The sequence below is a fragment of the Delphinapterus leucas genome, chromosome 3 (assembly GCF_059928025.1).
Source record: "Delphinapterus leucas isolate spDelLeu-1000000601 "Yukka" chromosome 3, BTC_Dleu_Yukka2, whole genome shotgun sequence".
In the NCBI taxonomy this organism is placed as follows: Eukaryota; Metazoa; Chordata; class Mammalia; order Artiodactyla; family Monodontidae; genus Delphinapterus; species Delphinapterus leucas.
Window position 1 is genome coordinate 15,617,120 of NC_143131.1, and position 247,411 is coordinate 15,864,530.

At 43.7% G+C, this 247,411-nt stretch overlaps 2 protein-coding genes across 3 annotated transcripts; both read right to left on the reverse strand.

Annotated features, from left to right (window-relative positions):
- Positions 1–96,255: 96,255 nt before the first annotated feature.
- On the reverse strand, positions 96,256–109,922 carry ZNF622 (zinc finger protein 622). The gene is made up of 6 exons (XM_022581418.3): positions 109,292–109,922; positions 108,368–108,616; positions 107,989–108,151; positions 105,079–105,191; positions 98,163–98,306; positions 96,256–96,532 (listed from the first exon to the last, which is right to left on the reverse strand). Exons 1-6 carry the CDS (start codon positions 109,890–109,892, stop codon positions 96,405–96,407), a joined length of 1,398 nt encoding a protein of 465 aa, XP_022437126.1. The 5' UTR covers positions 109,893–109,922; the 3' UTR covers positions 96,256–96,404.
- Positions 109,923–118,498: 8,576 nt separating this feature from the next.
- Positions 118,499–242,423, reverse strand: RETREG1 (reticulophagy regulator 1). Of its 2 annotated transcripts, XM_022581419.3 has the most exons (9): positions 241,932–242,423; positions 209,551–209,657; positions 203,784–203,814; positions 128,323–128,449; positions 126,140–126,224; positions 124,068–124,205; positions 123,227–123,291; positions 122,904–123,030; positions 118,499–120,742 (listed from the first exon to the last, which is right to left on the reverse strand). In XM_022581419.3, the coding sequence occupies exons 1-9, from the start codon at positions 242,288–242,290 to the stop codon at positions 120,249–120,251; spliced, it is 1,533 nt and encodes a 510-aa protein (XP_022437127.2). In that variant the 5' UTR covers positions 242,291–242,423; the 3' UTR covers positions 118,499–120,248. The 2 variants fall into 2 exon arrangements, with proteins under 2 accessions (XP_022437127.2, XP_022437129.1); XM_022581421.3 differs by lacking the exons at positions 203,784–203,814; positions 209,551–209,657; positions 241,932–242,423 and adding an exon at positions 156,418–161,539.
- Between the last annotated feature and the right edge of the window lie 4,988 nt (positions 242,424–247,411).

A 247,411-nucleotide genomic window follows, 5' to 3' on the forward strand; every position in this document is an offset into this window, starting at 1 on the left:
GCCAACCGTTTATCCCTGGAATCAGAATCTAGCCAAATGGAATATGGGGAAGAGGTTTCCAGTATACCTGCCTGTGCAGTACCCTCATTCAAATTCCCTTCAGCTCGCTAATTTATGGCACAACTCCATCCAACTCCAGAGCCAAAACACAATAATGCAGCTCATTAAGAGTCACCAGGGAGTATTCAGGAAACATGCAAAAGGAACAGTTCTTTTCTTTCCTCTCCCTAGAGTCTTATTTCCACTCAGATTTTCTCCAGTTCTTCTAGTTTGAACAACTAAAAATTGGCTTGAAAAATAACTTACCACTATAATTCATCTCTGAGCTAGTTTTTTCTAAACTTTTATGTTTCCTGAAGTGCATGTGATTCCGTTCCAATTCCAAATGAGCAAAATGAACTCATATTTTTCATCTCCAGTTACATAATTCATGTCTCTAATTCTAAAGCACCCAATTCAAATAATAAATAAACAGGAACTCTTCTGGCGCATTCATTAGAAATTCATCATTCTTTCTCCCTCTTCCCTTATGATGTCGACTTCACAATTTTGGTAGTTGTTTTAGAGCCTGTTGAGCAGCAAAATCAATACCTCATTAAGTCATTTCAAATCGGTGAACTACAGCTGTTTCAGCCCATGAGCATGAAATAAGGTTTCATCAATAGAATCCCAGGCTCTGCCTTCAAGAAGACAAAACAATTGGGTAATTTAGTCAATTCTGTTTAAAAAAAAAAAAAGTCAAATGTGCTGTTTGGTATTGGGTAGGCCAAACAATACCTTGCCTGTTATTTTTATCACATACACAGGCCACAGAACGGATAGAGATTGTCATGATTTTCCTTTCATTTCCTTGAGTTTCTGTAAGACTATAAGCAGAAGAATGCCTATTCTATCCTTCAGTGTTACCAAGAAAAATCCCCTGCCAATCGCCCATGAGCACTCTCCTTCCTTATCTGAAATGACCTAAGCATGAGAGTGACCAGCAATTATTCAATGAAAACTCAGCACTTACTATGAAGAAAGCCCAAGGTTAGAGAAATTTTTTAAAGATTATAAGACATGGATCCTACCTTCAAATGGCTTATGGTTGAGGTAGGGAGCCAAGACTAGCCTACATGGAAGAAAAGCCAAAACCTGCCAACAGTCTAAGGCAGAATATAACTCACTGGTCAACAGCAAGGACTAGAGGCTAAAGTTAGAGAAATTCCAAAGAGAAGCAAATAATCAGTCAAGGTCTTGCAACATAAAAAAAAAAAAATTGTTAGTTAATGAAGTCTTTACCTAAATTCCAAATTGATTATATACGCCATATCCAAAGCAGTATTCTATATTAGGTGAATATATTGACTTTGTTAGCAAATTATTCTATGTATCACAAATTAAACTTATGCATCTAAAAGCAGGTACTTAACCAAGAGATAGAAATGGACTCATAACCATGAAATCATCCAAGAACCAGAATAGCAAGATCTGACCACTTCTGGCAGATGAATAGCTCCAGACAGTGAATTCTAACTTTTTAGAAGAAATCGAAGACCCGGAAGCCTTTAATCTACAGAGCCCTCGCACAGCCTTGCTGGGGATTACAGGTGCCCTTGGCAAAGCACTGCCCTTCTGTACCGGTTTCTCTTTATACTCCTCACCTATTTTCCATTCCTTTTTCAATGGTAATATTTCTTCTTACCTTATTTTTCTTCCCTTTCAATTACCTTTAAATCTTTTTATTGACACAAACATACATCCAGAAAAGTATGCACATATTAACACATAACTCAATTTTCATATGTAAAGTCAACATAACATGGAATCGAAACCTATACGAAGAGACAGAGCATTGCCAGCAGCAGAAAAACCCTTTTGGTCCCCCTTCCAGTCACTGCTGTGACTTCTAACAACAGAGATTAGTTTTGCTGGGCTTTAAACTTTATATAAATGGAATCATATGACATGCCTTGGCTTCCTTTGTTCAAAATTGTGTTTATGAAATTTGCATCTATGTTGCTGTGTGTAACAGTAGTTTATATATTCACATTGTTCTTTAGTATCCTATTACATGAATATACCACAATTCATGTATCTGTTCTACTGCTAATGAGCGCTTAGGCTGTTTCCATTTTGGGGTTTTATTACAAAGAGTGCTGCTCTAAATAGTCTTGGTAAACACATTCCACATTTCTGTTGGGTGATACCCAGGAGTGGGACAGCTGGTTCAAGAGGTATGCATAAGTTCAGTTTTAGTAGATATTGTTAGAATTCTCCAGAATGGTTGTACCACTTTACCTTTCCAACGACAGTCTATGAGAATTCTAGTTTCTCCATATCTTTGGTTTGTGAGTCTTTTTCATGTATCCATTCTTGTGGTTAAACAGTGGCATCTTGCGTTTTAATTTGCATTTTTCTGAAGAACAATGATATTTCACCACTATTTCACATATTTATAGGCAATTTGTGTATGTTATTTGCAAAATGCCTATTCAAGCCTTCTACCTATTTTTCATCCTTTTTTTATTGATTTTAAAAAATTCTCTATATATTTTGTTGAAAACACCTTCTCCCATTATGTGGCCTGCCTTTCTACTTTCTTAATGGTAAGTAGTTCCAGAGCTGGTGAATTCAGTAGCTTACCAATATCAGCTTTTCTGTAGGTCTCTTGACTTTTCCTCCAGGGTTTCAAGACAGCTGCCACAGGGCCACATCCTCTCACAACAATATTTTTGCAAAAGTGAGAAGGAAGGAGGAAGAAGGTTTCTTCTTACATGTCTACTTCTTTTTATCTGGGAAGAAAACCCTTCCCAGAACCTCCTTCATTCCTTCAACAACAGACTTCTCAGGTTTCATAAGTCAGATCTGGGTCACAAGCCAACCCCTAAACTGACAGAGAGAAATGGGGTTGCTATGACTGGCTTAGAACAATCGTGATTCATCTCTAGAGGAAAGGGCCAATAAACCATCGCTGACAGTTTTCTGAACAAAATTGGTATTCTGTTAGCAAGGAAGAAGAAAGAAGGGAAATTGGCTAAGAAAGAGCCACATCTACCACACTCCCCAAGTGAACTTCAACTGAAGTTTGAGGAAAAAGCAAGATAAAAAAATAGCCATTTAAAACCGTAAATTAAGTTTAAATTTAATTTTAATTGGAAAACATAATAGGGTGTTCAAGGTATTTATTTATAGTTAAATAAGAATAACAAAGGTTTCAGCTAAGAAATAAATCTATATCCCTAGTTATACCTGACATGCAAAGAATGGATTTAAATTACCTTGGAAATGTTCGTATAAACAGGCAAATATAATCCCAAGATAGTGACAGGTCTTGGTATGATTTCATCATAGTAATGGAAATAACTACCCAATCAATTGTAAATTATTAGATTATAAATTATTTGGGAATAACAACTGTGTCTGTATTAACAACAACACTATACAATTATGGACAATTTGACATTAAATAGGTCAGATTATATTGTCTCACTTGAACCTCTTAACAATTCCATCATGTAAACAAAGCAAATGCTATTATCTCCATATTTATAGATGGTAAAATTAAGAAAGAGGTATTAGTAAGGAGAAATTAAGAAATTAATTAAAATTAATTAACAAATTAAGAGAATGTGTTCACTAAGAGCACAGAGCTGGTTCACACAGCTGACTAGAACTCAGGGCTCTTGCTTCCCAGACCATTTATCTCTCTACTGTATCCATCCATTTATCAATTCATCTACTGACTTATGTAATAACTAAAGCTCATTTATGATGAGCAAACTAATGACATGTACTTATGTTAATATTTCTAAGCTAAAGATTTTCATATTTAACTGATGGCTACTTTCTCTGGGGTAGGAAAGAGAGAGAGCATTTTTACCTATTCATTTACTTCATTGTTTACTTGGTCTAACATCCTAGAAAAGATATCATGAAGGTTAGTCCTCCAGTATACTCTGGCCCCAAGTGTGCCATGTAATTACCAGGACAAAGTAATAAACTTTTCTTTTTCAAAGTTCCCTGATGGTTATTGCTAAGGGCATCTTGCAATCATAGTAAGAACCACAAGGACTGGTCCAGCCACAACACTGGTTATCAATGGGCTGAAACCAGCACCCAACAAATGGGTTCGCCCGTGTTTATAGACTGAAGAAAAAAAAGGCAAAGGGAATAAGAAATTGAAAATCAAGGAAGAAGGGATGTGAGGAAATGAGGTCAAGTATCCAGGTGGTAAATAGCACCTTGTTAGGAGGAAGTATACCTCATCCTAGGACTGAATGACTAATGCAAGGATGGGCTGGAGAAAATAAAATTCATATATGGGCAAGAGACTGGGAAGATAGTACAGTATATGCCAATGATTTTTGGAGTGCATAATAACAATATGATAATAATAAAAGTGATAAAAGTGTTTGGTGTGCAAGACATTTTGTTAAGCATTTTACCTGAGTTATCTCATTTGATCCCTTTAGTAACCCTGTGAAGTAGATGCTATTATTATTATGTCTATCTTGCAGATGAGAAAACCGGGGTTGGGGCAAGATTAGCTTGCCCAAGATCACATGGCTGGTGCAGAGCTAGTAGCCTAACCATCAACACACCCTGAAGCTCTATGGCCATGAGAACCCTACTTTCACTGGTTCCATCTCTTAGTGTCAGAGAGAATGTGACTACCAGGGCTTGGAGACCCTCCTTATAGTATTGGGCAGAGATGTAAACCCTTACTTGGGCAAGGGATGCTAAACAACAAATAACTTAAGTATTTTCTTAATATATTCCACTTGCTAACAAGCACAGCATGAGATTTTCTTGGTTTACATAAGCCTTAAGTGGTATGTGATCTTAGTGTTCTATTGTCTAAGCTGATTATTCTTAAAATATTGTTATAGTTGAATTGGTATTTAAAAGGGCCAATTTTTACAATCTCTTTTGAAAATTAAAGTAGTTGTCTCACTGCCTCTTCAATAAGTGGTGCTGGGAAAACTGGACAGCTACATGTAAAAGAATGAAATTAGAACACTTCCTAACACCATACACAAAAATAAACTCAAAATGGATTAAAGACCTAAATGGAAGGCCAGACACTATAAAAAACTCTTAGAGGAAAACATAGGCAGAACCCTCTCTGACATAAATCACAGCAAGATCCTTTTTGACCCACCTCCTAGAGTAATGGAAATAAAAACAAAAATAAACAAATGAGACCTAATGAAACTTAAAAGCTTTTGCACAGCAAAGGAAACCATAAACAAGACAAAAAGACAACTCTCAGAATGGGAGAAAATATTTGCAAACAAAGCAAGTGACAGAGGATTAATCTCCAAAATATACAAGCAGCTCATGCAGCTCAATACCAAAAGAACAAACAATCCAATCCAATCCAAAAATGGGCAGAAGACCTAAATAGACATTTCTCCAAAGAAGACATACAGACTGCCAACAAACACATGAAAGAATGCTCAACATCATTAGTCATTAGAGAAATGCAAATCAAAACTACAGTGAGATATCACCTCACACCGGTCAGAATGGCCATTATCAAAAAATCTAGAAACAAATGCTGGAGAGGGTCTGGAGAAAAGGGAACCCTCCTGCACTATTGGGGGGAATGTAAACTGATACAGCCACTATGGAAAACAGTATGGAGGTTCCTTCAAAAACTAAAAACAGAACTACCATATGACCCAGCAATCCCACTACTGGGCATATACCCTGAGAAAACCATAATTCAAAAAGAGTCATGTACCACAATGTTCATTGCAGCTCTATTTACAATAGCCAGGACATGGAAGCAACCTAAGTGTCCATCAACAGATGAATGGATAAAGAAGATGTGGCACATATAAAGAATGGAATATTACTCAGCCATAAAAAGGAACGAAATTGAGTTATTTGTAGTGAGGTGGATGGACCTAGAGTCTGTCATACAGAGTAAAGTATTTCAGAAAGAGAAAAACAAATACTGGATGCTAACGCATATATATGGAATCTAAAAATATGCTACTGATGAACCTAGTGGCAGGGCAGGAATAAAGACGCAGATGTAGAGAACGGATTTGAGGACACAGAGAGGGGGAAGGGAAAGTTGGGATGAAGTGAGAGAGTGGCATGGACATATATACACTACCAAATGTAAAATAGATAGCTAGTGGGAAGCAGCCGCATAGCACAGGGAGATCAGCTTGTTGCTCTGTGACAACCTAGGGGGATGGGATAGGGAGGGTGGGAGGGAGATGCAAGAGGGAGGGGATATGGGGATATGTGTATACATAAAGCTGATTCACTTTGTTGTACAGCAGAAAGTAACACAACATTGTAAAGCAATTATACTCCAATAAAGACATTAAAAAAATAAAATAAAAAAAAGTAGCTGTCTCAGCAACAAATCAGGAGACTCAGCATTTCAACTGAAATGTCCAATATCTTCCCATTAATTATCTCTTCTTGAATAAGGAGCACAAATCAAATGAGTCGACTTTACCCAAACCTGATAAGGTCTTGATTATTCTAAAACAGTCTATGTTGAAGACACAGATGATACTTCTGGACCACCACTGCTGGGGAACAAGCTTTTATTTGTAGTCCAAAAGAATGAATATGTTACAAACTACTGCAGTCTTCTGTCCATAGGTTCAAGTGACCTGGAGAATCGGATGAGGAAGTTAAGGAGGTAGAAATACCTTACCTGGTTAGGGTTGCATGAGATCACCAGGAAGAGTATGTTAGTTTTTTGTGGGTGAGGGGTTTGGCTGTCTCCAGCTGCCTATTAAAACGCTAACCCCCCCATGCCTTGTACAAGGTGGATGCTCAAAAACTGGGTCCACAGAGGAATGGAAGAGGGCAAATGTGAATACTAGGAGGACCTAACCTCCCTGCCAATACATACAGAAGTAAGTTACTGAATCACTGCTTTTTATCTTTCAATTTTAAAAAATTATCACACCATTTTTTTATATCATAGTCATCATTACCTGCCAGACTCCTCCAAAATCCTGGAAGATTTTGCAACCATTGTAGCCCCCAGAACCTTGTATAAATCTGCTTTATAGTAGATACTCGAAAAGCAAATAGAATTAAATTGAAAATATCAGTTGTAGAGACTAAGATGAAAAATATTTAGGGTGTGGTGAGTAACATTATCAGTATCCTTATATCTGAACTATTTCTTACTAAATTTATATATATATATTCAACTAGTAAATATACATATATATAGTATATACATATAAATATATATACTACTTTAGTACACTGATATTTTGGTTCAAACATGAGAATTTCTTATTTTCTCATTATTAGTAAAGATACTACAAATCCAGAAGTTTTAATCTTTTTTTGTGCCACTCATCCCTTTGACAGTCTAATGAAATCTATATTCATAATTAAAGTAAAAGCTCAGTTTCAGTTAGAGAGTAGAAAAATCAGAAAGGTAATTTTTCCCTTTCATGTCTGCAGGCTCCCTGAATGCTGTGGCACGTGGACACCAGGTAAAAAAGTCCTGATGAAATCAATTTGAAATATGTGTTATTTCCACAGTGTAGGTAATACTCTCTCTTTATTCTGGCTCCATTTTTTAAAACAATCTGCCAGATTTATTGTATATATTCTATATCTTATATAATCCTCCTACTGTTCCAAACATTTTGAAAATAAATGTCCTCTCTGAACAACTAATTTTAAATGTCTTTTCCCTAAACTGATATCACTAGCTAGAATACCGCTGTGCAGGTGAGATGGAAGCAAAGCTAGTGACCTCTGAACTTCCCTGTCTTTCTCTTCATTGTCTCGTAATCAGACACGCTTTTTAAAAAACTTTATTTTATTGAAGTATAGTTGATTTACAATGTTGTGTTAACTTCTGCTGTACAGCATAGTGATTCAGTTTTACGTATATACACATTCTTTTTCATATTCTTTTCCATTACGGTTTATCACAGGATATTGAATGTAGGTCCCTGTGCTCTACAGTAGGACCCTGTTGTTTATCCATCCGATATATAATCATTCGCATCTGCTAATCCCAAACTCTCAGTCCATCCCTCCTCCCCTCCCCCTTGGCAACCACAAGGCTGTTCTCTACGTCTGTGAGTCTGTTTCGTAGATAAGTTCATTTGTGTCATATGTTAGATTCCACACATAAGTGATATCATATGGTGTTTGTCTTCCTCTTTCTGACTTACTTCACTTAAGATGATCATCTCTAGGTCCATCCATGTTGCTGCAAGTGGCCTTATTTCATTCTTTTTCATCAGCCACACTTTTTGACTTGGGACGGCGAGTGATGAACCAGTGTTACTCTGTGTTTATAGTAACTGCCTGGCCTTTCCCTCCTTAACACGGATGCTTAAGCCGCACACCTGAAATATGAACCTGAATCCCAAGCACAGTGTTTCAATCATGCACATATCCGTGCCTCAGGCTTCCTCTTCTCCCTCTTTAGCATATGCAGGTTTCTTTAGGGAACATTCTTTTCATCACAGAGTGAGAATTCACTAGAAGATCTGAGAACAAGTTGGAAATTTTTGACTTTGTTTGCCATGAACTCCTAAATGAGTAATTTCTCTTTGGTAAATGGGAAGGAAGTGCTGAAAGATCATTGAAGATTATTTACATTGTCCATTAAAAAACAAAACAAAAAAAACCCTCTCAAATTCTTCTGCCTCCAACTATTTTAATAAGCAAATAATTTGAATAAAGAAATCAATTCTTTACTGGCTTCTTTTTGGCAAAGGATACAAGCCTCACTGTTCTATAACTTAAGTAGTTGGAGGTGGGTAAACACTAAGCCATTTCCTTAGATTGTATTCTTGTATTAGTTTTTTCAGAAATACAAGAGCTGAAGCAAGACAGAAAACGAACTGTGCCTTTTTATCACTTTTTTCCCGTTTAAACTAAATCTTCTTCCAGTGATCCGTGTCTGTATCCTCCAAAAGTACAGCTTCAATTTTCACTTTGAAAAATGGGCTCAGGCCACATTCTTCTCTGCTGGACACTTAATTTGTTCTGGTCTTTCTGGAAAGCATCATCATCCTTGGGATCTGCCAGCAGCCTGCATGGAGTAATGCCCCTGTAGCATGCCACCAGGTTTGCCAAGAGGAGCAGGAGGCATTGTGGGAAACAGAGAGAATCCTTGGCTTTCAGAAGCTGAGCACACCTGTCTGGAGTTTTCCACCTCGTGCCTCTCGCCAGATCCTAGTCAACACTGAGATACTAATTTCTTCATTAAGCTGGGAACAGCTGTTGGGAAAGAAAGGCTGGCCAGAAACATAACCAAAAGCCTATCTGGCAATGAGTTTTTTTAAACTACTTGAAACCAACACAGTGGCTCTGAGACAACATCAAGTGAGCATCTGCATTATAATCACAGCGGCTTCTGCAGGAAGATCCAGTGTTCTGTTCTCTTCTCTATTCAGAAGCTACTGTTGAATGGTTTACAAACCAGGCCTTGAGAGCACATTATTTTCTTTACCAGATTTTATCGTATTTTGATTCATCCACTGATTTCCCTTCCCATTCTCACTAATGTTCCAATTATTATCCGAGAGGAGCCATGGCCAGGCTACAGCAGCTCCTAGCTGGACCCCAGCACAGGTGGAGCGTGAGTTCTATGCACAGAAGGACTTAGCAAGTGTCTGTTGCCACAGGATTAATTTATTTTGAGAAGCTGCTTTAAATCATTATCTCCCATTGCCCTAAAACTCAATAAAATCTCCAACAAACTTGAAGACCCCACTGCAGAGCAAAAAGGAATCAAACATAAATTTTTTATTTAGATTAGGGATTTGTAAACATTTTTGCCCTTTGGCATTTTCATGAAATTTATACACTCAGAGTAATAGTTATTTTTTTAATCATAAAATAAATAAAATTATAGAGGAAACCAGTAATATCGAAATATCATTATCAAATTTTCTAAATATAAATTTGGAGGACTTTGGGTTTCTGGTACAGCATGTAAGGAGCTTAGAAGTTGCCACTGTCTGTACTTTTAACAAGTAAAAAGTTGAACAACTGAAAAATCAACAACACTTCTTAGATCTGTCAGAGAAGTGAGGTCACAGGGCAAACTACTGCCCCCCAAGTTGGAGAGACAGACAGGCAGAAAGAGAGAATGGTAACTTACTGGAACAGAAACCCATGAGCAGAAACCACTTCTGGGACCTGTGCTGGGGTAGGAAAACCTGAACTGTAATTGATGAATTGCTGGAGGCTCAGTTTAGACAAGCCTCAGAGTTAAAAACTCCAGGCGGATACAGTCTGGCTGGCACACTTTTGTGAGTTTTACCTCCAGGAGATCTACCAGGTTCTCACCATGAATAGTGGAGAAAAATCCCCTTGTGCTTCTGGCAGGGGGAGGGGGAAAGTAACCAGTTTTAATTACTCCAGAGCATTCTGTTCTTCTTAACAAGACCTTCCCTCAGGAGAAACTAGTTAACCAGAACTGCCTGAGGGGATGGAAATTCCCAACTAGAACAGTTCTAGACATCCACATCGAGGAAGGGAAATACCCAACTCCAGCTACCTTTAGCCATCCTTTCCCACCTAATGGGGAGAAAAAACTAGAAGAACTTGTGAAATTCACAGTCCAGGGACACAGACTCACTAAAGGACTCAGACCTAATCATAGGACTACAGAACTACCTTACACCATGCAACTAAAGCATATTGACAAAACCCAATACCCATTCATGATTAAAAAAAAAAAAAAAACTCTCAGCAAACCAGGAATAGAAAGTAACTTTCTCAATTTGGTAAAGAGCATCTATAAAAACCTACAGTTAACCTCATTCTTAATGGTGAGAATGCAAAGCTTTCCTGCTAAGATTAGGAGTAAGACAAGGATGTCCTCTCTTACCACTGCTTTTCAACATCATACTGGAAGTACTAGCTATGCAATAAGAAAAGAAAAGGAAATAAAATGTATACAGAAGACTGGGAAGGAAGGAACAAAACTGTCTTTGCTTGCAAATGACATGATCATCTATGTAGAAAATCTGAAAGAATCGACTCAAAAAAGTGTCCTGGTACTAATAGGCAATTATAGCAAAGTTGCAAGATATACAAAAGTCAACTGCTTTCATATTTATCAGAAATGAACAAGTATTTGTTATAAAGCTGAAACTAACACACCATTGTAAAGCAATTATACTCCAATAAAGGCATTTAAAAAGAATGAACAAGTAGAGTTTGAAATTTTAAATTCCCATTTACATTAGCACTCCCCAACATGAAACACTTAGCTATAAATCTAACAAATATGTACAAGATCTATATGAGGAGAACTACAAATCTCTGATGAAAGATTTAAAAAAGCACTAAATAAATGGAGAAATATTCCATGTTCATGAATCAGAAGCCTCAATATTTTCAAGATACCAGTTCTTCCTAACTTGATCTATAGATTCATTGCAATTCCAGTCAATATCCTAGTAAGTTATTATGTAGATATTGAAAAATCAATTCTAAAACTTATATGAAGAGGGAAAAGACCCAGAATAGCCAGCTTAATATTGAAGAAGGAAGGTGGAAGACTGACACTACCTGACTTCAAGACATATTTATAAAGCTACAGTAGTCAAGAGAGTGTCTTATTTGTTAAAGAATAAACAAATAGATCAATGAAACAAAATAGAGAGTCCAGAAAATGACTCACATAAATATACTCACACAAATAAACCCAACAGATCTTAGACAAAGGAGCAAAGGCAGTACAGTGGAGCAAAGAAAATCTTTTCAACAAGTGGTGCTGGAACAACTAGACATTCACATGCAAAAAATGAATCTAGACGCAGACCTTACACTGTACTTCTTGGCTGGACAACAGGGCCTGGCTGATTTGACTGTTTGCAGCAGAGATAACAGCAGTACTCAAGTACCAGCCCTAACCAGGAGGAACCCAGGTACCAGCAGAAGCAGCACTACATCTCACTGACATCGGGATATGCTGTGGACTGAATTATGTCTTCCTTTAAATGTATATGTTGAAGTCTTACCCCCCAATGTGAATGTATCTGGAGATCCGGCCTTTGGAAGTTAATGGTTTAGGTGAGGTCATGAGGGTGGGGCTCTAACAATGACATTAGTGACATTTTAAGAAGAGGAGGAGAGAAATCATGCTCTCTTTCTGCCATGTGAGGCACAGTGAGAAGACAAATGTCTGCAAGTCAGAAAGAAGATCCTCACCAGGAACCAAATCAACTGGCACCTTGATCTTGGACTTCACAGCCTACAAAACTGTGAGAAATAAAGGTCTATTGTTTAAGCCACCTAGTCTGTGATATTTTGTTATAGTTGCCTGAGCTAAGATAAGGTACCTGTGTAGCAGAGAGAGGATCAGAGCAAAAGGAGAAGTACACCATAGATGATCAGATATTGACAAGACTTGCTTCTAGGTAACCTTAAGTATTTCTCAGAACACTAAGAAATACTTTGGGTCAGTTCTACAGGGAACTTGGGTACTCCATCATAACAAGAGGGTCAAGAGTCAGTCTAACGGAAGTTAATAACATCAAAAATAGGTAACACATATTTCTTGCTCCATGCCAGGCACTTGTCTAACAACTTTACATGTGCCAACACATTTAATCTTCTCAACGGCCCTTTGTGGAAGATATTATCATCATCCCCTTTTGATAGGTGAAGAATTCAAGGCACAAAAATGTTATGAAATTTCCCTGAGTGTATACCTCTCTAAGAAGCGGTACTGGGATTTGAATCTAGACTAATTCCAGAGTCCTCTTAATCTTGATGCTGAACTGTGTCTCTGGGCCACTAAAAATGGCACAGGTAATGAGTCTTAGTATCTGGGTGACACACACCTTTGTCTGCACCACAGGTTAACTCAAGTCACAATTCCCTGAAAACCCGTCTGCCTCTTCCCCTGAAGTATTCCAAAGAGGCGATTCTTATTTTTGTCACCAAGAGTCAAACTTTGACATTTAAATCATCTGAAACATCTCACTTTTCCTTACAATAGCTTCTAATATAATGAAGGTAAATAGCTCCATATGCTTGAACTATATCTAGGAAAATTGATATCCCACCTAATTTTCATGTGTTTATTCATTCATCCAACAAATATTATTGGGCACCTACTATATGTCAGGAACTGTTCGGGCACATGCATTATAAAAGCAATAACATAGAGGAGCAATAACATAGTGCCCTCATGGACTCACATTCTAGTTGAAGGGCATGAGAAAGATATACAGTAAAGAAATAAATATATAATATGTCAGGAGAAGATACGAAAAAATAAAGAAAAGAGTATTTACTATTAAGAGATAAAGGCAGGTGCAAGACAAGCTTGCATTGCTTGACATTTTCCAAAGTTACCTTAGAAAAGGTAAATAATAAAATCCCATAGTTATATAAGTAGCCTTAGCCATAACATTACATGGATTCAGATATTCCTCAGATCAAATTATGACCTCTACAAAAGCCTACATAGAAGAAAATTCTAGTAGACTATGCTACATCATAAGGAGATGTTATCCCCAAACAAAAGCAGTAAAAACATAGCATAAGCATAAGCATAGATTATTAAAATAATTACTGCATATATGCAAATTATTTCCAAGTTTTTATTACATACAAAATTTGTTATTCATTAAAAGCCTAGCCATTTTCCTGAGTTATGGTCATCTTCATATAAAAAAAATATATTGTTGGGCTTCCCTGGTGGCGCAGTGGTTGAGAGTCCGCCTGCCGATGCAGGGGACGCGGGTTCGTGCACCGGTCCGGGAAGATCCCACATGCCGCAGAGCGGTTGGGCCCGTGAGCCATGGCCGCTGAACCTGCGCGTCCGGAGCCTGTGCTCTGCAACGGGAGAGGCCACAACAGTGAGAGGCCCACATACCGCAAAAACAAAAACAAAAACAAACAAACAAACAAAAAAAATATATATATAGTTTTAAAAGTCCAGTGACTAATTACTCAGGGAGGGAAAATAAAACCTTAAAAATGCTAAAATAATGTAGAAGTTTGAACTGAAGCTATTTTATAATCAGAATGACCCTTCAAAATATCTCAACAACACATCTCCACAAATGTGTTTTTATAGTATTTTCTAATTTCTGTGTCCATAATGCTGGAGATTTCTGTGTGCTTTCAGCACCCCACTATAGTAGGTAGAATTTCTGGGAAGGGACCCCAAGATTCCATACCCTAATTCCCAGAACCAATGAATGTGATGAAGTACAACTACAGTGGTTGTGTGATGCTGTAAGGCACAATTAACCTTAAATAGGTAGATTATCTGGATTGTCCTAATCTAGTCACATTAGCCCTTAGAAGCAGAGAACTTTCTCCTGCTGGCTGGCATTAAAGGGAGGCAGGAGAAGAAGACAGAAGGAGAAGTCAGGGAGATTTGAAGCATAAGGACTCTACATGCCATTGCTGGCTGAAGATGGAGGAGGCCACATAAACGGGTTAGAAAGACAGCAAGGAAGTGGGGACCTCAGTCCTACACCTGTAAGGAACTTGATTCTGCCAACACCTGAATGAGCTTGGAAGTAGATTCTTCCCCCAGAGCCTACAGAGCCCCCGGAGTACTCTGAATTAACAAACTGTGAATTAACAAATGGGTGTTGTTTTAAAACGCTAAGTTTTCAGTAATTTGTTATGCCAACATAAAAAAACGAATACACCCACTTACCCTATGTCACAGCAAATGTCTCTAAGCAAAGTTTTAAGTTTCTGTTGTTAGGACTGTTTCAACTGGCTTCACCCAGCTGAACTGCCTGTCACCGTATTTAAAACACAGTGTTGTCTCTTCTAATTCCATTGAATAAGAAGAGACAGCAGTACTGTTTTGCTGTTGTTTGTCTCTCCTGCAGCAGTACTGGTTTTATCCTTGTACTGTTACAGCATCCATTCATTAACAACAGACATCTACTCGGAGTTACTTTATGCTCTGTAGCGTTTGGTGCATTGTTCCTTGCATTAGCTTGGGATGCTTGAAATGTTGTCAGCTTGGTTCTACCATTCTTTTGGCAATCGTTGCCTATATTTAGAGTTCTGCCATTTCAACAAAACTGTGATATATTGAATGAGACTGCCAGTGGAATTAGTTTTATCCTCCACATAACTTATTATTTTAATTGTAAAATTAGCTTTTGTTTCGACATTTGGCAGCTTCAGCAAGTTGAAGGAAAATGGTGGCCTCACACATCGTAATTGGATCCTGTAGTTGTTGCTACAACATAGCTTGCTTCTCGGTTATGGTAAAATATGAACGTCAGGGTATCTTACAAAACTTCACTCACGATTCATGACCTGGACTCAGTAAAAACTGACTCTCCTTTCCAAACAACCTCTGAAGGTTACATAGCTCCATTATGATTATTTTATTAAAGGATCTCCAGCTGCAAGGAAGAAGGTCACTGGGTGGGACCAGAATCAATTTTCTATCTAGTAGAGAAGGATGCCAGGAACTAGCAAATTAAAACCAGGAGGGATAAAAACAAAGATTTGCAAGTGAAAGGAAGCATTGAACAGAGTCCCACCTGCCCTAACAGTTTGAAGATAGTGAACGTAGCCTACAAGAAGCTGGACAGAAAGTCTGCAAGAAGTCAAATAAAGCACCAAACTGAGGAGTCTATGGTGTATCAGAAGGAAGTAAGAAGTAGTTTTAAAAGCAGAGCAGGCAAATATCTGCCTTCAAAGATGATTTTAAATAGCGCTTTCTAAAAGTGAGCAGTTAAAACAATGAGACACCACTACACACCTCTTAGAATGGCCAAAATCCAAAACACTAACAACACGAAATGTTGACGAGAATGTGGAGAAACAGAACTCTCATGCATTGCTGGTAAGAATACAAAATGGTACGGCCACTTTGGAAGACAGTTTAGAGATTTCTTGCAAAACTAAACATACCCTTACCACACGATCTAGCAATCATGCTCCTTTGTCCACACAAAAACCTGCTAACATGTTTATAGCAGCTTCGTTCATAATTGTCTAAACTTGGACGCAAGCAAAATGTCCTTCAGTAGGTGAATGGACAATTAAACCGCGGTACATCCAGACAACGGAATATTATTCATTGTTAAAAATAAATGAGCTATCGAGCCATGAAAACACATGGAAGAAACTTAAATGCATGTTACTAAGTGAAGAAGCCAGTCTGAAAAGGGAGGGAGGGAAGAATAGGTGGAGCATGGAGGAATTTTAGGGCAGTGAAACTACTCCGTATGATACTATAATGCACCATAATTATACAATGATAATATACGTGTAACACCATAATACTATAACATATTATAATGTATAATACATGTCATTATGTCTTTGTCCAAAGTCATAGAATGTACAACACCAAGAGCGAACCTTAACGTAAACTATGGATTCTAGGCGATTAGACGTGTCACTGTAGGCTCATCTGTTGTAACAAATGCACCACTCCGGTAAAGGATTGATAATGGGGGAGGCTCTGTGTGTTGGGGAGAGGCAGGAGAGGTATAGGAGATCTCTGTACCTTTCTCTCAGTTTTGCTGTGAACCTAAAACTGCTCTAAAGAAATGAAGTGTGTGTGTTTTTTTAAGTGAATAGCATTCTTCTAGAAATTTTTCCTAAGTAGCAATATGGCAAAATATGTGTATAAGGATTTCTGTTCTGGCTTTGATTATACATAGAAAATTGGAAACCATCTAATGTTGGACAAGAGGAACATCCTATCATCCTTCTCCGCTTATTAGGCAGCTCTCAAATATGAAAGTGTACTTCTGCATGTACGGTGTGGAAAGATGCTCGGGGCCCATTACCCAGTGAGAAATCAGAATCATGATGATTTTCTTAAATGTCATGAGTATCTACCATGCACTAGTTGATATGCTTATCTCATTTTAACCCCTCTAACCAGCCTCTGGGGTATACATGTTATTGTGATCTAGTTTCACATAAGGAAACTGAACCTAGAGTTGGGGGAGTACTCTGTGTGAGTACTTTATTACTTAGGTTAAGTTACTTGCTTAAGTTTAGTACTTAGGTCAAGTACTTACAGAGCCAGTAACTTGAAAGGCTATGGTTTGAACACAGGTTTGCCTGGCTCTAAAATTCATGCCCTAAACTACTGTATAGAAAAGCATGCAGAATATAATCTTATATTTAAGAAAAAAATTCATAAATATATAGTCAAAGTAAACTATTTCATCATGCATTCCATTATGCATTCTTTTTTCACAAACTGGTTGCATCTTAAAATTGATTGTGTCTTTACAGCTGCTGCCACTTTGGAGTAAAGAGGCTGATTTCTTTCAGAGAGTATTTGGAACTGCTTCTGCCAGTTTTTAAATTAAATTAAATTAAATTCTTTAGGAGTTTTGGACCACACAGGAGCTGTGAATTCAGACCACAAACCTGTGTAGAGGTAACAACTTGTGTTTCAAATTCTCAAGGGAGAATTTTTTTTCCTTCCTCCAGCACTAAGTTAAGAATAAAAGTTCCTTTCTGTTCCTTTCTGTATAGTGTATGTGTACATTTTGGGTCCCAGGTTTATTCAGGGGGTATCTATTATCTTATTAAAGTCCCCATCTTGGGTTTTTATCTTTCTTAGTGGTATATCTCATAATCAATGACTTTATAGTTATATAAAATATGGTACTCTCATCAAAATGTCCACGGTGATTATCTATTATGAGTAGTTTTGTTCTTTTAGCTTACTTTGTTTACAAAGTAGTCTGCAAAAAAACATGAATTGGTATTTTTTAAAAGTAATATGAAAAAATTGAATCAGTGGGCTTCCCTGGTGGCGCAGTGGTTGAGAGTCCGCCTGCCGATGCAGGGGATGTGGGTTTGTGCCCCGGTCCGGGAAGGTCCCACATGCCGCGGAGCGGCTGGGCCCGTGAGCCATGGCCGCTGAACCAGCGCGTCTGGACCCTGTGCTCCGCAACGGGAGAGGCCACAACAGTGAGAGGCTCGCGTACCGCAAAAAAAAAAAAAAAAAAAAAAAAAAAAACAATTGAATCAGCCAGTGTCTTGTAATTCTGAAACAACCAACTGATGTAGCTGGATCATAGACATACCAATACCTAGTCCGTCTGTCATATATGTGTATATATATAATGCATATATATATATACACAAACACACATAGGCATACATATGTATATATACTCATATATAAAAAGAAAGTATATATTATGTGCATAAAGTATTATACATCATGTAAATATGTTATATATTATAAATATATATTGTATATAATTATAATACAATAAATTATAAATCATATAAATATGTATGATAAATTAACTGTATATGTGATGCACGGTAGTACGTTTGTGTGTGTATATATGTATATATGTGTGTATATATATATATATATATATAATATAGACTGGCCTTTTTGCTACTTTGGGGGTGACATTACATTAGATAAAGGTAGTAGGTAGCTGTAAAAGTGAAGAGAAAGCCGCTGACTTGGAAACATGCTGGCATATTTGGGGAAGTAAGCAGAGAGCCCTGTCTGATCTCCTCAGTCTGCACGAACTCTTAAACAGGGCTGACTGACCGGAGACTCTCAACAACATTCCAAAATGGCAGAACTGCCTCAGTTCCAGAACCCTACCCAAACCCCAACCCCTTATCCATTAAGAACAAAACAACAGGTTTTTACTCATGCATTATTACTGTGAGGAATTCCTGATGTTCGGTGGAGGGTGAGCAGATGAACACCATCAATGACAAGGAGGTCGTCATCACAGCAGTTCTCGAGATGCACCTATACGGAAAACAGGAAGGCACAGATGACAGAGAAGTGTCCCAAGCTCATGTCTATGGGTTCAGATATGTAACATAACATCTAGATGGGGAAGCTGTCATACTCTCCTAGTCTTCCAGAGAATTTTTATGTGAAATTTCCTGGCTTTAAGATATTACCTCAATTTGTAAGAGGACAATGCCAGGGAGGGTGTGCTAAACACACCTGCCACCTAAATATAGCACACCATGGCCTCTGGATTAGCGCGTTTGAAAGAAGAGAAGACGCTGCCTTCAAGAAGCTGGACTCTGAAGATGGTGAAAACATAAATTTCGGAGTAGATGCAGTGGCAAAATTCTGTGGGAGCAAGCAGATGGATCATTTATTCCTGAGGGAATCAGGAAAATAATCATTGAGGTACCACTTGAACTGGGTCTTGGAAAATAAATAGGACTTTCTCATGTAGAGGGATGAGGAAAGGATACTACAGGTAAAGCTAAGGTAAGAGATATCTCAGGTAAAAAGACTATATTCGTTTGCTAGGGCTGCTGTAACAAAAGACCACAGACTTGGACTTCCCTGGTGGCTCAGTGGCTGAGAGTGTCCCTGCCGATGCAGGGGACACGGGTTCATGCCCCGGTCCGGGAAGATCCCACATGCTGCAGAGTGGCTGGTCCCATGAGCCATGGCCGCTGAGCCTGCACGTCCGGAGCTTGTGCTCCGCAACGGGAGAGGCCACAACAGTGAGAGGTCCGCGTACCGCAAAAAAAAAAAAAAAAAAAAAAAAAGACCACAGACTCAGTGGCTTAAACAACAGAAATGTATTGACTCATAGTTCTGGAGATTAGAAGCCCAAGGTCAAGGCGTCCACAGTGTTGGTTTCTCCTGAGGCCTCTCTCCTTGGCTTGTAGATGGCTGTCTTCTTCTGTGTCCTCACATGGGCCTTCCTCAGTGTGTGCATCCCTGGTGTCTCTTCCTCTTTTTATAAGGACATCAGTCCTACTGGATTAGAGCCAAACCCTAACCCGTCATGTTACTTCATTGCCTCTTTAAAGATTCTATCTACAAATACAAAGCTACTGAGGGTTAGGGATTCAACATATGACTTTTGAGGAGGCACAACTCAGCCCATAACAAAGGGCGTGAAGAGATAGAAGTTTATGTTCTAAGGAGTTACTAGATTCAGCGTGCCTGGAATCTATATACAAAAGGAAGAGGGTGCTGGGAGAAAGACTGAATATGAAGTTCTGACACCTGAGTATGAAGACAGCCGTGTCCTGCTGAGACGTTAGGGCTTGTCCTGTAAACAAGAATATAATGTGATGTGACTTGAGTTCTAGGAAGGCATCACAGGACATATATGCAATGGACCGGAATAGGGAGGCTGGGCCAAGCTGGAAGGCCGTCCAATGAGGCTGCTAAGAGATGAACTAAGGCAGCATGTGTATGGACAAGAGGGCAGAGGCAGAGACACATCTGAGGACAAATAGGCTTTGCTGAGTGGTTGGTGGTTGTATTTGGAAGATGGGAAGAGATAGAAGCCAAAGACGTCTCATAAATTCCTAGCCTGGGCTATACTATGTCCTGGAGAGATACACCAAGAGGAAAACGTCAGGAGGTAGATCTAGTGGTAAGTCTTTATTTTGTTCCGTTTATTTAATTTATTCTCTTGGTGGATTCAGGGCATAAGTTCGATTCTTATTGGTAGATATAAGATGCTTGAAGGGTATCCAGGGAGAAATGACAAATATCTCCAGTTGGAAATATAAGTGTAAGGTAGGAGTTAGGGTGGTAAATATAGATCTGGAATCAGGAGCATATGGGTAACAGCTGAAATGATGACAGAAAATAATATCACCTCATTGGTAGAACAGAACAAGAAAAGGAGTAGATGATGGTGGAACCCATCATCAGTTTAAGGAGCAGGAAAAGGAAAAGGAGTTGCTGAGAGGCTAAGAAGGATGATCAGAGAGAGATGTAAGACCTGGAGAGGAGTGTCCTGGATGATACGTAGGGGAGAGTTTTAGGGGTTGATCAGTAGGGTCTAATGACGTGTATCAATAGAATGAAGCCCAAAACAGACTATCGAATTGGAAAATGAGGTCAACTGCACCTGACACAGTCCATCCAGATTGCTATGACAAAATTACCATAGGCTGGATGGCTTAAACAACAAATATTTATTTCTCTTAGTTCTGGACTGAAAGCTGGAAGTTCAGGAGCAGGATTCATTCCAGTGCAGTCAGGTTCTTGGTGAACACCTTCTTCCTGGTTAACAGATGCTGTATCCTTATATGGTGGGCAGAGAGGGAGAAGGAGAGAGAGAATGAGAGACAGAGAGAAAGAGTTAGCTCTCTGGTCTCTTCTTGTAAGGGCACTAATCCCATCAGAGGGGCTCTATCCTCGTGACCTCATCTAAACCTACTTACCTCCCAAAGATCCCACTTCCTAATGTCATCCAATTGGCGGTTGGGACTTCAATATGTGAATTTGGGGATATGCAAATATTTAGTTTGTAGCAATGACCTTGGCAAAAACGGTTTTGGGAGGATGAGGTTAGCAGAGGCACTACAGCAAGCTGAGGAACTAATGGGGGTATAGAGAGTGTACTGGGAAGAGTGCTCTCGAGGCTGGTTTCAAAAGAAAGGAAAGAAGCAGTGTCTGGTGAGACTGTTTTTCAAGTAGCCATGCAGCCCCAGCGAGATAGGAAAGATGCAGCAATTCTTAACGCATGCAGTCCTTACAAGATGCCCTTCAAACAGACGTTACTGCCTACACTTTACAGGTGAGGAAGCTGAGACTCAGAAAGGTTAAGTCAATTCCTCCAGGCCACCCAGCTGGGTAAGTGAATGAAGCCGGGATTTTAACCCAAGTCTTTCTGCATCTGAAGAGTCCCCACATCCCATGTAAGAGGTGCGAAGGTTAAGTAATGAGTTATAAATGTGAGGGCTGCGGGAGACATACTGTTGGGCATAGATTACATCGATTCTGAATGCCACTTTCTGGACAGAGGGGAACCCTCTCCTGGATGGCGCTAAAAAGCATCAGCCACTTTAGCTGAAAGCTCTTAATAAATTCTGTTACTCAGGTGGCACCTGGCATAATGAGATAGCAGTCGGTACCTTAATAAAACTGAGTCTTACAAAAAGAATCATTGCATACCTGTGCAGCAATCCACAGCCTAGGAAAAACCAAGCAACTGCTTCTTTTTCTGGAAGATTCCTGCAAACTCCTCCTTGTCTAGCTCTAGTCCCCTGTTCACTGTTGGGTTGTATAGAAGCACCTCAAGGTTTGTCAGAATGTGGTACCATTCTTCAGACTATGGCATTTAACCAAAGGCTGAACTCGGAAAATTCAGTATCCAGTCCTCTACTCAATAAGATGAAGGGTAAATACACAGGCAACTGGCTGAGTATTTAAGTGCTTGGCTTTCGTATTTCTCCTTCATTCTACAGAACATTTTACTCTGCCCCTGCCCTCCATCTGTCTTTGTATTATTCTATCTACACAGGTGAAGCTCTCGAAATGGCTAAAGTGTATTTATGAGGCTCTAAATGGAAGGGTCCCATTTATAACTGGGGCAAAGCTGTGTGTCCTGCATCTAGGCTTAATAGCCAAGTCTCTTTCTCAAAGAAACTATCCAGAAAAACCAATTTTGTTGAAGTTGCTCTGCATTTGCAAGGCTGTTATGTAGACAGTTTACCTCTTGCTCCCGAAAGAGTTAACTATTCTCAGACCATTAGGTTGGAAGTGTGAATGGGTATATCATATAAAACACAAGAATGACCCAAAGTTTACAATAAATAAACAGTTTAATGTAGCCGTAATCACACATTTCACACTTGCTTGTCTGAGATTGGTGACAGGAAGAGTGACTACCTTTTCCAACTATGGCAGCAATTAAAGTACTCAATGATATAGGAAAGGTTTCATTTCTGAAATATACCTAAATCATAGATTTTTATATAACCACCAAGTTTATCCAAAGAATTAGAAGTGGAAAATGATTTTCAGACATATAGATTCTCCAGCCCCTCTACAAATACTCTGTGTGAGTGTGAACAATCTCCTTTGTTTCTCTGGTTCAGGGTCCCTCTGTCTGTCTTGATTCTGTGGCCCCCAGTAGGACTCCCCCTTCCCCTCCCCCTCCCCTTCCTCATCCCAGATCCGACCTGCAGTGCTGGGCTTTCTCACCCATAGAGGTTGATCAAGGAGAAAAATATGACCACAAGGTGGCAGTAGCACACACAAGCTTTATTTGGGTTCCCCTTTGACAAGTTTACTCCTGGGGCAGTCCCTCAGAGCATGAAACTATCCAGAGGCTTCAGCAGAGGGACCACCATCCAGAAGAGGAGGGCAAGGGAACTCCTGGGGTGTGTGTGGGGGGGGAATCAGAGAGGGGCCTTACACCTCTAACTGACATCACTCTGCAGCCCAACAGGGGATCTCTGGGTCAGGGAGCCTCCAAGGGCAGCAACACCAACTTGGGGTCCTTATAGGCCCAGTTCATCTTCCGTGTCTCTAGAAGACGTTGGGGAGTTTCACGGCGTATGCAAACAAGGCAGGCTCTAAAAGGCAAAACAAACAAACAAACAAACAAAAAACAGCTTATTTGGGCTGTATTTGAAACAATTGGATGTGTAAAAAACGGAGTTTGGCACAGACTTTTGAGTTGACAGGTTTTCACAGGAGTGAGGAAATGAACCATCTAGGGGTTAATATACAGAGGCCATCTTTGGCTCATCTATAAAGCACCACTTCTTGTTGCACATCCTTTATCTCTGCCTGAAGCTGCTATTCCTGCTTGGCCGCACCTCGTCTCAGCCTGCTCCCAGGCTCTAGCCATCTCCACGTGGCAGTCCCAGCATGCCCCACTCTAATCCTATCACTCCGTGGCTCTCCAGGGGCCTCCACACTGGAGTTGTTATGCTCAGACTTTTTTTTTTTTTTTTTTTTTTTTGCGGTACGCGGGCCTCTCACCGCTGCGGCCTCTCCCGTCGCGGAGCGCAGGCTCCGGACCCGCAGGTCCAGCGGCCACGGCTCACGGGCCCAGCCGCTCCGCGGCACGTGGGATCTTCCCAGACCGGGGCACGAACCCGTGTCCCCTGCATCGGCTGGCGGACTCTCAACCACTGCACCACCAGGGAAGCCCTAGGCTCATACTTTTACTTCATCTCTGATGGTATGTCCTGCCTGGGCTCTATCCCTGTCCTTGTGTTTTCTCTGGTACCTGGACAGATTTCTGACCCCTGGCTCTCTTCCCCTTCGTTTCTTTGTTGCTGCCTTAACAGCACTTATTTCAGACTGCAGTTAATTCACTTTTACATAATTTTTTATTCATGCTCCCCTTTCCTCCACTAGAGAACGCAGACCTCCCCGGCTTTGTTCACTCCTGGATTACCAATGCCTGGAATAGTGCCTGTTACAGAGCAGGTGCATATTTGCTGAATGAATGAATGATACGATACACCTCATGGCCATGTAATCTAAACCTTCTCTGAGGAATGAAGTACACAGTTTTCTCAAAGCCACTTAAAGTGATAATATTCATGCATAAGTTCCAGGAAGTTTGTTGTAAAATACAAATTGATTATTAAAGTCTCTTTTTTCCTGCCTTTAAATATTGTATCTTCCTGCAGTGATTACTTTATAGTGATTAGCTTAGGTTTGGCACCTAAGGAGCTGCTCATATCAGTGACTATCCAAGAGCAGTGATCATATCATGAATATTTGTGAATCATCTATTGCTTGACACATGGCTTCAAAGGCTAGAAAACACTGCTTACATTTCAGTCCTTTAACAAATATTTATTAAATACCTATTATGTGTCATTTATTAGGCTAAGCCCCAAAGATAAAATGGTAAAGCAAAACAGGTGGAATGACAAACATTGGTATTCTCTATGCCAGGATTTTTCCAAAACGTGTTCTGAGAAGCATAACACAAAGATACTTCTTTTTAAAAAGTTGAAGTCTTCCATAGTCAAATAGGTTTCAGAAGCCCTGTAGACGAGACCTCTTCATGAAGATTCATTTTCAGGTGAAAGTGGAAGAGGCTTTGAGAAGTTATGTCATTTAAAAGCAGTCTTGGACTTCCTGGGTGGCGCAGTGGTTAAGAATCCGCCTGCCAATGCAGGGGACATGGGTTCAAGCCCTGGTCTGGGAATATCCCACATGCCGCGGAGCAACTAAGCCTGTGAGCCACAACTACTGAGCCTGTGCTCTAAAGCCCGCGAGCCACAACTACTGAGCCCACGTGCCACAACTACCAAAGCCCGCACGCCTAGAGCCCGTGCTCCACAACAAGAGAAGCCACTGCAACAAAGAGTAGCCCCCGCTCACCGCAACTAGAGAAAGCCCGCGTGCAGTAATGAAGACCCAAACAGCCAAAAACTAAATTAATTAATTAAAAAAATAAAATAAAATAAAAGCAGTCTTAATCCAGAATTTTCTGTCACTACGGATGTCCTAGTAATATACCTCAGCACTACTATTTGGCAAAATATTCCTTGGAATACATTCTTCTAGCTAGCTCAGTCATAAACAAGTATACACCAGAGCCCAGAGGAACTGGTCATGAAAGAAACATTTGTTCCTCCACTTGCAATCCAGGGAACAGTGGTGAGAACTCAGGATCTTTCAGGTCAGTAGAAGAGTTTGTTGTAGCATTCATGTTTATCTACGCTTGCGCTTGGGCTTCTCCAAATAATTGGCAATTCATTTATAATATTTAATCACATCTACGTGCTTCTTACCAAAAACAGCACTCATCATTTTGTTAATTGCAACAAAAGATTTGTGTTGCAATTGTTTTATTATTGTAGCATACAAGTGTAGGCAAAGTATAGGATTTACTAGGTCTTATTGGACGCTCCAGTTTTAAGAGATTGAAAAACCACCATTTCGGCCATATCCATAATAGCTAATGTCTATTACCATGAGGGTTTTTTTAATGTGCTAAATTATTTCTTTTAATTTTAAAAACATCCTACAAAGTAGTTCCTCATATTACTTCCAATCGACTTAAACAAACAGCTATTAAGTATGTGTATGTACATGTGGGTGGATGGAGGTGATCTAAATCCAAATCCAGGCTATTTGAGACAAAGCCTACTTAATCGTGGCACTAATCATATAATGATTCCCTAGACTTGTTCTGTTCAATACAGTAGCCACGAAACCCATGTAGCAATGGAACACTTGTACACATTGTGATGTGCCTACAGGAACATCAGTATTTGAAGATGAGAGATGAAGAAAAACTGGAAAAGGAGCCTGAGAAGGAAAAAACCAGGGTGTCCTGGGGTGTCCAGGACTTCAAGTGAAGAGAGTGTTTCACGGGGAGAGAGAAGTCAACTCTGTGAAATGCCGAAGGTCAAGTTAGAAAACTACTGGAAAAGGACCACTGGACTGGGCAATGTTGGTGTCAGTGAGGACCTTGGTAGCAATAATTTTGGTGCCTTCAGAGAAATGAAAACATAGATGAAATTCATTCAATTGGAGAGGGAAAGTTGGAGATGGTGAGCATAGACAACACTTTTGAGAAGTTCTGTTGTAAAGGGCAGGAGAGAAATAGGACAATAGCTGGAAGGTGAAGTTGGTTCAAGGGAAGGATTTTTTTCCTAGGAAAGGAGAAATAGGAGCATGTCTGTATGCCGATGGTTGTGATCCTGTAGGTTGGGGAAATATGCTGATATATTAAAGAGGGTTTATAATTGCTGGAGCAATGTCCTCGAGTAGACATCAGTGGATGGGATATTCAAAAAGAGTTGGTTCATCCATAATGAGAGAGAGGAGTAAGATTACATGGGCACAGACACAAGTGGATGGGTAGGTGTAAGGGTGGGAGCTTACGGCAGTTCTCTTCTGATTATTTCTGTCTTTTCAGGAAAATAGGAAGAAGGTCATCAGCTGAGATTTAGAGGTCTGAGAAGAGGAGAAAGGATGAATTTGTCACCCAGAGAGCAGCTAGGTGGATGACCTGGGGAAACACCATGATTGCCAAGCAGCATACATCGCCCACTTGATGTTGGTAAATGTGAGTTTAGAGCGACCCTAATCCACATTGCTGTGTGTTTTGCTCCAGCGATGTACAAGGAGACCAAGAAATGCTGCTAATCAAGAGAGGGACATGGGAGTTGAAGAGATAGGCCAAGGAGTGATTTTAATGATGGAGGCTGGAAATTAAGGATCAAAGTTAGAACACGAGAGAAGTAAGGGACAGCGGCAACGTGGTAGGACCCTTGGGAGTAGCAGGGTTGCTGGAGAATCAGGGTACTTGATTCCCTGGGAGAGTTACAATGGTGGGATGTGGGAGAGATGCAGAGTTTGTAGTTATGGAATGACACAGAAGGAGTGAAAGGCTGAGATAGAGGAGGAAAATGACATCATCACACATGAAAGTTAAGGAACTGTAACAGGGGCTTTGAAATCCCCAAGAATTAAGACTGGAGTAGTAGAAGAGAAAGTGAGTCAGCAACTCAGATCTTTAAGGAGGAGGAAGGAGGAAGGGTTGTGATGGCAAAGAGGACATAGGTAACTGTCCCAGGAGGACTGTGGTCAGATTGGCCCACCTGCTTCATGTGTAACCGGACTTAGGGTGGATGGGATCTGACAAATCCAGCTGTTCAATTCAGCCTCACAGAGGCCAGCTCTCCCATCCTTAGGTACTTGGTCTCACGACAGAAACCATCTGAATCCATCAAACGTTTTTCCCTGTGGCGTATCTGCATAGAGAGAGGTCAAAAGCTTGTAAAATCCTGACTGCTAAAAGCAGGCTATGATATTGTATCAGTTTAGCTCACAAACACATACACAAATCCATGGGGTAAAATGAACATCTATCACATTTACTATTATTGGGTCGGGGGAAAGGACTGTCTTTCCCAAAACCCAGTAAAAACTTTCACAGCCAGACCTTTCAATGATTGACAATGACTGGAGGAAAGCTTTATTTTAATTATTTTCATATGAAACATTTTCAAAAACCTCTTCATGTTGTCACACAGGCTTTAATTACTTATCTCTTTGTTTCAGTCACCAGCTCTGCCAGGACAAGCCAGTGCCAACGTTCTCATCTATTGCTTTTCTCTCCAAATCTGGAATATCCGTTTCTCAGGTCCTAAAACGGCCATGTTTACCAAGATTAATGCTCAGTGGAACGGGCATTCACTTCAAAATCAGGAAGCAATTGAATTCCACATGGCCAATAATTCAGTCTTTTTTTTTTTTTTTTTTTTTTTTTTTGCCGTATGCGGGCCTCTCACTGCTGTGGCCTCTCCCGCTGCGGAGCACAGGCTCCGGACGTGCAGGCTCAGCGGCCATGGCTCAGCGGCCCAGGCACTCCGCGGCATGTGGGATCTTCCCGGACCGGGGCACGAACCCGTGTCCCCTGCATCTGCAGGCAGACTCTCAACCACTGAGCCACCAGGGAAGCCCTAATTCAGTCATTTTTAAAAGAAGACATTCTCAAGAGGTAAAGAGGAGACCAGGCACATTTGATATAGAAACACCCATCAGGTCTCTCTTCAAGGTCTTTGCACATTTTCTCTCTTCCCCAAGCCTTCTCTCCTCAGACAGCTGCTTTCTCACTTCTTACTTTTTTCTGGTCTCTGTTGAGGTGTTACGTCCCCGGTGAGGTCTGCCCTGACCACCCTATCTAAAACGACACTCTTACACGATGCCTCACTCACCAACTAAACTACTCTCTCTGATTTTTGTTTGTCTTTACCTGGGACCTTGTCTGGTTACCAGTAAACACCCAGCGCCTAGAACACTGGATCTGACACAAAGCAGCACTTAATAAATATTTATTGAATGATTGAACAGATGACCGTGAGAAAGGTCATCCCAGGGAGAGAAAAATTTTACAAATGTTTTAGGTTCATGATAAGAAAGCATAATTTAGAATATACCTTCTGCAAGTTTAAACTGTTAAAATATAGTCATGTCACAGGAGGCAATACAATGAAACTTTCTGCTGAAAAGAGAATTACACTTAGGTAAGAGAAAGCAAAAAAAAAAAATGTCAGTCTAGAATATATTTTACTTGAAAGGTAAGTGCTCAGAAACAGTGTCTTATAATGGAAGCATTTCTTCAAGTACATTGTGTGCTTGACAATACACTTTCACTAGTGTAATTTATGTCGTGGTTGCTTAAGCATGTCAAGATACACACATATTAAACATAAAAGCTACACAAAAATGTATACAGAACTCATTGTCTAGTTTTGAGAAAGAGGTAAGTCTTACTTCTGGTTGATAATCACATTGGTATTTATAGGAATTGCTGTGTTAAGTGTCATAAGGTCTTTCTTGCCAAAGGATCAATTTAATATTCTGCCCTAAGGAGCATCAATCATCTGAATAGTTTCCTCCTTATAGATTCAGGCAATATGAGACAGCATTTTCAGATATTCCTGGCTGAATTCCAACTCCATATTCACAAATTCATTGATTTGCGGGGAAATGAGTCAGGAGGATGGGGGTAGAGAGGGGGGATGGGCAGACACACAGACCAAAGCAAACTAGCTGAATTACTACTTTCATTTGTTGTGCAGACCTACCAATAAAACACAACCGTAGCTCAGTTTCAGAAATGGCACTACCACCCTGCTGCTTATTTTCCACTTGAAAGAAAGAAACTCTGCTAGCTTAGTGATATCATTATATATAGACATTTGTCTGTTCATTTCTAAATATATGTTATCTATAACTCACTCGGCCCCAAGATTTTGTTCCATTTTTTCCAGATCCTTGGGCATCTACTTAAGCAGAAATCTGCAAATGCTCTTCTGTAATTCTTCAGGGCAGCCTAAAAGGGAAGTTTCATAAAAGTCAGAAAGAAAAATTATTCACATCCATTTTAAACATTAAGCTCCCTCCAGCTACCGAAGTTAAATCATTTTTACTCTTTTACAAAAAAAAATTTTCTATTTTTTAAGACTTATAACTTACTTTCAAGATTTTAATCCACGTTCTTAACACATAGCCCCATGATAAACTCTTAAACTTACCCAAGTAGCAGGGGGGCTACAGACACACTTTTAACCTGATAGAACTTGAGGTTGACCTTTTTTAGTCTCAAATACAGTCCACAATCTTCCAAGATTAAGGGGCTTAGAGCAAAAAGAAGGTGAAATGTGTGTCTAGCATTTCAGATAATCTTGCATTCTATGCTGGGTGATTTATCTTCTGTACTCTGAAGGCAGTCACTAGCTTTCATTCATTAATTCACTCAGTCTTCACTCTTTGTTCAACAAACCTTTTGGAAACTCCTACTAATGATATGGAAGTATAGTAGGTGTTGGAAGAGTGCAGATCATCATTGGTCACCGTTTGCATTAATGTTCCTCTCGCCCTGAGAGGCACAGCCTCTTGCCCTTGTGATTTGCAGAAACCCAGTGTTCCACATTCACCTAGCTGACCTGTCAGAGAGGGGTCATCACCTAACTTCCAAAAACAGACATTTCTTCAGGCTTCTAATGCAAGTGGATTCATAAGAGTCCCTTGAGGGGATGCTGTCTTTATCATCTAGGGTGTTTCAGGATGTCTATGGAAGATGCTCACTAAATTTATTCAAAGACACTTGGTGGACTAATTTCATTACACTATACTGGACCCAGGAAATGGTGCTTCTCAAAAAGGTCATTGGGGGCTTCCCTGGTGGCGCAGTGGTTGGGAGTCCGCCTGCCAATGCAGGGGACACGGGTTCGTGCCCCGGTCCGGAAAGATCCCACATGCCGCGGAGCGGCTGGGCCCGTGAGCCATGGCCTCTGGGCCTGCGCGTCCGGAGCCTGTGCTCCGCAAGGGGAGAGGCCACAACGGTGAGAGGCCCGCGTACTGCAAAAAAAAAAAAAAAAAAAGTCATTGGATGTTTTCTGTACCTTCTTCCGCCATGAATAATTTATCAAAATGCATCCTCAAATTCTGAACAACACAAATACAGAATGAATTATTAACACAAGCTTCCCCAACCTAATCATCGTCTCTTTGACTTTATCCCCCTCGCTGCTCTTATCATGACTCAGTAGAAGAGTCTCTATTCTGGGCTCTTGCGTCAAAGAGCTGAGTACTCAAAGGGTTTATGTCTCATTTCTTTGTCTGTGAAGGGAAGTGTTGAATTAAATGATTTTACGGCCTGTCAGCTCTTGATAATTTGTCATTTTCACATCAAGATTTAGGAATAGGATTCTTTTTTTCCCCCCAAGTGCAATCCAGCTACTTATCTGAATGAGGGTTTGAGAAATCTCTACCCAGTGTTAGGTGAAAATCGATGCTTGGAATAAAAGGTAAGTTGCCACTGGTTTCTCGCATAATAATGTATCCAAGTCGTTGGTAGCGCTTGTTCAAAGCTGGAAGAAGATAAGGAGAAAATCAAGTGGAGTACGGAAATTATGGTTTGACAGCTCATCATTGAATTCTCTGGGAGAAGATACTTCCATTGCTCCCTTATTCTTTGATTGCATCTGGCAGACTTCGGGCCTTTCCCTTAACGCCAAAAATTTAACCTGGTGGATATGCTTTGCCTTTATTTCTTTCTTGCCACTTTCCATCTTCATCACTCCTCTCTCTACCCCACCCCACCCCTTCTCCTTGTTCTTTTGTGCTACCAACCAGTTGCTATTTTCCCAATCTGCAATGGAACTGAAAGACGGTGGAGAGAGAGGGAGAAAGGGAGAAATATGTGTGGGAATTGTCTGGTGGAAACAGAAATATAGTTAAGAGCAGGGAGTGATTGTCATATACTTACTTTCCCTGCTCCCCCTTGTTCCTGGTCCGAGAGTTTTTCGTTGAAACGATGTGCACTGTGGGTCTGATGGGCATAAAATAAGACTTGGGGGCTTCCCTGGTGGCGCAGTGGTTGAGAGTCCGCCTGCTGATGCAGGGGACGCGGGTTCGTGCCCCGGTCCGGGAGGATCCCACATGCTGCGGAGCGGCTGGGCCCGTGAGCCATGGCCGCTGAGCCTGCGCGTCCGGAGCCTGTGCTCCGCAACGGGAGAGGCCGCAACAGTGAGAGGCCCGCGTACCGCCAAAAAAAAAAAAAAGACTTGATGTTGATGGTGGATGTCTAGGCTTGGCACATCTTATAATGAGTATGCAGTCTAGCAGGATATGGGGGCCTTCAGGGAGCCAGAGTCTGGGACTCCACAGTGGATCCGTCAAAGCAAGTGGAGGAGGAGGGACAGGGAAAGGGAGAAGTGAGATGGAGAGAGCAAGACAGGAAGTAAAGGGGAAGAGAGAGAGGATGTACATTCAGTTCTGATAGTATTCATCTAACTCAGTGCATCTCACCCAGGAAGGGCGGCTTGGCCGCTGTTGGCTTGGCCTGGGAATAGATGACATCAAACTTCAAAGATCCTTTTCTTCAGTACCTTTAAAAAGGTAACTACATTCACAAAAATAATGCTGACAGCCTAATTAATTGATCCTGCATGACCGAATAGCATACCGTAAAATGGAAGACGTATTATGTATCATTGGAAAACACTACATCTGATATATATAAGTCCTCACAAATGGTTTCTTAGGGGTTATGAAGATAAGACTGAACTGTGTTCATCTGGTTTTCACATTTATTGTGAACATATCATATACAAGACCCTGGAGCAATAAACGATGAAGAAGACAGGGTCCATACTATTGAGAAGCTGATGGTTCTAGTGGGGTAGGATATTGGTCAGTCTTCTGGGTTGCCAGCAACAGAAACCACTCTGGCTATGTTCAACCACAACAACAACAAAGGTATTTTTAAAGAAGGTTGCTGGGTAGCTCAAAGAATCACCGGACTAGCTGGACATTTTCACTGGAACTAACAGAGGCCCACCACTGCCAGAGTCACGTTGAGAAGCAGTCAGGTTTGGCCACTAGTTGTGATGGTCATTGCCACTGCCAGCACCACTGAGTGAATTCTGAACTCTCACTATGACTTTTGTTAGTATTCCAATATTAGAAATCCCAAGTCCAACGTAGTGAATATCTGTCCCAGAGGCTTCATCAAATGTACACAGTGGAGGACTCTCCCTAAGTAGAAAGGGGAAATGGATGCTACCGGGCAAAGTATTTGTAAAGGATAAATATGCACTATATGGATATAGACACATATCTAGATCCATTCAATACAAAGTAGACAGTGCTATAATGGCAAAGGAGAGGCCCTTGCCAAGGGGATCAGGGAAGACTTCCTAGGGGAAGCTGAGTTGAAATGAACAGGTGTAAGTAACATAGGCAAAGATAGAAAGACATGGAAGGAGATGGTACACTTGGAATCTACAAGCATTCAACGTTGCTAGAGCAGAGGTTTTCAATTAGACACTGTTCGTGGACTATTGCTGGGGAGTTGCTCTGGAACCCCCAGACCAATTACACCAAAGTCCCGGGACAGGGCTCAGGCACTAAATGCTTCTGATGTAGCCACAGTTGAGATGCACAGAGATGAGACCAAAAGGGCTTTTTTCCTGCAATTAGGGAGGAACTTCCCTCACTTCTCACTTAAGTGTTCTTACTCATCACCACCACCATCCTGCTCTAGGACATATTTTTTCCTTGGATTTTTCCCCACAGGGAAAGTCAAGCCAGAGTATCCTGAAAGCATAACTCTAGAAGTGAGCAGAAAGAAGGGGAAAACAATTGATTTTATTTATTTATTTATTTTGCAGTACACGGGCCTCTCACTGTCGTGGCCTCTCCCGTTGCGGAGCACAGGCTCCGGATGCGCAGGCTCAGCGGCCATGGCTCACGGGCCCAGTCGCTCCGCGGCATGTGGGATCTTCCCGGACCGGGGCACGAACCCGTGTCCCCTGCATCAGCAGGCGGACTCTCAACCACTGCGCCACCAGGGAAGCCCCGAGTTTTACCAATCTTCTTAAAGAGTGTTTTATTAAATTTTGCATAGAAAGATAAATTACTTTCTTGTCATGGAGCTTTCTGAACCCAAGACTAAAAGGTCTAATTTCAAATTTTCTCCTAGAAAATCTGGATCTCCACGTCCTACTGCATTGTGAAAATATACTAAGAAAGAGCGTGGGTCTAGTCATACATCACCATAAAGCAAGCAAATCAGTGTTCCAATCCTTGGATATTTAAGAGAAATCAATGCACAGTCTTCCAGCTGACATCACACCTCCTGGGTGATTAGACAATCATTCTGGTTTCCCAGGGACTGAGGGGATTCCTGGGAAGCCAGACTTGCACTGCTAAAACCAAGAAAGTCCTGCACAAACCAGGATGAGTCAACCATCCATTTCATCAGCTTCTCCTGCCCTGCACTTGAAAAAGGAGAAAAAGAAAACTGGAGTCTCACTCACCCTTTATTCAGTGGCTTTATCCCTAGCCTGTGTTAGAGGCAGCTGAATTCTACAGCTTCTGACACAGGGCACTTCCCAGCACATTTGGGACGCTTGTGAGGGGGTAGCTGATGTCATGGTAACAAGAACATATGTTGGCGTAGGTGGTTCTTCAACACTAACTTCAAGACTTCAATAGAAAGTCTCCAAGGCATTGTTTCAAATGAGTTCTCTGTGGGCTGTTGTTTGAGTGCCACCCTCTCAAATCTCTGAAGACGAGGAAACTGAAGAGGGGATGGCTTTGATCACCCACTGGCTGGCACTAGGGCCGTGTGCAACCAGTCTCCCCGCACTGACTTCAGCATGACTGACGCATGTTCCCCAGGCTATTAAGAATGTGCATCCTCTGTCCATGTCCCTCTTCCTCTGACACTGTCTGTCCTGACCTTTCATTGTCTGTGTTGCCTGGAACTGGAGATGCTGAACAGGTACTTTCTGGAGTATGAAACAGACGTCTATGTCCAGACGTGTGGTCAGAACCTAAGCCTTTCTGGAAGGACCCCAAGAGTAAAGCATATTATATTCAGAGTCAGCATCCCCAAAACTTACGGGTTGGAGGTGTGCAAGCTGTCCCCTCCATCCTGCATGCAACAAAACACCACAAAGGGAAGAGGGTGCTTTGTCAGCTGACCCTGGAGCATTTCAGTGAGTTTTCACTTATTCCAGTGATGTGATCACTACACAAAAATGTTTAAGAATTAGACTTATGGTTTGGAGTAATTATTGATACGGATCTTTCAGGGGCCCCGTAGGAAAAAAAATGGCATACTCAAACTGGTGCAATAGAAGAGTTTAGCAAAAGGGTCTGTTTGCAAAGATGTAGGCAGAATTTATGGAAACCAGCGAGGGACAGTGTTATGTCATTCTAACCCCTAAATAAGCAAGTGGGGAAAGTAGTGACAAGATCCCTGAAAGGACGTGACAAAAGTCACCAGCTAGGTGTGGTGGCCTTCAGTACAGGGAAACAGCAACTCCATGGAGACTTGGCAGGGAGAGAACTGAAGGAAAAAATGCCTGAACCTCCCTCTCCCTCCACCCTCTGAACTTCTAGCAGCGCCCTCACCCCCTTTGGTGCAAGCCACCCAGAAGCCAGAGGACAAAAGACCCATGGATGCAGCCCACTCAGGTCACCTTCCGGGGCTCAGAGCAAGATGACGATATCTATAGAGTTGCTCTCATCCCTATTCTCCTTGTTGTCACTATTTTTGGGCATGCTGAAAATTTGCACTGCCCCATCCTTGACAGGCAAGAAGGAATCTGAGAGTTACTCTGGTCTAATCCCTTTAACTAAAATGTAAGGTCAGGGAGGGCAAGGATTTTTGTCTCGTTTTGTTCACTGCTATATCCCCACTCCCTGGGATAACGCCTGGCACATAACAGCTGCTCTGTAATTGTTTGTGAACGAATGGATGGTTAAGATAACACCACTGGTTAGTATCCACTGTGAGTAAAATCCAGATTTCCTAAATCTCAATCCTGCACTTCTTCCTTTATTCCTTTTGTGAACATAGCACAGGTTTTAAGCCATTTCCCCACAATTATATGTGCAAAATACTGTTTGCACCAATTTCCTTGGAGACAATGGCTGGCACCTCTTCTTTTTTTATTATTATTATTTTTTATTTTTTTTGTGGTACACGGGCCTCTCACTGTCGTGGCCTCTCCCGTTGCAGAGCACAGGCTCCGGACGCGCAGGCTCAGCGGCCATGGCTCACGGGCCCAGCCGCCCCGCGGCATGTGGGATCTTCCCGGACCGGGGCAGGAACCCGTGTCCCCTGCATCGGCAGGCAGACTGTCAACCACTGTGCCACCAGGGAAGCCCATCTCTTCTTTCTTCTTTACTCTCCCTTAATGTTCTTGTTCAGTCTCCTGACTTCAACTCTTACCTCTATGCAACCATCTCCCAGATATTTCTCTCTAGCTCTTAAATTTCTTGGGAGCATCAGTGCCTGAGTTTTCTCCCTACGTGGAGAGGGTTTCTTCTTCTTCTTCTTTTTTTAATATTTTGTTTATTTATGTATTTGGCTGTGCCGCGTCTTAGTTGCAGCACGCAGGATCTAATTCCCTGACCAGGGATCAAACCCAGGTCCCCTGCATTGGGAGCTCGGAGTCTCAACCGCTGGACCATCAGGGAAGTCTCGAGACGGTTTCTTCCGACTGCACATTGGAATCACCTGCAGCTTTTACAAACTACCAGTACCCTGGCTCCACCCCCAGAACTCCAATTTAGCCTGTCTGGGTGGGGTCCAGGAGTCTAAAATCTTTTAACAACTCAGTGGATTCCAGTGTGCTCCCAGAGTTAAGAATCCAGTCCCTTAAACTCTACATGTTCAGCATCTTCCCCTCCAATCAGTTTTTTCCTGACTTCTGTGTTTTTATTATTGAGTCAACTATTTCCCAGTTACCCATAACCAAAACCTTGGAGTTCTCTTGGACTTCTCCCATCCTCCTTTAGGCAACTGTTGGCCAAGTCATGAAGCTTTGACCTCACAAGATTCCTCCAATGCTTTCTCCACCTGCCGTCTCCACTGTTGCCCCTGAATTCCACCACCGTTTCTTCTACCAAGATCAGCACAGAGTGGATGTTCTCACAGCCTCTATAAAGGAGGCTGGCACCACCTGTGATCCCAGCAGTGCCCTTTGCCAGCTGTGTGGCCTCAAGTAACTTGCTTAATCTATCAACAAAGATAAAGTCACTCACTCCCCATAAAGGCACCTGGCATAGAATAGGTGCCCCACAAATGTTAATTAGCATCCCGTTCATAAGCAGCCTCTCAATAGCTTTTCCTGCCTTTCCTGCCTCCCTAGTCTATGCAAGACATCCACTTCTGCTTGATGTTTACTTTTTTCTGGAGTCGATCTGCATTTATCTAACTAACTGCCCCTTCTCAAAAAAATGTCATGGCTTAATTTCATGATTTAATTGAGTCACCACTCAAATAAGTTCAAACCCCTCCCTTCCTTCCAGTGGAACCTCCCAGGATTTCCTCCCCTTCATCTCACCCATGCTCCAGTTCCCCGGACCACTGCAGTCTCCAGAGTGGGTCTACACCTTCCATTGGGTCTATTGGTCCCTTCACCTGGAACGTGCTCCCTTCTTTTCCCATCCATCTAAATTTTACTCCCATCTTTAGAGTCATGACGTAAATGGCACCTCCTCCCTGAAGTCTATCCTGATCACGTGATCATATCGTCCTGTGGAGCTTACCTTTGTCATGTGATTCTATGAGCATGTGATCTCTTCCTCTTCATTCCTCTTCATTGGACCATAGCTCTCTGTGCGTAGCTCCCTTTTGTCACTTAGCCTAGCCTTTCATTATATTCACAAGGGGACACGTGCAATTGTCTCCCACAAATTGTATATCGATCTAATTAAATGTCTATCCCTGCCCCCTGGGGGAGCTCAGCTAGTGCTCAGTAAATACCTGTGGCTGTGACTTTCCTCTCATATCCAGTGAGTGTTTTGGCAATGGCACTGACTTTTGTTTAATTTAAAATAGAAGAAGCAGAACATGGAAAGAATGGCTTCAATTTTATTGAGCATCTTTTGTGTACCGGGCACATATTGTGTGGTTTATTTCTAATAATTGTTCAATCTGAATCCCCAAGTCTCAAGCAAACAAACCTCCTGGCTGGCACAGGCTTCCGGTGCCTTGCAGAGTTGACTCCCTGCACCTGAGGATTTCGGGGTCACCAGAGTGGGTGGACCAGTACAAGCGGGCCTTTCCCAGGTCTGCAGAGGTGGCTTCCAGGCGTCTGTGGGGATCAAAGCCACGTGGACACCACACCACATATGCCGCTTATACTTCCCAGGCCTCTGTCCTTCTGATTAGCTCCTGCTGGCACCCAGCAGCCCCTTTCTCTGTGACACGTGGGCAGAGGTGACCTCAACCAGGGTGTAAAGAGTAGGCTTTTGGGGGTCACACTCACAATCTCCCTTTGTCCCTTTGTAAAATGGGGATTCTTGATTGCCTTTTACCTTATGGTGACATTTTTCCCCTCAGGTGGCTTGTCCTCCCTCCTAGCAGCTGGGCTGCGGCTGGACCTTCCTCGCCTGTCAAACACACGCATCTCTTCCTGAATCCCAGCCGTGGACCTGATGTGTGCTCACCTTCCCACACGAGGCCCAGCCTCTGCAGGTGTGGATTCAGAGGGGGGGCTCGTTGCCAGCATCTACCCCCTTCATACTCAAACTGTATGTGTCCATCAGCAGCAGCCATGCTAGGGGATATTACGGCCCCACTTTGTTTAAAATCTCCTGGTGTGAAATGCGGTGAAAATCAAAGCAGTTATTTTGCTAAGCTGGCAGAATCATGGGTCTTTTTTTAAACTTTCATTTTTTTCCCCTTATTGATGTGAAATTACTGTTTGTTCATAGAAAAAGAGCAGACTAGATAGGAAACTCCAGGACTTATCCCATCCATCACAGACAAGGAGACAAAGTACAAAACGTACAGAGGACAAACGTTTAATTATGTCCCCAGGAATCTGAATATAAAAATTCACAGTTGTTACCAATAATTGCCTCCAGGCAGTCACTTTTGCCAAGAAAGCGATCACCCTATTGAGGTCAAGAGATCCTTCCAGATATTTACCTTTACAGTGACCTACTAGGCCCTGTGTGGTTCTCTCCACCACCCCCTGGTTTTCACCCTTTGCTCACTGCAGCCTCATTGGCCTCTTGTTGGGTTTTGATTTTCGTTTTGAATATGCCTGACTCCTTCTGAGCAAGGCCTTTCACCCTGCCAGCCTCTTCTACCTGCAAACTCTTCCCCAGGTGCCCTCATGCTTCCCCCACTCCCCTGCCCCTTCAGTTTCATTTTCTCTAGAAAATTTTCTCTGACACCATCTGGCACTGACACTGTAATAGCCCTTCTAAGGGCTTACATTATGCTGGGCCTGTTCTAAGAGCATTACACCTGCTGTGTCATTGAACCCTCAGAGCAGCAGTGCAGGGTGGGTCCCCTATCGACCCCATTTCACAGATGAGGAAACTGAGGCACAGAGAAATTAAGCAGCTTGTCCAACATCACACAGCACCTATGTGGTAGAGCCAGGATTTGGGCTCCATGCAGTCTGGCAGAGGGTCCACAGTTTTCCTACCATTACCTATTTTCATTACTTAACCTATTTATTTTGTTTATTTTGAGCTTCCCACTGTACTGTAAGCTCCATGAGAGCAAGAATTTGACTTTTTTGGGGGGGTGGGGTGGGGGGGAGCTTCTCCCTGCAGCATGCAGGATCTTAGTTCCCTGAACAGGGATTGAACCCGTACCCCTGCATTGGGAGTGCAGAGTCTTAACCACTGGACCTCCAGGGAAGTGTCTGACTTTTTTTTTTTTTTACTGCTGCATCCCCAGTGCTTGTTGCAGTGCCTGGTCCAGAGTAGGCGTCTAATAGATATTTGTCTAATTAATTAATTGTTGGTTAATTAATATCCATCTCTAATATTTATGTCAGCTGCTGGTATATTTCTGCATGTATGTGGTAAGTGCCTAGCAAATATTTTTTAACATGAACTAAAGCCTTAAAGCACATTTCCCTAACCGTATTCCCCCATTGCCCTGCTTGGGGAGGAAACATACAAGGAAATGTCAGAACAAAATGCTTTCTCTCTGACTTATGGCCAAAGCCCCCAAGGCCAAGAACACAACAACAAGTGCCTAAGGCACCCACATACCAACACAGTGGTGCAGGACAAGCGAAGAAGGTTTGAGATTCTTCTCCAAACCAGACCCTCAGGGGAAGGTCACAGAGAGACGCTGGGTTCTACTTTGAAGTCTGAGGCACCTGTTCTCAGCTCCAGAAACCAAACCTGACAGCAGCTGCCCATTCTAAAAGACACATGTCAGCTTTCATCTCTCTCTCTGTGAGCAGCCTCAAATACACACAAAGGCAGCCCTGAGCCTCACCGATATGCACCCACTCAGCCTAGCTCCCCAGGCCTCGCCCCCAGGGCAACACCTGACATAAAGTCATGTTCATCCTCCATCCTAGTTAATCCACTAGATCGTGCAGCCTGTTTGGAAATATGCTTCCGTTCACACGCACCCTATTCGTTCATGCCCGGCCCCCCAGGCTGGACACCCCACCCCTGATGAAGACAAGCATCGTAAGAACGATCAGACTCATTTTACTGCAATCACTGCCACCTCTTGGAATTAAGCAAGGTCAAAACACAGGGCCGGTTAGGGTAGGTTAGAGATATATTGGATGGCAAAAACAGAAACATTGTCTACTGGTGATGGGGATTATAATAATTGCAAATTTCTAAACTTTGCAAGAAGACAGCCATGTTTCAAACGTTACTCTTTGAGAGTGGAGATGTGCATATATGGATCTTTCTCCTAGATGTGGTAAATGCCCTTGCTAGGAGAATTTTTTTTTTTTTAGAAGATGTTGGGGGTAGGAGTTTATTTATTTATTTATTTATTTTTGCTGTGTTGAGTCTTCGTTTCTGTGCGAGGGCTTTCTCTAGTTGTGGCAAGCGGGGGCCACTCTTCATCGTGGTGCGCGGGCCTCTCACTATCGCGGCCTCTCTTGTTACAGAGCACAGGCTCCAGACGCACAGGCTCAGTAGTTGCTCAGTTGGCCCAGTTGCTCCGCGGCATGTGGGATCTTCCCAGACCAGGGCTCGAACCCGTGTCCCCTGCATTAGCAGGCAGATTCTCAACCACTGCGCCACCAGGGAAGCCCTAGGAGAATTTTTTCCCCATCAAGTTTAAGTTGAAAATTCATGGATTCCAGACAACTAGCATAATCTGGGGAAGAGAGAAGCTAGAGGATTTTCCTCAGCTACCTTCTCCCAGACTTGTCTGGTTCTCTGCTGTTTCCTGGGGCAAACTGCTTTCCTGGGTTCTAGAAATCTGGTTTTGGCAAGAAGAGCTGCCCTGGGAGTTAAGGATTAAGCTGCTTTTCTCAGTTTCGCGGGTGTGGGGTCAGGGCTGTGACACTTGTGCGTGTCCTATTAACTCTTTGAACGCTGTAAAAAGAAGAGCACTCCAGGGCTTTTCAATGAACGAATACCCCTTCTGAAACCTGCAAGCAATGATGCCCATTCCAGGTAGAAATAGCCCAGGCATCTCCCCATCCGCAGACCCCAAGGATGGCCCACAACCCCTTCCAGGGGTCTTCTTTCTTCTTAATAAGAGTAAGGTGGTGTTTGCTTTTTTCATTTGTTGACATGTGCACGGACGGTACAAAAGCAAGTGGGCATGAGCTGCTGACCCTCAGCCGGCGTGGTGTCCACCTGTGCTCACAGCCATTGAATTCTTCACCACCAGGTTTTAATCCACTTTCCTTTAAGAATATCCTTGACGAGACTGTAAAAATTACTAATTTTCTTAACTCTCATCCCTTGAGTACACATTCTTTTAATATCCTATGTGACAAAATGGAAAGGCCACCTAGAAGACTTTGGCTATGAGCCAAAGTTCAAAGGCTATCTTGAGAACAAACACTTGTACAATTGTTTGAATTCAGAGCTGAACTAGCCCTCTTTCTTTTTCTTTTCTTTCTTTTTTTTTTTTTTTTTTGCGGTACGCAGGCCTCTCACTGTTGTGGCCTCTCCCGTTGTGGAGCACAGGCTCCGGACGCGCAGGCTCATTGGCCATGGCTCACGGGCCCAGCCGCTCCGCGGCATGTGGGATCTTCCCGGACCGGGTCACGAACCCGTGTCCCCTGCATCGGCAGGTGGACTCTCAACCACTGCGCCACCAGGGAAGCCCTCTTTTTCTTTTTTAAAATCCCTCCCACCTTCAGAGCCCAGCTCACATATCACACTTCTCAGGAAGCCTCAGGCTGCTGCTCTCCCCACTGGACTAGAAGCTCCTTGGCAGGAGGGACTGTGGCTTTTTTTTTTTTAGTCACACCACACGGCTTGTGGGATCTCAGTGCCCCGACCAGGAATTGAACCTGGGCGACAGCTGTGAAAGCCCGGAGTCCTAACCACTGGACCACCAGGGTACTCCCTAGCCCTCCTTTTAAAATGGGCATCTTTTTTTACTTAAAGAAACTACTATAGTTATTCAAACTTAAGTGTCTGGCCACCATTTGCTCAAAATTGAACAAAGAGGCTGTCAGTTCAAGGAAAACAGCTGACATTCATTGTCACCAATAATAAAATTCAAGCTGTCATGTAAAAATTGGAATTTTAAAAAATGCATACCCACTGCCATGAGCCTGTTTCCTAGTGCTTAAAGACTTCTCTGATAAGATGGGGGTATATTAGCAAATGTGATTTTTTGATCTTGTATAGTAAAATATGTCAACATTCATAGATGAACCGGTGAGCTGGTTCAACTCAGTGAACCGGTATTTTCCAAATGACTGCAATACGATATTAACAAAATTATGCATGGGTAAACCATCCTTTCAAAATGGAAGATATTCCAATGGATTTTAATGTAGCAAAGTACGCAAAGTACACTGATAAGGTTTCAGGTTCCTCACTGGAGCTAACCTTTATGAAACTAGCTCTTGTCAAGCACAGTGTAATATCAAAGAAGAAAATCCACTATTATCTGAAACAGGTATGAGAATACACCTCCCTTTTCCAACTGCATAACACTGTGAGGCTGGAGTGTCTTCAGATTCTTTAACCAAAAGGAACATATTGCAACAGATTGAATGCAGAAGCGGGTATGCGAATCCAGATGTCATCTATTAAACCAAACAGGAAAAAGGATTTGTACACATGTTAAAAAAAAAAAAGTCACTCTTTTTCATTATATTTTTATTGGAAAATATTGTTATTAAATATGTTAAATTTTAATGGATTTATTTTGTTATGTTTAAATAAATTAATAAGTACTTTTAAATGTCTCCATTTTGATTTCTAATACAGTGAACTTTGATAAGCGCTTTGGTGTTTTCGACAATTGTTGAGAGGTTAAAGGTGAACTGAGACGAAAAGCTTGAAAACCAATGACCTAGACAATAAGAACTCTGGCTAAGACAGCCAGAATACGAAATGGAGGGATGGGGGAATTTAATATGTTTGAATTTTTAACTCAAACGGAAAACAGAATTTACTTTAAACATTAATTCTGGCGTATGTTTGAACTTTACTGCGAGGGGATTTAATAATTGGACTTTAATTTCCTGTTGGGAAATGTAGAAGATTTGGAGTCAAATTCAGAATATCTATGTTGCTGTCTATGTTATTGTCCTTTGTTACTAACGTCCTTTCGTTTCAACTCAGACTCTCTGTATTGGAGACACCAGAATAAGCCGAATTGGCTGATGATAATTTGGAATGCAAGTGGAAGAAGGATTACATTCTCAGGCTTGGGTGGAGTGGCCTTGGCTTTGATTTCATTAATGCCACTTTCTAACTCATTCCAGAGAGCTCTGGGAGCAAAATCTATACTGCCAGGGAGACCTCAGAGGGTACCCAAAATGTCGTGGTTGGTATTGGGAGCAGCATAAGGAGGCGGGAGTAGGTCTCTTCTGAGAGCCTGCTGATCACCTCCTGAATGGGGAATTGTTACTGAACCAAACTCGGGTCCTCTCACCTGCGCTCAGTAAAGCCAATCTACTGATATCGGGCTGTGGTGAAGGAAAGTGCAGTGTTTATTGCAGGCACCAAGCCAGGAGTCCAGGCAGCTAGTGCTAAAAAAAAAAACCAGAACTTCCTGAAGGGTTTCAGGAAGGCATTTTTAAAGGCCAGGTGAGGGAGGGGCATCCCAGGGTATGGGATCAACTCTTGCACAATTCTCTGATTGGCTGATGTTGAAGTAACAGGGCGGTGTCACAGGGGTTAACATTATCAATCCTTAGGTGCCAGTGGGTTTGGGGGCTATGCGCTCCTGGTCATCAAGTAGTTAATTTCTTCCTTTTGGTGGGGGTTTTAGCATTTGCAAAACAACTCAGGCCATGTGCATCAGATACTATTATCTAGGTACTTCAGAGAGAAGCTACAGCAGAGAATATGGGGGAGGGGTCTGTCCTGGGAAGGCCCCATAGGGTCCTGACATTACAGAAGGCCCACACATGGAATGGACTCCACAGCCAAATGGTCCTCCACCACTCTTGGAGTTTCCTTTCTCTCAGATGGAGAGTCCTTAGAATACACCCCACCTCTTACCCTGACACTCACTGTGCCTCAGGGAGGTTGTATGACTTATCTGTTGGTGATTTGGGAATAAAGAACTTTGCGGCCACCTCTTCTACTCCATCTCTCCTGGGAGTGCCCAGAGAGGATGAGTTCCAATCCATCCCAGGCTCCACTGAGTGATTATTGTAAAAGTCTGCCTAATTCTGAAGTTCTGAACTAGGAAGTTAACTTACTCACAGACAGAAGCCACATTCTCTAAAATCATCTCATCAGTTAAAGTGGTGACATACTGGTTCTATACGTCCTCTTACTTTGTCTTACCTCTTGAGTTATTCAAAAGGCAAGCAAGGAAACAGCCTTATTTATTAGGTCACCTCAAAAACCACAAGAGACTGAATTCAGGTCCACTTGATTCCAGAGGCCGTCCTCTTTCCACTTCATTACTCTGCTTCTGCTTTGTGTTTTCCCGTAGCACCAAGACCACCTCTCCACTAATAAGGACTTGTGGAGTGAATGCTGAATGCATGAGCAAATGAATGAATGAAACACTATCCCAGCATATTGTTTACCATCGTGTGAATTATTCTTCAAAATCAATCAGAATATTCTTTCTGATCTCAAGTGATGACTAGCTTATAAAGTAAATTCTGGAATTTGTTCAAACTCTGTGGCTTCCTTTACATTAAGAGCACATATAGGAGAGGTATGATAACATAATATGCTGAGACAAGGTAAGAGTAGCCATCAGAGCTACATCACCTCACCCCAAATTCATTAACTTCACTTAAATAAGAAATAACGTCCCTAGTGGAAAACTCACAGTTGTCCACAGGCTATCCTGTGTCATTGCTGATGGTGAGCAGCATCGTTTTCTTCTTTAGCCACAATTCAAGGAAAGTAAAGTTTTACCCCAGATACTTGATGGGCAATTGGCTCATTGTATGCATGTTTGTATAAAAAAAACTGTATTTGTGACCACTTCTTGTGCACAAAGGTATATCGAGAAGATATGTGGGAAAATTCAAAAAGCATAATGCATTGTTCCTGTATTAGTTATCTATTGTTGCATAACAGATTACCCCCAAACTTAGTGGCTTAAGACCATGATTGACATTTATTATCTCACACGGAGTCTGTGGGTAAGGCATGTGCAGCTTAACTTGGAATGGGTGGGGGGTGTCATAGTCCGCAATCTGTCTTGGGTGGCAGTCAGGAGGGCAGCTGGCGCTATACTCATCTGAAGGTTTGCCTCGGCTGGAGGACCAGCTTCCGAGATGGCGCACTCATCACACGGACCTCTCCATGTGGCTGTGTAAGTGTCCTCATGACATACCATTTGGCTTCCCTCAGAGTGAGCGATCCAAGAGCAGGAGGCTGCAAGCACAACGTCTTTTATGGCAGAGCCTCAGAACTCACACGCTGTCATTTTCACAATATCTTACTGGTTACACAGGTCATCCTATTTAATGTAGGAAGGGACTACATAAGGAATGAATAACAGGGGGATCCCCATCCCATCGTGGGAAGCCATTTGGATGCTGGCTACCACAGTTCTTATCACTTTCTCTAGTCTCATCAGGAAGAAAAACAAAGCTCATGAAAAGGGAATAAATCTAGGAGGCAGCGATCCACGATGTGTCACATGGCAGGGGCTGTCTTTTCTGAACTTCGCTGATGCATTACAGGCCATTCTGGGAATGTCCAGGGCTTGGAAATCAACTAGATCCTCAGGAAGCATTAATTCAAGAAGATCTCATTCTCCAGTAATAAAGGCTCAGAGGAAGGGTAATCGTTTATTCACTGAACAAAAGTCACTGAGTTCCTACTCATTGCTGGTTACCAGGCTAGTTCTCTAGACCCTTAGATAAATGTGGAGCTCACACTGCAATGAGGAAATCAAACATGTGAACACATCACTCCAGTGCAATATGGTGAGTGCACCAATGTTACGCCCTGAGGTACATCAGTGAGTTCACTGACGATATGGCGAGAACATGTGCTTCCTACACAAGACTGGAGCGAACTGCTAACCCAGTGGGGCCTGGGTAGGTGTCAGGAAAAATCTTTCTGGAAGAAGTGAACTAATCTCACCTTAACTGATAACTTAGAATTAAGCAGGGGTTCGGACCAGTTGAGACAGCCTGAGAAAAGTTGCAAAGATGAGAAATGGCATGGAGTATGTAAGGGAATGAAGTTCGCAGCATTGACAAATAAAGTGGGAATTTGTGGGATAAGGAAATGGAGAAGCAGGCAGGGCCACTCAGGGCCAGACCATGAAAGGCCACACTGGGGAGTTGGGTCTCTCAGACCATAGACAATGGGAATTCTTTGACTTTTACTGTCAAGAAGAGTGGTGTGCTTAGGTTCACATTTTAGATAGATCATCCGAGCAGTTTTCCATAGGAAGAATTTGAGCAAACAAGACTAGAGAGAGTTAGACTAATTAGAAAAACACTTGCTGAAGATACAAACGGGGCGATGAGGACAGTAGCAACAGGGGGAGAGATGAAAAGACATATTTGTCAATTAATAATGCATGCAGGGCTTCCCTGGTGGCGCAGTGGTTGAAAGTCCGCCTGCCGATGCAGGAGACGCGGGTTCGTGCCCCGGTCCGGGAGGATCCCACATGCCGCGGAGCGGCTGGGCCCGTGAGCCATGGCCGCTGAGCCTGCGCGTCTGGAGCCTGTGCTCCGCAACGGGAGAGGCCGCAGCGGTGAGAGGCCCGCGTACCGCCAAAAAAAAAAAAAAAAAATGCATGCAATTTTAGGGACAGCCAGCAAAAGACAATAGGCATATTTTCTGGTCATAAGGTAAAATATAGTAAGGTAATGTGGTAAAAGAAATCATTCTGGTGGCCTGTAAGGGCAAGACACAGGATCTTTCAGAGCTGGTCACCTCCATTACAAGATGCCTGGTTTGCTAACCTATGTACCTGGGTGGAAAGGGCTCAGGTGTGACTGGTTCTTTTCAGATCCACGTGGTAAATTTTGATCTCTTGTTTCTATTTATTTATTTATTTTTTTGGCTGAGTGGCTTGTGGGATCTTCCCTGACCAGGGATCAAACCCCTGCCCCCTGCAGTGGAAATGTGGAGTCTTAACCACTGAACTGCCCGGGAAGTCCATCAGTCCCTTGTCTCTTCATCATATTTTCTATACTTTCTTTTTTTTATATAAATTTATTCATTTATTTATTTAGTTTTGGCTATGTTGGGTCTTTGTTGCTGCTGTGGTGAGTGGGGGCTACTCTTCGTTACGGTGCACAGGCCTCTCATCGTGGTGGCTTCTCTTGTTGTGGAGCATGGGCCCTAGTTGTGCAGGCTCAGCAGTTGTGGCACGTGGACTCAGTAGTTGTGGCACACAGGCTTAGTTGCTCCACGGCATGTGGGATCTTCCCGGACCAGGGCTTGAACCCATGTCCCCTGCATTGGCAGGAGGATTCTTAATCACTGAAGGGAAGTCCCTATACTTTCTTTTTTTTTTTTTTTTTTTGCGATAGTGGCCTCTCCCATTGCGGAGCACAGGCTCCTGATGCGCAGGCTCAGCGGCCATGGCTCACGGGCCCAGTCGCTCCGCGGCATGTGGGATCTTCCCGGACCAGGGCACAAACCCGTGTCCCCTGCATCGGCAGGCGGACTCTCAACCACTGAGCCACCAGGGAAGCCCCCTATGCTTTCTTTTATTAAAATATATTAAATACACCCACTTCACATTATTCCTGGTCATTTTCACATCTACCCACTTTGCAAGTCTAATTCTGTGCTTTGTTTTTAGTGCTGACTTTTGTTTCTAAAGACTTGTTTTTGCTTATTTTTTTAAAATTATGAACTCGTGTTCTTGGAAGTTTAGCTATGGGAATTCTTTGAGTCCACTGTTTCAATTGTGTTTCTCTAAAGAGTATTTGCATTTGCCTCTGCCCGTCTCACAGGGGCACTACCAACCCAAGACTACTCGAAATTTTCTACAGCCAAACAGGCAGAGGGAATTTGGCCCCAAACCTTAGTGATAGCAGGCTTGTGGTTGGAAATTATAAGTGGAAATTTCCTCCAATTCACTGAAAGGCAAGCTTGAGACAGGATGTATCTCCAATATATGTCTCCAAGATTTTCATCAGCAGGGTAAGTTTCTTCTACTTGTCCACTTTAGGGGTGCTACATTTATGCAGGAACTCTGACTAGGCCCCTCTTTCCTGTTTGAGGCCCAGGCTCTGTCTCCTGTCCCTGTGCCTTTGTCCCATTAAAACCCAGGAAATAAGCACCAAGTTTTACCCCATACCTCCAGGGCAAACTCTGGCTCCAGCTCCACCTTGCTCTTTTGGATTTGAACTTTCATGAGGTTTCTGGAAAAATCCTGAAAAATTATTTTACTTTCTCTGAGCTTCACCATGCACTATAAAAGATGCTAGAGGTTGAGTTTTTTTGATTTTGGGGTTTTTTTGCGGTATGCGGGCCTCTCACTGTTGTGGCCTCTCCCATTGCGGAGCACAGGCTCCGGACGCGCAGGCTCAGCGGCCATGGCTCACGGGCCCAGCCGCTCCGCGGCATGTGGGATCTTCCCAGACCGGGGCACGAACCCTTGTTCCCTGCATCGGCAGGCGGACTCTCAACCACTGCGCCACCAGGGAAGCCCTAGAGGTTGAGTTTTTATACAGCATTTTTAGGTGTGCTGTACTGGGAGAGGTCCCTCTGAACATCTAAACTGCCACTTTGCAGAAATTGGAAGTGAGAGCTACAGTCTTATATCATCACAAGGAAGATCAATCATTTACTTATGCCTTATGTTTGAGATGATCAGTCAAGAAAGAAGACAGTTGCTAATCCGAAAAGATACATGCACCCCAGCGTTCACTGCAGCACTATTTACAATAGCCAAGACACAGAAGCAACCTAAATGCCTGTCGACAGATGAATGGATAAAGATGTGATACATATATACAGTGGGATATTACTCCACCATAAAAAGAATGAAATAATTCCATTTGCAGCGACACGGATGGACCTAGAAATTATCATAGTACGTGAAGTCAGACAGAGAAAGACAAATATCATATGATATCACTTATATGTGGAATCTAAAAAAATTATACAAATGGACTTATTTACAGAAGAGAAGCAGACTCACAGACATAGAAAACAAACTTATGGTTACCAAAGGGGAAAAGGGAGCAGGGGGAGAAGGGATAAATTAGGAGTTTAGGATTAACATATAAACATTACTATCTATAAAATGGATAAACAACAAGGACCTACTGTATGGAACAGGGAACTAAATTCAGTATATTATAATAACCTAAAATGGAAAAGAATCTGAAAAAGAATATATATAACTGAATCACTGCTGTACACCTGAAACTAACACAATATTGTAAATCAACTATACTTCAATAAAAAATTAATTAATTAATTAATTAAAAGAAGAAAGAAAGAAGACAGTTGGAATAAAAGAGTTAAGGAAGCCAAGTTGTCATTTGTTCCACATGGTCGACCACAAAGGGACATAAATGAGGTCCAGGGACAGTCCATAATTTTGTGTTATTAGGAAGCAATAAAGTGTCAAAGGATGAGACCATTGCTCAATGTCTTACACAAACAAAAAACAACAGACCAAAAAGCTGGATTTATTACTTCATTAAGTAAGGAGAGTTATGCTGGATGGGCATAGTCTCCCTGAGAAGAGCGGGTAAGTGTTCTGACATAGGCTAGTATCTGGGATGTGTGGACCTCAGGGGTCGGTGGGCTTTCAGAAGCAGGTGTGTGGATACCTCAGCTGGAGAAGCAGAGTTACTCAGGTGAGACTTGTCGATGGGTTCACTTTCAAAAGTCTGTTTATTGGAGCGCATCCAATAGTCCCTATTGGCTGATTTTCCAAAGCGAAAGGCTGGTGCTGACTAGTTGGCTTTCAGAAGCATGTGCACTGGGATGAGTCGCTGATTGATTAAATAGTTTTAAAACTAGTTCTGATGGCTCCATGGTATAAAATTCTATCTCTCTTTTTTTTTTAATAAGCTGTTTTAAAATCCATTTTGGTGGCTACTTATTACCATGACTACAGAATAATTAGTCCTTTCCTAGGCATACGAGAATTTTTCAGTTGACAAAAAAAAATGTCATCGACTAAAATATGCAATAATCTGTAGACCCAAATCTAAATTTGCAGATAAGACAAAAATCCTCAAATTAGGATTAACCTACCAACAGCCTCAATTAACCACATATGTGTACATATGGACACATTCATTATGTGTGAAAGACACAGTGACAAGAAAATGTGATGTCTTTGGGTTGATTCAGTCTTTCACATCTTCTGCAACAGCATCACGGTACAATTTTCACCTTGTTCACAAGTCGTAAAACAAAGCCCTCAATCACAAAGTAAGATTTTGGTCAATGTCACAAAATCTATACAGTAAAGAAAGGAGCCATGCAGCCTAGAAGATTTTAAAACAAGTATAAAGTCAAAAATAATTATGCTCAATACTTAATGAACTAGGAAAGAAAATTCAGACACCTAATTTCCTGATGATTTTAATTAATACCAATTACATAGAAATTAAAATATATTGAGATATCTCCAATTCAAGATCTAAGAGCACTTATCTTGGCATTACATTTCACTCAGCACATGACAGTATAGAGGTTCAGAGCACAGCCCCAGGTGCCTGACTGCCTAGACCACAGCTTGGCCCTGTAAGTGCCTCAGTTTCCCCATCTGCTGTTATGGGCTGAATTGCATCCCTCCAAAATTCAGATGTTGATGTCCTAACACCCAATACCTTAGCATGTGACTATATTTGGAGATAAGGTCTTTTCAAAAGTAGTTATGGTTACATGAAGTCATTAAGGTGGGCCCCAATCCAATATGACTTGTCCTTATAAGAAGAGGAGATTAAGACACAGGTATGCCCAGGGGGAAGACCATGTGAGGACACAGTGAGGAGGTGGCCATCTACAACCCAAGGAGAGAGACCTCAGGAGAAACCAACCCAGCTGACTCACTGATCTTAGACTGCCAGCCTCCAGAACTGTGAGGAAATAAATGTCCATTGTTTAAGCCATCCGGGCTGTAGTAGTTTGTTATGGCAGCCCTAGGGAGCTAATACATCTACTAAAGGGGATAGTACTGAATCCCCATCACAGGGTAGTTGTGAGGATAAAAGAAATTAACCATTTATTTTATTAATTATTAAAATAATAAATGTAAAGTAATAATAGTGACTATCATTTTCTGACCACTTACTATATGCTCTAGCACTAAGACCAAAGACTGGGGGGAACTTCCCTGGTGGTCAAGTGGTTAAGAGTCTGCGCTTCCACTGCAGGGGGCACGGGTTCCATCCCTGGTCAGGAACTAAGGGGCCACATGCTGCATGGCAGGGCCAAAAAAAAAAAGACCAAAGCTTGGGAATTGCTCAATGTACTAACTGTGTATTTTTGCTTTTTTAAAAAAAAAAATCAAGATTTCTTAGTGAGAACAGAATGTTATTCTTACAATAATTTTGGATTTGATTTTAAGTATTAAGTACAGGCGGCTCAACTTGCTTCCAAACTCAAAAAAGCTTCATCCTCTGAGTGGCAGCCAGGTGTAGTTTTTGAACAGCACGTGGATAAACTGTAGTTTGAGGAATGAAAATAATTCATTTAGCCTCATGCGGGGGAATCTATGCTATATGATGTGTCAGGCAATAATTCACTGACTTAAAGGAGATGATTGGTTTTGACCCACGCTTCCCCGCTTTAGATGCCCTAACCTCTTTACTTGGAGTGGTAGGGAATTGGCTATAAATTTTTAAGTGCTGTCAGAAGAGACTTACTATTTCAATGGGAGGAAGAGACAGCTGGAATAAAAGCATGGTTTAGGAAGAGGCAGAAAATATGCAGGAAGACCAACCGGTAAATTTGCACAGGGGAGGCAGGGAGTGAAGACAGGAAAATTGGATACCTTGAGGACGTGGCCGTGACTTGAGAAGTTTAATGAAGATTATGATGTGGTGATAAGTAAGCACATTTGGTAGAGGGATTTTAGCATCGAGACGTGGGAATAACTGAGAAACAAATAGTCTTTAAGATGTTCCTGGAAACCCTGGAAACTTCCTACAGTGATGTGAAGGGGTTATGTGGCAAAGTGGCCTCGGAAGGAAATTCCCTACAGCTCTCCCTCTGGTCCTGTAGGAGGACCTCGTGCAATGGAACCCAGAACTCCGTGGAAGTCGACCAAAAACAGATAGGCCGAGCTCTGCTCCACTCCAATCCTGGACCAGGGAAGAATTATTACGGTAAAATGTAATAATACACATGAGTCGGGGAGAAAGGCAAGTTTGGATTTCAGAAGACTTCAGAAGCCCAGATTCTGTGTTTCAGGGACATGCAGTCACTTGAAAGAGACCAACGCATATAGGCTAGTGGAAGTCCCAGTGACTTTGCTTTAATGACCAGTTAAGAATCACATATGATAAGGATAGGGCTTCCCTGGTGGCGCAGTGGTTGAGAGTCCGCCTGCCGATGCAAGGGATGCGGGTTCGTGCCCCGGTCTGGGAAGATCCCACATGCCGCAGAGCAGCTGGGCCCGTGAGTCATGGCCGCTGAGCCTGCGCGTCCGGAGCCTGTGCTCCGCAACGGGAAAGGCCACAACAGTGAGAGGCCCGCGTACCGCAAAAAAAAAAAAAAAGTGTCAGTTTCCAGAAGGGTGAGAGAGGCCTCCCTACTGTTTCGGCTCCATGATGGAAATTGTTATTACCCAGATGGATATTAAGGAACAGCAGGAAAGTAGACTGGCATCACTACAAATTAATGCACACAGCAATGGGGAGTGTTCATTTGTTACCAATGTAACTGCGCGAAAGTTACCAACATAATTTCCTCTGACCAGTGACTGATTCAAACAAACTAAGAAGCCTCTGTGGTTAGTTATCAGACATCTGCAACCTGTTTTTTCCTTCTTTCACCCAATCTGCAGGTATTGCAGGCTGGCTGGAATACCTTATGGTATGCAAAGGGAAACCTCTGATTTACTGAGTCATAGCCTCTTGTATAAACACAGCAAGGTTCATTAGCACTTACAGAAAGTGTCTCCAATGGGGTGACAACTCATGTTATAAATAGTGTTTTCTAAAGATCCAGAAACGAAATGAGCTGGTCTTGGCCTTTGGAAACACATTGCAGACAGACCTGGGAGAATTAGTATACGCCGCGGAATTATCTCAGCTTCCTAATGGTGCTAACATTTATTTTTACTTAGTCGCAGAGAATGACAACTGGGAGAGGAAGACGATAAGTATAAAAGAATGAAATTTGCCAGATAGAGAGAATTCTACATCCTGACCAATTTCAGGCTCCCTTGGGGGACCTTTATGTCAGCGCTTAGAGAGGAAAGGAGCGGGAGGCACCGTCTTCCTTTGGCTCTTTTGTTGATCCCTTTATTTGCTGTTTGGGCCCCAGACTAAGCCATGAGTCATTCCTGGTAGAGAAGGATGGGGGGAGGGGGGGAGCGGAAATGGAAGTAGTCGTCTCATCGATTTGCAAAAGGCTAAATATAATTGAAGCTAATATTACTAGCGTGCATCAGCTCTCGAATTTTTTTAAAGATCCATTTGTTTGATATGTACATTTTCATAAAAGCTTTTGCATGACTGTGATGCTTTTAACTTTCACTCTATTAACTGAAAGTGGTCAGGAAGAAAATGATCGTTCCTGAGCGCCAGTGGTTTCTTGTTTAAAAATCTCTACTGATCTCTGACATAAACCACCAGAGTCGTGTTATTTTTCAGGGTGATGCTCCAATTCCAACTGAACAGGACTGAACGCTTTATTCTTAGCATGATGCCCCTCCCTGAAATGCTTACATTCAGAAACACGGAGGAAAGGGTTTGACAATTTAAAAATTTTTTATTGCCGATCTACCAACAGTTACACGTTTGTCTTCACAATTGAGGAAACCTCTTATCTTTTTTTTCTTTTTTCTTTTTTCCCAGCCCTCCCGAATGTACACCACCCGGTTGTCATGATATATGGAACTGCATGGCACAGTGCCCAGTAAATATAGATGCTCAAATATTGCTAGCTGTTCTCCTTAAATGGTCAGAGCCTATGTCTCTCTAACTGGCTAAGTTGTATGACTGAGGACTGATTGGTTTTGAGATCAGACCAGAATTAGGCCAAGCGAATGAGCGAACAGTTGATTGGCTCCAGCATGGCAAAGAATGAACAGTCTATGGATTCAGACTGAACTTGAACACCAGATTGAGCACTGAACGTGACTTTGTTACTCCAGCTCTCTGAGTTTCTGTTCCATCTTCTGTAAAACATGATAAATAATATGTTACAGGATATTTTTGAGGATAAAAATTGAAATATACAAGTAAAATATTGAAATTAAAATATATAAAACCCCTAGTGCAGTATCTGGCACATAGCAAGTACTCAAAACTTTTTTAATTTAAGGAAACACGTACTTGGATAATAAAATCATTAAACAGAAAGAACAACAGTAATGTTTTCAGTGCACATATCATAGAAACTTCTCTTCTTGAAGGCAGCAGGTGGTATGTCCCTCCAGTAGAGCAACTGGATTTCATGCAGATGTGTTCTGCCAATTTCACTATTTGAAGACTAGAAAAGAGAGGAAAATGGCCATCCATTCAAGAAAGGGGGAAAGGAAAGGATTTTTAAGTGTCAAAATGCATTCTCAAATAAACCATGCGCTTAGAGCAGGTCAAGTGAATGTAGGCTATGTATTTACAAATGCCCCTGCCGAGGCCAGGTGTAGATCTCTAGGGATGAAATCATGCCCTCTAAATTTCTTGCTTAAGTCACTCTTAACTTGGCTACAGACACAAGTAAAAACAAGCTAATGAGAACTTGAAGTCCAAGAGCCTGCTGGATCAACATGTTTTCCAAACGGCTGGAAAATCCACGATAATTCTGTTAGCGAATGCAGGCTCGGCTGCTTGCCGCTCAATAGCCAATACATCAAATCGAAGGGCAAGCTTAGGTAGAGAAGGAAGGTACTTTATTCCGAAAAACCGGCAATCTGGGGAGATGGTGAATTTATATCCAGAGACCAACTCCAAAGATTCTGCTCAGCCATGACAATTTTTAAAGGGAAAAATGGGAAACAGTCTCAGTTAATCATTAAGGCAGGAGGTCAGATTCTTGGTCATCTTTGCATTGAGTTTAGACCTGCAGACTTCTCCCCATCTTCCTTGGGATGCTGTCTTGATCGCATGGTCCGCCTGCAGTTGGATGTTCTCTCACCTGCATGGTCCGCCTGCTCCCATGAGGTCCACCTGCAAATTTACTAAGGGGAAGCTAGGTGTAGAGGGTCAGTCAGTAATTAATTAAGTCATTAATTTAATTCTTCTTAGTTCTACTTCATTCTTCATTCTTACTTCTCCTAATCCAGGAAAGGAATCAGCAGGTTAGAAAAGGTGTTGTGTATATTTAGTAAAGCAGAAATCAAGAGCTAAGTTAAGTGTTACCTAATGATGTCATCTTTATGATTCAGATCTAAAGAAAACAGGGATGATTAAACAGAAAAGAGGCAAAGGAGCTGCTTACATAACCATGTTTTCACATCAGAATTACATCCCCTCCAGACTGATGATTCAAAAGGACATGTGACCTAATCTGTAATCTGATACCAATTTAGTCATGGGGTCACCTTGACTAATCCCCAAAGGTCACTATGTAAGGAGAAGACACTCCTTTCCTAATTCAGCCGCATAACCTCAAAAATGAATATTTGAATTAAAATGACTTCGAACATGAACCTGGAAGCTCAAGTTCACATTTGGGCTCAGGGAACTGTTCAAATGAAGACCATACCTGTTATGTGTCAAATGTTTGCACTCTCTGGCTGATTTCTAAATTCATTCATTGGCTACGAAACCCTAAGAAAGCAAAATTAAGTGAGCTGGAATATGGAGGGTAGCTGAGGATTTTGGAAAGAAAATATTGCCTGAGGATCGAGAGGAGAAGAGGAGAGTAAGACACGGTCTTCTTAATCTCTCAGGAGGCCACTGTCATGTCCTCAGCATGGTTGCCCCAGAGAGCAGTGAGGGAACAAAGAGCCTCTCATGACTTCAAGAGGGAGGAGAAACAAGGGAAAGAAAAGCACTCAAGGACAGAGGTAACCCGACTGCTACAGGGGACACCGGCCAACAGGGACGTCTTACTGTTGTCCAGGCACTTCTGTGATTTCCAGTGGGTGTGCCACACACCCACCGGCCTCTTTCCCTTCAACAAACATCGTTAAGCACATAGTGTGTGCCAGGGAGTGCTAGGCGCTATGGGTGATCACAGTGGATGAAGGAAAGGTCTGATCTGTGCCAAAGTTCAACTCCAGGAACTATACAACACTCACACACCTGGATGCCATCACATCCTAAAGAAATCCCATCTTACCGAGCAGAGTCCAGAATCCTAGTGGCAAAACTTCTGTTCCTTTGAGGATTTTGAGCTCCTCGAAGACAAGGACTATTTTCCATCCATTAAGCCCAGTGCCTCTCTCATGACGTGTATTCAGAGTATATTGGGAATAAATTAATTAATGTCTGAGTGGATATTTCAATGGACAATCTTAAAAATTTTATAATTACACAAAATACATCACATCGAGTGAACATATAAAAAATACTGTAGGGCTTCCTTGGTGGCACAGTGGTTGAGAGTCCACCTGCCGATGCAGGGGACACGGGTTCATGCCCCGGTCCGGGAAGATCCCACATGCCGCGGAGCGGCTGGACCCGTGAGCCGTGGCCAATGAGCCTGCGCGTCCGGAGCCTGTGCTCCACAACGGGAGTGACCACAACAGTGAGAGGCCCGAGTACAGCAAAAAAAATAATAATAATACTGTAATTTATATTTATTTATCACGTTTATTATTTTAAAAATTATACTATCATAAACAAGATTGGCTCAGCAAGTAGAATGTCTCTGAAGCCCTCTCTATGCATTTCCCGAATTGCCTTCCAATCCTCACTCCCACACTGTAATAACCAATATCATTGAGTAAAACCTTGGTGTCATTTAAGACCCCTACTTCTCTTTTATCCCCAAATTCTACTGGCTACCCTATCTAGTCTTTTTTTTTTTTTTTTTTTTTGCGGTACGCGGGCCTCTCACTGTTGTGGTCTCTCCCGTTGCGGAGCACGGGCTCCGGACGCGCAGGCTCAGCGGCCATGGCTCACGGGCCCAGCCGCTCCGCGGCATGTGGGATCTTCCCGGACCGGGGCACGAACCCGTGTCCCCTGCATTGGCAGGCGGACTCTGAACCACTGCGCCACCAGGGAAGCCCCCCTATCTAGTCTTGGTTTGGAAATATTCTCCTCCCTCCAAAGGACCTTCCATGGCTCTATTTCTCCTTCCCATTATCTCTTCTAGATTATTGTATTTGCTGTCTTCACCAGCTAAGTCTTTCCTATTCACATTTTGCTAATTAAATGAACTTTCACTATGGTTTTATTTTTGTAGAAGAACAGCCTGAGCAGTGAGATAACTGTGTCTGTTTCAATGCATTTCCAGGATGTTGAAATCATAGTAGCTTCTCTCTCTCGGTATATACAGCACACACAAAGGAACTGTGACAAGAGACCTCACATTTCTTTTCAGTAATTTGTACAAATGAAAGCAGCTGGCAGTACGTCAACCATTATTATTGATGATCTCCTTGTACAGGGCACTGGGCAAGGGGCTGAGGGGCATCTAAAGATGTGTAAACAAGAACCATCTAGTCTAGGGTTCACACAATGAATTCCTTTAGTTGCAGTGGTGACTAGTTGAAATCTCTGTTATGTTTATGGGGACTAACAGACAGAATTGTTAATCCTCTGTTGTCTCTCTAGACTTCAGCCCTTTAATTAACTGGACGCATTAATGTACTACACACACCCACTTTATAAATACACAAATATCACCATTTTTGAATCCTAGTTCAAAAGGTATTTTGTTTTATCCTAACGATCCTAACAAAAGGTATTTTGTTCTAGCCCATCCCTAACCCTGAGGATAACCGAACAGACTGCAAAGGCCACTGGCCTTGAGAATGACTCCAAATGCGTCCCCTGACCTCCTTAAGTCTATTACACATCTCCAGGGACACTGATATTACCAACTACTTAAGGGAAACCTTTGAAATGCTTGCCCTCAAAAATTCCAGCATAAATAGAGAATACCGTAGTCATTTTTCTTCTCTGAAAAAGAATTGAGGCCTATTTCCTCGACTGATGACCAATGAATCAGTTACCCTTCCCATCCACACATGACCTATCACAACTTAAATGAGTCAGGTTCTCCAGAGAAGCAAAACCAATAATATACGTACATAGAGAGAGAGACATTTATTTTAAAGGACTGGATTTCCTGAATGTAGAGACTGGCAGGTTCAAAGTCTGCAGGGTAGGCGGGCAGGCTGGAGACCCAGGGGAGAGTTGCAATTTGAGTCTAAAGGCAGTCTGCTGGCAGAATTCCCTCTTCCCCCAGGGAGAAGTCCTTCAACTGATTGGATGAGGCCCACCCACCCACATTATGGAGGGTAATTGGCTTTACTTAAAGTCTACTGACTTGAACATTAACCTCTTCTAAAAAAATAAATTCACAGAAGCATCTAAAATAATGTTTGGCAAAAATCTGGGTACCAGGGACTAGCCAAGTTTAACACAGAAAATTGATCACCACGTGACACAAGTGGCTTAACCTCTCAGGAAGAGACACTTACCCAGGGTTGCACAAACTATGGCTGAAAATGTGGCGTCATGTCCGTTGAAACTCAGGCTACTTTTCCAGAAATTATATTCAATTCAGTAAAAACCAAAGATGGGCAGGAAACTTCTGCTTTGTTTACCTTGTTTTATTTTATTATAACAGATACTTTATGGTTTACAATGTGAACTTGCACCCACTTTTTAAATGAGTCTCATAAAATAAGACTTCAAGGAAAAGTTTTCCTTTCCATAAACCCCTTTGGGCTACGTGCCCCAGCCTCTGCCAGAGACAATTCTGCTTAAACTTACTTTTCTTTGCTGTTAGATATATGTTTAAGAAGAATTGCTATGGAGCTTCACCCTGGTCATCTTAAACTCTTGGCCACCTTGAGTAGGTCTTTGTTTCTGCATGCGAGCTTTCTCTAGCTGCGGTGAGCGGGGGCTACTCTTCATTGTGGTGCGCGGGCTTCTCATTGTGGTGGCTTCTCTTGTTGTGGAGCACGGGCTCTAGGTGCTCGGGCTTCAGTAGTTGTGGCACGTGGGCTCAGTAGTTGTGGCGCACGGGCTTAGTTGCTCGCGGCATGTGGGATCTTCCCGGATCAGGGCTCGAACTCGTGTACCCTGCATCGGCAGGTGGATTCTTAACCACTGCGCCACCACGGAAGCCCAGGGCTCATTTATTCTTAACCCAAGTAGGCAAAGGAGTTAACCATGTCTGTGAGCACAGAGACCTGAGTCCACAGTTGGCTCTGCATCTGCCCCCTTCCTGACCTCTAGAGACAACACAGAGAGCAGGAAGCAGTGTGAATTGGACAGCAATCCATCACTGAGAAACAAGCTCAGGACCCATGTCTTCAGCAGAAGGAATCTATGAGTTAGTGTTTCCAATAAAAACAACAGCATACACATCGTTCATCCAACAAACGTTTATGGAGCACTTACTATACACTAGTAAAACTCTACTAGGTGCGTTGGTTAGTATATGGCTTGTATTTGGTTCTTGTTCTCAGGAGGTTTGTGGGGATTCAAGCCCACATAAAAGGATGAGGGCGAAGCATCAGCAGTGGGCTTCATCCTAAGTGTGTTTGTTACGTGATTGAATTGGATCATACATTGCAAGGCTTAGTGAAAGACCAATTGTATAAAGCCTTTAATTTAAAATGGAAAAACTCAATGATTTCCTCCTACTGGAAATTTAGAGGGGAGAAACCCCTATTATCTAATAAATTATCTGCGTTAAAATGCATTAGTCATCCATCTTCATACCATCTGCTGACAGCTACATTGCTTATTTAAAAACAGCACAGTACCCTTTGTCTGAGCAGGCCTTTTATGGTTCTCCTGGAAGAAACTCATTACACTCAGCCACAGAGGAAAGTAAACTGCATTACAATAAATTAGTATGTTATAAATAAAGGAATGCTTTGCATAATATTTTAATTACTATTTTAATTTAAGGCTTAATGCATTGCTGCCCAAAATGTCTATACAGAAACCTAAAGAACATAGACCTTATTGTTGATGGTAAACTCTAGAAAGAAGACCAGACACAGCATTTATTTTTCCTATGCTCTAACTGAATGACAGAGGATTCTAAGGTGCACTTGAACTATCCATAACGAATGGCATTTTCCTCCTTTCTTTGAAAGGCCACTGAGCCCAGTTGTCCTGGAGTCCTCATGGCTAGAAAGGCAGATGCTTCAAAAGGCACACTGGCTCTTGTAAGTATATATTGATATGCTGTATTTGACCCTTTTAGAGCCGTGTTTCCATGGTTCTTAGTACACTGTTTCAGGATATCCAAAAAGCATCATAAAAACTAATTTGTTTTGGATTTGTTTGTTTCAGACAAGTGGGTGATTTCTATATTTGGCTGCCGAAGAGGCATCATTTACAAACTAGAAGAAGCCAATACCCCACAAGTGACTCATAACTCCTTCTAGAAGGTGACAGTCCACTCTACTTTCTCTGTGCCCTGGGGGATCGGGAAGGAGAGAAGCTTCTGTAAAAAGAAAGCTGAAGAGCTGCTATATTACACGACATCCCGCCAAGTGACAAGAGGATGGTGGGAAAGGGAATGAGAAGAAGGAATCAGTCAGGTTTAGGGGAAGAAGGAGGGTTTCCCACAGTTGGGAAGTGAGGACTCAGAGGAATGTCATGAGTGAAGGAGGTGAGCTGTAATTGTGGAAATGGTGATGAAGAAATGACGAATCAACAAAGCCAACTTTAGAAAATGAGAGGTTTGTCTCTCATTTGGAATACCTTCCTCTCTTCCCCCTCCTGGCTCTCATTCTAATCAAGTCCACTGTTTTCCTCTTTCCTTTCTTCTCTCCTCTCCAGTTTCTGTTTCTTTTGTGTGCACGTGGCCAGGTCCCTCCCACAGACACTGCTTAAAGGAAAATCCTGGGTCCACTTCCCGTTTCCTCCATTTAATGGACTTGTGATGTTGGGCAAATCTATTATCCTCTCTGCACCTCAGTTTCATCTGATATACAATAGGGACACCAGTACAGAGCTCGTAAGGCAGGTACATGTAATGGTTTCCCCAGGATTGCGGATGTCCAGCCCAGGGTGGGTGATTCCGTAATTTCTTGGGAGGGGAGTTCATATCCTTGACCCCAATCCCCAAGGCCGACTGCCCGCTTCACCTCAGTATATCCCTCACCTGCTCCAAACCCTCGAGTCCACACTTTTACTGCGAATTCTTCAAGTTCCCAACCTGTCTGACCTTCAGAATCACCTGTAAATCTCCCTCAAAATAGAAATTCCAGGGACCAATTAAATTAGAATCTGTGAAACTACTGAATTGGAATCCCGGGGGCAGAAGGAGAGTGGTGTTGACCTGTGAGCTGATCCCCACGCTGAGGGCAAGGAGAGACAGAAAAAAGAAGCAGCCCATCCAGACTGGCAAGTGGCGAGTTTAATAAGAAATGGAACTCACATGCAAGGCTTGTCTTGGGCATCTGCAAGACCAGTAGATCTCCACACATTCTCACCAGAATGTAAACCTTTATACAGAGGCCTTAACTGGGTGCAGTCACGTGCACAGCCCAGATGGTCTCACCTGCACACTGCTCTCTCAAGGCTGTGTCCTTGAAGACAGCTCCCACTATGGGAACGGTGGACAGAACATACCTTCCAAGGACAGGGAAGGTGGTCAGGAGCCTCGGATGACCCAAGTCCAGCTCATGGGTCAACCAGTGGCCACGTCCTTTCAGCGACCTCCTCCAACAGATGGACTCAGAGGGTCTGCATGCATTTTTTACAGAAGCTTCTCCATCCAATAATTCTGATGTGTCATCAGGCTTGGGCTGCATTCAAGTTCTATTTCCCTGTGAGGAGCATTGGCCCAAATGCCTGCTTTCTGTGTGGCCATGCATTTTGGTGACCAGTAATGTTCTAGAAAACTCCATGGTGGTTTTCCTCCCCCTGGAATTGACTTGAGTCCATCTCTTCCCATTTCACCGCCTCACACCTGTGCCCAGCCCTGCCTTTCCCAGACTGTCCAGTCCTCTTCATCCAAGCCCAGCTTTTCCATAAGCCAAGACGACATTAGCCTCTTACGCATTCTTTCCCCTGGAACTTAGACATCTGATTTCCTAATGTCCAGGGTGCAAATCTGACTATGTTTAGTGATCCCATGCTTAGCTCTTACTCCAAGATCCCACGGCCACTTCCTCCCAAGGCTTCTGTCCTTGGCAGGGCATCAAGAATCCATCCAATTAGTCACGCAAACCCAGTTTCCCTTTCCTGATGCCATTAGAAATGCCTTCCATCCCTCATCAGGAGCCCCCTCTTCAGGCATCTTTAGCCCTTAAAAGCAAATCCAGCCTATCTTGGATTTTCCTGCTCGTGCCGGAACTACAAATGTTTCCTTGGCAAGAGCCTCAGGAAAGGCATGAACAATCCCTGAATAAAAAGGACACGCCGCCCACACAGCTATGAAGCATCTCACTCATTACCCAGACCCGCCTGACTCAGAGTCACTCATCGCAACTGTCACTTCATATCTGTGGATTCTGTGCTTTCATCAATATTCCCTGGGCACTTAAATACATCACACACACACACTGAAGTGAAAGGTAGTGAGTCAAGTCACCGTGTGTGTGTGTCTGTGTGTCTGTGTGTCTGTCTGTGCAGTCCTAAGCCTGGTGCCAAAAGGAATTTTCCTGGACTATGAACTATGTCTGTGTTTGTGACAAGGGAGCTGCCTTGGGCACAGCAGCAAGGAGCCTGAGTGTGCAGTGGAAGCTGGGGCAAAGAGTGTAGTACCAGGATGTCTTCAGATGCAGGCTCCTACCTATTCAACTGAAAGTAGCTTGAACAATAAGGACATCTATGTCATAAAACAAGAAGGCCAGAGGAAGGGTGATTCCCAGATTGGTGCAGGAGTTCAATGATAGCAATAAGGCTCTTTCCACCCTTTTACTCTGCACTTCACAGTGTTGGAATGTCCACCCGTGGGACTGCAAGAGCACTGCTGCAGAGCCAGGCATCACCTATCATCATGACCACATCCAGTGAAAAATATTCGTAGTTCCTCCTATGAGTCTCTTTTGATTAGGAAATCAACATTTCTTAAGATCCCTCACATATACATACCGCATCCTTTCCTCTTAGGTCCCTTTAGCCAGGACTAGTTTCAAGAGAATCATCAAGAGAATTTAGAAACGTATCTGGCATGTGTATATCATGGTGGAAAGATGGATCTGCCAGGAAATAAGAAGCCATGGGGCAGAGACAGGGATAGGATGGCTGTTGGGTAAAGAGCCCACACCGAATGTTCCAGGGCTCCAGGACTAGATGAGGAGAAGGATGGAAGAATTCTCCTGCCTGAATCTCGGATGGTCCCTCTTGGTACCACTTTGAAAATTACTGTCTCCACGTATCTAGGATTATTGTAAATTCCTCTTTGGATTGGTGTAAGAATGCAAGGAGTATTATGGACTAAATGTTTGTATCTCCCCTCCTCCCCATTCATATGTTGAAGCCCCAAGTCCCAGTGTGATGGTATTTAGAGGTGGGGTCTTTGAGAGGTGATTAGGTTGAGATGAGGTCGCGAGGTACCAATGATGGGATTAGTGTCCTTATAAGAAGAGGAAGAGAGACCAGAGTTCTCTCTGTCTCTCTCTCTCTGTCTCCCCCTCTCCCAGGTGAGGACATAGCCAGAAGGCAGCCATCTCCAAGCCAGGAAGAGAGTCCTCCCCAGAACCACTCTGGCACCTTGATCTTGGAACTTCTACTTCCAGAACTGTGAGAAATAAGTGTCTGTTGTTTAAGGTGCCTAGTCTATGGTGCTTTGTTATGGCAGCCTGAGCTGACAAAGACAATGAGTTAATGCACAGAAGTAGAACAGAATGAAAGGCGTTGAGGTATGGAGAGCACTCACAGGCATCAGTCAGATGCTAACGTTTTTCTGTCAATAACAGCAGGGATGGAGTTTGTTGAATTGATTTTTTAAATATCGCATCTAAATGTTATTTATCTTGATTACTGAATTTGTTGACGCTGCCTTAAATTTTGTGCCCAAGGTGAGTGCCTTATTCATCTCACCTAGTTCCAGCCCTGGTTACTATTCCCCAACAACTGGTAAACACTCAGTGATAGTTGTAATTCCTTAAGCTTAAAGGCAACAGCATGTTCATTAATGATATTTTTACAATAAATTTTGTTGAGGGTTATGTTCTAAGTGGTCTGGTGAGGAAATCCATTTACAAATCCCTAATCCTGGTGTTTCTGGGTCACTTACTTCACACCTGACCCAGAAAGACATATGACCTGAGGTAATGGAACCAGCCGAAATTCAGGTGGAAAACCTTTGGCCAGATCATCAATCTCCATCTGAATCCTCATCATACATACAGAGCAAAGTCATTATGGTCTTTTTTTTTTTCCTGAGTCCCATCCCCCTCATTAGGGCTGACCCTTGCCCTGTCTGAGCTGGGACCTACAGAAAAGATTCTCACTTCATGTTACATCCCAGCCACCCACAACAGACATCACTTCTGAACGTGATGGGCATTGCAACAAACATCGCCGAAGTTACTTCTCTGCATGATCCCCCTGGATGTCTGCACCCCTTTTCTTTCAGTGAGTTTAAATCACTTTCCAATACCCACCTATCTTTACAACATCCTCAAGCAGAGCACCAGCCAAGAAGAGACATTACTTTCTCTACAAGTGAGGACCCTGTGTAAAGGAAACTCACACTTCATCGACTCCATGCCTAATGAGGTGGTCCAAGCTATTCACTGAGGCCATGATTCTTGGTCTTCTGTTCACTAATGCCCCAAGCCCATCTTGCTTTCTTCACTGGTGCTCTTGCCTCAAGGATTCACGTATTTAGAGTTCAGGTAGATCTTTAGCAAAAAGGACCAAACACTTTTAACTGGGAATCCCATTCCCAATGGATAGAGCTCTTCCTAGGAAGTGTGCATCAAAGGGAATCTATATTATAATCATGGCACGACCATGATAATCATGGCGGTCATTGGTCAAGTAAGAAGGAAAGGGAAAGAGCAGAAGTATTGGACATTTGCTAGGGGCCTGAGTGCTGATGCAGTGGGAGTCTATGGGGAAAGAGTCAGACTGTGATGTCCACGTGAACAACACAGAACAGGTCACTAGCACAAGTGAGCCAGCACTGACCTCCCGTGAACAAAAAAGAACCATCATGGAATTCTGGCTCTGGCCTAGGAAATAGAATCTTGGTCAAAGATGTATCCTTATCCAGGAGTGTGACTTTCAGGAATGTACAATATTTGGGTCTTTGCTGCTAATTTATAATATGAGGGGTTTAGACTAGACAAGTCATTTTCTACCTGGGTCCGTCTGATACGTGGAGGTGCCTTAAGGTGTCTGTGGGGGGCACTCAAGCCAATGGGGCTCAGGAGCTGCCATGTTGAGGCGAAAGCATTCCCCTTTGATCTGTTTTACATGCTAGGACATCACCTAAGGCTGTCTCTGAATCAAGAGCTCTGTGGTTGATAATAAAACAAAGTAAAACAAAACAAAAACTAGTAGAGTGGATGTTCTCAGATCTTTCTTTCAATGTCATTTGTCAATGATTTAATAAAAGTTAGTGATATGTTTTACAAATGGACCCTCTGTCAATGCCCTCCGGCAAAGACCTCAGAAATAGCACCCTTGAAGAACTTGGGTTTATTATTCGTAGCAGGGAGGGAGGATGCTTGCCTGGAGGAACCACGGTGCACATCCGTAAGGAAGCAGTAGAAGGAAGCTATCCTAGACTTTGGGTTCTGCTTGGGTAATTATGAGAAGGGAGAGGTGGGTAAAGGGAGGGAAGAAAGTCCTAAGGAAACAGGGGTTTGGTCTGGACTGGGTGCTGTCAGAAAGTAGGAGCGTTCTATGGCTGGGTATATTCAAAGGCTTACTACAGGGAGGGCGGACTGGAGCAAGAATAAACTATAACTGGTAAAGAAGCAACACTCACTCATCTTAGCTGAGAGAGAGGAGGTGTGGTGTTTTCTGGGAGCACAGTGGCCTTCTGGTCTCACTTCATCTTGGTCTCAGAGTGACTCTGTCTGACATTGGCACGTCCAGTGTGAGATCCCAGTGTGAGATTGTTTACATGAGCAGAACAAAGGGTCTAGCTGTGAGCATCAGGCCAGCTCCCGCATGTCAGGGACTGCTTTTTATTTTCTTATCTCAATTCAAAGGTTTGTTTCAACTTTGAAAGAAATCCTTAAATCAGCACCTCCCCACTCAGAGCTCCTCAATACAATCAGGTGTTTCTGTGAATGAGCTGAATAAACATTCGTGTGAAAAATCCTACCTACAGTGTCCTTCCCACCTCCCTCTCCTTACCCACCCAGAGACACCCGAGTGATGCTACGATTTGTCTGCCTTGTGTTCACATCCCTGAGAAATCCTGGGAGACACCAAAGAAGAATAAACACAGGACAGAAGAGAAGGATGACATGAGATAAAGACATATGTAGGTTTTTTCATTAATGTGGCTCATTGCATCAAAAAGCCAGACAGAATGAATGCTGCCTGTTTTTCCATCAGGTGGTGACCGGCCAGTGGCTACAAGAGGATCAAGGTGAATTCCTCTGTAATGAAATAATTTGGAAGGTATGCGTGCCCCCTTAAAGGAAAATGGGGCTGAAATGAAGGTGGTCAATAGACACAATTATTTAGAGGTGAAAGGGAGAAGATGTAGAGATAAATGATATTTGAGCTGTTAGAATATATGTGGAAAAATTAGTGAATAAATCAGCTAAAACCACACTCACATACATACATGAACATACATGCTTTACTTGCTTTCTCTTTTTTTTTTTCAGTTATCTACAATTTCCTGGCAGGTATAGAGTTACTTAATAGACTAAATTATTAGTAGGAAAATGGCATTGGGAGCGCTCTAAGTTCCTGGTCTAGACTGTCCTCATTCTTGGTCAGTCCTGGCAGGACTGTGTTATATATCTTAAGATAAGAATGGCAATGGTTCAGAGGAAGGGACCCTGACCAAGGAATCAAAGATCCACGTTCCAGTCGTGTGATTTGGGCAGGGCACTTAGCCTCTGTGGGATTCTAGTTTCCTTTGTTATCTAATGGCAGACTTGGACAAAACTTTCTTTAAGTCCGTTCTAGCTGAAATGTGCAATGATTACGTGACCTACACCTTCTCTGCATCAGAAATGGGTACCTTCCTCTGCGGTGGGCTGACCCCTCAGGCACGAGATCTACAGTTTGGGCTCCAAAATAACTGTAGTGAGCACTTACTGTTTTCGGCCTTTTAGCATCTGTATTAGTCAGGGTTCTCCAGAGAAGCGGGACCAGTAGGACATATCGAGATGTGTATATTAGAGGAGATTTATTACAGGAATTGGCTAACATACTTACAGAAGTCGAGAAGTCCCACAGTCTGCCAGCTGCAACTGGAGAACAGGAAAGCTGGTGGAATAGTTCAGTCTGAGACTGGAGGCTGAGAACCAGAAGGCTGCATGTCCCAGCTCTAGAAAAGTGAGGAAATCCGTCTTCTGCTTTTTTGTTCTTTTCCAGCCCTTAGCGGATGGGATGATGCCCGCCCACACTGCTGAGGACAGATCTTCTTCACTCAGTCTACTGATTCAAAAGCTCATCTCTTCCAGAAACACCCTCGACAGACACACCCAGAAATAATGTTTGACCAGCTCTCTGGGCTTCCATCGGCCCAGTCTAGTTGACACATAACATTAACCATCAAAGCATCCATCACACCATGTTCAATAATCTGTATTTGAAAGCCCCGATTTTGTTTGAGGATTCACACACACACACACCTTTAGCAGTTCAGGTGGTTTGGATGAGTGCCCACTTCCCCTGCCAACCAATCAGAATAATTCCATCATTTTGGTCACCATGCTTGACTGGTCTGTACGAGTACCTAACTCAGGTTTGTTCAGTCAAAGTGAACCTTCCAACTTGAGAGGTGCGCTGGGAAGAAGATTCCACCTGGGAGGATAGGAGTCTGATCAAGTTTCTAGAGCTAATTACCAGCCTATAAGAGATCTGAGGCAGAAAAGAACAATATTAAGTTCTGTGGACTCTAGGGAAAAGGACCTAGTTTCTCCAACAAAAGAAAATAGAGCAGAGAGAGAGAGAAAGGAAGGGAGGGAAGGAGTAGACCGCTATAAAGAGATCTAAAAAACTTATTACCCAATCAGGTGTATGGAACTAACTTGGGTACTGATTCAAATATGTAAAACAATCAAGGAAATGTGAACTGACAGGATGTTTGACAATATTAAAAAATTATTGTTAAAAATTTTAGATGTGACAATGATAGTACAGGTTTTGTTTGTTTGTTTGTTTTTTGCTGTACGCGGGCCTCTCACTGCTGTGGGCTCTCCCATTGCGGAGCACAGGCTCTGAGCGCGCAGGCTCAGCGGCCATGGCTCACGGGCCCAGCCGCTCCGCGGCATGTGGGATCCTCCCGGACCGGGGCACAAACCCGCGTTCCCTGCATCGGCAGGCGGACTCTCAACCACTGCGCCACCAGGGAAGCCCAGTACAGGTATTTTTTAAGGAAATGTTTGTCCTTTAGAGATTCATACTGAAATATCTGCATATGAAATAACATCTGGGACTCGTTTCAAAATAACTTGGATGGGATGGGGAGGGGATAGATGAAACAAGATTTTCTGGGTGTGGATGACTGTTGAAGCTGGTGATGGGAAACCAGGATTCATTAACTCATTCTCCCTACTTTTAGATATACTTGAAAATTTGCATAAAATAATTTTTAAATAAAATCACATATGTGCTTTCTAAACACAAAAACTCCACTTTTGAGAAATGACACAAATTATAGACAAAGATGTTTCTTTTAAGATTATTTGTAATGGAAAAAACTAAATGTTGAACCACAGGCTAAGCAGATTATAGTAATTCCTTTCAATATAATGATATGCACCCTTCAGTTATGTCTAGGAATAGTTTTTAAAGACATGGGATATATTTATATAATATTAACTGAAATATATATCAAGACTATAATATTATCTCAAATAAGTGAAATGTATATCACATGAAAGATTGTATTTATTTCTAAAGGGGCTCATTACCATGATTTTTGTTGAGGGGCATACGACCTTGTTAAAAGGGCAGGTTCTAGAGGGAGTTGGAGCCTCAGCTCAGCCACATACTAGATGTGACCTTGAGCAAATCACTTTACCTCCATGTTCTAATCTCTTAAATGGGTATAATCCTGATACCTATCTCAGAGGTTGTAAGATTTAAGTACATTGATTTATTTAAAACACCCACAACAATGCTGCCACACAGTAATTGCTTTACAAATGTTGGCTGTTACTACCGTTCACAGTATAGTGCATATAATACATGCTGATACTGGTTGCCTGAAAATTGACGCTTTACATGGAACGTATTTCTAATTTTCCAAAGCACCGTTGCCATGTTATTCTATTTTATTCCTGTAACAGCACAGTGAGATAAGAAGAAGTCGAATAATAACTATTTTCAAAATGAAGACTAAAACTCAGTTGCAGAGAGTTTAAGGAACTTTCCTGAAGTGCCCCTGGTGATCTGCTAGAGGTCACAAATCATCTACCTTGGTCTCCTGGCTTCTGCTCTGCCAAAGACGCCTTTCTGCGAGCAATCAGGTCATCACGTGGCGGACTGCTAGCTGCTGTCCTTCAGGCCCAGACATTATTTTTAACCTCGCTGCTCTGGTAGATAATGGTTCCAAATTCCAGGGCTGGAGCAATAAGGCCTCCCCGCCAGGCTAAGTACTGGAGAGTCAGAGACCGTTTTGTGCGCCTGGAGCCTCCGATAACTGACAGCACTCTGCTGCTCCAGCTTGGGTTCATTTCTCTTGCCTGAACTGGCCCTGTCTGGGCACCTCCAGAAGGATGGTGTCCTCACAGCCCATCCAGATTGTGAGGGCCTTTATCTGCATCTCCTGATTGGCATTCTATTTGTATGCAATTAAGTCCCTGCCTTTGTTGCTTGTGGATAAATGACCACTGCAAATTGGAGCTCTTCTGGTGAAAGGACTGGAAGTGATCTTACAGAATAAGAAGTCAAATTTGTGTATTTTAAAGATGCGGAAACTCAGGCTCAGAGTGACCGAATGGAGCCCCCAGGGGCATGTTGCTAGTGCGAGCAGCCAGTCCAAATAGTGGGATCCCCATAGACCATATTTTTATCTCTACCCTAGAGCCTCAGCTGAGCTGGAAAAAACAATCACTGATTAATATCAGTCTACCAGTTACTGTGTGTGTGTGTGTGTGTGTGTGTGTGTGTGTGTGTGTGTGTGAAAGAGAGAGAGAGAGAGACAGAGAGAGAGAGGGGTAGAGAGTCGGGGGGGCGGGTACGGGTTAGGTGTGTTATCCCTAAATCATTGGTTTCCAAATTGTGGGACTCACCTCCTTAAAGCAGAGATTGTGCTTAGTTAACAGTAATTTTAGTCCTTCAATGAACTTCTATTTTTTTAAACAAAAGGTATTTTTATTTTTTAAATAAATATAGATGGTTAAATTATTGTCCAATTTTAATTGATAAACAATCTGATTCAACCACTACCTTTAAATTAGTTAAACAAGTAGGCCATTAGACAGAGGTGGCACCAATGCCATGGCAGCCTATGTAAGCAAACCATATTCTAAGCCTGAAAGTGCCTCAAGTTTCGAAATCAAAACCTAAAGACAACCAATCACAAACAGCCTTCTGGTTCTAAGCTACAGCCAACCAATAATTTTCTCACTTTGTTTACGCCTTTTCTGTATAATATCTCTCCCCAGCTCCTGTCAGTGGAGCATGCCTAACCACTTCCGGTTTGATGTTGCCTGATTCAAATAGGTGTTTGTTCAAATAAACTCTTAAAATTTGTCATGTGCCTTCGTTTATTTTTCGAACAACACTGAAAGTCCAAATACTATCAAACGATTGCCAGTAAATGTTTTAATGTAGAAAGAGAGGGAACCTCATAATAAAAAAGATTAAGTTTTCTTGCCATGTAAAGCAAACTGGGTGAACTGGGTGATGGGGTTGGAGGAACGCAAGGAAACTTTGGGAGATATTGGATATGACTATTGTCTCAATCGTGGTGATCTTTCGCAGATGTTCAAACTTATCAAATTGTCTACAGTAATTATGTGCGGTTCTTTGTTTATCAATTGTACCTCAATAAAACTATTTTTTAAAAGGATGGGGAAAAGCAATTATAAGTCAAAAGGAAAAGATGAAAGAGGGGTTAAAATAGTCATTTGAAGATGAAAAGAAAGGGAATAAGAATCGAGATTGCTTAATAAAAATGTAAATCATAACTGACATCCACACGTAGACAAAAAGTGGCAAATAACTCATGTTCACCATCCCCCAAAAGCCCAGCAGGGCTAGAAAATGTCTGGGGTCAAAATGCAGGAGCTCGGGTCCAGCCAGGAGCACAGACAGAACAAAACTTCCCCCAGTTCCCTCCTAACAGAGGGAAGTTCAGAAGGAGTTCCTGCCGCTGGAAGGGTAGTAACACCACTCAGCGCCCAGGAGAAACCCTTGCTATTGAGGGCTGTGTAGTTCTTCAGGAAGGGAACTACCTTTCGGAGGCACAGCTGATACATATTGGTTTGGCCTGACAGCGTCCAGCAGAAACTAAGGGGTGAGAATATTTGTAAATGCCCGTCTTTACCTTAAGTCATCCTGGTGATCATGGCAACACACTTAGGAGTGAAATTCAAATGTGACCCATGGGCTTTAAGTGGCAAGATGGGTGAGAAAGTCCCAAGGACTGTCAGAGTGTGTATGTGGGCCTACAGAGGATGCCCCAAATGATCCAATGTTGTTCACAGGGCCAGACTGGTTCACACAGGTAGGCTGCTATGCTGACGTACCTGGGAGCTTTTGAATTTCTTTTGTACCAGAACGAGGAGGGGAAAGTTGCTGGTGCAAAAGCAAGAGGTGAGGATGAGATGGGGACAACATGGCAGTGCCCTCCCACATCTGCCCACCCACCCAAGTCCAGCCTTCTTGGGGCTAGATTTGAGCCCCAAGAAGGAGGTCTTAGGTCAAAGCATGAGGTAGCTATGTTCAGGGACCGGGGGGCTCCTTACACAGAAAGCACCATTCCATTCACTTTACATACATAATGTCATTTAATTTTGACAGCAATCCCTGAGGTAGGTACAACTATTGTCCAGATTTTATAGATATGGAAACCGAGTCACAGAGAGGGTAAGCAGCTACCTCAAAGACACACAGTAAGACGTGCAGTCAAGATTCTAACACAGATGGTCAAACTCTTAACCACTGAGCCACACGGTCTCGGCTCCACAGGCAACGATGCTTTGGGGGCCCAGGTGACAGGAGACAACCTGCCCCCATCTTCCCAGGAACCCAGGGACATGAAGAAGAGCAGGATCTTGGAAAGGCCTTGGAGCAGGGACTGCAGTGGCCCCTTGATCAGGAGGGTGGAGCTGACAGGGTGAGCCAGAAGATGCTGCATACCTGGACACACCCGGACACGCCCAGGGTCCAGCAGGTCCTGGGTCTGCTCTGGAGACACCCTGTTGGAGCCAATGGGATTCAAGTTCCCATCTCTTGAAGGAAATGGTCATGAAGAGAAGAAAGAGAAACCCCGTAGCACTTCCTTTACCCTTCCTCCACCCCTAGACCTTATCCTGGCCTGTCCTTCCTGGGTTAAGGCGGTGTCCTCAGTGCCTCAAATTACTGGCACAACATGGAGGGACTTAGCTATTACCAGAAACCCAGCCAACTACAGCATCTCAGAAACATACTGAGGATATCCACCAACTTCACTGAGCCCCCATGACTTAGAAACGCCCTCTGGGCTCCCAAACTGGAGTAGGGAAGCTGGCATTTGGTGGGATGGGAGCTGTGAAACGTGAAATGGTAGGATGCATTTACTATTAAAAAGAAGCAGCAGCAGCCGGATCTCTATTGCTTCCTTGGAGCCCGGGTTTCCCGCCAAGTGTGTCGAATGTGCCTAATTGCAGCCACCAGCAGACCATGGGGTCCCTTGTGGCAGAGGGAGCTGGCAGGAGGCATCAGGGGAGAGCCAGCCCCACCCTCCCTGGGGACCCAGGTGACAGCGCCATCCAAATCTTGCTGCAATTAGGAGACACCAGCTCCCCCTCTGCAGGCTTCTTTGTGGCCACAAAGAAAACTAGCGCATTATTATTCTTCAGTCATCTTACAAGTTGCTGAGCCTTGAAAGCTCTAACAGAGGTGGCTGCCGGGTCAGTCCATGTTTAATTGCTTCACACATGGATCCCGTTTATGGGGCTTTTGCTCTGTATTTAATGCCACAGCTGGTGATGGATTTTCACTGTTTGAATGTGCTCCGGTCCTCTGCACACTGCTTTATAACTGATGGGGGAAGATGTCCTCTCTTCGGCAAATTGTATCTGGCCTTTCCAGCCCAGTGATAATTAACGTTTGTTCTCATCCAATGGGCAGATTCAAAGAAATACAGCTCTCATTAGCTCCCGCTCAATTAAGAAAAATTCTCCTCTGTCCCCATGACTCAAAAACTGCTATCAAGCTGGAGCTGCTTGAATTACACAGCTGGGAGGACCAGGAGGGCATCCTAGCCTCCTGTGGTGCTCCAGCCTCATTCCCATCAGCATCCAGACTCCTCCAGTCTCCTCCAGTGCCCCCCACCACGCCCATTCCACACCCACCTCCTAAGGAACCAGAAGGACAATAATAACTAGATAATAACTAATGTTTGTTGAGTGCTTACCATGTCCTAAACAATGCACATGGATCAGCTCATAAATGACACACATGAACCAGCTCTTAAAGGATGAATATGAATTCGCTCATAAATGATGCAGAGGAATTAGCTCATTTAGGGATGGTCACGTATCTATGATGCCAGGAACTCAAGAGTTGAACAAGAACTTTTTTTTTTTTTTAAGACTATATGTTTAGGGGCTTCTCTGGTGGCGCAGTGGTTAAGAATCCACCTGCTAATGCAAGGGACACAGGTTCGAGCCCTAGGCCGGGAAGATCCCACATGACGTGGAGCAACTAAACCTACACGCCACAACTACTGAGCCTGTGCTCTAGAGCCCGCGACCCACAGCTACTGAAGACCTTGGGCCACAGCTACTGAAGCCCGTGCAGCTGGAGCCCATGCTCCACAACAAGAGAAGCCGCCCCAATGAGAAACCCGTGCACCACAACAAAGAGTAGCCCCCACTCACCGCAGCTAGAGAAAGCATGTGCACAGCAACGAAGACCCAATGCAGCCATTAAATAAATAAATGAATAAATAAATAATTTTTTAAAGGCTATATGTTTATGTTCTTCCTTAAAGATTGTGTTTAATGGAGCTGGAGGAATCAGGCTCCCTGACTTCAGACTATACTACAAAGCTACAGTAATCAAGACAGTGTGGTACTGGCACAAAAACAGAAATATAGATCAGTGGAACAGGATAGAAAGCCCAGAAGTAAACCCACGCACATATGGTCACCTTATCTTTGATAAAGGAGGCAAGAATATACAGTGGAGAAAAGACATCCTCTTTAATAAGTGGTGCTGGGAAAACTGGACAGGTACATGTAAAAGAATGAAATTAGACACTCCCTAATACCATACACAAAAGTAAACTCAAAATGGATTAAAGACCTAAATGTAAGGCCAGACACTATCAAACTCTTAGAGGAAAACATAGGCAGAACACTCTAGGACATAAATCACAGCAAGATCCTTTTTGACCCACCTCCTAGAGAAGTGGAAATAAAAACAAAATTAAAAAAATGGGACCTAATGAAAGTTAAAAGCTTTGCACAGCAAAGGAAACCATAAACAAGACGAAAAGACAACCCTCAGAATGGGAGAAAATAGTTGCAAATGAAGCAACTGACAAACAATTAATCTCCAAAATTTACAAGCAACTCATGCAGCTCAATAACAAAAAAGTGAAAAACCCAATCCAAAAATGGGCAGAAGACCTAAACAGACATTTCTCTAAAGAAGATATACAGACAGCCAACAAACACATGAAAGAATGCTCAACATCACTAATCATTAGAGAAATGCAAATCAAAACTACAATGAGATATCATCTCACACCGGTCAGAATGGCCATCATCAAAAAATCTACAAACAGTAAATGCTGGAGAGGGTGTGGAGAAAAGGGAACCCTCTTGCACTGTTGGTGGGAATGTAAATTGATACAGCCACTATGGAAAACAGTATGGAGGTTCCTTCAAAAACTAAAAATAGAACTACCATACGACCCAGCAATCCCACTACTGGACATATACCCTGAGAAAACCATAATTCAAAAAGAGTCATGTACCACAATGTTCATTGCAGCTCTATTTACAATAGCCAGGTCATGGAAGCAACCTAAGTGTCCATCAACAGATGAATGGATAAAGAAGATGTGGCACATATATACAATGGAATATTACTCAGCCATAAAAAGGAACGAAATTGAGTTATTTGTAGCGAGGTGGATGGACCTAGAGTTGGTCATACAGAGTGAAGTAAGTCAGAAAGGGAAAAACAAATACCATATGCTAACACATATACATGGAATCTAAAAAACAAGCCAAAAAAATGGTCATGAAGAACCTAGGGGCAGGACAGGAATAAAGACGCAGTTGTAGAGAATGGACTTGAGGATATGGGGAGGCGGAAGGGTAAGCTGTGACAAAGCAAGAGAGTGGCATGGACATATATACACTACCAAATGTAAAATAGATAGCTAGTGGGAAGCAGCCGCATAGCACAGGGAGATCAGCTTGGTGCTTTGTGTCCACCTAGAGGTGTGGGATAGGTAGGGTGGGAGGGAGGGAGACGCAAGAGGGAAGAGATATGGGGATACATGTATATGTATCACTTTGTTATAAAGCAGAAACTAACACACCATTGTAAAGCAATTATACTCCAATAAAGATATTAAAATAAATTAATTAATTAAATTTTTTTAAAAAAAAGATTGTGTTTGAAATTAAAAAAATATTTACTTTCTCATAGAGAACTTACGGATCTCCTAACATATGTTGGTGGTCTCCAGTGTCAGAATAACTCCTTATAACATAATAATATACTTTCATTCTCTCTACAACTTGAGGTGATATAAACAAAGACTAAATACCCTTTAATGAATTTGATTTTAGTTTAAATAAGAAGGACTTCTTTCAATTATTCTTCTTTTCCCCATTTCTTTTCTTTTCTTTCTTTCACAATCCATGTATTTTTAAAATAATTTTTACTGGAGTATCGTTGCTTTACAGTGTTGTGTTAGTTTCCACTGTGCAGCAAAGTGAATCAGGTATATGTATACATATATCCACTCTTTTTAGATTTCCTTCCTACTTAGGTCACCACAGAGCATTGAGTAGAGTTCCCTATGTTATACAGTAGGTTCTCATTAGTTATCTATTTTATATATAGTAGTGTATATATGTCAGTCCCAATCTCCCTGCTCATTCCACCCCCCTACCAGCCTTGGTAACCGTAAGTCTAAGATTTGAACAAGAACTTGAATGAGTTCAACTTCTACTCCTGACACCTATGAGCTGAGTGGACACCAAGAGGAGACCTACATTTCTATAACTGATCAAAGCCAAACAGTCAACATGTGAAGCTCTGGTGTTGCTGTCTCCATGGGCCAATTCCCTTCACTTTGTTCCCTTTCCTCAGGCTACACCCAGGCAGCCGATTCCCAAATGCTGGTGAATGGACCAGGGGCAGGAGGAAAAAGGAGAGAATGGATAAGCCAAAATCCATCACCACCCTTGAAAATAATGCCTGTGATAGTATGTTTGTGCATCTGTAAGTTGGAGCTGAAAAGAACCAGTTGTAGGTGTGTGTTAACTGGCAGGGCCTCTCTGCAGGAAAATTTACTAATATTTCAGAATTTCAAATGCACGTACCCTTACACTTAGCAATTCTACTTCTAGGAATTTATCCTAAAGAATGGAGGGAGGGGGATGTACAAGCATATTTGTGGCCATATTGTCTGTACTAGCATGGGACTGGAAGCAATCTAGTTGAGGGACTGACTAAATAAATTATAGTATATTTATACAATGGAATTGTATATAGCTATAAAAAAATAAAGGCAGCTTTAAATTCAAGTGGAACAATCTCCAAGATATTTTGTTAACTAGGAAAAAAGCAAGATGTTATTGGCATATTGTTTTAAAATATCCATACTCATTTGCTCATAGGTGAATAGAATACCTCTATAAGGAAATCAACAATGGGTAATAGTTGCTGTGTCTGGGGAAGCTCCTAGGGTGGCTTGAGGTCAGGAGAGAGAGGGATGTTCATTTTCACTGTGTACCATTTTGCATCTTGAATTTGTGCCATAAGAGTGAGTAGGTGGGCCTCATTCAATCAGTTGAAGGCCTTAAGAGAAAAAGGTTGAGATTCCCCCTAAAAAGGAAGAGGGAGTTCTGCCTCAGGACTGCCTTCAGACTTGACTGAAGACTGCACCACCAACTCCCCCTGGGTCTCCAGCCCGCCATCCTGCCCTGAAGATGCCAGACTCAACGGCCTTCCACAGTCGCATGCACAAATTCCTTAAAATTTGAGAGGTGCGTGGGTTTTGTTTCCTTGGAGCACCCTGGGGTATTATCACACATCACAACACACATCACACCTGGTGTAGCCAATGCTAACCTCTTATTTCCAGGTGTGCGTATGTCCAGTCCAGCTCACTAGGCTGTAAGGTCTCTGTGAGCAGGCACTGTATCTCCATCATCAATGCATTTCTACCATTCAGTGGAGAACCTGCATCAGGAAACAAGGGCTCACTAAAGATGTGTTGTTGAAGGAAGCAACACTTTTCGTGACAACAGCCCGGATGCTAAATACTTGGGTTTGACTCCTTTACAGGTCAGCATCTAAATCAGCTCATTGATGAGGGGAACATAGAGGAAAAGAAAAGAAAAGAGAAAAAACAACCCTTCCCAGTTATTGCCAATTACCAGGACACTTCATTTTACATGTTTCTTCTTACATAGCCACCTAAAGACCTGCCCAAGGCAATTCACTGCTCAGAATCTATTGATCTGACCACGGTAGTCAAGTTTCCCTGATGTCAGACTTAGCCTACACGGATTCAAGATTAAAATCAAGAATTCTCTTTTCCTTTTTTTTTTGCGGTACGCGGGCTTCTCACTGTTGTGGCCTCTCCCGTTGCGGAGCACAGGCTCCGGACGCACAGGCTCAGCGGCCATGGCTCACGGGCCCAGCCGCTCCGCGGCATGTGGGATCTTCGTGGACCGGGGCACGAACCCACGTCCCCTGCAAAGGCAGGCGGACTCTCAACCACTGCGCCACCAAGGAAGCCCCAAGAATTCTCCTTTGAAATAAGATATATTTAAATAGAAAAAAATTATAAAGAAAAATGTTACCTAATATTATCATCCTCCCTTAAACCTCAGATCTGTAGAATTTCATCACCCATTTGAAAAGAAGAAATTATGACCCTTAACTACAAGAGCAAAATATCATTCCTGAAAAGCAGATTGAATCCTAGATTAGAAACCTCTGCAGATATCTTCCACACAAGTTTTTATCATTTGCCCTAGGTTTAAAGGATTACAGATGAATTCATCCTTGACAAGTCACTCTGAATCGATCTGAATCCTCAGACGAATAAAGAACCAGTTGGAAAAAAAAAAAAAAAAAGAACCAGTTGGTTTAGTTTTCTAATCAATAAGACCATTTTCAATATGCACCAACACTGACAATTCTGTCCCATAGGAAAACTGATTTATAAGCATATCAAATGGAGATTTTATTTTACTTCCTGTTTTTACTGCTCTGCCATCAGCTGTCAACCCAGAACCTACAAGCTGTCCCCTGGGAGCAAGCAGACAGAGATTATGAGGCCCTCAGAGGTCATCCTTGAAAGCAGGACACACTCAGCTTTGACCTGGTCTATTAAAATCAGTAGGACATGACATAGAGAAAGAAAGCAGATGGCAGAGTGTAGGTACATCAGTATTTTTCTTAATTATAGAATTTGCATTCAATTCTATTAATGGACGAGTGGGTTACATTGACCATGAGAGATACAAAAAGTGTATGCAACAAATCATATCCCATATGAATTTTCATCCACACTATAGGATTTATTGCATAGGCTTATTTTTCTTTTAACGAAGTTATCTTATTTCTTTCCATTCTAAGTTATGTGAAACAGTATAGTTCGAAGCATAAAGAAGAGAATACATGACCTGTAGTCCCACCATCAAAAGACACCACTACTGACATGTTAGCATATTTGATCACAATAGTTTCTCTATGTGTTTTTTATAAAATTGTGAATCCTGCTTTTTCCACTTAACACTATAATAAAAATAGTTCTGTATGTTATTATAAATTCCTCTTCCTTATAAGAGCTCTTATTATCCTCAAGTTGTGAGATAAAGCCTTTTCTAGGTCCCCAGAGCTAGTAAGGAATACAGCTTGGATTCTAACCCTGATCTACCCACTTCTGAAGCCACTTTCTACTATGTTAAACCACCTTAAAAACAGTTATTCTGGGCTTCCCTGGTGGCACAGTGCTTGAGAATCTGCCTGCCAATGCAGGGGACACGGGTTCGAGCCCTGGTCTGGGAAGATCCCACAGGCCGCGGAGCAACTAGGCCCGTGAGCCACAACTACTGAGCCTGCGCTCTAGAGCCTGTGCTCCGCAACAAGAGAGGCCACGATAGTGAGAGGCCCGCGCACCGCGATCAAGAGTGGCCCGCTAAGAAAAAAAAAGAATGTCATGAAGAACCTAGGGGTAAGACGAGAATAAAGACGCAGATCTACTAGAGAATGGACTTGAGGACATGGGGAGGGGGAAGGGTAAGCTGGAACAAAGTGAGAGAGCGGCATGGACATATATATACTACGAAAAGTAAAATAGATAGCTAGTGGGAAGTAGCTGCATAGCACAGGGAGATCAGCTCAGGGGTTTGTGACCACCTAGAGGGGTGGGATAGGGAGTATGGGAGGGAGGGAGACGCAAGAGGGAGGGGATATGGGGATAGGGGATATGTATAGCTGATTCACTTTGTTATAAAGCAGAAACTAACACATCATTGTAAAGCAATTATACTCCAATAAAGATGTTAATATATATATACAGATAAGCCAAACTAGTATCAAGAAATGCCTCTCCTCAAATAACTGGGTTGATAGACAGTTACCAGCTGGATGTCCTGTATTCTTGAAGTTCATTTTCAAACTCAGTTTTCATTCTATTTTAACCTCATATTATTCTTTCGAGTAAAATTTCAAGTAAAAGACAGGTTAACTTTGATGAGTAACATATTTCACTTCATCAGATGCATTACTCAAATAAATTTGAAGAATTTCTTGGCTATAAGATGGTTGAAACCTAATCTTCCTTTTTGTTTTATTTCACTATTGTAAAAGTAAAGACCTTACATTCTGAATCCTATAACAAAATGCTAAATTAAGTCAGAAATACACAATTCTTTTTTTATGATAGAAATAACATGGGTAAACTGTCTTCTATTTCTTCACTAATATTTATCAATGCAGATGTGATGGATGAAATTATATGATACAGATAAACACACATTGGGGGCTATCTTTGTTACTTTATTTCTGGTGTGTTTTACACAGCCAAAAATAAATACATATTTTTTTTAAAAAAAGCAGTTATTCCTTTTGACCCAGTAAATTACCTTTTGAGGATCTATATGGAATGTGAAATGTACAAGATGAGCCTGGGACGTCTTGAAATGCAGAAAAGCAAGAAACTATCAAAGACTAAATAGATCCTGTCAAAAGGAGGCCAACTTGTAAGAGATCCCATTAGCCAAAATAGCCCAGTATGACTATAAAAAGAATAATAATCACACTCAATTAAAATATTATATGTATAAAATTCATGAGTTCCTAAGGATACTTCTTTAACAACTTACTAGTTGCCATTGGATGTTATAAGGGCACTACCTCATTGCTCGGAAATTGATAAATACATGGAAAGAATAAAGAATTGGTCTGCCTTTCCTATACAAACTCTGTTCCAGGGAAGCCAAAAAATTGATGAGAATAAATTATTCCTTATAGAAGAATTATGGCTAACTAATGCAGAAGAATGGCAATAAGAGATTTGCATTTCAATCCTTAATGAAACTCTGGATCTAAGCAATGGTTGTCAGTGGATCTTAAAATTATAGGTGAAATGTTCTTAAGAAACTCGCAGGACATTCTGACATCCCCTGGATGGATTGGTGACGTTTCTGAAGCTGGGGCAACCAGGCTTCATAAGCTCTTGATATTATTCTACAGGAAGTACACAGCATAAGAAATATTATGACCTAAATGGGAAAAGAAATTGAAAAAGGATAGATACATGTATATGTATAACTGAATCACTATGCTGTACACCTGCAACTAACGCAACATTGTTAATCAAGTATACTCCAATGTAAAATAAAAATTAAAAAAGAATAAAATAGAGAAAAGTATTACTTTCTGAACTGATTCAAAATTCTGGCAAAGCACAATAAAAGATTTTATCTCCCCTCCAAAAAAAGAAAACTATTATGATCAAAAAAACATTTGAACTTTAATTAAATCATGTCTCAGGTCTCACTACCAGTTTACAGGAAATACAGAGAACAGAGGAACAAGTTAAAAACATCACAGAAATACAATCATACAATTCTAGAAATGGGCACAATTCTATAAAGGATGAATAATCTGATTTCTCCAACAAATTCAAAGACATGAGAGGGGAGGGGGGACCACGTAGACTAAAATAATTAAGAGATACACAACCATGCAGTTTATGAACGTTATTGATACTTATTATCTGAATAGACCAACTGTAAAATAAAAATTTGAGACAACTGGGGACATTTGAATACAGATTGGGTATTAGAATATTTAAGATATCGTTATTTGGGGGGTATAATAATATTCAGGTGGCTATATTTTTTTAGTCTTACTACTTAAATGCATATAAAATAGTTTATGAGGAAAATGATGCAATGTCTGGTATTTCTTCCAATATTCCAGGAAAAAAAGGGGGGGTGGAAACAGGCAGGAGGAGGTAGAGATGGGTAAATATACAAGATGTGCAAAATGTTGATAACTGCTGAAGCTGAGCAATGGGTACATGGGTGTTCATTATACTATTCTCTCTACCTTTGTGTATGTTTGGGAAATTCTCTAATACAAAAAAATTTAACACTAAAAAATGATGTTTAAGAGGACAGCAAAACATATAGAAATGAAATCCCATACATGCCAAGGTCTAGAAAGTCATGGAATAAATAATCTGAGGGAAAAAACTCTCATAAAAACCTGCTCCATGTACTGTATATTGATTTCTTATCTATATTTGAAATGGAATCACTGCAAATATTATCTGATTAGTTTTCAAATTGATAATTAAAAAAAAAAAGATCAATCACCTTCTATGTTCTTTTGGGCACTTAATGCTACCACCATTTCAACAGAAAGAGCATCAAAACAATCAAGTTGAGAAAGAAATTCAGTGAATTAAAAGATCTATGATATGCCGCGGAGCGGCTGGGCCCATGAGCCATGGCCGCTGAGCCTGCGCGTCCAGAGTCTGTGCTCCTCAATGGGAGAGGCCACAACAGTGAGAGGCCCGCGTACCTCAAAAAAAAAAGATCTATGATATGCTCAGTGAACATGTCTTTCTCTTTTCAAAGAAATAATTTGGAGATGGAAAGAGAAGATAAATTTGCAGATCAGTTGTCTGTGATCTTCTTTAAAGATGACTGGACTTTTTTCCCAAAATCTGATGCTGAAGGTTCCAAAGTGAAGCAAAATTAATTGTGAGTGGAGGAAGGAAAAGTACAATCATAACAGCCCTTCTCTTCCAGGGAGACAGTGAAGCAAGCTAATAGCATTCAGGGGTTAAAAATAATTCCATTCACCATCTGTCCACACATTCTATATAATGACAGATGGAGATCTAATTTTTTTTTTTGAAACTTACTACATTAAAAAATACTTCAGAAACATCTACCCAAACAGCGGATTAAAACTTGATTAAAAAATAAATAATTGAAGCACCAAAAGCTCATTGAAAGATGAGATGTTATGTGGAGATTGCCTTCCCATCGAAACAAAGCCCTCTGTGTTCAGCAAAACGTTTTCGGCTGAATGAAACTACTGAATATTTTAATTTTCAATTTGTAAGGGAAAATTATTTACTCTCACTCACAGGTCTGTTTTCACCCCAGAGTTTCAACAGCTGGGAAAATGCGTTTGTAAGATGCCTAAACCAGAGCCCAGTCTTGGGAACCAGCTTCAGAGATGGAAGGTCCCATGCAGGGGCTTTTGCGAGGAGGTGCTCTCAGATACCCGCCATGAGGGCTGAAGGAGACAGGATGGGGCACAGGGAGAAACTGAGCTGGGATGCAGTTGCAGAAGAAGCCTCAGCAAATACCACAGGGGCACAGGAAGTGGCCATGGCCCTTCATAGGCCCCAGTGGAGGCAAGGGTGCCAGGCCTTTGTATCCTCACAGAGGCCCGTCTCCGGATGTCACTGGAACTTGGCTGTAACCTTGAAAAAGGTAGCATCTTTTGGCCAAGGGCCATTCTTGAGTGGGACTCACTGGTGAGTGCCTTTGCAGAGATCAGAGCCAAGTCTTCTGACTGCTTGGGCAATGAATGCTTTCGTCCTGAAGGGGAGACCCCTAGATCCATTACAGTTCACCCCTCGAGCCCTCCAAATCCAGTTCCTTTGTAGAGTAATTTCGTCCCATCTGAGAATATCTCCATGTGATTCTGGATGATCTCTTTTTCTGGGGAAACTTAGAAGCGGAAGGTTATTGGGATGTATTACAGTAGCCCCTGCCGCTACAGCTGGTACCGCCATCTCCCTCTTCAACTCTCCTTTTTAGAGTCCCCACACCCTCAGACAGCACTACAGCTAGTCAGAGTGGCTTACCTGGTGGGGTGACCCAGATTCTCATCCCTGAGGGCTCTGAGCGCTAGGTCACCTGGAGGACATGTCTGTGGTGTTAAATGGCCAAATTCAACCCATAGCTATGGTACTTGCTCACTTACCTTCAAACTTTGGCGAGGGAGTACCAAGGAACAGCCTAGTACATCACTGTGTGTGGATGTGGCTATAACTAGGCAGCAGCCGTAGCTTAAAGTTTAATGGAATTCTTGCCATGTCCCTTGATGGAAGTATTCTCTCTCTGGAAACCAGGGCCCGAGAGACTAAATGTGCAGTGACAAGGAACACAAATTCCCCAATCAGGTCATTGAGAATAATGTTTAAGTGGGTCAGGCCTACTTCCAATCCTTGTTTTATGGACCAATCAATTCCACCTATTGGGAGCACAGCATTATATAACGGGCATTGATTTAATGCCAACCCATCCTCAAAGGGCATCATCTCCAGGCTGTCACCTTAGCTGTGTTTTCCAAAGTCTCTGTTAGGCAGGAGGCTTCTGGGTGGTGTGGTTTGGTGTAGGTAGGACCTGGTTGCTCTAAAATGGGATTCTTGGTCCAGGGTTACATTATGTACAATCCCATGCCAGTTTATCAAATAATCTATAAACTCATGGATGGCAGGGCTGACTGAATCTTTTAGGCAGGGAAGGCAAAGCAGTTTCTTGGAATATGTGTCAATTCTGGTCTAGATACTTCATTGCCACTTGCAGATTGAAAGGGATCCCATGCAATCAAGTTGCTAACAAGTAACTGGTTAGTCTCCTCAGGGGGGGATGCTGTATGGGGGCCTCAGTGTTGGATTCTGTGTTGGCAGTTTGGATATTTAGCAGTGGTAATAGATACACTAAGTCTGTTCTCAATTATCAAGATCCTGGTTTTAAATGGGGCAGAGTGTTGAATTCAATGGGGCATGATGGGACCACAACCCTTGCAGTGTTGGGTGGTTGAGGTGACAGATATTCCTGCCGTTTCCCCCGAATGTGATACTGTTTTTTATTTACTCTCTCAACTGTAGTGGGAAAGTCTCAGGGTCCTCCACGTGGCCTTCTGCACTACAATAGCTCACTCTACAAACAGAAGAAATAATGAAGAGATTCTGTCAACTACTAAGGACCTCCATTTACTGATACATTCAGAGACTGAACAAATGATCACCCCATGGATCCCTGGAGCAAAAGAACCCACTGTGAACAAGGCTGGGCCTGGATATCTTACTACCTACCCCTCATAAGACCCAAGGTTAGTAAAGAGCCATGATGAAACATAAAAATCTCTGAGTATCAATGGAGATTGTCTTGCCCAAGAGTCCCTGACATATCTGGGAAACCACTGCAGAGTTATCCAAGGAAATGGTCACAGACCTTTGGGTAAAGACCAGGGAAATTATTACCATAGGCACTTGCCTTGGTATAGCAGGATCCTTCCGGAAACCAACCTTTCCTTTAGGCAACATTTTAGGGGTTGAAGGACTGGCTCGGGTCTGGAAACTGGCTGTGACTTTTCAGTGGGGGGTTTGTTAGTTTTATCCTTGTTAGCTACCCCTCTACCTGCCCTTAACACCACCAGGCTCTACTGGTCATCTCCATGGCTCTCTGTGAGTGAGGGTCCCCTTGCCACTCTCATTATAATTGCATTCTCTTTCCTTCCAGTGTTTCAGTGCTGCCACTCGACCCCTATCCATCTGGGATCTTATCGTCCTCTTTGTTCTCAGGGATCCCAGTTCTACAGCAGCATATTCTATAGCATCAGCCCTGCCTGCAGAGGACAGTCTCGTTGAGATTCTCAGGGAAGAGGATGCCCCTCTCACCAGCTCATTCCTTACGGCTTTGGTAAATGGAGTGTCCTCTGGGTACCCTATGAAACACAGTGAACTGGTGGATTTTCCAGTCGTACAGAGTATATCCACCCTAGCGTGCCTGCTTCTTGGAGAATTTTGATCTCTTTCTCCAGTGTCTGCCAAGGCATTGCTCACATATCTCCTGCACTTAGCGTGGTCATTGTTTTCCTAAGCTTCCAAGAGCCAATCAAGAGAGTGTTAAACCCTGTATGTCAGGAGAGTTCTTTCATGTGGAGAAACTCTCCTTTATCCATCCTCCTTAATCCAGGCCCTTCAGAATTCAATCCCATAGGTACTCTTCCATTCCTGCTAGTATTTGTTGGCTAGGACCTTCTTCTTTAGTGTATTTTCTCTTTACTCCCTTATCAGGACCAGCACTTCTCCTGTTGGGTTTTATTATGACTTGACTCTAGTTCAGAGGTCAGCAAACTCTCCCTATAAAGAGCCAGTAAATAGTAATAAATGTTTTAGGCTCTGTTGCAACTAACTATTCAAGTCTCCCACTGCAGCATGAAAGCAGCCATAGACAATATGTAACTGAATGGGCATAGCTGTGTTTCAATAAAACTTTATGTCCAGAAAAGCAGACTACAGGCTGGACTTGACCCATAGGCTGTAGTTGCTGATCCACATTCTAGATAGTGCCCCTAACTCCATCCCTAGTGTCGAGGGATGGAGTTAGGGGCGGACCCTGAGTTGGGAGCATGTTGTCTTATGCTGCTGAAGAAGGGGGCAGCAATAGTTTTTCATAGGGAAGAGGAGGCCCAGAGGGTTCAAGGGCATTTGACGATTCGAGATATTTAATAGTGCATGGACACAGATGTCTGCAGCCCAAGTCTCAGCATCTCATTTACTCCCAGTTAGGGCCTTGACCTTGGCATAGCAGACTTGCTGGCGTTGAAAACGCAAACTTCTCTGGAGCTCTGCTGGCCTTCCAATTAAGTCCAAGGTTGAATTCTGGCATTTTTTTCTGCCTCTGGCTGCAAGAGGGGAGAGTCTCTTTATAAGCTTCCATAGCACTTTGGCTTTCACACTTCGACTTAGATTGGTGATTAATCACTCCAGCCTTTCACTGCCTTTCTCTAAGTCACTTTATAGCACTCAGCAACAACCATCCAATTCCACTGTCCCTACAATCACCACTTCCCTTGAATGTCTCAGATGCCCAGATCCTGCACCCATCTATGCATTCCCTCCCAGCTGTCTCGCCACTAACAATTGCAGGGCTACAGCGTGCTGGGGGCTAACAGTACTCCACCCACCCCCAGAGATGGTGCCCTCATTGACTGCAGCCAGCTGGTGACCCAGCACCAGATCCCATGTAAGAGCCTCCTTCCTTGGGCCTTTCCTGCCACCATTGCTTTTAGTTATTCTTTCCTGAAAACAAACTTTGAGATGGAGATTTACGTTCAGGGCTTTTTACTGGGGAGTGCTTTGGGGATCTATACCTATAAGCAAGTGAGAGAAAAAGGAATCCACATAGGGAGAAGTTGAACTATGATGCAGTTGCAATAAAGGCCTTAAGCAGTCCCATGGAAAGCTCTGGAGCTGGGAAAGCTGTCAGAGTTGTCCTGATCTAGGCAAGGGGACCAGCCACTGGATGCAGAGGGGGTGTGGCCTTGGGCAGGGCAGCTTCCTTCTGCTAAGGGCTGCTCTGGGAGAGGGGCTCATCAGCGAGGCATCAAAGGCCAGCTCTCCTGACATGTGGGTGAACGAGTGCCTCAGTCCTGGAGGGGTGATTCGGCAGCACACCACAGCATCCACTACAACACAGATTTGAGTGGTCGAGTTGGTGTATCCATGGTAACGAAATTAGATAGGCATCCATGAGCCCAGGTTTACTGTCACATCCTCGTTACCAGGGATCTTGGGAGAAGCCCTGGGTTCAGCTAAATGTTGTGATTGTAACTGTTGTTCCTAAAAGAACTCTAGATAATGAAGGCAATGAAGTTTCAGTGTTTTACTGTCCACAGAAACATTAAAATCCACTTTTGAAGGGTAACATAACAACAGGAAAGAAAGAAAGAGAGAGAGACAGAGAGAGAGAGAGAACGGAGGAAGAAGACAGCAAGGAAGGAAGGAGAGGCGGAAGGAAGGAAGGAAGGAAGGGAGGTTAAAGGAGAAAAATCAAGTCCTCCCAACTCACTGTAGCAGCCATATCTACTTAAATAAAAATCAGTAGTTTAAAAAGTTAGCCTTTTAACAAATACTTGCTGCCTTTTGACACGGCTGAGGAGGGGACATTTTAATACCACGATGCTGACAGTGGCAAACTCAAAGACATGCAATACACTTTCAAATGCATAGATGTATTTAAGTAAGAATCAATGGGACAGAGTGCTTACATTTTTGGCATGTACGATGTCCAAATAAATGAAATTTATTTCCCTCTAAACTCGGAATAATAATGTAGGTAGAGGCTTAAAAAATCATTTTAAATTATTTTCTCTTTGAAGCTGCAAATTATAAAATCCAACAGAAAGCAATGGTTAAGTGGTTTCTCAAGATCCCCAAGCTCTGTCATATATTTGTACAGTTTCAAATTCTGATGAATCCCTCAGACGTTTTCTTCCAAGTACCTGTAATCCTTTCATATTTTTCAACATTAATTCATAGCCAGAACTTTTATCTTCAAACAACTTCAGGGTCGATTTCTCCCTGAAATTCTGTAAATTAGAGATTATGAACCTGAAATAATCAGTTTGGGCTCTTGTTTACAGATGTTTTTAATGTGGCCTTGTGTGTAATTTCTATCTTTATGAGTGTAGTAGGTAAAGGGTTTTATCGGTATGTATAACAGATCATCTCACCTTATCTTTATTCTTCAGGAAATTGTGCTCCTGGCTAAGGTGGATTTTCAACAAATGAAATATAAACTTTTTCTGCATTCATTAAGTCATCTGTGACTGCCATTGGGTTCATTTTGAAACACACACATGGGCACACATACATACTTCACATGTCTAACTCCCTCACCCACCCAAATATAATAAACATTTAGCCTTTTAATTACAGGCAACAGGCATGGACAGAAAGTCAGAGGCCACTGCTGCAAACCTGGGATCCTGTAAATCTGGTTGAAAGGCAAAAAGTAGCAAATATCTTTCTGGATCCTGAGATGTCTGCTTCTTGGTCATGGAGTGGAGAGAATTGAATGATATTGCACCGGCATGATCCCTAGCTTGGTGCTGGCCCAGTAACATTCGGTAAAGCCCACAATCTGTCCAAAAATGCCCAGAGCTCTGAACACTGAATGATGTTTTGTAAATCATGTGGCATCAAAACCTGGCCTGAACAGACATGAGGCTACTTCTGGGCTTGGCGTGAGTGGAGTTGGTCCTCTCTAGAAATAGGAATGTGTGATCCTTCTCCTTCCTTTCCTCGCCATCACTGGCCAATCTGAAATAAAGGCTACCCTTTATAAAGGCATTCTCTGTGTGTCAGCACCTGTTCAGTACTTTGTCACCTAGCTTTTGGAATGGCTATAATGCCCCTGGAAGGGATACATGACCAGCCATGAGACACAGAGAAACAAGTAACTTAGTGAAAGTCAAGAAGCACCAGGTACAGAGCCTGGATGGCACCCCAGCCTCTGACCACACAGGTCCTACTCCTACTACACTCCAGGCCCGGGTTTACGTGAGGACACTACTTCTTAAGGAAAGACATCTCCCCTGTGCACCGAAAGGCAGGAAAGTGTAGGGAAGCGGTCCTCAAAATGTGATCCAGGGACCCCTGCCTGTCACCAAGAACTTTTCACGGGGGTTGCTATTTTCATAATAATATTAAGATGTTATTTTCCCTTTTCACTCTTGTTCTCCCATCAGGTTACAGGGAGTTTGCACCATCTACGTGATGTGTGTCGTACAGTAGACTGAGTGCAGTCGCAGAGAGGAAAATCCCATTGTCGTCTGTTCAAGCTGGATGTGAAAGACATTTGAAAAGGGGTAAAATAAATTCACTCTTAACATTGCAGTATCTGAAGGAATTATACTTATTTTCTTAAAAATGTATTAATGTTAATATGTGGTGATTTTAGTATTTTTAAAAGGATTCACATTTAAATTTTTTCAGTCTTAATTCTTAACACATTTTATATCAATAAAGACACCCAACAAACCCAAAAGCTCTTTAGAGTCCTCACTGCTTTGGTCGAGTGTAAAGGGGTGTCAGTGCCTCAGTCTCCCCACTTGGATAAATGGGGATATTACCTACCTTGCATAGCTGTTTTGAGAACACAATGGTCTAACACATCTAAAAGTGCACACAGCACTGTCTGGCACATAATGAGCTCTTCGTTTTAGCTTTTACTGTTATGAATTTTTACGTTATACATTTTTGTGTTTATATCATGAAAAGCTCCCCCATGCTTCAAGATGAATAAAAAGGAGACACTACCAAATTACCCAAATAGATTTCATTCATTGAATTAGCAATAGGAAGGACATCTTGGAAGGAGAGTTATGCTTCAAGCATAAATGTTATGAGAGTTTCTATTTACTGTCAATTTCATATTCCCATCGACCGGTACTAAGCATAATACAAATCTCTTCAGAAAAACTAAAATCCATCACTTTTATAGACAGAGTCTTATTTTCCACATTTGCAGTTGCTGGATTTAGAAAAAGGATGATCTTGGTCAGGACAACAAGTCTGAGACACATTACCCAAGGTGAAAATGGTATTTGCTGATGCAATACCAAATGTGGTCATTAATAATAGAATACCATGGAGTAACATAATAATGAATGCCTTGGATTTAGAGGTCTTATTCAATAGAATCAAAATTGTAGATTTCTTTAACAAATACAGATTTGATGTTTTAGTATAGTTAAACACTTTTAATATATTTGTAGGTCTATGCTAACTATAGGTGCATTCACTTCCTCCAAAGAAATGCATCACGTTTACTCAGAAAATAGTTTGTACTAAAAGGTTGTTTGAAGGAGTTGAAAAAAGTTTGACTTTCCTGAGTAGTATAGTGAGTATCAAGCCCAGCATGGAGACAATTGTTTTCCCTTGCTGTCAATTACTGACGTGTTCCACAGATGAGTCACATGACACCATCCCGTGCATCCAGGTTCTTGTATGTAACCCAGATGGGAGGGAAGAGGTGGGAGGTGGAAATTGATCTGGGTCAGTTCAATGTGTCACCAGAGTCTGAAATTCTATGACTCAAGCAGCACAGATGATAGCATAGTGATGTAGAGCAGCAAGACCCTGGCCAATTATGCCTGAGGTTCCTGAGCTGTACAGTGGGAATAATAATCATATCTACTCGATAAGGATGTTGTAAAGATTAAGTAACATAAGTAATGTATGTAAAGTCCTTGCCCTTGAAGTCATATTGACAGGAAAACTGCACCAAAAGTTGGCAAGTGGAAACCGAAATGCCAACTGTGCAAAACAGGTGATGGTATAATGGTAGAGTGTACTAGTCACCACTGCTTGTGTAAACCCAGTGGTGTACAATTGTTTTATCATGCTCACGGCCTCCGTGGGCCAGGGGTTTGGGGAAATCTCATTTGGGCGGTTTTTGGTTAGGGTCTGTCGCATGGCTGTGGTCAGATGTCAGTGGACGCTGCCGTCATCTGAAGATTCGACTGGGCTGGGCGTGCAAGATGGTGACCTCCGATGCTGGCAGTGGGTGTTGGCCACTGACTGGAACCTCAACTGGGACCGTCAACCAGAGCACCTACAGTGACCCTTCCCCATATCCTGGGCTTTTGTACAGCCTGACCTCCTTGAGGGAGTCAGACTTCTTACATGGTCAGGGGCCAAGGAAGCAAGATGGAGCTGAACTGCATTATGTGACTGTCTGTGGAATCCGCAGCGTCACTACTGCTGCATTTTATTGGTTATGAGCAAGTCAACTAAGGCCAGGCCAGCATCAAAGGAAGGGGAGATAGACCCTGCCTCCCCATGGGAACAGGGTCAAAGAATTAACAGCATGTTGCAAAGTTGCATACAAGGTTAATAACAAATATTCATTTTCAGTTTCTGACTGTCTCTGAAAGAATAAAAAAAGAGACATAGTGAACATACTGACCTGAGAAATTCCCATATGATCGTAAGGCACTTTTTTCCTAACTGTCCCCCAATCCTGTGTAAAGAGAAGGATCTAGCCCACCTCAGTTTGAGAACAAGACCAAGAGGAAAGCTATGAACCAGAAATTGACAATTGCATCTCAAACACCGTTGCATTACGACAGGTCACATTAGCATTACCCTGGGGTTTTACTCTATTAGATTATAAGCGAGGCTACTGTAGCAGAAACTCCACAACACAGTGGCTTCAGTTTATTTCACATAATAGCCCAACCAGCTTGGGTCAGCAGGGCAGCTCTACTCCATGATGCCATTTAGAGACCCTGGTTCCTTTCACCCAATCGCTCTGCTGTCCTCTGAGATGAGGGTGGCAACGTGGGTGAAAGTGGCAACACCTCATCTCCAGGTGGGCAGAGGAAAAAGAGGCAGAGTGTAAAAATGCTGCTTGTCTCCAAGTTGGAGATGATCTGTACTTAGATTGAATCCAACCTCTGCTCACATCCATTGGCCCTAATTTAGTCACATAACCACACCTTGCTACCAGGGAGGCTGGGAAATATAGTCTGGCCGGGAAGCTCTGTGCCCAGGAAGAAAGAACAGATCTACAGAACAGTCAGCCCCACAAACAATCAATAAATTATTATTCTAACACTGAAATGTTTGCAGCATTAACAAGCTAATCAAATCTTCCTAATCTCCATCAGTTTCAGCGGCATTAATAATTAATGTGCCAACTGCAAATGAGTCTAAATTAAATGACAGGTATTCTTCAATGCACTTATAAATTTCTCTAGGACTACAAGCGATTCCCTTGCAAAAATGCCCGCTTGCAGAGTTGGAAACACAGCAATTATCTGGTCTCCTACAGATGAATTATTGTGAATTCCAAATTAATCATGTCCAACGGAATCTTAACAGAGTTTTGAAAAATCTCAGACAGAGGAAAGCAACCTAAAATTAAGAACTCACAAATGATCAAAATTGGTTAAGGGCCAAATTCATTCACATTCTAGGCAAGAAAAGATATTTTATGTGGTAACATTTATGTTAACTATGTATGTATCATGTATGTAACATTAAAGGACATATTAAATTCCACGTGTTTCTCAATTTAGAACAAGGTTCTTTCACAGCCGCTGCAAATAGAAGGGACTTGAATAGATGTTTACAGCCCCACTGAGCGTGCTCCTTAGGATGAGACGCTGCTGAACATTCTGTATGAACATGCTGTGACGTTAAGAACGCTGGATCAGAAATCTCTGGCTTCTTTTTGTTGTCTCCCTACAAAGGTTACTGAACTTCCCTAAATCTATTTTCTCGTGTGTGAAATAGGAATGTTACCTACACTTCACAGTGGAGAAACAAAACATGGCACAATAAAGCACTTTGTACTCTGTAAAACACAATGCATAGTCCACAAAGCAGAAAGAATACATCGAGTCATCATCTAGTCTGCGGATGGGTAGTGCAACCAATCTGCAAAGCTCCCTGGGGCTTTGGTAAAATACACAGAGAGGGAACGAGATTATATTCTCTCGCTTTTGACCCCAGTCTTGATGTCTCAACCAAAGACAGATGAATCAACTTGCAAGGTCCATCCCATCCTCGGATTACTCCCAGGAGAAAAGAGTCCTTACAAGTCACTCAGCCAGCTACAGCAGCCAGTGCTAACTTGGCCCTAATTCAGAAACTTTAATAGGATTACTCTGGTATCTACTGTCAGTTTAGACACCTAACTATCTTACAGATAATAGGTGTTAGCAAGTATTGATAAGGATTAAACTAAAAATTCGGATTTAATAAAAATTTACTTTGGGGTTAATTTGGATAAATATTTAATTTTAAAAATGTGAATAGCAATTATACTCCAACAAAGATGTAAAATAAAAAAAAAATTTTTAATGTGAATAAATAATTGGAGAAAGAAAAAAGCACTATGTCACCAATATATTTTAAGTAGTGAAATTAAAAATGATCAAGTGTGAAGTTAAGGATGGGAGCTTCTCCTTAGGCTCTAAGCTGGTAGTTTGACAGGTTCTGCCTCTTCTCCAATGTGATGGGCATGACATCACGTCAAGAATATGCAGCCCTGAAAGGACCAACGTGGGGAGATCTGGTAGCAAATTGCTGTGTGGGAACGGGCCAGGAAGCCCCAGGAATCCCAACTACAGAAGTCAGAGAGTGGGGTGCAGTGCACCCAGAGGATGAAAAATAGACACACATCAAAGGAGAGAATGACAAGGAAATCCAGTATCAGACATTTCCCTACTTTCCTGAACCACAAAGAAGTCCACCCTGGCAAAACAAGCTCATTCCTCATGCTGTTTTGTTTCTTCAACTAGAGAAGTTGTTTAAATCTTTTTTCTTTGCCTTCTTTCCCAAGTAGAGCTTTACTCCAGAAAGGCAAATAAACTGAATTTTTAAAAGTTATGATGTGGATAGAGGTGACAGTGGATTGCTTCACAAACTTAACTCAGAACGAGTCTCTTGAAGACTGGAAGAAGTAGATAATACATGAATGGGATGGTTTCAGGTCAGCAAATACGCTGTCCTCATCGCCACTCACAGGTAAAAAGGCCTCAAGGGGCTTCCCGGGTGGCGCAGTGGTTGAGAGTCCGCCTGCCGATGCAGGGGACACGGGTTCGTGCCCCGGTCCGGGAAGATCCCACGTGCCGCGGAGCGGCTGGGCCCGTGAGCCATGGCCGCTGAGCCTGCGCGTCTGGAACCTGTGCTCTGCAATGGGAGAGGCCACAGCAGTGAGAAGCCCGTGTACCGCAACAACAACAACAACAACAAAAACGCCTCAAAATTAAAAGGGCACCAATATAAACGAGGCACTCAAACAGTGCGGTGCTGGTGTGGGACTTGGGGGTTAGAGAGGAGGAGGGGTCAGCTGCAGCGGGAGGGAAGTTCTGTGTGGAGAACACAGTATGGACACCTCCCAGCAGTCAGAAGATGAATTAGGCTTACCAAGTCGAGTGAAAAAATACTCAAAGAAAAACAAAACTGACAAGAAATATAGCACAATGTCCCGTACGTTCAGCTAAGTATAGATTAAAAACACACCCCATGCCAAGCACTGTATAGTTTTCTCAGGATATAGATTCAGAGAGGTCAAAGACAAGAAGGTGGGTACTTGTGTGACGAGAATGTTAGACAGGATGAAGGAGTAAAGTTAGACTAGGGAGCCCTCCACTTTTAGATAGTGAACCCGCGTACTAATGAAATATAATTCATTCCATTCTGCACCCAAAATTTAAGGAAAAAGATGTGTCTCCAGCTAGCGAGGGCTGCTGAGTGCATGGTAAGGGCAAACACGATCTCCAGGCATCCCTGAATCCACTCCTCAGAAAGACCACTGCGCTGTCCAGACATGCCCCTCCTCAGAGGGGCACCTGCCCCACCAGGGAGAACTTGAAGCACTTACTTTGTGCTGCGGACTGAGCGAGGGACGGCTCCGTTGCTGATTTAATTAACGGCACAACCTGTGAGGTAATAAACACCTCATTTTACAGATTTCAAAGACCAAGTCACTTTTCCAAAGTCAGAAAGGTAGCTCAATGGATCTGAACTTCATGTTTACTTTCATTTCCAATATATCATGGCCTTCCCCCTAAACCACTAAACGGAGCATCTCTGCAGAGACTGAATCCTGAGGTCGTTCTTGTTTCTCAAATGCAATTTACACATTTTACATTGATTTTCTTCCTACTCTAAAGGCGGCACTGGAAACTGAGTCTCAGGGTGAAGCACACTCGTTCTTTCTGGGATCACATTTAGAAATGAAGACCCTTGACAGCAAGCCACTGACATGCCCTTTTACTTTCCCTGGATTTAATGAAAGTGCCCAAACTGTCACCACCTTGGGAGCCATAACACATTCCAGGGAGGGACATTCAACTCTGCTCCTCCAGAAGCTTCAAAGCCCCCTTACAGAGGTCCCAACGCCATGATATGGTAAGGTGTTCTTCTGAAAATTAAACCAGGTTTGGAGCAGACAAGCCGCTCTTGAATTCCCCACATTATTCTGACAGCCCTAAATCAGTTTCAAGCCGAGACAACAAAGCAACTCTCAGAAGGGCAGGGCCTGCGTCCAGCTGACACAGCACTCACTTTGCAAAAACACGACATTTCAACCCTGTCCAAAAATTACACTGGAGAGCCAATACGATTCTGACTTTTATTATCAGGTCAAGACAGAGAAAGTACAGGAAGAAGTAGCAGCATAAGGGTCTGCTACCTGATCCCGCTTCCACGGGTCCCCAGGCAAGAAGGACGCTTGTGCAGAAGGATGATGACGCAATCCCTGGCCGACTCAGAACAGCACTTGGGGCCTGAAGTGCATCTGCTTGGTGGCGTTGTTCTTCATCCCCATCTTCAGCATCCATTTGGACTTCATCCTTTGGACATACTGCATGTCCCGCTGGCGCACGAGAGCTGCTCCTGGGGTTGGAAAGGGGATAAGAAATGAGGCAAAGGTCTGTGACCCGTGATCAGAGAAGACCCAACTTGGCAGAGAATCAAAGCTAGTTTCGGGTAAGTGGGTTCTTATATTTAAACAAGAGTTATTATCTGGGGTCTCTATCCAACGGGCCTTGCGCGGTTTATTGCATACCAGAACTTCTCTCTATATACATTTTTCTGGGATGAGCCTCTTTAGTTTTCATCATCTGAAAAGGTCTATAAGCCCAAAAGGTGAAGCCCCATTGACCAAAAGGGACAGAGAAAGGCAGACTATAAACCAAGTCAGAGGGACTTCCCTGGTGGCGCAGTGGTTGGAAGTCTGCCTGCCGATGCAGGGGACACGGGTTCGTGCCCCGGTCCAGGAAGATCCCACATGCCGCGGAGCAGCTGGGCCCACGAGCCATGGCCTCTGAGCCTGCGTGTCCAGAGCCTGTGCTCCACAACGGGAGAGGCCACAACAGTGAGAGGCCCGCGTACCTCAAAAAAAAAAAAAATCCGCCTGCCAATACAGGGGACACAGGTTCGATCCCCGGTCCAGGAAGATCCCACATGCCGTGGAGCAACTGAGCCCGTGCACCACAACTACTGAGCCTGCACTCTAGAGCCTCCGCTCCACAACAAGAGAAGCCACCGCAATGAGAAGCCCACACACCACAAAGAAGAGTAGCCCCCGCTCGACGCAACTAGAGAAAGCCCACGCACAGCAACGAAGACCCAAAGCAGCCAAAAATTAATTAATTATAAAAAACCAACTCAGCTCACAGGGAGCCGTAGTGAAGGAACCTACGTGTATATAAACACAGAGCCATTTACAATGGATTCCAGTGCCAAAGCTTTCCAGGCCATCAGAAGGCAGCTCTCTCCCTTCTCTCTATACTGTTTGCAGTGGACTGACTTTCTCCTTGAAGATCCAAGCATAATGAGCTTCACTCAGCAGACACATCAGAATAGATTTAAATAATTTCACACTGATGATGTTTCAAAGCTTAACAATTTCAGTGGCTTGCTCTAGCTCTGAGTCTTACTAAGTTTTCTATGGAAAAATTACAAAAGGAAGAACCGACAGCTGGCCTTTATTATGTACATGTACTATGTCATACATGCATTATGACAGTCAACCTGCCCAACTCTACAAGTAGGTCCTATTAATATCATCTTCACTTTATAAGTGAGGAAACAGAGGTTTCGGTCAATTAAATTACTCATACTCATTGTATAAGAACCTACAAGTATATCAGGTAAGTCATGTTTGACTTCACAGCTCAAACTATCGCCACAAGGATATTTAATTCCTCTGTATGACCTCCAGGAGAATTTCAACCTTTGCTAATTGCTAAACAATTATTTTTGTAACTATACCTCCTGAAAAAGGTAATGGTCTATATGAGTTTTAAAATAGTTACTGTGCTAGGGAATACAAAGCTTTTAAGTCATGGAGCTTTGGGCTTATTGCCATAAATGTCTCAAGTGGTCACAGAAGCCCCCAGGGCCAAGAAGGTAAGTTTCCCCTAGAGAGGACCCACAAGGACAAAGAAAAAAACCAGTTCACCCGAGGCCCCTTGTGCGATGCAAGTTCCTGGGCCGGGCCTTGTGGTCCACGTGGACGTACCTGTGCTGCCAGCCCAGCCCAGGGCTCTGTACTGCTGGAGGACCCGGCCCACAGCCTTCTGATTCTTAGCAACTGCCACAGCTCTTGACAAGCCAAACCGCTGTTTGTAGTATCTCATCAAGGAGCGATGACCCACTCTGGCACCTGTTTTTCAAAAGAACAATATTGAAGCACTGAGTTGGACAGTTTTTCAAGGCAGAGCTATAAAAGTAAAGGCTTTCTGAATCAGAATTTTCACTTTTATCTAGCTGGAAAATGGATGTGCCAGAAGAAACAGTGCTTTAATCTGCTGAAGAAAGATGAAGCTGCATGTTAAACAATGAAAGAAGGAAAACCAAAGAGTAGAGACACTGAAAAACAGAGATAATGGCAAGTCACTGCCAGGTGAAAAATTCAGCATCTGTACTGACAATATGCTTCCCTAGAAATTCACATAGCTGCCCCCAACTAATACAGATAATAGGATCCGAGGAGGTAAGGAGCTTTAACTTTTTTTTTAATAGAAAAAAGATTAAGCACAGATAATGGCCCTGATGTTTAGGTCTACAAGCCACAGTCTGAGTCTAGAAGAGACACCAATCCACTTTTCCTTTGCTTAAATTCTCTATTGCAGTGGTTCTCAAACCGGCAATTTTATCCCCAGAGGACACGTGGCAATGACTGGAGACATTTTTGGCTGTCACAGCTAGAGGGAGGCTCCTGACATCTAGTGGGTGGAAGCCAGGGATGCGGCTAAACATTGTACAATGCACAGCACAGCCCCCAAAACAAAGAATTATCTGGCCCAAACGTCCACAGTGCTGAGGCTGAGAAACCCTGCCCTACTGCTTTCTAAACGACGGAAGTCGCCTGGTGAATCGTAGTTTTATTTTATTTTTTATTTTTATTTTTTTCCGTTATGTGGGCCTCTCACTGTTGTGGCCTCTCCTGTTGTGAAGCACAGGCTCCGGACGCGCAGGCTCAACGGCCAGGGCTCACGGGCCCAGCCGCTCCACGCCATGTGGGATCTTCCCGGACTGGGGCACGAATCCGTGTCCCCTGCATCGGCAGGCGGACTCTCAACCACTGCGCCACCAGGGAAGCCCGAACCGTAATTTTAAAAGATGACTAAGATGAATCCTCTCTCCAGGTTTTACTTACTGAGAAGGATCTGATACAACCATGTCAGTCAATCACGCTTTCAGAAATGAACGCTTTGGACTATCTGTTCTTTTATAGGACAAGTGTGCTGACCCCTGGATCTCAGCTTCACAGCAGGTGAAAGTGAAGGGGGATGGCTTCAGTGATGACACACTCCAGGCTCCATCAGAGCGCCCTGGCTCTTGAAAAGTTCTCCTGGGCCACCGGCATGAGATCACCTGAGAGCTTACTAAACCCAGGCTATACTTTCACAGGAATATTAACTAGAACATAAGCAATCAAATACATTCCCAGACAGACATCAACGCATAGAAGCTTAACAACAGCATACACACAAGGCACGGAACAGCTGTTTCCACTGAAAACGAATTAAGGAAATACAGCCAGGTAGAACCATGTGTACGGCTGCTATGGAAGCTTTACACTTATATATATAAAATCATTTCTTTCAGAATATTTTGTGCAGAAAGACCATGAACAGAATACTGTTAACTATTGTAGATGGCTATATTCGCTTTTAGGACCTTGATTTTTAACTTGCAAGAAAAAATTCTGTCAGGTTATTTCGTTTCAAGTCCCTATACCTGGCAAGCTACCTGGGAAACAGTTTGCTCTCTGCGCAGATATGGAAAAGTGGTTACTTCCAGTTGACTGCTTGGTGATCAGACGCAAGAGATGACAAAGAGAAACTTTCAATTCAGAGATGATGTGGCCTTTGGATACTAATATGGATGAAAAGATGCTTCCCAGGACCTGACTGTTCTGGCAGCAGAAGAGTTAACAAAGCTCCTAAACCACAAGAAATAAGTGAGATACAGCGGATGGAGAAGGACTCACTCTTAAATGGAGACTCTGGCAGGAAAGCCCAGCACTGCTGATTATGACTTTCTATTTATAATATAGGCAGGATGCTCTGTGTTTGCAATGATGATTTCCTCAAAATCATTAAATGATAATGCTGCTGGTCATTAGTACTTAATAAATCGATTTATTTACATTCGTAAGCAGCATTTAGAAATCCGTTATTATTGAAGGTTGGCTTCTAAAACATGCTTGAAAAAGTTTCATTAATCAATGCCAAGGTTTCCGACACCTGACAGGAGAACGCTAAACATTCGGTGTTTAAAGTTACTCCTGTCCTGTGGCAATGACAGTGAGAGCCTAACATTAAGCACCGAGTACGATGTGCTGAGGACAGCTCAACTGGAAGGCCCTTATCAAGGAAAATTCGTTATAGAACACGGCGTGCCTGTCCATAAATAACAGATGGGTAATGTCTGAGTTATGACGAAGCCACAACCTGTCCATCTATCTTTCTCCACAGTAAGAACTGCTTACAAGACTGTCACTCCTAACTTAAAACATGATACAAGTGAACTTCTTTACAAAACAGAAACAGACTCACGGACATAGAGAACAAACTTACGGTTCTCAAAGGGGAAAGGAAGGAGGTGGGGAAGGGAGAAATTAGGAGTTTGGGACTAGCACATACAAACTACTGTATATAAAATAGGTAAATAACAAGGCCCTACTGTATAGCACAGGGAACTATATTCAGTATACTGTAATAAACCATAATGGAAAAGAATACAAAAAAGAATATATATATATATATATATATATATATAAAAAACAGAATCACTTGCTGTACACCAGAAACTAACACAAAACTGTAAATCAACTGTACTTCAATTAAAAAAAAAGACTGAGGGCTTCCCTGGTGGCGCAGTGGTTAAGAATCCGCCTGCCAATGCAGGGGACACGGGTTCGAGCCGTGGTCAGGGAAGATCCCACGTGCCGCAGAGCAACTAAGTCTGTGCGCCACAACTACTGAGCCCACGTGCCACAACTACTGAAGCCCATGCACCTAGAGCCCATGCTCAACAAGAGAAGCCACCGCAGTGAGAAGCACGTGCACCGCAACGAAGAGTAGCCCCCGCTCGCCACAACTAGAGAAAGCCCATGCAGCAACAAAGACCCAGTGCAGCCAAAAAGAAAGAAATAAACAAACGAATAAATAAATGTATTTTAAAAATTTCCACTCCTACTTAACAAATAGCCTAACACTGGGTGACATTAGACAGTGAAAAAGAAAATCTCTCTAACTGTAAGTTTCCTAAGAAGATTGATCACGTGCCTTTCGTGGATCCAGCAACAGATTCATCTGGCTAGTCAGCAACTAACTGGATGTGTTTTCACACCAACTTGCTCCACAGGAACTGAAGAGCAAAGAGGGAGGAACTGAGCCAGACCACAGTCTTCAAAATAAATGCTCATAGCGCCCTCTACCGGCCACTCTATGCCACTGCCTCTGGGATCATCTACTTGACCTGAAGCAAGTAGATTTCAGGAATCACAACTCCCCGCTGCTTTCAAAACCAGTTTAAAGCAGACTCTGCTAAGTGTAGCTGATTAAGTACCACTAGGCTCTCCACATTAGAATCCTTCCCAAGTCAGCTTCATGCTAACATCCACGCTGACCCAGTCATATAACTGAGCATAATCAAGGAAGTTTCTGAACGGTAAGTTCGTTCAAAGACATGACCAGGTGACTGAATATACTGTTATAATATCACTACACACGTATACAGTGTTTATTCAGAGATTTCCTATTTTCTTGGTTCATTACAAAATCCCCAAGTCAGCACTGAGACACGGAGGTAAACCAATGGACACAAAACTGTCATGTCTCATTATAACCAAGACTGACTAGAGCATGACTGGTTTTTAAAATGAGATGGTAAAAGTGTATGTAACTGTATAGCTGGAGTAAATTTCCAAATATTGGGACCTTCTGATTCACTAAGAGTGCTATGTTCTGTTGCTATTTAAACAAATTCTATTATCAGGTCTCAGCCCCTGGTCATCTGTGAAGAAGACCCAGGAAGGCAGCGAATGCTGTACATTTAGATTTTTCCATTCTTGGCTCTTAATCTCGTCCAAGTCACAGATGCTTTTCAGAAACTACAGCCTTTCCCCAGAAAAAGTGCACTTACCCACACAGTCAAAAGAAATCTGTGCGGAGGAATTCCCTCACGGTCCAGTGGTTAGGACTCCGCGCTTTCACTGCCCAGGGTGCAGGTTCGATCCCTAGTCGGGGAACTAAGATCCCCCAAGCCACGCAGGGTGGCCAAAAAATAAGTTAATTAATTAAAAAACAAATGAAGAAATAAAAAAATTTAAAAATCCGTGTGGCCACACAGGTGACTTTATGATGTAACAGCGTTTCCCCAGGAAAATGCACACACTCAGAAAAAAGTGCACAGCTAGGGACGAAAGCTGAGATAAGGCAGCACCTGGCAGCTGGTCTGGCCTCTCCAGAGTCTAACAGTACAATATCGCCCAGTACTCCAAGACCAAGCCGCTTACTCACTACTTCCCAGTCTCCCTTAAGAGCTGCCCTGAGGTCATCATCCAGTACTTTAAAACAGCATCACTTGGTACGTGGACACGTAGCTGTGAGCAAGGAAATTCATGCTTAAAAAACCCAAGAGGGCTTCCCTGGTGGCGCAGTGGTTGAGAGTCCGCCTGCCGATGCAGGGGACACGGGTTTGTGCCCAGGTCCGGGAAGATCCCACGTGCCGCGGAGCGGCTGGGCCCGTGAGCCATGGCCGCTGAGCCTGCGCATCCGGAGCCTGTGCTCTGCAGCGGGAGAGGCCACAGCAGTGAGAGGCCCGCGTATGGCAAATAAATAAATAAAAGTCACCTCCAACCTGCCAGTCACTCAGTCAACAGACATTTACGCGGCTCTTGTGTGTCTGAGGCACTGTGCGGAGATGGAAGACGCCAGCTTTGTCCTCACAGAAACGGGGCAGAAGGCAAGCCAGCCCACAGGCACAGAGGAGCTAGAGCCACATCACGACAGCTGGGCAGGGGGCCCAACGTGAGCCCTGCAGGGCGAGGACGAGGAAGGGGGGACAGAGGCAGCGCCCAGGCAAAGGCCCAGGGGAGGGAGACTGCGTGCGGGCGGGAAAGGAAGAGCGCCAGACACCTGGGAGACAAAGTGACCCTGAAGGCAAGGGCTCCCCCTGGGAATTCCAGAGGGAAAAGAAAATAGACTGGTGGTCAAGTGGAAACCAGGCTGGAGACGGCCAGACAGGAAGCTTTCATGGTGACACAGATAAGGAGAAAAAAAAAGAAATAATATTCAAAAGCCATTTAGGAATTGCAATTAGTCACCATCTGGATGTGGGAGAGGAAGAGTGGATCCTGAGAAGACACCCAGGTTTGGCTTTGGCGAACCTGAGGAAACTCCATCGCTCTGGGCAAATGTGTTGTCTACATAGCTAAGGAGTCTTTAAGCTACAGACGTCTTAAGTCCAGATGAAAATTTCTCTACTTCTAAAATAGGATATGCTCACTGGTGAGCAGCGTTGCTGCAAAATGAAGCCCACGTTCCTAGTGATCCTACTACACGCCATGCGCCGCTGGCAGGGACCATTTCATTCACTTTCTCAAGGTCTACTGTGATCTCAGTCTCAGTTAAGGAAGGGGAAGCTAATGAAACTAGGGGCTAAATAAACAGTCTTAGAAAAGAAGCTATTAAGCTTATTTCTGACATTCTGCCTCAGTATTTCCACCACGGGAAGGCGGGACTCGGTCCTCTGTGATACATTTAGGCCTGTTTTGCTGCTGCGTATTGTGTAGGCCACAATATCCTGCTGCATTGCCGCTTCCCCCCACTGTAGAAGAATTATATCCTCAAGACAGGTTCTGCCGGCACTGTCCTTTCACTGTCATTGTCTAAAGCTGCCCTTAGCCTTAGAAGGTTATTACTCTGGGTTAAGCAGGGCTCTCTATACCTAAGCCGTGCTATTCCAGGTGGAGAGCAGCACCTCAGGGTGGCTTCTTCATGGCAGACGTCTCCATTGGCAATGTGGCTGTTCCTGCTCCCACCATCACTGCAAATCTCCCAGGCAGTGGAGACAAGTGGGGAAAGGGCTTCGCTGACGAGGTCCATGATCCTGGGTAAATTACTCAACCTGTCTAAGCTTCAGCTGGCTCATATGTCAAATAAGGATAACAGAATCTAACTCAAAGGCTTGATGTAAAGCTAAAATAATATATCTGCCTGAATGTGCTAACTGCTCAGTAAATACGAGGTATTATTAGGATCTTATTATCTTATCATCCCATTCCCTGTCCTTTTTAGACACGTCTTCTGTAGCTGCCCCCATTCCTATTAGCTAAGCATAACACTGTAAGCAATAATGCATACTTCTCATATTCATGGCTTTCCTTCTTCTATTCACATCTGGGACAAAATCCTGCCATTATGAATCCTGTTCCCCGAAGGAGAAGGCAGAATTCAAACTCCAAGCCTCCCCCTACACCCAGAATACGGACAGGAAACCTGGGTGCTGTCAATCAGGTCCACCCATGCCAAACTAACATATGCAAGTCTGAGCCACCATGGAAACAGGAATCAGTTCAAGGAATAAGAGCAAAGTCAAGTTTAACAAGAAAAACCTGGATGGGGCCAAAAAACCAGATAATAAACAGAATACAAAAGGTCTATGTATTGAAAAGAAAGGCAATGACTGATTAAAGCATTACGAATCACAACAAAAGTGAGGAAAACATTGATGCAATTTAAACAAAACAGCCAAGACAGAGCTACGGGGCAACCTTCAGAGTTCACCTCATCCAGGGGAACACAAACACACACTTGAAGCTGTAGGGTCTCTCCCCTTGGTGTGGAAGGGAAGTGATGGGAACATGCCGCTCCGATAATCTCAGCGGCATGCAGCTATGTATTCTGGACAACTGCACTTACCGGAAGGGAGAATCAGCTCCATGGTGTCGTCTTCATATTCCAAGGCCCTTTCTGAGGGCAAGTCCTCAGTCCCATCAGGATCCTCCCCTTCCTTGTGATCTGGGTAGCTACTCCTGGAACCATGGAATGTCATTAATACATAGACCAATACCTCAAATTTAACTAAAATACTGCAAACCTACTAGATAACTAAAGGGGTTAGGGGTGAGAGGTTAACAGTTGCAGCGACTACACTGAAAGCTTTTGGAGAGAAAACAATTTGTTAGCATTTTGTCTGTAGTAAAGTATGCAAATGGCCTATGAATTCAAAATGGATCCCAGACCTAAATGTAAAATACAAAACTATAAAAAATCCTACAGATAATATAGGAGAAAACCTAGATAACTTAGGGTTTGGTGATGACTTTTTAGGAACGACACAAAAGGCACAGTCCATGAAAGAAATAACTGATAAGCTAAACTTCATTAAAATTAAAAACTTCTGCTCTGTGAAAAACAATGTCGAGAGAATTAAAATACAAGACTCAGACTTGGAAAAAAGTATTTGCAGAAGACACATCTGATAAAGGACTGCTATCCAAATGCAAAAAGAACTCTTAAAACTCAGCAATAAACAATCTGATTAAAACATGGGCCAAAGGCCTTAACAGACTCCTCACTAAGAAGATACACACATGGCAAATAAGCATGCAAAAAAGATGCTCCACAACATATGTCATCAGAAAAATGCAAATTAAAACACAGAGATACCAGTATGCACCTATCAAAATGGTCAAAATCCAGAACAATGACAATATCAAATGCTGGTGAGGATCTGGGGCAACAGGAACTCTCATTAATTGCTAGTGGGAATGCAAGAGGGTACAGCCCCTTTGGAAGAGCTGGCGGTGTCTTGCAAAAATCAAACACACTCTTACCGTAAGACCCAGCAATCCTGCTGCTTGGTATTTACCCTAAGGAGTCAAAAACTTCTGTCCATACAAAAACCTGCACATGAATTCCAGAAGATTTATCCAAATTCTTAAAACTTGAAGAAACCAACATGTGCTTCAATAGGTGAATAGATAAATAAACTGTGGCACATCCATACAAGGGAGTATTTTTGGATTACACAAAAAAGAAATGAGTTAGCAGGCCATGAAAAGACATGCAGGAACCTTAAAAGCATATTACTAAGTGAAAGAAGCAGTCTGAAAAGGCTACATACTGTATGATTCTCATCATACAACATTCTGGAAAAGGCAAAAATATGGAGACATTAAATATCACTGTTTCCCAGGGGTCGGGTGGAGGAGAATGATGAACAGGCGGAACACAGAGGATCTGTAGGTCAGTGAAGCCACTCTGTATGATATTCTAATGGTGGATACATGTCATTGTATGCACATTTCTCCAAACTCATACAATGGACAATACCAAGAGTGAACTCTAAACTATGGACTTTGAGTGATAACTGATGGATCAACTTGGTTCATCAATTGTAACAAATGTACCACTGGGGGATGCTGATAATGAGGGAGGCTATGCACGTGTTGGGTAAGGAGTATATTTGAAATCTCTGTACCTTTTGCCCAGTTTTGCTGAGAATCTAAAATTTTTCTAAGAAAGAGTGAGCAAATAACCTATAACAGAATTCCTTCACCTCTGTATTTGTTTCTCTCCAGGAGGGCTGGCAAACAGAGGAAGAGGAGGAGACTGTACAGCTGGAGATGCAGCTCTCCTCAATTTAATCATTACAAAAACAAGTCCTAGAACAGTGCTGAACAACAGAAGTCTCTGATGATGCAAATTTTCAGTCTGTGTGTCCACTATGGTAGCTACTTTTAAAGCACATCTGTTTTTAAGCATAGGGCTTGAAATGTGGGGAGTGCAACTGAAGAACTGAATTAAAAAATTTTTACTTAATTAACCAAAAGAGCGACATGAGTACACCTAGGAATCAGCAAATTAGACACTGTAGTTCCAGAAGAATCCCTGTGCTTCTACCGCTGTTCATAAATACACATGGAAAATAACTGGAGAAATGTACACTAAGGCAGATAAGCCAATAGGAACAGACAAAAGACTAGATCAGATACTTCACAAGAGATATCCAAATGGCCAGTTGATATATAAAAAGGTTCTCAACTGCATCAGTCCTCATCAGGGAAATGCAAATTAAAACCACAATGGATACCCCTACAGAGCCACCAAAGTGGCTATAATGAAAAACTCTCTGTCAGGACAAGTAAGAAATGAGAAATCAGGAGGAAAATGCAAAAGGACAACTTAAAAGACCAGCACTTTTCTGAACACCTGTATCAGGTGGACTCTGCACACCTGGCACGGTCATTATACACACCTGCTTGCACAGCAACCTGTGCTAGGTCATAGGCACACTGACACTAAGAACCAGCTGTTCCAGAATTCCTAGCATGGATTCGTTGCATGATGTATGAAATAGTCGAGATTCTAGGTAAAGGTGGAATAATTTCACCAACAAGTGATTGGGATAGGCCTGGTGCAGCCACCAGCTCAAGTCCCTTAGGGGACAGCCTGTGATTCAAGGGCTCTCAGGGAAACCAAGATGTGAACCCTAACCTCCCTGCCTCTGTTCCTGAGGTAACTGGCAAAACTGAACTTCTGACCATGGAAACCACAACAAGCAAAAACAAGTTTTCAAACCACACAAACTGACAGTTTGGGCCTGAGATCTTCTCCGGGTCAGATATGTGTGTTTAACTCTGTGATACTCAGTTTCTCATCTACAGAATGAGAGGAAATAAGTACCTCCTAAAAAAGTGTGCTAAGAGGTATGAAGAATACGATACCGGACAGAGCCAGACACAGACAGTTATCAGGTAGGGGCACGTGCAAATCCAATGCAAATGTGATCAGCTGGCTTCGCTCGACATTACAAACCAGACTTACCTAAAATCATAGAAGTCTGCAAATTCCAAAAGAGCATCCCCATCTGTGAAGAGCTTGCAGTGACTCCTGTCATTCATGTGAGCCTGTACAGCTTCCGTGGAGTAGAAGGACTTCCCCCTCTCATTGCACCACAAGCAAATCTTCCCCACACCAACTTTCTCTCCTGGAAAAATAAGTTGAGAAAAAAATATGAAAGCAGCTTTTTGCAGCCAGATTAGGGCTCATTGTCGATGTCCACACTTCAAAAAACAGCCATCAAGTTGCTGATTTTCACAAAATCGGCCGGTCACTCAATCCAAGATTGAGGAGAAGCCCCAAATTAATGCCCCCCAATAATGTGGTATTTTGTCATTCAAAAGGAAAAAACGACTGAACTTACCCAAATATTTAATCAGTCCCTTAAGATCGGAAAGATACTCTACATCAGGAATAAAGAAGCTGTGCACTTTAGTCATATGAGCCACATTCTTCGTGAGGGAGCTTGAATGATGGGGACAAAACAAGCAGTCAGTTATGGGGATGGCACCACGCGGGGTGCTTCCTCCAGCCTCTTCCTCCGCTGCCTCCTCCTCCGGGGCTGCAGCATCCTCACATTCCAGTTCCTCATCAGAATCAATATCCTCCCAGTCTGCAAGCCAGAGATTTGAAAAACAAAGTTAGCTGAAGATCTCAAAGTCAGCCAATCATCCACCACACACCGGTCGGCATGGCTAAGGAATGCCTTCACCCTTCTTTTTCAGCGCACAGCAAACCCCTTGAAGGAAGCACGTGCTCCTTTCCTATGCATATATGAACACATGCAATCAGCATCAGGGGGATGAGGGAAAAATAGCTCATTAAGTCAAGAAGCCTAGATTGCTGGCTCCGGCCTCACACTGCAAGTTAGCTAGCCGATTCTGAGCACCTCAAACTCAGAGCAAAGCCATCATGACCAGAAACCCAATGGAATTAAACATTCTGCAGCACATGGTGTGAGGGTACTATGTTCTCCTTCTGCATATATTAACAATCTCCTCCTTCAACAGAGAATGTATCCTTTCATTCTACAAATATTTACTAAGTAACTATTCCCCCCACCCCCCGTTAAGGTTTCAGTCCCCGAATCGACAACAGTGAGCTAAACACACAAAATGCCCTGTGGGGGTGCTGGCCACACCAGCCACTTCAGAAACCAAGGAAACACCCTCACGCATCACTTTCACCTGAAAACGGACACCTCCCCCCTCCAACCTCAAAGATAAACTGGAAGCTTGAGGACCAGCCCCGTCCCCCGCCCCGCCCCGCCCCCCAGACAGGCCCCCACCATCTGCATCCAGGTCGTCCTCACTCTCCTCCTCCCCCTGCTGTTTGGCCAACTTCTTCGCCTGCTGTTCAAACCACTGCAGCCGGGGAGGCTTCTCGACCGGGTCTCGCTGCTGAGTCCCACGTCCTCCAGCGGCCACGGTCACTGGACTCCGGGACTCCGCCTCGGGCGCTGGGGCCGCCTTCTTGGGAGACGTGGACGGCTGGGCCTTGATGACCTGCTGGATGGCCGCGTTCACCGCATCCCTGTCCACGCCCAGCCCTTCCTCCAAGTTCTTTTCATTCAGGATCGCCACTTTCCGACTCACCGCCTCCTTCTCCAGCTCCACGTGCCGCCGGGACCTCAGATGGTTTTCGTAGGCCTTGAAGGAGGCAAACTTCTTACTGCAGACGGTGCAGTAGGTGGCCGCGCCCTTGCTCTCCGGCTCCGCCAGGGCCCGCTGCGCCCGCACCCGCTCCTGGAAGCCCTCGGCGCCGACCGGGGCCATGCCGGCCACTTTGCGCCTCAGGTTGTAGCGGTGCCAGTCCGTCTTGTAGTGGGCCCGCTGCGCCTCCGCGTCGTCCAACAGCGCCCGGCAGGTGTTGCAGGTGTAGGTCGCCATCGCCAGCCGGGAAATAAGAGGCCAACCAAGGCAGCAGTCTAGCGACCACTGAGCGCCCTGACCCCACCAGACACTCGGACCGTAAGCCTCAAGACCCACGAAGAGCCGGATTGCGAGCTGACTTCCGGACTGGATCGAATTATTTCCGGCCGGACAGGAAGTCCCGCCTCCCGACCTGTAGCCACGCCCCCGCCGCGGAGAGGCCAGAGGCCCCGGGAATGTGGGGGAAGCCCGGGAGGGATCCGGCCCCGCCCAGTCGGCCTGAGGTGGGTGTTGATTGGGTTGGCGTAAGGAGGGCTGTGAATGGATGGGCCTGAGGCAGGTGGTGATTGGATGAGCCTGAGACGAGTGGTGATTGGATGGGCCTGAGGTGATTGTTGTTTAGGTCTCCGCGAGGTGTGGGATCGGTGGATCCGCGTGAGCTGGGTTGACCAGAAGTAATAGGTGTTCATTGAGTCGACCGAGGTGGGTGTTGCCCTGAGTTGGGTGTGATCGACAGGCCTCGCCCCCGCAGGTTACTGTCCTTTTTGGCTGTGCTGTGAGGCGTGGTGCTGGGAAGGGGACCACCGCGCGGGACGGAGGACTGGGGAGCCGGGAGGACTGATGCGTGCGACCGCCCGACCGTCTGGATTCTCTGAGGTCCGCGCCCTGCACCCCTGCAGCCCGCGAGTGGTTGTCACGAAAGCCAGGGATGCTGGCCAGCCCGGGGGTCGGACCGGAGACTCGGGTCAGAGGCTGAGGGAACTCACAGGAAAACCGGAGACTCCCGGCTAGAACCTCGGCCTTACTGGGGCGGAAAGGGCTCAGGGGAAACTCCTGGATGGAGAGTTTGCACCTCGGAGCGCAGAGTCCAGCCCAGCCGCTGCCCAGTAGAAATAGAATCCCAGACAAGTAGGTCCTCTTAAATCTAATAGTAGCCGCATTCTCATTAAAGCCGAAAGAGAGAGGTAAGATGGCCATATTTTATTTAAGCCAGTATATCCAAAATATTATCATTTCAACATGTAATCAAGCCAGAAGATTTAGTGAGACATTTTACATTCATTTGTTGGTACTAAATCTTGGGATTCCAGTGCGCATTTTACAGTTAACAGCACACCTCAGTTCAGACGAGCCTCGTGTCCTGTACTTAGTTAACTATGTCATGTCATGCGTAGCAGCCCGTTTCTATAGGAAGCATGAATGTTAAAGGCGTAGGGAGTTCTTACACTCGTCTGCGCAGCCTAGCTGAACCAGTCCGTCCTTTTTCAGAATTGGACATTGCATGTTTAAAATCCAAGCGGCCCGTAGCACCAAAGAAGATATTGACGTTTTTTTAAAATGTAGGTTAAGTCGCATTGTTCTTCTTGCTGAAAACCTTCAGTGGCTTCCCCTGACTGGGAATAAAGTATAAACACATTCCTGCCCTGGTCTGAATGTTTGTGCCACCCCCCTCAAAAAGAAAAAAAAATTCATATATTGACAAACGAATTCCCAAAGTGATGGTATTAGGAGGTGGCACTTCTGAGAGGTGATTAGATTCTGAGCACATAGACCTCAGAGACCCAAAAAGGGATAGAATAAGAAGTCTGAGACTAGGAAGAGGCCCCTCACCGGACCATGCTGGCACCCTGATCTTGGACTTCCAGCTTCCAGAACTGTGAGAAAAAAAAATTGTTGTTTATAAGCCACCCAGTCTGTGATATTTTGTTATAGCAGCACAAACTGACCAAGAGGATTGCCCTTCTATTCTAGGAGGCCCTACCCCGCCTTCTGACCGCCTGTCACACCTCCTTCCCCACTCTGCTCACCCCACTTCAGTCACACTGACACTTGATGTTGCTCTAACAAGGCTAAGCAAACATCTTTCATCTCAGGTGCATACTAAATCTCAGAAATTCTTTACTGTTATGCTTGGATCGAGTATTGCTGTCTTGCTCCCTTACTTTGCAGGTTTCTGCCCAAATGCGTTTACAGGAGGGGCCTATCCACACCCTCTTTTCACAGTAGTGCCTACCCCCAACTCATCAGTCTTTCCTAAGCAGACCTTTCCTCGGTAGCGCTGTACTAGCCATCTAGTACTCCATATCACATTACCCCAACATTTAGCAGGAAAACAACAGACTTTGCTTCTTTCCATTTCTGTAAGTCGGAAATTTACGTGGCTCATGGACTCATGAAGTTGCAGGGGGACGGGGCTGATCATGTGATGGCAGCTGGAAGGTTTGACTCTGGCTGGAGGATCCCCTTGGAAGAGGCTCATTTACACACTGATAGCAAGAGCTTTGGGGTCCTCACTGAGTGGACCTCTACCTAGGGCTGCTTGAGTGTCCTCATAACATGGTTACTGGCTTCCCTCAAAAGTAAGCAAAGTAGAAGTCACAATATCTTTTAGGACCTAGCCTTGGAAGTCACACAGGGTCATTTCTACGATATGCTCTTACTTAGGAAAGTCAGCTCTGTTTAATGTGGGAGGGACTTTGTAAGGGCATGAATGGGGTGTCTTTGGGGACCATTTGGGAAATGGGCCACCACTAGCATTTGTTGTTTGTCCCTGATTTTCCAGGTTTAGCACTGAAAGTCTTGTATCCCAGGAAACCTCTCCATCATTTGCAAACCAGGATAGTCAGTCCCATTATAGGTTAGTCATCCACCTCCAGACTACAAGCTCCATGGGAACAGGGACTCCTTTCCTTGCTGTGTACCCCAAAGCTAGAACAGTGCTGGCACATAAATTGTTCAGTATTTGTTAAACAAACCTTTTGTAGTGCAAGTTAAGTCTGGTGCTGATTTCATTCTAGAAAACTTGATTTTTAGATTACAAAATCTTTTAAAATAGCTGAGTCCTCTGGACAGATATCCATCTTAAGAAATGTAATTTGTTCAACAGGGATAAGCAAAATAATGTATATTTTCAAGCTTCTCTAAAATTAAAGCAGAGAATGGTTATATTAAGTAAAGAACTTCTGTTTTCTCTTTCCAATTATCGTTCACATATGGTTCTTCAAGCATCTGTTCCTTCTTCAGGTCATTATTTCCTCCCTACCTCCTCCCATCCATTTCCATGACCCATTTCAGCATCTTTGAACTCTCCACGGGTTCTTTCCTTTTCCTCTTCAAAGGGACATTGTTTTCTCCACCTTGTTAAATTTCCCATGGGCTGCAATTCTACTGTAGTCTCCTTGGAGAGCCTTCTCTTTCCTCTTAGTCTACCATACAGCACATAGAGATAATCACACTAATTCCTCTCAGCCATGTTTCCTCTTGTGTCACTCCTTGTGTTCAAGAATGGTTACCTGTTGCCCATAGAAGAAGTTTAAATTCCTTTGCCTGGTTTTCAGTATCTCCTATCACCGCTCACCCATGCTCCCTATCTCCAGGAACATGGGTGTTTTTTTCAGACTACCAAGCAATTCTCCAACACCAGCTGGGTGTCCTCAAATTCAACTCAGTTCCGACACTTTCTACCTGGAGTTAAAGTCAGATCCCACAGGTTAAATGCTCAGTCCCACAAGACTGGCCCCATTTCAGAAGGCAATGCCAAGTCCAGGTTTTTACCTGTGCTTCTCACTGGCTATAAATCAGAGGTTTCCATGACCCCCTACTCGGGTTTGAGTAATTTACTAGAGCAGCTCACAGAAATCTGGAAACTCATTTACTTACTAGATTACCAGTTTATTACAAGGCTATTAAAAGATGTAAATGAACGGCCCAATGAACAGACACATAAGGTGAGGTCAGGAAGTTCCCAAACAAGAGATTCTCTCCCTCTGGAGTTTTGGTTGTGACACCCTCTCTGCTAGGCTACCTAAGGGCTTTGCAAAAGTCACCTCATCAACATAACAAAAGACACCTTTATGACTCTCATCACTTAAGACCTTCCAAGGGTTTTAGGAGCTCCATGCCCAGAATGGGACAAAGACCAAATATCTGTATTTTATTATAAATCACAATATCTCATATATAATATCCTACTGGTTCTAAATTAAAACATCTGTCTTCAAGGGGATTTTTTCTGCTTTGTTAAGGATGGTAACAAATACACAACTAATAGAATAAAGATGGGGTCAAGTAAGATGAAATACAAAGAAAGGGGCACTGGGTATTTAGAACAGAAAAATGGCATCAGCTAGGGAGATGAGAAAAGTTTTCATTAAGGAGTTGACAGTTCAGATGGGTGGGTCCTGAGAGAGAGGGGACAATAAGGACTTCATCTGCAAGTGGAAAACTGGGCCGGTGCACCTAGAAGAGAAAATAAGGGACATATTTAGGAAGACAACAAGTCTAGTTTTCTTGAGGCAAAAGATAGGGGAAAGAAGTCTAGGAAGTTTTAAGGTACCACTGGGTAAAGGGTTGAATTCTAGAGTTTGCTGTTCATTTTTCAGTTGGTGAACAGTAGGGACTCCAAGAGTGTTTCAGTTTTTATGGGCATGAGGAATAGAACTGGACCTCGAATAGATCCAGCAGCAGTATCTGTAATTGATTGGAGAAATACCAGAAAGGAGCAGGTCTATAGCCAGTAGGTCCTTGGTAAATGCAAGCCCTTTGGCCAAGAGACCTTTGAGTTAAATTTCTCCATGGCATATCTAGGGTTTTAAGTTAATGTGTCTAAACTCTGCTGATAATACTATCAAGAATTTTTATTACCAAATCAATCATTCTTCCAAAGAATTTAAACTGAGTCTGCCCATGAAAAAAGTTTAGCTTTGAAAATACTGGAAATTAGAATTCCTTCTGGATACTGTGACAGAGCTCTTAAAAACTAATTCACTTACCAAATTATTGAAGTTACTCTACACACTGTAAAAGTGACAGTACCCACGATGATGTTCTTTTTCAGCTTGGATGACACTGGGATGGTGATCTTTGATAATTACAAAATTTAAGACAGGGTCTTCCCTGGTGGCGCAGTGGTTGAGAGTCCGCCTGCCGATGCAGGGGACACGGGTTCATGCCCCGGTCCGGGAAGATCCCACATGCTGCGGAGCGGCTGGGCCCGTGAGCCATGGCCGCTGAGCCTGCACGTCGGGAGCCTGTGCTCCACAATGGAGAGGCCACAACAGTGAGAAGCCCCGTACCGCAAAAAAAAAAAAAAAATTTAAGACAAAAACTAAGGTCACCTTCAAGTCAGTTGATACTACTGTCCACATTCCTGTATTGCAGTGGCAACTTGATTTTTAAAGGGAAAAGTATGAAGGTGATTGGATTAGTTGAGGTTAACTTATAGGGGGTAATAAATATAGAATATAAAACATATATTTATTAAATTATAACTTCTATGACTTCTGTGTTCATAAAAATGTTAAGTAAAGCATTATGATTTTTAAAAAACAATTTAAAAACATTTTACTACCTCAGTTTTTGGATATCTAGATATGCAAAGTTTTCTTAAATTAACAAGGGATTGAAATGTATAGCAAAATCTGGTTATTGCAGCATTTAAAACAGTTTGGATCAGCTGATTTGTGGATTCTTTGAAAAAATTAATCTAAGTCAAATAAAATCAATTTTTAATATTTAGTGAAATTCTGTTAAACTATTACAAACATGATCATTCTTTATTTATTTATTTATTTATTTATTTTTGGCTGCATTGGGTCTCGTTGCTGCACGCGGGCTTTCTCTAGTTGTGGCGAGCAGGGGCTACTCTTCATTGCGGTGCGCGGGCTTCTCATTGCGGTGGCTTCTGTTGTGGAGCATGGGCTCTAGGCGCGTGGGCTTCAGTAGTTGTGGCTCTCGGGTTCTAGAGCGCAGGCTCAGTAGTTGTGGCTCACAGGCTTTGTTGCTCCGCGGCATATGGGATCTTCCTGGACCAGGGCTCGAACCCGTGTCCCCTGCATTGGCAGGTGGATTCTTAACCACTGCGCCACCAGGGAAGCCCATAAATATGATCGTTCTTAATGTATTTTTAAAAAATGAAAACTATTAGGTAGTGTGACATATTAGAAAGAGAATAGGCTTTGGGGTCAAACTGGCTTTTCCTCTTAGTAGTTGTGTGACTTCGGACAATTTATTTGACCCCATCCTTCTAAGAAAAGCTCTTAATACCACTTAATTGTAGTCATGAGGATTACACAGGACCCTAGCTGTAACTGAGTGTTTTCTACGTATTAGACCAAGGATTGGCAAACTTTTCCTATAAAAGGATAGTGAATATACTAGGCTTTGTAGGCCTATGGTGTCATCACGACTATTCAACTTTTCTGTTTTAGCATAAAAGGATGCATAGACAGTACATAAATGAGTGTGGCCCTCTTCTAATAAAACATTCTTTATGGGTGCTGAATTTTGAATTTCATGTATTTCTCATATGTCATAAAATAGTCTTCTGGGTTTTTTGGAACTATTTTAAAATATTTATATATATATTTTAAATTTATTTATTTTTGGCTGCATTGGGTCTTCGTTGCTACGAGCGGGCTTTCTCTAGTTGCAGCCAGAGGGGGCTACTCTTCGTTGCGGGGCACGGGCTTCTTACTGCAGCGACTTCTCTTGTTGTGGAGCATGTGCTCTAGGCGCACGGGCTTCAGTAGTTGTGGCATGTGGGCTGAGTTGCTCTGCAGCATGTGGGATCTTCCCAGACCAGGGCTCGAACCCATGTACCCTGCATTCGCAGGCAGATTCTTAACCACTGTGCCACCAGGGAAGTCCAGAAAAAGAAAATTATATTTTTAAATATTCCATAAAAACAGGGGAGAGGCCAGATTTGGCCCATGGGTGGTAGTTTGCCAACCCCAGTCTTAGACATTTAATCCTTATAACATACTATGAGGCAGGTGCTTTATCTTAATTTTATAGGTGAAGGAAACAAGTACAGGTGTTAGGTGACTTTCAGTCCCGCAGCCAGGATGTGTTAGAACCATTCACAATGACTAATGTAGAACCTTACACATGTTTCAGAGTCAAATGAAATAACAGACAATTTGGCAACACTGTCTATCCTCTTCTTCTACAGGATTTATTGGATTATAAGGCCAATATCATGCTAGGCCCATTAAAAGAACTTTAGAGTCTGTTTTGTAAGCAGGTTCTTGTTGATTGACTTTTCTTTAATGTTCAAAAAGATGGCTTAGCTGAAATAGGAAAAAGATCACTATCTTGGTTTTATACAGCTTTTTTCCCCCCGAAAATGCTCCAGACATTTTTCTTTTTTCATTCATTCTCAAAACATCCCTGTGTGAGAGGATAGGAATTAGCTTCCTAATTTTATGTTTGGGGAAACTGAGGTGGTGGTTTGAGATGCTATGCGACTTGACATTGTGTCTTAGGGTCATAATGTTAACATCAGAACCCAGACCTCATAATTCTGACATCCCATCCTACCTTAAATGCTTCAGTGGAAAAGGAGGAATAATATGCAAAAATATAGTTCAGAGACTGTGTCTTCATTGTGATACATGTGACCTGTGACACATGTAGTTTAGGAAGGGTAGTAGTTTAGGAAGGGTTTTCAAAATAATTTCTTATCTCATAACTAACATAGCCAGAGCAGTATAAGGAACTACATCAACCTAAGGTATAAACAGAAAAGGAAAACTTTTAAATCGCTTTTTTCTTAAATGTAGATTTGCTTCTGGCCTAAAATCAGTAGTATGCTGGCACTCGCCACTTTTAAAAAGGAATAAAGTCGCACTTATTTCAGATATAAGAGTGAGATGCCAAAATACGTTGAGGATGTTTGCCACTTGCCAAACCTCATAAAAGTTTCTTTTCCTGACATTCTACTAAATTGGGGAGGGAGCAGTTTTAAAAAATCACTTCTGAGGATTTTTAGGGTAGATAAAAAGTAAAGGTGTTCAGAATGAGAATATAAATATTGCTTTAAGCCTGGATTGACCTTCCAAAACAAGCATGAACTTCAGCCCTGCTTTATTGCTTCAGATCAAAATGCATGATCAGTGTATGCTTTTCCCACTGTATGGTTTTGCTCAGTATTTCCTACAGGAAGTGAACAAAACATCTTTCTACAGCTCCTCTACAATTAAGAAATATCCATGCTTCACATTTTAATGACTGCATAAATTCTCATGGTAAGGAATCTGTAGTTTCCCACTGTACTGAATCAATCACAGGGTTTATTGTTAGTACATCTTAAAGCCAGAAACAGGACTATATATAATGTTCCCCCCACCCTATCCCCCGCCAAACACACACACACACACACACACACACACACAGAAAACGAAACCCCTTGACATCCCTATGTTTGATAGTATTAAGAGTGCCATTATTACATTGTGTAAATTTATAGCCACATATATTCTGGAACAAATACTACTGAAGTGCATGTGTGGTTATAATCCTACTGCCCACAGAGAGCTGGTATGTCTCCACCATAGGGCTGTAACACATTTTTCTACCCTAACAACCTCCCCAAACCCCTTTTAACTTATAGTTTATAACATCTGATTCTGGCTTTACTGTTCATGCCATCAAATCGTGAGTTTATCTCCTTGTAAGCTTGTCCAGTGACTTGTAACACATTCTTTAATTACTTAAGTTATTTAACTTCTCGTTTTCCCCTCAATGAAGAAACTGAAAAGACCTTTAAACTTTGACTTCATGGCCAAGAATATTTTTTAAGTGAAGAAACATACACATAAAAAAAAATAAACCTGGTAACAAACTATTTTATAAATACGTGACTGTATTTTTCTTCATGTCCAGAAACTCTTACTGAAATAGAATTCAGGTATATTCCTTGCAAACCCACACAGTTCATACATCTAACACCAGTTTTTCATCTGTACCGAAACGGGCAAGATAATGAAGGCACAGGCTCAATTTGTATCAGTAAAGGACTCAAACACAGTCAAGAGGCACTAATGACACAGAAGCATCGTCAATCACGAAAAGCAAGTGTTCAGAGTCTGCAGTAACTTCTCTCCCTTTAATATTTGGCAAAATTCAGTCTAGATATTTTAATACCTCAGAAAGAAAAAATAAATAAGAGATGCTACATTAAAATGTCAGATGACCTATCATTACTCTTTAGACATATAAGGGAAGGGATAAAGTAAAGGGAGGGGACCACAGATTTCCTATATTCTTGGATTATCCTTCCTTTCTGGGGGGCTCAGATGTCTGTGTGCATCTGTCAGAATGCCAGCTGTACCTGAAGATTGAAGAGATGGTTGGTAGTTGCTGACATGGTCCCTCAACACTATTAAAAGTTTCTATATTAAAAGTTTCTATCACAAAAACAAAATTAGCTTGATTTCTTCTCTTTAGTCCTTTGTTAAACAGCTAAGTGAAATGTGGTTATTTAAAAGTGATCTAAAAAGTTTAAAATAAAGGAAAAATATATTCTAGCTTCCTAAGAAGAAACAGATTACAGATTTAGACTTGTATGGCAAATAAATACACTTGAAAACCAAGCAAGTTTCTCTCCTGTAGGAGAGTCAGACTACAAACAGTTCTCATTTCTCTAAGGCTGATGACCACATCGCTCATAGAACATACCAGCAACTAGTTTCACAATTTTAAGAGACTTTTTCCATAATATGAAAGATGAGGTTTAACCTAGTTCTGAGCAGGCAGAATAGATCTGTACTCACAACATCCCTATCACAAATATATGACAATTGAACAACAAAGCACAGCCCGATCGCTGCTTACATCGAAACCACCGTCTACATGATATCTAATTACTTGCTTTCGATGGGTTAATACCACCTGCTGCAAGACTAGAGCTGGCAGTCAATGGAGCACGCCATTTACAAGGAAGCCTAAAGTCTACAACTGCAAAAATAACATGGAAATGTACTAGCCCATCCAACGTAGTTAAATATATTTTCAAAATTGTTCCTAGGAAATGAATTTTAATAGTATCTTCCAAGTCTTTCAACCAAAGTGACCTTGATCATTTTTGTCTTTTTACATCAAAATCTATCAAAAAATTTTGACTGTTTCCAAGTATTAGGAACAGAGGGGCCAATATAGCATGTTTCACAATTAACTGTTAATATTTCAGCGAGTTACAGTAAACTGTTTTTGCATGCTTGAAAAAATAATTGTGAAGAAAAAATACGGAATACTAATGGGAGGACCTCAATAATTGGGTGTTTTCATTTTGCTTTAAAAACAACCTCTAATATTCAACTCTGACAATGCAGTAAATATATATACATATATATAAAGTTCATTTCCATGCGCATTACATAAAAATAACTATGAGAAATATCAATCTATCAGTGTCAGCTGATATATATCCAATTAACTCACTGCAGAAGGGAAAAAAAAAGGCCAAAAAAAATCTAAAGTAATCAGTAAAGCTCACAGTTTGAAAAGTTTTTTTTTTCCTTTTTTTTCTTTTTTTGCTTATTTGAATTTTTTTGGTAGTTTATCTGTGCTCTGTCGTACAAGCTGATTCCCAGACTAATGGCCTCCGAGTAGATTTGAAAGAAAGCCTGAAGACTTCTTATTTTGCGGTGCTTCTGCTTCCTGGTCTTGTGAAAGCCCCAATTCACTCTCAATTTGGTCGAGCTCTGACTGGTCCAGTAGTTCAAAATCATCCCCTTCCTCCATGTCTGTGTCCTCCCCTGGGCTGGGAGCAGCCTGAGACAGTGCTTGCTGCATGCCTGCTAACTGGTCTTTGACGGCGGCAGTCACCGCAGCGGTGATGACGTCCCCAGCCAGGTTGCTCATCAGGTGGAAGGTTTGGTCACCGCTCAGAGGAAGGGTGAGACCAGCCACTGACTGCCTCTCTGAGCTGGGTCTGGGACCACGGTCCAACTGCTCCTTTCTTCTCTTGAGCTCAGTGGGCAAGCCAAGGCTTAATTCATCTTCATCGTTCGTTCCTGTGCCATTTTCTAGAGATGGAAAATCTGAAAGGTCTCGAGAGAAAACTTCCTCACTAGGTCGGTCAAGATCTGTGAAATGTAGAACAGAAGTTCATGCTTAAGCACCATAATAAATTTTTTTTTATGATTCAACTTCTAAGTTATAAAGTAGTAATTGATAAACCTTTACTATCTCAGATATACAAAAAATAGAAAGTCAAAGGTTTATAAGACCCTGTAATAAACCATAATAAATTTGAAATCAGAGAATTGTCTAAAAGATCCCTGCTTTTAATTGGAATCCTCTGAATCACTCTGGCATTCATCTAGCCTCCCATCAGACCCCCCCAAGTCTGGGACACTCTCTCCACAAGTACACACAAACACTACATGTCCCCCGATGGCCTTAGCTTTCCTCTTAAACACAAAAAGTGTGTAATGACTTACTATTCAGCCTGTCTTAATGTCAGCTTGGGGCTCTGACTAGAGTTTAAACGTTCACCAAAATTTCATCCTGCTCCTGGGGAGGGGATTAGCTTAAGCCAATGTGGATATGTATAATCCAAAATAAAAAATATTTCAATTGGACGTTTTCATAGATTTGGGTCCAGCAGATGGTGACTATTATCCAGCCTTTGCATTTTCATTCATGGAGATCTGTTTGAGTATCTGTAACTGTGTTTGTTTAAAGCAATGAGTTAAAAAAAGCTGCTGTTCCTTCTATGCCATATTCAACCTAAGAGCTTATGGAAACATTTAGCTTTCCATGAATATAGCTGAAATTAACCATACCGTTTTAGCAAAATATAGGTCCTGAATATATACAGGAACGCTTTAAGATTTGGGACATTTGAAAGCAATGTCAGGTTAGTAGGCAGACAGTGATTTCATTGTTTTTCACTTTTCACAGAAAATCTTTCAGTAACTCTTTGGAATCTTCAAGTTAATTAATGAAAGTTTTCTACATGGGTTCGATTATTGTTGCTCCCTTTGTTGTGTAAATCTGAGATAGGATGCTTAAGAACAAAGGGTTTGTTTTACTGGTCTTGTAGGTATGTACAGCTTGTAGAGGCTTGAGAGGACTTCAGTGACCCTCTTGTTCTAATGCACTTTAAAGATGAGGAGATTAAGATCCACAGAAATCATGTCACCTGTTCAAGGTCATACAATAAAGTTAATGACAAAAGCAAGGCTACACTTGGGTCTCCCAATCTCCAAACCTGTATTTTTTCAACACTACACAGCCTTCTTCCTTCCTCTAGAAAAAGAAAGTGTGATCTTGCTTATAAAGACACATATAAAATAATTAATTCATAATCCTCCATTATAACCTGCTTATATTTTCAGTATATTGTTAAAATGACTTGAAATAATCCAATGAGACTAGCAAAAGTTATTGCACAAGACTTGTCTCAAATTTCATTTTAAATTGTACTTAACCTAATTATAAAAGATAAGAAAGCTTTTTTTTTTTTTTTTTTTAACTAACTTGGAAGAAAAACAAGTTAGTTAAAAAAAAAAAATAGTATATGAGAAACCCTGGAATCAGCTTTGGATTTGGGAAACTTGCCCCCCATGCTTCAGTCCCTCTTAATAAGGACTAGCCCTGGATATATGGGATTAGCTTCTCTCCTCCCCCGTCCCATTACTGCTATAAACAATGCCACCAGATATTCCAGAAGTTAAGTTTTTTCATTGTCAATTGTTTGTTTTCAAAATAAAGGCAGATTTGGACATTGATTAGCTTAGATGTTTTTCTCATACTCTTCAAAAAAATAGCTTTTGAGATATAATTCATATACTATAAAACTTACCCTTTTAAAGTATATGATTAAGTGTTTTTAATATATTCACAAAGCTGTTCAACATCACCACCATCTAATTCTAGAACATTCTCATCATCCCAAAAGAAACATATTAATTACCAGTCACCCACCATTCCCTCTTCCCCCAGCCGCTGGCAGCCGCTAACCTATTTTCCTTCTGCATGGATTTGCCTATTCTGGACATTTCATAGAAATGGAGTTACCCAAGGTGTGGACTTGTGTGTCTGGCTTCCCCCACTTTAGCATAATGTGTTTAAGGTTCATCCATGTTGTAGCAAACGTGAGTACTTCATTTTTATAGCCAAGTGAGATTCCATTGTGTAGATGTACCACACCTTGTTTATCCAGTCAGCAGTTGACAGATTAAATACCTTTGCACGCACTCATAATTATAAAAATCAGAGCATCTAGGAGTGTGAGCATACCGTCAGAAGTGTCCGTCTGTGGAGTGTATCCTTCTGAGAGGTTGAAGGTCCCATTGTCAGTCCAGGAGACCTCGGACACATCTGTGTCAGACACAGACAACTCTTTGGCGGCAACGGTCAGGCTAATCTGTGTTAATATAAATACCAGTGACACATTTCAAACTTCTGTGGGGAATCTTTTGAAACATTTTCCTTTCGATATTGTTCAGTCATCTTAGAGAAACAGGAGGAGTCTATTAAGAATATCATTCCAGTTTTGGTACATTTAGATAAATTTACAGTCAAACCACACAGGAACAAATTGAAAACTAAACAAAAAATACCTTAGGACAGAGAGCTGAAAAGTCTAATTCACTGTCATCTTTGTGACTTTTTTCCTTATCTGCTTCTGTTGGGAAAAAATTTGGAAGCTTTCAGTTTCCTGGCCAGCTTAGACAGCGTGTATTTTACCCATTAGATATCCTTATCCCACCTCCCTCATATTCTCCAACGCCTCCACGTAATTAAATGTTTGCACATAACAAGGTCCACGTATTTGCAACTGTTTGGTTTCCGAGGGAAATGGTCCATATCAGTGGTCCTCATAGTGTGGCCCCTGGACTTTTAGAAAGGCAAATCCCCAGGCCCTCCCCTAGACCAGCTGAATCAGAAACTCTGGGGTATGGGCCCCGCAATCTAAGCTTTAATAAGCTCTTCAGACAATTCCGATGCTCCCTGTAGTTTGAGAATCTGTAAGGTCACAAGCCAAGTTAAAAAGTGAAAAAGGAGCACATTAGTCTTCCCCCTATTTTCTTTTCCTTCCCGTTCTACTGGCCCCCTCTACTGGCTCCCACACACAGCCCTACCTGTGTCATTTGTTATTTGCAACCGTCCACTCCCAAAGAAAACGACTTAGAGAAAATAAATAGTAAGTAGCAAATACAGAAGTGTTGAAGCCTTTTCTCTCTCCCCTGACAATTTGGATTAAAAAGGCGATTTGTTGTATGTTTGAGAAAAGCATAAAAGCCTAAAATAGGAAAAAGCTATGTTACTTTGGGGGGATTTGCTTCTGTAATAATATGTGGTGAAAGGCTAAAACATCCTGAAATATATTAAAGGTGATTTCATAATAGCCAGCTGATGTCTCATCTCATGCGTGGAATCTAAAATTCAAACGTTACCTACCAGCTCTCTCACGTTTCTTCTGGTTAATATATTCTCTGATTCCAAAATCTAGTTTCAGCAGAAATGACTTGATTTTGTTGTATATTTTTTGTCCAATATCATTACACTTAAAAAATGGACACAGAAATGCACATAGTACTGCAAGATAAGGAGGAAGAGAGTTTAAGGAAAGTGACCTTACTTTCCAAAGGCTACATCTCAGCATGTCACAAAATTATTTCAGTTCCCTTACGGACAAATTGGGTTTTTTTTTTTCTTAAGGAAGCGCCTCTGTGAAATAAGTCCATAGTTTTTATTCTTCCCCCTGTAATGAAACCATTTTCTCCTATATACACACAACCCAACAGTCATGGTTTTCAAAGACTTGCAATTAGATAACTCCATCCCTTCAATCCTCTTACCCTCAAAATTTATACAAAGGTTACGTGCTTTCCCGACAACAGTCCTGGATTAAAATATCAACTCTATTTATAATTTGTTAAATGATCATTTCTCCATAGAAACGTTGTTAACTATCTGTTAGCCTCTCGTCAGTAATACTGGGATAATAACCTCATCTCCTGGGGTTGCTGGGAAGGATAAGTGAGATAACTACAGACCATCTGAATAATGCCTTGCCCGTATTAGACTCGCTTTCCCTGGTTCTCTTCTCCTTTCCCTCCTAAACAAGGCAGATCAAAGGGCTGATATTCCACAGGGGTTCTACTTGGGAGAATGGATGTGAGCTCTGACCATTGGCCCTTTGTGTGAGGCATTAGGAATACAAAAGGAAATGAAGATCAACGCAGGAAAGGCGTTGTATTCCCTACTGTTTATTTCTCTGCTGTTGTCAGGACACGTGCCCATTTACCTTTTAAATAGGAGTTGCAAACTCAAATATCTCTAGAAGACAAGGAGGTATCTGTAAATGTTAAAGGCTGGTGCGAGAAAACTAGGGAAATACGAGGGTTGGTTGGGTGGAGAGCGACTGCCCCATCTAAAGGTGGCAGGGCCAGATCTTTATATTTTTGAGGAGAAGCAGGAAATCGAAACTTTTTTTACAGCACTTTTGAGTTACAATTGACATACAATAAATTGCACATATTTTAAGTGTACAATTTGATGTTTTGACATATGCATACAACTAAGAAACTGTCATCATGATAAAGATAGTGACCATACCACCCCCAAAAGTTTCCTCATGTTTCTCTTAATCCCTCCCTCTGGTCTTTCTCTGCCCTACCCGCCTCATCCCCAGGCAACCATTTATGTGCTCTGTCACTAAAGATTAGTTTGAATTATATATAAATGGAATCAAACAGTATGTACTCTTTTTTTTACCTGGCTTCTCCCACCCAATCTAATTATTTTGAGATTTATCCAGACTGTTGCCTACATCACTTTTTTAGTGCTGAGTAGTAATCCATTGTATGGATGTACCACAGTTTGTTTACCCATCTATTTGTTGATGGACATATGAATTGTCTTCTGTTTTTGGCTAACACAAATAAAGCCACTATGAACATTTGTGGACAAGTCTTTGTATAGGTGTATGCTTTCACTTCTCTTGGGAAAACACCTAGCTGTGGAATGCCTCGGTCACATAGTAGCTTTTAAAAAACTACCAAACTGTTATCCAAAGTGGTTGTACCATTCTACCTACCCACCATATCCTGGCTAACACTTGATATAGTCAGTATTTTTAATGTCAGCCGTTTCGGTGGGGATATAATGGTGTCTCATTGTGGTTTTAATTATATTTTGAGCCGCAGATCATGCACAACGGCAAAAGTATTCATGTATTTGTGGGGGGTGGAGAGTAGAGCTTGTTTACAGCTTTACTGACATAATTTAAAATAAAATGAATCACTTATATATAATCTTGCATTTTGACAGCTATTCTTATAATTTTGAAATAGCAACATGTCTCTAGAAAAAGGAGAAACTTTGTACAGCAGGAAATTAAAGAATAATCAACTTGCTTTATAATCAAGAACACATCCCTCCTCTTCTAAACTGTGGAACGTCTTGTAGACCGTTAAATGATACCATATGGGTCACATCAATTAGACAAAATGTTCTACTATACTTACACAGTAGATAGCTCAGTATAACCCCAGGAATGTAACTTCCCAAGATCGTAAAAAAGGTGCATACACTGCAGACCAGGAGACAAAACTAAAAATAATAGAAGCAACATGTGACAGTCGTACATAACATCAAGATACTTTAGAGCACAGGATACACACAAAATTATTGATCTATATGCCGTCTATCATGTTATGGCAAATGTTTTTCAAACAGTGTTGTCTGCACTTAGATCTGACTAATGACTGCTGTGTTCAACCAGCCTTAGCCCACTTTAACATTAAGTGATAATCATTTGGAAGGTTCCAGAAGCTAACCTCTGGCACAGAGAACAACATCTCCTATTAATCATGCCTGCAGCTGTATTACCAGGTGCAAGAGACCTGAAGAATAGTATGTACCCAGAAACTTGTTTTACTCAGGGTCACTCGCTGAAAACAATGCAGCCCAGTAACGAAATCTGTAGGTTCAAACTGTTTCTGTAAATCCACAGAAATTCATAAACGCAGCAAAACATGTTATAGAAATGAGAGGTATTTACATAAATACAACAGTAATTTGCACAGCTGATAAGCAGCCGGGATAAATCGACTGGCCATTACTATCCTCCTTCCTAACCATATCTGTCCGGCAAATGAAACTAAATTCCACCAGTGAAATTTGATTATATTCTTTCTGTCAGTCGAAGCCAAAAGAATCTTGGTCGTTTTAAGTAAAACATCAAGACAGAAAAATTCTCCCATAAAGTCTTCACTTCTTTTTCACACTCTATTATTTAAAATAAACTATCTTACTTCTTTGCTTTACCTTTAAATTATGGTACTAAATTTCACTGATCAGCCAAGAAAATTCATTAAGGGAATTTCAAAAAGACACACACGGAAAGGATACAGAGCTCTGATCAATAACTGATTAAGAGAAACAGCAAGGGGGTCTAAAATTCAGATTAACTTTGATTTTTCATTCTTGGCACAGGGTTAGTAAATTCACTAGTCAAAAGGAAAACAAAATTAAGAGCTGTTTCTCAAACATCAGGGATCCTTGAAGAATATGGAATTCTAATAGCAAAATGGAAGAGGAAAGACCATAAAAGTTAAAAGAACAAATAAAAGCATTACTATATCCAGAATTCAGTTTCGCAAAGGGATTTCACATTATCCACTAAATTTGTAGCATCGTTATCTTAGGTTAATTGACTTAGGGTATATTAATGCAACCCAATGCAGAAGTTTAAGTTCAGAATCTTCTAAAAATGTGTTTAATCATCTCAGTAAAATAAGCATCAAAAACACAAGTCACCCCACCCCGCTACCATGTTGATATCTTTTCTAAAAATCACCTTAAGTGATTAAAATAACTTATCCATATACAATGTTGCAACTTCAGTATGCTCAAAATGTGTCCGAATATAGTTCTCTTACTCATTGAAGTTAGATTTCCTGTAACACGGTACAAAGAGAGGGGTTTTAAATGAAGACATTCCTAGGTTCTTCCTTCCAACTACAGGTGGACATTCGTTTCCATAGCACTGGAAGGGAAGCGGTCTATTGATGGTTCTGTAGCTCACCGGTGCTGTCAAGATACAGTGGAAGCTGCCTCTACACATAAAGACCCTATAGTGGGCATTTCTTGTAACCCCTTTCAAACCACTCAACTCTCTCCTCGTGGGTTTTCATCTTTGTTGGAAAAATACTCATTCCATTTATATAATCACTGTGGATGTTTCTGCCAAAGATTTTCTTTCTTAAGTAAAGCATTCAAGAATCTCCACTTTTTAGACTGAAAGTGAGACTCAGTTACCTCCAAAAACACCCTCAAAGGGCTATGTGTTCCTTTGACTTGAGAACCAGCCTAGATAATATAAACTGAAATTCTTAATAACACGTTTTTATCCTCGGTCTGGCTGAGAGGACAAATCATCATTCATTTTAGTTAATAAGCTACATAAATACGGATAAAATAGAAATCCAATCCAATTTCAAAATATAAGGTTAAGGATTTTCTAGTGCTAACAACACTAACATTTCTGAACCTTGCTAATATCAGTTTTTATGGCACGTGTTCGTAGTGTATTATATTCAGAATTGGAGAACCCTTACAGGCTGATAAAATAGGTTAATTCGTTTGTTTCCAAGTTTATTTCACATTTTAAAGCACACACATCATTCTCCTTTTCTGGAAAACTTGCCTTGCCAGGGCTCTGCTGTTTAAACAGAGACATTTCTTGAAGAAATATGCTGAAATTCACCCATGATTCTGCAAGACAGTGGCTGAGCCTGGGTCTTTCATCTGGTTTGGAATTGATAACTTCCCAGCTAAAGAGAGAAAAAGAAAACCAAAACTTTTAACTGAATTGTGGATGATTCACTCAACATTTATTGCTTTAGTAGACATTCATTGAGCACCTCCTAGTGGGCACACTCTCTGGAAGAGCCATGTGAATTCAGAGATGAACAAGCCAGACACCTGTCTAAGGAAGATCACAGGCCAAGGCAAGCAACGAGCTCCACGGTTATCTGGTCACAACGAAGGAAAAATATAGGGTGGAGGTTTTGGGTCATCTTCTCTGAAGATGTCACTTTTATGCTATGATCTGGATTTGCACTATTTACCATAAAGGCTTGGAAGGGCTCCAGACAGAACAATGTACAGCATATGCAAGAGGTCCTGTTGTGAGAAGGAGCTAAAGCACCATTGGTCCCAGTATGGCTGCAGTAGAGCGAACCAGAGAATAGCATTGCAGGGAGCTGGGATGGTAGGAAGAAACCTGATCATACAGGGCCTTGTGGGATTGTCAGAAATGTTTTAAACCTTAAAGGTAGTAAAGCCACAGTACCTTTAAAGAAACCTTGGCTTTAATCTTATCATTATCCTCGTCATCAACACGAACAAAGCATTTTCAGTCCACAGTTGATCCTTGTACAATGCTGCAGTTAATCCACCTATGTATAATTTATTGTTGGCCCTTCGTATCTGTGGTTCCTCTGCATCCACAAATTTAGCCAACGACAGACCCTGTTGCACCGTAGAATTTACTACTGAAAAACATCCACTCTAAGTGGACCCACGCAGTTCAAACCCAGGTTGTTCAAGGGTCGACTGTATACTCTGTTGGTCAACTCAGTAGAAAACTGTCAAACTCAACAGGATCTCACAATACCCCGTATTTGTCTAGAGTATCTTTTCCCGATCATCATCATAGAATGTGCTGGATGTGGTGTGTGTGCCAGGCACGTGCTGTGTGTGGGTCCCCGCCTTCCCACAGGAATGGTAGTGAGCTGAAAACTAGTAACAATCGCTGCAGGAAGAAGGCATGCAAATACTGGGCATTTCCTGAAGTTACAATGCCATCAAGTTCAAATCCCACTCCTGCAATCCTAACTCATCACATAAATATACCAGCTCAAACAAGCTCTATTAAGGGCACCCAAATTCATTTATTACACAGACAATTTTAAACAAATGTGTCTAGTAGAGGACACACTGTTAGTGAAGTGTCCTCTGAGCTATGACTGCAAGGGTGTCAGGGTGAGACTGATCTCTGGATTCAACTCCAGTAGCCCTGTGACAAATTAAAACTACTTTGGCCCTTAGATGCTCAACTACCCAGAAATTGTGTACATTGAGATTCTGTTCCTTTTTAATAAACTTTCAAATCAACATCAAGGAAATTGTAAATTAAATAATACATTTCCCTTTATAATATAAATTTTAAGTTATATTTAAACGAGTGCAATAGCATTAAAAAAGCAAAAAAAAGAAAAGTAGTTCTTGTCCTTCCTCTTCCTTCTATCAGCCTCAACCAATGTTCTGCCAGAGAGTCACTGAGCTGCCCGGTGTTCAGGCTGATGCTACTCCACGAGGTAGACATTTGCCAAATGATTTCCCAACTGTTGTAAGAAATGAACTTTTGGGGACGTTTGGCTATCAGTTTATGCCTTCATTAACTCTTCCCACACTCGAACCACTGAGCAAGCCTGTTTACATTGGTGACCAAATCTAGCACTATGCATATCCTACGAATGATTCCAGACCTATTAAAAGAAACACTAAGTTTTTATGTTACATATAGTGGCCACTATCTGTAACAAGATCTTGCCAGTATGTCAGCTTAATGGGAAAAGATTTTGTACAGGAGAGTAAAATCTGAAATTGAACTGTGGCTTTCTTTCTAGAGCAACATAGGCTTGTTACAAATTGGCAAGGGTAGGCTACTCCACTGCTCAGTGTATGACATAAATATAGATTTTAATTTCTGCTCTCTATGCATACTGAGTAGTATTTAAGGATTTGGTTAACCTGTCTGGCAAATATAATTCTAACAAAAATCAATGAAAAACTTATAATGGAACTGTTTATTATTATTTTAACAATTCCAATGGAATGGGTGAACATTTTGTATTTTGAAGCAAATTTAAAACATACTTCCATTAGGATAATGAACAAATAAAGTGAGTTGTGTTCAAAACTGAAAGATGGGCTTCCCTGGTGGCGCAGTGGTTAAGAATCCACCTGCCAATGCAGGGGACACAGGTTCGAGCCCTGGTCCAGGAAGATCCCACATGCGGCGGAGCAGCTAAGCCCACGCGCCACAACTACTGAGCCTGCGCTCTAGAGCCCGCGAGTCACAACTACTGAGCCCGCGTGCCACAACTACTGAAGCCCATGTGCCTAGACCCTGTGCTCTGCAACAAAAGAAGCCACCGCAATGAGAAGGCTGCGCACCGCAATGAAGAGTAGCCCCTGCTCGCCGCCAACTAGAGAAAGCCCGCGCGCAGCAACGAAGACCCAACGCAGCCAAAAATAAATAAATAAAACTAATAAAATTCCCTTAAAATAAAACAAAGAAAGATGGAGTGGATATGAAGGAACTCAAACTCCATGTTTATACCTGAACCTCAGGATCATAATATTGAGAAAAACATCACAGAGGTATATACACAGCGTGATTTCATTTATATAAAGCTCAAAATCACATTAAGCTAACAGATATTTAAGCAAGGAAATGATTTTTAAAAAAACCCAAGATTCAGGAGAGGGGATACCGAAGATGGGGGTGTGTAGGGAATGAGACTTGAGATGGCAAGTGGGAGCTTCTTGGGTATTTGTAATGTTCTATATCTTTTTTAGGTGCTGGGTACACAAGAATCGATGTATTTCTGTTCTTAAAGCTATACATGTACACACATATGGTCTTGATTTACAATTCCTGGATACTTAAATGTATAATCATTCTTTTTATTTAATGAGTAACATTGTTACACGAGTGTATCCCACTTCACATCCTATAGTCAAAATACAAGTGTTACCCCCTGTGACAGTACTTTGGGACAATAAATTCCATTGTTACTTATATTTATTTTTAACAAAATCGCCTTAGGGAGTTCCCTGGTGGTCTAGTGGTTAGGACTCAGCACTTTCACTGCCGTGGCCCAGGTTCAGTCCCTGGTTGGGGAACTGAAATCCCACAAGCCGTGTGGCATGGCCAAATTTTTTTAAAAATCGCCTTGAACAATTCTAATGATATCTGAATTACTGTTACCATCACAAACAGAAATGAGAAATGCATCGTGTAAGTCATGAAAATATTATCTAACCAAATGGGTTTTGGGAAGAGTAGTAAATGTCTGAGATAAAATAAATGTATAGATTGTCCTGAATAAAATTTAATGGAAATATGTATGATTTCAGAAGAAAATCTGAATTCAAGGGCAAAGAAGAGATGTCATTCTACATGTACACTCTAAATAAAACATGCACCTAGCCATCACTCTCTGGGAGTTTCATAATAGTTTTAAATTGTCCAGTGACTAATTCTGAGGACCAGTGGAACATACATTTCTAATGTCTTCCATTATATACAGTCTACCATTAATTTATGTCACCACAGTTCAGTTTAGGTAATACAGTTACATAATATATTTGAATAGTGCAGTTATATAATTTAGAATAAGATGGGCCAATTGATGTCAACTTTTCAAATTCCCTTCTTTTATAGACAAGGAAAGTGAAACCCACATTTTCTCAGCTAGTTCAGGGCAGAGCCTGACTGGGGGCTCCTGATTTCCAACACAGTTCTCTTCCCTTTAAAACATGTGCCCCCTGCAAGGGAAGAACAAATTCAATGACATCTCCTCACTCTTTTCTAGAGTCAGGAGGAATGAGGTGTGATTGACCAGGATCAACACGGCATCATTTAAGACCTACCCATTCCAGAAAAAAAGAGAACTTCCTGTGCAGAATCCAAATATTTATTGGAAAGTAAGATTCATACTTGATGGTTGGTCAACGATTAATACAAGTGACATCTGCACGTGTACACACACACACACACACACACACACAAACACACACACAGGCTCTGAGTTGCTCCATAATGAAACTCTAGGCTTTCCTAGAGAGCCCTGTCTAGAAAACACATAATCAGAGAAAGGATCTCCTGTGAATACTGGATGATGCTAGGGAAACAGATCTTTCACATGGTGTGTGGCTGTCTTCCCACCATCCTTGGCGCTGATCAACGTGCAACGAAAGGCCCAACAAACAGAAAAGGAGGGTGAAAAACAGTGTGAATCTTTACCAAGTCCTTCACCAATGAGTGTAAGTCTTCTGTGAGTGCAGCTCATTCAAGGGAGAAAACTAGCTACCAATGGCTTCAGCATGAATATTCCAGGGCTTAGTTTTTTTCTTCCATAGTTTCAGAGAGAACATGCATTTTCCAGGTTCAAAGGGAAGTAAGGTCCTTTTGTGGGTCTGTCTGTTCTTCTTTCTTTCCTTCCCTTCTCTCTACCCTTGCTTGCTTCCTTCCTTCCAGCTAGTTTTCCCTCCCCTTCCTACCTCCCTCCAGCCAGGAGATAAGGACCTCTTAAGAGTCCCTCCCTTGTGACCACCAGCTCCAACTTCCCAGACTCTCCGAGAATCCAGTTCACGTGGTTCCCAGTGAGAAGCCACACCTCCCAGCCTTCCCAAGGCCATGGCATCTTTCACAGGGGCTCTGCCCAAGGATCTGCAGCTTGTGCAGAGCTTGCCAGAAAAGCTACCCAACTGAGGCCCTGGCAGATTCCGTTTAGTTACATTCTCCTTAAGAGAAACTAGAGGGACAGATTTTTGACAAAAGACACTCTGCATGGTCAAGATAAGCAGCTGTTTACTGAAGAACCGATATGGTTCCACCAGTCCGAGAAGTTCTAAGGGAATAAGAATTAGGGAGATAGCCCCTCAGACAAGCAGCCCCGCTTTGGCAGAGAAGGGAGCTCTGCTTCTCAGCAGAATCCGAAGCCAACACCCCTTCTTTCTGCCTCCATAACCCTACTAGAATACAATTAGGCATAGACGTTAGATGTGGCCAAAGTAATCTCGTTAGGCAGTTCCCACGTGGGAAGTGTGTGTGAACCCCAGGGCACTGTTTCAATAGTAGCTGTCATGGCCTCACTCCAGAAACTCTGATGGAGCAGGCCTGGGGTGACCTCAGAAACCTGCCTTTTGAATTAGTGTCCCAGGTGATTCTGAGGCACGTGTTTCTTATCCTAAGAGTTACAATAAGAAATACCCAGTGAGAAAGTGTCAGGCCGCAGAGCAGGGAGGTGCCCCCCAGGTGGGTCCTGGCCACTACCTGAGTTGAGCATCAGAAGTGAGAGTCCAAAGAGGCTGGAGTTGGAGGGACAGAGTGTGGGGTGTAGAGCCTGCACAGAGAACACTGGCCACCTGCAGGGTCCCCTGGACCCTCCAGCTGAGGGCGCATGTGTGAGGCACAAGGCATGGGAAAGGACAAGAGGGAACAGAGTCCTGTGCTCACAGGGCTGGGAAGGATGCCTGGAAATCCTTCCCACCGACTAGACTGGAAAGCCTCAAAATTCACACGTCGGGTAGAGTACTCACAAGGGTCCTACCTCAGCAGCAGAGAATAATGAGCCCTAGGCTGAATGCTGCTGTGGTCCTAACACGTCTTAAAAGCAACGTCCAAAAGGATCCAACTGATTTCAAGTAATTTAACTGTGTGATTTAAGTAATTTAACGTAGGAATAAAAAGTGGTGAGTTTTGTTATGAACCAAATAACCCACATGGTCAAACAGATCTGAATGATTTTTTAAATTTTTCTTTCATACCTATCTTTTTTTTTTAGTTGAGTTTTCATTTATTTATAACATAGGAACTTACAAAAATGCAATTGTAAAAAGTATGTCATTTACAATGTCATCAAAAACACACCAAATTCCTAGGAATAAATGTTACTAAAGATGTATAAATCTCTACCCTAAAAACTACAAAACATTATTAAGAAAAACTAAAGAAGACCTTAGTAAATGGAAGAATATGTTCAAGGAGTAGACATATTGGCATATTGTAAATATACCAATTCTCCCCAATTTGACCTACAAATTCAAAATCTCATCAGAATTTACAATGCCAATTGGCTGCCTAATCCTAAAATTTAAATGGGAATTTAAAGTACCAAGAACAGCCAAGGAAATCTTGAAGAAGATAAACAAAGCTGCAGACATATGCTACCATATTTCAAGCCCTATTATAAACGCTATTGAATACACACCCCCACACACACACACGTATGAACACATAACTATAATTTTGTTTTTCTTTTATCTTTTGTGTATAGTTTTTAGTGTAGAGGGTTATGCATCCTTTAGGACATTTGCTCCTAGAAATCTGATGGGTTTTGATGCTATCATGAATGATGTACTCTTTTAATATATGCATAGTGATTTCCTTGCACAGTATTTATGCAAGAAAATAGCAAACTAATCGTGATAATAAATGATGACACTACAGTTCAGTGGGTAAAGAATTTTTTATTAACCGGTTTTCACCGAAGTATAGTTAATTTACAATGTTGTGTTAGTTTCAGGTGTACAGCGAAGTACCTTTCTTTTACATGATTGTGTACCTTCTTTCTTTAAAAGTCTACTTAACAAAAAGTCTTTAAGTGTTATATTCAAAGACCAGTTAGCCTTTGCACAGTTTAAGGGCTCCATACATGAACCTTGAATGCACTTGGTTTTCAGGGTGCAGCACACAGTTCTCCCCGTTAGGGGGCTCTGTGAGACTAAGCAACGTGACACTCGGGTGCTCTTTAAAAATAGACGGTAATTCTGGAGGAGAGAACACGTGCCAGCAGCCTGCTACATCTCTTTCACCCCAAGTGTCTTTGAGCACAACCAAAAACTATGCTGAAATAAATGAATCCTGGCAGAGAACAGATAATGTGTCTCAGTGTCATTTCCCCTCCGCTCATTTCAATCACCATGCACTGAGTGCGGTTGTCTGTCTGTCACCAGTCCCGCCTCAGGGATTTCGCGATAACTAAGGCACAGCCTCTGCCCGTGAGCGACCCCAAAGTGATTTCTCCCTCGCTCGTGGTATATATGAAATTCACGTTTACAAAATGACATTTCATTGAATCTAGGGCTGTTGGGGGGGGGGAAACATTCAGCAACTAAGCTGGGGATTGGATATATGAGGAGAGCCTGTTGAATATAAGATACTCTCTTTTCATTATTGTACACTTTACAGGATAATAAATCTTTTTAGCTTATACTAGTCAACCTAAAAGTCAGAAGGTATTTTTATAACTGAAAGTAATTTTTCAAAGCAAAAAAAGGGATTTTTTAATATATCAAAGCTCAAATCCTTTCACATATTTCTTCAGCTTTAGATTTGCGGAGATGATTACCAACAAGAGACAGGAATCGTGGAGCAGATGGAGAGAGAAGGAGAGGAGTGTGAGGCGGAGGCAGAGGGCACAAACGAAGCCTGATGGTTGGGTCTGAGTTCCTGGGTTCTGCTGAGCCCAAAACAAATTCAAACATGGACGTCCTCTTTGTGGAGCCCATTCCCTTTTTCACCTTAAGCTGGTTTCAGTTTGGTTTCTGGCATTTGCAATACCAAATAAAGTGCTACAGGGCTTCCCTGGTGGCACAGTGGTTGAGAGTCCGCCTGCCGATGCAGAGGACACGGGCTCGTGCCCCGGTCCGGGAAGATCCCACATGCCGCGGAGCGGCTGGGCCCGTGAGCCATGGCCACTGAGCCTGCGCGTCTGGAGCCTGTGCTCCGCAACGGGAGAGGCCACAACAGTGAGAGGCCCGCGTACCGCAAAAAAAAAAAAAAAAAATTTTTACATTTTTCCGGGGAGGGGGTGGGCAATGCAGAACTGTAGAATATATTTTAAATTGTAAGGCAGAAACAACTATTAAAAAGAGTTATGGAATAAGATTCCACAGAGATCAGCACGACAATTTATTCACTTTTTTTTTTTAAGTCTTTAGTACCTGAATGGTTTCATCTGTTACTTTGTTCACTTTATTTTTTAATTTTTATTGAAGTATAGTTGATGTACAATATTATATGTTACAGGGGTACAATATAGTCCTTCCCAATTTTTAAAGGTTATACTCCATTTATAGTGCTTATAAAATATTGATTATAGTCCCCGTGTTGTACAGTATATCCTTGTAGCTTATGTTATACCTGACAGTTTGTGCCTCTTACTCCCCTCCCCCTATGTTGCCCCTCCCCCCCCCACTGGTAACCACTAGTTTGTTCTCTATATCTGTGAATCTGTTTCATTTTTGTCATATTCACTAGTTGATTGTATTACTTAGATTCCACATATGAGAACACAGAGTATTTTTCTTTCTCTGTCTGACTTATTTCACTTAGCATAATACCCTCCAAGTCCACCCATGTTGCTTCAAATGGCAAAACTGAATTCTCTTTTACAGGCTGAGCGGTATTCCACTGTGTGTGCCACATCTTCTTTATCTATTCATCTGCTGGTGGACACTTAGGTCGCTCCCATGTCTTGGCCATTGTAAATAATATGCCGCTGTGAGCACTGGGGTGCATGGATCTCTTAGAATTAGTGTTTTTTAGAAAAACAGTTCTATTTAGGTGATGGTTTTAGTAGAATGGGAGGATGCTAATAGAGTGAAAAATTCACACCAAGGCAGGTGATGAAAAATTCAAGCAATGGGGGTTCCAGGCAATGTGAGATAAGAATGCTGGCTAACACTCAGCAGGAGCCAGGCACCGTTCCATATGTTGTGAACTCACTGTCATATTCCACCCTTACAGTCAGCCTATGAGCGAGGTCCTATTATTTATTGTGTCCTACAGATGAGGGAATGGAGGCTCAGATACGTTAACTATGCTGCTGAGGCCACAGAGCAAATACACACAAAATAGGGCCTTCATAAAATGGAAACGAGAATGCTTATAGTTGGAGGTTGAGACACCGGAAGAACTCTCTGGAATGGAACTTGGCATCGTTTCAAAGATGAGTGGGGAAGAACACTAGAGCAGTAACGTGGACAGATTATGGACTCCCTGAATGCTGAGCTACAGAAATAGAGATATCGATACAGCATCTCGGTTCCCAGGTGAAGCCTGGAACCAAGGAGTTTAGATTCCTATTTTCTCTCTCCACTGCTTCAGCCCTTTCCAAGCCAGGACCCTCAAGTGATTCCATACCCTGTGCCAATGATACCCTTGATCTCTGGGCCCTCCCAGGCCGGCACTGTGTCACAAGCACTGTGTGCATCTCCTCCCTGAATCTCTCCTCCTGAGCCCTGCCCACCTCCACCAATACATCATTTTTTCTTTTCTTTTCTTTTTTTTTTTTTTTTTTTGCGGTACGCAGGCCTCTCACTGTTGTGGCCTCTCCCATCGCGGAGCACAGGCTCCGGACGCACAGGCTCAGCGGCCATGGCTCACGGGCCCAGCCGCTCCGCGGCATGTGGGATCGTCCCGGGTCGGGGCACGAACCCGTGTCCCCTGCATCGGCAGGCGGACTCTCAACCACTGCGCCACCAGGGAAGCCCCATCATTTTCTTTTGTAGCAATTTTTCAATTGTAGTTACTTTCCTTTGTAATGTTGACACCTCGTGAGACTTAAATGCCCTGAACGATTCACAGATACGGCTCTGTCTTCAGCAGCTGACAGAACTTGACTTCTACAAGGCACATAAAATATCGAATGAAGGAATGGATATAAACAATGAACAGATATCAAACAAAGAAAAACAAATCAAAAATAGTTTAGTGACTTCTATTGATTTTTTTAATGCATTTAGCCAAATGCTTCTATACATTACCTATCACAGTAATTAGTGTGTATTCCTTTATATGTGTAGGAATACATCACAGGCAAAAAGTCTAAAAAATTTGGAAACCAACTTTCACTTATATGGAATAGTTTTATTTTTTTTCCTTGGAAATGCAGAATTAAACCGCCTTCGAAATTAGGTAACCAGGAAATAGGGCTCATTTATATCAAATGTTTCCTGAGGTGGAAATTAGTATTTTGTGTGGAATTCCTTCTGGCAAAACTTGGGCCCTAACGCCTGACTTCTCCATGGAGATCCCTGGACCCAGCACCTTCTGTAGACATTACTCTCACATGGACCCACGAGCACCTGTGCGACCCGTGGAGACCGGACTGGGGCTTGTGAAGTTGGCCAGAATGTGAAGCCCCATGAATATCCATCCTTCTATCGGGATAGGGAAAATCAGTCCCTTGTTTGTTCCTGTTGGGTGACCTCAATCCACTGGAGAGTATTTTCAGCTATTGCTGTTTCCTCTCAAACACATGTGCACGTACATACACACACACACACACACACACACACACACACACACACACCCCTTTCTGGTCACTTTTTAGATTTTCCATATCCTTAAGAACTCATATGGCAATAACCATTTCCAAAGATGTTTAGAAGAACCGTCAAAGTACCTCCAGAGAAAATACATTATTTTACACTAATTTATTTTATTTTTAATCCATAGGAATTGGAAATTGAAGGCAAACCATATTTTACAGAAAGTTAACAATGTCAACAGCCCAAACTTTTGTAAAAGGGGATTTGCTATAACCTAAGCTGTCACCTAGCAACCGGGACAAACAATTGCTTCACCCATCTTACCTATAAATATGCTTTGGCCCGGGAGCCCTCACCGCCCTGTCATTCTCGGCTGGTGACTAACGGTCTCATGTTCTCTGCTGGTAGTGAATATCTGTTGATATTAACCCCTGCATAATTTTTCTTAGAAAGGTCAGTCAGTCTCCAGTTACAGATTTGAACATTTCTGAGTGCGGTGTGTTAGAACTGTTTTTAATCCTCTGGATCCATGTCGTGTTCCTCCGCGTGCAGGCGTGTTCGCGTGTGATTGTGTGTAGGCAGAGAAACGAAATAAAAACAGGGATCCTGTTTCCCTGCACAAACACTCACAGAATTAGAACCATGACAAAGCAAATAAGATATGTCAACTGGAGGATTAAATAAGCAAACACAAGATTAAGAAATTACAGAACACTCAATGTGAAATTGTCACTTTCTCAGACCAATTAACCACGTGGACAACTTCTCCCCCAGGAGGCGCCACCTGAGTGTTGGCTCTTCCTGCCCTGAGAAGCTGAGCCTCACCGCCCTCTGGGCAACTTGGTGTTTTATTTGGAGCTCTCTCGTTCTTTTTATATCAAGTCTCAAATGAACTAGAGATCAGTCACTTTGTGAAACTGCCCCTTTCTTCCTTCCACCTCAGTCTCTGCCCTGCCACTTCCCTGGGTGCAGAGATTATCAACTACCCAATCCACCAAGATCATCTGGAAGCCTGGCGCTCAGCTGCCCATCACGTTACTTCTCGTATGATTCTAGTTTCCATGAACAGATGCCAGTAGAAGTTATTTTCCAGCGTTTTCAATTTTGTTAACTTTTCAACAAGTAGACTTTCATAAACCCAGGGCATGAACAATTTAAATTCCATTACCAGCTCCGAACAAGCTCCTACTTGAGACCTGCAGGAGATTAAACACCCTTTCATTTGTGAACACAGAGATTTGCTTTAATCACTACCCCTGAGGGAAGAAAAGGTTTCTACTTTATCCCCGAAGGACAGATAATACCTGAGAACCAGGAAACACTCCCCAAGGAAAACAGAAATTGTTCTTGTAAGGCAAGTTTGCTAATTCAGATATAAGCCTTTCTTTTGCATTCTGTTTGGGATCCACAATTTCCAATGAAGTACCGTCCAGGATTTACTGCAGTTGGAATCAAAAGGAAATGTCCTCTCCCTGCCTTTTTTTCTCTTATTTTTTTTTTTTTTAACCTCTGGCCTAGTTACATGAAACCTAAGCTTCTGTGACAATACCAAAGAATGTATTGTTTATGGTGCAAAAATTTTTCATTAACAATATAGTTCCTCATTTTGTTTTTTGAGAGACCTTACCCGTCACACTGGGCTGGAACAGGTATACACAGCGCAAACAGACTGAACGATGATAAAGTTCCTCCAGAGGGCTTTTTAAATGAAGGCCTATTAAAATTAATTCTGTTGGGAGAATTTGTTGTCAGCCTTTGTGTTGAAGGCAGTACCTTGGAATATGGCAAACCTGGAGTCAGTGACTATCAGTCATTGAGATATTTATTCAAAATGCTACACTGTTAAATCATAGGCCACAGTCCCACCTTAGTCCTTTAAAGACTGCATCTCCCATTTACCTTCATTTAAAAGCCGGTGAATGATGTTGGTGACTCTTAAAGGAACATACCCTTACCAAGAGGATCACTGTTGTCAGTCATAGAAAACAATGAGAATCGCATTACGATGTCTTACTGCTTGCTAAATTGGCCGTAGGCCTCCCTCAAAAGCAGATTTTTAACAGTAAGCTATTGTATGGATATTGATTTTTTTTTTTTTTTTTTTTTTTTTGCGGTACGCGGGCCTCTCACTGTTGTGGCCTCTCCCGTTGCGGAGCACAGGCTCCAGACGCGCAGGCTCAGCAGCCATGGCTCACGGGCCCAGCCGCTCCGCGGCATGTGGGATCTTCCCGGACCGGGGCACGAACCTGTGTTCCCCGCATCGGCAGGCGGACTCTCAACCACTGCGCCACCAAGGAAGCCCTATTGCATGTTTTAATGGTAAATTATGTAATACTCAACAGCAGCATGGCGGGAAGGTGCGGATGTATTTGGGAGCGGGGAGGGCACGAACTAGAAAGGAGTATGTGCGGAGGCAAGGGAGAAGTGGATCTGGGCACAGGTTACCGAGGAGGCATCTCTTGCCCAGGGAGGGTGTGCAGTGGTTGACGCTACGGAGTGAGGACAAATTTCAAAAGAACGTATTTCTCCTAGTGATAGTTTCTTTAGGAAAACAAAATTCTAAAAAGTAATTAATAGAGCCTGTCTGCTTTAGAGAGTGGGCTTCTACGGGATTGCATTTCCCCCACGTTCTCATACACATAGAACAGCAATAAAAATCTGGCTGATAATTAACTAAAAAGGAGTTGGCTTCAGTGCATTTCTCACCACCTTGATAACCGTCATCGTGCATTTTATACCTGAAGACTGAAGGGGTTCCTGCAAACACTTACTTAAAGAGTTCCTCCGACATTTCACTTCCATTCACATTATAAATTCGCTCAGGAAAACTTTTTCTTAAAAATTTGTATTCCCTTGTGCTGTGAAGTTCAGTGAAAGTAAATGAGATTGGGATGATCTAGGCTGAACCTTATGCCAGTGAGAGAGGTGCCTGCCATCTCCCCCATCCTCCTTCATTTTTGCAGACACTCACACCTGCCCCCAGAGTCCAAGTTCCTGTCCGTGGTGTTCAGGAGAATCTAACGGCTGCCACACGTGCCTTCTGTATGTGTAAACTGCCAAGCCGGCGTATTGGAGATCACCTGCTTGCCCAGTCTTCTAGCCACTTCCAGGAAGCCGCCGACAACTGAATCAGATCTCCTAGGCAAGTGCCTGTGTGTTCACAACTCCTGCAGCTCTCTCCGGGGCACACGGTTACATCCATACCCCTTTCTCCTCTCCCTCTAGGTCACTGTCTACTGGATTGGCTAGTCGGTAAAATGTTAAATGCCTTCTTGTTTTTATACACATATAGAATGTATTATTATCCCATGTTCTGCTTGTACTCTATTGTAGCGATGCAAAATTTGCCACCCCAAGTTGTCTCTTTGGCATGCATATTATTTCGAGGTGAAAACAATCAAGGCCCAAAAAAACTCAGGAAGAAACTTTGACCTTCCCCCTAACTGCCTAAAATAATGTTATCAACAGATAGAGGGCTTGTTCCAAGAAGCAAGCTAGCAGCAGAGACATCTGCCAAGAATATGGGCTGAGTGTGGTGAGGGAAACTCAGCAGGACCTAGAGATCAGAGCCCACTCTGTGTCCCATTGTCTCTTCCTGGCCCAGCAAACCTTTACTTACCAAACATCTGCTTTCCTACCTCCATGTCAATTGCCTTCCTAGCCTTGGAAGTTCCAGACCACTACCCTCAACACCTCTTTTGTCTTCAGCTGAAGACGGTAGTTCAGGCGAGGGTTTTGGCCATTCTGGAAAGTCACTCAGTTCTCCTAGGTCTCTCCCATGTGTACAGGCTATTAAACTTTTGTTTTTCTCCTGTTAATCTGTCTCGTGCCAATTGAATTCTTACACCAGCCAGAAGAACCTAGAAGGGTAGGGGAAAATTTCTTCCTCCCCGACACGATAATCTACTAACATGAAACAGACTTGATAAGAGCCTATAGAGTAAGATGAAATAGCTCTTTGATCAACCTTAATCATTTATTTGGTTGGCCGAAAGTTCGTTCAGGTTTTTCCGCCAGATGGTATGGAAAAACCCGAACGAAACTTTGGGCCAAACCAATACTTTTCCCATGTGAGAACCATCTAGAACCACAAGGACAAAAGTACTGTGAAATGCCATTTAACTGGGCCTGGACCTTCCAAGGGTTGTCTCCGCCCAGTTAGGGAGATCAATTAAGTGGTGCTAAATATTTCATCCTGAGCTCCTTGTGAGTTCATCAGCCTAGGTGAGAGCCACAAAGGTAATGAGTCTTCAGGGAACTGACCACAGCCAAAAGGGAACCAATGGAGCCAGATGGTCAAAGAGAATCACCTATACTTAAACAACACAATGACTATTTTAAACAAACATTCACTGAAAGACAGAGAGAGATATCTTTTAATCATTGTCTTGAAAGATGTTCTAGGTTTAGAATTGTATTTTGATCAGAACTTAATTTATTATGTATATTCTTCTTGCTTTTTTTTTTCCCTAGCTCATGCTACCACAATGCATTTTCAAGAAATGGAAAAAATGGCTCACCAAAATGTTGGGTTCTAGAAAAGGTAATTGTTTTTAAAGACAGATATCTGCCTTTGTTTCTCTTACAAACAAAGCCCATACCTTCTAATCTATGTAATCTTTAACAAAACTATCCAGTGACAACATGACTTGAGTGATCCCTCTACATACCACAGCCACTAGACACCCCAGACGCTAAGAATATGATTAGGTTCACTTAAAAATTCAGTTCACTTTGATTATATAGTCCGAGAGGCCAGGAATGAACCAACTCTGTGAATTCTGTTCTGAATTGACTCTTTGGAATCATAAGAGGAAATGAAATTAATGTTCTTTAAACAAATTATGCTAAAGAATGCCACAGATCAGTGGCACGGCGACCACAGAAGTCCCTGGGAGGCTGTTCTGACTGGTCCACAGGAGGAATTCAGGTTTCTCAAGTCTATAAAATAAGGAGCTGGACCAGATCGGATATTAACTGTTTTTGGATAATGGCCCCCTTCAAAATACCTCGGGAATTCAGAGGGTCCATGGGCCCCGGGTTGACTGCTGCTGGATTCGATAATCAATGATGTCTTCTGCTCAAGGATTTTATAATCCACTCACGTTTACCTAAAAGGCTGAATTTAGGAAAACTAAATATGTCCTCTACTTTTATGAAATAAACATTTATCTTCTCCTATAAAGAACTGATTTAGAAATTGATATGAACTTGAGAGAGGAATACTTGAAGCTGGCAATATCCCTTAACACATCCCTGGTGGTACTGATGGGAAAGAGAATCTCAGCCAGCAGCTCTCAGTGACCCTTCAAGTACTGATGTCAAACTGTCAGATCTCAGGCCGAAAGAGGTTCCCAGCAAACAGACCTCCTAATAGGCTGAGAAGGCCCAGTCTGCTTCCATTTTCTGAGGCTGTGAGGGTATTAAAGATGTAAAATGTCAATATCTGTGGTCCTGTAATGGAGAAACTTAAAGCCCTATGAGGAATTTCATCTTTCCTTTACAATGGGTTGCTGATTTCCAGGCCCTGGGGACTGCAAGGCCAGGGCAGATGCCCAGCTGGCCTGCCTTCTGCAGGCTCAGTCAGTTGGATCCCTGAAATTCTGTGTTTGGTCAAAGCAGGGACCTGTGATTTCATTGGAAACAGTGGAGCAGGAGACCAGAGAGATGGAAGTCAGAAGCTAAAGGCAAATTTACCAGAAACAATGGGCACTCCTACCTGTCAAGGCCTAATTACCTGAGAGCCATTCAACTTCCTTTCTTAGATTTTCATCATGGGCTTTTTTTTTTTTTTTTTTTTTTTGCGGTACGCGGGCCTCTCACTGTTGCAGCCTCTCCCGTTGCGGAGCACAGGCTCCGGAGGCGCAGGCTCAGCGGCCGTGGCTCACGGGCCCAGCCGCTCTGCGGCATGTGGGATCCTCCCGGACCGGGGCACGAACCCGTGTCCCCTGCATCGGCAGGCGGACTCTCAACCACTGCGCCACCAGGGAAGCCCTCATCATGGGCTTTAAAAGAGCTATCACAGTCTATCTTCATCCGTTGCAAACAGTGGTCACTTTTAAGCTGCTTTTTCAGTATTAGATAACTTTCCTATTCCCTTATCTGGGCTGGTGTAGGTGATTAATTCTCAACCATATTAATGAGTAATTGGCATGAATACTCTTAGACTCAGGGTAGAACTTGAATGCTGACTGGAGACTAAGAAACCAAGCAGTACACCCTTGGGGCAGTCAACTCAATCCAATAAATATTAACTTACGAATACGTGCTGCGGGAGTTATAGAAGTTCCAGTTGAGTTAGGGCTTGCAACAAAGATCGGCGTTCTGGCATAAAACACATCCCCATGAATTACTCATGATGCCCTAGTTTCATTTATTTAAAGAGGAGCAAGAATTTAATGACGAATCAAACAACCCACATAAAGGATCATTCTCAATTTTTATGCCTATCCCCCACCTACCTTTTTAGCTGTTTGTCCACTTTTTTTCAAAAAGCATTATTTATCAGCAACTGGCCCTTACTGATTCTTTCTAATACATTCAACAGTTTTCTTAGGGATAAACAACTGTATGTATTCAGATCTAAGTTTGCCCGTTGTATCAAAGGTCTAAGTGATGGGTGTAAACCAGAGAGCACTTCATTTCTCCCTCATGGACAGCAGAACATAGTGGTCCAGGGCTAACACAGGATCTCTATAATGTTGAAGACCCAGGCTCTTTCCATCTTAATACTCCATATTCTCGAATCACACAGTCATCCCATGGACCACTGCAGCCAGCAGGGAGGGGAAAAAGGAAGCAGAGGGCACTCCCTCTCCCTTGAAGTCATGGCCTGCAAGTTGCATGCAAAGCTTTCACCCGCCTCCCACTGCCTGGAATGTAGTCACACGGCCATACCTGGCTGCAAGGGAACCTAGGAAATGTAATTCAATTGCTGGTGGCCATCAGGGGGCTGAAACTTGAGATTCTACTATCCAAGGAAAGGAAGTCGAGTATTTGGGAACAACCAGTAGACGCTCCCACAACAATACTCCTTTTGATCTCTTATTTCATCAGTTTACATAATTTATAATTAAAATTATGCAATTACAGTAGCAATGACAATGGGCCTTAAGAGATGTGAGAATGAACGCTCTGACTCAGTAAGCACACGACTCAAATGGTGGAAGCGGTTCTACACTAGAGTCGGGGAGGCAAATGTGTTCTCTAAAGGGCCGGAGGGCAAATATTTGGGGCTCTGCTGGCCACACAGTCCGTGTACGCAGCTCTGCCATTACGGCGTGAGGGCAGCCACAGACAACGTGCAAATGGAAGAGCATTCCAACAAAGTTTGATTTATAAAAACGGGCTGTGGGGTGGATTTGGCCTCTGGGCTGCACTGACCTGCTGGGTTCAGGGTGTCATGGGCTTCAGCCATATGGTTATACAGCGGTGACGGGGATCATTGATTATCCCAGCAAGCCAACCGGGAACCATCCCAAGAGCTTTTAGTCTAAGGACACCTTTCACTTACTGTGCATGTACCAAGGGCCAGGAACTACATTCGGAGCTTTATAATCCTCTCAACAACCGGACAAGGTGGGTAAAATGCTCCCGTTTTCAGATGAGAAAGCAGACACGACCAAGAAAACCCACATTTGAACCCAGGTCTTTCCAGCTCCAACCCACCAGCCTCCCAAGCCTGTGGTTAGAAAAACAGTCCTTTTGCCAATGACACATGAAACATAAGCACACAATTTCCTGTCACATTGCTGGTGAAGCTGTTGTATGCCAGATTTGACTTGTCAAGTATTAGAATGAGAAAGGTTTCCTCTGATCTTAAAACAGTCCTTGCCCTAAAAGTTTACCCAGGTTTTAGCAAAAGGCATCTAACTTTCAGATTTGTCCTGGGTAGAGTTGCTAAGGTCTCAAACTTCAGAACATTGGTATCTAATAGAGGGGGAAAAGTCAAGGTGCCATCAAAGTCACTGAAAACTTTTAGGGTCTTTCAAAGTTTATCTAAATAAACAAAGATTATACCCCACCCCTTCCACCTCCCACCCCAACTTCTTACCCTAGTGCAGTGGGCTTCACCCACGTAAGCACTCCACCTCCCCAGGTATGGCAGACTATCACACTCTTTCCAGAACCCTCCTGACGAGGCCTCACAACCCTTTGAGAGCTCCAGGCACCATTTCCAGTTTACAGAAGTTGGCAAGAAAGAAAGAAGTCATCTGCCATCAAACCTTCAACACTTATGGAACAAACTGTCTCCCATTTTCCCCTCTGCTGTGCCCCAAAAAGGGATTATCAATTACTTCCTTTATTGTCGCTGCCAACATTTCTCGTATCTTAGTTTACTGAGCAAATGTCTTCTTGTTTCAGCAAGCATGTCGATTAATTCTAGGCTTATAATCTATTGATGTGTATATTCCCTTTATTACGAAATCTACATCTCGAAGTCTTCCTTCATACAAACAAATACGCTTCTAAAAGGAAGTTTTTCAAGTATTACAAAATGGGGAAATTATGACTATTTAGAATTCACGCTCAGTTTAATTACTTTGGGAGGAAGGTTATCCACCACTCACGTTACAAGCTACTCCAGAAACACTGAGTTAATTTCTTAGAGAAGGGAGCCACGTTTAAACATACGTATGACCCATAATTAGTGAGCCCTGCATAGAATACTCTCAGTAGTAGCCACTAGTAATTTCCAAAAATATAGAAACACATTTGTAATCCCCTCATCTTGTCTGAAGATGACGTTTATAGGTATAATTTCTATAGGCATAATGTGAACATGCTCCACCGATAGATGCGCTTGTTTTCTTTTCAAAAATAAAACACTTGCTTAGGGTTCAACTAAAACCCCACCAGGAGATGTCACTGCCTGCGTCACAGGTAATACTGGTGCACAGCCGCTCCTTCTGTTTACAGCTAGCAAAGAGGCTGCATCACGCTGGTACTTACTATGTGACACCTCTTAAGCACTACCACACGTGGGTGTCTGCCCAGCTCTGGAGGACCAGTCTCCACCCTGGAAACAGAGCAACCCGTCATAAATCACAGTTATGGGGGAGAGGAGGCATCTGGGGGTCCGACCTCTCCCTCACCTCTTTCCATATCAGGCACTCACAACTGCGCCCCCCTCCAAGAGGAAGACTCTGCCGTCCGACGATCCCTCCCCAGATGCTGCTGAAGTCACAGAGCAACACCTTTAATAGCCCTCGGTGGCATTGTCCCAGTGGGTGACAATCACGCCCAGGGCAGGCTGATCCTGCAAAATTGAGGCTGTTGGCGGGGTGGCGGGGGGGCAGTGTGTTCTGGCCTGGAAGGCTCACGGGAGTCTCCTCCCAAGGGTAACACATCTGTCCTCTTGAGCACTGAGCTTGTGTGTGTCTCCCAGGAACAGCCAGGACACTCTCTACCCCACTGTTTCCCAATGTCTGCATCAGGACACTTTGTGACCTAGAGGTATTGCCATGTGTTGCTACATGCAGGTTTATCCCCTCGCCTTTGCCGATTCGGGATCCAGAGGTGGCGGGTATCACGGGTAAGAAAGCAGTTCCTGGTGTGAAGGCACCAGGGGAAAGATATAAGAGAGAGAACGGATGCAGGAGAGGATGAGAGAGAAATCAGAAAAAACTCAGGTAGAAACGTCCTGCCTGATCATCTCACTCGCAAAACACTGCATGAGATGAGGTTACTCTGGCCAAAAAGCCAGAAGCCAGGACTCCCCCAGGAGGTCGTGTCTATCTTCCTATCCAGAGTTCACTGGCGGTTTCACAAGAATGGCTGAAGAAACATAAACAGAGTTTCAACTCACTTCTGCCTGAAGGTCTTTCCTCTGACTTTGGGCTGGTTCTTATTATACATTCTTACTAAGCTGCCACGTGGCCAACCAGCCCCAGAAACCAACTGAAATCCCTTGACTTTAGCTGAAAGAGAAGTGTGATGACTGAAGACAATTTCTGATTTTCAAAGCAACCTTTCTTTAAACACTGCAAGCTGATGTCCCATTTTCTCAAACACAAAATGGAGGCGTTGAATTTCTTTCACCTTAACTCCAACCTATAACTGACCTTCTCTAGAATCGAATCGCTTTTTGTTCCCTTGTCTTAAGTTTAAAACTAGGTGAGTGGGACACTTCATTTTCTGTTTCTTCATACAGATGTATATACTGGATTTGCCTGCGGCTGAGGCTACTCTCTTGGTAATCACTTTATCTCACTCTGGTGCAGAAAGGGTTTGAGGTCGCTTATAAAAGTACACAGATAACAGGGATAAAATAAACACCTCAGCGAGCAGAGCCTATTAGTCCACAGGATGTATTTGTACAAAATGGTGCACCTTGTCCAGGAGGTGCAGCCCCTCACGAGGGCACAGGGCTTGGGGGTAGAGCCTGGGATGGACGTCAATCCCCCACTGGCTCTCTCAGCTGGATGCCTTGTACACGTCCCCTGCCACCACGGGGGTGGTGGCCCTACAAAGGAACGAGGCTAAAAGGCCTGATGGGAGAGAAAATAGGAAAGCCCAGGGGAAGAAGGGCATACAGAAGTGTATCCAGAGGGTCCCATATACTATCTAGAAGGGAGCTGTAATTTTACCTCCAAATGGCTAAATCAGAGATAGAAATACGATCATTTAGAAGATTCACGGCGCCCACACGATTAAAACAAACCAATTAGACAAGAGACAACATGTGCTGTGAACTCCCTCCTGTGGGTACTCGGCTCACTGTTGGATGCATTGGGCAGACATCCTTGTTCCCCAGAGAAAGGGTAAATACTTTGACTCAACACACGTCACTGGCATGACACCCATGCTCACTTGGGTTAAATCAATTACAGGAAGGATCAAAACAATGTGAACCAAACACACACCCCTTGTGGCCCTATCCAAACAGACCATCTAGACCAAACCAACCAGGAATGCACCAACTCTGTACACACCCGTGGTCGAGCCCACCATCTAGAGAGTGGATGGCCTGCACATACTGAATATCCTCCGTATTATCATATATTCTGTGCTGCTTAAGGAAGTGTATAACTTATGTAAGTATTATTATTAACTATTTTTTGAGGACTTACTATGAGCCATTCACTAAGCTAAATATTTAATGTGGAAATACCATATTTAATCTATAGGACAAACCTAAAAAGGAAGTATTATTATCCCCATTTTATTGATAACAAAATGAAATTCAGAGAGGCCACCCAGCTAGTCAATGGTGAGGTTGGGATTTGCAGCCAGGATTGGAAACAGCTTTGCATCATTCCACAGACCATGTCTGCAGTCACGCTACAGGATAGTTAAAATAGTTAGGTGTTTATGCCTAAACACGTGAGCTTCAACTAACTAGGAAGTTATTCTATATAAATAAGTATGTTCATCAAGACCCCTGGAGCATTCCTCTGTTAGGAAGAGATGTCACTGGTCTGCAAGTTTTTTAAAAAACAGGAGAAGGAGCCAGATGGTAAGTTTTACCATCAATATCCTTCCAAACGATGTGATAAAATTTTATAAAAACAAATAGTAAACATTTTTTTCTCTCTCTAGTAGTTTCATTTGTTTATTTATTTTCTCAATTAATTTATTTTTGTCTGCATTGGGTCTTCGCTGCTGCGTGCGGGCTTCTCATTGCGGTGGCTTCTCTTGTTGCGGAGTACGGGCTCTAGGTGCGTGGGCTTCAGTAGTTGTGGCTCGCGGGCTCTAGAACGCAGGCTCAGTAGTTGTGGCACACGGGCTTAGTTGCTCTGCGTCATGTGGGATCTACCCGGACCAGGGCTCGGACCTGTGTCCCCTGCATTGGCAGGTGGTTTCTCAACCACTCGACCACCAGGGAAGCCCCCCTCTCTAGTAGTTTTAAAATAAAGCCCCAAAATTCATTGACGTTCTTCAGGAAAAAAGGGGTTCATGTCTTCTCCCCTCAAATCTGTATTCTTTCTCTGCTTGAGCAACAGGACACAGCAGAAATGATGCTTGGCCAGTTTCTGGACCCAGGCCTTAGGAAACTACCAGCTCATACTTCATACCCTTTGAGGCAATGATTCCCCTAATGAGAAAAATTAAAGTGGCAAAACTACCTGGAATCATAGAGTAATAGTAATATAGGTGGAAAAATCCAAAGGATAGCATATTTTGTAGGCATTAAAAATGCTCCCCGGGGGACTTCCCTGGCGGTCCAGTGGTTAGGGCGCCATGCTTCCAATGCAGGGGGCGCAAGTTTGATCCCTGGTTGGGAAACTAAGATCCCACATGCCACAGGGCGTGGTCAGAATAAAATAAAACAAAAAAATAAAATAAAATAAAAAAGTAAAGTAAAATAAAATAAAACAAACTAAACTAAAATAAAAATGCTCCCCAAATGTTTAATGCCACTGGGAAATGCTTATGAGAAGAAAAAGCAGCATACAAAATTGTATGTATCATATATAATTATTGTAACATTGCCAAGAAAATTTGTCCAAAGAAGTACTAGAAGACAAGACATAATAATCCTTTCTTTAGGGTAGTAAGATTACAATTGATCCTGTCTTCTTCTTTTTTTCTTTCCTTGAATTTTATTTTATTTATTTTGATCCTTTCTTCTTTATATTCATTTTTCTCTACACTATTTTTGTTTCCCCCAATGGACAGTCGTAACACCTTTTAGTGGGAAAACACCATTGTGTATGAGATTTGACCCTCAGGTAAGCAAGCCTGTGCCCTCACATACCTTCTGTGGGACTCAGGTTTCCATAATGAGGAGACACCAAGTGGATCCAGACATGGATTTGCCCACGAAGAGACCAAAGGCTGGGAGTAGGGCAGGCTGCATGAGTGGGCTGTCCCTCTGTCAGGGACAGCTTCTCTTGGCAGCCCTGGGACAGACCTCTCCGTGGCCCACCACACAGCAGCTGTAGCCCTCCTTTGGCTTTGGAAAGCAAAGACACCTTCCTCACATTTTAGGGATGGCAAAGAATTAGTCACCCTGTGTTGATAAAATAGAAATGAGCTTTAACAGGGCTTGATTACCAGAAGTTTGCTGGGGAGCCACAAGGGTTTGGAAAGCACGTTGCTTGTTAACTGGTGATTAAGATATCTCACACTAAACACACTCTCTTGCAACAAGGATAGACTGTGTTATTCTCCATGCTCTTAATCAATTTCAAATATTAGCCCACCTGGATCAAAGTAGGATTTCAAAAGTGGTAAACATTGTCTATGCCTGAGACAGATTTTTCCATGACCGTATTAGAGGGTGGTAGAAAAAGAAATCATTCATTCCTTCGACAAACCTTTCCCGAATGTCTAGTATGCCTTAGGGATACATAAATGAAGAAGCTGGAGCACACTTAGAATTAAACACAAACTCTTGCACCAGTCCACGTCACTTGGGTTCTGGGGCTGACCCCTGTGGGTTTGCAAGAACCAGTTTTTCCCATATCTTCTGAACCCGGCTTTCACTGACCTCATGTGAGTGGCCTGAAATTGACCACAGTGATGTATTTACACCACAGAAATCAACGAATGCCAAAGAGCAGAGAGCTGGTTGCTAGACATTTACCAACACACCACTGCCTGCAAGGCCCAATGAGAGGTCCCCATACACCTCCCCCACTCACCTCCAGCCAGCCTCTCCCGTCTCCTTGTGTGCTGACCACACTGGCCTTTCTGGGTGTCGAGCCCACCTCCTGCATCGCCACCGTATAACGATACACGTGTCTGTCTGCACAGGCTTACTTATTCACTTCGCCTCTCTGTGCCTATTTCAAAACCAACGGCAGCGTAAGGACTCTGCAGGCCTATGAAAGCTGAAATACGCTTGTTTGTGGGAACCCATCATCTCGACCGAGCGTCCCGACACACAAAGCTTGAGCTGGGGCGTGCTGGTCAGACTTCTTTGTGAGGCTTTTCTTAGCCTCACTCTATATATGAAAGAAATAGTATTATCAAAGCATAGGCTTCACCCACAAGGTGAAATTAAGCCTATAATCAGGCCAACCTGAATCATTAAAACATCTGGATTAAAGAATATATTTAAATCAATTTCTTTTAAACCTTCCAAGACTATAATTCAGTGCGATTGCTAATGCCATTTCCAAATACTACAGAGGCCACTGTGTTGTTTTCTTTTAAATTTTAATGGAAATACATTTTTTTTTAATTAATTTATTTTTGCCTGCGTTGGGTCCTCGTTGCTGCGCGCGGGCCTTCTTTTTAGTTGCGGTGAGCGGGGGCTACTCTTCATCGCCGTGTGCGGGCCTCTTATTGCGGTGGCCTCTCTCGTCTTGGAGCACCAGCTCTAGGTGCGCAGGCTCTAGAGTGCAGGCTCAGTAGTTGTGGCGCACGGGCCTAGCTGCTCTGCAGCATGTGGGATCTTCCTGAACCAGGGCTCGAACCCGTGTCCCCTGCACTGGCAGGCGGATTCCCAACCATGGCTACTGTGCTTTTAAAGAGCTTTGGTTTTCTTAAATACAATAGCCCTTCGTATATCCAGAGCCCAGATATAGGGCAACCTCTCCACTCCAGGGCAGGGCAGAGCAGCCCAGACTGCTGTTACAGAGTTAGTTTTAGAGGCTCAGTGACCTTTTTCAAACTTTTGTATCTTTACTATGTTATATGAGACGTCAAATAACAAGCTTCAGAGAGCCCTGCATTAGCAGCCAACATTTTGCTTCTTAAATGCTAAAACTGCACACTGTCCTTGGGTAATAGTCTCCTAAGTCCAGGTGGCCTGGGGTCCACCCGCTTCAAGGCAGCTGGACTAGACGATGTTTCACCTGTCCCCACCCCCCGCCACCGCAAATCGGGCTACTGAAGACATCCCAGGGCCCACCTGCTGCATCCAAGGTGGGGTCGAAAATGAGGTGGGAGGCGGGATGAGAAACCAAGGGAGCCAGGCCCCTGGCCAGGGGATGATTCTCCTCGTATTTCTTGATCCTGCCTGCCTCCCCGGTCGCGCCCCCTACTTTCTTCCTTCTTCTTTGGCACCCGATGCTTCCTGCTTGGCTTTCTGCCCTCCTTTCCCGGCGTCAGAACAGCATTCTCTCACACCCTCTGCCTCACCTCCTGACCATGACACTGGCGCGGAGTCTTTGGAGGTTCTTACCAAGAGCGTTTATTACTGGCAACAAGATAAACAGCAAGAAGGAGGGTCTCTCCTCTGCCTCCCCCAGCCCCCCAGGCAGCTGTCTTCTCGTTCGTCCACTTGGTGAATATGAAACGGTGCGTCGGGGCCACTGGACCACAGCACACGAAGCAGCCAGCCCGTGAGGTGCCCTAAGCACGCACCCGGATACCCTAACGAAGGCTCCCGTCATTTGCTTTCCACTGATTAATTTCAGATTTCGCTCACTGCCCGTTACAGAGCAATTTGATTCAGCAAATTCCAAAATGGGACTAAAGTAATAGCAGGAAGAAGCCTGAATGTGGCACTCACCCAGAACCGGCTGCAATCAAGCTTGAAAAACACGTTTGGCCAGCAGATTCGAGACTTATAATAATAGTTATTTCTCTTTTAGATGTGGCACCAAAGGACGTGTCCAATGGCACGTAATCTCAGATTTAGCAAGAGTAAAATTCCCTCTCAAATGTAATATTTTACTTTTAGCCTGGCTCTAAATGTTCCCCCCATCTGGGGTGCCCTTTCTAACTTTCTGCACAGATACGGAAACAAACAAACGTATGCAGCAAAGTATACTCCATAGAAAACTACCAGCTGTTGAGAGCTGGGAGTTATCAGAACAAAAAAGGGGAGGCAGGGGTAGTCTACTTCAAAGGAGTGAGAGGGCGTTTCCCACTTTCAGCAAGTTATTAGTCTTTGGTAATAATAATTATTATTAGATATGTGTATAGTGTGTGTGTGTGTGTGTGTGTGTGCGCGCGTGTGTGCGTGTGTGTGTGTATTTACTTATTTATTTATTTGTTCTCCTTCTTGTCTGTTTATCTTGTAACGGGTAAAACATTCTTAGAAAAAAAACTTTTGTTTGTTTAGTTTACATCATAAACTACTTGTTCAAAATATTTATAATTATCCACAATTAATTATGATTTAATTTAATTGTGGGAATGTTCCATTTCATTGAGGCAACCCTTATTACACGTCTGCCAAGTCTCTCCCTTCAGTCTCTAAAATGATCAGGCCCCCTAGATACTTACTTCAGGTGTTAAAATGGTTTATAAATACTTTCCATTCACAAGTATTTATAAAAGTGCCTATTCTGTGCAAAATTCTACGCAGCGAGTTGGCGGGAATGCCATGATGGAAAGTGAAAAAGAGAAAGTCCTGCTTTCAGAAATGTTCAAATGTCATGAGGGGGATACATACAATACTGGTAGGTCACCCATCATCTCAAACCAAGACTGACATCTAAAATTCTCTGAAAGTGTTTTCTCAACTATTTAATTAGTCCATGTCCTAAATCTAGGCACTTGTGTAAATGTCATCTTCAAGCACTTGATTTAATGTCTCATTTTATATAGAAAGTTCTTTCATTATTCAATTAAATGTGAACTTAACGTCCCCTTTGATGGATGGGGAAGGAATCTAGAAGAAAATGAAAACTAGAAAACTAAAGAGAAAAGTAGCTTTTAAGGACATGATTACAACTGATTATAGGCAACACACACACACACACACACACACACACACACACACACACACCATACAACCATGGCTGAAAAGGAATGCTTATACAAGGACAAAAAATATTGTGGTATTCCTGTTCCTAGAGAGTTACCAGTTTCCACTTTCTTTGACAATAAAATTGGCAATAACCTCTTGTCCTTTTTTTTCTCTCCCGTTGCTGAGCACAGGCTCCGGACACGCAGGCTCAGCGGCCATGGCTCACGGGCCCAGCCGCTGCGCGGCACGTGGGATCCTCCCGGACCAGGGAAGGAACCCGCGCCCCCTGCATCGGCAGGCGGACTCTCAACCACTGCGCCACCAGGGGATCCCCCTCCTTGTCCTTTTTTTAAACAACCTTCTTTCTACATCTTCATATCTGAATTTCAATGGCCCTAATTAGAATTCCAATGACACCGATTTATATAAATTCTGTTAACACAGCAATGGGGCTAGAAATGGAAACTTCCAATATGGACACAAGTTGTGCTCATATTAATAGAAATAAGTTCCTGCTTCCTTTCCCATCTCTATCCCCCTTTCTTAGAGCCAGATCTTAATAAAACATAAATACAGTTAATGTACTGCATATGGGGGCCCAATGATCACATTTTCAAAGATAAGATCTATGGTTAAAAAAAAGTACTGTAATACCAAAATGGGTATATGGGTCTAATTATTAACCTTTAGAAATGTTCAAGTCTTTAAAATGCAAGCAAATTACAAAATGTTTACTAGCTTAGATTTCTAACAACCACCATCTGAAGTTAAAAATCAAACATCAAAAAACTCAAGTAGACTTTACGGGGTGTAGGAAGAAACACTTTTTGATAATTTCGGGCCGCCACTTCCTCACTCAAGAAAAACACTTATTGGCATATGTTTCTACGGGTATATTCAGTTAATTTTATGTCTCTCTCTTCACGCTAAAGAAAATTCTATTTCCTGGAATTAAGGGACTGCACTCCTTTTTAAATTTTAATTTCAACTACCTTTTAAATTAGTCACAGTAGTTTTTAGAAAGATAACCAGCAAATGAAATAGACTCAAGAAAAAGTAAATGTGGATCATAATTACCTTTTGCCTGATCCAAAGTCCTCCCCTTCAGGCATTTCTGCCCTTTGAAAATAATAACAAAGTGGAGAAGGCTGCAGCACTTTTGTGCTACGATAGTTTCTTCTCCACGCTAACAATGACTACCAGGCGGGGAAAACCCCAGTAGTCCAAGTTCTTTTCTTTTTGGAGTAAAGCACTCCTCCCCTACTCAGAAAGTAGGTGTTTACAAACTTCCGAAGCCCCGGCCTGCCTTGAATGAGGCTAGGAGCCGGGTTATTATGACTGTCCCCTGCTAAAAATAAATAGGTCACCTCTTACTCCCAGGGCCGTGACAGACAGCTGGGAGCAAGCACTTCCCAGCTGCCCAGCTTGTTCGCTCCAGTCCTGTGAGGAGGTGTCACCACCCAGCTATTAACCTTTACCAGGATGACCTCACCTAAGCCAGCCTACCCTTTCTATTTCCTGCTTTCTCCTGGCATGACAAGGCACCCCCAAAGGGCGGCGAGCTTGAAACTTCAGCCTGGGCTATCAGGTCTCCAACTCACAGGAGGGGCTGGAGGGTGGAGAGCAAAGTGGGCAGGACCGCGAGAGCTGAGAGGTTTGTTTGTTCTGGAAATGCTTAGCCACTCAGCAAAAAGATCCCTTACTCACACAAAAAGGGGGAAAATGCCAACAAACAATTGTGTTAGAAAATCTTCCTTTGGGGCATCTAGATGTCTCCACTCTGAAGTGAGCATACAGATATGAGTCCATGTGTTCCTCTGGGCGACACGGTTTCTTCCGAGGGACTTCCTCTGTCATCAGTGACCAGCCTGACATTGGAATGTGGCCGAGCTGTGGGCCTCAGATGTTCTGATAGCTTGGCCCATCATTACGAATGAGTCATCAATCACCAGGTACCCTCATTCCCTGCAACTTCTAATAGCAAGACGAAAATCGCTTCACTTCTTGCTTTCAAAAAAGCTGGACGAAACATTACTGAGATCCCTTTAGGAATATAAACTGAAAACTTTGCAGAAAAACTTGAAATCTTTTTTTTTTTTTCCTGATTGGGAAAGTCAAGTAAGGCTGTAAGCAAGACCTAATTATTAAGAAACAATATACTTTTCTTAGATACATGCACCCCAATGTTCATTGCAGTACTATTTACAATAGCCAGGACATGGAAGCAACTTAAATGTCCATCAACAGATGAATGGATAAAGAAGATGTGGTACATATATACAATGGAATATTACTCAGCCATAAAAAAAGAACAAAATAATGCCATCTGCAGCGACTTGGATGGACCTAGAGATTGTCATACTGAGTGAAGTACGTCAGACAGAGAAAGACAAACGTCATACGATATTGCTTATATGTGGAATCTTAAAAAATGGTACAAATGAACTTATTTACAAAATAGAAATAGAGTCACAGATGTAGAAAACAAACTTATGGTTACCAAAGGGGAAAGGAGGGGGGGGAGGAGGGATAAATTGGGAGATTGGGACTGACATATACACACTACTATATATAAAATAGATAACTAATAAGAACCTACTGTATAGCACAGGGAACTCAACTGAATACTCTGTAAAGACCTATATGGGAAAAGAATCTAAAAAAGAGTGGATAGATGTATATGTATAACTGATTCACTTTGCCGTACACCTGAAACTAACAGAACATTCCAAATCAACTATACTCCAATAAAAATTAAAAATAAAATAAAAAATAAAAACATTAAAAAAAGAAATGACACTTTTTTTTAAACATCTTTATTGGAGTATAATTGCTTTACAATGGTGTGTTAGTTTCTGCATTATAACAAAGTGAATCACCTATACATATACATATATCCCCTTATATCCTCCCTCTTGCGTCTCCCTCCCATTCCACCCCCCTAGGTGGTCACAAAGCACCCAGCTGATCTCCCTGTGCTATGCGGCTGCTTCCCACTAGATATCGATTTTACATTTGGTAGTGTATATATGTCCATGCCACTCTCTCACTTTGTCCCAGCTTACCCTTCCACTTTTCTTTTTAAAATGTGTGTTCCATTGTCACAAGATTAGTAATAGCTAATCCTAGCAATGTCTCTATATTCAATATATACCTTACATTTATATGTGTTAAAGTGATTTCTGGAGTATTAAAAAATTGAAGAGTCTAAACAAATATTATCTTTCTCTGAGGCACTGTTGTTAGCTATTTTGTAGCACATGCCTGTCGCAATTCGCGACAATTCTTTAATATTCCACACAAGAGCTAAAGTTCTAGACTTCAAAGTCTAAGAGTAAGTTGCTGCAGATACGCAAACACGTAACTCAAATACTGTTGACCCTGAAAGAAAACAGTCATAAGCAGAGTTCTGAAGATCAGGGTGTGCCCGAGCCTCTCAGGATTGGAGCAATGTGCTGTCTTGTTAGAAATTCCAGGCCTAATGGAGTGAAAAGTTGAGACGCTGAAAATATTATCCATGAGAATATTTTACCACCTCTATTTCACTTGACCAACAACAATGCTAATTCTATGATCTAATTCTCAGTTCTAACAATCCTATCCCACTAATTTTACCTTTTTTGTTCTTTCAAGCTTCTCTTATACTACTTCTTGAATACCTGAGTACCGCTGTTGCTGACTACAGACCAGACTACTGTATCCCTGAAACCTGCCTCTCAATTTTAAAGGACAACTAACTGATCGGTGTGAGAGATGAATTACCCATCACTACCATAAAATATTTCCTTTAAAAATACTTCCTTTAGGGCTTCCCTGGTGGCGCAGTGGTTGAGAGTCCGCCTGCCGATGCAGGGAACGCGGGTTCGCGCCCCGGTCCGGGATGATCCCACATGCCGCGGAGCGGCTGGGCCCGTGAGCCATGGCCGCTGAGCCTGCGCGTCTGGAGCCTGTGCTCCGCAATGGGAGAGGCCACAACAGTGAGAGGCCCGCGTACCGCAAAAAAAAAAAAAAAACTTCCTTTAAGCACGTCTTCATGCATTTTAAAATTACTTGCTCCAACCATAAATTCCCCTTTAGACATGTTTGTGTTAACTTCTGAAATTCCCAAGGACAAGGAGGGAAAACAGGATGGCACAGATCACAAAAGCCAGGTGTTGGACACAGTGGGTGGCTTCCTCGCTCCAGTGACACCTTCGGTCCGGCGGGGGGGTTTAGGGTGCCAAGGGTTCCCTCATCATCCCTGGCCGGAAACCCACTGGGCATCCCAAATTTAAGGACTCACGGAATACAGCCATGGGAAAGACCCTGAGGGCCACGAAAGCCATCCAAGATTTTCAGACGCTGAAACGGGGGCCCAGCAAAGTTAGGTGCCCTGCTGGGGACAGAGCCAGGAACAGCCTCCACTGCAGGAGCGGAGGGCTCTTTTCATCCCTCCAGCCGAACCGAGAGCAGAACCCACTCGTTCTGGCAAAAGTGCATACATACGGCCAGACACGTACGCGGTTTACGTTCTCTTTCGAACTTTGTATGCTCTTTCGAACTTTGTATGCATTTAATTTTAGTAGCATACTTTAAGTGATCATTTCTATTTTCTCCTGCAGTTTTAATCAGTGTTATGGCCTAAGAAGATAACTGCCATTTCAAAGCTAAATGTCCACTTCTCTTAATGCCCTTTTTTCTCTTCACACAATCATCGGCCTAAGAGTTTTGTTTTTATCCATCTCTCCTACACAGCGTTGACTGAGGCTCTGCAACTTTCAGAGACAAGACGAGGGACCCTCCCTCTATTGCAGGTTACAGGGCAATATTAGCATGAATGGCTAAGAAATGGATGGGGTTCGTTGGTGGAGAGAAAATTATTAAGAGGGGTAGGTTAACTCCTTGACCTAACAGAATTCTTGCTGAAGTTAGGCCGGGGTGATCAGCTGTTACCTAGGGGATGGTGAGACATGAGGGATTTGGTTAGATATTAAGGGTGATCAAGTATCAAGGGCGGAGGATTCTCGATAAACTGACTTGACAAATTTCTTGCTAAAACTGGGTTCCTGAGGACATACCCAAGGGCAGGGCCTAGGTGGAAATGAGCTCTCAGAGGAGCCTGACTAGTTTGGTCAAAGAGAGAGTCTTTGTCACCTCCTAAGAACAAGGCACATTTTAATTTTTTTTAAACTCGCACTCAGTGTTACAAACTGTGTGGCCCCTTCAGAGGGGCACTGTCCGGTATGGTAGCCCCCAGCAGCACCTGGTTACTGAGCACTTAAAATGTGGCTAGTTGGGAATTTTAGGATGGAATAGGAAAAAAGACTGTGAAATATCTCATTACCAATTTTTATATTGATAACATGTTGAAATAATAACATTTGGGATACATTGGTTAAATAAAATGTATTATTAAAATTAATTTCACTTCTCTCTGTTTACTTTTTCTAAACATGGCTGCTAGAAATATACAATTATATATGTAGCCTGCATTCTGTTTCCACTGGCCTGTAAAACTCTAGAGCTTCAATTTTCTACTTTTCTGCCGAAACTGGCCTAAGTTTGACATAAAACAGAAGTTCCTTTGAGAGCTCACTGGCTAACACAATCTTACCAATTGTTTCGAACACATTTCCAGAATCACTTTTAGTCAGAAGGGAAAGGGGTACAAATTACAGAAGGCAATTAACAGGACAGTTAATGGATACCGAGAAGAGTCCATTGAGTATCTTCTCCCTCCATATCTTGGCCTCCGCTTTTCTCCATCCAAAACCCTCTCCCACCCTTGCTTCCCTTTGGCCTCCGAAGACAAGAGCCCATAAGTAATTTCTTCAAGGCCAGGCTGCATCCCAAGTTCTTGATTCCCTTCCCTCCTCTCATCTCTGGTTTAAACCACCAGGTATCCCAGCCTGTTCTTGCCAGTTCCTGACCTCCCAAATTCTACCTTTTCCCTCAGCCCACAAACATATGCAGGCCTTTTCCAGAAACTCCACCACTGACCATACATGTTCTTCTAGTCCCAAACCTCTGTCTGGCCTTTACAGCCCAAGGTCCTAACCAGGGGTCTATGTTCAACTCACTCCTCACCAATTACAGCCTACCTTCTGCCCCTACCATGGCCCTGACAATGCTCTTCAAATGTAGCTGATGTTTACTTTCCATCCAATCTGCCCTGACCTCGTGGGGCCCTACGTGGCTGCCCGCTTCCCTTTATCTTGACACTGTCTCCACCCTGGGCTCCAAGACTCCTCCACTTTCTGTGCCCAGCCCCACTCCTCTCAACTGTCCTTCTTGGTCTATCTAAGTGTCTCTCTTCAGTCTTAACTGACTCTTCAGTCTTAAGCGTTTGTGATCTCTAGGGCCGGCCTTCCCAAACCTGAAACAACACAGAGTAGCGGGTCCCAACCTCAGCCACTCTCTACTTCCACTGGTCTGGGATGGGTCATGAACTTGCTTCCAATATGCTGCTCGTGGGCCGGTGTGGGGGGGGGGCACCACTCTTTGAGAGCACAGTCCTGGCGTTCCAACATTGACCACCTTCCTTTTCATGCTATACAATCTCTCTAGGAAATCTCTCTATTCCCAGAATTTTAACTCTAACCTCCACGCCCAAATCTGTATTGCTAGTCACACACTCTCCAGAATTCCAAACCTATACAGACAATGCCCGACTTACAACTTTTCCACATTATGATGGTGTGAAAGTGATACACATTCAGTAGAAACCGCCCTTGGGATTTTGAATTTTGATCTTTTCCTGGGCAAGATGCGGTGCGACACTCTCTCGTGATGCTGGCCAGTGGCAGCGAGCCTCAGCTCCTGGTCAGCCCTGTGATGACAAGGATCAATAATCCACACACTTACGACCACTCTGTACCCAGGCAGCCATTCTGTTCTTCACTTTCAGTACAGTGTTCAATACATTACATGAGATAGTCAACACTTTATTATAAAATAGGCTTCGTGTTAGATGATGCTGCCCACTTGTAGGCTCGCAGAAGTGTTCTGAGCATGTTTAAGGTGGGCTTGGCTAACCTGTGATGTTCAGTAGCGTAGGTGTATTAAATGCATTTTTGACTTAACGACATTTTCAACTTATATTCGGTTTATCGGGATGTAACCCCATTGTGAGTCGAGGCGGCTCTGTATTACTGTCACCCACTAGCTGTGGTGCACCAGAGCTGCCTCTGACTCGCTCATGAAAACTCTTACCACCTCTTTCCACTCCACGTTCAGTGCTGTGAAGGAGCTAGTCTGCAACCAGCCACAGCATGAAAATTGGCAAATGCTACAAGTCAGCTGCTATCCCGTACTCATCCCGAGCCAGCTGTTAAAAATGTACCCATACAACACTGAACACTAGACATCTTGACCTGTGTTAAATTAATTAAATAGGGAGGGCATTAGATGGAGGTGGTTCTAATTCCTTCGAAGCCAACATAAGCAAACCAAAACCTAAGCCTACAAATGCCTCAAGGTTCAGAAACCGAAACATAAGGACAACCAACCACAAGCATCCAACCAGGGTTTCCCAAATAAGGGCAACCGCTCGGGCTACAGCCAATCAGATGAGTTCCTTGCTTTGCTTCTGCATCTTCTCTATAAAAGTCTCATCCCGGACATCCCTGGTGGCACAGTGGTTAAGAATCCACCTGCCAATGCAGGGGACATGGGTTTGAGCCCCGGTCCGGGAAGATCCCACATGCCGCGGAGCAACTAAGCCCATGTGCCACAACTACTGAGTCTGTGCTCTAGAGCCCGCGAGCCACAACTACTGAGCCCACGTGCCACAACTACTGAAGCCCATGTGCCTAGAGCCCGTGCTCTGCAACAACAGAAGCCACCGCAATGAGAAGCCCGCCCACCGCAACGAAGAGTAGCCCCCGCTCGCCGCAACTAGAGAAAGCCCGGGCGCAGCAACGAAGACCCAATGCAGCCAAAAATAAATTTAAAAAAATAAATAAATAAAAAAGTCTCGTCCCCAGCTCCTGTCAATGGAGCATCCTGACCACTTCTGGTTGGTGCCACAAGATTCAAATTGATTTTTGCTCAAATAAACTCTTAAAACTTTTAATATGCCTCAGTTTCTCTTTTAATACCTGGAAGTCCCAAAAGCATCTCCAAAAACGAGCCCAAAGAGGATCCACCAACTCTCAGTAACCTGCTCTCCCTTATCCTTTCCTATTTCTTCTCTTCATTTTCTTTCTTTGGAAAAATAATTCTCCATATCATTCTCAATCCCATTTTTCTGAAGCATTTTCTTCAACGAATTCAGCAACATCTCAATGTATCTTCACTACTTGCTGACATGTCAGCTATGGGAACCCCTCCCTCCTTCCCACTAGGAGATACGCAGGGACCTTCTCTTCTTGTTCCTTATTGTTTCCCAGCAATACTACAAAGCATGGCAGAGCCAGCTCCTAGAACAGCACACACCATATTATTTTAGGGTGATACTAGTAGTCAATATTAGTTACATCAGTAAAGTGAAAAAAGGTTCCAAATGGCCAACTGAGGCAAAAATATGGGAATTATATTCGTTCTTCCCTCTCGCTCACCAGCCAGAGAAGATTCTCACCAAGTGCCTTCAACCCTAACACACTGAGCTGTACTTGTAACCACCCTTGAGACTGTGCCTTCTGTGATTACTGTCTTCAATCAGTCCAGCATCACCTGTTGCCTAGGCTAGGGGCCACCAAATACTTGTGATAAAGCACCCCTAGCAGGACACACTGTCCAAATACACTGTGCGTTTATACATTACATGCATATATATTTTCAATGTACAAATATGACCTGTAAATACTATATGTGCTTCATAAATCATATGCAAAATAAAAACATGTAGAGATAAAATAAGCATTCTTTGTAATTGCAAAAAAACCAAAACAATCCTTATCAACAAGGGATTAATTAAATTATGGTGCCATGAAATCCTATGCTAAAAAGGATGAGATTATTATGAAAATCTTTCCATAATATGGTCAACTTTAAAGAGAGACTAGAAAACAAAATGTATAATATCCCATTGATGTAAAAATATACATTCACATATTGATGAAAATACCTCAACAAAGATATGGATGAAGGAAGGGAAACCAGGAGGACAAGGGGGAGGGGGGAGGGGAGGGAGAGGAGAGAAAGGAAAAGTGTTCCAAAGGACCTACACTGAGGTATTGATTGTGGTTTTCTTTTCTGGCTTAAGAAAACAATGAATAGTTTCTATTTTATTATTTTTGCCTGTCCGTATTTTCAATTTTTCAGCAACAAATACAAATTGCTCTTTTGGTAAGCAAAGAAAATGTTCTTAAAATATGAAAAAGAAAAAAAGGTTACTTTTAAATGGAAGGGGAAAATTTTTTCTGTGTTTCCCTGTCACTAAAGGAAAAAAAAAATCTCTATTCTTTCATTTGGGTCTTCAGGATTTTTCCCTCAAACCAGACCAGGAAGAGTTCCTACCTTCAAGGATTTGACCACTCAGCAAAAAACGTGTTGGTTAAAAGGATGAGAGAAAGAAAACAGAAGCAAGCCCTCCCTCCACCCACTGACTCGAGAGGATAAGAATTCCCCTTCTCCACTTTCTTCATATCCCACCGAAGACTTCTGGTGTTGCCAATACAGAATTTGTTTCCCATGAAAATTCAGAGTATATACTATGCACTTTGCAGAAGTGGAATAAGGGTATAAATTCGTATCAAAGCCAGTGTATTTCTGGAGCAAAGTGGAAAAGGACATCTTTTTTTCCTTAGATTAAAAAGAAATAAAAGGTTCAAATGATTATATATGTAAATGATGTGAATGATGCCATTCAGTAGTGACGACGTGATGAATAATCATGACGTGCTACACTGAGAGAGATGGTCCCTCTCTCTTGCTTTCTGGTTGGTGGAATCATATTGAGACTTTTCCTAGATTGGTGGCTTTCCAAGCAATAAAAAACTTATTTTTCCTAAATGCTATGTTATGACAAACCTCAGTATATAAAAGACACAACAACCCAAAAGACTTATTCAGGTTTAAATGGGAGCAGGGCACTGAGAAGTGGCCTCAGTCCTGCACAAAGGCAGCCCTTGTATCGGATCCTTGGAAACCCAGAGTTGCACAAGTTACAGTTGGAAAACTGTGACCGGGATCATCTGGATGGCTAGGAAGAAAAAGTGGGAATTTTTTTTCTCAGTCTCTTCTCTAATAATTAGAACAGAAGCAACCCAGTTACTCTCTTTATCCTTTCATCTTTTTTAAGCTTAGAGTTATGAAGTGTTTTCCTCAAATTTCTTTTCATCCAAACATAGCTGGCACTCTACAACCAACACACAGAGCTTCTGAAGTCCCACACTCTAGCTTTCTGGCCAACCTTCTCCTTCCTTTTGCTGGAGGTACCACTGTAGACACCCGACTTCCCAGCCTGGGACAGTCCCCAGTTTCACCTCTTGTCCTGGTATAATTAATAACAGACCCCTTTCACCTCATCAGTATACCTGTTTAGGTCATCAATTGTAAGATAACCCAATACATTACCATGTTTTCCCCCCTATTTGTCAGAACTTCCATTTTGCTAATGTGTGCTAGATTGTTGTTTTGATTATCACATAATTTGTTATGGTCTCAGCAGGGACCCCCAACTGGAGCCAGATCTGTGCCATAGACCATTCAGTTTAGCCAGGGAGTGCCTCTCACACCCTTCCAGTCCGGTCCATGGTGTACCCATTGTCTGACCTGTCATCTTGGGTCGAACCGTGTCCCTTCCTAAAGTAGATATTGTTGGAGCGAAGCTGTCTGGAAAGTGTGGTTTGGACACTTGTGGGTGCAGGTGCCCCAAGGATGCTGAAGAAGCCAGCATCCAGGAGTGGAAAGATCAAAATATAGGACAAGAGTCAGCAAACATCCAAAGGGGAGGAGGAGGGAAAGGAGTGGAGAGAAACTGGGGGGCAGAGAGGCCGGCAGGGAGCACCATGAAAGACCCAACAGCCTCCAAGAGGTGGACCCTGTACCAGCTGCGTCTTCGTCATGCTGATCTCTGTGGCGTATATTTGATGTCCTAACATTTAAATAAAATATTTTTCTTTATTGAAGTCGAGCTGATTTACAATGTTGTGTTACTTTCAGGTGTACGGCAAAGTGATTCAGTTATACACATACATGACAAGAAGATTGAATACAGTTCCCTGTGCTATACAGTAGGTCCTTGTTTCGCAGTGGGAAGGGGCACAGGAGGAGCCTCGGGAAACCAGGAGAGGAAGAAGAGGCTGTCGGGCAACTGTTTAAGGAAGCGAGGAGTAAAGGGCTCCAGGAAACCCGCAGGTGCCGGGACCTCCTAAGTCACACCAGCGTGCATCACTGGCCTGGTTTGCGTGTGTGTGTCCTGTGTTTACCAAGACCCATTTCACTGCGCTGAACAGGGTCTCTACAAACTCTTGTCTGTGACCCCCTCTCTGAGGACCTGTTGGTCACCAGGGACTAGTTTCATTCCCACTTAGCTGCCTCATGCCTTCTCTCCTTAGAAAACTGCAGATGCGCTTCTGTATCAAGAGGGGTTCTTTCTCTCTTTCTCTCTTCTCCCTCCCATCCTTCCCAAACCCCTCCCCCCCCCCAAAAAAAAGGTCTACAAAACTGCAGGGGTAGAGAGGCTGGTAGAAATCAAATTCCCAATGGTGCCAAACGTCACTATTGGTTCAAGCTTCCCTCCACAGAATAATCCTGAAGAAGAAGAATCTTGTTTCTGAATAATCTTGCTTGCTTGGTTATTGAAAGCTCTCTTTTAAGGCTCTATGTGTACTTCAGGGGTGAAGGTCCTTGACAGAGAATCTTTGGTTCCAAGAAAGTCAGAACAAATAGCCACAGGAGAGAAAGACCTCTGGCAGGTCCCACTGCTCTCAGTGAGCAGAAAGAAATGGAACATTTCTAAGGCCACAATTCATAGAGACAGAGGTCTTTGTGTCCGGTAGAGACGGGAGTGGCTCCAACAAGAGTGGCACACAGCTCAAACCAAGCCTTATCTCTTGCACTTAAAATTACAGTGCAAAACAGAGGGCAACTGCAACTTATGTTTAAGGATTACACAATACTTTTGTTATCTGTTAATCTTCCTTATCAGGTGTTGCTTACGTCAGTATTAAAAAGTATTTTTCATTCCTTAAATAGCACCTGATAAAATGCTTCTTGGCTATACATTTACCCAGGATTTTGTGGAGAAGTCAAACTGAAATGGAGACTGTCCAGCTCCACAGCCTCGTAACAGTTAATCATTATTAGTTTTGAGGGTACCAGAAAGCCTCTTTCCAGTCCCATTTGGCTATGCATCGTCTGACACCCTTGTGGCCTTGGCTGGATGAGTTCTACCTGCTGACCCGGCCTTGGGTAGGGATGAGAGATCTCAGACACTGAAAGGGCCGCCCCCTCCCAGGCAACGGTGTTTCCAGAGCTTGCTAATATCCGACAGCCTCCAGGCATTTCTGAAAAGGAACCAGCCTCTTTAGAAGCATTTGCTACGGGAAAAGCTGGGCATCTGCTGGCCTGGATCGGTGGGAAAGAAGAAAGCCTTCACTTCAGAGACCTGTAACTGCTTCTTGCAGCCGGGCAGCTGCCTCCAGTGACGTGGTAGGCCAGCATCTCCATACCGCCTCGACCACTGTCTGACTGTCTGATAATAAACCCAGCCTCTCAGAAACATGGTGTGTCTCCTGCAGGCCACCTCAAGGTTCCAAATAAGATACGGGTAGCAATCTGAAGGTGACCATGAGTGAGTTCATTTCTAGCAGGCATGAGTAAAACCCTTTCAATGACTAGCAAAAAGCAATGAGCTTTCTCCAAAATTTACAAGCAGCTCATGCAGCTCAATAACAAAAAAACAAACAACCCAATCCAAAAATGGGCAGAAGACTTAAAGAGACGTTTCTCCAAAGAAGATATACAGATTGCCTACAAACACATGAAAGAATGCTCAACATCATTAATCATTAGAGAAATGCAAATCAAAACTGCAATGATATATCATCTCACACCAGTCAGAATGGCCATCATCAAAAAATCTAGCAACAATAAATGCTGGAGAGGGTGTGGAGAAAAGGGAAGCCTCTTGCACTGCTGGTGGGAATGTAAATTGATACAGCCACTATGGAGAACAGTATGGAGGTTCCTTAAAAAACTACAAATAGAACTACCATAGGACCCAGCAATCCCACTACTGGGCATATTCCCTGAGAAAACCAAAATTCAAAAAGAGTCATGTACCACAATGTTCACTGCAGCTCTATTTACAATAGCCAGGACATGGAAGCAACCTAAGTGTCCATCATCAGATGAATGGATAAAGAAGATGTGGCACATATGTACAATGGAATATTACTCAGCCATAAAAAGAAACGAAGTTGAGCTATCTGTAATGAGGTGGATGGACCTACAGTCTGTCATACAGAGTGAAGTAAGTCAGAAAGAGGAAGACAAATACCGTATGCTAACACATATATATATGGAATTTAAGATAAAAAAATGTCATGAAGAACCTAGGGGTAAGACAGGAATAAAGACACAGACCTACTAGAGAATGGACTTGAGGATATGGGGAGGGGGAAGGGTAAGCTGTGACAAAGTGAGAGAGTGGCATGGACATATATACACTACCATATGTAAAATAGATAGATAGTGGGAAGCAGCCGCATAGCACAGGGAGATCAGCTCGGTGCTTTGTGACCGCCTGGAGGGGTGGGATAAGGAGGGTGGGAGGGAGGGAGACGCAAGAGGGAGGGGATATGGGGACATATGTATATGTATAGCTGATTCACTTTGTTATAAAGCAGAAACTAACACACCATTGCAAAGCAATTATACTCCAATAAAGAATTTAAAAAAACAACAACAAACAGTGAAACAAATCTGAAATGTGACCCCTGAAGAGCCTTAGCCGAGAAACCGGGCACTGAGACGGGGTTAACCTGTGATCTCCTGCCTCCCCAATAACCCCTCAGGAGGGGCTTCCTCGGGCACCCAGCACCTCTCTCCTATAAGCTTAACAATCTTGTCTTCTCGTAATAACCTTTTTATTTGGCAGTGATTTGAGATTTACAGAAGAGTTGCAAAGACGGTACACAGAGCTCCTGTATACCCCTCACTTAGTTTCCCCCAGGGTTAACATCTTTCGTTACCATGGCACATCTGTCAAAACTAAAAGCCAACATTGGTAGATTACTATGAACTAAACTCCAGACTTTGTAGTTACTTTCACTAACGTCCTTTTTCTCTTCCAGGATCCCATCCGGGGCATCGTGGTGCTTTCAGTCGTGACACCTCCCTAGTCTCCGTGGTCTGTGAGAGTTGCTCCATCTCCCCTTGGTTTCCTACCTTGACAGTTTTGAGGCGTATTCTGTAGATATCAGGTATTTTATAGAATGCCCTCCGTTTGGATTTGATATTTTTCTCATGATTAGACTGAGGTTACAGGTTTGGGGGAAGACAACCATGGAGGAGAATGGCCCTTCTCATCACACCCAGGGTTCCCTGAGATCCACATGACTCCTTCCTGGTGATGGTCACTTGATGACTTGGATTCCTAGTGTTTGCCAGGTTTCTCCATGGCAAAGTTATTACTTTTCCCTTTCCATACTCTAGTCTTTGAAAGCAAATCTAAGTCCAACCCTCATTCTGGGCAAGGCGGAGGGCGGGGGGAAATGGTGGTGCCCAGGGACACAGGTCCACCTGCTGAATGCAGGGGTTGCAACTTATATTACTCAGAATTCTTCTGTCAGGAAGCCTTGTCTCTCCTCCTTCCCTCAGTGACTTATCTATTCAATCATTTACATCAATAAGGACTTCCGTGGACTTGTAAGGACTTAGGGTTTGGGTTATAATCCAGTGCTATATGATTGATTTTGTTGCACAGATTGTTCCAGCCACTAACTCTGCCCACCCTGCCCTCTTCCACGACCCCTCCTCCAGCCCCTTAAGACCCCTGGAGAGGCCACCTCTCTGCTGCACTTGGCTGGCTCCACTCCCCAGCCGACCTCGGGGTTAACCACAGTGTGCCCAGGCCCCAAGATTACCTCGCTTCCTTTCCACCTGGTGTCAGCACCTGCCACGGGGCGACACCAGGACTAACCTGGAAGTCAGAGGCGGGCTGATGTGGGAGCAAAGGCCTGTGCTCCACCCGCATGCATCCAGTTCCAGGGACACGGGAGAGACGGGGCGCTGCGCGTGCCCCGCCCCTTGGGGTGCCACAGGCCGTGAGCAGTGTCCAAGGAGGTGAGCCGTCTGCACACCAGGGTGTTCTTACAAAAGCATGACCACCTGCCATCTTTTTCCTTACTCTGATAAAATTTCCAGGTTTGAAACCAAGTTCCAATTTCCTTTCCATGTGTGCCATGCGTCCTGACGTTTCATGTTTCCTTCCTGTTCTGAGCACAGAGGAAGTGCACAGTTTAAAAATGGAAACGAGACTTGGCTACTTCACCTGCACCCACTTTTAGCATCAAACCATGGCAATGTCATACACACAGTTCATCATAAGTTTTCACGGTGGATTCACGCCGCCAGACGCCGCTTTCGGTCTGCTTATTTATAACCAATGGGAATTTTTATATCAAACTTGACTTTACATTTTTGAATTGAAATTATAAGCTGTACTGAAAACTGGAGTGGGCCGTGAAAGTTGAAAACCCCCCTCCCCCCGATCCAGCTTCTGTGCCCATCGTGAGCAGTAAAAATTAAAACACTGCCTCATTCCAAAGTCAGTGAAGAACAAGGGACGGGCTGTGTCGGGAGCTGTAACAGAGGCCAGGAAACAACACGTGTGTCCATACCAGCTGCAGACAGGTGTGCGGGAGGGGACACCATGCTTACACGTGTCTCCCAGAGTGAGCGGGTCCCCTTCTCTTCCCATCAAAGTGCCACTGCTTTCATGGAAGGGGGTCACAGTGAGCCTCCCCCACAACGAGAAACAGCTGTTCCCAGGGTCTTTCCAATGACATGGAATTACAAACTCTAAAGGCAAAACCGAGGCGCCTCTTGGGGGTGTCGCCCTGAGAAGCAGGCTTCATTGGATGCGTGTCCGCAGGCCCCCGAACGGGCAGGTTCTTTTAACACATACTTTGCTTCGTTTTGCTTGAAATTATCCCTCCAAAAGAGGATGTGGTCACATGTTTGTGATCTTACCAAATCTATCACAGACCAGGACTGTGCATTCAATTTAAAAATTCTGGATAGCAAAGTACTAGGAGAGGAAGAATGGCTGAAATGACATCACTCAGTGCTGGTTTGGGAAGCTTTCAGATGTCACAGAGTTTACCTGATAGGATGGGTAAAAAATAATAACAATACTAATTAAAGAGAAAGACATGTAGCACAGATTCCTTCATTACGTGCGGCTGTGGGCTAGGCTATTATAAAATAAGCTTTGCCCAAATTTCTTCCAGAAGTACGGTACTCATCGGTCGTGTGATAGAGATGGAGCCAGTGGTTTTCCAGAGGTGGAGGTGTAGATGGGGAATTGGGCGAAGGCGGTCAAAAGGTACAAACTCCTTTCGTTATAAAGATAAGTTAAGTCCTGGAGATGTAACGTACAGCGTGGTGACTACAGGTAATTATACTGTGTTGTATATTTGAAAGTTGCTAAGAAAGTAAATCTTAAAAATTCTCATCACAAGAAAACAAAACTGTAGCTGTACGGTAGTGGATGTTAACTATTATGGTGATCATTTTGCAATATGTACATGTATTGAATCGTTACCTTATGCACCTGAAACTTATACAAAGTTGTATGTCAGTTACGTCTCAATAAAACTGGGGGTAGGGGATAAAAATTGAGGGGAAAAAAGATTGACTGAAATAGCTGTTTACAGCTTGGATCAATTTCCAGTGACTTTACTATCTAAAGTCCTCTGTCACAACTTAGGAATGAAATAACTTGTTCTGGAAAATGTGTTAGGGTCAAAAAGTGGCCCTAACTTTAATAAAACTGACATGAAGGGAGAACAGGGAAAGCAGCATTTTAAAACTAATATGTGGGTTTCCCTGGTGGCGCAGTGGTTGAGAGTCCGCCTGCCGATGCAGGGGACACGGGTTTGTGCCCCGGTCCACATGCCGCGGAGCGGATGGGCCCGTGAGCCATGGCCGCTGAGCCTGAGCGCCCGGAGCCTGTGCTCCGCAACAGGAGAGGCCACAACAGTGAGAGGCCCGCGTACCGCAAAAAAAACAGAAACAAAAACAAAACTAATATGTTACGCAAATAAGTTGTGATTTTATATCTATCAACATAGTGCACTAACAGTGATTTTACAGTGGTTACAATTAGTACGAGAAGAAAATTGGACCCTCTATATTTACAGTCCCCACAGCCGATACATTCAAGGTGGGCGAAAGCTTTTCCTGGATCTTGGCAAGGGGAAGGAAGGCCCTCACCACACATTCAAGGTTCCCTTACATCGGGTATGAATTGTATTCTGAGTGAAAGGAGAAATCATCAAAATAGTTAGTCCTGGCTGCTCTGTAGAGACCAGCTCTTCGGGGCCAAGAGGAAAAGCATGGGGGTCAGTTAGGGGTTGAGATCTGGCCCAGGTCCAAGGGGATGATGACAGAGTGAGGGCTTGAGGGTCTAGGCCACATTCTGCAAATGGAGCTGAGCAGGTTGACTGATGAACTAACCGTGTGGAATAGGGACAAGGTGAAATCACACACGGCTTCGATCTGCTTACCTAAACACCACAGTCCTTAAAAGCAAATTTTTGAATAACAGCTAACAGCCTGGGATACCTGACATATTTAAACACGTTGGAGAACTTTTCTGCAAGATGGACCCACACTAAATATTTTCAAATTTGTGGGCCATATGGTCTCCATTACAGCTAATCAACTCCGCTGCTGTAGCTCAGACTATATGTAAAGGAATGAATGTGGGCCATGGGTGGCCACCCTCTGTATTTTATACACACACACACTCCACCAATTATAAAAGAACATGTGCTATTCGTAATTGATTAAAGAAAACCACGGGGAAGGGATTATGTACCCCAATATTTACAGCGATTCTATGGTTTTTATTTTCTTTTGTGTGTTTTAAGTATTTTCAAAAATTCCCCCACATATGTATTCCTGTCATAACCAGATAAAATCTACCCCCCAAAAGTGTGAAATTCTATCTTTAAAAATCTACAAAGAAAAACAAAGCCAGGTGTTTTGGTGTCCTGTCATTGATCATACTTTCAAATGGAGATTTTTTTTTTAATATGAAAAGACTTTGAAAACGGTCATCAGTAAATAAATTCTAAATCGGCAGTTGAAAAGAAAATAACCCATCATGCTTCCTAGAACTGGAGAGAGTCCACGTGAGGAATGGGGAAGGCTGTTTTTCGCTACACTGGCTGAGTCTCTGGAAAAGACTGCACCTCGAATTAGCAGCGTGACTGTCTGCAGTCCAGGTAAATACTGTGTTGCTACAACCGAAATCACCCCGCCACGTGGGTCGCCCCGTCATACAATTAGCCTCTCATCACATCCGAAATCATCCCGCCACGTGGGTCGCCCCGTCATGCAATTAGCCTCTCATCACATCCGAAATCATCCCGCCACGTGGGTCGCCCCGTCATGCAATTAGCCTCTCATCACATCAGGGGCGAATCAAAGCAGCAGCAACTGCTGTTAATGGGGCAACTGAACAAACCAGCAACACTCTCCTCCTGGGTCCACACCCGATTTGACGGTATCACCATCCCACCGAAGACACCAGAAGGGGTGTTTTGCCGCATTTTTCAATAGCAAGTGGAACCTGAGAGCACATGGAACATCTTAAGGACTTCCCAGCTGTCTCCGCTACTTGATTCTTTGCATGTCCTTCACTGCATCACCGTGCATCTCAGCCCACCAGCTGGGGAACTGGGTGGAGGGGGAAATTTCACCGTAAGTGTCCTGTGGTTCCTGGATATCGCCCTCAGGCTCTCCCATTCACCTTATCCGGCACATGGTCAGGTTCATTGTCTCCGATCACCCGATCCCGTCCTCCCCCCCCCCCCCCGCCCCAGAAGGTCTGCCCCCCTCCTCCTTCACCCCCTTCCCAGATGTTTATCCAGACAAACGTGTTGCAGCTCATCTCCATCCCCCGGTCCATTTCAGGAAACCCACCCTGGCCATCGTCCTCTCCTCTGTTGCCAAGTGTTATTTACTTCTCAGTGCGACTCTAAGTCCTTGCCTAAGCAGTAAACCGCCGAAGGGCCGTCTCTGGTGTCCTGGCCTCTCACTGTGCTGGGCACACTGCATGCTCCGAGGCGCAGTTCTGCCGAATGACCCCTGCAGACAGATGCTGTTCTACTACCCACCAGCTGGGTGAGCTCGGGCAAGTGACTTAACCTCTCTGTCTGTTTCCTCGTCTGTGAAATGGGGATAACAGCACTTCGTAACAGCTGCTGTGAAGACTTAAGGCACATGTAAATGTTGTAAGTGGATTAGATTAAGTATATAAGATTTGAGAATGAGAATGTCATCTTATGCAAAACACCGAGGACAGAGCAGGCATTTTGACTGTCTTACTTATGTGTTGGCTTAAAAAGAACACACGAGACAGAGATTCAGTCTCACGCTTTCCATGTTGCTCTCTCCAGTCACAGCTATCTTTCCTTTCTCTGATGTTCAGCAGAATATCAATGTAAGGAATGAATGAAACTATGTTTTTGATTTCCTGTTCTCTTTCACTTTTGATCCTTCATTACCACTGGCCAGTTCACCTCTTGATGAAAGATAATAATAACCGCACCAAGGATTGCTTACTCTGTACCAAGTGCTTTATGTTAATTATTTCATGTAATCCTTGAAACATCTTGGGGAAGGTGTTGTTCTAATCCCCTTTCACAGATGAAGAGACAGATTGAGAAGCAAAGCATCTTGCCCAAGGCCACTGACGAGACTTGGAAATGGCTGAGTCAGGGCTGTTTTTCTTCTGAGTCACCCATTGCTCATAGCACTGTTCTAGACTCATCACAGGTGCTTATTAATTACATAGTTTGGCTAAATGACTGATTCATTGAATAACTGTCTGTTGATGGCAATTGTAGGCCAGACTTGGGGAGGGCAAAGATTAGAGGTGTTTCCTCTGTTATCACCGAGTTTAAGTCTCGGTGACTTTGTCCGTGGGGAGCACAGACAAACCAAGGAGCAATTACAAAGCAACGTGATAGGCCCTGTTAGGACAGGGCAAATACAGAATGACACGGAGAGGCGCACTACGAGCACAGGAGACAGGCACGGGGTCTGTGGCGAGTAGAAAACGCTTCCCTGAGGTGACGTTTTAGTGATGCTGAAGGACGGGTTGTGGTTGAGATGGGGGATTCCAGGTGGAAACAAGACAACTCATTGCTCGGCTGGGGACCGAGAAGGGGGCGTGGCTAGAGAGGACTGCAGGGGGAACGAGGTCCCCCAAGCATTAAACAGGATTTCTTTCAACAAATTAGGCAGTGGACAGCCTGAATCGGGACTCTCCAAGAGCCCACGCAGCCAGCAAACTGATTAGAAAGGTTTGTACTCCTCCTCCAACTGCAAGGTTCCTTTACACCAGAGGAAGTGGCACCCTTAAGACAGCATCAGCGAACCATTGGCTCTTCCAGGGCTCTGCTGCCCTGTTAAAGTCCTTGACTGCTGGGATGAAGGGGATGGACCATGTCCTCCTTGGCCTTAGAAACCTTCCTTTAAAAACAGTCACAGGACGGCAGACACTGAGATCAAACGATGCGTCCTGATATCCAATGGAGACCCGGTGACACTGAGTAACAGTAGCTTGTCTGTCATTCGAGCCTGTGGGTATCAGGGTGGTGATGCAGTTTTCGGGGGCATCAGAGGTTTCATCTCAATTTACTCATCGGTGTTCAAAAAGTTTTTCTTTTTCATTTTTCTTTTCTTTTTGTTTCCTCACACTGGGTCTCCATGCAGACAACAAAGGGAAAGACTAAAGCAATTACCTAGATGCCATTTTTTAGCATTTTTACCAAGCGTGCCTGTATTACCTGCATATTTCTGAAGAAACTTCTATAAATTACCTGAACAAGAAGATAACAGCATGAATTCTTTGCCTGAAGTTATAAGGCAGAAAATTCTCCTTCAGAGGAAAGGTCCTGGCAGCCAAAAGGAATGACACATTTTCTCTACACCCACTAATTTACAATAATGAACATTTTATCAACAACAATGAAGAACCCAAGCATTAGAGTATGTTTCGAGTAGCTGAGACCCTGACTACGTATGAGAACTGTATTGTCCACACATACTCTACGACACGACGTATGAGGTCCCCACTGGTCTGAGGTCGTGTGAAGGACCGCTCCCCGAGGTCATCGTGCGTGGTGCAGAGTGCCCCACGCCTGCCCAGCCCCGCTGGAGAGCGCAGACGTACAGAGTGGATGGAGAGGAGAGACTGCCCTGCGGATTTCAGCCAACCTTATCAAGGCCAAGGCAATCATGTGATAATGTGTGAATGAATCAGAAGGGGTGGCCCGGGGATTTCTGCACTCCCAGCAACATTCACACTTCGTTTCCAGCCAGCTCTCATTTTCCTCTGCTGAGCGTTTACTAGCCGCCTTTCACATGACACTCAGAACCCCCATCTTACTAATTTGCTCAGGGTAGAAATCCCGTCAGAATTAGACTCTGTACCAGGAATTGCTGCATCGCTACAATATCCCTGCTAAACTCACGAAAAGGCAATGTCTTCTGCTACCACTTTTCTTCTGGAAATGATGGCCTCAGGTCACTCATTCCCTCGTCAAACATTTTTAGTGAGCACTTATTAAGTGCCAGGCACTGTGCTAGGCCCTGGGGTCACAGGGGCAGATCCAGGAGACGTGGTCTCTGTTTTACGGAGCTCCCAGGGTGGTACAGAAGCTGGATATGAAACAAGTGAAGACACAGACCAACATACAAAGGCCCATTTGGTTAAGAGCTAAGAGAAGCTGGGTTCTAATGAGGAAGGGTTTAAACCAGACCACCTATATTGCTTTTCCTCCGCCCCCCGCTACAAATGTGCACAAGTATGTTTTCAGTTGGCACCAGTCCTTAGGAGAGCTGAGTGCTCGCTTGATTTCAGCGGTGACAAGTGCAGGAAGCCCCTTCCACATGGTGGGAGCTGTAGGTTTGGGGTGCAGGCTGCATCAGGCTTGTCGAAGAGCTGTCTGCCATGTGTCAGTGCCTCATCTAAAATCGCACAGGAGCGCACGAAAGCTTTCTGAGTCCTTTTGTCTCATTTGCAGCCCACCTCCCGTGCCCACCCATTTCACGTCTCTTGCTCGACTGCACCAGCCAAATGCTGGGACTGATGACAATTTTCTGACGAGCTTTCACCAGCGAAGAAGCCTGCCTTGAAATCCATGAGCCCTCTTGTTCATTCCCAGGGAGAAGCTCTCACAAAATGCCCCGAAGCTGGACAATGTTGATAAAATCCAAACTCACTCCTTTATGCCTTCAAGCAACAAGAATCCGACTGCCCACAGTGGCAACGAGAGCGGCAAGGATTGTAAGTGAGTCAACATAAGAGGATCACCTCACAAAACATGAAAACGCCAACCTGGTCCACCCCTGGGGCCCAGACGTGCCAGCACTTCGACAGATTTTAACCCCCTCCCAAGGCGCCACCAAGACACACAGGTCTCCCGTTTCATGTCCTCAGCACTCTGACATTTAGCCTCTCATCCCAACTCGATAGGAAACACTCACGGCACAGATGTGTCAAAGCCGGCTGGATGGAAAACCACAGCTCGTCCAGGGGCTGGCTGCCAAAGTCCACAGACCAGTGTGCACTGCTGACGGTGCCAAAGCCAAAGCATGCCTGAGACCGTGCAGGTCTTGACAGATAAAAGCTAGCGTTGGAATGTTTTATCGCTGATGGGCTTCCACGTTCATCTCAGACTCCTGTCTTGGGGGAGCATTCTGGCAGACCAGAAGAATACTTTTCAAATACAGACTTGCTTGAGGGTTCCCCCAAGAAAAGCCCTCCGAGCGGGGAGAGCATATCCACGGGAAACAAGAAAGGGCTTCAGGCCACAAGAGTCCCAAGATGGCAAAAGATGCAACCTCAGCCAACTGTCCTTCCAGACGCTTACCTGCTCTTCCTCTGACGGGCCCCCCACCCTTCCCACTCTGCCTGTCTTGGCCCTTAGGACCAGCGCCGACACCCTCGAGGGGCCCGACCCCCTGCCCTGGTCAGCTGCACAGACCAGAGAACCGCTCTTGTTCCAGAGCCCTTGCAGAGGGGTCGGGCGCTTGGCAGCTTCCACGAGCTCTAATCCTCATCACGGCCCCTGAATTAAATAGCATTTCCCATGTTTCAAAAGTGAAGAAATGAGGGACTTCCCTGGCTGTCCAGTGGTTAAGACGCCACGCTTCCTTTGCAGGGGGCGCAGGTTCAAGGGTTCGATCCCTGGTCGGGGAAGTAAGATTCCGCGTGCCGCGGGGTGCGGCCAAAAATTTTAAAAATTTTTAAGAAGTGAAGAAATGAGGCTTTGAGGTTTTAGAACTTGCCCAGGGCCAGGTGCCTGCGAAGAGAGCTGGGCTGAGACCCCACGCAGTGGGCCTCGGAGCCCGCTCTGTAAATGCCTCTCCTGTTCTGCCTGGACGTCCGAGCCTCAGCCAGGCTGCCAGCTGCCAACATCTGCAGCGGCTAAACTGTGGGGCTTGGGGGTGGGTTTACGTGGTGTGTGGCTATGACCACAGATCAGACAAATGCTTTAGTTCTTCAAACGGAAAAGGCTGGCGTGAGGCATGGATATGGGTGGCCACGTGGTGACTTCACGTCCCAGGGCCCTTTATCCGCTAGCAGAGCGCAGTCCCCACCTGGGGCTGCAGGCAACAACTCAGCTGTTTCGGGAGCAAATCGTGAGCAGATCAAGCGCAGGAATTCTCGGCCCCCAAGTATATTCACAGGATACAGAGCAATTCAGCTCTCACGTCTATTCGAGCATCTTCGCAGGAAGGATTCGGATCAGCTCATTTTACTGACGTCTGCGGGGACAAACACGGAGTTCTAGCAGGGCCCAGATCAGAGCAAGACATCCAGAGCTGCAGCGCAGCCAGGGCCCCGGAGAGGATGCAGAAAGTTAACACCCACCCCGGCCATCCGTCACCACAGCAGGTGGCCCTGGCTCCAGGCTGAAGACCCAGCCGCCAACCTCAGGGGAAGGGGAAGAGACCACTTGGGACAAAAGGAGCCTGTGAGGTGACCGCTCTGCTCCCTTAGTGTGCCTCCTGGGCCCCCGGGGAGGCGTGTTCTGAGCAGGGAAGTGGCTTCAGATCGGGGGCTCCTCTACTCCACGCAGAAATGATCACAAGTAACAACAGCCGGGACAGCTCCAGTGAACCACGTGCACGCCGTTCTGTGTTCGATGCTGTACACACAGCTTCTCTGTCAAGCCTTTCCAGAGCTCTGGGAGGGGCTTCCATCACTATGCCCATTTTATTTGTCTTTATTTTTTTATTGAAGTATAGTTGCTTTACAACGTTACGTTAGTTTCTGCGGCTCAGTGAAAGGAATCAGCTATGTGTGTACCTATATCCTCCCCCTCTCGGACCTCCCTCCCTCCCCCCAGCCCACCCATCTAGGGCATCACAGGGCACCGAGCTGTTCCCACCAGCTGCCCGTTTTACACAGGGTAGTGAGGTGGAGAGAGGTCTGAACTCAAGTCTGTTGTAACCAGGGCCCTGCCCCTCGGCATAACCTCTGACCTCCCAGGACGCCCTGCACACTGCCCTCAAGGTTGCCCGCCCCGTCTTAGAACTGAAAAGGAATGAAAGCACTCTTCTTCAAAGGAAAACTGAGGATGGTTTGTAGGAATCAGTTACAGGCTCACTTTGTGTTCCAAAATTTTTCAGAGATGACTGAAATCATGTCTTCAGACATAAACTTCGAAATATCCCTCTAAGGAGCTCAAAAATCTGTTTTAGAGGCCACTTCCCTGGGCAAGGCGCCAGCACTTCACTTCCACATGGCTAGGGACCTCCATAAAGGGGACACCGAGGCAGGGGAGGCCCTGACTTCATGGTCTGTTAGGAGGAGCCTGGAGGAAATAAACAAGTTATTTTGTCCTGCACTCATGTGCTCTGTCCCAACACCAGCGGAGAGAGTCCTCAAAATTCAGTGCCTAATCAGGTAATGGGCCATAAAGCACAGCCCTGAATGTCGTCAGGGCCCAGGCATTTGCACCGGGAATCCAGAAATAAGCTGTCACCAAAAGGATGTGTGCCCGCTGGAAATAATTTCCAGAACATGTTTCGTAATCTAGAGCCGGGACTCAGCGAGCCAGACAGGAAAGGTCAAGACCAGCCCCTGGTCCTTCCCACCTGGCCTCATCTCCTGCCCGCAGGGGCCTCACAGCAACTGCCCCTGCTTGCTGCCTGTCCCTGAGCCCCCAGGTCCCTTCCCAACAACCACCAGCAGAGCCGACTGTCCTGGCACCGTGTCCTGCCACGTCACTCCACTATCACTGAAGGCAGATCGCACCGCTACCTCGACTGGCCTTAAACATGTTTTGAGTAACTGTCAAAATTTACTAAGTATTTTATTCACCATACATTTACATGTCAAGTAATTACCGGTACCAGATTCTCCGCATATCAAATATGCCTGAATTGAATGACATGTTTTAAAATAACTTTTCCAAGTAACATTTACTCAGAGTAGAGAATGTGAATGACACTTTTAAAAGAATTCTGCCTAAGGAAAGTGCACATTCAAATAATTTTTTTAACATAAAACTTGCGAGTATCTTCTTCATACTCTTGATTGCTTTTTGGTTAGGACAAAGGATGTGGCTACTGATAAGAATACAGACACTCAGTGAGTAGATTTATGAAAATCGGTTCTTGGGAACTCTTTTTGATTGGGATCTATCGGACCAAAGCGAACAACTTTCTCAATGCAAACTGGATCCCCCAACTAAAAATGACCAACACAATAAGTTTTAGTTCCCAGGACACTGGCCTCTATCCTACTGATACCTTTTAAGCGCTTGTAAATTTCTTAAGCACAAATCAATTACCTCATTCTGTTTGTTTATGAGCAGAGTTATTTGTGAAGTCAGTCAGGGATCAAACTTGAGAGGACAAAGTGTACCAGCCTAAGGAGGGGGGCAGTAGGACCTGATGAGGCTTGACGTGGGGACTCAGGATTAATGTATCTGTCACACAGAAGCCCCCATCTCTGCAGACACAGGCCAGGGCTAAAGAATGAGTTTGCTTCTACCGCAAATTCAGTTATTACCGAAAGGATCTTAAACACTGAGAATCTGAAACTCTTTGATTCTGATCCCTTTAGGAAATTCGCATACCTGTGAATGATTCATTTGGTCGCTGCAGGAAAATCAAATCTGGGAAAGATTTAGGCTGGCTAATGAATAACCTGGAACTAACTGATGATGATATAACAAGGGAAGGGAAGGAGAGCCATGGTGGGGGTCTGTGCCTGACAAGCACAGGTGCTGGGTACTCACATCCATCAGTTCACCCAGGCTCCAGGGAACCAGACAGAAACGACCTTTCTGAGCACAGAACTGGGGATGCAAAGTGATTGGGAAGACATTTTTCCTGGTTGGCTAATACGTCCAGTGTGTGTTTTGTGGGGAACACGAAGAAGAGCAGTTGTGTAACAGGGATGGTTTGGAACAACTAAAGGGGAAAAAAGCATCAATTCAGTCAAGTGACAAGTAAACAAGTACGTATTTACTATGTGGTATCACTGCACTTGAGAGATTCTAGGACGGACATCGCCTTTGTCCCTGCCCTGTCCCAGAGCTTACATGTTTGAAGAGACAAGGCTAATCACCACTCTCTTTCATATTTCCTTAGCTAAAACAAACTGCCTCAATTTCACACTTGACTTTGCCCTTAGGAACACAGATATAAAGGAAGAGTATCCAAGTTTCACAATAAAAACTAACGTACATGCCTATGGTTTCTTGTTTCAAGAACTGCCTGGGGAGGCAATGGTGTGATTATTTTATTAAAACACAATCAGGGGCTTCCCTGGCGGCACAGTGGTTGGGAATCCGCCTGCCAATGCAGGGGACACAGGTTCGAGCCCTGGTCCGGGAAGATCCCACATGCCGCGGAACAACTGGGCCCACGCGCCACAGCTACTGAGCCTGCGCTCTAGAGCCCGCGAGCCACAACTACTGAGCCTGCGCTCTAGAGCCCGCGAGCCACAACTATTGAAGCCCGCGTGCCTAGAGCCCGTGCTCCGCAACGAGAAGCCACCGCAATGAGAAGCCTGTGCACTGCAACAAAGAGTAGCCCCCTGCTCGCCGCAACTAGAGAGAGCCTGCGCAGAGCGACAAAAGACCCAACGCAGCCAAAATAAATAAATAAATAATAATTAAAAAAAAAACAAAACCACACACATCAGGGTGTGTGTGCAGGGGCCACTATATTCTAAAGCTGAGGGCTGAGAGCTGAGGGCAGAAAGGTATAGAGCTTTAAATCAACAACTTCATGGAGATATCATTTCAGAGAATAAGCTGCATGCGTTTAAAGCATACAACTGGGTGAGTTTTGATACATGATTATACCAGCGGAACCACCACCAGAAGCAAGATAGAGAACATTCCCAACGCCCACCTACAAAGCACCTACCCACCCTGCCCCAGGCAACCACTGCTCAGCTTTCTGTCACTACAGATTAGTAATGGTTCTAGGAAAACAGGAACTCCACCTGACTCCTGCCCCAAGGCTTTTTAGTTGGGGGTGGGGTGTTAAAGCACAAGTATATTTTATTTTGCTCAACTATATACAACAGTAGCAGGTGACAGGGCTTTAGAGAGACGGACGATAGGCCCAGGGAGGGGGAGGTGGTCTCAGAGTCAGTAGAACCTGTTGTCCTCCAAGCACCCAGCCCTCTTTGGTGGTTGTTTTTTTATCACATCTTTATTGGAGTATAAATGCTTTACAATGTTGTGTTAGTTTCTGCTGTATGACAAGGTGAATCAGCTATACATATACATATGTTCCCATATCTCTTCCCTCTTGCCTCTCCCTCCACCCTCCCTATCCCACTCCTCTAGGTGGTCACAAAGCACCGAGCTGATCTCCCTGTGCTATGCGGCTGCTTCCCACTAGCTATCTATTTTACATTTGGTAGTGTATATACGTCCATGCCACTCTCTCACTTCATCCCAGCTTCCCCTTCCCCCACTGTGTCCTCAAGTCCGTTCTCTACGTCTGAGTCTTTATTCCTGCCCTGCCCCTAGGTTCATCAGTACCGCTTTTTAAAATTCCATATACGTGCGTTAGCATACGGTATTTGATTTTCTGACTTACTTCACTCTGCATGACAGATTCTAGGTCCGTCTACCTCAATACAGAAAACTCAGTTTCATTCCTTTTTATGGCTGAGTAATATTCCATTGTATCTATGTGCCACATCTTCTTTATCCATTCATCTGTCGATGGACATTTAAGTTGCTTCCATGTCCTGGCTATTGTAAATAGAGCTGCAGTGAACACTGTGGTACATGACTCTTTTTGAATTATGGTTTTCTCAGGGTATATGCCCAGTAGTGGGATTGCTGGGTCGTATGGTAGTTCTATTTTTAGTTTTTTAAGGAACCTCCATACTGTTCTCCATAGTGGCTGTATCAATTTACATTCCCACCAACAGTGCAAGAGGGTTCCCTTTTCTCCACACCCTCTCCAGCATTTATTGTTTCCAGATTTTTTGATGATGGCCATTCCGACCGATGTGAGGTGACATCTCATTGTAGTTTTGATTTGCATTTCTCTAATGATTAGTGATGTTGAGCATCCTTTCATGTGTTTGTTGGCAATCTGTATGTCTTCTTTGGAGAAATGTCTATTTAGGTCTTCTGCCCATTTTTGGATTGGGTTGTTGTTTTTATGATATTGAGCTGCATGAGCTGCTTGTATATTTTGGAGATTAATCCTTTGTCAATTGCTTCGTTTGCAAATATTTTTACAACATGCAGATGGGAAGGCGGAAAGCCACGGCCCAGCGAACACAGCTCAGAATTCAGGTCTACCCTGTCTGTCTTTGCACTGTGCCTCCAGAAAGCAACTTTTTTTCTTTTTTAAATGTATAACACGTTATTCTCAAAAGTCAAAGGACCTCTTAATCATTTCGGCTAAAAGAAATACACGCCACACACCACATGTGAAGGGACATCTCAGCCACGTGGAAGGGTGTCGGAACTAGCCCTGGAATCATCCGGTAGAAAGTTTTAGAAAATTCCTGCTGGCGTCTAAACAGAACAGCTCCTACTTCTATCTGTGTTCTCACTCATGTATTGGTATCGATTGCTGTATCTGCGCTGTTTTCTTTTAAACAGCGTTATGGATGTGTACTTGACATATAATAAACTGTGCATATTTAAAGAGCACTATTTGAGGGGCTTCCCTGGCGGCACAGTGGTTAAGAGTCTACCTGCCGACGCAGGGGACACGGGTTCGAGCCCTGGTCCGGGGGGTATCCCACGTGCCGCGGAGCAGCTGGGCCGTGCGCCACAACTCCTGAGCCTGCCCTCTGGAGCCCGCGAGCCACTACTGCTGAGGCCTGCGCGCCTGGAGCCCGTGCTCCACGATGGGAGAGGCACCGCGGTGAAGGGCCCCTGCACCACAGTGAGGAGTGGTCCCTGCTCGCCACAACTGGAGGGGGCCCCCACGCAGCAACAAAGACCCAACGCAGCCAAAAATGAATAAATTAATTAATTAAAATAAATAAAGCACACGGCCCCACTTTGGCCTTTCAAAATTACTAATTAAAAAATAAAGAGCACTATTTGATAACGTGTGACACATGTACGTGCCTGTGAAACCATCACCAAAATCAGTATAAGGAACAATTCCATCGCCCTTCCCAAGTTTCCTGGTGCCCTTGTTACTCCCTCCCTCTCGCCCTTCCCTGTACCACCCACTCTGTTCCAAGGCGAGGACTGATCTGCTTTCTGTAACTACAGATTCGTTTGCATTTTTAAATTTTCTGCAAATGGAATCATACAGCACGTACTCTGTTTCGTCTGGCTTCTTTCATTCAGCATAATTATTTTGAGATTCGTCCATGTTGCTCCATTAATTCATTCCTTTTCATTGTAGAGCAGGGTTCATTGTACGGATACACACAATTTTCTCATCCATCACCTGTCAATGGACAGTTTGGGGCTACAACAAATACTGCTGTTGTGAACATTCGTGTCCAAGGCTTTGTGGGGACACGTTTCATTTTTCTTGGGTAAATACCTAGGAGTGGAATGGCTGAACCACATGGTAGGTGTATGTTTCTCTCTTTAAGAACTGCCCAGCTGTTTTAGCGAACAGTAGTATATAGTCTGACCCTCATTCAGACTTTATGAACGTGAGAACATGAGAACTGCAACTGCTCCACGTGCTCGCAAGACTGGGTATGTTCAGTCTTTTAAAATTTTGACCGTTCAGGGAATTCCCTGGGGGTCCAGTGGTTTGGACTCCAAGCTCTCACTGCCGACGGCCTGGGTTCAATCCCTGGTTGGGGAACTAAGATCTCACAATCTCACCAAAAATAAAGTAAAATACAATTTTGGCCATTCAGATAGGTGTGAGGGTATCTCACTGTGGTTTCATGAGAAGTTCTAGTGACTGGTGACAGTAAGCACCTTCTCCTGTGTTTATCGTTGTTGAAGAATCTGTTCAAATCATTTGAGCTTTTTTTCAGTGGGTTGTTTACTTATTAAGTTTTCATTCTTCATAGACTCTGGATACAAATATTTTGTCAGATATACGATTAACAGAACACTGTCGATCTGTGCCTCGATTTTTTCATTCCCTTAATAGTGCCAGTTAAAGAACAAAAGTTTTTTAATCTTGATGAAGTCCAATTTATCATTTTTCTCTTTTATGGATCACGTCTACAGTAATATATCCAAAAACTCCTTCCTTAACCCGGGGTTATGAAGACTTCCTATGTTTTCTTCTGGAAGTTTTATAGACTTAGGTTTATATTTAGGCCTATGTCTTAATGGCCTCTTAAAGTTAATTTCTGTGTGTGGTACAAGGTATGGATCAAAGTTTATGTTTTTGCCTACGGATAGTCAACTTTTCCAGCACTATTTGTTAAAAAGCCATCCTTTCTCCACTGAATTGCCTCTGAACCTTTGTTGAAAATGCGTTGTTACGTATGTGTGAGTCTATTTCTGGACTCTCTACTCTGCTTTGATTAGCACAGCTTTAAAATAAGCCTGTTCACTTTGTTTAGCCAGTAAGGAAACTGAGACCCAAGAGTTGGCCATATTTGCTTAAAGTGTCTTCTATTGGTGACACATTAACTCCTAAGATTTAATTCTTTTACATGTAAGGAGAAATTCTATGCCAAAAAAAATCAGTTGATATGAAAGAAATCAACATATTTTTACTACAATACAGTCTCATTTTTGTGATGAAAACAAGGCTTAAAACTATGGAAAATAAATTTTTAGCAAGAGCAAAGAAATAGATTTCAGTCACAAGAAGCATAACGCTCCAAACTTCAGAGACCCCTTCCCAGTCCACTGCCCGGTCAGGGCTCCTTTCCACCCAGCTCAGGCCCCCGCCATGGCATCTCTAACCCTTGCACACTGATGACACCAACGTTCTATTTGCTTCTTCACTGTTGGCATGTGATGAAAACATTTAAAATTCTTAACTCTACCCTTATTTGCCAATATACTGTTTAAGAAGCTACGTTCTGGAAGAGGAAATACAAGCAGTTTGGTAAGGGACGCAGTAGAACGTCGAGATAAACCCAGTGCTTTGGAGGGGAGGACGATGTGAGTGGAAATCTTCCCTCCACCACTGTGGTCAAGTTAGTTAACCAAGCTGTGGTGTCCTTGTCTCGGAGCTAATACTTCCTGCCTCGTGAATTGTCATGAAGGTGAACCAGGTAATGCTGAAAGCATTTAGCACAGCGCCTGGCAAATATAAGGCACTAATACATAAGAGTCCTCCACAGTTTACCATCATAATCATTGGGGCCTTCCCCTTCTTCCACTGCCCTGTGCTGTACTCCAAGCTTCCCACCAGCTCCCTCTGATTCCTGGGGCACCTTCTAGCTACTTCTGTTCTGGTCACTTTCCAACCTCTGGTTCCTTACATTTCTTGGTTTCAGCCTCCATGTGATACTGAGTCCAAATAAATAATCCCTCCTTCATGAACGCTGGATGAAGGGGTTTCTGTTTGTTGTTAGCACAGAAGCTTCCTTGGAAAGACAGGTAAATTAGCATCTCCAGGCTCATGGTTCTTGCTGTCCACCGCGCTGCTCTGGGTCATTTAGGGTCACTGTTACCCCGGGGGGGCCCGGGAGGAGTGCTGGGCCACAGGCACTGCTGCGTTATAACAAAATGCATCATACAGGCAGTGAGCTAAAAACCTTTATCCCTCAATGAGAGCATCTAAACAAGTCTGGTCTTCACAGGTCATAAAAGGCAAAGCTATGGGAGTCAAATGACTGAAATCCCAAGAGGAAAAAAAAAAAAAAACATTAAAAAATTTCCTTTGAGGGCTTCCCTGGTGGCGCAGTGGTTGGCAGTCCGCCTGCCGATGCAGGGGACACGGGTTCGTGCCCCGGTCCGGGAAGGTCCCACATGCTGCGGAGCGGCTGGGCCCGTGAGCCATGGCCGCTGAGCCTGCGCGTCCGGAGCCTGCGCTCCGCAGCGGGAGAGGCCACAACAGTGAGAGGCCCGCGTAGAGCAAAAAAAAAAAAAAAATTTCCTTTGATACCTCTGTTTTTCCACGGCAGAAATCTTGAAATTTCATATTCTTTTTTTTTTTTGTGGAAATTTCATATTCTTGATAAAGAAACATTCAACATTTGGAAAGATGCATTGGTAGAAGCAACATGTTACTTCAAAGATGCTTTTATAGTTTAAATGATATATAATTATAACAGGTGACTGGAAAACAGGAATAAAATAGGGTGCTGATTCAGTATACATAAAAATTAATACCATATTAATCAATGTGTACGAAATAAATTTGGCGGCCTTCTTCAAGTATCCCTCCCTTTCCTTTTTCTTACTTTGTCTTAAAATTACTGTTTCAGTGAGCAAAACAGAATCAATCTAAATATAACCACAGACTTCCTCCCCTCCAGGCACAACGTGCCAATGAAAACTTTTCCTGATGATGTAATACAGCCATTTTTTCATTCTGGTGCCACTGGCTTTCTCCCTTTACGTAGAGCAAACGGCAATAAGACTCTTTTTAGAATTATTTAAAAAGTGAACTGACACAGCTTCAACCGTGCCTGATAATGCACAACTCTCTCATTGTCTGTACCGGCTCTCTGATGTCTGAGAACTTTACCCCTTGTTCCAGCATCAAGGAAAATACAATAAAATCTTGACAGAATAGGAGGTTCTATGCCACACATCCAGCAGAATGCCTTATACACAGCAGGCATCTACTAAATGTTGGGAGAATGGAGCCTTGGATTCAAGCTCAAGACACCGACAGGGCAAGTGGCCCCAGGGTTTCAGCAGGAACTCAGAATAGCAGCCCTATGGAGACCTAGAGGGTGACCATGGACACTGTCACCTCCCCTTCTCCATTCACAACCCAGAAGATTGACATTTGTAGAGGGTTTCATCCTGTTACAAATACCACAAGGAGTTCAAGTGAAGAATTTCAGAGTCAGGCCCGAGATGAAAGAGATTGTATGGAGGGAAAGCATAGAGGGTTAATGACCTCCTCAACAAATAACAGGAAAACTGGGTTTCCTCAGAATAAAAGAACCATTTTCAATACATTCCACACTCACTTTCCACCATCCCCTCGCAGAGCCTGGCTCTCTATTAACTTTCTTTGAATAATAACCATGATTGTGTTACCAACAATGGGAACTTAATTTTTGATCCCAAAACAATAACTCTTGCTTCAGCAGCGTTAATTTTGGCTACAGAAATAGATGGATGATTTTGCCTAAGGATATCTCTGGTTCTTCCAAGTTCCCCTTTCAATGTGTACAATGAAACCCTTCCATAAAAATTAAAGGTATATAAAAAAAATAAATAAATAAAGGTATATAATACATTCAGGTCTGTTAACAGCAGGTTTTCCAAAGCCCTTTAGCTCTGACTATATGAATACATACAAATATGACATCATCATGTCAAGTTTTCCAACAATTTCATATCCTGAAATTATTACTGGTTAAAACTGTTCTAGTTTTCAAAGACAGAAGAATAAGAAGGTAGTAAGTAAATGCTGAAAAGTTTTCTCTAGGATTTTAGCTAGCTAAAATTGATTGATTAAATTACCAATCTCATATTCTAACCAGCAGGAGAAAATTCATTTATTGTAAGCCTTGTATTCTTCTTTCACTGTTGGAGGACTTTCCAACAGGACTTTGCAACAGAACAAGGAACAGAGACAAACTTATAAGTCGATCTCTAACTTTCTATGTGCCCTACACAAAGAGCATAAACAAATTCCTCAAACCAGGGTCACTTCTCCCCTTCTATTAGGGAAGCAGAAGTGGTCCAACTCAATCGCCTATGTATTCATGGAACACCTCCATTTGGGCAAGAGTGTGGAGAAGGGGCAGTCTTTCCTAGTCCAGTTTACTGAGGATTTAGGTTGGGACCATCCTGTTGTGACCCCAAGTCAATTTCAGATCCATTTCTCAATTTAAAAATACAAATTTCTTTTGCATTTAAAAATCCTCTCAATTACTGAGGTTTCACTACATATTCCAAGCATGGTGCAGCCATTAAAAGCCCTTTAAAGGAAGATGATTTCATTCCAACTTAGCCCCAGGGGAAAGAAAAAGTATTTAAAAGTGTGATTTATTCAAAATAGACATCCGTTTCTGACTTGGGGATGTTTATCTTGATAAGCTTTGGAGCTCAGTTAGTTTTCTTTCCAGAGCAGATGACTCCTGAGTCATGACTGAAAATATCACTCATTTTAATAAAGATAACAACTGACCCCTCCCCCCGAAAAAAACCCCCAAACACCAAGGAAAAGATATGTTAAAATGTGTTTTCAGTGGAAGTAAAAATCCTATTCAAAATCTAAAACTTACACTTTAGGAGAAATGAATACTGAAAGCACTTCCTGTGCTTTAAATGACGTTGGAGGGCTCTGAAAGTTGAGTTTAAAAATACTTTCTAAGAATACAAGCCAAATGACTGCAGGATTATAAATTCTCTCTCCCAGTTGTTCAGGTATTAAAAACAGGCACAAGCAAGAATAGCCTTCAAAAAAACTGAAACAGCACATGAGTAATGCAATCTACCCCGATAAGGATACGAAACAATGGCCTTTTTCCTCCTTTTACGATGTACCTCTAAATCATAAGGTACCCTCCCATTCCCCTCCTTCCTGTATGGTCCCTTCTCTTTCAAAAAAAAATTTAAAAGGACACATGACTAAAATGACAAGTGAAGGGCACATTCTTGGATTCCTCCTTCAGAAGCAGTGCTCTTGCTGCCGGAGGCACGGAGGCTGCCTAGAATCCAGCTTCCCCAGCAGGCATTCCAGCATTTGCTGAGTTATATTACACCATCTTCAATTCTCCAGAGGAAATTTATGGATGAAAAGCAAAGCGAATCACCTGCCCAGGTCCCCCTCTCCCCCGGACATCATCCTGCCCCCTAGTGACTCTCCCTGCAAGTTCTACCCAGCGACCGGGCAGCATGGACCAGAGCCGTCCCGCCCTGCCGTGTCCCCATCTTCTCCCACACAGTCACACCCTTCTATCCCGAAAACAAAACCACACAAGAGAAAACCAAGCTGTTCACTGTTCACAACAGCCAAAAAAGTGGAAACAATCTAAATGTCCGTCAAGTAAAATGCTGTGCGTCCAAATGACGGACTACTATTCAGCCACGAAAAGGAGTGAGGGACTGATACTTGCTACAACATGGATGAAACTTGAAGACATCATGCTACGTGAAAGAAGCCAGGAACGATAAGGCCGCGTACTGTATGATTCCATTTATAAGAAATATCCAGAATAGGGAAAGCCCCCAGAGACAGGAAGCAGACTAGTGGCTGCCAGGAGCTAGGGGGAGGGAAGCACGGGAAGTGATTATGGAGATTATAAGTATGGGGTTTCCTTTTGAGGGTGACGAAACTGTTCTAGAACTAGACAGTGGTGATGGCTGCATGACATTGCGAACGTACTAAATGTCACTCATGGTAAGTTTTACATGATGTATATTTTACCACAATAAAAAAGTGTAAACAACGACAACAAAAGACAAGCTGCTGCTTTTCCTGGCCACTGTTTAATCTCTCTGCGTTCATTCACCACGAATATTTTCTAATACATGGTTCACACGACCTACCTCCATTTTCTCAGCCCTCATCTCATCCTTAAGCCCCCGAATTCGTATTTTTACCCCCAAAGACCTCTTCTTCCTCTGCACATAAACAAAAGCATGGACAACTATTTACAAAGGTCTCTACAAATGTTTTAATACAATTTGCTCTTGGAAGCTGTTAATAGCCTCCTCCTTGAAATAATATTTGCCCCTGGCTTCCACGTACAGCGTCTTCACGACTCTTTTGGACCATCTTGACCTCGTGTTTCCTTTTCAAGCTGTCTAATGTGCCAGTGGGAACATTCCCCCAGGCCACCCTGGGCTCCCTGTCCTTTCCCGGTGCTTCGTCACCTCGCCTGGCATCACTGTAACCCTCGTTTCGGGACGCGGTCCTCCCACATGCTGGGGTCCGACTGCCTTTCCTCAGTGGGTGGAGATGTGAGTTGGTAAACCCACACTCGACATTTTCAAACCAAGCCGGTTCTTTCATATCATAAGGAACGCTATGGGAGTCTTCTATTGCTGCTACACGAATTATCAAATTAGTGGCTTAAAACCGCACAGATTTATCACTTTACGGTTCTGGTGATGAGAATCTAAAATGGGTCTGCCGGGCTGCATGCTTTCTAGAGGCTCTGGGGGAAGATCTGTTTCCTTGGCTTTTCCACCTTCTAGAGGCTGCCTGTCCCTGGCTCATGGCGCCACACTCCATCTTCAAAGCTATCAGCATCCTCTCTCCTCTCTGCCTGCCTGCCTGCCTCCCTCTCACAAAGACCCTTATAATTACACTGGCCCATCTGGATAATCCAGGATCAACTCTCATCGTAAAGATCCTCAACTTGGTCACATCTGCAAAGTTCCTTTTGCCATGTTAGGAATATAATCACAGGTGCTGGGCGTTTAGGAGGCAGACATCTTTAGGTGGGTGGTAGGGGGATTATTTGGTCTAGGACGTACTTTGGCAGCCCTTTCTTTCCTACACGTTTCTAACAAGCAGGGACCTTTGCCCTCAATATTTCACAGGTCAGTTGCTGGCCTGGGGTAAACAACTCACAAGAAGTTCTCTCTCCATGAAACCGCAAATTAAGCCATTTTCTGGGATTCTTGATTCAAGGATATTTAGAGCTCTGTGGGAGGGAAAAATCCATGGGGTTCCATTCATTTCCAAGAGAGGGAAAAGTACTAAGTCAGGGACTGGCAAGGGAGGGAGACTTTGGAGAGCACGTAATAAAGAACATTCAGAAGATTTCTTGAGACACTGGATAGAAATACGCAGTGAACAGGGTGATACACTCAAAATACTACTGAGTTCTTGGAGGCCTCGGACATCAGCCTGTTTCTAAACTGAGAAGCAGAGTCATCTGTCATTGTTTTGGGCCATTTGTACGTGAATTTCCTCCCCACCCAGTCTGTCTTATTCTCCTTTGATGCAGCCTATCACTACTCTTCATCCTTGTTCATTTTTTCACCCCGCCTACGTTAAAACGTGTGTCTAACCTGGCACAGACCTGTACAGATAGAGATGTAACCTTTGATTGGATCTTCTTATTGTAACTGAAGCGACACTGAAGTTTCTGTCCTGCTGAAATGTGCAAGTACTAAAATCACTGGTGCCACGCAGCTAGGCTTCAACAGCAGGCATGTTATCCTCAGCCTCTCCAACACGCTGATGGCCCAGCTCTCCCACACCCTCTAGTGGCGGCCAGCCCTAGAACACTGCCAAGCGTGCAAGGAAATCATTCCAGCTGTCAGAGCCCAGGTGTCGATGCAGTCTTTACACAGGCTTTCAAATATACAGTATTCTGGCTTAGAAAACCATTCACTTTATGGGTTAGGCATTTGCCTTTTCCCTTTTTGTGACTGTTGGTACTGTCATGCAGCAAACTCAGAAACTCACAGAAGCAGTGGACAGTCTGGTAAAAAATGTCCCTAAGTCCAATGCAAAGACAGCATATAAATCAGTTGTGGTATAGTCACATGATGGAATATTATACAGCAACAAAAAAGAAGGAACCGCAGCTATACACAGCAACGTGGATTTATCTTTCTGTAAAAGTTTAATGGTAAGATATTAGTTCCAGAAGACTACATAGATATGGAACCATTTTTAATAGACCTCAAAAGTGAAATTTTTATTTAGGAATACGTGTATATGTAATTTAAATATATATGTATACATACACATATTTATATACATACATACACAAATATTTATATACATACACATATATTTATATACATTTATATATATTATATACATATAAATACATATATTTATATGTGTATACAAACACACACACATATTTTTTTTAAAGCAAAGGAACAAAGAACACAAATATCAGGACCGTGCTTGCTTTTAGCCTGGGAAGGCAGCAGGAGGAGGTAAGGGAGATGCAGGACCATCAACCCTGTTTGGGAGAAAGTTCATGATTACCTGTTTTATTATAATGACTACAACTTCTGTGTATGTTACATATATTCTTCAATATATAAAATACGATCATTAGAAGATAATTCAGGAACACGTGTAGGTAGGTAGGTTGGATAGACTGACAGCTGACCGATGGACAACTGATAGACAAGACTGGCTGGCTGACCTACAGAACCCTGGGGTGGGGTGTTCAGAAGAGAACACACTGTCATCCCAGGTTCATTCTTGTTTGAATTGCCCAAAGACTATAGTTTGGAGTATAAGCATAGAGACATAAATCTCACTCTGGAGGATACAAAGAGTTTCCAAATTTTACTTAGATAAGCTTTCTGGGGGTGTCTAAATCATGAGGATATGCACGCAGGCCCTTCACCTGTACCTGTCACTGAGCTTCAGAAAGGAAGGGTTTAAGAACTTTTATCCCACCCCTCGAACACCACCTAACCTTGGAAATTCATCATCTTAATGTATTACTCAATAATACATTAGTCCTTTTTCTTTGCCCCAGTCCTATGAAGCTCAGTATCAAGTGACACTTGGGCTGGTCAGGGCCCCCTTGTAATGCCTCTGACGCATTCCTGAGGCTCCCGCCCCTCCTCTGAGCCCCGCTGCTTCTCTGCACTTCGACCCTGACCTGTTTCCAAGGCCTGGGCCGTGCCATCTGCGTAACCAGAGCCCCATTTCCGGTCAGCAGCTCAGGAGCCGGAGCCCTTACGTGAACTGAATACCTGAAGCGGTGTGTCGTCTCCCACGTCCAAAGTCACAGGCCTCACCCTGACTGGTGGGATGCTCTCTCCTTTCACTGAGTATCTTTCGTCTCTCTTCATGTTAAAGGCTATGTATATTCATTATAGAAGTAAAATGTATTAATAAAGATAAACAAAATCAAGAAAACAAAAACCACCTGTCTTCCCTTCGCAAGAGGTACCAGACATGTTCAACACATAACTGTAAGGTACTGTGCATTATACCTCCCTGCAATGCTTTAAATCTACAATTTTTTTTACAAATGATACATTTTCATATCTCATTTTCATACTTTCACAATACGATCTTAATTAGCTACATAATATTCCATTTATTCTAGTTACTACAGTTGCATTAAAAAAAAACTTACTAGTATAAAACAAAAGTCACTGTGCCCCAGGGCCTTTGCACTTGCTGTTCCCTCTGACTAGAAACTCTTCAACCAGACATGATTCACAACTTCACCTCCTTCAAGTCTTAGCTCAAAACTCTTCTTTAGTGAGGGCTTTCCTGAGCACTTTAATACAACCTGACCCTCACCTCCCACCCTCACACTCCCTGATCCCCTCTCCTGCTTCAGTTTCCCTTAAACATCGTTCACCATCTAACATTATATATTGTAGTAACTTATTTTCTGGCTCACTCACTAGAATGTGACCTCCAGGAGGACAGAGCTGTTGCTTTTTGTTTAATTCTACTAATGCCTAGAAGTACTGGCCATAAAGGCACGCAATAAATATTTCTTGAAACGATGAATGAACAAAATCAGATATAATTTTACAAAAAGACTGGAAAAAATAAAATCGAAAGTGAGTTTAATTTCTGGGTGATGGGTTTAAGGTTTGAGTGTTCTTTTTTATAATAAGTTCTCTATATTTTCAGTTTTCTAAATTAGCATGTATTACTTTTAAAATCAAGAAAAAAGTTATGTTTTAAATGCTATTAGGCAAATATGACTATAAATATTGTTTAGGAACAATAGAGAGAGAGAGAGACAAAGAGAAAGAGAAAGAGACAGAAAGACAGACGGACAGAGGACAAAAAGTTTCAAATACCTGTGAAGTCTTAATTTATGTTCAAATAATCACAGCATAGGCCAGGGAAAGTTAAGAGAAATACTAACTACTAACCATTCTTCCTTCTTGGTAACTTAAGTTTATTGAAGCAAGAATGCTACTAGGTAACAATTAGTCTAGTTTAATTACTTGATATATTTATAAGTGAACTACATTCTCAAATCCTTAATAATGCAGGATCCAGTACCTAATCAAAACTAATAAGCAAGGAGCCTAAGAGAATCTGAAAACACAGATTAAAATGATCAAAGCTGGAATTTTTCTTTCTTATGAAGTGGCTGTAGACAGCCATGGTGAAGCCATAGAAAACAGTGATGTACACACATTTTTAATTAAGCAAAGATGAAATAGAGCTAAAATAATGGGGGGGAAAAGCTGACTGAACTCGTTATTGAATCAGATTATGGAATTACATTAACTTTAAGAAATGTCCCAAATTATCAAAACCGAAAATTATAAACTATAATAAAATATAATATTGAGTTCATTTTACTTAGGAGCCCTGAGTATTAAGTCAGGGGCTGCTGCTCCCAGACTCACTGAGAGCCTGACTCTGGTTTCCTGCCCGCGTTTTGACTTGATAAATCTGCCTGAATATAAGGAGAACACGTTACTCATGAAATGAATGTACAGCCAGGAACAGGTCTAACAATCTGTCTCCCTTGTCAATGAAGCCAGTGGGCTATGAAATGTACTTCCTGTTTCATTTTCTTTCTTTATTTTCTTGAGGTATAGTCGATGTACAATATTATATAAGTTACGGGTGTACAACATAGTGATTCACAGTGTTTTAAAGTTATACTCCACTTATAGTTATTAGAAAATAGTGGCTATATTCCCTGCGTTGTACAATATATCCTCGTAGCTTATTTATTTTATACACAATAATTTGTACTTCCTGTTTCATTTTATTTTTAACGCCTAAGAAATAGATCAGTTGCTGTTGTGAAGATGCCCGACGGTTTCAGGGAGGGCTTTTAGCTTGAGGGGCTCCTGAGAGGAAAAAACAGCCCTTAAAGTTCTAGCATGAGGCATTTTTAGGAAGTCAACACTTTTTATGTAGAGACCCCACTGATGGTGAAGAGATAAGAAGCAGAATTGTCCCCTTCGGCCTCAAACAGCTTTCGAAAGGGCTTGTAGTCCTTTGTTCCGCACTTGTCTTCAACTGGTCTGATTGTCAAAGTACAACTTTTAAAAATGAACACAACAGATTGGAATCTGGGTGAAGAATTCTAAGCCACATCGCAGCCGTGCTGCCTAAGAGCTCACCATCTCTCAGTTGCTGAATGGGTCCGTTCTTTCCGGAGAGAGAGGAAAAAAGGGCTTCAACTCTCCATTGTGCGATATATGACTACAGAATTGTGCTCAATTATTATTTTTGAAAAAAGGAATAAAAGGCCTGTTCGGATTTTTATGTTGGCAGGGTAGAGACTTTCAAAGTGGTGCTTTGCCCCCAGGCTGGCCCAGGCATCTCCAGCCAAAGACTCCCCAAGCCCAGACATGCTTGTGTTAAAATCCAGCATCTTCTGAATTTAAGTGAATTTTTTTTTCCGAGGAAAAGAATTTTTCATTTAATCCAATCAAATGTATCCTTCATAGCCAGACTTTCTTTTAAAACTCACGGAGATGTGGCTCCCTAATCGCAGTTCTGGCTGAAGTTAAAAAATAAAGCTTCCAAATGGTATGCCTCCTTAGAAAGGTTCCAAAATACAAGTTACAAGGTGACTTCAGACACTTTTGAAAAGACTAAAACTGTAAAATCTAGTAGTTTCGATGCGTGAGTCAGATTTACTGCTGTGCCTAATAGCAAAGAAAGAAAGAAAACTTTTTAAGCTGCCATGTGACTACTTAATGCTTTTGACTTGGTGATTCATCCTGTCTGTGGAATTCTGATGAGTGATGACGATTCATAAATATAGAATACGCAGTTTTCATACTAAATCCTATTCCTCAGAGGAGACAAGTTAGCAAATGCTAGATGACTTCTCGCTTTTACCGGAAGCATGGTGCTGCACTCAAGGAGTTAATTAATTAGACGGCTCTTACCCACATGCTCCGATTGGTTCTGGGCCTATGAGCTGGGGCAAGCTCGGGGCTGGGCTTTACAACCAACAATTCCTGGCTCCTTTTCTCCAGAAAAAATTAGGAACAGTTAGAACACTTTGGCAATTATCTGGAAGTTGACAAGACAAAAGGGCATTTCATCTCACCAAGTAGGGCCACAGAACTGCTTCTCCTAAGAGCAGGTGAGAGGGAGAGCGAGAGAGCTCAGAGGAGTCGTCCCAGGATTTGACCAAGCTGCAGGCAAAAAGCCCACAACTCCTGCTGACTCCTGCTGGCTCTAGAAAGACTGCGTCTGTTAATTCTCTGCTGTGCCCACCCTAAGAGTCAGCTCAAGGTAAGGCAAAGTAGACCTGATGCCCTTGTTACATTCTCGGAAAGCCACTCCCCACTTCCTGTGAAAGACACCAGCTGAGGCATCGGGATTCTGGCGATGTCTGTTATTAAATCCCAGAGTTCTCAGCCATAATTTCCAAAACCTGTAGTGTTGATGAAAGAAGTGTATTTTCTGTAAATTGACACTGAACAGTAAAACAGGATTTATGATGAGAAGAGCTCCTTCATCTGGATTATAATGTACAAAACTATTAAGGAATTAGGGAAAGAAATTTTGAATGATCGATATATACGTAAGTAAAAGTACTTTTTTCTCATTTATACTTCCTTAGAAAAACCAGGCCAAACTGAAACCAATTTTTTGTTTTTAAAGGTAATGGGCACAATTTCTCCTTTGTTAACAGAGGCTATTATTCAGTCAGCGGCCACAGTCACACGAGAATTAAGAGCCATGATACCACGGGTCAGGTTTCATCCCAAGACTAGGAACGTGCCATAGAAGATGTTAATTTGGTTCAGTTGACAGACTGCTCCGTACAAATCCTGTTCATGTTGCAGAGTTGGGGCTTACTGTTTAGTAAAGAAAAAGGTCAAGCACCAGCCCTTCTCAGGACTTACACAATGAGAATCACATTTGCACAAAATGAACTTTCCATGTACAAAAACTGATATGTGAATGGCATCTGAGTAAAAATGATCCAATTTTTATTGTTGAAGACATCAGAAATTTGATGCTGGCTTTACTGTTATTTACTAGTTAGGTATAACACGTTATACTTGTGAATACCCTTCTTGTACATAGACATCACCATCTTCCTGCTAAATTTTGGAGGAAATGCTTTAAGCTTAGCTGACAAAAGCAACTTTTCCCAGAGTCTGTGAAATAAGCCATTAGGATTATAGGAAGGAAAAAATTCCTTTCCTTTCCAGTTTTTACTGAGATATAATTGACACATAACCTCGTGTAAGTTTAAGGTGTACAGTATGATGATCTGATAGACGTACATACGGCGAAATGGTTACCACAGTGGAGAGTTTACACATCCCTCACCTCACATCACTACCATTTTGTCATTGTGGTGGTGAGAACATTTCGGATCTACTGTCTTAGCAACTTTAAAGTACACAGTACGGTACAGTTAGCTAGAGTCACTGTGCTGCACGTTAGTTTCCCAGAACCCATCCGTCTTATAACTGGAGGTTTGTGCCCTTTGACCGACACCTCCTCACTTGCACCCCCAGCCCTGGCAACTACCAATCTGCTGTTTCTTTATGAGCAACTTTTTCAGATTCCACATAAAAGGGAGATCACACAGTATTTGTCTTTCTCTGTCTGGCTTATTTCACATAACATACGCCTTCCAGGTTCATCCATGTTGTTGAATTGCCTTCTTTTGTTAATGGCTGAGTAACGTTCCATTGTGTATATATACCAGTTTTCTTTACCAGTTCATCCACTGGGGGGCGCTGAGTTGTTTCCGTGTCTTGGCTATTGTGAACAGTGCTGCAGTGAATGTGGGGGAGGTGTGTGCAGACATCTCTTCAGGACAGTGATTTCATTCCCTTTGGATCTAGACCCAGGAGTGGAATTCCTGGACCATCTGAATGTTTTATTTTTAGTCTTTTGAGCAACCTCTATACTGTTTTCCATAGTGGCTGCACCAATTTACATTCCTGCCAACAGTGCACAGAGTTCCCTTTTCAAGGAGCTCCTCTTTCATGGAAAAGCTCTACAATGGCATAATGAAGGCAGAGTGGTCCATGGTTTCACCCACCTTTTGAACAGTGAATTTCATGGCCCTTAAACAAGCCCTACAGAGAAAAGGCCTGGTTCATTCTCAGCCTGAGCGCAAACCACTAGCGCAATGCTGGGAAGAGGAACAGTTAAGCCTGGCTGACAGACCTGGGAATCCCAGCTGTGCAGGCTGTAATGGGGGGTGTGGGGAGGGGGGAGAGGGGGAGAAATGCTCATCTCTTTTTTTCCTTTGTTAAATTTTTAAAAAGAGATTTTATTATTTTAAAGCAGTTTTAGGTTCCCAGCAAAATCAGAGGGCACAGAGATTTCTCGTATACCCTCTGCCCCCATACACACACAGCCTCCTCCCTAATCAGTGTTCCCCACCAGAGTGCTGCATTTGTTACAACTGGTGAACCTACAGTGACACGTCATAATCACCCCAAATCCAGAGTTTACGTTAGGGGTCACACTTGGCATTGTACATTCTATGGGTTTGGACAAAAGTGTAACGACCTGTATCTACCATTATAGTAACATACAGACTATTTTCACTGCTCTAAAAATCCCCTGTTCTCTGCCTAGTCATGCCTCCCATCCTCGAGAGCCCCTGGCAACCACGGATCTTGTTACAGTTTCCGTAATTTTGCCTTTTCCAGAATGTCTTATAGTTAGAATCCTATTGTATGTAGCCTTTCCAGATTGGCTTCTTTCACTGAGTAATACGCACTTAAGGTTCTTCCATGTCTCTTCATGGCTTGATAGCTAATTTCTTTTTAGTGCTTATTAATATTCTATTGCCTGGATGTACCACAGTTTATTTATCCATTCACTTAATGAAGGACATCTTGGTGGCTTCCAAGTTTCGGCATTATGAATACAGCTGCTATAAACATCTGTGTGTTGTTTCTTGTGTAGACCCAAGTTTTCATTCCTTTGAGTCAATACCAAAGAGTATGACTGCCAGACTGTATGATAAGAATATATTTGGTTTTGTAAGACACCACCAAACTGTCTTCTCAAGTGGCTGTACCATTTTGCATTCCCACCAGTAATTAAGGAGAATTTCCGTATATTAGAAAAGAAGAAACATCTAGTTTCCTAAGGTGGAAAGTGTTTGCACTGATGTGAATTCTTTTGCTGTATGCCTAGGGTTTACCCACTTGGCAAGGTACTGTAGTTGAGTTCATAGTTTATCATTTTTAGGATTTAGAAACGTTGATTTCTAACTACCGCCAAATGAGGGCGAGATTTCTGAGCTCAGCACCTGAGACCTTGTAAGTGGAAAGATCCTAATCCCACCTGCCTCACATGAGCAAAACAGCACCTCCTTCTGCCTGCAAAGATCCTCCTATCCAGCACTGTATTTTATTCTTCAAATAAGGCGGTTTTGAATTTTTCAATGTTAAAAACACGGCACTAGCAAGTACCAGATGCCAAGAGTCACTGTAAATAACAAACCAAATCATCATCAAAGAAATCAGAGGAAAACATATTTTAATTTCACATCTCCAGCATGAACAACAGAAATCAGAATGAAATTACACAATGGAAAGTGCAGTGAAAAAAATTGGGGGAAGTATCCTTTCTAGTGTGAATTAAATCACTTTGAAAGAGGCACTGGCCAAACAAAAAGGTAAATGGGTAACAGTATGAAAGGAACACTAATCCCCCTCAAATCACATCATAGACTTTTTAGGGCTGGAAGAGATATTCAAGATGATTCTCTCTCACCTCTTCACTCAGCAGATAAGAAAACTGAGGCCAAGAGATAAGTGAACTTGGCAAGATCGCTAGCTGCAGGGTTGGGACCAGGATGGAAAATTAGCTGCATCTGAATATCCATCTGGGTGATCCTGAAGTAAATGAGACCCTCCCTAAAAAAAAGGCTATTTCCATGATCATGGCTTCTCTGGGGGCACATAGGCAGCTCCCCAAACGAGTGGAATATTATAAATCTTAAAAAAGCCGCATTATAAGGAGCTGCTCGCTCCCTGACCAAACCCAACACTGGCAAAGTGAGAGCCTTGGTCCTGATGTGCTCACTAACAGCTAATACTTTTTCCAGATCCTTATCAAACATTCCAATAATTTCTATGTTAAGAGGAAGTGCACAGTGGGAATTCTCCCAGGCAACTTATAACTACTTCAGAAGCGCTGTGGACAGCAAGGGCTTCAGCAAAGCCCTTGGCAGGTCAAACTGAGTATCAGTAAATCTGAAAGAGTATTGCTTTGAAGAGCTTTTGAAATTTCTTTGAAATTACACTAACTCACTTGGTCAGATCTTCTTCCTGCAACCAGAATTAGGGAGCACGCTCAATTTCTTCACCTGACAAATGGGGAAACACCTGCAGAGAAAGCTTAAGACACTTATCCAAGGAGGCCCAGTGTGTCTGCAGGAGCAGGACGGAAGCCAGGACCTGGACTGCCAGGCCAGGGGTGGGTCTGTGCCTGGAGGATCAGGTTTCCCTTCTTAGAGCCAATATCTCCCTCTGCTGAGTCTTTGGCAAGTTTACATTCTGCCCATGAAAATCTGGGCTCCAAAATGAAGGAACACGCAGAAGTAAACTGGTCATAAAATTAGCCTTTACACCTGAAGTAAGCATTATTTTCATGAGCACAGCTTCTAAGAGCACATTATAGAGGCTTCCCTGGTGGCGCAGTAGTAAAGAATCCGCCTACCAATGCAGGGGACACGGGTTCGAGCCCTGGTCCGGGAAGATCCCACATGCCGCGGAGCAACTAAGCCCGTGCGCCACAACTACTGAACCCGTGTGCCACAACTGCTGAAGCCCACGTGCCTAGAGGCCGTGCTCTGCAACAAGAGAAGCCACCACAATGAGAAGCCTGCGCACCGGAACGAAGAGTAGCCCCCGCTCGCCGCAACTAGAGAAAGACCACGCACGGCAGCGAAGACCCAACGCACCCAAAAATAAATAAACAAAATAAATAAATTTATTTAAAAAATAAAGAGTACATTATATACCAGGTTATGGTTTTTTTCATGGATTTTTAAAGGCATTACTTTGTTTCCTTTGTGAGCCTTCACTGCTTGTTGCCCACTTTGATGTTAGTCGAGCACTGAACCATCCCTCTTTCAGTCATACAAGGGTATTCTTAAGGCAGAATTTAAACAAATAAATAACTACAAAATTTCACTTTACTGGAATACTGACCCTTACATTTTCTTCGCTTTTCCACTTCTCATATGCACAGCTGGTGATGTGAATTCTGATCCTCTCGTCACCTGCCCCACCTCTTTTCTCTTCCAGGTGAGAAGAGAGCCTTAACTTCAGGATGGGGGATGGCAAATGAAAAGGGGACTCATTTGCCTGTGGCCGTACAAGGAGCCCAGAGCCCTGCGGACGTTCGCTGCACCCTCCCACCTACAAGCCTCTCACCCCTCCTCTTCGTCTCCGTCTCCTCACCCCAGGGTTCTCGGAGCCGACAGCCTGGTTAGCCTTCGGGAATGTTTCCGCAGAGTTCCGGGACTTGGGGCTGCCCTTTTCTTCCCCCACTACAGCACGCTGCTCAGGCTCCAAAATGAGGTCTGAGAGGAAATCCCCAAGGAAAACACCCCCATCTTCCCCCCATCCTCACACATTACGACTCTTACGCGCACATGGCCCAATATGACAGCAAGACGTGAACCATTTCCTAGAACGAGTCCTGATTTTATCCTCGCCCTCACTTCGACTGCATTTTTCTTTATGTTCCCACTCTTGCAGATTACTATGATCAATCCTGTCACTAAACTATGGTTTCAGAGATGCATCTTGGCGGCCTGGTCACCTCTCCCACCTGCCCTCCATTAGCCATAACATGAAAAGAATGTTCCCTACCTTTCACTGAAGCTTCTCCACAACTGTGCACCTGCAATAGGAGAAGTAAATGTGAAATGTTAATGGAGGTATTTTCCTCTTGAGGCATTTCTCAACTTAGAAATATCCTGAGCTATTTTAAATGGACCGCTTAGATCTTAAAACTCTAGAAACGATCAGTTCATACAGCGTATACTTCTGCTACCATAACTCATTCAGGCAAGTTGTCCACAAATATCCATTGAGATTCTACTATATGCAAAACACTTGGATAGGTAGCATGGAAGACGGAGCACCATATAACACATGGTCCTGCCTCAGGGGCTGTACTGTCCAATGGGGCAGACCGAACCCGCACTCAAGCAAATCTGAACCGAGGTAGGTGGTGTAGGAACTCTACAAGAAACATAAGCCGTGGGAGTTCAGGGAGGAGAGAAAATGTGGCTGGTCAAGAAAGCAGCAATAACAGAGGTGGTATTTGAGGGGAACTCTGAAATGGTACTGACAAAGGAGAACTGAAACAACTGCTACTTGAGAAAGGAGATTTTTATCTATTCATTCTCTAGGTGTTTTGAGCTTATATCTATGCTCAAATGAAATCAACATTTATATACACACACACACACACACACATACACCTAGATCTCATCTGCTCTTAATTCTCCAATGACTTTCTTCGCTGGCCTATGCCTTGACACTATACTCCCCGCTACCAGCTTTAATGAAGTTCAAGAAAAGAAATGGCCAAGAGGTGCTTTTTCCATCGGACAAATGCCAAAGATGTTGTCCCTTTTGTTCTTCAGCGTCCCCTAGTAAAGATGCATGTGATAAATTCTCCTTAAAATTCAGCCGCAGGAAAAAGTTTCTCCAAACTGCTTGCATCCTTTTATCAGATTATTAGAATTGTGCAAGTGATCTGGTTTTGCTTTCTGCCTAGATGAACAAAGAAGACGTAGTGTATACATATATCACAATGAAATACTATTTGGCCATAAAAAAAGAATGAAATCTTGTCATCTGTGGCAACATGGGTGGACCTGAGGGTATTAGGCTAAGTGAAATAAGTCAGACAGAGAAAAACAAATACTGTATGATTTCACTTATATGTGGAATCTAAAAAAACAAGTGAAGAAACAAAAGAGAAAGAGACTCACAGATACAGAGAACAAACTGATAGTTGCCAGAGGGGAGGGGGTGGGGAGCTAGACAAAAGCAGGTGAAGGGGATTAAGAGGTACAAACTCCCAGCTGTAAAATAAATACGTCATGAGGATGTAATGCACACATACAGAATCTAATTAATAATATTGTAACAACTTTGTATGGTGACAGATGGTAACTGGTCTTTCTGCAGTGATCATTTCACAATGTATAAAATACTGAGTCACTATGTGGTACACCTGAAATCTGAATAATATTGTGTTAATTATAACAAAAGCATTGGAAAAATGAGTACAGTTGCTGGCTAAGGAGCGAGGACGTTAGAACGGTGAGGACAGCAGCGCCGCAATAGCTGAACGTAGACCAGGGCGGGGCAGCACAGGGCTGAGGACGGTGCAGTGTAAGAGGCTGAGCAGGGGCGCGCTTGAACTGGGGTCACAGAGCCGGTGCAATGGGAGTGAGGGGCGGGGTGGGGCTGGACAGGAGGAAGCACCGAGGACTGACTGCCAGCCTTGCAGGGGCTGGAGACAGAACTTGCGAAGGCTAAGATCAAAGGCACAGGGATGGTCTCGGGGACTGAAGCCGGGCTTCACACGAGCCATCAGGGCACAAGCGGGAATGACAGAGCATGGCGTGGGCACAAAGACCTACAGTTCACAGGCCACGAATGCAGGTGGGTCCACGTTCAACCACGACCGGAAGGCGGCATCAAATGGATAGTGTAGATTTGGCAGGAGGAAAGGCATAAAGGGACAGCAGTTGGCGATGCCTCCACAGGTGGCGTGCAGGAACCTGCTGAGCCCTCCTCCACTGCCCAGCAAAGTGCCCTCCACTTTGAAGAGCATCTCAAAGACAGCGGGGTGCGGAAATTACTGGTTCTTTGGCAAAGAGACAGAAGGAGAAGGGGGTCAAGAAAAGCTGAAGGCCGCAGGAGGAGTTTCCCACACCGCAGAAGCATCCCCAGAGCCCAGAGGAAGGGGTTAATTCTGGGGAGCACACAGTCAAGCGCACAACAGCGAGGCCATGAGAGAGAAATCCATCACGGCCGAGGGCGTCCACACTGGTGACTCAGAAACCAGAGACACGGGGTCCCTGGGTTTCACAACGATTAAGTTCCAAGAAGGTATCGCCACACTTCTGCTCACCTATTTCGTATTAAGTACCTAAGACGGTAGACGGTATTAAAGATATGATGGAGAGAGAGGAGAGGTACAATTAAATCTTAACAAGAGAGTCTTAATCCCTTCAGCCAAAAATGCTGTGGGAAGCTGGGAAGCTGGCGGAGAGGCGAGGGGCCAGATGACCTGCTCACTGCTCCTGCCGTAGGGCCAGGGTAGCTCATGAGAGCCCGGCGGTTCTGGACGAAGCCATGGAGCTACCATCCCCGCATCTGGATCCAACTTGAAGCCGATTCTGCGCCTCCCAGAGCCCAGGTCATCACTGCAGGGCCCTGGGCTGAAGGGCCTGCAAAGCCAGGCTCTGCCGACCACGCATGGGGCTCAATGGGCCTTTGTCCTAAAAGACTCGACTGCAGAGGACGACGCAGGCTCCAGCGCTGTCTCGGCCACAGACTGGGAGCGCTGGGAGAGCACGGCCAGGAGTCCTGCTTCTCCTTGTTTCCTCATGCAGTAGAAACACTGCATTCAGAGCAATGTCCCCCGGTGAAAACCTGGACAGAAAGATTGGCCTGTGACAAATGCCCGCCCTACAGGCTGGAGCGTGAGAGGTGGACTCGGGCAGAGAGGCACTGGTGAGAGGAAGGCGCTCAACATGGGCCGACTGATGGGTGAACAGACCCATGCTGTTCCAGTCGCGGGTCGGAGCTAGAGAGAGGGGCCCGTTACTGAGTGAGGTGCTTTTGTTTCATGCTCTTGTCTGACCCTTAGACAACCCTGTGGTATAAGGAGGATTTGCCATTTCACAGGATAAAGAGGTTCAGATTATGTAGGAGGCTGAATAACGGCCCCCAAAGGTATCGGGTCTTAATCCCCGAAACCTGCAACATGTTACTTTATATGGAAAATGGGATTTACCAAACGTGACGAAGTTATGGGCTATGAAATGGGGACACTGTCCTGGGTTATCCAGGTGAGGCCCAAATGGAATCACAAATGTCCTTGCAAGAGGAAGGCAGAGGGAGACTTGACACAGGCAGAGAAGGAGGTGATGGGATCACAAAGGCACAGACTGGAGAGATGCCCTACAAGCCAAGGATACCAGCAACTGGCAGAAGCTGGGATGCTCAAGGAATCTGGGAGCGTGGCCCTGCCCACACCTTCATTTTGGCCCCGTGATACTGATTATGGACTGTAAGAGAAGACACTTCTGTTGTATTGAGGCACCAAGCTTGTGGTAATTTGTCACTGCAGCCACAGGAAACCAATACGGTCTTTGACGGGGCCTCTCCACAGCTGAGAAATGGAGCCGACTAGCTCTAGAAGATTGGTATGCTTCCCACCCTACCACCCTAATTTTTTAAAGGACTGAATCTTTGCAGTGGAGAGCTTTCCTGCAACTTAATATGAAAGTTGCACGTTTGCAAGAACGTCAAGCTGGTGAGGCAATGCAGGGAGTGGTCCTCATGAGAGTGAGAGAAGGACAGTCACAACGTCTTTCCACTTCATCCTTGCCCCCCCTGCATTTTTCCGTTCCTTAAAACTTGTGCCCAGACTGGGACCAAATTTGTACACCACTGAAAACATCGAGATGCTCAGCTTGCTTTGTGAGGTTCCTTGCCCTACTGAGCTAGAATGACTGCAGGTAAAATAGGTTAAGTGGCTATTTCTTCTAAGATTCCTCTGAGGGAGCTCCTAGAGGGTGAAAATGTTATCAAGTCTATTTGAGAGAAACAGGTTCTCCTCTTATCAGTTATGAATCAAGGCAGAAACACAGGTATCGCCATGCGTTGATCTCACCAACCCCAGCACAAAGCCCTACAGCTCGGAGATGTCCCACCTCTAGGCAGAATTAATACATCTGGCATAAACAGAAAGTAGCAGGCCAGGTGCCTGTTAGGGTTAGAAGGCAGAGAGTTAGGTGTCTGTTCTCTGAAACAGAAAAGAGGTGGGTGGGAGGAGGGGAGGGAGAGAAGGAAGAATGTGTACAAGAATATAAACTAAATCTACAGATTCAAGAAAAGCAATATCTAGACAAAACCCACCTGTTCACCTTCCCAGAACAGTGAATGAAGGGATCACCTTCAAACCTTGAAACACACACATGTAAAACAATCTTTCTAAATGGCTTATACATGAGTTAGTTTAAGAACCATAAAGACTTAAAATATAAACCAGATTTAAAGCACACCATAGAACAATATGATGGTACATCCATAACAGACAATGGTACATCCGTAACAGCCTATATCCCTGGTCCCAGGGTCAGTGTTAGGGAGGAAAGGGTGCCTCCCACAAGCAGCTTCAGTATCCCCGCCAGGGCTAGGGTCCTGGACAGTTCTTACGTGCATCCACCTATATGGAGCCCTACCAAAATCATCCCTCCATCTGGGGCTACTTTTAGTGGAATCAACTGCTTCACTGTAACCCCCTCTTAGCTATTTTTGATCAAATCAATCTTATTTCACTTAATTTCATGGGGCTCAATTATTCCAAGCAGGGATTTTTGTCTATCTACAAAAACTAGCTCAAACCCTGGTAGAAAGAAGCTCCTCCAAGTATGGAAAAGCCTGACTCAGATTTATGATATAGTTAAATTACTCAGAAAACCTTAAGTACATTTTTTAAAATAATTCAAGTTCTCACTTGAATTTTTTGAAAAATTTGGTGTTTAAAATGAATTTATTTTTCAATTCATTTTTAAAAATGAATTTAACCGTTACTTGTTTCTAAGTCCTGAATTTATTGTTTTTCTCCACAGAGGCAGAGAAAAAATTTATATAAACTAGTCCATTTTCCAATGGCCCAGTTTCATCACATGGGATGTAATAAATATTTAACTGCTATCCTCACTGCAGCCTACTTGAATACCAAAATGGTATTTAAAATAACGGCACTTAGAGCCAAAAGAGAAACCAACACACACAAACCTTTTGCCCAGCAGCAGTAGCTATGACTATGGACAATGTCAGTTAAATAAATAATAAATAGTAAATAAATTTAAAAATAATATTTAACACACATTCAAAATAGAAAAGTCAGTGCCGTACCCTAACCTGTACCCTAAACCGTACCCGTTCCCTAAGCCTAACCCTAACCCTTACCCGAAGCTTTACCCTAACGCGTACCCTAATCCTAACCCGTACACTAACACTAACCTGTACCCTAACACGTACGCTAACCCTAAACCGTTGTCGTACCCTAACCTGTACCCTAAACCGTACCCGTTCCCTAACCCTAACCCTAAGCCTAACCCTAACCCTTACCCAAAGCCTTACCCTAACCCGTACCCTAATCCTAACCCGTACACTAACACTAACCCGTACCCTAAACCTACGCCAACCCTAAACCGTTGTCGTACCCTAACCTGTACCCTAAACCGTACCCGTCCCCTATATAATCTGTTATTTTGCTCCATTTCAAAGACTGCTCAGTTAATCTGCCTGTACAAAGGTCAAACATTCAGGGTCTAGAAAATTAAATACCATAAAAATGAATGTTGAGTTTTCTTACCTCTTGTTCTAGACAAAACCATATCCTTTATTATTTGCATAATAACACGTCCAAGGATCACGACAGAAATCAGGTGATACACTCTCCATGGAGTCAGTGCAAGGAACCTATCACAGCAAAAACAGACAAATCATTATTTCAACTTGAGGACTGTACCTTTTTCTAAAAACTAGGTTTACTTTCTGCCACAGAAACAAAAAATACATTCAATAATGATTTCACTTGTCAAAAGCGCCCTCAACGTGACCACATGAAAGCTACTTAATAGCATCAAAGTCAGGGAAGTAAAAGCACTGGGGCCATGTGGACTTTTGTGCCAGGCTTTCTGCTCTAACCTCCAATCTGGGCAGAAGATTTGCTATTTTGGGTATGGCCCAAATATCACTCTGCTAACAGATGGAACAGAACTGACCTGGAGCAGAATCATGACGGACTAAAATTAAAAAGGCAGAGCAGCAGGGTTTTTTCACGCACAAGAGAAGCCGGAGTAGATGCCCTTTACTTGCTGTCCTCTGTCTTACGGTTTTCTCTAATGCCACATCCACGTCTTTAAATCCTACCCCCCACCCAACCAATCTCTTAAAAACAGCAGTTATTAGGGATCCAATTTGCTAGCCCTTTCTAAGATCACTGCCCTTTTGTCTATCTGCCCACCTCGTCTCCAGAGGGAAACAAAGAATTCTTTATCACGAACAGCACACAGACCCTACAGTACTTTTTGTCTTGTTTTGTTTTTGATTCGGTTTATAAAGGAATGCAATGGCAAGGAAGTCACAAGGAGCTCTGAGCCTTCATATAGAGGCTGAAGCCCGTTCTACGTAAGTTCGTTGGCTAAGCTACCAATTAATATTGACTTTGGTGTAATCGTAACTCAGAAAAGTCAATTTAACAGAAATGTCATTTAATACTAGTTGTAAGGCAGTGTGGGGTGTATAAAGAAGCAAAGAACACATGAATACTGCCTTCTAGGAACTTACCTCCTCATCAGAGAGATGAACACAGGCTGCACTAACAAAAGTCCAAGGCAATGAGTCTTGGTGCTATAGCAAGACACGAGCAAAGAGCAAAGAGAAACAAAGGAGGAGAAATGATTCGCTCCAAATCAGGGAAGATTTATAAAAAGTGGCATTGAACTTGGTCTGGGAGGATGGATGCAATTCAGAGGAAAACAGAAGCTGTTCCAATTGGAGGACACAACATGAGCAGAAGATAAGAGTCAGGCAAGGGTGAGGTGTGCCTGGGGCGTGAAAGTGGTCTGGGATGGCCCTGCGGAAGCAGAGGGATAAACAACAAGAGAGTTGGGAGACTGGCAGAGAGAAGAAATTGAGGTGCCAGGCTGGGGGCAGACTATGGCAAGCCCTGAAGGATATGTAGGGAGTTTAGTTGTCACTACTGACAACAGAGAGAAAGCCAAAGGTATAGAGTAGGTAAATGAAATGATGAGTGGTTTAGGATAAAGGCCAGGGGGCAGCAGAGAGGATGAGGTGGAGTAGGGAGGAAGCACGGAGGCCAGGACGTCTGCTAGAAGGTTATGCAATGTGCTTGATGAGAAATGGTCAACGTGAGATGCTGGTGAAGTTGTGGGTAAAACCTCTCCCAGGGGCTTCCCTGGTGGCGCAGCGGTTGAGAGTCCGCCTGCCGATGCAGGGGACATGGGTTCGTGTCCCGCTCTGGGAAGATCCCACATGCCGCGGAGCGGCTGGGCCCATGAGCCGTGGCCGCTGAGCCTGCGCGTCTGGAGCCTGTGCTCCGCAACGGGAGAAGCCACAACAGTGAGAGGCCCGTGTATCACCAAAAAAAAAAAAAAAACCTCTCCCAAAATGTGGACAACCCAATTTCCATGTCTGGCTGTAATGTTACCTGTGCGTGTGACCTGGGCCAGAGTGGGCAGAATAGGTCAGTGCTTCTTTAATATTGGTCTGCAACTGCCAGTAGCTTGGCTGCCTGGGAAGCTTGTTAAAATACAGACTCCCAGACCCCAGGGTCCGCCCCCGCCGGATCCTCCGAAACAGGTGGTCTAATTACTAGTGTTTACATTCAATAAACATTTATTTACGGGGGCCTACACTGCGCCAGGCACTGTGCTACCAAAAAGGAATAAACGGTGCACAATATATGCAGAGGCAGGAGCAGACCTAAAAGACAACCCACGATGCCAACATCCACATCTTCAGTAACAATAACTGGTTCTTCCGCTACGGGTCTAACACTTGCTCTATTTTTGAGCTCTTATGTTTCTTTTAACCCGAGTTGTTTTTTGGTATTTATTTTCTTTTTGGCTTACCTGCTCGCTGTCAGTTTATGATTAATTATTGCGCTTGTCTGTGTGCCAGCCTCTCTGTTTTCCCCACCTCACACTGAAGTGGCAGTTTTCAAAATTTTTGACAGTGATCCACCATAAGAAATCCATTTACCTCTAAATACATACAAATGAAACCGAAGTTTCAAAAATAGTATTTATCCTTACAAATGTGTGATGCCTTCTGATACTTTCCTCCAATTCCATTATATTTTTAAATGCTGACTCTGGCTCACTAAAGTGACTCCACAAGTGAGTTGTAACTCACAGTGTGACTCCCACCGCATTGGAGGGAATCTGCAACTGTTAGATTAGTATGTTTCATTAGAATAGCCTTCTTGGCAGAGTCAGGCAAAACCCTAGGGTTTCGAGAAAGTTCCCTCAAGTCTAAAGGTCTTCTGAGCTAGCCAGGAAGCCATTTAAGTATCTTTTAAAAACCAAAGAAATGCAAAACCAACTGAAGCAATGAAGGTCATTAGTTATTCTTTCAGTGGAAATTACAATCTTCCAGGAATAGAAAAATTAGGGAATGACAGGACTTTGACCCACCGCCCTGGATGCCAGAAGCCCTCCTTTAGAGGACATTGCCGTAGCAACTCCCAAGAGCACTGGGGATGCGCACCCCACCACCTCACCCCACCCCCGTGTCCCCTGGGCCAGGGTATAGTTGGCATCTTGCCCAAGGGTCTCACTGGTCATTAAGAATCCTCAACCAGATGAGAAAGCAAACCCAACAACTACTTGGGATGGTAATGCCATACCTGTATGGGATTGCATGTCTCCTTGGTAGATGAGCATCTTTGCAGCCCAAGAATTAAGCATAGACATGTTTAGGAAACTAAGTCCTAATAGTAATAATCTGTACTTAGAAAAACCTGCACGTATTTGGTGTTTTAATTATTTTTTTACTGCCTACGATAATTCGTCTCACGGTTCCAATTTAAAAACTATGTAGTATAATTTAGAGTTGTGATTTGAAATTAAAATTTTAGGAACATCTATGAGTTTATTTATTTTACAGGAACTGCCTAATATTGGGAGATCTTGGTTGTTAGACAAAGTCATTTTTTTAAAAACTTCTACTTTGGTAACTTTTGAATATATACAAAAAGAGAGACCAAAGTATAATAAACCCAGCCTCAACAATTCTCCATTCATGGCCAATCTTGTTTCTTCTATATTCCCACCCACCAAGCTCCCCTCACCACATACACACCCAAATTATTTGAAGCAAATATCAAGCATCATATAATTTAACTTGTAAATGTTGTCATTTATCTTCAAAAACAAAAAAGCACTTTTTAACCTAACAACAATACCACTATCACACCTAATAAAATTGCTTTACTTTCTTAATGTCATCAGATACCTGTCAGCATTCACATTTGCCCAGTCATCTTTTACACACATGTACACACGTGACACACACACACACACACAGAGTAAAAGAGTGAAACAGAAACTGAAAAAGTCATCCACTGAAATGGATATATGTGAGTTTTAAGTTTCCTGTAATTTATAGGTCTCCTGCCCGCCCCCCATCTCTCTATCTCTCTTGCTCTTTCTCTTTTATTTATTTATTTTTTTTGCTGAAAATTTCTGCGGAAGAAACAGACTCGTTTTGTCCAGTGAAGTTTTCCAGAGTCAGAGAATCACCCCCTTGTATCCTTGTGGTTTAGTTTGACATTTTCCTTTACCCCCTGCTGCAGACTGGAAAAGTTGGCAGTTGCATCTAGAGTCTTGACCAGATTTAGGTTCAATCGTTTTTCCTATAGAGCTGCATGATAGGTGGAGGTGTGTGTTCCCATCAGGAGGCGCATACTGTCTGGTGTCTCTATTTTTGTGACATTAGCAGCCATTCATGATGACTGCCTGGCATTGATTCCTCAGGGACTACCCAGGGGTAGGAGCCCTTCATTCTTGCTACGGGTATTAGCTGGGTCACATCTATAAAGAGAAACTCCCCTTCATCAATGTTTGATGACCGGAAGAGACGGATCTCATGGGAAAGGCAGGATCAACGCTTGATTCTTTCTCTTTATTTACCAGCCTTCAAGATAATGAGACAGTTCCTTAGTATCCCCTAAAGGCAACAAAGTTGGTTTGGGTCATTACTTTTTTTTTTTTTTTAGTGTTATTGTGAATGATGTGCTCCAGCCCGCTACAGTCTCATCCCTACTGACCATCAAGTGGCCCATCTTGGCTGGTGGAAGCTTAATCAGGTTGGTTCCTGAGTCTCTTAGTATAACCTTAGTAACCTTTGATAATAAAGTACTTTAAAGGGACAGGGAAAATATAAAATTTACAAATGCAGTTTAAAATGTTGAAGGGAGTATAGTGAAACTTTTTAATAAAACCAGTCATTCACCAAAGACTCTCTTGAAAATGCTTGTTAAAGTTTGATCGATTTATAAACAAAATAGTAAGTTATGTTAGCTAAAATTGAAAGCTCAAAGAAAAACAAGGGTTTCAACCTTACTTAATCAAAATTTATTTTTTAAAAGGTAGTTGAACAGAACTGTTTCAAACCAATCTTTTTTTTATATGAAAACTGTCTCATAGGACATCACAAAAAAAAAATCCTTGTCTGCGGGCCGTAAGCAATTCTGATGCTGGCGCTCTGTGGCACCACTCAGAGAAAGACTACACTTTCATCCAACCCATGATTCCCTCAGTGAGAATCACCCATCTCTACTGAAATACATCTCATATCGGGGAGCTCAGCATGTCTTCAGCATCCAGTTTCCTACTGTATCCTTTTATTACTGGGGGAAGGGGAAATTCCCTTTTCATTCCATAACCAGTGATTATCAGACACCGGGCTAGCGGCAGGGACACACTGATGACTAAATCCCTGCGAAGCCGGGAAGCAGACAAGTGAACAACTATGTTTAACCCAAGTATCAATACTTTCCAAAAGGGTGTGGGAGCAGGAAAGAGGGCCGATAACTGCATAAGGAAGGCAGAGTGAGGTCTCGAGAGAAGGCGGGTGTTTAAGCTTTGCCTCCCTAGAGCAGTCAGACTTTGCCAGGTGGAAAGCGCCAAAGGCATTCCAGGTCGGGAACACGGTAAGCACAGAGAACAGCAAGAGTGCAGAGGCTAAAACAGAAGAGTGAGAAAGTGCCCTTAAGGCTGGCTTCCCTTGACCCAGCGGCGCTAGTTCTGCCCTCCAGACCACACTGCAGTGAATAAAACCGCTGACGCCTAGTGAGTGCGAGCACGGTTCTAGCCATCACTTAATGTATTCCCTCATTTCATCCTTACAACAATCCCATGAGGAAGGTACTCCACTTTGCAGATGAGCAGGGAGGGGTTAAGAAACTTGCCCAAGGCCCCAAGATCAGGGGAGGCGGGGCCAGGATCCAGACAGGATCCAGGAATCCAGACAGCTTGGCTCTAAGCCAGCTCTCTCACCACTCTGCTAAATACCCAGACACAAGCTCCTGCCTCTTCCACCTCCTGTTATCACATGAAAATAGCTGGAAGGGCTGTCACCAATTTTCAAGAGTATGTCTGCTCAGGGTGTGATGAACTGACTGAAGAGATGCCAGGAGCGCTCCTCAAAGACACCAGCCACCAGCACCAAGACTGCAGAAAGCGAGGATTATGTTCACACCTCTTTAGGACACACATCCCTGGTCCCTTCACCTCTTCCCCAGGCGTCCCATCCCTCCTCTGGCCAGGCTCCAGGTGTGACTCTTTTCAGACCAAATGCTCCCACCGGGCATCTGGTCCCTACAGATGGGGGGAACCAGGAGGGGCCGTGAATCCATTTGTTCTGGATTCCATAGCTCTACCTATACAGTCTTTTTTTTTTTTTTTTAATTAATAGGCTGTATTTTTTAAAGCGGTTTTAGGTTTACAGAAAAATTGAGTAGATTGTGCAGAGACTTCCCATATATCTCCTCCCCCATCCTCCCATCCCACCTACAATGTCTCCTAGTACGAACATCTTGCTTCAGTGTTATAACATCTTGCATTTGTTATAACTGATGAACCAATGTTGATATGTTATTAACCAAGTCCACAGATCACAGTAGGGCTCACTCTTTGTGTCATACATTCTACGGGTTTTGACAAATGCATAACGTCACGCATCCATCATTATAGAATCATACAGAGTATTTTCACTGCCCTAAAAGTCCCTGTGTTCCACATATTCATGCCTCCCTCTCTCCCCATAAACTCTGCTGACCACTGATCATTTTACTGTATCTACTAGTTTGTCTTTTCCAGAATGTCATGTAGTTGGAATCATACGGTATGTAGCCTTTTCAGGCTGGCTCCTTTCACTAAGTATTTACTTAAGTTCCTCTGTCTTTTCACGGTTTGATAGCTCATTTCTTTTTGTTATCAAATAATATCCCGTCATATGATGCACCACCATTTATCCATTCACCTCGTGAACGACATCTTGGCTGCTTCCAATTTTGGGCAATTATAAATAAAACTGCTCTAAAAATGTGTGTGCAGGATTTTGTGCGGTCATTAGGTTTTCAACTGATTAACTCATTTGGGTGCAGCCTTTTTTTTTTTTTTTTTTTAACAGCTCTATCAGCATACTGGCTTATTTTGAATTTACAGGCAGCTAAAACCCTCAAGGATTCTATTTTCCTGATGCAACTTTTGAATCTCAGTATGTCCTATTACACTGGTTCTTGTTTGACATGGTCCGTCATTCAAACCCACAGCCCTTAATGGTGTCATCAATCACATTTGTTCTCCTGTCCGGCATCATGACATCCACACATTTGAGATCTGCGTGTCATCTGTCCTCGTCTACACTGCTGGAGGTGGATGGAGATCGATCGGTACTGGAGCCCTGTGACTCCCACAGTGATCTATTATTAATTTTATATTATTTTTATATAATTTTATATTATTATTTAATTTATTAAATAATCTATTTATTATTTAATTAGATTAATCTATTATTTAATTTATTAAATGATCTATTTATTTGACCTATTATTTAATTTATTAATCGGCACTTTATGAATATGACAGGCCATCCAGTTTGCCGCTACATTCCATCCACGTTACTCCATCCTGCCCATAAAGACATAATAAGAGATTTTCTTAAACGCCTTGTTGAAACCTGCCGCATTCCTATCTCTGAGTGCCTGTAAGTGCTGATCTGCTTGGCTGAAGCTGAGAATTACTCTGAGGTATAGAACAGCTCTCAGGAGAAGAACCAAACACCATTAGGACCTGCCCACGCACATCCCATGGCACAGCCTGATCCAAGCCCCAGGGTGACCTTGCCGATCTGCCATTCACAGAAACACGTGGTGACCCCCTCACCCACGGGGGGAATTTTGAAGCAAAAACGGCTGCATACAGGTGGCCAGAGGATTCCTGAATGCTGCAGAACCATTATTCAGAGACGGGTTGTGGTCACATTGCACGATGCCCATGAGGTCATGGGAAGCAGAATGATAAAGTACAGACTTTGAAGAGGGGCGGCTGTGGACAGGCATCTTTCTCACTCAGGGGGGCTACGTAATTTTCCAGGTCCGGTGCAAGGTGAAAATGCAGAGACCTCACTGGGGATGCAGAAGTCAACCTCCCCTCCCCACCAGACTGCAGGCCCAACCCACAACAAACAGGAGTTCCCCACAGTATTGCAGCCTCGATTCTAGGGTGTGTTTGGGACCTGGATCCAGGGCAGGGGGCGGGGGGAGCGGGGGGGTGAGGTCCCTGCCTGCTCACCACTCTGCTCACCGAGGCGCTGCTGGCTGGGGCGAGATGGTGATCTGTGCCTGAGGAGGACCCTTCTCACACCTGCGCTCAGGCCCCAGCGAGGGGCGGGCGGTCACAGGGGAACACAAGCCTCCCCCTACCGATGCAACCTGGCCACCGCCCTGGGCGGAGGACCCAGGGCAGTCATGCAGGGTGGGGTGGAAAAGGGGAGGGTGGGCAGGGCTGGCGCCCAGAAGCCCATCCCGGGAGGAGGTCTCACACGTGAGCTGAGGCCCCACGCTCCCAGCGTGTGCGTCATCATCCTGCTGAGCTTCACTGACAAAACACACATTCAACGATGGAAGTACTAAGAATTACAAGACGGCGGCCTCAGAGCATTAATCCCCAAGTGCAGGGCCTTCTGAGCACCAGGCTCTGTGCGACTGCATAGCTCACATGTCCATTTAGCCAGCCCTATAAAGGCCTTTTTTCACCTTAAAATCACTTTTAGTTCAATAAAAAGGCCACGGACACTTGCTTTTCTCCAAGTTAGACTAGGGACCTGTGCCTGCATCAACAGATCCTGGAAGTGAGCACATTCAGAAGCAATACGAACTCCTAAGCTTCCAGCTTTTGTAAATATCTTTCTGCAGCTGGATGGGCTTTTTATAACCAATTAAATTAAAATATCATTTCTGTTTACTAAGACAGTTACATGTACTTCTTTTAGCTGACGTAAGATAACATTCATCTGACAAGGGGTAATCAAGACTTTGGAAACCAAGACAGGTAAACATTATGTAGGACAACTATAATATACACAGACATATCATGGTAGGTAAACATTACGTATGACAATTATATGCTATATATAAATATATAAAATTATATACAAGTTTCATACACATATAAAACCATATGTATATAAGAATACCCATTTGTCCTATAAATACATACTGTATGGTCTAGCTGCTATTGGGAAGGTAAAGTTCTGCAACTCACTATGTGCACTTTCTTTTATCAAGTTGTGTCCAATTCTATATCCCAGTGGGATGACTGCTTTAAAAAAAATACCACATTGGGACTTTCCCGGTGGCACAGTGGTTAAGAATCCATCTGCCAATGCAGGGGACGTGGGTTCGATCCCTGGTCCAGGAAGATCCCACATGCCGTGGAGCAACTAAGCCCATGAACCACAACTACTGAGCCCACGTGCTGCAACTACTGAAGCTTGCTCGCCTAGAGCCCGTGATCCACAACAAGAGAAGCCACCACAATGAGAAGCCCGCACACGGCAACGAAGAGTAGCCCCTGCGCGCCACAACTAGAGAAAGCCCGCGCAGCAACAAAGACCCAGCGCGGCCAAAAAAAAAAAAAAAAAAAAAAAAAATACCACGTTACCCAGCAGCTGACTCATGTTTAGCTTGTGATAATTACAGTCCACGGATGATTTCTAGCCATGCTTGTATAGCGTCATTTCTGATTCATTTTTATATTGGATACATTTGTCTATTTGCTTTTTTCTTCCTGTTTTTTCTTTTTTCTATGCTTTCTTCTCTCGTTCTCTGGTTCGGTTACATCATTTTGAATTTTAATCTAGTTTTCAAGTCACCAACAGCCAGAGCCCACTTGGTATTGTTGGGATGGTTTATGCCACTAGTCTCTACGCTGCTACCTGGGCCAGCTAAGAAATAAGACCCAACTGTATGCTCAGAGCCGAGGCAGGGTATAAGGAAAACAGGTGGGGTCCAGAGAAAATCGAAACAACTGCAAGGGTAGACCCTCAACTAATTGTAAAAGAAAAAAAAAATAGAGGAGCCCCCAAATGATGCCCATTTTGGAATGGGCTGTGATTTTAAGCAGAAAATTTTCCTAACAAATTATGGGCTTTGGGGGCTTCCCTGGTGGCGCAGTGGTTGGGAGTCTGCCTGCCAATGCAGGGGACACGGGTTCGTGCCCCGGTCCGGGAGGATCCCACATGCCGCGGAGCACCTAGGTCCGTGTGCCACAACTGCTGAGCCTGTGCTCTAGAGCCCGTGTGCCACAACTACTGAAGCCCATGCGCCTAGAGCCCGTGCTCCGCAACAAGAGAAGCCACCGCAATAAGCCCGTGCACCGCAATGAAGAGTAGCCCCCGCTCACCGCAACTAGAGAAAAGCCCGTGCGCAGCAACAAAGACCCAATGCAGCCAAAAACAATAAATAGATAAAATAAAATAAATAAATTTTTAAAAAATTATGGGCTTTGACTAACATCAAACCAGTCTGCATTCGCTGCCCATAAGCCACGGACAGGAGAGCTAGACACCCACTCCACGAAGATACTTAACAAGGAAAAATGACAGGCTGGGAACTAAATTACACTCAGGTCACCCATCGTCTCAGCTTTCTGTGCACGAATCATTCAAGGCCACAGCTTTTCCTGGTCCCTTTACTGGTTTCAGGATGCCAGGTGTGCGTGGGGCTTGGGATTGGAGGAAGGAAGCCCCGGGATGGGCTGTGTGGACAATTTACATGATGGAGAAGGAGACGAAAGCACTAGAGTGATCTTCTGTGGACCTCCGCTCCGCGGCAAACTATAAATCTCTAAAAAACTTTTTTTCGACTAGTTGTGTATCTATTTGATACACGAGGAAAGCCTAACTAAATCTTCCACTACTTCATGATAAGTTTTGCAAGGCCAAATTAAATGGCTCGACAGCATAAATTTCTTGTAAAAGCAAAGAAAGGGATAGTTCACAAAAACAAACAGAGCAACTTCTCTGGTAAGGGATGAAAAGGACATCCCATGGGATGTTTAGCTAATCCCATGTGTAAAAAGCTAACCCTCATTTCTGGGTAAAGCATAACCCACTTTGTACTATGAAATGAAGGCTGTCAGCAGCTAAAATACACATTTTTGTCTTCAGAGAAAGGAAGTCTACGGACAAAAGCACTAGAACCCTCCATAGTTCTCATGCAGGAATTAATCTGTAGTGTTTGTTTTGTAGCTCTTTCAAAAGAGAGGTCTAAAAAGGAGGTTTAGCTCTCCTTTACTGAAATATATAGAACCACTGACTCTGCCTAGGTAGAGTCCTTCGTGCACATTGGATTTATTTAATGTTATGGTGGCTCTAATCATAAAAGAAGGACCTCATGTGATTTATCCAACACTGTTCAAAGTCCAGATCACATCTTTCTGGAAAATAATTCCGTCCTCTTCTCAAGTGTTAGGCATACTGGCAGCCATCTTCCTTAATATCGCAAAATTCTGAATCTTCTCTGAAGTTGGCTTCAATTTTTCCTGGTCTTTTATCCAGATCCTGCAAAAATACTGTCTGAAGACGCGATGTGAAACTGAACTATACACCACTAAGGGGGAAACGAAGCTGGCAAATAAGCCATGACCCTCTGAATTGTAAAATGCATCCCAATTTCAAACCTGTGTAAACGTGAAGGTATGTCAAGGAGAAGGGGGATATATTTCTTAGGAATCAACAAAATATACGATTTTAAATAATTGAGAAAAAAGAGGGTAATCATGCAATGGAGCAAGATAATGACTCGATTCATTGCAAATCAGAGACTAAGTCAAACTCGGAGGCGTTTCTTTTTTTTTCACCAGAGAAGTTCTTCTTTAGCTGTGATGACCAGAAAAGTGAATTAGAAGCAAGAGAGGTGACAAGCATGAAGAAAAATAAACAGGCGAGCTTCTTTACAGAGGGAGGTGAGAAATTCTGGAAACCACCCATAGGCAGGGAGGCGTCACACTGCAGCAACCAGAAAGGGTCCGAGTCGGGCTGGCTCCAGTAGAAGCCGGTGGCGATACTCCAGTGAATTCAGGGAACGTGCCCAGCTCAGCAAGGCACGCTGGACAAGCCACAAGACAGTGGGGAGGAGCAGCGGGGAGTTTGCGTTCTTGAGCCTGGAGAGTGGGAGGGGCGAGGGCGCAGCTGGAGTGGAACCAAGTCCATCTGAGGTCAAGGCAAGGCGAAATCAGGCTTGCTTTACCCCAGCTCTGCAATGGAATTAAGAGAAAAGCCACAGGCAAATCAAGTCAGGAGCACCGGGCCATGCGGTGGGCTCTTTAGCGCCTCCTAGTGTATAATGTCTGCCCATCCACCTTGCCTCACACCTGCCCCAGGTGGTCACTGCAGCTCAGTAGAAGCTGACTTCCGAGCAGGGTTGGGTGAGCCAACCTCTGCTGCCCCTTCCGGCTGAGTTACCAGTAAGTTAAATACTAACTCCAAGATTCCGTCACAGAACGGAGCTAGAAGAAGAAAGAAGAGATCTGATCAAAGTCACGCATTGCAGTGGAGCGCAGGAGGATAAGAGGGATGACGGCGGGGTGGCGGTGAACAGAAAACGGACAGTGAAACCCAGACGCACAGAGGGGGAAAAAGAAATAAATACGAGGTCAAGCAGCTGTTGTCATGGCAGCCCGGTTGGTTTACATGGGTTTGTATGCAAATGGCAATGAGATATATACTGTGTGTCTGCCCAGTGGCACCTGCAGAGTTTGAGTTTTGGCCCCAATCACACAGCTGGTAAGAAACACCTCCATCCTCCTCTCTACGCCTCAGTATTTTCATCTGTAAAGTGGACAGTGTCTAGATAAGTCCTTCCCAAGATGACTGACCATCACATTACTCAGGACACTTTTTCAAAATACAGATTCCTGGGCTCCATCCTGGACCTGGGAGAGACGAATGCTTGGGGTTAGGCACACGAATCTACGTGTTAATAAGCTAGGTTTGCAAACACTGACCTGCAATGATCTCCCCAGGCATTTCCCATCCAAACATTCTCTGAGTCCATGAACCGTAAACCTAGAAGCAATACCTCACAACTGATCCAAATCCAAGCTGAACTTGGGGCCTCTTCCTTCATAAATAAATAAAATGCATACACCGGGCACAAGACACAGTGGCAGGGGTTAAAGAGGCTTCTAAGACTAGCTCTTGGGTAGGGGGTAGGGGGGCCAGACATACAGTAATGAATTCAATGAACCATTATGGGCCTGCCTGAGAAAGAAAGAAGCTGGGGCGTGATGAGGATTTACCATTTGCTAGATATTTTCACATCGTCCTCGCAATTTTTGTTGAAGTATAATTGATTTACAACATCGTTAGTTTCAGGTGTTAATTTCAGGTGTACAGCAAAATGATTCCCTTACATACTTTTTTTTCAGATTATTTTCCACTATAGGTTATTAAAAGATACTGAATATAGCTCCCTGGGTTATACAGTAAATCCTTGTTGCTTATCTGTCTTGTGTATAGTAGTTTGTACCTGTTAATCCCATACTCTTTTTTTTTTTTTTTGCGGTACGCAGGCCTCTCACTGTTGTGACCTCTCCCATTGCGGAGCACAGGCTCCGGACGCGCAGGCTCAGCGGCCATGGCTCACGGGCCCAGCCACTCCGCGGCATGTGGGATCTTCCCGGGCCGGGTCACGAACCCGCGTCCCCTGCATCGGCAGGCGGACTCTCAACCACTGCGCCACCAGGGAAGCCCCTAATCCCATACCCTTAATTTACCCCTCCCTCCCACTTCCTTTCCCCTTTGATAACCATAAGTTTGTTTTCTACATCTTCATCTCATTTAATGCTCCTGCACCGCCCGATGAAGTTAATATGTGGAAATTATACACTCATAAATAGACTAGGTTAGAGCAATTTGTCTAAAACTGTCCAGCCTCTAACTGAAAGAGTTGGGTCTTCTTGACTCCAAGTCCACTTCCCTATTTACACACCATGTATGGAGTCCCCTGGCATCTCACTTTAACCAACCAATCTAAAGCACCAGAATGTTCTAGATAGCAGGGTTGAAAGAGCAATTGTCATATGGGCTCCTGCCTTTTAAATGCCCATTCAGCTGTGGTCACCCACTCATCAGCTCACATCCGCATTCCGTTCAAGACCCCATTCCAATGCACCTGACCCTGTCCAGGGGCCCCCCAAAAGGAATTCAGCCACTGTGCAGTTCCAAGACTGGCAGCGTTGCCACAGCTGTCGATGATCTTCTTGTGCCTCCAGCTCCTTCACTGCGAAAACCCAAGGATGCAAGCAACTGGAATTCAGCCCTGCTGCTTCCACGTGGCCCCCACCCCACCTTGGCTCTGCCCTGCTGGTTGGCCTGGTCCAGCCCATCCCTACCCTCTCCTCCCCCTCTTCATGGGAAGCCCGGCCAGGGCTCTGCCTCCCCAGCTCCAGCCAATCCCTTTCCAGGTGAAAGAACCCCGATCACACTCTAATACACATTGTCCAAGATCACGGGCACACAGATATGGGCCTCCTGGAATGACCATTCCCTGTCAAGATCCTAGGCTCGGCAACAAGATTCACACAGCCCAGACCCTCTCCCTCCCAGTCTGAGGCCACGATGTTCCAGAACTAGGACTGAGGCTTCTACACCCCTTGAGCCAAGTGTCTGGACTGAACTGACCACCACGAGGTCCACTTCTACGTCAAGGTGAACGAGCCTGCAGCTGGCCCGGTCAGCCCCGCAGATCTGAGGACTATCCTGTCTCTCCTAAACTCCCTGCTAGAAAATGAGACATTCTCTCAGGCTGCCAAAGAGACCAAGGCTGAAATAGCTGAACAAACTGTAAGAAACTGTGTGGATTAGAACAAACAGGTGACTTCAGATCCGAGAGACCACAGTACCCTGCTTGACACCTTGTCCGGCATACTTAGGATTGGACGGTAAGTTATACACTCACCCACTAAATCCAAACAAACACACAACGCAGAGAAGCAGCTATCTAATTTGTTTCAAATGTCCAAAACATCAAGACTGAGCACTGAGTTAGTAATTCTGCCATCCTGGGAGGGCCACTTATCGGAAGGCCAAGATCAAGTGTCCTTTATCAGTGTACCAAAGCCGTGCGGGTCAGCAGGGCTGACCCAGGGTCACCCCGTTTATGAACACAGCCTCCCTAAGATACGGGCAAGCAGCCTCCCCACACAAACATTCCCTTACTATCAGGAAAACCATATCCAGTAGCCGTCCCAGGAAGAACATCACCTACGTTTCTTATTGGATGCCAAAATGTTCCCCCAAACCCACATAACACCCAGGACGGGATGTGGACTCTTGTCATCACAGTTTCCACAGATACATTCAAGGGGCAGAACAGTGATGACACACGTGGGCGTCTGTCCCTACAAAAGGCAACACCAGGAACGGGTCAGTCAAAGCTGGAGATTACAATCCTACTTGGTGTGGCTGCCTGACCAACACAGGGTGGGAAATGTTTTCAAAACTTGAGTAAAAATAAAAAGGGTGTGTGCAGGTCCACTGGATGTCCTTCTAGTCGCTGGCACAGGACGGGGGACGTAGGCCATCACTCCCAGTGCACGGGGGAGCCACGACCCCTGGAAACTCCACCTCCAAACCGGAGGCGCAGGAGAAAGCACAGCAAATATCTGGGCACCAGTATTCTGACTCAGGAAGGCCCACTCTGGGCCCACATGCCAATGGCCACTGTCCAGCTGGATTGTGATTGGCAGTGCCACCTCAAGGCCCAAGGCTTGTTGTGTCATCCGGGTCGGAAAACCCTTTCTGGTTCTTTCCTATGGGTCCAATCAAAAAAGAAAACAGAAGTGGAGACAGAAATACAGAGAGAGAGAGAGAGAGAGAGAGAGAGAGAGAGAGAGGCCTGTGCATCCGTGCACAAGGCATGAGAGAGAACCGGTAGCTGCCTCATGGACCCCAGTCCTCGAAATTCCCCAGACTGTGTTTCTGGAACATTCCAAACCAAGAGTAAACTTGGGATGAGAATGAATCTCTTTTGATGGCTGCCAATTCTTCAGGGTCCCCCGACTCCAAGCCCAGGACCTCCAGTACCCCTGGGCAGGGTTTGAGGAGCAAACCAAGCAGAGCCTCTCCCACCCGCTCAGACGGAGGGCGTGTGTGAACACACGGGCGGGAGCCAGCTCCCCCTATAACGAAACCGCCCTGTCCGGTGGATTAGTGGAACCTGGCCCCGGAAGTGCAAGGCAATTCGCAAATCAGGCTTCCAGCACCTAAGAAGTTATTTTTATTGAAAGTAATATTTTAATGTCTTCTTTTACAATTTGTGATTTTAAAACTAACTTTCCGTATATAGCACACACAAGTAGTAATATAAAATTTAATGGAACATTTTTAAGTGGGAAACTGTGATTCGGAAAAAGAACCACGGGGCAAGGGCTCTGGCCCGAGTGAGTTCACAGCCGGGGTGCCACAGACGTGAGGCAGCTCGCTCCACAATTCTTACTGTTTCTGACAAATGAGGAAACTGAAGCTCAAAAGATTAAGTCCTTTAACTGGGCTCATCTTGCTAGAAGCTAGTTCACCTCTAGTTCACCCCTCCTCCTTAGCCCCCCCCCGCCCGCCACACACACACACACACACACACACACACACACACACACTAGCCTGCCTTTGAGAGCACTTATTTCTACTATATCTCAGTCCAAAAAGCAATTGAGAGAGCTTAAATGTCCACTATAACACGGAATAAATACAAAAAGATAATGAAACTGGCAAAGAGAAAATAAAAGACGATTACTCAGGTTTAAGCTTAGCCCACAGGAATTCAAACCATGAGTTGAGATGCAAAATGACAGCCACAAATTTGGTCCTGAGAAGACCTCTTTGCGGTAAGAACTTGATATTTCATCATTAGGAAAACCCTTTTTCACCCCAATAGAAGAAGGCAAACTAACACAGTGAACATTTCCTTATCTTCTTAATATGAAAAGGATCAATCAATAAAACACAAAGGGTGTGTAGGTGAAGCAGTGAAGGTCACAGACCACCCCCCCAAGCTCACTTTGAGAGCCTGGGAGCCGCAATAATGATCTGAACAACAATGCACCCCTGACTTGTTAAAAGTGAGGTCAGTCAGACAGAGAAAGACAAACATCATATGATATCACTTATATGTGGAATCTAAAAAAAATGATACAAGTGGACTTATTTACAAAACAGAAATAGACTCACAGACGAAGAAAACAAACTTATGGTTACCAAAGGGGATGGGGGAGAGATAAATTAGGAGTTTGGGATAACATATACACACTACTATATATAAAACAGAGAAACAACAAGGACCTACTGTATAGCACGGGGAACTATATTCAATATCTTATAATAACCTATAATGGAAAAGAATCTGAAAAAGAACAGATACATATATATGTATGTATGCATATGAGTATGTGTGTGTGTGTATATATATATATATATAAAACTGAATCGCTTTGCTGTACACCAGAAACTAACACAACATTGTAAATTAACTATACTTCAATTTTTTTTTTTTTTTTTGCGGTACGCGGGCCCCTCACTGCTGTGGCCTCTCCCGCCGCGGAGCACAGGCTCCAGACGCGCAGGCCCAGCAGCCGTGGCCCACGGGCCCAGCCGCCCCGCGGCACGTGGGATCCCCCCAGACCGGGGCACGAACCCGCGTCCCCTGCATCGGCAGGCGGACTCCCAACCACTGCGCCACCAGGGAAGCCCTATACTTCAATTTTTTTTAACTGGTTAAAAAAAGTGAACCTCTTGGGATGTTTGTTTTTAATGCTTTTCACCGTTTGCCAAAAAGGAGCAATAAAAGAGAAAGACAAGATAAATAGTGACTGGACGTGTTATAGGAGGGAGTAATGCCACCCGCTCCAGCACCCGCAGTTTCCAAACTCCCGTGGCTGTGCTAGAAGGTGGGAGCATCACCAGCAGGCCTGCCCTCCCGTGCACACCCGTGGGCGGCCGGAACAGCCCTACAGCTCTCTCTAATTAAACAAGGGAAACAAATCCCTCCTTTAGCACAGTCCGAACCAACTTCTAGCAGAAAACAAATGTCCTCCTGAGAATTCCACCTGAGATTCCCAGGGCCAAATTAACTCTCCAAACATACAGACAACGCCGGTGAAGAACAATGCCAGGAAGCAGAGTAAAAGCACACGTGATGAGCAAAGGTGACAGTTTCTCATTAAGCTCTCCAAAAGAGCGACTCAGCTTCTGTGTTTATAACATGTGGCGTTAAACACCAACAATAAAAGAAAACGCCTCGACGCAGCCACAAAGAGCAAGCACCAGGAGCCTGGCACTGAATAGGATCCACATTTCAATCATAAGCTGGCATTTCAATCGGACGAGAAGTGAATGCGAGGTAAAACTCTGCTTACAAATGACAGAGAGACGCCTTTGGTCAGTTCCTAACATGTCTTTTTAGAATGACCCCAACCATGCAGTCAGCTACATCAGAACTTCAAACCTGCTTTCCCCCAAAAGGGATTGGCTATTCTGAACAAGGAGGACAGGAGTTCTTTGGCAAAAGGCGTTTCAAAAGCTTGGTAAAGACACAAGGTCAAGACACTGCCCCGGGGTCACACCCAGTAGCAACACAACCCTGAAAACCTGCCTCCTTGGCCGACTGTGATCATATTTGTCATCCCATTGCTTCCCCAGAAAAACGTTTTTTCCTTTCATGCACTCGATCTTGATTCCCACCTGAATATCATTGGCTTGTTCACTTGTTTATCATTTGCTGACACCAAACTGTAAGCTCCATGAGGGGAGGGCCCACTCTGTCCGGATCACCAGCGTCACCCCCGGATGAGGTCACCACCTGGCCAAAAGCAGGTGCTCAATAATGCGTTTCTGCATTGTGGCTCATTCCATGTTTGTTGAATGGATGAGTCAATTAACGTAATTAAGTAATCATGCATGTAATTAACGTCATCATTAATCATGAACTTCCTGAAGCACACTATCATGACAGTAACAGCTTGCCAAAATGGGGGGGAAATTGCATGAGGAGCGTGAAAATGCACAGTTTTTGAAGACCTTTTGAGAAGCAACGGATAACAGATGGCCCTGGGACCTTGGCTTAGGTTAATTTGTATCTCTTTAAAGGGAAGTCAGTCTGGCTCTCCTAACTTGCCACCGTGCTGAATAAAGCCCTGTTGCGAGCTTTACTGTGATATCGACGTGATTGGTCAGGTCAAGGAGGATGGTGCCCTGGCCAGCGCAGGCATCCTCATCGCTGGAGCAGCCATGCTTATGTGAAAGCCACACCCATACACAATACATGTCTGGGCTTCTTTCTACACATCTGGGAGTTCTTCTAACTAGAAGCCAAAGATCATCACTGACATTCTAAAGACAATACCCAACCATGGTTCTTTTGTTAACAGCCATGCTTCTGAATGTCACAGACACACGGCAAGCATGTCATGAATCTTGGGCTCATGAGCCTTAAGACATCCACCTTCTGCGCCAGGCAAACCCATACACAGCAGAGATTCCACGGGCAACATCAGAGCTACAATACTCAGTGATATTATTAAAAGTGAAACATTTTGGGCTTCCCTGGTGGCGCAGTGGTTGAGAGTCCGCCTGCCGATGCAGGGGACACGGGTTCGTGCCCCGGTCCGGGAAGATCCCACATGCCGCGGAGCGGCTGGGCCTGTGAGCCATGGCCGCTGAGCCTGCGCGTCCGGAGCCTGTGCTCCACAAAGGGAGAGGCCACAACAGTGAGAAGCCCGCGTACCACAAAAAAAAAAAAAAAAAAAAGTGAAACATTTTAATGGAAACTATCAATTTCCACGCTGATAAATGAAAGCTAGTATTCGTTCATGCTAGTTAATTAAAAAACAGAAAAAGCAACTTTAGGATCATATTTTCCATTTCCACTAGATTATATTTTAAAAGCTATTCTAATGAACTTAGAACTTGAGGCAAAAGTGAAACTTTAGTGTCAAATATCTTTAAATATTTAGATTCACTTATAAGATAAAGGTTAAATTTAACACATGTACCATTTTTTCCATTAACTATGAAAATAAACTGGTTTAAGGCCCTCACTAAAGCTTTCTGATACTCTACACGACGCGACAATGCAAGCTGTTGTTTTGAATTTATCCCAAAGGTAATTGGAAGTTAAATTCATAAGGTATGCAAGAAAATATATATTCATTCCTAAAAAGATGATTTAATAGATGAAGTACAGTTTCCAAACTACAGTCAATACCTGCAAGATATATCCATTCATGGAACAGGAACTCAGCTGGCAAGAGGAATTTTATATAATGTCCCTTCCTCCAGCTTATGAGCCATTTCCTCCATATACAAAGATGGATTTGGATTTTATGAAATTCATGAGCAACCGAGCCCCAGGGCTAGAGACCACAAGGTTGCCTCCTGACTCCTGGTGAAATTCTCCTCGGGGGACCTGGGATGGGCAAGTCAGCAGCGGCTGCAGTCTTGCACACCACCGTCCCTGAACCCTGCTGTCTGAATGGATAGCTTTAGTCCTTGCTTTTATATTTTGTTGTTATTTCTCAGGAAAGCTTGAATTTTTTTAAACACTGAGGGCATGCATGCTTTTTGTCTGTGATCACCCCGTATTATGTGCACCAGCTACAGGAGAGCTGGAAGAGAAGAGATCAACAGCTCTTTTCAAGAGATTTTATTAACAAAAACGCCCTTAAGCTGGGTTTGACAACAAATATAGCTATTAAACGGACCAGGTCGATGTTCATTTCAACAGGTCTTGGTGGCGTTTGAGCAAACATAACTGTCCATTTGTAGTTCAGGAACATATAAAAATATTTCCTTTGAATAATAAATACATTTTCTAGGGACAAGAATTCTCCCTAGGAAAGGTCTCCCAGGATCGAGTTACCCTCATCATTTGAAAGAAGGTGGTAGGTACTCCATCAGCTGAATGGTAAACATCTTGCTTTGAGTAGATGTGCAAGTCAAATGCAAGCCATGACTACTGAGGGCAGTAGAAAGTCTCCTTTTGTCAAAAGTGACTTTTACAAACTCTGGCTTATGTGACAGCAGGGAAGAAGGGAGGGGGAAGTCCCAGGGGAAGGCCTGAAGCTCACGGCTAGGAGCTTTGGAGGGGCCTGCTGAGCCTTGGGGAGATCTGTCAATACACCAACTCCAGACGCTCAAAACCCCAGAGGTGTGGTTGGATCCACTCAGCAGAGTCTCCACACGGGCCTATAAGATCATGTAGTGGGCAGTTCTGCCCTTGGGAACACTGTGATTCTACCTTCCTAAGTTTCCCCGTGCTCACGGCTTCCACACTTGGTGGCGTGCAGTTTTCAAAAAGGGTCGCGTTGTCACCAGCTCATCGTGGGGCCTTGGGACTCAGTTTCTTCATCTATAAAATGAGGGGGTAAAACTGAAGCAAGGATTCCCTACCTCTTATTTCATCATACAGGTGCCTTCTTTTGAAAGGTTTTAGCTGCTAACAAAATACATAGCACAGTTTACTAGGTCAGAGTGAGTGCAACCTTGTCACGGAAATAAGCCTCTTCCCCAGCTGTCTGAAATACCGAAAGCAGGTCAGTACCTCCAAAGAGCTGGGGAGCTCAGGGTCCTAGGTGATTCAAATAGATTCATGCTATGACTCCTGGGCTGAAATCTGCGACTCTGGATGTCCATTTCGTTCAGTGCTACACAGATCAGCAAAACACACACCTAGGAGCGCCAGTGTGGCTTTCTGGAAGCACACAAGCAGAAAGGGGCAGCAACGTAGCATCTGGCTCCAAACCAGACCTCGAATGTAAACAGTGACACTCTGGACTCAAGGTGCCCTGGTCTATGACAAGTTAGGACACTACTTGTTTTGAGCGTTGTGCTAATGAGGTCAAGGTATGAATTCTCTCTGCCTTTTAGTTCAACTAGGCCCAGCCTATCCTAGGATCGCAAGTTCCTGCAAAGCCGGGCCAGGTGCCAGGCTTGACGCCCACCCCCCGGGGCACGACTCAGCCAAGACCGTGGGAGCCAGCCAGGGCAGCAGCCCTGCACGATTCGGGGGGGCGGGGCGGGGAGGTGCCACTCAGGCTCTTTGCTGCGTGAGTCACCTTTGGAGGCACACAGAAGCCCTGTATTCAGTTCCATCCATCTCGAGAATGGACCACCGAAGTCAGATGCAGCCTTTACATGGCAAGCAAACATTGAGTCCCGGAAGTAAGAAAGGCAAAAAGAAATGCTTTAAGCTTGCCCGAAGATCTAATGCACAAGATGTAATAACACAGCAGTCAGACTGACTCCTTACCCAAATACCAGAAACCATAAACCAATAGCTGGACCAACTGCAGACCATCTATAAGAGATCAGGCTTTGGAAAGGTATCCATCTGCAAAAAGCAACCCTGGAAGCAAGCGAGAAAGGAGGGCAGTGCTCCACAATTCTAAGGGAAAATTATTCCCCACCCAGAGTTCTAAACCAAGCCAAACCAGCAATCAGCTGGAAGGGTGGGATAAACATATTTTCTGCACATGAGTTCTCCAAAACATGCTAGAGGATGTACTCTCTCCATACCGAAGAGCCCACCAAGAAAGAGTCCCGTAACAGAAAACAGACGCCAAGAACTCAGAGCAAACACAAGAAAACCTTAGACCTTAAACCATCATGAATAATCTCAAGGAGAAGAAACGGGTGCTGCTGACTCTCCTGACCCCGTTCTCAGCAGGGGTCCGGTAACAGAGGCTCTCACACAGGAGAGGGGGAACGGGGTGACGACGCAGATGTCCTGCAGGGACAGAAGACCCAGGGGACAATCAGACTAGATCAGAACAGGGGGAGGAAGACTCCAAGAAGGGTGGCTCCCAGGGAAAGAAAGAGAAGAGAAACTGAAGTGGGGGTCTGATAGAGTTGACCTTTATCAAAAGGAGTTCTCCAGAAATGCTGGAGAGTTAGAAAGATCAAAGAGAAAAAAATGCTAAGAGCAACAGCAAAATAGAGTTGTACAAGAAAGGGCCTGTAAACGTGGATCTCCTTCCCCACGAAAGCGACAGCCAGGCTCATCCACCCTCAACCCGCTCAATCTCAGGAACTCACCCTCCTCCAAAGAGAAATCAGCTGCCACTGGCAGGTGACCCTTAGCCACCTGCCCTCCAGGTGTGCCCACCTTTCCCCCTGGTCCTCAGGTGTCAGAGGAGCAGGTGTCCTTCTAAGCCCAGCCGCCACGGGCTTCCCCAGAGGCCCCTGCTGTCCCTCTTCCCTTCCCCTGTCTCCACCCTTCCCTCTCCGTTCCCCCATCCTCACAAATGCCACACCTGTCAGAGGACCCATCGGGCATCAGCAGAGCAGGTGGAGAATGGCATGGGGGCGGGCTCAGGACTCTGCAGAAGGAGTGAACACAGGGAGGCAGGAGACTGGCTCCAGGCTGAGGGGCTGCAACTGGTCTCCCGCTGATACTTCGAGATAAGATACCAGCAGGATCACTGGGCCCGGATCAGGTGAAAGCACAAGTGAGATGACTGGCCGGAGACAACCCGGAAAACTGCCCCCATGTAAGCAACCTAAGCCACCCCGACTGCACGCAACTCACTCCAAGTTTGCCTGTGTGTTCTTCCACATGTACTGTGCTTCTAATAAATGCTGTCTCTATTTCACAGTCTTGGTCCCTTTGCTGAATTCCTTCCTCAAAGACAAGGACCAAGGGCCTTCTTCCACAGCTGGAATCAACAGAAACAGCTAACAACAGAATGCTTCTGACATTCAAAATCGGCTATCTTGGTAGGCACGAAAGCCAGGCACCGGGGAGAGAACGGATTTCCTAAACTGTCTGAACTCCCGTTGGCCAAGTCAGGATCTGGCCTGAGGACCAAATCCCAGAGGGGCCCTGGAGGGCAGGGTAGGGAGTTGTGTCCTCCACAGAGACTGAGCCATGATGCTGCAGCAGGGGGAGGTGGTGAGGGGCTGGGAGGAAGGGAGGGTCCCCCTTCTGGTGTGACTGGGAAGGCCAGGCCCTCATGCCGCCCAGGAAGGGGCACTTGCCAATGGAACCCCAGCGGACCCGGTTGCGACCTCACCTGGCTCCCGGGGAACCCCGCTCTCTGGGACTCGCGGCGCTCTGACCCTCCTGCCGAAGATGCTCCTTCATCACCACCTTGCTGGGGTCGGTTTCCTCACACTCTCCCCAGGCTCTCTTCTCATACAGCCCAGCAGGTGGTCCCTAGGAAACTTCACCACCCCCAACACACACACATCTGTACTTCAACCCAACCCGTCCCCTGCTGCAACCCCAGGGACCCTCAGAATGGTTAACACCAGCCACTCCTCATTTACCCTCGGAGGCTGAGTCACTCCCCCACCCCCTCTCTTCTCCCATCCAAGAAATCACTCAGTCGTCCTGATTTTATCGCCAGTCTCCCCACCCCGCTGCCTGTCTTCACCACCACGTGTTCCTGCAGAGGTGTCCTGCCCCACCTCTGGCCCCAGGTTCTCGCTCCTCTCATTCACCGGCCGGGGGCGGGGGGCGGGTGATGGAAAGCCGGTAAGCATAGTCTGGCACACTCGCTGCATGAAGTTCTGAGCTAAAATTAATGGTGTCTCCTGCTTGCTCAACCAGCTCCAGCCACACTGGACTCCGTGCTGTTCTGCAAACACCCCCAGCCCACTCACCCCAGGGCCTTTGCACACCCTGTTCCCTCTGCCTGGAGCATTCTGCTGCAGAAGTAGCTGCTTGGATCCTTCGCTAATGTGCTTTTCGGGCAATAGCTCACAGTCACTCCTCTGAGAAGCCTGCACTGACTACCCCAGAAAAGTAGCACCTCCTTGTCCCTCCCAGTCCCTTGTCCCTGCTTTAGTTTTCTCCACAGCACCTAGCTTCTCCTAGCATTTTGTGCATTTGTTTATTGTCTTTCTTCCACCATTTCCACCACGAAAATATAAGCTCCATGAGAAAAGGGATCTCATGCTTTCTTGTCCACTGTTACATCTCTAGCACCAAGAACAGTGTCAGCATGTAGCAGACAATAAATATTTGTTGAAATTTTGAATGGAGGTCTTAAGATAAAGGGACTATGGCTATATGACGGTATATATATGATGGTACTTACATAAAAGTAATAGACAAAGACTGCTTATTTGATATAGTCCAAATTCCTTAGCACAATCCAATAGTAAACTCTTCAGAAACTGACCCCAATGTTTCTCTTTCCAAACTCACCTGTGGATATTCCCTCTAGAAAATAAAATACCTGTCCCACCCCTCCCCTCCCCTCCCATCCTCTCCCCTTCCCTTCCCCTCTCTCTCTATATAAATGAATAGTTATGAGTGCTACTGTGTACCCTGTTCAAGCTTCCATCAGTTAACTGAGTACCTAGCACATAATAGCTACTCAATATGTATTAGTTCTCTTCCACTTTTTACGTACTGCTTATCCCGTCTTTTCGCCAATCTCCATACCCCAATTTGCTGCCTGAGGAAATCCTATTGGTTCATCTTGGCCCATGTATGATAATTTAGTGCTCATAGCATAACCTGAGAATTACTTGCTTACTATCTGTGCTTCTCACCAGGACTCAGAATGTGTCTTAGTCGCCACTGTATCCCCAGGAGCTAGTGATAATGATGCACTTCATTAATTTGTACCTATTTCGATCAATCAGGCAGCTTAAAAACACTCACGCACAACAGGATAAGAAGGAAAAACAGCAGCAAAAAGAAGCTGAGGGCAAGTTATTACCCAAATAGGCACAACCAAAAAATTGTGCAAAATCACTAACGATGAGCTTTGTGGTTATTACACTAGAGAAGAAAACCTGAAGGGTTTCTAGAATGAGCATTAATCTGGTAGAAACGGCCCCATTTCTTAGGTCCTCAACCAGCAGTTCCTGGTGCTAAAGGACCAAGGCCTAGAGAACAGCCTTACATGGGAACTCGTGAAAGAGTTCCTGGGTCTAAGAACAAGCACATGAGGCCACTACTCAAGAAACATTTACTGAATATGAAAAATGTCCACAACTATTTTCAATGACCTGAAGCCTTTCTATTTTGCAAGACCTTCCTTAAACCAGCCCTGCCCTGTCCAGGCTAGGGGAATACCCTCTAGTCCAGTCCAGTTCACTAAACCTTTTTGAGCATCTACAGTGTTTCAGATCCCATGCTGGTTCCATGCACACAAGAATAATAATTTCTCTTTCCCGCTCCCCAATGTACCCTCAGCCTGAGGCAGGTGAGTCTCCCCAGAGTGACAACATCCAGTGCACGTCCCCCATTTATACCTGGGTTTGTCCCACGTGGAAAGCCCTCACTGTTAACCTTACTTTTATAGTTACACCTTCTCTGCTAGGCCTATACATGCAATAAATCGCACAGAGCTTTCATCAAGTATTCCAAACCCCTTTGATATCCACTATTCCTAAACTATAAAGCCCTAGAAACTGTGGCATACAATGTAGAAGTGTGGTGCATTGTTTCAATCAATTCACTGAACCAGCCATGTCTCCGAAAGCAGAGAGTAAGCTCTCAGAGCCAAGTGCAGACCTGGGACTTCTGGTATACCCCATGGACCCAACACCATGTGGGCCTGGAGCAGACACTCTCCCACGGCTCCTGATGCCCAGAGGAAGCTGAGATAAGGCGAGGGACGTGAACTAGACTCGCTAACAGGCTAAAAATGATCCCTCTCAATGCAGAACCCACCCTCTCCCAACATAACTATTTTCACCCCATGCTGAAACTATTAAGTGAAATTCTGTAGTATTGAAAAATGTAAGCCCTGTTGATTCCCATATCTGTCTTCCGTTATTCCTTAGAGTGACAGAGTTGTTTTTTTAAAAAAGAAAGAAACACTGAATTTGCAGAAAAGGACATGGCTTCATCACCCAGGCCCGTGACCCAGGTTAGGACTGTGCTACTGAATATGGGTAGCCACTAACCACATGTAGCTATCTGAACTGAAGTTTAAGTTCAAGAAAATTAAAAATACAGTTCCTGAGTCACACTAGCCACATGTCATAAGTTCAATAACCACAATAGGCTACTTGCTACCATACAAATAGTACAAATAGTACAAACGTCAACTATTTCCATCACTGCAAATATCCTATTGAACAGTACAGGTTAAAGTCATCGTTAACTCAATTAACTTCTGTGGGCCTGTTTCCTCTTGTGTAAAAGGGGAATAATACCTGCCTCACTGGTTGCTGTAAGATTTAAATGAGGTGCTAAACGTGAGCATCCTTAATAATTTTACTAGTTGTAGTCTGACGAACTATACCTGCGTATATAGTTATATACGCAGGTATAGTTTGATGGCAGCAGCAATCATTAATAGTAGTAGCTGTCAAAGGAGTTACTATCAAGTAGAATAAAGAAATTCTGTCTCAGGCCATGTGAAGAGAAGGATGCTGTCCAGGAAGATGGGGAAAAGTACACACTGGTCGTATCATCTCAGAATGCTGCATTTGAGGAGGAATACATACAAACTGAAGCATGTTTAGAAGAGCCTGGTCAGTGGAAGGAGCCCAGGATTTCTCTTCTGGGGGAAAGAAGACTCAACAGAAATGGAGAACAGAACAAATCTTGAAACAGACAGAGGACTGTCCTGGGGAGGGAGCCCGGACCTTGGGCAGCTGTAGAGATAACAAAGAGGTGAGCTTAACTCAGTATAGGAAAAATATTTGCTAGTCAGAGTTGTCCAGCAGTGGAAATGCTGCCTCATGGAGAAGAGAGTTCATGATCCCAGAAAGTGCTCAAATGCAGTGATTCTCACACTCGAGTCACCTGGTGAGCTGGAGAAAATTCAGGTGCTCTGGCCCCACCGCAGGGATTCTGGCTCGTATGTGTGGGGTGGAGCCCACGATTTGCATCTCTACAAGCACCCAGGTGACGGCCACGATGATGCCAGTAAGAGATCGCTCTTTGAGGGGCACTGCTCTAATGCAAGCTGGCCCAACCCATCAGCGATGGCATAGAGGGGCTCTTGACATTAAGTGGGAGCTGGACCCTGCAACCTTCCAAACCAACTCTGGAGGACAGGCCTCCAAGGACTCTAAGTGGATCCTGGGCATTCCGGACGGCACAGGTGCCCAGCCTGAAATACGGCAAAAGTTAGAGGACCCAAGGTCTCCTGCAGGGCATGCCCTTGTGTCATCACCTCAGGCTAATCAGTGTCTTGCAGTTGAACTATTTATACAAGTGGAGGGTAATGTCATCAGGTAGTGCCAGATGCTCTGAGGAAAGAGGCCCAGCAGAGACTTCTCTGCACGCATGGTCTCCAAGTGCGGGTTCAAGACTAAATCACATCCGAGCAGCTTTCCAGGCTGCATTGTGTGGCATTCGGTTTCAGTATCATGACCAGCAATGAGAGCAAGAAGAGTGACATAATCCTCCAGCCCTTGCTACCCAAGGCAACTGCCACGTGGCCATATAAAGCATGGCCAGAGCTTGCCACACTCCTCTCACCAAAACCAGACATTTCACACAAATATTTGTGCCTGAATTTTTTCAACAGCTTTACTCGTAATAGCCAACCATGAAAACGACCCCAAAGAACATCGACTAGCAAATGGATGGACAAATTGAGGTATATCCCCGAAGCGGCAGCCTAGTCAACCGTAACGAGAAACAAACAACTGACATACACAACAGGGATGAATCTCAAAGCCTTATGCTGGGTAAGCAAAGCCAGGCACAAACACATCATATTATAAGGTATCATTTATATGAAACTTCAGCAAAGACAAATCTAACCTATAGTAACAGAAAACAGATCAATCCCCGGGGTGGGTACAGGTGGGAAAGGAAGCCAAAGTAATCTTTAGGAGTGATGGAATGTTCTAGATCTTGATTGTCATTGTGGTTCCATGGGCGTTTACATTTGACTGTTCACTTAGTGTGTGTGCGTTTTATTGACAGTATACCGCAAGCAGCTAATTCTTTAAAAACAAAAGCAAATGGGTATTTTCTGTTTCACTGGGTTCATTCTATTTGATGGTGTGCTTAAAACTGGTGTCACTGGTTGCCCCTGGAAGGAGACAGGTAGCCAGTGACAGGTGTCGGAAAGAGCCTTTCAAACTGTTTACTATTTTATACTTTTAAACTTTTGAACTGTGAGGCTGTATTGACCATTCTTTAATAAATAAAATTTTAAATTAAGAAAAAGAATTCACAAACATGTCCCTCATTGGTAAAATGAGAGACCCAACTCTAGGACTATTAGACTGTTGGGCAATCTATTTCAGGTTGTGGAAACCCTGCTTCTTGAGACAGGTGCTACATGGTCTGTATTTTATCAAACTCCTCTGAGCTCTGAGTGAATACCAATTTTTTTAAGCGTTATTTAGTATTTTTCAAAAAATATATCAAAGATAAGAATGCACACACACACTCATAGTTTTAAAATAATTATAACTTGAACACCAAGTAACTTCCACCACTGAAGTCAAAAAACAGAACACTGCCTGTACTCCAAAACCTTCCACGTGCCCTCTGTCATCAAACCTTCTCCCTCCTCCCAGGGACAACCACTCTCTTGATTTTGCAGATAAGAATGTCTTCTATCAACATATCTCTGATCAGTACTGTTTAGTTTTGCATAGTTTTCAAAAAACCGAATCATTCTGTACATATTGTGTGCTTTTTTTTTTTGCCCAAAATTACGTTTGTAAAATTCATCTGTGTTGTTGCCTATAGCTGTAGGTTATTTTCATTGTTCTATATGTTATTTTATGGTAGGAATAAATGTACCACAACTTACTTGCCCATTAAAATATTCATGGGCACTTTTACAAGGCATTTTTGGGTCCCCATTGCCTATAGAAAAAACAGGTCCAAAAACAAAGTATGACACTCGAGGCAACCACTGCCCCCAGATGCGTCTCCAAAACACCCAGCCACTCTCATCTCCCCTACTTTTCCCCACCAACTCATGTGGCATTGCATCAGTCAAATATATTGGTTGAAACATTAAGTACAATTCCTTAGGACTGGAATGCTATCAACCATATACTAGATCTACCCAAATCATTCCTGTCCATCCAAATCTGACTCGAGCATGATCTCCTTATGAAGACCCCACAGTCCCTTCTAGCCAGGATGCCACCTCCCCCAAAAAAACTGCATCAAAATGAATGATCCCTTCTCTGACTCTTTACCACACTCGCTCCATTCATCCTTGAGTTATACCCATTTGTTATGGCCAAGTCTCAGCTTTTGTGCTCTCAGTGCACAGCACTAAAATCTTGCAGATAATGGGCAAGTAATAAATGTTAGAGCTGTTGAACCCAGGCTCAAAATCCTGAACACTAGTGCTGGTACCAGGTAATGAACAACCAAAAATATGCATTTAAAAAGTTCATTTCCCCAAAAATAACATCAAGAAAAGTGCCAAGGGCTTCCCTGGTGGCGCAGTGGTTGAGAGTCCGCCTGCCGATGCAGGGGACACGGGTTCGTGCCCCGGTCCGGGAAGATCCCACATGCCGCAGAGCGACTGGGCCCGTGAGCCATGGCCGCTGAGCCTGCGCGTCCGGAGCCTGTGCTCCGCAGCGGGAGAGGCCACAACAGTGAGAGGCCCGTGTACCGCAAGAAAAAAAAAAACAACTACAAGTGCACATCCCCCTCTGACGCAACAATTCCACTTCTGGCAATTCATCCTACAGCAATACTTGCTTATATGCAAAATAATGCATGTTTAGGCCATTAGCTATAATGCTGTCATAGCAAAAGTTGGAAACAATCTTAGTCCATCAGTAGGAGACAGGTTAATCTGTGACATCCATACAGTGGAATTCTGTGCAGCTGGAAAAGAACAAGGAAGTGATCGCCAAAGTACACTAAGAAGAATAATAGTCCAGATAGTATTCCACAATTTGCGTAGAATATTTTGTATTTGCTGAAATATGCACTATCTGGAAAGATACACAGGAAACTTGTAACATTGGTTGCTTCTGGTAGGAAAGTGGATAGCCAGAGACAGGCATGGGAAAAAGATTTACAGAGTGTTTAACCTTTTGTACCTTTGAACTTTTGAACTCGGAGGCTATTGGCTATTTTTTTTAATAAATAAAATTTAAAATTATGAAAGAGAATTTTACCTCATTGGTAAAATGAGGGAGACCCAGCCCTAAGACTATGGGACTGTTGCCCAATATAGCATCAGACACTGTATCGTCCTTCTTTTGAGTGCCCACTGTAACTTCATAACAGGTTGCAGAACTATGGAATAAACTCTAGAAACACTGATAGCTAAGAGACCCAAAGTGCAGTTAATTCACGTTCGGGGGTCTAATAAGAAACAGCTCGGGCTTCCCTGGTGGCACAGTGGTTAAGGATCCACCTGCCAATGCAGGGGACACGGGCTCGAGCCCTGGTCCAGGAAGATCCCACATGCCACGGAGCAACTAAGCCCGTGTGCCACAACTACTGAGCCTGCACTCTAGGGCCCATGAGCCACAACTACTGAGCCCACACACCACAACTACTGAAGCCCACGCGCCTAGAGCCCGTGCTCCACAACAAGAGAAGCCACCACAATGAGAAGCCCGTGCACCACATCGAAGAGTAGCCCCCGCTCACTGCAACTGGAGAAAGCCCGCGTGCAGCAACAAAGACCCAACACAGCCAAAATAATAAATAATTAAAAAAAAAAAAAAGAAAGAAAGAAACAGCTCATTTCAGGAGAAAAACCAGGACTAGCACAGATCTGCAGAAAAACCTTCAGGTCAAAGGAGCTAACCTAGAAAGTAGCAGGCTGTGTATGTTTCGGTCATTTATTGTCTCACTTTAAGCTTAAGAAATCTATGTACTGCAACAAGTATCCACCGCTGAAGCTCTGCTTATTCTGCAGTGTGTGGGTCATGCTTGTTATGAGGACACAGCTGCAGACAAAGGTTTTTCTCCACCCTCCATCAGACTGGTAACAGATAACAGGGCACGACCTTCAATAAAGGAGCCACACACTTCCCCTGTCTTTAGGGGTGAAGGGTGCTTTTTGAAGAGACAAACCTGTTGATCAGGGGCTTTTCACAGAACATTCCTGTGTATTCTCTCTGTTCTTCAGCTAAAAACACGACTGTTTTCCACACTGCACACCTGCGGGGCACGGTGATGTACCTAATCCACCTGTTTGCCGCCTGTTTTCTCATCAGGGAGTAAAGACAGTAAACCCAACCCTCCAGGGAACGGAAAAACAAATCATTCAGTGCCCATCTCAGGTGGCTGATGGACACAGGCTCAGTCTTCAGCGTGCACCTAAGCTGGTCCAGGTAGGCCCGCTCCGGGTGCAAGAACGAATGCAAGTTCAAGTGTCTGTGGTCTGGCAGGCTTTGGGCGAGCAGGTCAAGACCTGAGAGTTTCGGAAAGCGAAGACCAAGTGCACTCTGGGCACACCTGTCGGTCCAGGTGCGTGGGGTCAGCCCACCACCTCTCCCACGAGGCTGCATACACACACGGAGAATGACAACTGTTTACAGGGAGGTGGGTCTGGAGGAAAGTTGAAGTGTGTCTACCTGTTTGAGAAAGGTGGCCGAGAAAGTGGGCCATGACTGACACCTTCCTCCGCGGGGTCCGGCGTGCACCTCCCCCCCCCCACCCCGGCCCTGGGCGCGCCCTCCGCCCGCCCCCGAGCGCCCCAAGGTCACCTGCCCTCCCCGGCGTCCCCACCCACCCCGAGCTCTCACCAGAACAGCAGGTTGGCCCCGACGAAGGCGAGCAGGCTGCGCAGCGGCCTCTTCCAGCTCAGGAGCTCGTCGGCGCGGCAGCCCAGCCACAGCACGGGCTCCCCCAGCAGCCAGGTCACCGCGGCGGCCACCCCGCCGGCGGCCTCCTCCACCTGCCGCCCCGCGCCCGCCACCGCCCCTTCCTCCTGCGCTTCCCCCTCCTGCTCCTCGCGGGGAGCCCGGGGGGGCGGCGGCGGCGGCGGCGGCGGCGGCGGCGGCGGCGGCGGCGGCGGCGGCGGCGGCGGCGGCGGCGCCTGCTCGGCGGCTGCGGGAGCCGGGCATCCCTGCTCGGCGGGCTCCGGGGGCGCCGGGCTCGCCATCTTCGGCGGCGCTGGCGGGCGGGGACTGGCACGGGCACGCGCGCGGGCGCGCCTAGGTGTCGCGCCGAGAGGGCGGCGGGTCCCGGCGCTGGGCGCGCACCGCGGGGCGCCGGCGGCTGGGTGCCTTGTGACGTCAGCCCCTGCCGCGGCGGGCCGCCTCCCGGGGGAAGTGGGTGCGGCCCAGTTAGCGCGGGGCTGGGCGGGGCCGGGCGGCCTCCCCCAGCCGCCCCGGCTTGCGAGCGGGGCGGCGTCCCGGGGGTAGCGGGGACCCCGCCCGGGACCGAGGGAGCGTGACCGCCTTTTCCCTTCCAGCTGCGGGGGACGGCGCAGTAGAGCACCGCCGCCCGGCCACTTATCTAAAAGGGAGTCAGGGCCACTGGCGGAATCAACTGGAATCCTCACTTTCTCAAGCCACCGATCGCCCAGCCCGCAGCCTTACCGGGCGTGACGGGCACCCCTCCTCCTGGCAGCGCATTTCCGCCGCCAGCGACCCGACGCCCCCCGCCCCCGCCGCAGGCCCAGTGCCCTTGCAGGGACAGATTGCACACCCATAGCATAGGTCTTCAGTACTCTGCGAATAACGTGATGATATAAAGGTTGGATTGAGAAAGGAAGGAAAAAAAAAAAAACATTTCGGGTCAGTTCACGAGCGGCCGCAGTGATGGGGAAGGGGTCTGGGGGCTTCCTCTCCGACTTTGCGGGCAGCGTCATCTGGCTCAAGAACGCACGCTGGTCCGTGGGAGGCACAGGTGAGCGGGGAGCTTAGAAGCAGGACCCCTTGCGTGTGTCACACAGGTTTGGGCAGCCTTGACTTCGGTCGTTCAGAGTCACTCTGGTCACCACAGGTATCAGGACGGGTAAGGCGCTGTGAGGGCGTGACAGAGTCCTGAGACCTTCCTTCCGGGGCCTCACTGGTTCTTGTGCTTCCGGGTGAGTGTCGGGGTGCGGGGGGGAAGGGAAGAAAGGTAAATGTTTATGCTCCCTTTTCACTATTTGCATTTTTTAAAGGTTCTGTTCTTTAATCCCCGTTGTCACTTTTCTCTGGAATAAAATGTCCCTTCCCCATCCAGAGCATTCGACCTGTGATGAATCAGAGCATCTTACATCCTCTTGGAGTTCACTACTGACAACCAACCTTCTTTCACAGGATGGATGGGGCTCATTCCCAGAGCAATTAAAGCCTGTGGTTTCCAGGGAGCTTCTGGAGAATGTTCTATAGTGTTACTCTGGGGTCATTATATATGTTTATACCTCTGTGTACACATGTGTAGCAATTCAGTACATTGCAGATGTGTGCACTTTCCTGTATGTAGGGTGTACCTCAAGAGGGTGTATTCCTAGTTCACTCAGAGGTTTATTGAGCACCTACTATGTGCCCAACATATTGCTCAGCTCTGTGGATATGGCTTCCACCCATAGGAAGTTCACAGCCCTAGGACAGGCTGGTGACAATCGTGATAACTGCTGTGACAGAAATAATCACTCAGGGCTAAGAGTCCTTACTTAAGTCGTGCATCCAAAATTAGGGACAGGGTGGAGGAGTCAGGTTTCAAGGGGCTTTTTGGAATAGACGGCATCTGCCCTGAATGGTAAGGAAGTAAAGTGGAGGTTGGGAAGGGGAGGCAGTCATTTCTTTCGGGAAATCAACACGAGTGAAGTTATGGACTTGCAGGTGGAGGTACGGTTCCTTATGTATATTTGCAGGAGGTCACCAAGGCCTCGACTGATCCACTAGTGGAAGGAAGTTTGGTTTTTGACCTGCCGGCAACGCAGAGTCTCACATTTCTGACTTGTCTTTGAAAAAAATCGCGACAACCCGGTAGAGAGTGGCCAGGGAGGCATGAAACAGCAATGTGGAAACAATCCCGGTATTTTTTTTCCACTAAAGAAAGACCATCTTTCCCCAGGTATTGCCCCCTCTCTTGGTCCTAGTGCAGGACCTTTTGAAAGATAAAGGATGCTTTATTGTGTCACCTGGCCTTTGCTTAGCACTGGATACAGCCCAGGGGTTGCGAATATTCGGAGATTCGTCCCTAGACTCCACAGCTGGAGGGAAGAATTGCAGGGCAGAGGAGGTGAGGAACCCGATATCCCCATTGTCCAAAACAGCATGATACGATTTCAGAGACATGTCTGCAATATCGGACACATTCCTCCTTCTCCCCGGAATTCTAATTATTGTTGTCAGGATAGGTTGAGATAGTAAAAGCTGTTGACAACCAAGACACATAAAAGCTCAGCTTCAGTTGCTACATGTGGTTTGCAGCACTTCTCTCCATTTAATGATAAAGCTCCCTACTCACAGCTCTGTGAGATCTTTTCCTTCTCTCTTAAAGTAAAATGCTACCCAACACTGTTTTGCACAAAAAAACTGGACTGATCGCTCTAATCTGTCTTTTTCACCTCTGACCTCTAATCTACCAGCAGATAATGTCACAGGAGTAGACACTGGCCTAGACATATAAATGGGCGCTACTGTGTGTTTTTTCTTTGTGATGTGTGAATAATGTATTCAGTGCTAAGACTACATAAAAATAATGCTAATGATGCTTAAAATAAACCTTGTCCCCTCGTTTCAACAACATGTCACGTTTAAAACCCCTGTGGGTAACCTTACCGTTTAAGGTTCTCTTCTGAATTTTGCATCTCTGTGTCCTGGGGACAGAGTGATTAACACTGATGAGCTAGACGACTTGAAAATAAAGATCAGAGGAAAACAAGGAAAATGGGTATGTGTCAGGGGGGGAAAAAAAAGGGGAGAGAGAGAGAGAAATAGTTGGAGCCATTGAATCTAAGCGACAGTTCAGGAAATAACAGCTCAGGCAAAGAAAACCAAAATATACACAGGAACTCTTAAAAGAGGCCACCCGCTTTTCTCTTCCAAAAGTAGCTAGAAAGCTTGTAATAGGAGAGAAGAACAATGAATAATTAATTCCCACTCTAGGAGGTCACATAGGCAACACCAAGCTAAGCCTTGAATGAGAGGGAAATGCCCCAATATTGGTTTCTTTTTTTCCCTAAAATATTTCATATTAGACTCCTACAGGAGGTCCTTAAATGAAGGAGCCGTGCATCGATGTTGTATTGTATTAGTCCTGCAGATAGATTTTTGTGTGCTGATAATTTTGTTAAAGCAATTCTACCCTCCTATTCTTACCATATCCTCTAGTCTGTATTCCTAACTTTCCCTAATTTTTTTGCCACTGAGTCAGGAGAACCTAATAGTCTAAGCAGAGAGAAATAGGAACATCACGCAACAACAGAGGGATTGGAAAGGAAGAGTGTGCCTGGTTTCCAAGGCCCAGCTCACAAAAGGAATTAGCTGTTTCTGTTTTGGGTTGACTGTTGCGCTTATTAGAATTGGAATATCCAACCCAGAATAATCTGTGTTTGATAAGCATTCTGTAAGGGAGGTGCTAACCAGAAATGAACCGCAAGATGGTGGCCAACCACACCCAGTTGGGGTACTCAGTTTTACGTATTATTCCCTAATAATATACAAAAGAGCTTTATCAAGTCTTCAGGAAGGTTAATTTAAGGAACCTGAGGTCACGCTACAAGAGTATATCCCGAAAAGTTACCATTTATCTGCCCACAGGCACACACGTCAACACACACACACATGATCAGCAAGGATGATTTCAGAACATTGACTTCCAAGCCCTTCCCACCTGCCTAGCGGTTACAGTCAACTCAGCAGACTGGCCCACCATTCCGGTCCTGTTGGAGGAGGTCACCGAGAGGACGTGACCGCCAACTGAGCCTCAAGCTGGACCCAGGCAATCGGAGGCGCCTCACTCCCTCCCCTGTCCTCGGAAGATATGTTCTGCCCACCGTTCCCACAGCCGGAGCTGTTCCAAGGATGCAGCCATGAGAGAGCAGTGTGGTGTTGAGACCGTTTGGACGGTCAATGTAACTGAACCCCGTTAAGGCCTCTGTATAAACTCTTAGGATTCTGGCGGGCGGGTGCGGAAGTCAACTGTCTCCCCCGATGGGCTGCTACGGAGTGTGAGCTTTGGGGCCTTAGGTGGGCCTTCAGCAGGAGAGTAAAGTGGCCTGGTTTGTGTTTCAGGAAAGTATCTGGGGCAATGGATTCCATAGAGCCCGGCAGAGACACTGGAAGAGACTCTTTCCTTGTCCCTCGCTAGGAGAGGGGGGAAGATGAGGAACAAGTTTGGGACATCTTCGGAAAGGCCGGTTAGGCAGGTGGGCACAGGGGTCTGCAGCTCAGGGCACAGCACGGGTCCTGGATAGGATCCAGGTGGAGGGAGTGGCCTGTACAAAAACTTGCCAGAGGGCAGGCCGGCCGGGGTGAGTTCAGACGCCAGATCAGATGGACTGTGGGGCTCAGAGGATGTGATGAGACTTCCGGACAAACAGACAGAGGGAGTTTTGAGTATCAGTTGCCAAGTTCAGACACAATTCTGTGAGTGGTGGAGGGTTCCTGAAATTGGTGGATTTTCTTTTTTATCGTCGTTTCTTTGTTTTTACCGAGAGAAGTGATAGACTCAAAATTCCAGTCTCCTGAGGCCCCAGCTTGATGTCCATCATCAAAGCAAAACCGCGATGTGCTCATCTCTAAATGCAGGTCTCCAAATCAGGCCTTCAGTCTCAGGGGTATTCTCTAAGCTAAAATTAGACTAGTGGAATGTACTGGAATCGCTGCAAGCGTTACATCCCATAGACATCCCTTCAGAGTCTGTATTTGGCTTGTCACCTGTGACTAATTTTAGTTCATTAGAAATCAGGCACAAAACCTGGTGACTTTTTAGGCTGGGATAGTGGCCCAGGCCCTGCTGAGATCATGCAGTCAGGCTGTGTCACATGCATCCTCTTAGACCCGTGCATGAACGGGCACAGCCAGGGCTGTTCATGGTCACACTTAAGCTTTACAGGACTCCTGAGCCATCACAGGAGTTTGGAGATCATATTTAATACAGTTCACAGTATGGTACATTTGCTTGGAGGCCAATTTATTGTAAATTGATGGTTTCTGTCTACCCCATTGCACTGTCCTGTCCCGCCTCTGCCCTAAACCAGACCCCCCAAAACAGCCTTGGGAGCTTCCTCTGGGTTGCAGGGACAAGGGCCTGGCTGGGACTGAAGGCCTTTCTCCTTTCT

Excerpts from the sequence above, each read along its gene's own strand:
- ZNF622 (XM_022581418.3), bottom strand. The coding sequence starts at position 109,892 with ATGGCGACCTACACCTGCAACACCTGCCGGGCGCTGTTGGACGACGCG. Across the intron at positions 108,617-109,291 it reads GGACGACCTGGATGCAGATG|ACTGGGAGGATATTGATTCT; the intron begins GTGGGGGCCTGT and ends TCTGGCTTGCAG. Across the intron at positions 108,152-108,367 it reads GGGACTGATTAAATATTTGG|GAGAGAAAGTTGGTGTGGGG; the intron begins GTAAGTTCAGTC and ends TTATTTTTCCAG.
- RETREG1 (XM_022581419.3), bottom strand. The coding sequence starts at position 242,290 with ATGGCGAGCCCGGCGCCCCCGGAGCCCGCCGAGCAGGGATGCCCGGCT. Across the intron at positions 124,206-126,139 it reads TATACTGAGCTATCTACTGT|TACTATGTGCATTTCTGTGT; the intron begins GTAAGTATAGTA and ends CTTATCTTGCAG. Across the intron at positions 123,031-123,226 it reads TTTCAGCTCTCTGTCCTAAG|ATTAGCCTGACCGTTGCCGC; the intron begins GTATTTTTTGTT and ends ATATTAACACAG.